Source organism: Telopea speciosissima, chromosome 7 (assembly GCF_018873765.1).
Source record: "Telopea speciosissima isolate NSW1024214 ecotype Mountain lineage chromosome 7, Tspe_v1, whole genome shotgun sequence".
Lineage (NCBI taxonomy): Eukaryota > Viridiplantae > Streptophyta > Magnoliopsida > Proteales > Proteaceae > Telopea > Telopea speciosissima.
Window position 1 is genome coordinate 24,346,019 of NC_057922.1, and position 288,358 is coordinate 24,634,376.

The 288,358-nt window shown below is 38.8% G+C and overlaps 18 protein-coding genes, 4 long non-coding RNA genes and 1 pseudogene across 33 annotated transcripts in view; 6 read left to right on the forward strand and 17 right to left on the reverse strand.

Annotated features, from left to right (window-relative positions):
- Nucleotides 1-657, reverse strand: part of LOC122666883 (uncharacterized protein At4g13200, chloroplastic-like) — a 3,758-nt gene extending 3,101 nt beyond the window's left edge. Inside the window, exon 1 of the mRNA XM_043862978.1 lies at nt 365-657. Within this exon, the coding sequence (XP_043718913.1) occupies nt 365-587 (223 nt within the window). The 5' untranslated portion in view covers nt 588-657. The remainder of the gene's footprint in view (nt 1-364) is intronic.
- Nucleotides 658-12,301: 11,644 nt separating this feature from the next.
- Nucleotides 12,302-14,476, forward strand: LOC122667847. Its single transcript, XM_043864293.1, has one exon. It carries the CDS (start codon nt 12,546-12,548, stop codon nt 14,343-14,345), a length of 1,800 nt encoding a protein of 599 aa, XP_043720228.1. The 5' UTR covers nt 12,302-12,545; the 3' UTR covers nt 14,346-14,476.
- A 4,507-nt stretch (nt 14,477-18,983) lies between these two features.
- LOC122668004 (chromosome transmission fidelity protein 18 homolog) lies at nt 18,984-52,915 on the forward strand. The gene is made up of 23 exons (XM_043864518.1): nt 18,984-19,609; nt 20,005-20,066; nt 20,365-20,502; nt 20,615-20,890; nt 23,502-23,588; nt 24,276-24,377; nt 24,447-24,512; nt 30,619-30,729; nt 30,824-30,885; nt 31,047-31,091; nt 31,258-31,331; nt 33,063-33,130; nt 33,213-33,281; nt 33,376-33,476; nt 33,566-33,647; nt 33,760-33,838; nt 33,929-34,016; nt 34,098-34,251; nt 35,457-35,648; nt 35,739-35,798; nt 39,315-39,625; nt 52,263-52,368; nt 52,737-52,915. Exons 1-23 carry the CDS (start codon nt 19,033-19,035, stop codon nt 52,788-52,790), a joined length of 2,964 nt encoding a protein of 987 aa, XP_043720453.1. The 5' UTR covers nt 18,984-19,032; the 3' UTR covers nt 52,791-52,915.
- A 6,381-nt stretch (nt 52,916-59,296) lies between these two features.
- Nucleotides 59,297-76,336, reverse strand: LOC122668005 (protein SULFUR DEFICIENCY-INDUCED 1-like). Of its 2 annotated transcripts, XM_043864520.1 has the most exons (5): nt 76,118-76,336; nt 75,032-75,244; nt 74,775-74,930; nt 73,674-74,095; nt 59,297-59,315 (listed from the first exon to the last, which is right to left on the reverse strand). In XM_043864520.1, the coding sequence occupies exons 1-4, from the start codon at nt 76,232-76,234 to the stop codon at nt 73,685-73,687; spliced, it is 897 nt and encodes a 298-aa protein (XP_043720455.1). In that variant the 5' UTR covers nt 76,235-76,336; the 3' UTR covers nt 59,297-59,315; nt 73,674-73,684. The 2 variants fall into 2 exon arrangements, with proteins under 2 accessions (XP_043720455.1, XP_043720454.1); XM_043864519.1 differs by lacking the exon at nt 59,297-59,315 and having other exon boundaries at nt 73,618-74,095.
- On the forward strand, nt 59,379-65,632 carry LOC122668006 (annotated as a pseudogene).
- A 3,326-nt stretch (nt 76,337-79,662) lies between the features above and the next one.
- LOC122667132 (protein GAMETE EXPRESSED 1) lies at nt 79,663-82,077 on the reverse strand. The gene is made up of 6 exons (XM_043863332.1): nt 81,491-82,077; nt 80,800-81,387; nt 80,587-80,713; nt 80,323-80,509; nt 80,075-80,231; nt 79,663-79,983 (listed from the first exon to the last, which is right to left on the reverse strand). The coding sequence occupies exons 1-6, from the start codon at nt 81,979-81,981 to the stop codon at nt 79,677-79,679; spliced, it is 1,857 nt and encodes a 618-aa protein (XP_043719267.1). The 5' UTR covers nt 81,982-82,077; the 3' UTR covers nt 79,663-79,676.
- Nucleotides 82,078-87,471: 5,394 nt separating this feature from the next.
- Nucleotides 87,472-116,465, forward strand: LOC122666574 (uncharacterized protein sll0005). The gene is made up of 13 exons (XM_043862587.1): nt 87,472-87,778; nt 87,884-88,033; nt 88,917-89,087; nt 89,921-90,064; nt 91,781-91,886; nt 91,982-92,130; nt 92,337-92,462; nt 97,148-97,291; nt 101,871-101,958; nt 104,653-105,026; nt 112,606-112,929; nt 114,585-114,815; nt 116,206-116,465. The coding sequence occupies exons 1-13, from the start codon at nt 87,566-87,568 to the stop codon at nt 116,338-116,340; spliced, it is 2,355 nt and encodes a 784-aa protein (XP_043718522.1). The 5' UTR covers nt 87,472-87,565; the 3' UTR covers nt 116,341-116,465.
- LOC122666576 lies at nt 108,005-121,496 on the reverse strand. The gene is made up of 3 exons (XR_006333681.1): nt 121,365-121,496; nt 110,424-110,440; nt 108,005-108,015 (listed from the first exon to the last, which is right to left on the reverse strand). It is a non-coding gene; the product is annotated as an uncharacterized LOC122666576 (long non-coding RNA).
- Nucleotides 120,056-121,296, reverse strand: LOC122666575 (F-box/kelch-repeat protein At3g24760-like). The gene has a single exon (XM_043862588.1). The coding sequence runs from the start codon at nt 121,261-121,263 to the stop codon at nt 120,079-120,081; it is 1,185 nt and encodes a 394-aa protein (XP_043718523.1). The 5' UTR covers nt 121,264-121,296; the 3' UTR covers nt 120,056-120,078.
- An 8,947-nt stretch (nt 121,497-130,443) lies between the features above and the next one.
- On the reverse strand, nt 130,444-178,242 carry LOC122667619 (ubiquinone biosynthesis monooxygenase COQ6, mitochondrial). Of its 2 annotated transcripts, XM_043863969.1 has the most exons (10): nt 178,096-178,242; nt 173,306-173,420; nt 168,192-168,288; nt 161,652-161,795; nt 159,479-159,537; nt 156,655-156,722; nt 156,526-156,577; nt 135,879-136,055; nt 135,109-135,711; nt 130,444-130,892 (listed from the first exon to the last, which is right to left on the reverse strand). In XM_043863969.1, exons 1-10 carry the CDS (start codon nt 178,101-178,103, stop codon nt 130,677-130,679), a joined length of 1,539 nt encoding a protein of 512 aa, XP_043719904.1. In that variant the 5' UTR covers nt 178,104-178,242; the 3' UTR covers nt 130,444-130,676. The 2 variants fall into 2 exon arrangements, with proteins under 2 accessions (XP_043719904.1, XP_043719905.1); XM_043863970.1 differs by lacking the exons at nt 168,192-168,288; nt 173,306-173,420 and having other exon boundaries at nt 178,096-178,195.
- Nucleotides 178,243-187,229: 8,987 nt separating this feature from the next.
- LOC122667621 lies at nt 187,230-187,571 on the reverse strand. The gene is made up of 3 exons (XR_006333825.1): nt 187,511-187,571; nt 187,295-187,452; nt 187,230-187,256 (listed from the first exon to the last, which is right to left on the reverse strand). It is a non-coding gene; the product is annotated as an uncharacterized LOC122667621 (long non-coding RNA).
- Nucleotides 187,572-189,689: 2,118 nt separating this feature from the next.
- Nucleotides 189,690-196,358, reverse strand: LOC122667620. 5 transcript variants are annotated; one of them, XM_043863975.1, is made up of 5 exons: nt 196,170-196,358; nt 194,896-195,151; nt 190,939-191,146; nt 189,961-190,811; nt 189,690-189,850 (listed from the first exon to the last, which is right to left on the reverse strand). In XM_043863975.1, exons 3-4 carry the CDS (start codon nt 191,139-191,141, stop codon nt 189,980-189,982), a joined length of 1,035 nt encoding a protein of 344 aa, XP_043719910.1. In that variant the 5' UTR covers nt 191,142-191,146; nt 194,896-195,151; nt 196,170-196,358; the 3' UTR covers nt 189,690-189,850; nt 189,961-189,979. The 5 variants fall into 5 exon arrangements, with proteins under 5 accessions (XP_043719910.1, XP_043719906.1, XP_043719908.1 ...); XM_043863971.1 differs by having other exon boundaries at nt 189,961-191,146; nt 196,170-196,356; XM_043863973.1 differs by having other exon boundaries at nt 189,961-191,151; nt 196,170-196,356.
- A 4,720-nt stretch (nt 196,359-201,078) lies between these two features.
- LOC122667618 (ankyrin repeat domain-containing protein 13C-like) lies at nt 201,079-209,299 on the reverse strand. Of its 2 annotated transcripts, XM_043863967.1 has the most exons (3): nt 209,270-209,299; nt 207,107-209,186; nt 201,079-201,867 (listed from the first exon to the last, which is right to left on the reverse strand). In XM_043863967.1, exons 2-3 carry the CDS (start codon nt 208,727-208,729, stop codon nt 201,517-201,519), a joined length of 1,974 nt encoding a protein of 657 aa, XP_043719902.1. In that variant the 5' UTR covers nt 208,730-209,186; nt 209,270-209,299; the 3' UTR covers nt 201,079-201,516. The 2 variants fall into 2 exon arrangements, with proteins under 2 accessions (XP_043719902.1, XP_043719901.1); XM_043863966.1 differs by having other exon boundaries at nt 207,107-209,277.
- An 8,858-nt stretch (nt 209,300-218,157) lies between these two features.
- Nucleotides 218,158-241,832, reverse strand: LOC122667853 (chalcone synthase 1-like). Of its 2 annotated transcripts, XM_043864300.1 has the most exons (3): nt 241,806-241,832; nt 219,257-219,431; nt 218,158-219,156 (listed from the first exon to the last, which is right to left on the reverse strand). In XM_043864300.1, the coding sequence occupies exons 1-3, from the start codon at nt 241,806-241,808 to the stop codon at nt 218,165-218,167; spliced, it is 1,170 nt and encodes a 389-aa protein (XP_043720235.1). In that variant the 5' UTR covers nt 241,809-241,832; the 3' UTR covers nt 218,158-218,164. The 2 variants fall into 2 exon arrangements, with proteins under 2 accessions (XP_043720235.1, XP_043720234.1); XM_043864299.1 differs by lacking the exon at nt 241,806-241,832 and having other exon boundaries at nt 219,257-219,466.
- Nucleotides 220,593-220,874, forward strand: LOC122667856. The gene is made up of 2 exons (XR_006333871.1): nt 220,593-220,683; nt 220,791-220,874. It is a non-coding gene; the product is annotated as an uncharacterized LOC122667856 (long non-coding RNA).
- Nucleotides 227,744-229,114, reverse strand: LOC122667850 (chalcone synthase 1). The gene is made up of 2 exons (XM_043864295.1): nt 228,912-229,114; nt 227,744-228,808 (listed from the first exon to the last, which is right to left on the reverse strand). Exons 1-2 carry the CDS (start codon nt 229,090-229,092, stop codon nt 227,817-227,819), a joined length of 1,173 nt encoding a protein of 390 aa, XP_043720230.1. The 5' UTR covers nt 229,093-229,114; the 3' UTR covers nt 227,744-227,816.
- Nucleotides 234,848-250,541, forward strand: LOC122667855. Its single transcript, XR_006333870.1, has 4 exons — nt 234,848-234,894; nt 234,985-235,138; nt 244,182-244,185; nt 250,530-250,541. It is a non-coding gene; the product is annotated as an uncharacterized LOC122667855 (long non-coding RNA).
- LOC122667852 (chalcone synthase 2-like) lies at nt 240,530-241,808 on the reverse strand. Its single transcript, XM_043864298.1, has 2 exons — nt 241,628-241,808; nt 240,530-241,522 (listed from the first exon to the last, which is right to left on the reverse strand). Exons 1-2 carry the CDS (start codon nt 241,806-241,808, stop codon nt 240,531-240,533), a joined length of 1,173 nt encoding a protein of 390 aa, XP_043720233.1. The 3' UTR covers nt 240,530.
- Nucleotides 248,868-250,164, reverse strand: LOC122667851 (chalcone synthase 2). The gene is made up of 2 exons (XM_043864296.1): nt 249,966-250,164; nt 248,868-249,860 (listed from the first exon to the last, which is right to left on the reverse strand). The coding sequence occupies exons 1-2, from the start codon at nt 250,144-250,146 to the stop codon at nt 248,869-248,871; spliced, it is 1,173 nt and encodes a 390-aa protein (XP_043720231.1). The 5' UTR covers nt 250,147-250,164; the 3' UTR covers nt 248,868.
- Nucleotides 250,542-255,031: 4,490 nt separating the features above from the next.
- Nucleotides 255,032-256,764, reverse strand: LOC122668381 (chalcone synthase-like). Its single transcript, XM_043864958.1, has 2 exons — nt 256,673-256,764; nt 255,032-255,578 (listed from the first exon to the last, which is right to left on the reverse strand). Exons 1-2 carry the CDS (start codon nt 256,762-256,764, stop codon nt 255,035-255,037), a joined length of 636 nt encoding a protein of 211 aa, XP_043720893.1. The 3' UTR covers nt 255,032-255,034.
- A 2,373-nt stretch (nt 256,765-259,137) lies between these two features.
- On the reverse strand, nt 259,138-264,576 carry LOC122667854 (60S ribosomal protein L13a-2). Of its 2 annotated transcripts, XM_043864302.1 has the most exons (5): nt 264,569-264,576; nt 262,898-263,186; nt 262,692-262,808; nt 262,492-262,579; nt 259,138-259,362 (listed from the first exon to the last, which is right to left on the reverse strand). In XM_043864302.1, exons 2-5 carry the CDS (start codon nt 263,167-263,169, stop codon nt 259,219-259,221), a joined length of 621 nt encoding a protein of 206 aa, XP_043720237.1. In that variant the 5' UTR covers nt 263,170-263,186; nt 264,569-264,576; the 3' UTR covers nt 259,138-259,218. The 2 variants fall into 2 exon arrangements, with proteins under 2 accessions (XP_043720237.1, XP_043720236.1); XM_043864301.1 differs by lacking the exon at nt 264,569-264,576 and having other exon boundaries at nt 262,898-263,243.
- A 4,088-nt stretch (nt 264,577-268,664) lies between these two features.
- Nucleotides 268,665-270,671, reverse strand: LOC122667849 (transcription factor FAMA). The gene is made up of 4 exons (XM_043864294.1): nt 270,542-270,671; nt 269,767-270,441; nt 268,903-269,349; nt 268,665-268,763 (listed from the first exon to the last, which is right to left on the reverse strand). Exons 1-4 carry the CDS (start codon nt 270,566-270,568, stop codon nt 268,665-268,667), a joined length of 1,248 nt encoding a protein of 415 aa, XP_043720229.1. The 5' UTR covers nt 270,569-270,671.
- Nucleotides 270,672-283,820: 13,149 nt separating this feature from the next.
- The window catches only part of LOC122667110 (FHA domain-containing protein FHA2-like), an 8,679-nt gene continuing 4,141 nt past the window's right edge, over nt 283,821-288,358 (reverse strand). For 2 of the 3 annotated variants that reach the window (XM_043863304.1, XM_043863303.1), the window contains 2 exons: nt 285,805-285,962; nt 283,821-284,255 (listed from right to left, as the gene is read on the reverse strand). In XM_043863304.1, the coding sequence (XP_043719239.1) occupies nt 284,046-284,255; nt 285,805-285,962 (368 nt within the window). In that variant the 3' untranslated portion in view covers nt 283,821-284,045. The remainder of the gene's footprint in view (nt 284,256-285,804; nt 285,963-288,358) is intronic. The other variant, XM_043863305.1, reaches the window with a different exon arrangement.

Consider the following 288,358-nt stretch of genomic DNA (forward strand, 5'->3'; position numbering starts at 1 on the left):
GACCGCACCAAAACAATTACTAAGTTACCCGCCAGCATCAATAGTTACCAGATTTGATAAGGGAAAAATCCATCACTTTTTTTCGCCCTATTTTTTTTGGGTGAAGGGGGGGGGGGGGGTGTGGAACAGATTCAATGTTCACACATCAAACCAATTCTTCTCTTACAATGGAAATATGAAATTTATATACCAAGAGATCCAGGAAGCACATTAACACTCTTATGTGCTACACCCACTTCGTAATGGCAGAAACAAGAAGTCAACCCAATCCAATAAGTGAATTTATAGTACCAAAACTTCATCGTTGAATATTTAATACGAAATGGAATTCAGAAAGCATAAGAAACACATTTGTGTATTTCACCTGGCCCAGGAGCTCCAGAACTTCTGCTGCTGCTGCGACACTGTAAACTGAGCTTGGGGAACCCAGTTCTGAGGCTAATGCTCTTGAATTCAGAATCTGAGGAATAAAAAGGGCGTCGAGGACAAACGCAGTAAGCAACAGAAGTAGAGGGAGAACAACAGATGTTAGCTTTCATTTTCAGTTGAGAAGAAAGGGAAGGTAGCGGAGCCGAAATCCCACTCATTGATCTCTCTTTGTGTTGTGTCTCAGCAACGACCGCAAGTGAAAATGGGGATTAGGCGTCATTTTGTTCGGGTCGGCGTGTATAGTGTGCGAGTGCTACCGTTACGGAGCCTTTACCTGCTATTGGGGAGCGCCCCCAGTGCTGGGGGCGATAATTTTCAGATTAATCCTGAATTCACGTGGTTTGGTGGATAACGAGCCGGTGCCGATCTGGGGCTTGCTATGGTGATTTGTCACTGCACCCTCAGTCGATCAAGTCGTCCTAACAGCATCTATATCACAATATTACTGTCATATTGTGTAGGATTAATTTTCCTTGCCGCAATAAAACGAATAATTATCACCTCCAATTTGCGGGCACCTCCAACTCCTCTAATAGGGAGAGTGGACCTCATCTTGGGCAGTGTTTTTGGGCAAGGGGTAGGGTGATCATTTCAACCTCATGTGAGGAATTGGAGGGAGGCAGTAAATTGGAGGGGATAACGATTGCCACAAAACTAAAGAAAACAAAATGATTTTTAATGGGTTTCGGCTTGTTATCGATTTCTTTTCGGGGTATATCGGTTTGATTTTAGTTTCGATTCAGATTTTAAGCCGATTTTGATTTGGTTATTGGTTCTTTCGGCTTTCAATTTGGTTTAGTTTGGAGTCATAATCTCTCAAACCAAAACCAGCCCAATAAGACTTTGGCTCGGTTTGGGCCCGGCAATTTCGATTTGATTTGGGCCGAATTACCCGGACCTATCCCAACTTTGACACCCCTACATCTATGTCACAATATTATTATGGATTGGTTTACTTGTTTTTTCAAGTAGTGTGGCCCCTTTGGTCCCTCAGTGAAAAATGAAAGAATTTATACAAGTTATACATTTCGCAATCATTTATGAATATTTTAGATACTTTGATTAAATGGTTTCTCTTCAAAAAAAAAATTTGGTTTGTTTTTTACAAGCATACAATGAAAATATTTTGTTAAGAATATAGATAAATGATTGATCGTAAAACTGGGTTTAGCAAGTCTTATTGAAAAAAATGGGTTTAGCCAGTCTTATTGAAAGACTTCATTGATTAATTAATTGAATGGGTTTTTAGAGCAAAAGGTTCATTGCAGGCTTATACAAGAAGCGCATACTATTGCCATCCACTTATTTGTACAACGTGAAAGGATGATACGGGAATCCTAACTATTGGATAGATAGGACACCATCTAAGTTGGCTATGTGTCAAGTTTTGAAGAAAAATCCAATCATATGGCATATCCCTTGTGTTGCATGAGGGCATATCCAATGCACGAAGCTTTTGCCATTGTGGAGAGGTCATAATGTATGTAGTTTTACCCTTGTTTTTGCAGAAAAGTTGTTTCGAAACTCGAATCCATGAACACTTGATCGCAATGGAGCAACCTTAGCAATGGGTCATAATGTACACAATCTTACCCTTGTGTTACATGACTAGGAAAAAAAATAATCATTTTCAAAGTTTAACTCTATTTTTGTTGAAAGTTCGCATGTTAATCCACAACTTTTGGAACCCATTTGACATATTGGTGGTAGATATATGAGTTATATATTTTTGAAACATCTAGATTAGTCTCAAAAATTGCAAGTGCATGATCAATATAATCTAATGGCGTTCAAGAATTTTTAAAGGGATGTCGTGGTCAATGTGTTTTTACAAGGGCTACCTACTAATAGAAGTCATGTTATTGTGGTTCCATGTGAATTTTTATCACCTCAAGTACAGTACACTTCAAGTGCACCAAAAAGGTACATCTAACGGTGCACCTTAAAGTGATTTTGTTTAAAACATTCCCTCAAGAGCATGGGCACCATCAGATGTACTTTTTTTGGGCACTTAAGGGTGTATTGTGCTTGAGGGGATAAAGGTCCAGTTCTATGCACACAATGGAAGCCATGTTGATTCATCATGAATTTCATGGTACTCGAAAAAACATTGAATCTCCTTATACTCTAAAATAATCAAGGTTCTCTGTCTTTACAAATAAAATCAAGAATTTTAATGTTTTATTAAAAACAAATGGGGCCTAAGTTTATATTTTAATGACCTGTTTTTCCTAGTGACATTGACTAAATTATAATAATCTTACATCAAATGTTATGATAAACACAAAACTTAATAAAATTAAGATTTCTCAAAGCATTGACAATTGTCAATAGATTTAACCATGATTAATATCTCTATTATATCTTCTCCTTGGAATGTCAAAATTTATTTACATCCAGGTATAAACCATATGAATCTTCTTTGGTCCTCATATCCACTAGCATCTTCAAACTTATTTTAGATAGAAACAGCTAAAGAAATGGGTAATCTCAGTCTTTTACTTTTTCTTAATTCATGGGATATCAATCAAACTAACTTGGGATTGTTTCATATATGTTCGATCTTTTAGTTCTGAATACTCAAACCAAATTATATCTAAATTTTACCATATTATATATATTTGGTCCCCAAATTTAATATTGTGTTTGTTTTAGAATGAAACAGCTGATTCAATAGGAAGTCTCGGTCATTTTCTTCTCATTGATTAATTGGACATCAATAAATTTGGTTAGGGTTCATATTTATGATCCATTTTTTTTGGGTTTAAATGTTCAAATCAAATTATGTATACGATCTTTATCCCCGTCAAAAAATAAAAAATTATGTATACGATATTTATTCAGCCTTTAAGTTTACTACTACGCTCTTAACTAATATTATGGAAAATTAATAGTCATATTTAAATTGTTATAGATCAATTGATCTAGCTAAGCTTTACATTTGAGATTGATCTTCAATTTTAATGTTCATATTGATTTATATTCTAATGCACAACAAAACAGATTGTTTGATTTCCAATTTTACTCCCATGTCCTAATATTGTTTATATTCATAAATTTGAATCAGGTTTGCACTTACATATTATTTATTGGCTGTTACATAATATAATGTATTATATTATATGTTTTTTTGAAACTCCTAGATTGATCCAAAAAATTCCAGGTGCCTGGTCAATATATTTTGACCATAAAAATTATAGAAGACATGTTATCGGATTACAACAATTGTGATCCTATCCATACAATAGAAGCCATGTTTATTCATTTTGAATTTCTTGATACTCCAAAATATTCAAGGTTCTCTTTTATTTACAAAGTAAGTAAAGGATCTTACTGTGAAACAAATGAAGCTCAAAGTAATATTTTAATGACTTTGTTTTATTATTTTAAATGAAAAATACTGAATTTACAATAATCTTACATAAATTATCATGATAAACATACAAAAAACCATTAATAAAATCAAAAGCTCGAAGCATTGACGATTTTTCATCAGGTGTCAATAGATCTAACTATGATTTATATTTATATTCTATCTCGACTTTGAATGTCCAAGTGGGTTTATATCCGAGTATGCATCATATATTCTATCTAACTTATTTTAGATAGGAATAACTAAAGAAATTAATGCATAATCTCAATCATTATTTTTCTTGAAAGGGACATCAGTCAATCTGACTTGTTTTGTATTTATGCTCGATCTTTCAATTTTGAGTATTCAAATCAAATTATATCAAAATGAGTTTGCTAATATGTTTGTTTAAAAATTGGATATAACTGATTTAATGAAGTCTCACTCATTTCCTTCTCATTGATTCATCTGATATCAATCAATTTCGATAGGATATTTATATTCGATTTTTTTGGGGGTTTGAATATCCATTCGAATTTTGTATAACATATTACAATTATTTGATCCCCCAATTTACTATGTTCTAACTCAGCTAATGTTACAAGAAATTCATGGTCATTTACTTTTTTTTAAGTTGTTAGAGATCAATTGATCTAGTTAGGGTTGGCATTTGTATTCCATCTTTTATTTATTTTTTCGGATGATAAAAATAATTGTTTTCATCATCTAAGAATGCAAATTAGACTTAAAATGCATTTCAAGAATGAATACCAAACACAGCCTAATTAGTGTGTTAAATGTGAGTTGGGTTCCCATTCTCAACGCACGAGTGCCATGGTGGATGCCAGCTGGGTGGCTCACACCCATTCTCGCACGAGAATGGAAACCCGCCTCGTTAAATGTGTGAACCACCCTTATTTGGACCCGATTGATTCGCATCAGTTCTGGATCAACCAAATCGTACCGGTTCAGTAGAAAACCCCCCAATTGCCAGTTAACCTACGTTGTCGACACCCCTGCACAGTTTGTACACTCGTCCAAGAGGGCAGTTCTCTATACACGCGCCAACCACTCATGCGAACTCAAATTAATTAAGCAACAGAGGGAGACACAGGGGCAATTTTGTAAATAGATGATGTCTGGATATGGTTTCCATCCCTTCGGCACTGCAAGCCCTGGTTACTCTTTTCCTCTTTTCGTATTTCCCAAAGTAAAAGATGCGAGGGTTTCAATCAACCATTATTTTTTTTCAAATGTTCCGACAGATACATATAAAAATTACGGTTGGTTCGATTCGATCGGATCTGTGATCTAAATTCCGAATCTTATTTGCCAACAATTCGGATTTCCTGCTGAACTCCATTTTTTTGTTTTCTCGTTCGATGATCGGCTTTTGAGCTACAGGTAAATATTTATTTTTTCTTCTAATTTTCCTGATTTGTTCATTTGCATGCATGTTTGTTTCTAGGGTTTTAGTGGTTATGGTTTTATTGGGACATTGTGTTGGACGAATTGGTAGCTCTGGAGTGACGGTTTAATCCGTTTATTTGATTGTTATACGAGGGAAATGTCTCTGGAGTTGCTTGTTCAGTTAAATTGGGTTCATGAGAAGCAGTTTGTACTTAATATGGATGCATTTTTTTTGGTGGTTAAGGATATTGCATTGTGGTGTAGAATTTTTCTCCTTCGTCGGTTTTTTTGTAATAAGAAATTTCTTATTCATTTTCCCATCTTTTTGGTTTTGATTTTGACTGCGTTGAGTTAGGGTTTGTATACTTAAACCATGTACCTACTAGTTTTCAGTTGTTTTGGAATTTGTGTTGTTGTGAATGCCACTTAACGGTTCGTTTGTTCGGAAGCCACTTAATCCAGTGAGATGATCAGTTCGGGTCACTGTAATAGTTATGCTGTTATTCATCTGAAGCCTGAACCCATTATAATCTCATTGACAAACTAATTCTTCCACACTGCAAACTCACGGAATTTGAGTTGGTGCTTCTGAACTGTCGAATATTCTGATACATTAACTAAGTGGTTGAAAGAAATATGAATTACAGTGCATTCGTATTTTCCTTTTTGGGTCGGGAGCAGGAGGTTGATATTTTGGGGATAGGAGACATCACACCTGTATTGTATGTGATGCATTATTCTTATTCCATTGTTGATACTCTTGATTGGTCACCAGCAATGGGTTACTAATCAGTTCTTCAAAGTCTCTGGATCACATAGTATGTTATAGGATGCTCTAGTCTTGTGCCAGTTGTCCTATACCTGATATGACCCAAGTGACCAAATCTTTTATTTTGGTGCCTGTGAGGTATCAGATTAGGAAGTGTAATGATTACTGGAGTTAGTTAATGACCAGACCATACTGATGGTTAGTGGAGTTTGGGAATGATTTTGTGGTCTTATTGAATATCCTCTCCTAAATCAATTCTTATGTACTGTCACAATTTTGCTTCTCTATTACCCCATCACTTTCGGTAGCAATAATCTCCCTTTCGATTGATCACTGCCACGTCCCCCTTGTACTTACTTCTATGATAGAATAAAAGCCTTTCCATTCTCTATAATCAGGACCAGCCCACACATTTGTGCTGCCAAAATTATAGCCCACTAAGAATGTCATTGCAGTTTCTCTCTTAACATTTTGGGAGATTATCTCATTGGTAATGCATTACAACTTCCATAAGTATTGGCTCGTCAACCTTGTTATACCATGTGTGAGAATCTTTATAATACTGATTGAATAGTGATTTTCTAGTCAAATTTACAGAATATTTGTAGAACACAAAGTGCCTGAAGTAGTATGAATAGCTTCCTATTTAACACTCAACATTTCATTTTCCTAAGAACTGTTCTGATCATAAGCAGGGAGTTGTGGCTCACATACTCATGTTTGCAGGATTTGGATGACAAATGTTCTCTTCATGTGGTTCTGAATCTTGAATCAGGAGAGTCTCCATGAATTTACCTTGAAAGCGATCTATACTGTGGATATTGTCTTGTCTGGGATGGATTGTTTTTAGATCACGATTGTCTTGTTTATCATCTGTGTATCTGTTGATTCTGTCTCGATCAAATATACTGATGGTGTTGAATGTGATTGATGTAGATTTATCACCAAACTGGGCTTCTTTTATTAGGAATAAGTGTAGGGTTGGGTTACATACATGTGGGGCCTTTGATCCCATGGGTTTTTAATGTAATAGGCCACTTTTATGGGCCTAAAATATGAGTAAATAGGTTGCATACGGAATTAGCTCCCATGCTTAGTTAAAATCCCATACTTCGCTTTTTATTTGGTGTTTTAACTTGAACCAGTTCAACCAATGGTTCAATTTAAGTGATTTTATTAGTTATTCTTTTAGTTGTTTAGTTGGGTTGGATTAGGACTCTATTTTGAGTCTATTTCAGTTTCCTAGTCAGTTTAAGTTAGTTAATAGGTTAAGGATTGGGTTAGGCCATTCCTTTTTAGTGTCTAAGTCTATTTTTGAGTCTTCTATATAAGTTTGTAAGGGAGGCCAGCATTGAGACAAATTTGATTAATAAAAATTAGCTTTATGCTTGCTGCCATTGCTGCTGCTGCTCTTTGTGAGTGTATATCCTTGTGGATCTCAAGGTGGAAGGGGTTGGTGGATCTCCAATCGACTCCTTGCATCGTGAAGATCGGGAGGGCTGCTACTTATCTCCTTGCATCGTGAAGATCGGGAGACCCCATTGTTCATCTTCAAAGCTGCTACCATTGAAGACTTGCAACAAGTAATAAATTCTGCAACTATTCTTCTTCCTTCTAGAAGGTCACATACAAGGTGATTTTCGTGAGAATTCTGCCCAGCCAAATCTAACCATTAGATCCTGCTAAAAATTTGATCGAGTCTTCCTCAAACCCTAAGAGAGACTCGATTCAAATTTCCGCACTGATGCTAATTGCTTACTTGTGATCGATAGTAAATAGGCATTATTGTGCTTGGATAAGGGATTTTCTTTTCTTCTCACCCACCTGCAAATCTCTTATTCGCCACGTTCTTTGTTTTTTGTGAATTTAGTGGATTGATGCTTGGGGTACGTGCTAGGTATGCAGATTATCAGTTAACAGTGTTATGTATATCTAATTTTTCTGGAAGGCTTGAGTACCGAAGGCAAGTACTTTGGAATGTAGGAGATTATTTGATTCCCATATGTTAATACATTTTTGTCCAATATGAGTACCTGCTAGTATTTTCTGATAAATAAACAACCATGCTGTTGCATGGAAGCTCTTCTCCTAACTCAAGCACTTGTATGAACCCTTAAAACTCCTACTTTATGCAGATTTATGGTTGAACCAGCCCAAACCCATTTGGGAACCTAGACCGAGAACCGGATCCAAATTTTGGTCTTTGGTCTAGTAGGATATTTAGGATTTTATTTATTTCTATTTTGGGATTAACATGTAATCTTTTATTTTATTTGGGTAGCTTAAATAGGAGATAGCTACATAGGATTCAGTTTCCCTTTTTTCTTTTTGTGTTTCCAAACTAGAATAGGTTTCTTCTTTTATTTATATACAGATATGTACCCTACTATTGGGAATTAGATTTGAAGAATGGAAATTTGAGGTTGAGATTGTTTCATGTTTGTGAGTGTGGTGCGAGACCGGTGGGCTTCTTCTTCCTTTTTTTGTACCACTGTATTGTTCATTACCCATCCATCACTCTCCCTTCCTTACGGGCTGTGCATCTATTCTCTTTTATTATTATTATTTTTTTGTTTTCTGTTTACATGGTTCTCCCTTACCCTTGGTATACCCCCTGTTTTCAGGCAATATTTACAGCCCTCAATGATTGGATTCAACTCCCTCATTCCTCAAGCTTCTTTCCTGAAATCTGGAAATAAGTTCTTCCTTACCTTTAGGTGACCCTGGCCTCTGACTCTCCGACCCTAAAGCCTTCCCAATCCTGAGAACCAAGTGGGAGACAAACCTGCAACTCCTTTTGCTGCCAGGTTTGATGTCAGCAGTTCAATACCTTCTTCTTATTTGCTGTTTGGGTTGATATTGGCGTGCATTCAAAAGAGCTCTTCAAGACCGACCGACCTTCGAAATTTCAGGACCAACAAAGGCCTACAGTAGGAGTTCTCTCCTTCGATAGCTGTACTGGTTTTCTGCCATTGCAGGTTGTCCAAGGAAGAAGACGACCCCCCTCCTCCTTTCACGATATCTCTTATTTAATTCTTCCGAATTCCCCATATTATCCCTTTTTGTCCTTAGTCCCTTCTTTTAATTTTGTTCCAGGTTAGCCTCCACTTTTAATTATTATCCCTATTCTGTCCTTTCTTTATTTTACCTTAACAACCCATTAAGTTTCTCTTTATCAACCAAATTGCAATTCTTCCTTTATATGCTTTGATATATTTACAAGTTTGCCATTACCTTTAAATTTTTAGTACTTGGATGGGCCCATAGCGAATCCAACAGGGTATTTTGAACCAGGTGTGGCATCACTATTGCTTAAGCTCAACAAACTTTGCTAAGTAGAAAGAGCAAGTAACAAGAGTTTCTAGAACAATGTAATGTCGCTAGCAGCACAAACATTAACTCCCAAAGATCATATTCTTTGCAATCTTGACCATAATTTGCTTTTAATAAGCCTTTGAGCTCCCAGCCTTTTCCATATATTTCATCTTTTGCTTGAGTTACTAAAATTTTGGGGTGTGGGTCCATAACAAAAAAAGGAATTTCAAACAATTGATGGGGCCATTGGAATATGAAGTTTAGAATTGATTGGCTAGGTCTGAAATAACTCTTAAGAATATTTTTTTTCCGGTTCTAAGACGCTCTTCAGGCTACTGCTCTGTGCATATTGTGTTGTTCAGTGATACTAACTTCATCATTTGAGTAATTGAATCCATAGCAAGGTTTAAAAACTCATCTCGAGGAGGTGTCTCGACCAGGTCGAGATTCTGGAGATCTTGGTGAGAGTGCATTTTTTTTTTGTTTCAGTTTGATGTTTCGGTGGGAAAATGGCCATAGTTGGCTCTTAAACTTTAAGAGAAGCTTGTTTTAGGCTTAATAAACATATTTGAATCTTCAAATTGTAAAAAAAAAAACGTACCCAATTTTGAGCTTTGGATTTGCACCCTTGGTTGGCTGTAAACATCGAATCCTTAAGTAATTTTTGCCTATACACGTTATTTGAGTGTTGCAAGACATAATGGGCAAATAAAACAAGTAAATTATGCAATAATGGATGAAGACAAATAATATTGAATTATTGAATAATTATTTAAGAAATAGTTAAGGACTTAAAAGTATAAACTACAAAGTACATTGATGAGTAAACAATGCATATTAAATAGACACCCAAGTACAGTGAACGATACATATGTCATAGACACCGTAATCTTCCATGTCCCAACATTACCAATATTTTGAGTCTGTGACTGTCTATTGATATGAACTATTACATACTGGATCAAGTCTACTCATGGTCCGATGGAACCGACGTGCATCGTCTTCCGTCTGGATGACATATGAATGCCACATGATAGTGTTCGAGAAGAAACAAGAGCAGTTTCTTCTTAAGCAGGTCGAGATATCCTAGATTTTCGAGATTTCACCGAAATTTCGGACCATGCAGATTTGAGTCTCGTAAGAGAACTCATCTCAACCAGGTAGAGATTCTTGAGTTTTCCGAGATCTCGGCGATCTCAGTGAATTTTATAACTATGGGCTATAGTTCGAAATATCATTTCGTTTCGGTGTTTCAACACCACCGAAACTTCGATATATCAGCCAAATTTCACCCAAACATGAAACATTGCTTCTTCTTTTTTGGGTTTCGTTTTGATGTTTCTGTGGGCAAATAGACATAGTTGGCTCCGAAACTTTAGGGGAAGCTTGTTTTAGGCTTAATAAACGTATTTGAACCTTCAAATGGTAAAAAAAAAGCACCCAATTTTTTTATGTTTAGGATTTGCACCCTTGGTTGGCAGTAAACGTTGAATCCTTATGCAATATTGCCTATTCTACACGTTTGAGTGCTATAAGACATAATTGGTAAGTAAAACAAGTAAATTATGCAATAATGGATGAAGGCACATAATATTGAATAATTATCTAAGAAAAATTTAAAGACTTAAAGTAGAAATTTTAAGTACAGTGAACAATACATCGACCTCTGTTGCTGCCTTTAACTCCCACGACTACCTAAAGCTAAATAGTTGAATGTAGCCAAATCTTTCCTAGTAAGCAGCAATTGATCTCTTTGGAGTGATGTGGAAAACCCAGCATTTTTTTCGTGATGTGGCAAAAAAATTAAGATTCCAGCAATTTTCCCCTTCTCCAAGTCAAAACCAACAAAAAAGTCGAAGTTCTGTCGAAATATCAAAATGACTCGCAAGACCATGCCTTTTTATATAAGACTTTGTATCATTTCGGCGAGATGGTACAAATAGTACTGAAATCTCGCTAAATTTCGGTCAAAACTGTGCAGGTCTTATATTTGTATGTAATTTCGTTTCGAGCAGGTCAAAATCTCCGAGATTTTCGAAATTTTGCCTTGTTCTCGAACTATGTTTGAGTCATTAGTGGAACTGATATTCAATTCATTTCTGTTTAAATCTTATCCTATAAATATAAGACAATCAATGGTACTTTATTGTATTAATACATAGTAACGTTTGGTTTTCATATCTTTGTTAACAATTAGTTCACACACAGAAGCAGCATTCTTAGCAGATTAGGCGATAACCAAAATAGTTGGGCTTTGATTTCTAAATGTCTGTCATCTTTGATGAAAAGATTTTACCCTTAATGAGTTTCAATCCTGACCTTTTAAGGATTAAAGGTTGCTTCGGATCTTTTTGCTTGATTAACTTACAATTGGCTAGCCTTCCATGATTTTCCTACTGCATTTTGGGATTTATGTTTTGATTTTTTTTTTTTTTAAATTTTTGCTAGATCTTTCCTGGAGGGATGTCCTTACTTTTCTTAAAATTCCTTTTAATAGGAAGGTTGCCCTATTCTTGAAAAAGAATGCTGTAAATTCTCTTAGTTTGTCTGTTCAATGTTGATATTATTCTCATCTGACTTTCTTTTCTGTTGAACATCTTGTTGACTGTTGATTTATGCTGTATCAGTAAGTGGTTCAATGTGGATTTGGTAGATGATCTCAGAATTTGCATTAATTTTTAACAGCAGATCTTCCCTTTTCTTTTTTGTTTCTTCTGGTTTGTGATATATATTGGTGACTGCCCATTGACATCGTCTTCCTTCATGGGTAGTGTAGTCTCTCTCTTGGTTCATTCATAGATGAATCTCTGGAAATGCTATGCCAAAAAAAGAGTTCTCTTGTGTACAATGCTAGTAACCCATCTACAATAATTTCCTTTTATTTCCACATGGATCTATCAATGTTATGGCATCATTCTTCAATTTGGCTTTGATTTGTCTGTGTTAGTAATTAATTGTTTTATTTTCCTAATTCTTTTTTTTCCCCTCCTGGTGCAGCATTTGTACATCATTCATAAAAGTGATAAGATCATAAGACCCATGTATATCTCCCGGGAAATTTGCAGCTGCTCCAAACATCGATAATCGCCTTCTGGGATCATGATTGCCATAACACCAACACAGTCTATTTGTTGAAGGTTTCTCATTGGGTTTTTATGTTGTTGCTATATCATAGATACCTACATTTGGGGAGCATAAATTTTCCACAGATGGTCTGAGCAGAAGCTTTTTTATCACCAAATAGCTTTATCCTTTCATATTGGTGGATTTATGGCCAATAATACTCTAGTTCTAGCTGACAATTCTCTAGTCGGAAATTCTCTAGTTGTGACTGATAATTCCTTGGTTATTGGACAAGAATTCCCTGATGTTGAAACTTGCAGAAGAGCTTTAAAAGAGATTGCTATTTCTTTGCATTTTGATCTTCGAATAGTAAAATCAGATCGAAGTCGGTTTATTGCCAAGTGCTCGAAGGAAGGATGTCCATGGCGTGTCCATGTGGCAAAATGTCCAGGTGTTTCAACCTTTACGATTCGAACCTTACATGGAGAGCACACTTGTGAAGGAGTTCGCAACCTACACCATCAGCAGGCATCAGTAGGTTGGGTTGCCAGATCTGTAGAAGCACGGCTTCGAGATAATCCACAATACAAACCAAAGGAAATATTGCATGACATACGTGAACAGCATGGAGTTGCTGTGTCTTACATGCAAGCTTGGCGTGGGAAGGAACGTAGCATGGCTGCAGTTCATGGAACTTTTGAAGAAGGATATCGCCTACTTCCTGCATACTGTGAGCAAATCAGAACAACAAACCCAGGAAGTATTGCATCAGTATTTGCCACTGGTCAGGAAAACTGCTTCCAGCGCCTCTTCGTTTCCTATCGTGCATCAATCTATGGCTTTATTAATGCATGTAGGCCACTTTTGGAGCTTGACAGAGCACATTTGAAAGGAAAATACCTGGGAACTTTACTTTGTGCTGCAGCTGTTGATGCTGATGACACATTATTTCCATTGGCATTTGCCATTGTTGATATGGAGAGTGATGAGAATTGGATGTGGTTCTTGTCTGAGTTGCGGAAGCTTCTCGGAGTCAACACAGAGAACATGCCAAGACTTACAATACTATCTGACAGATCAAAAGGCATCGTGGAAGCTGTGGAGACACATTTTCCAAGTGCTTTCCATGGATTTTGTCTGCGTTATGTGAGTGAAAATTTTCGTGATGAATTTAAGAACACAAAGTTGGTGAACATATTTTGGAATGCTGTTTATGCCCTCACAGCTGTTGAATTTGAAGCAAAAATTGCTGAGATGGTAGAGATTTCACAGGATGTCATACAATGGTTTCAGCGCTTCCCACCTCGTCTTTGGGCTGTAGCATATTTTGAGGGTGTGCGATATGGCCACTTTACCTTGGGTATCACAGAGTTGTTGTACAACTGGGCACTTGAGGGCCATGAGCTCCCTATTGTGCAAATGATGGAGTTTATTCGTCATCAGCTGACATCTTGGTTTATTGATCGTCGTAACAGGGGCATGGGGTGGACCTCAATTTTAGTGCCTTCTGCTGAGAAGCGCATTCTTGAAGCGATTGCAGATTCTCGTTGCTATCAGGTTCTTCGTGCAAATGAGGTGGAGTTTGAAATTGTGTCAACTGAGCGGACAAACATTGTGGATATACGCAGCCGTCATTGTTCATGTCGCCGCTGGCAGATCTATGGTTTACCATGTGCACATGCTGCTGCTGCGCTGATCTCCTGTGGGCAAAATGCCCATCTATTTGCCGAGCATTGTTTTACGGTGATCAGCTATCGTGAGGCCTATTCACAGGCAATAAATCCAATTCCAGATAAAAGCCAATGGAATGAGCTTGGTGAAGGAGCAGATGGTGGAGGTGCTAAAGTTGATATCACAATACGCCCTCCCAAGACTCGTCGACCACCTGGCCGGCCCAAAAAGAAAGTGCTTCGTATAGAGAGTTTTAAGCGCCCAAAGAGGATTGTTCAATGTGGTCGTTGTCATATGTTAGGACATTCTCAAAAGAAATGCACAATGCAAGTTTGATATTATATTTCGAAATTAGCTTTAGATGAGTCTGTTTATTTACCATCTTCAATATCAAATAGAATTAATGGTGTACCCTGTAATTTTAGTGTTATTTTAATTATTTGATCATAATTAAGTATTTATTCCCCTTCAAGGCAAATTTCATCTCTACTCCATCTCCTTGTGTTGTTCTGATATCCATTATCCCCAGTTTCGTGGTTCTGAAGCAGTACTAAACTTCTGCATCCCTTTGGTTGTTAGTTGGCTTCTTCTTCGTGGGAAGCTCTGGAAGGAACAGCAGAAAGAAGCAAATTTACAATTTGTTCAATTATGGGTCAGCTAGGGAGGTAATGTTATTCTTGGGTGATCAACTACATTCAGTTCTATCAAGCTATGAGGATATTTAAGAAACTCTGTGCACTCACATTTATATGGCAGTGGAATGAGCCCTTCGTACTATTGATGTGATTCAATTCAAGATATTGCTCTACTTAGTTTGCATGTTTAGCTGATCCCAAGTGTTTGGGAATTTTTATCTTTTCCTTTTCATGGAGTGATTGGGGATTGGAATTTGGCATTGTTGAGTTTAGTTAATGATTTTGTGTTTCTTGAGGGAGTAGGTAATTCATTAACAGAAAACCAAAAAGAGAGAGCACAGAGCATAGTCCAACAACCAAGAAGGAAACGAACAAGCATGCACGCACAGTCTATCACTCTTATCTAAATCTTGAAACAGAGCTCTTTTTAATTCCAATTCTTAATGGGGTTTTCTTTATTGTACTCCCTTTTGATTGATTAGATTTTATTAACCCTTCAGCGTCCTTTGATTTTTTACTATGTCATTCTAGAAGTTTATTGTCAATTTTCATAGCTTTCCTTTCATTTATGTCATGGCATTGGTTCTCTGCTAGTGTTTATAAAAAGATAGTGAAAACCATCACTTTTCAGCTCTCAAATTGAGAGAGAGAGCCCCAACCTTGCCTTGAGTTAATCTGTACACCCATTTCACACAGAACACAATGGATGTCCATGATCTAGACACACAATGCCCATTGTCGAACTTTATAAAGTATACAATCAGTTCTGATGCAAAGAAGAAAGAGCATTCACTGGTGAGTCCACATGCTTATCAAGCTAGTTGTCCAATTAAGAGTCTGAGTCCTTGCCAGAATGAATGCAGGAGTTCCAATCATCTAAACCTTGCTTCTGCTTCTGAAGCTGACAAACCAATGAAGAAGCCTTTACCAGAGACAACTTAGTCTCATGAAACCAGTGGGCATGTTAATGAAGTCATGTGGTTTGAAACTAGAGAAGCCCTCGATGGAGCAGAGCCCAGATGATGCTCTCTGTTCCAGCATAAACTCTGGTACAGGTAATTGTTCTTCATCCACTCTAAATTATTCAATGAGCATTCTTGACTTTCAGATGCCTAGTTCAGGCTTGATTGGTTTGGATGGCATCGCATTATCATCAGTTACAGATGGTATTGAAATAGGAAATGAAAATGATGCTGGGAGGGTTCATGAGAGCCTCCCAGATGAATTATCCTGCTCTGTCATTACCTTCAAAGCGGTCTGCATTGATTTGAAACAGTAACCAAGAGGCAGAAACCAATACTCCGGCAGTCGATTTGATCACCCCCGCTTGATTACAGCTGAAACAGGTCTGAAATGTTGTTACATTGTGAAAGAATTGGAAGGAGAAATAACTACAGAGAACTTGATTGAAAGTAAAATGCAGAGAAAGTTGATGCTTGATCTTGCTCCAGCTAACAAGCTAAAAGTGGCATTGCTTGTCAAAGTTTCTGAAACAGTTATGCCATCAATCAAATGTGACACCCATCTAACAAATGGCTCCTGCAATACCCGCCTTCCCATTCAATCTTGTAACCAATGGCAGTTATACAGGTAAAAACAATTTCTGTCACTAAATCTATGCTATTATATTTGAGTTACCCAATAATTATTTAACATAATCTTACCGCATAAGGTCGATTTGATCTCATTCTTTTCTCAATGTGCAGGTGGTAACCACAAGAAGCAGCTTAATTAGGTTGATATACTGGGACAGCAACTGCAGTTTCAGCCCAGGGATTACATGTTCAGGAAAGAAAGGAGATAAACTTGTGAAGTACTGCTCAAGCTTCTTGTTGGCTACTTGTACTGGTTTTCTACAATTGAAAACCAAAAAAAAAGGAGAAACCTTTAAAATTTCTGATATGTGTGTAGACAACTCATTTATCACCTCAGAATGCGTGCATAACAATGATGAAAAAGATGTTTTAGAAGTTTATAGGCTATAGGAGAAAAGAGCTATAAGCCCAAACAAGTTGACATCCAATAACGTCGACTTTGACACACGCATGGTCGAAGGTCTGCATCCAGTATCGATCTGAACTCATTCAAAGTTGATTCTTTAGTTTCTCAATCATGTTAGGAGTTGAGATCCGACTTTATGGAGTCCTATTCTCATTTTACTTCATTCGAAAGCTTCGTGGAAGAGCTACAATAGTTCCTAAACATCGAAATGCACGAATTAGAGCAAGAAAACCGTACCAAAACCAGATTCAAATTTTTCTTGATTCATTGAAAGAGTTTTCTCTCTTTTTTTTTTATACTATTAATACCAAATAAGCCATATTTCATCTAAAATCCAACGGTTTTGGATGAAATTTCTTTCTTTTCGAAGTAAAGGGGTAGAAGGAGACCCAAAAGTTTTAAAACAGGGTTTTGCCCACGCATTTGATTTTAGTTTTTGTCCTTATAATTTCAATTGATTTGATTTAATACCTCTTTCAATCTCATCATGTAAATCTAGGTATACAATCACTGTTTTGTCTATAGCAGTTATTGCATCCTTTTCAAACATTTCTTCTTTGATTTTTCACCACAATTTTTTTAGTTTTCTTTTGAATTTTAATTCTGTTTTGTTCCTTGTTTGTGACACATTCATCTCTTAAGTCCCCGTTTGCATATCGAAAACAATATTCCATGCATTGTTTGGATATTTCAAGTGAGATTATTTATCTAGTTTTAGGTCATTTTCATATTTAATTGTGCCTTAATTTTCATCTTTTGTTTTGTTTTCTGTGATTTTATATTTTTAGGGTTGTCTTTGATTTTGTTTGTTGTTCATCATTGCATTCGAGTCGTAGGATTGTTTCTATATTAGGAAGCATTATACTAGTTTAATTTTTGCTTGTATGCTTAATTCTTAAGTTTGATTTTGGAGTATTCATGTTGTTTTTCATGATCTAATAAGTTAGATTATGTTAATTTTTCATTCATTCCATTCTTATAGATTTAGGGTTATTGTTGTATGTTGAGGCTAGTTCACATGCTATCCCTTAAAATTATTTTAGTCCATTTGTTCTACTAATTACATTTGTTTATGTAGCGCTTTGCATCAAGATTAGTCTTCTAACCTGTGATTGAAATCAAAAGCATTCATGAGTTAGATTTTGTAGGGTATTTGACTCATGATGAATGCTTTGCATTATAGTGGGTTTGGAATCAAAATTGGCAATTTTGAAACACTAATAAAATGAAAATAGAAGTATTAAACAATTTGAAGGCAGCATACTATTAATATGGTCTACATGACATCAAATAGAAGTAAATGTGATGAGATATATATTGGTAAGAAGAACCAAGGTTAGTTACAATAAGATTGTAATCTTACTTTATGCTCGTTTAATATAATGATTTTTTTTATTTTTTTTTAACAAATGCAATTCTTGGTATTTCACATAAAAATTAAATTAAAAAACTTTCAACTTTTTGAAAACCCTATTTTACCCTTGCATTAAACAATTTTGGAGAATAAGTCATGGGGGGATTAAAAGAAAATTACATGTTGAAGATCACGAGGCGGTTCAAATAAGAACACCTTTTTTTAGAATTTAGAATTTTTGGTGACAATAAATTGTTTTCTGGTACTTTTAAGATCTAATTGTAATAAAATTTTGTGAATCAAAGAACACATTAATTTTCCTAAAAACAAAAGAGGGTTATTCTTTTCAACATGGGCTCTCAACATGTTGCAAATATCTACTACATGGCAAAGTAGGTGAGATCCAAATTTTAATCAATGGATTCTCCTTTGACTGTGGCTGAAGGAAAATTTGAGCCGTATATTTCATCCAAAATAGAGTTTGCCAAGTAACAAGAAAACTTGAAAAACTCTAGGACAATGGTAGACTGAATATCAGTGGAAGTACCGTTACATTCGTTTGACATGTTTGATGAGTATTTGATTGAATTTGAATTTGAAATTTGACATATGATATTCAAATCATATCTCCTCTGTCTAACTGAATAGCTATATCATCCATTCTTGTGGTAAAATGAGATGAATCGTCTGAATCAATTGTTCCCAAAATTTTTATTTAAAAGGGAAATATTTCATTAAATTTGTGTTTTTCTAAATAAAATTCAATAAGACTATGTTTGGAAGTCAAGAAAAGAAAAGAATAATAATAATAAAAAACGAGGAGAGAGATAGAGACATATTATCATTGTTTTTGTATTATTATTATTTTTTCCTGGTTTCCAAACATAGCCTTAATCCAAATTACTGTTTTTCCCGCCAAAATGAAAATGTCTTCTACCAGGAAAAAGAAAAACAAGAAAAACGTTGCCGTGTGTTTTCCTTTTCCTGACATTTCTGGGCTCCGCGGGCCCGAGCGAAGAATTTTTTTCCCGCCATGGACATGGACGTTCCCCTTCCGGAAGAACTCGAATGGCTCGAATCGAACGCTCTGATCGAAGAAGAACAAGAAGAAGAAGATTACTACTATCCGGAGGAGGAAGAAGGAGTTCAAGAACAGCTGCAGCAACAACAACAGCAACGACAAGTTCTTGAACCTCCTCGTACAACTCAACCTAGTTCATCCACCTCCATTTCACATATTAAATCAACCTCTGTAGCAGATCTATCCTTGTCTCCTAAAAACGGCAAGAAGAGGCCGCTGTCGGACAAGTGCCTCTCTGATGTGTTATCTTCCAGAAATGAATCATCCGATGGAAAGCGGAACAGAGTGGATCCTCCTCCTGATATTGAAATTGATGAAGACTGGCTTCGGAATTCGCCGCCAAAGGAGAACACGGACCCCGCACCACCAGTCGTTGAGGAGGAAAAGTTTATTTCTCGGTTTGCATCGGAGATAGAAGGAGCTTATATGCCGATAACTGGACCTTCTGGTGATAGGGTTTATGCGAAGATGAGCTGGGTTGGGGTGAATAACGATTCTAAGAAACTAAGGGTACAAGGATACGCAAATGGTATGTCCATTTCACTGTGAATCTTTAAGTCCGAGCCATTCCAATTCGTTTTTAATGTAATTATTCCTGGATTTCAGAATAAATTGCCAAACACATAAGCTTAGGTTGTTTGGGTTTAAGATACATGTTGATCTACTTTGTCTACTATATTTTCTCTTTTGAATTTACCCAAATACATAAGCGTAGGTTGTTTGGGCTTAAGATAGAAGTTGATGAACTCTTTCTACTATGTATTTCTCTTTCGAATTTAATCTCCGTTGTAGTTAGCCCAATTGTTATATACCAATGAGTGATCGTGAATTTTGTTAACTGTTACGTAGTCATGGTTTAAACATGACTAAACATTTTTGTTAGTGTAACGATTTCTTGAACTCAAGTCCTACCCCTCTGTGCAGATCTTATCTCAAAGCCTATCAATATTCTAATGGAAAATGTGGAACAAGAGGCTTTGACAAAGGTATACATTTTCACTGATAATGTCTTCATTGAAGTATATATAGTATGTGACAAGCTTAAAATTTATACCCTGATTCCAACTTTGAGAAGTGTACTTCACAGTTTCCTAATTTTCTTTCCTTATTGTTGTCTTGTCTCCTCACTCCTAGCATGTAGTCCCAGTGATAACTAATTTTGTAAGCCCATGAGTATTCTTTTCAATTTTATTAAATTGCTCTAAGTCAAAGTATGTGCTTATTAAAAGTTGAGTGCAAACTGTCAAGGAATTCTGAAAATGCAAATGATTGTTCATATTGAAGGCTTTGCAAACAAGCGCAGAATCTCCCAATGATTTGATTCTTCCTGAAGTACCAGTGGTTACTGAACAACTTTGGGTGGATAAATATGCACCAAATTCGTTTACTGAGCTTCTTAGTGTTGAACAGACAAACCGTGAGGCAAGTTTTCTTAACCAGTTGTGGTTTTATGGGATGTTGATTTATTTTCGAGCATCTGCCTGTTTCGACCTTGTGCTTCAATATTTATTTCTAGTTTGTTGATGATCTGCAGGTCTTACTATGGCTGAAACAATGGGATTCTTGTGTATTTGGATCTGAAATTAGGAATACCACGGATGATGTACTGTCTGCATTGAGACGACATTCTGTGCGCTCTCAAAATCAAAAGTCATCTGAGATGAGTTCTTTTGGAAAGAAGAAAGGATTCCCATTGAGTTATCAAACTTTAAGGCAGTCAAATGACGCGTTTAAAGAAAATGACAAATTAAAAAACATTCAGGAATTATGGAACAAGAAATCAAGAACTACTAGTCCACTAGAGCAGAAGGTGAGTCAGTGGTTTTCATTCAAATATGTAACAAGCAGAGTAAGCTAGTGACATCATTCACAACACTCTCAATCTATTATATACTTGTGTAATTCTTTTTCTCTGTATTGGATGCAAAATGTCTTTACTAGTTTGTTTAGCACCTGCATTGCCTCTCTTACATGTTTTGATAAAAGTAGCTCTAAATTAATGTATAGAAATTAATTAAGAATTTTATAATCATAAACACCTCAATGAGAGAGAGAGAGAGAGAGAGAGAGTATGTAACAAGCAGAGTAAGCTAGTGACATCATTCACAACACTCTCAATCTATTATATACTTGTGTAATTCTTTTTCTCTGTATTGGATGCAAAATGTCTTTAATAGTTTGTTTAGCACCTGCATTGCCTCTCTTACATGTTTTGATAAAAGTAGCTCTAAATTAATGTATAGAAATTAATTAAGAATTTTATAATCATAAACACCTCAATGAGAGAGAGAGGCTTAGTTAAATTTTACCTAGTAATCTCACATCAACATGTGTTTGTGGCATCTTTATGTATAGCCGTATGTTCAATATATACTACTTATACACATATTATATATTGTTGGATTGTGTGGCAACCCAAGAGGGGTGAATTTGGTTATGCAGAAAGATATGACAGTTTGAAAATTTTTACCCAAATTAAAAAGCTGAAAGCGATTTGTTGTAGGGAAAACAAAACACAAAAATGGGAGAAGGGGGGGGGGGGGAGAGACAATGGCTGATTCAATATGATTAGAGTGGTTCAACCACCTTGCTTATATCCACTACCAAGTGATACTCACACTAATGCAAACTCGAACTCGAGCCAGGGAAAAACCAGTGGGAGATCGATTGCAGCAGGATCAATAAAATAAGGGAGAACAAAATTGAGTAACTGATTTTTTTTTATTTCTCTTTTTCTGTTTACATATGAAAGAAGAACATAAAAGGGTATGGAAGAAGAAGGGGCTATGGAAGGGGGATAGGGGACTCTCTCAGTCCAGGGTCTCTCACCCACGGCCTCTCACCGTTGCTGCATCCCACAACCACTGCCTCTCACAGCTTCAAGCCATAGCTCTGTATTTTCTTCAATCTTCAACCGTTAGAGGCCTCTAAGGGCATTACATTATATAGACTCAAGAGTTGAGCCCAAAATAGAAAGTGTTTGCTACCAAGTAGCTTACAACCAACATAGAAACTTCCTATAAATCTAGCTGCCATACATGAAAATAGAAACTACTAAAAACAAAAGTAGTAACAAACTGAAATTAGAAGCTACCTAAATGAAATAAAATATACTTTCTAAAACTGAAAATAGAAACTATACTATAGCAGCATTAGGATAGAATCTTTCTCTACTTGATGGACCTGCAAGATCCTCTAAAAAGCAGACCCACACAAGGTAAATATGGGCTGTGTTCATATGAACAGTACCATGAGTGTTTTGGTCTTTTTTTCTTCATATTTTGATCTACATCTACATCACACACTTGAACTTTCCAGTATGCTTATAATTGTTTTCCAGGATCACAATAAACCCTTACAATGCAGTTTTCCACTTGGCTCACTACAAACCTTTGGTTGTTTTTTTGTCTCACAACAAACACGAGTGTTTTGGCTGACACTCAAACATTACAACAATGAAAATTCATCAATCTCCCACTAAAACCCTTTGAAGAGTGATCGAGTGTTTCCACTCAAGATGCAAAGTCTCAAAAAGGCAAGATTTACAAATAAAAGCTCAAAGAAAAGACCTCTAGAAAGGTAGAGTAAGCAAGTTAAAACACGTGCAAGGCATGCATCCCCATGTATGTCCATGCATGCCTACAGTACGCTGACCAACACTGTGCACTCTCCCATTGTCCTGGATTTTCAAAAGCTCTATTTTGCAACATGACAAACTCCGATTGGGCTGAAACTTGACGTGTGGGCATGGGACATATGTATCTATCTGTCCACAAAATTTGGACCTCATCTAATCTGCCACATGGTTGATCTTTAGGCCATTTAGGTTAGACTTCCTCAGTGGACCATGTAGGAAATCTTTACCCTTTTTAAAATTATATAAAGTTCATTTATAACATTAAATAATTCATGTATTTGCTAACTATACTTGAGTCCTAGCAAAACTGTGTTATCTAGATATAGTATTAGCCTAATAATGTGCACCCATATTATTAAGTAGGGGGAAGTGTAATCTTTGACTGCCGTCTTCTATAATTCAAATTAAAAATGGAGAATGGATCACTACAATTGCAAATGAATTGAAGTAGCACAGGTTGTTCTTGAAGTAAAAATAAAATTAGAAGTGTACTACAGTGAGTGTGCCATGCTCAATGGATAGTATATTCTGAAATCTGTAGAAGAATCCAAAAATCTATTGATTATTTGACCAACAAGCTGCTCACTGCTCATCTGGGGACAATGGTTAATGATTATGCCAATTGCAGTAGAATAGAAAATATGAATAAGTTTCTTTGAAGAACAGATAAGTCATTAAGGTTCAGTTTATTTATCTCTTGATCTCCACTTACCCCTTTTTTTGTGTGGCTTCCAGTTAATCAAAAATCAAAATCAACAGATATTGAATCTTATTGCTTTTGCAGGTTCTTTTACTCTGTGGACCCCCAGGGCTTGGGAAGACAACACTTGCGCATGTAGCTGCTAGACACTGTGGCTACCGTGTAGTAGAGGTTTGAAGCTTTATATGTAAAATGTCCATAAGCTTTGTTAGCATCCACTTTACAGCCGTTTGTGTTTCTTGGTCATTGTCTTTTGGTTACTCTTAGTTTCTTCTGCTTGGTTTGTTTCTGAAGGTAAAGAATTAATGTAGGACAATTCTGTAATGATTTGTTCTCATAGTTAGGACCCACATTCATCTTAGCGTATCTGATTTATTCAAGATTTTTGATACATTGACACTTCATGTGAGGATTTTCTTTTCTCTGATTGGATTTGCTTGCAGTCATTTATTGATGCATCTCTATGGTTTACAGCTCTCTCTCTCTCTCTATCCATAATCTACAAATCTTTTGACCCATTATCTATTATCATGAACAAATTTAGCACCTGCCAGGTCCATCTCTGACATATATGTCGGACGTGACAAGAGCACCACCTATTTTGAAGTTTCTGGGTAGCATAGTAATGACATTTTTTGTGTGCACGATACACCTGAATTTGGTAGAGTGAGAACTATACTTCAGTAACAGGGAATTGTTCTACAGCAGCTTTAACACTCTATTTATGATGCCACTTGCCATGCATTTTCTCTAATTTGCGGGCTGTTTCATTTTATGGTCTGAGTTTGAATACCGTTTTAACTTTCCTTAAAGGACATTATTGAAGCACTCATTTAAAATTCTGTAAATTCTGCACAGATCAATGCTAGTGATGATCGGTCATCATCAACAATTGAAGCCAAAATTCTCGATGTTGTGCAGATGAACTCTGTCATGGCTGACTCAAAACCTAAGTGTTTGGTGGGTTTTATTTTGTAAAACCTGCACTAAATTTTTGTTATACAAGTAAAAATAATTAGATTTCTACAGGTAATTGATGAAATAGATGGAGCTCTTGGTGATGGTAAAGGTGCAGTGGAGGTTATACTAAAGATGGTAATCAGTAAATAATTTCTAGAACTTTGTTTCTTTAAGGAAACTTTCATTATTTCCGGGCATTCTTTGCTGGTTATTGTTTTCTTCTCCCAATGAAACATCTCACCTTTTTGCATGTATATGCATCTTTGGCATGATATGTGAACTTGAAAATTTTGAGATATGGTCAATGGTGGGAGTTTTGAGGAACTCAATCTTTTTATAATTGATTTTGGATCTGTATGAGTGGGTGGCTTTTGTTCTTATTTCTTAACTTTTTTTTGTTCTTTTATGATTTACTTGGAACATTAATTTGGTTTTTGAGTTGCAGTGGCTTTCTGTGGAAATTTTGTTTTTGAACTTCATTTATAGAGAACTGTTTCTAGATTGTACTGGGAGTGACTTTTTTCTCGCCCTTATGACTGATTTGTGGCATTAATTAGTTAATAATAATCAAATCAAACAGTTGAAAACTTTCTGTTAGCATGAACTTATTTGACCTTTGGATTATTTCTGTGGAGCTTGATTTGATCCTTTTCCATGGAAAATTATGGATGGAGATCCAAGGGATGTTAAACACAATGGATTGAAGGAACCATAACCGAGCAGAAGAGAAAGATGTTGCTAGATTAACAGTTTAATAGATCGTAACAACATACACAGGCAGTTTTAAGCAATTAATTTGATTAGTTTAGTTTAGAATCATGAGAAGGAAGAGGCACTTGACTGCAAGTTTTTGTTGGATTGAGTATTATCCAAGATTAAGTCCTCTTTCTTTTGAGATATGTTCCTAGTTCAAGTTACGTTGAAATTCCTTTGGAATTCGGCTGTAAAATCTCCTTTGACATGCCAGAGGACTGGATTCAAGTTATCCTTACCAACTCATTTTCGCAGTTTTATTGAGGATGGTATGTTCATAAAAATCAAATTGTTTCCACATTTGCGGTCACCCATATATGCTACAACATTGAATCTCCAACCACTAAGTATTAACCCTATTTTTTTTTTCAAAAATTTATTACAATAAAATCAAAATTTCAACCAGAATTTTAAAAATCATTTAAAAACAGAAAATTAAATCTGACTCCGTGAAGTCGTAGATCGTTTGATGCTATCATAGTTTGAAATCTCGCGATATCTCGGTATCTCGGGCTGGTCGAGATATCCGAAATATACAGAAATTTCGCTGAAATATGGCATTTTTTCTACCATATTTCGGCACTCCATCTCGGTGGATTTTTGGCCATATTAAGGCTTGATACTTCATGTATACCCTTATTTAAGTTAAATAAACACATTTAAACCTTCATATTGCAAAAAAATGAACTCAAAGTGGTGTTTTGGGTTTGCACCCTTGATTGGCAGTATATGGTCAGACCCTGATATATAAATTGTTACATACACTTTATTTACGAAATATACCAAAATTTCACAAAATATACCGAAATTTGGACTTTTTTCATTTCGTATGGTCATCTCGTCTCGGTAGTGTCGAGATATCCGAATTATCGGCGATATATCGTGAGATTTTGAATCATGGATGCTATCTAACATGTAATAAAAAATTGAAGCCTAACCATTACATATTTACCCTATTTTTTTGCAACAAAAAAATTACTTTAGGGAAAAAGGGTATTATCTGAAACTGTGAATCTTCCAGAAATTCCCTCAAATGCACCAAATGTTAGCTATAGATGACTTGTACAACCTTCCAACAAGTTGTTCCACTAAGAATTGCAAGTGGAATGGTCAAAATCGTGTAAAAACACAAGCTTGGTGTTGAAACTACAGGTTTTTGTTGAAACCATTCAATACCGTTTGAAATGGGTCGAAATAAGGACCTGTTTCGAAAGAAATTTTGTATTTATATAAAGTGCCTATAATGTTTCGGTGAAACGAAATGGATTTGCCAAAATGTATCAAAACTTCAACCGAAACATGTAAGTTTCGGTCAAAACTTGGTATGCCTGCAGAGTTGATGTCGGTTTCATCTCGAGCAGGGTTGAAACCAAAATATTTCGGTATATTTTGACCGACTCCACTGAAATTTTGAACCATGGAAGTATATGAATATATATAATATAACAATGATAATTTTATATAATTGTGCTCATATGCAACATAGAAGCCATATCAATGCAATATGATATAATTATGCTAGTAATGACCTAATATGAGAAAACCAACATATAATAAACAAAACATAGGATGTAATATATAAGCATATTCGTAAAAAACCAAAATAATAAACATAAATCAACATAAACTGGTGAAGTATCAACAAGGCATGCAATCACCTTGGACCCAAGAAAGAGCCTGGAAGCTTAGGCGACCCCTTAACAACTATGCAATAAACATTAATCAACGTAAACTCCTGATGTGTTAATGAGGCGTGCTGTCGCCTTGGACCCAAGAAAGAGCCTGGACACATGCCTAGGTGATGTCTTGACAACTATGGTGATGCATTTCTATAACCTGACAATTAGATTTAGAAAGTCAAACTCACAATACAGGATTTTGGAGAAGTTTAATAGAAGGAAATCCCGGAAACAACCTGATGCAGGGCCATCAGCAGTCCCTGTCAAGCCCAGCCCAGGTCCAGTCAAGCACCCCACGAGGTGCCAGCTTAGGCCCAGGGCCAGGCCTCTTTGGTCCCCTGATTGAGCCTTCAGCCCAAGAGAATCAGACCAAGCCCAGGCTTTGCATGGTCTGGCCAGGCCTAGCCTACGTGCAGTTTTTGTAATGGCCAATGTGTGGCCCGGTTTTATTTAGTCTCTTATTTTTATGTCTTTTCATATATCTAGGTAGTTAAGTGTCTTTTCGTATTACTAGGTAGATTTATTATTTGTAGTTCCTATGTATGGGAATTAGTTTCTAGATTTTTGGGGGATTGTTTCTATGTATGGGGGTTTGTTCCTAGGTATTGGAATTCCACTAGCTTGGGAATTCCAACAGTTTATTTATTAAGATGCATGTAACCAAAGGAGGTTCAACTGAACCATTCCTCCCCTATATAAAGAAATCGTGGGAGCCTCTTTAGGCAACCAGAATTAAAAAAAAAAAAACCAAACTTCTCTTGAAGATTACATCCTGTGGAACTCAGGTGGGCTGTGGATCTCATCAACTACATCCAAAAGTGGATCTCTTTGGTGGACCTAGATGGACTCCTAAGGTGGGCTCTTGTGGATCTGATGCAGAGTCATCACCAAATATGGCTTGTTTCATTGGGAATAAGGCTAGGGTTGGGTTACATACATGTTGGGCCTTTGATCCCATGGGTTTCTAATGTAATAGGTCACTTTTATGGGCCTAAAATATGGGTCTATATGTTGCATACGGGATTAGCCCAATACTTAGTTTATTTTTATGTTTTTTAATTGAGCCGGTTCAAATTGGTTGCATCCAATTGGTTTAATTTAAGTGATCATGTGACTTGGTTAAGTGGTCATGTGATGTAAGTTGGGCTGGATTAGGACTTTATAAGTCCAACCATGTTTTGAGTCTATTTCTTTTAGTATTTTTAGTTTCCTAGTTAGTTTAAGTTGCCTAATAGGTTAGGGATAGGGTTAAGCCATTCTTTTTTAGTGTCTAAGTCTATTTGTGAGTCTTCTATATAAGTTTGTAAGGGAGGCCAGCATTACATACGAATTTGATTAATAAAAATTAGTTTTATGCTTGCTGCCATTGCTGCTGCTCTTTGTGAGTGTATATCCTTGTGGATCTCAAGGTGGATAGGGTGGGTGGACTCCTGCGACTCCTTGCATTGTGAAGATCGGGAGGTTCTCTCAAGTCATCAAGCTGCTGCCATTGTCTTGCAACACAGTGAGTTTGAACCTGTTTTCTTATTTTAAACCTTCTTCTATCATCCTTTATCCTCCCTTAGACCTAATCCACATTCCCCTCCATCCATCAAGCCCTAATCTCCATTAAACATGCAACTCCTACCTCAACTAGGACTCCCCCATAACTCCAGATTTAGCCTTCACTTTCAAACCCTACTTCCAGCCTACATTCCCTACATCATTCCCCACACTCGACCTTAACCCTAGCCCTTAGTCTCCACTATAACCCCTCCATTAACACCCAAAATCTGCAACTCAATTCTGTCCAGAATTGCAGAATTTTAAAACCTTCCCAAATCCTATTATTTTTATACCATATTGACCCCCTAGACCTGCCCATTAAAGCCATATAAGACCCATTCCCAAATTCCCATCCTAAACCCTAGAATTGACCTAAATCCTAGTGCTGTCCATTCGAACCAGCAGCCCCTTTTGTTATTTGATCCTGTTGTTTGGCTCCTAGTAGGTCTCCTACCTATCTAGGACTACATTAGGATCTCTAGTAGCCAAAACTATCTTTTAATTTTTGTTTATCTTTTCAATTTCAACCATCATTCTTATCATACCCAGCACCAATCTCAACTTCATCACAATCCTTCTTACATTTTCCCTTTCATTTGCAGCCTTCATCTTCATAAATCCCTCCAACAATGGCTTTTCTTTACTTTCCATTAAACCAAATCTCGACCCTGGCAGCAGCCAATTCTTGATTGCACCACAACCTCTCTGCAAAAGCAGGGGTAAGGCTGCGTACATTGTGACCCTCCCCAAACCCTGCAATGATAGGAGCCTCGTGCACTCGGTACACCCTTTTTTTTTAATAGAAGGAAATCCCATTAAAGCTTAAAGGAAAATTTTATAGTACTGTCATTTGACCGGCTCTGATGTATGGTGAGGGATGTGGGCAGTTAAGAAACGCCATATAGAAAAACTAAGCGTAGCGGAGATGAGGATGTCGAGTTGAGATGTATGTATGGTAAGGGATAAAGTGAGGAATGATCATATTAGAGCTGAGTTGGGAGTAGCTTTGACATATGATAAGTTTCAAAAAAGTCATTTGAGGTGGCATGACCATGTTCAACGGAGACTTTGGGATGCCCCAATTTGGAGGAGTGATTTGATTCAGATGGAAGGCACCAAAAGAGCTAGGGGTAGGCCTAAAATAACCCTAGTAGAAGTGGTGAGGAAAGGCATGCATAGCTTAAGCATCGTGTCAGGTATGACTTTGAATAGAGCTGATTGGAGAACAAGGATCCATGTAGACGACCCCATTCAGTTGGGATAAGGCTATGTTGCTTTTATTGTCGTTGTTTTTGTTAATAGAAGGAAATTAAAGAGTCAGTTCAATCCCAAAATCTGGTCATAGGTTGCTAATAACCTGCAGAAATTAGTTCCCAAGTTTCTAGAAAATCCAATGGATGGATCCAATATGCCAGACAGGACAGAAATTAGAAACTAGAAAAATCACAAACTAGCAAGTGAAAAGAGGACCTGTAACTCAAGATCAGCAGGGCTGATTGACCTCAAATTCAGGTCGATAATGGATATTGTAAAGGGGAACAAAGCCCCAAAAGTTTACCCAATAGTTAAGGCATTGCCTAGACAGTGTCTAGGCTCTTTCTTGAGTCTGCATGTTTTCTTTTTATGTAAGATATGGGGGCAAGATTTTAAGTGATTAAGAAAGCATGCAAAAACTGAGAGCAAATAAATTATTTCACAGTTGTAGAGATCTTTTTTTTATATTATTATTTATCTAGTTTTACACTTTGATGTGGGAGTTGCCCCGATCAGCGACAAGCTCCGAGAATGTTGCCTGAGGTGGTTTGGCCATGTGCAACGGAGGCCTGGGGATGCCCCAGTAAGGAGAAGTGATCTGATGCCGATTGAAGGAGCTAAAAGAGCTAGGGGCAGGCCTAAAATGACCATAGGTGAGGTTGTAGAATGACATGCATAGTTTGGGTCTTGTGCCAAGTATGACCTCAGATAAAGCCTATTGGAGAGCAAGGATCCACGTTATCGACGCCATGTAGCTGAGATTTTCCTGATTTCCTGGGCTATCCTCTTTCTTCTTACTTTCATCTTTCATTTTCCATTATTTACCTTTCTTATCCCATTTCTTTTTAAGTTTCTCTTACTTTCCTTTCCCTCTGTGAGGACCTCAGTTTTCTTTACTTGTTTTTGAAAGGATCCATGTAGCCTACCCCATTTAGTTGGGATAAAGCTGTGTATTGTTGTCACACTTTGAAGTATATTAAATGTACCTTTTCTTTTCCTCCTTTCTGAAGGTTGCAGCTGAAAAGAAATATGAAGTTGGAAAAGGCAATCTTCCTCAAGAGGACAAGCCTGGAAAGATTTCCTCCAAAAAAGGACGTAAAATGACATCACTGTCAAGACCTGTAAGTTTTCGAATGGTCAAACTACAATATCTTGTATGTGTTTGAATGTGAATGTCTAATGATGTTGTGATGGATATGTTGTTGGAAATGAAAGGTGATTTGCATTTGTAATGACCTATTTGCACCTGCCTTGAGGCCACTGCGCCAGGTAGCAAAGTAAGTTTTCACTAATTTCAATTGAAATTTATTTTTACATCTTCATTCTGAACTTCTATAGGTCTCAGTATTAGCACCAACTGGAGACATTATGCTTAGTTTTTTGGAAGCAATGTGATTTATTCTCATGATAATTAATGTGTTCTCTGTTTGCATTATAGGGTGCACATGTTTGTTCAACCAACAGTTAGTCGTGTTGTGAACAGGTAAACCACTACCTGCTGATTTCCCTCATTGGTGTAACATTTTCAAGTATGCTGAAGAAAATATTATTTCATTTAAATTGTCATTTTCTTTTATCAAGTTTATATGATAGTATTCAATGTTCCTTTCCAAATGAGGTCTTGATTTATCCAACACTTTTAATTGCAGGCTTAAATATATTTGTAACAAGGAAGGATTCAGGGCAAGCTCAATTGCATTAACTGCACTTGCTGAGTATACTGGTACCTGAGCCGTTATACTCACATTGAAGATTCAACTTTATAGACTTAAGTTTACCTTTTGGTCTCCTTTTCTCTCCTTTTCTTCCCCTCTTAAAAGCTGATTTTTTTTTCTCAAATAAGCAGAAATTGCCAAAGGGAGTTCTTAAAATAGAAAAATTTGCACTTCAAGAAAATGATCCTATACTGTGCTTAATTGCCAAGGATAATTAAGTTTTTCTTTATGCCCCAGGATGCTTTCAACAACAATAGAATCAAAGTACAGGTAATCTAGTTCCTGGAAAAGTGAAATTTTTTTGAAGAGGGACTACCCCATCTTTAAGAGTGTTGATTATTTAGATGGATCAACTTCTATCCATTTCTGGATTAAGAACAACTTAAGAACATATAATCAATCTTCCATGGTTCCATTAGGATATCTGAATAGAAAAGTGTACAGCAAGGGGATGGCAAAGCTTGTTGAGAAATTTCAGTTAGGATATCTGAGTAGAAAAATGTATGGCAAGGGAGTGGCAAAGGTTGTTGCAAAATTCATGAATTGAATAACAGCTCTCAGCTCTGTTAGTGCCTTGAAGATTCTTGCTTGGTGTTTGGACTCTCCTCATACACCACATAGGGAAAAAGAAGAGAATATTCAAGTTGTACTTGTCCATAATTACCAGAAGGAGAAAATCATTTACAATGCAAATTTTCTAAAGATGAAAAAGCAGTATACTGGAATGGTATCGAGGGATGGATTTATTCCAGTCAATCTTGATCCTATCCAGTGGCATGATTGGACATCCCACTGTGGATGGATAGATATTGATCGCACCCCAATGATGATGCATAGGGTTTAGGCTCCCTAATAGACCTCTCCTGCTAGACTTGAACCAACTAATAACTATATCTGAATTTCCCTCTATCAACAAATCCATAAAAGAATCATTTTAAAACTATTCAGTAGGGTCTGAGAAAACCTGAATCACTTTATCCGAACTGACTCTGGATGCATCACAGTCTCTGATGGACCCAGTTTCCTCAGAAACATCCATCAAAATTGAATTTGACAATGACCAAGATGAAGCACATTATGTGTGGATGTGAAATTGGAGGGAAGAATAATTGAACACCTCTATTAAAATAATATCATCATCATCCGCAGCAGAAACATTAATTCTTTTCTTACAATTAATTGCAAAATTTTAACTACTTGATTCTTGTGTAAGGACTTGCTATCGCAAAATTTATGTTAAACCTTTCCTTCTTCTTCCTGTACATTTCTCTTTCAACATATTCAGCTGCATTTCATCTCCACCCCCCCTCCCCAAAAAAAATGTAATGAAATTGTTTTAAGAAATTTCTTGCTTTTAATGGCAATTCATGAACATGCTAAGTTTATCCCCCCACTGAATCTAGCTATAGTAAAAGGCTTTTGCAATTCATGGAAAAATTGTACTAGTTGATTGTTATCTAAACTATGGACCATTGGCTAAGGTTTCTGGGTTGTAGGAGATCTATTGAAGATCTTCCTGATGTGGGAAATGGCATTATCTTCAATTATCAAAAAAGGATGACAATTATATACTACTTGACGTCATCCTCACCTTCCTCCGGCTTATCACCGGGGTTATTTTTCAGTTTTGTAACAATTTGTTTTTCAATCTGGATCTTTATCTTTATTTATTTATTTCATTGCACTTGTGCTTCGATATTTCCTTTTATTCAGGTTTAGCTTTCTTCTTTCTTTTTCAGATTGTGACATTCGTTCATGCCTGAACACACTTCAATTTCTCAACAGGAAAAAAGAAACTCTCAATGTGGTATGCTATTGATGCACCATTTCTCTGCTAAAATTAGTCTTTGTGACCTCATATAAATTCATTTACTTATTCTGGAGTGCAGTTGGAGCTTGGTTCTCAAGTGGTTGGTCGAAAGGACATGACAAGAAGTGTTTTTGATGTTTGGAGAGGGGTAGTGTATTGCAAGTCATGCCTATCACTATGTTAACTAATTCACTATTTCATGTCTTATTTGCTTAAATTTGAGGACATCTATGTGCCCTTAGGTTTTTCAAAAAAGGAAAGTGAAACATGAAAGAAAATCTGTGAACGGCTGCATCAATACCTCCAGTGATTTTGACTCTTTGCACTCCCTCATTTCTAACTGGTAGGTTCAAAATTCCAACAATTATCTTGTTTGCCTTATATATTGTTCAGCAGTAGCTGTTTCCCTTACAGGTTATTATTATTGTGCAGTGGCGATTATGATTTGACAATGGGTGGGATTCATGAAAACATTTTGCAGCTCCGTTATCATGATCCAAGGATGCAAAAGACTGTGAGCCTTATACCACATTCCTGTTCCACTTGTCCATGATTATTGTAAAATGTGTGCAATGGAAAATTTAGGTCAAGAAGATATTTGACTTCTCAATCATTTGGTTTTGAAGGTCAAATGCTTAGATGTTCTTGGTGTTTCTGATTTCATACATAAGTATATCATGCGGACTCAGCAGATGTCACTTTATGGTAAACATGACCTGCATATCCTTCAATATTTGCATCCTCTTGAGGATATTTATGCTGGGTAATCTGTTGAATCCTATGCTTCCTTTTCAGTTTATCAACCTATTGTTGCAATAGCTATTCATAACCTAATAGCCCAGGTCGAGAAACCAAATATTGAGTGGCCAAAATCTTTTCACAGGTAATGCTCTTTTTATCTGAAGATTAGCCTGTTGCAATGTGGCACCATAACAATCCACTAAATCTCAATACAAACTTTCAGATACCGAACAATGTTCATGGAAAAGAAGGATATTTTAAAGTCTTGGAACAACAAAATCTCGCCATCTATTTCAAGACATCTATCAACGGAGTGTTTTGTCGAAGACGCCGTTTCTCCATTGTTACATATTCTATCACCTCCAACCCTGAGGCCGGTAACTCACTCAAACTTCATTTATTTTGTTGTGATTCTTTTGCTCCTCCCCTCCTGTCCATTTGAGTGCTAGGATATTTTACTTATTACCTACATATATAAAGGAGTTTTAGATGCATAATGAAAGCATTAGGCATGTATTCCTTCTTTCATGATTTTATCACTTCAGATTTTTGTCCATAGTTTGGAGTATTTTAAGCTGCCTAAGCAAGTCAGTTAAGAATCTGTTGAAAACTCAGATAACTGACTTTCCAAAGAGTGATTGTGTAGGGTTAACTGCCCATGTTTTCCAATTTTGGATAGCTGACTTAGCTGAAGAGGAGATTCATATCAATACAGATTGCTATGAGTTTTGAGTACGTTTGAACTGTCCAGAACCGACACCACACATGACAAACCCATAAATCCTTTGGCTTGCTGACCTATTTTCCGTGTCATGTTCTTGTAATCTACATAGACCAGCATTGATTCATTCAATCCTGGACCCAAGAGATAGAAATTGAGATTTTGTTCTTTTATTTTTTGGGTTTCTGAAACATATAGAAGAGAAGCCTCTATTAAGAGGTCAAACTACTGACTCTACAGGTGACTAAAGCCCACATAAGTAACCAAAGCCTACTATGGTAATTACGTAAACCGTTTCTTAGTCATTGACAGCAAGGACCAAGAAATAGAGCTCTTCCACAAAAATCTGAATGCCCCAAAATAATCTGAACATTGATTCACAATTGTAAATGGGATTGATCTTCCCCCTTAGGTAAATCAAAGAAACACCTAAGAAGAAGACAAGGAACTCCTACCACACCTATCTGGCAAAAGCGTGATGCATAAGGATGCATCTACAGGTTCCCATCTTATCTGCAGAGAAATCACATTTTGCATTTTTGCCAAGCATCATACTCCTGTTCATAAGATTGTCCATGATAAGAATTTAATCAGGGAAATCTGATTTGAGATAAGGCTATATTGATAGACGGGAGAATCCCAAATCCATTTCATAGGGATGTTGAAGGATGTGAACCATAGGAGTGCCAAGTGAATTGGCCAGCAACTATCCTTTAGCCTCAAATCTCCAAGTCTGATGGTCATGAACCCCCTGCAACTATTGAGTAATGTTCTTTTTCCGTTTTTGGATTACTTTGGTGAATAGGCTAACTGTAGCATCTCTTTCCTTTGACGTGTGGATGGTTTTTATTTTTCTTTCAGGTGGCATTGCACTTGCTTTCAGAGAGAGAGAAGGATGATGTGGCTCAGCTAGTTGATACAATGGTCTCGTACTCTATAACATATAAGAACATGAAAACTGAGCCTCTGCCCAGTACTCCAAGACTTGAAGGAGCTTTAGACACCTTGGCACTTTCTTTTGAACCCCCCATCAAAGGCTTTATAAACTTTAAGGCAAGAATTATTGAATTCAATTTTTATGCAAGTAATATGGCTAATATTATTCGCTATCTTGATTGATCTCTTTCCACTGTTTTTAAACAGGACTATCAATGTGGACACTCTGGACTCTCTTCAGCTATGAAGCAAATCTTGGTGCATGAGGTGAGTGGTGCAGTTTTTTAGGCAGACTGCCCTTATTCCTGAGTTCTTAACTCATCCTTTGATACACACAGCTGGCAGTAGTTGATAGACTGATAAAATGAAGCAAAAAATAACCTAGGCTGCTACCAATAATTTCCAACTGAACTAGGGCTTAAAATGGTCTGATATGTTAGGTCAATCTGAGCACATTTAGACCTGTCTTGGTACCAAGACAGATACTCCATATCTCATACAAGATCTAGATGGATCCTAAATATGGATTGGATGAGTCAATACTGGATAACAACAACAACAACAACAAACTCATACTTATCCCAACTTAATGGGGTTGGCTACATGGATCCAAACAAATCAAAGTAGGAAAAACTGAAGTCTAAAACCAAAAAAGGGGAATGAAGAGATGGGAAACAAAAAAGGAGGGGGAGGGGGATGGAAAATGACAAATGAAAGATGGAAAATAAAAGAGAGACGAAAGATGAAAGTAAGAGGAAAGAGGCACAGCCCAGCAAGTAAACGAGAATCTCAGCTAAATAGGGTTTGCTACGTGGATCCTTGCCCTCCAATAGGTTCTATTTGAGGTCAGACTTGGTACAAGACCTAGACTATGCATGTCCTTCCTCATAACTTCTCCTATGGTCATTTTAGGCCTGCCCCTAGCTCTTTTAGCTCGGGCAATCAGAATCATATCCCTACTCCTTATTGGGGTGTCCCTAGGCCTCCATTGAACATGATCATACCACATCAAATGACTCTCTCAGAGCTTGTCGTTGATCGGGGCAACTCCCAAGTCAGCTCTAATACGATCATTCCTTACTTTATTCTTCTGAGTTTTTCCGCACATCCATCTTAACATCCTCATCTTTATAGCTTCTCAATATGATACTTCTTAACTACCCAACATTTTGCCTCATACATTATAGCCGCTCGTACAACAGTCCTATAGAACTTTCCTTTAAGCTTTAAAGGAATATGTCGGTCACACAACACTCTGGATGCTCCTCTCCACTTCATCCATCCCACTTTAATTCTCTGTGAAACATCATCATCTATGCCACCTTCTTTATTTAAGATTGACCCCAGATATTTAAAATAGTTACTTTGTGGTATCTCTCTTTCCTCGATTCGCACCATGTTAGTATCCATCATTGTGTGACTAAAATTACACATCATATACTCTGTGTTGATACTGGATATTAAAGCTGCATAGAGCCAATCGTTTTCAAGATTCAGAATTGGATCTTGATCTGACTGATCTAATTTACAGAAATTGGATCCAACTGCAATTTAAGACAGATCTGCTTTTAAGAATATTTAAATATAGTGGATGCATAAGGCCCTCTAAAGAAGTTGCTCCATTAATGATGGATTTCTAGAAGCCTAAAGGTTTAGGATATTAGAAACTCACTAATAAACCAGAACCACAGAGAAGAATTAATGGCCGGAATCAAAGATAATTCAACAAAACAAGATCAGGATATCTGTCGCACTTCAGAATGCAATGGATTACTCTATTCTATAAAGAGAACAAAATAACAGAACTTGAAACCAATCCTACGGTCCAATTCAAAGATACAGAAAAATCCCACTTTAAGAGAACTCTCAAGAACTGATATCAGTGAAGGTGGACGGTTCTCAGAAGTCAGAACATAACAGAATATGATCGGATCAGCAAAACAGAACTCAGGTGCAATAGTTGATGATCTAATGTAGGACAGAACCCCAAAACTGTATCCAGATGATAGTATTAGCAAATTCAAGAACTCGACCCTTATGAACAAATATCAAGAACAGATTTTGAAACCATGCAGTGACTCAGAATAGCATCCGATTGCAAGATATTTAATCAGATTTGAAATTAGAGACACATTCAGTGAGAAATCTCATATTCAAATCATAGGGTATGCCAATAATTTAGAGTTAACCATGTTGAAGGGACTGAACAATGAAGAAGAAGATATGACTAAGCATCCCACCTAGCCTCAACTGGAATCCTACCAATAGATTGCCTCATCTCACAGCAGAATCCTGCGTCTGACAGAGTAAATGAAGGCAAAGCCAATCTCACATAGCAGTAAAATCATGGGGGAGTATGTACCCCTTCCCTTTTATTTATAGCAAATTGTTAGGAGATAACATACTGATCATAGGACTGTCTAACAGCCGATAGGAATAAACTCCTTAATAGATAATGAGAGAATTCCAGGAATCATACTAACACTAGAACTCCAGAACCGTAAGCTCATAAAGGAGTCCTATTTGGAGTGAAACACTTGATTAAATAAGAAAAAACAAACTGAACTGAAACTTATTATTCTTATTCCATCTCTTACAACAAATAAAGTAATAAAAATTAAAAGGATAATGATAACCCATGATTGGGCAGACTGCGGACAGAAAGCAGAACCACAACTGAGTGAAAGGCTTAGTCATGTCCTTTTCCCTCTCCTACTTTTTAGAGTACCTTCCTTGATCTGGATCAATTAACCTTTAGAATGTCCTTAAAGCACAAGGGTCTGAAGAAATGCTTCTGTTTAACCTATAATTCTCAACAGGGATCCTCATTGAATGTATCACATGATTTTCTGTATTGCATGATGAATAACACAATACACAATACAGACCCATGTCTTTATTATATATATATATTTTGTATACGTAGCCATTTATGTTATTTCTTGTAAAAGAAATGTATATCTTTTATCGTTTATCACAAAACCATTGATCACTCTATGTTCTGGAAGTTATTTACTTAAAAAAGATGTTAATCATCATGGTTATGTTGATGGGACGTCTATAATGTACCTGGTTAATTTATTACTTGCATAGATCTGCAGATATTTTTGAATTGGATTATTAAAATAATAAAAAGGACTTACCCAGTGCACAAGGCTCCCGCCACTGCGGGGTCTGGGGAGGGTCATAATGTATGCAGCCATACCCCTGCTTTTGCAGAGAGGCTGTTTCCAGATTAAAATAATAATCTCTAATTTTATAACATATGTAAAAATCTATTACATAAAATTATGAAATTTTTTGTATGTGTATTTTAATGGTGAATATATAGCATATGCATGCAAAGATTGAAGTTCTGTTACATTATTGTATTTGTAATTGTATATTATGGATGAATATATATACTTGATAACATAGTGATTGCGACTAGTATCCATGGTCGAGTATATATAACCAAAAGGTTGTTTGTCTTAGCATAGGTATAGGTAGTTTTATTATTGGGTTATTATCTTAAAAGCCATATTTAAGTTTATGTGAGCATCATTCAGATTGTTATTTTAACGTGTCCTTTTTTTCTGTCTATTTTTTGCACATTAAATTCTTCAACTGTTTGTGACATGATACCAATTGCTGATTCCTCATATTAATAGTTTCATTGAACCCACCTCCTACGGGTGGGTGTGCTGCATGTCAACATGTGTTCCTCACAAATGAATTGTGTATTTTTCCAGGTTTTTTCATCTCAAGCTTTTATATTACATGAAACATTGAATTATTTTCCAGGTAGAAAAGCAAAAGATTCTGCGAGAAAGCATTGGTGGACCTAGACACTCATATGAGGGAGGCAATAAGGAAGACCAAGCTTTGCCCAGGGGAGAGAGTCATGAAGCATTGTCTACCAAGACTTATGGAGTGGCTTCATTTGAGAAGATGGAAAATGGAAAGGACAAGTCGAAATACATGCTATTGAAAACCAGTACCTTCACAAATTCATCAACGTCAGGCCTCAACAGAAATGCCACAACAAGCACAAAGGAGACAGCCTCCACTGCTTCAAAGATTCGTACTTCTAGTTCCTCTAGTTTCTTTGACAGGTGATGATCGATCTAGCTCTGCTTATCATTTTTTTAAAAACTTTGTTAAGGAAAAGAGAAGGAAGAAAGAAGAGAGAAAATCACCATGGTTTATGTGGTTCGGCTATGGAAGCCTACATCCACGCTAGAGGAGAGACTGTTTTCTTATTCTTTCTCATAGTTATAACCCTATGTAAGAGAAAACCCTAACTAGGAGATGGGATTCGTGTTGGTGTTTGTTGATATACATTGTTGTGGCCCCTTACTTAACAGCTCGAGCTTTTGGGATAAGCGGTTGTAACATGATATCAGTGCCAGGAGGTCGGGTGTTCGATCCTTGGTGTGTGCGAGGGGTTTGTGTTATGTATTGTTGCGTCCCTATGCTTTGTGCCCCCTCGGTGCCATGTGATGGTGTTATGTGCAGAACCATATATGTGTGGGGGCCTGCACGTTTTGGGGGGTGGGGCTGTTGGTGTTTGTTGATACTTGATATTTGTTGTGGCCCTTAACAGCTCGAGCTTTTGGGATAAACAGTTGTAACAATACATGCAGCCCCTCTAGGGTCCCACACCAAAGTGGATGTAGACCCGACCCAATACATCCAACACTCCCCGTCAAGTTAGAGTGTGGATATCATGCACGCCCAACTTGCTTCTTAAATATTGATATTGTTCATGACCCAAAGCTTGGGTAAAAATATCCATCACTCGATTTTTTTTTGGATGAATAAAAAATATATTAAAGAAGCACAAAGAATCTTTCCCCCCTCCAGAAAAAGGGGGAAAGAACAAGGAACATTACAAGGAGAAAGCTCCACACCAAAACAACGGACTAACCTACAGCCTAAACAAGTTGAAGGAAACCACCCGCAGAGGCACAAAGGATATAATCAGACCCTAACAACCAATCACCTGTAGATAAAGTTAACCTTCTTCCCATTAGGATTATAAGGAGGAATGGGAGGGATAACCCAGCTCCAATTTTGGTTCTTAAAAGACAAAGAACTATCATCCTCATTATGGGAATGAGGTTGCTTGTCCGTGTTCCTTAATACATCAGAATCAAACAGCACACTTGGCAACACCTTGTCACTCATGACAGGATCTTGATCATTTGACTCCAAATCAGAAGTTTCGATTAATGTAGCCTTCAAATGATCAAGCCATTCGTTCGCAACTGGGGAATCTGGTGGAGAGGACTCAGAAGCTTCTTGTATGGAGGTCTCAGCCACATCATAGTCCAGCCTGGAGTGAGCGTGCTTCGATGGCTGCACAACATGCAAGCCAGGTTTTGAAATGTTCACCTCAGCCTCTAGCACCTCACCCTGGAGAACTATTTGAATTCACCACCCAAGGCTTCATGCTGCCTCAAAGGTGATTCGTTGACTTCATGAGGCTGAAGGGAACCAGGTTCTAGACTCTGGAGACGTGTACAAGACACAATGGGAAGAGGGTCAGGGTCTTGGGTATCCTCCATAGACTCCAACATGGCGAATCTATTTGTGGCCAAAAGCTCCGTCACTTGATTTTTGGATGAAACTTGTGAAGTCTAAACAACCTTTGCCTGATTTTTTCTTGAACAACATGATAATATATTTCGATGTGCTTTGATACCATGTTGGAGGGTGCAACACAAAATGATGCAGGTCCAAGCACACGAAAGAAGAAGAAGAGCAGCCTTGACTAGGCTGATTTTCGTTGGAGCCTTTTAGTTTTCTTTTGTTTTAATTAGGAAGGTTAAAACACTCTTTTTATTTTCTTGAGTGTTGCTTAGTATTCCCTCCACGATTTTAGAGGGATAGGTTGCTTTATTTGTTTGTTTTGTTTGCTTAAATTTGTACTCCTATTTAGAGTACAAGTATGCTAATGGTTTAGGAATCAGATTAAGCATCACTAATCCTAATCTGACTAGGATTGTTTCTAGGATTTGAAACTAGGATTCCTAGTTCAAACCTGAATATTTTGTAAGGCCTATTGGCCCCCCCTCTTTTATTATAAATAGAATAAATTGTGGGCAGGCTCCCCCACTTCTTATTGCATTAAAAAAACTGTGTTTCAGATCTGAGATTGCTGCCATAGAGCTGCTGCCTCTGCTCCTCTGTGAACTTGCATCCTTGTGGACTCAAGGTGGTGAAGGGTGGGTGGACTCCTGCGACTCCTTGCACTGTGAAGGTCGGGAGGTTCTACCAATCTTCAAGCTGCTGCCTTTTCTCTGCAATACAGTAAGTTACCCTGCTGCCCTTTGCTCCCTCTTATACAGACCTGCTATATTCACTTTCTCCTATTACATTCGACTTCCATTAAACCTGCAACCTAATTCTGCCTCCTACAGCAGAATTTAAAGACTTATCCAAACCCTAACCTCTTTACATCATTAGGATCCCCTAAGCCTGCACATTAAAACCCTATAAACCCCTTTCCTCAAATCTGCCCCTAAACCCTAGATCTCACAAACAGCCCATTTTCATAAAGCATCCTACCCGAAACCCTAGATTCCCAACCTCATCCAAATCAATCCAAACTTATACCAATAGACTCCTTAGAACCTGCCTATCAATACCAAATAAACCCTAATTCGAAACCCTAACCCTAACCCTATTTTTTACCCTAATTACCTGAACTTATCCCATTCGGCCAACCCTATTACTGAACCTGGTTCCTAAGTGGGACTTGTTCCACCTAGGCTACATTACAAAACCTTAAGGCATATAGTGGAGAAATGATGTCGATAAATTTACTGGCTTAAAGTACAGCTGTAAGAAGCAGGGCAGCAGCTGTAGCTGAACCTAGGTCCAAAATTGGACCTATCTTTTGAGGTGTCGAACCAGTCAGCTACGCTGGGTTTTTAGCTAGCTTGCATGGGCTAATAGTAGTCTATTTCAGTTATTTTAACTCCTAGTAGAAGTAGGAATAATTACATGTTAGCTGTTCTTTTATTTCAGCAAGTTGTAATAATTTTTAGTACTCCTATTCATAGTAGGGGTTTGTTTTCAGTTTTCGTAGTTAGAATAGGAGTTTGTTTTCAGTCTATATAAGCAATGTAAGGCTCAAAGCCAAGACACAATTTGATTAATGATTTTTCTGCGTTGCTTTGGCCTCAATTAGCTGTAGGATACAATGGGTGAAAGACCCTAACCTGAGATAGGTTGTTCCTTCTTCCTCCTTGTTTTACCACCATACACATACTGATTTAAGTTTTGTTGATTACCAAGGCTGCTGTTCGAATTTTATCATCTGATTTTAATAGAGTTAACTGATATTCCATCCAATATCTTATTCCAATCCAGAGGTAAGATCAATCAGTGATTTAATAGCTCACGGAATACTCTGATTTACACTCAATTCGAGAATATACCAATTTAATCCCTGAGTATCTATTGGTCTAATTTCACTCAAACTTTGGGAGATAAACGACCACCCCTAGAGGGCAAGTCGGCCCAGATTTGGTGGCTTCCTGATCTTTGATTTGTGTGCTACTTAAAAATAACTCAAACCTGCAAATTTTGGATTCCAGAATTTATGCTTCTCTAATTACTTCTAATCTAGCCATTAGATTACTGTCATGTTTTGGGTATTAGTAAAGCTACCTTAGGGGAGGAATTGATCTAAGTTTGGGGGAGATCTACCATCAGATTTGGTTTAATTTCAGTTTGATTGTTTTTGAAAATTTTCTTTCAAACCTAAAATTCTCTAATTACTCTCAAACTACCCAACCATTCTCTCTCATCTTCTGAAGAGTGTTAATACTCATTGTGGGGGATTGAATCCTAGATTTTGACCTTCACCTGAGACGGTTGACTTTGAGTTGACTTTAGGGAATTTTAGTGTGTTCTTGAGATCCTGTTGTGGAATTAGGTTTAGTAACTATTACAGGTCTGGTCTTGCATTAAGTTGGTATCAGAGATATGGCTGAGGAGAGTTCTAACAACCAAAACTCAGCTGTGGAACCTCTTGAAGGGACAGTTCGAAAGTTGGTTGAAAGAATGACAAGTATGGAGCAGTGCTTGGACTTGTTCACTACACAAACGAGGGGACAACTGTAAACTACAGTCAACCGTTCTTCCTAGAGCATAAAGAACCATCAACAAATCCAATTTTCCAGGATGATGATGCTACATCCCATTATGATCGTGACTTGAACCAATGGCAGGATGATAAGCACAAAGTGAAGTTGGAATTGAAGGAGTACAACGGGAGGCATGACCCACAGGTCTTCTATGATTGGTTATGTATCCTCGACAACTACTTTGATTGGTTCAACTTAACGGAGGAGAGAAAGATGAAGCTGGTCCGTACCAAGTTAATAGGGGTAGCAATGGAACGGTGGCGTACTCAAGAAGATAAATTGTATTGTTGTCAACAAGAGCCTACAACTTGGGAAGAGATGAGAGAAAAATTGAAAGAGAAGTACTTACCTTCAAGCTTTCGACGAAGGCTACACGATCAGCTTAACACTCTTCGTCAAGGATCTGTGACAGTGGAAGAGTACATGGACAAGTTTGATGATCTTCTTGCTCGTACCCGCGTAGATGAAGAAGATGACCAGCTCCTATCCCTCTTCAAATTGGGATTACAGACTGATATTCATGACAAGATGGGTGTGACCCATATCCTTAATTTGAACGATTGTTCTTGAGATCTTATTGTGAGATTAGGACTTGTAACTATTACAAGTCTGGTCTTGCATTATTGTTCTGTTTTGTGAAGGCACTTGAAGCAGAGAATTTACTCAAATCAGACCCTTGACGCTTTAATTCACAATCCAGAGATGCCAAGAAGAACTTCACAGTAAATAAACCAACTGGTGCACCTACCTGAGCTCCACAAGCTACAACGGATAAGGGTAAGGCTCTTATGGTTAATAGAGGTGCTACGAAGTGTTCTCATTGTAATGGGTTTGGTCATCATGCAAAATTCTGTCCACAATAGGGAAAATCAAATTCAGTTACTGCTGCCATGGAATCCAACCCCGATGTACAGGTTTGTGAGCCACAGGTTGATGATGATTGGATAATGCAGCCCTTGAAACTGAAGACAACGACTTCTTCTTAGATGATGATAATGAAAAGATCTATGAAATAAACGTCGTGAATCGAATTCTGGTCGCCGAAACAAAAGGTGAAGAATGGCAACAGCATTGCATCTTCAACACTCTAATGGCTGGTGGACCATTGACATCACAGGTGATTGTGGATAGTGAAGCTGTTTAAACATTGCATCTCAAGCCTTTGTCATTGAAGGAAAGCTGAAAACAGAGGTTCACCCATAACCCTACAGGGTATCCCTCCTCAACAATATTTGGAGGTAAATCAACGTTGTTCAGTGCTGCTGAAATTAGGAGCGTAAGAAGAGGTTGTTTGGTATGATGTTATAACCATGGTACTGACTGATGTCCTACTTGGGCAACCATGGATGTAGGACAACAATGTGTTGGTGGGAGGTACTAAGAATCAATGTTTCTTTGATTTTAAGGGAAAGCCCATGGTACTTAATCCACTCAAATGTACCAGCCATGAGACCAAGGTTGAGAGCTGCACAGGCCAAGCGCCAACAATTGCTACAATCAGTTGACAAGAAGCAACCAGCGAAGGTGGAGTGTAAAAGCAAGCTGCAACCAGCCAGTACATCTACAAGAATGGGGCTGTGTGCTGAAAAAAAACTGTTAGCTTTACCCCACAGGGAGTTCTTGGCAATCAGTGAAGAAACCGGTTTAATTTTGGCACTTGTAACTAATGACAGATATTCAGCATGCCATTGATCTAGTACCAGGCTCGATGTTACCAAATCTGCCCACTTACTGTCTCAGCACTACTGAGCATGTCGAGCTTAAGAGACAATTGGATGATTTGTTGAAAAAGAGATTCATAGTTGAGAGTATGAAGCGGATGAGTTCATTCGACATATCACGGAGGGAGTTTGTAAAAACTGCAAGGGAGTTTCATAAAACTCCATGAGCTTAATGTGACATGCCAATGTATTAGCCTCATTGTTTAAGTTGTTTAACACTTGGGTAGGCCCATAAGCGATTTGAACCAGGGTTTTTGAACCCCGAATTGCATCAATTTGTATCAAAGCCAAAACTTGCCATGGATATCTATGTTTTCAAGACCACCGTTTGTTTGCCCAAGAGAAAAACTGATATGTTGCTCGTAGTTGACAAGGATGATAATTTTATTTCGCGGCCTGTGGTGGAGATGTTCAAAGACCAACGAGATTATCATTAAATCTGAGGATGATGTTCGTCGAAGTTGCAATTTCCCAATATTGTTATGGTGTTTATTGTGAAGTATTTAATTCTTCTAAGCGAATTAGTAAAGTGGGTCAAGAGTGGTTGGAAGCATGAAGAGGTGTTGTTAATCATGACAAATTTGTGCACCTTATAGCCTTCTCACATGCGCCAGATATTTGTTCTTCAAGTATTGATTGACGAAGTATCCGTAGAACCAAAGGAGTCTACACCAACAATGCAGCCAAAGGAAGAGTCAAAAGAATCAACACACGAGGAAGACAACTCTGATGTGGAACAACTAGGTAATGGCAAAAGGAGAGTAATGTCAGGTTAAATCATGAATGCTCTAACCCCAGGCAGGATCTTGATCTCAATCAATAAACTTCAAATTTAGGGAACAAATCAGCAAATAAAACAGAAGATGGAAGAGAAGATGGAGGGATAAAAGGGTAATGGGGATAGAGGGCTGTCTCAGCCGTGCCTCGCACCCTCAATTCTCTCAGTTGATCTCTTAGCCTTTCTCAGGACAATGGTTTGCAAAAGCAAGCTTCATTTAAGGCCTCTATATATAGTGAGAGCTTAGTTAAGAGAATAGTAGTAGATACTTGCTGAGAAGCTGCTTAGAAGCTACTGATGAGAAGCTGCTGATGAGAAGCTTCTTAGAAGCTACTTAGTAGCTACTGAGGGAATGGCTTGATTTGAAGACAAATTGGCTGGTCCAATTCTGTCCTAAAGTTAGGGACTGGTTAGGCTCGAGTTGACTGGTCTTGGCTGGATTGGATCTTCTTCCTTGGATTGTATGTCAGCTCACACATGGGGCTGGGATCTACATCAACTCTCAGCCTCTTAGAAAAAATTCGACCTCAAATTTTGAAGATGGTAGGGGTAAGCTTGGTGTGGTGAATGTCAAATTTCTGTCCATGCAAATATTCTTGCAGCTCCTTGAAGATACAGATGTAATCCAGAATGTGTGGAGTTCGTTCTTCAAAGTACTTTGGTGGTGGAATAACAAATTCCACGTGTTCAACTTCCACATCATCCACTCCCTCAAGTTTGCTTGCTTTAAATTCTTCAATGTAAGCCTCGACATTTGGAACATCAAGGGCTGACTCTTTCATGACGACAAAAATTGCTGGAACTTCAACATTAACTTTATAGATGTCATTGTTATCATCCAGGGTGTCTTCACACTCTGCTCCTTCAAGGGCAGCATCAACAGTCCAATCATCAACAAGCTGTGGTTCACACACCAACATCTCCGGAATGGATTCAATGGCTGTGATTATTGAGTCTGTCTTCTCTTGTTGCTCTTCCATCTTCAAAATTTCAACGACTTCTATGGTAGTCTGTCTGCTCTGATACCAATTTAATGTCAGGTTAAATCACGAATGATCTAACCCCAAGCAGGATCTTGAACTCAAGCAATAAACTTCAGATTAAGGGAACAAATTAGCAAATAAAACAGAAGATTGAAGAGAAGATGGAGAGATAGAAGGGTAATGGGGATAGAGGGTTGTCTCAGCCGTGGGCCTCTGACCCTCAAATCTCTCAATTGATCTCTCAGCCTTTCTTAGGACAATGGTTTGCAAAAGCAAGCTTCATTTGTTTTATTCATTCTCTTCTTTTTAAAAACTTACAATAAGGCCTTTATATATAGTGAGCATAGTTTAAAATCTCTCGATATCTCGGTATCTCGGGCTGGTCGAGATGGCCGAAATATCCGAAATATACCGAAATATGGTATTTTTCCGCCATATTTCGGCACTCCATCTCGGTGGGTTTTTGGCCATATTAAGGCCTAATACTTCATGTACACCCTTATTTAAGCTAAATAAACACATTTGAACCTTCATATTGCAAAAAAAATGAACTCAAAGTGGTGTTTTGGGTTTGCACCCTTGATTGACAATATACGGTCGCCGACCCTGATGTATAAATAGTTAAATATACATTGATTAGGTACTAAAAGACATAAGAAATTTAAACAAAGTAATGAAACAAAAATAACTCATAACTCATAACTCATAAAGTCCATAATAGTCAATAGTTTAATACTCAATAGTCAATACTCATTACTCAATAGTCAATACACAAAGTCACAAGTTCACAACTCATAAGAGTGCAAGACTCACAAGAAATATCCCGAAATATCGCCGAAATATCCCGAAATATCACGAAATATCACCGAAATATGAACTTTTTCCATTTCGCCTTGCCATTTCGTCTCGGTACTGTCGAGATTTCAGAAATATCCCGAAATATCGGCGATATTTCGCGAAATCTTGAACCATGATAGTGAGGGCTTAGCTAAGAGAATAGTAGTAGATTATTGCAGAGAAGCTGCTGATGAGAATCTGCTTAGAAGCAATTGAGGGAATGGCTTGATTTGTAGACAAATTGGTTGGTCCAATTCTGCCCCAAAGTTAGGGACTGGTTAGGCTCAAGTTGACTGGTCTTGGCTGAACCGGATCTTCTTCCTTGGATTGTATGTCAGCTCATGCATGGGGCTGAGATCTACATCAGAGAGAGATGATTAATATAGGTGGAGAAACGACAAACTCTACTGTAGTGATTGATGTTCTACTGATGTAGATCAAGAGAGGTTCTAGCCAAGGGTTTAGCTCTCGATTTCGCCCCTGGTTTCGCCAGGTCACAAAATCGAGTTTTGGCGAGATCTCGGCAAGTTGGTGTATTTTTTCCCGTCTTAACTCGGTGGTGGGTTTTGGTGGCCATATGGCCAAGATAGGTCCTGAAATTTGATACCCATTCTATTTTAGGCCTTCTAAACACAATGGAAACATTAGTTTGGACAAATTCAAACTCAAAATGGTATTTTGACTTCAGACCCTAGGTTGGTAGTCTACGGCATAGTTGAGCTCTACCCTAGGCAATTCCACACAATATTTAGAATACATATAATTAAAGTAGAGGTGTAAAACAACTTAATTAAGCACTAGGAATTAAAAAGCATCAAACCATAAACCATTTAAACATTAGGCATCATATTCATAATCATACATGGTGATGGTTTGACGATTTGTTAATAATTGTTAGAAACTTGGAAAGAGACATAAATTAAACAAGTATAAGTGTAAGTGTGTAACAAGTCCTACCATTTGAGAGTAGCTAGTACTGAAATGAGTGTCGGTAGACATTGTATCACAAATAAACACTACATAGTCAACAAACAAGTATTGATCATGGCTGGTTTAGTTCTTGAAATATTCATCCAAAAAAAAAAAGTATTGATCATGAATCTATGAAAAAAAGCACCAAAACCCTCTCTTGATGTTGAAGCTTCAATCTTGAATCTCCAAGCTTTAATCTTCATTTGAGGTGAGATTTACAAAAAAAAAAAAAGCACCAAAACCCTCACTTCCAAGTGTTTTTTTCTTCATAGTAGAGGCGAGATTTCGAGTTGAGGTTGTAATCTCGCCAAGAGGGTGCCTTTTTATAGCTTGGTTTTCGACTGAGTCGAATCAAGATCGAGATATACCACAAGATCTTGGTGAGATACCAAGATCTCGACCGAGATATTGGACAAATCCTGTATCGCCTACCGTCTCGTCTCGAGACTTCACGAAACCGAGTTTTTTTCGAGATCTCACCGAGATCTTGTACCATGGTTCCAGCACAAGTATTCACGTCAGAATAAGCTCAAATCCTAATCTAATGGGTTATATGGCAAGCCCATATATGAGGGATAAGTAGCCCCATACGAATTTAATTAGTTAGTTGTATCTAGTTCTTTAAAATTGTCAAGTCTTAGGGATGTCAATAGGTTAGTTTCATTGTTAGTTGTGAAAGACTTTGAAAATGTAAAGTTCACACATATCTTGAAAAGTCCCAATGTAAGTCCTACGAAATGTATAGGTCCTCAAGTCTAGGAGAAAGTTCCAATGAGGGTCTAGAACCTTCCCAGCCTCTCTATAAAAAGAGCTACATGAATGCATTTGATATCATAATTTGAATGAAATTGAGTTTATACTATTCTTCTGTGAGAAACAGAGCTGTAGTGAGATTCTGTTCCTGGTGAGATGCCAAGGTGGTTGGTGAGATACTAGCTTAGTCTTGAGGTGAGACTCTTCAAGTCACATCCTTCTTCTTCTATCTTATTTCCTCTATTATGTTCATGTAATATCAAGTACGTTTTGAAGTTGTCCAGTTCTATCATTTATTTAACAGTTAGCTGAAGATATTCCTTCTTGTACCTTATCTCTTATTCAAATATGAAGTTTCTCTTAAATCTAATCACTTTTGGGTGCTGAGATCCTGTTATCTTGGACTGGTTCTGAAGTTTATTATAAGTTTAGACCAGGACCCATTATCTACATATTGAATTTTTTATTACCCACATATTTCAAGAAACCGGATGCAACATCGAAACTTCATATTTTGATTTTGTCCGAGTTACAAACACCCGTTAAAGTAGCTTCGACATACCAATATGTCCAACATACTTCCTTTTTTGTTTCCATGTGCACCTTATTTGTGGCAACAAGACAAAAATGGAGAAAACCTGAGATAAGCAGGGGATGATAGATGCCCTTGTATATAAATTGACATTTTCAGAACCTAAAATCTCTATGGGTTTTTCAGCTTTTATTGGTTAAATGACAGCTTATGCTAAGGATAATTTGATAAGCTTTTTTTAGGGGGCAGGTGCACTATAATTGGGATAACTCCGTTATAAATTTGGCAGTGTACCAAATCAAGACCCTCAAAAGGCTCCAATAAGAGAATGCTGCAAGTAATTCAAACTCACTTGGCTCGTGAAATACGAATTCCCTACCTGAACAAAAGCAAAAGAAAATGGCCCTTCAAAATCTTTGAAGTGAGAAGACTGAGTGAAATATCTTCCATGCCTTTTGAATCACCCTTTTGCATGATGGATAAAAATTCACTAAATCTCTAGATTTCTAATCCTTCATATCCAATTAATAGGACTCCCTCTACCACATAAGTCATCCTTTTTTTACAAAAGCATCACCTTCCAAATAAATAAAATCTAATATCCTTCACATGGCCCAAAAGGTGGAGTCATACCCTCTTAAGAAAACTCACAATATTGTCCCACCCTTTTTAAACGAAATGGCATTTTCAGAGATTTCCTCACCTATCTTCAAGAAGCCTTTCTCGATTGCAACAAGTAACCAATGTTGGTATGGTTATTAGTCAGAAACATGCTCCACCCCTTCATTGGAGGAAAAAAGAATGAAAATTTCCCTTCTAAGGAGGCTTCATTCCTCCCCTTCAGCTTTTTTCTAACTGAGAATCATCCAAGAAAAGGCCCCCAGAAATTTGGTAGATCAGATAATGAGATGATCTCTTCACATCAAGACTGAAAAGTTCTCAGTTTTATATCTGCTGCCTTGATCATAAGATAATGTCAATCAAAGCAAAATTTTCCCTAAAAATGATTGCCTTCTCATAAGCTACCCCCTACCCCCACCCCTTGATTTACTTCAAGAATCTAAAGTGCAGCTTTACCCATTTCTGATATGAAGCAATTGAATCTCTCTCTCTCTCTCTCTCTTCCCCCCCCCTAGTATAACACACAATTGCACATGCACAGACACAGCTGTGTAGCCCCTATATCTGCCACATGACAGCTTAGTTGGCATCTGAAAATGTTCCATATGTTGCCTACAATGTCCCTTATTTCATATGGGAAATTTCAGCTTTGAGTACAGTTTTCCACATAACAAGAAAACCAGAAAACCTATTTCATATGGGAAGTTCCTTTTTGTCTGTTGACCTTCATCTGTAGGCTATCAATGATAAGTGCTAGCCAGAAAACCAATTTCTTAATACATTGACGGGTTGTAGATAGGTATTTGTGTTTGAACTCTACATGGTATTATGTTGCATCTTTATTTGTCTTTTATCGCTTGTTATCATTCTACTTCATTTCAATTAGAAAATAAAGTAAAATATTGGTGGTTTCAAATGAATATTTTGATTACACTATATCTTACTATTACTTTCTATAGGAGATTCCCTAGTCACTCGGTTATTCAGGAAATTAAAAGATAGATGCAAGTTCATTGTTTTGGAAAATTCAGTTTCTTGATGTAGGTGAAATTCCTACTGCTGCCACTATATTAGTGAAGAGATGCAGGAGACGCTATTTTTCCTCCTGATCCTTGTGGTGCTTTCCCCATAGGGAGCTACATCTCAAATCATGTTGTCCTCACCCCCTGCCCCTTAAAACTTGAACGCAATTCTGATTGATTTTGGTCATGAACAATTTTTCGAGATCATGGTGAATCAAGTATTATCTCATGAAAAAAATCAATCATCAGGAATGTGGTCTTTGAATAGAAGTTATCCTTGGCAGTTGAATAGCCATGCTAGGCTTTACACCAATATAACTTTGCTTGAGCTTGATTGTTTTTGTTCTGACCTCTTTAGTTTTCTTTGAATTCAGGTTTAGGAAATCTGGAAGCAAGGATTCACAAAATTCTGGGAATGCTTTGCCAAATCCAGAGACATTAGAGAGAGATTCACGTCCTTTGTTATTTAAATTCAATGAGGTATTTATCCTTTGAAAATAGTGGTTTCAATTCTCCATCCCTAACTCAAAAAAATTGATACAAGTCATGCAACATACATATGCATCCATTCATGCGCATAAAAATACCAAGATGTACTTCTACACATAGGCTATTGTTTACACCTACAAGTAAATTATGCTGATAAAGTGTATTCATTGCAAATACCTGCTAAAAAACATGTTGATGCAAAAGAGCGAACAGAATGGACTTAATGTGGAGACCAGATTTGAGTTTTATCCATTACTCAACCCACAGTTAATTATTTTGCTAGTTACTTCTTCCTCTCATCTTTTCTTTGCTGCCAAACACCTGTTGCTTGATCAATTGTTTATCTTCTATGATGGCAGGGTTTTACAAATGCAATAAAAAGGCCGGTCAGAATACGTGAATTACTGCTATGATAAGGTAAACTTTTGTAAGAAAATAAACCAAGAGTCGCTATTTCTTCTTGTTCTTGAATTTGTGGCATGAGTTTTCTTTTCCTCAGTTTTGTTGACCGTTTAATTGTTCACTTTAGGCTTCAGTTGGTTCGACAGAAAACAAACAAATGCTAAAGAAATTCAACATAAGTTTTATAAATAAAAGTTGATTTTTTGAGGAAATTTTTGTCACTGAAACAAACAGAGAGAAAGTTTTAGTCCTATGTATCTTTTATTGTGATGATATTGTATTGATAAACAAACTTCTATCCTCAACTAACTGAAAAAGAGATCTCATTTAACAAACTAAGCTGTTGAGAGAGGCCTCATACCGAGATGTATTATTCTTATTTTAAATTGTTTATGACATAATAGTATATCTTGGCTCTTAGTTTTTTTCTTCATTTATTTTTAATTGAGAAGTGAGATTGGAGGATTAGAAGGGTGAAGGTGGGATAAGATCCCAAGACCTGCCACAATAGTCCAAGCTCCTTGCGGTTGGTGCAAGCGTCTTGAGTCTGGAAACAGCCTCTTTGCAAAAGCAGGGGTAAGGCTGCGTACATTATGACTCTCCTTAGACCCCACAGTGATGGGAGGCTCATGCACTAGATACACCCTTTGGTAAACTGTTCTCCACACTTAAGATCTCTTGGAGTCTTGTTTTGGGATTTAAATCCTCTCCAATTTCTTAATGGTGCAGTTTGGGGCTGAGAGCTTGGCACTTGACAGGCGTGATATCCAATGGTCCAAACTCCAATGACCCAGTTTTTATATTTTAAGTTCTCGTGGGCAGACCATTGGATGTCGTGCTTGTCAAGTGTTGACCCCTCCACCACGAACTGCACTACACTGCACCATTGGAGAATTGAAGAGGATTTAAATCCCCTGTTTTGATTGAGTCAAGAGTCCTGATCTTTGTATAGTTTTGGCACGTGTCCTATTACTTGTTGTCTTGTTCTTCAAGAACATAAGGAAAGTTTCTCTACACCGATTAGAGTTGAAATGGAAACCAACTTGCAGCTTCTGCTTCGTAATGGTTATATCTAATGCACTACGCGCCTGCTTCAGCTTTGTCTATTTCGAAGAACAATGCCAGCCTCCAAGGATTTTCATGGCCGAGATACCTGATGAGCTGTCGTATCATATAGAGAGATTCTTTTCTGACCAGGTTCTGAATTTTCCACGCGGTAGCTTTAGGTGGTGACCTAAAACTCTGAAAGAGTTTGTGCGTATTGGCTTGCATGATCCAAGCCCTCCGTGATCAACTAAACGTCACGTGGTATCCTTTGTTAGTTTCAAGTCCCAACTTGCCACCCTTGTTGAAGCCTTCGTCACAATAGGGCCCTTTATATTTTTATCTAATTTTGGTCCCATTTGCATGTTCCATCCTCTTGTCTCCTCCCCCTGCTTCTGGTAGGATTAGGAACATGGCTTTATGAGAATCTGTATTTTTTTGTGTTTGTTTTTTTTTTTTTTTTTTTTTTTTTTTCGTTTTTTTAAATTGCAGGGTGTGGGGAACAGGGAGAGAGCATTGATTGACTATAGAAAAATATTGAACCCTTACCCCCAACTGCTGATCGTCTATAATTTATTATGGTTTTAAGGGTAATATAGAAAATGTGTAAATATGTATTCATTCATAATTGAATTCGACTCGTTATTTACAAAACTTGGTGAGTCAGGCGAGTAATTTTTTCTTAATTTTTTAACATCGTTCTTCTTTCTCCGAAGAGGGACCGAGGCTACGGTTACTTTACAGGTGCAATGAAAAAAGGAGTTTATATTGAAGACGACAATAAAAATTCTAGGGTTTTTGTGTGAGTCATGTGAAACTTACTGAGTCTTTTTTTATTGAGTATAAACCTAGACGAGTTTTTATGACTCTTGATCAGGTTTCATGTTTGTTTATTACTCCAACTCGGGTGACTCGCCCAAGTCAAAACCATTGTGCACTTCCTTCCTCTCCCCTCAGCCACTTAGGAAAGGTACGCGAACACTTCTGTATCTATCTCTCTCTTCCTCACAAGAAATGATCTTGCTATCGTCCAACCAAAAAAAAAAACAAAGATCTTGCTATCCTCCTATGTAGTTTTATTGTACGTTATTAATAACACTTCCTGAAAAGATTTAAGGGGATAGTTTTTTTTTTTTGTGGTAAATTTAAAGGGATAGTTGAACACTCATTCAGTTGGGGCACTCAACATTAAGATTATCATCACTATAACTAATAAGACTTGAGAACAAACATTCTTACCTTACTAAGAAACCTAATTCCAAAGCAAAGCGCCTCCCTCCAAAAGGCATAAAGAATGCGCCAAAGATAGCTGCAACCTACAACTATCTTTGCAACTTTAAGTGAAAAAAAATAAAAAGATAGCTGCAATTTACAGACAAAACTTGGCTGCTGGCTGGGTTGCATTTATGTTCCTACTGTCCCAATCATAAGTGTGGACTTGGAATCTTGAAGAATAATTTGAAAAATATTAAACCTTAAAGGAATATTTATGAACCCAAAGGAGAAGGGAATTATTCCAAGTTGGTGCCTACTATTGGGAGCAGAAGGAACATGGGTTGCAGCCAAATTTTTTCCGCAACTTACAAGTTACAACTACTCTTATATTTAAATAAGAGAAATAAAAAATCCCATTAAAACTTAAGCAGACAGCTCCTATCCGATTTTGAGAGAGAAAGATGGCTCTCCTTCCTTGTACTAAGCAACTTGTTAGGGAACATGGAGATCTCTTTATATGTGCTTGGGATTTGTAAAGTTTTATATTTTTTTTATCAACAATACTTTAAATAAGAGTTTATACTTCTATATAACATAGTAATATAATTATCATTTGATTATATAATTTTTAGTTTATAATGAGAGTGCATAATCATCACAAAAATCCAAATTCACATTCCCATTATCCTCATCTATGCCAAGATTTTATTTGATAATGAGTAAACAAACCCATTTTTGAACTGGATCCAGGATATATTTGGTTATCCATTCACCAAAAAGGCATCTAGATATACCACATGATGAGAAACCAAGAGAAGATAGAATCCGCCAAGGGCATTCCCAGCAGCATTAGCTAGTTATATGCAAATGATAGCCAAGGAAGGAATCGGGTCGGGAAAGAAGACTGGAATCAATGTTCCAGATCATTCCGATGTTTAATTTAGCTGTTTGGAACATTAGAGGCCTAAATTTGGGTCTCAAGCAGACTGAAGTGAAAAAGTTGATTTTTAAGTATAAACTGAGTATTTTGGGGTTGGTCGAAACCCACGAAGCGATCAGATCTGTAAATAAAGATTGGATCTTCCATTCTATTTCTATTAGGCAAGACAATTGGGACAAATTAAGTTGATATCCTTAATTAACTCAAGGGAGAGAGAGATCATTACAGGGGAGGAGAAGAGAGAGATAGACACAATGGAGCAGTAGTATACGCTATGCTCTAGTGCTCCCAGACAGAAATCTTTTTCTCTTTTATTTGAGGGAGAAAATCTCTATGAACTGCCAGGGGAGGATACATTAGCACCTTTTCTCTCTCTATCTTTTGTCTTCACATGAAATGACCTTGTCGTCCTCAATCTCATGTATGAAACTGTTTTACCGCACCTCATGGGTACACTTATCTATGCCGTTTGTTCGAAAATCCTCTCTTTATTTAATATGTGGAATAGATTGGATTGAGTTCAAACTTGGGACATAAAGGGGGACAAGAAAAACCTACCTTGGATTAAGATTAAAAATATAAATTTCAATAATACTAATTATTGGTAGTCCATTGGATCCACCAGAACCACCAATACTCTCGCTCACCCAACAAGGTAACATCATGGCACATTCCAAAGACCTCACGGCTCACGGCTCACGCCACACACACACACACACACACACATGCCAGAGGGGTCTTATGCGGGAAGAAGAAGGCTTTTTGTTGCTGCTTCTCAAGAACGGGAATTGTTATCCGTCATACTCACACCATGTAGACTTGTAGGGAAGGAGATTGCCACTTACTCGTGCAGTGTACGTTACTGCACCCTGATACAGAGGTATGCAAAATGATCATCGCACTCTTGGAACCCCGAAAATGATCAGAGGTATGATAATTATTTTGCACACCCCTGTGTCAGGATGCAATACGGCATGTCTGATTCTACTAGGTGGCGTTCTTTCTCCTACTTTGAAAGGGAAATCCACCATCCGAACATTGCAAACAATAAAATAGAAGATGTCACTCTCACTCTCTCACCTCATGAAAATCGACTGGGACTTGGACTGCCCAGCGTGTTGATGATGGTTGAGGATGATGAAATTCCAGTTGTAACCCTCTGTTCATTATTTTGAGCACACTTAAATGGTTAGGAAGTCGACTTCAATGTGAAAAACCAAACGGGTTAACAGTTTTGGTGAAAATCCAAACATGGATAATATTTTTTTGGTGAAACAAACATGGATAAAGACTAGCTAAAATTTATTTACTTTCAGCTCGTTTGGGATAAGGAGGGGTAAATGGAAAATCATTTTTAGGATTTTATCTATTACTCTCATCCTCCAATGGGAGAAAAAATGACAGTTTTGGCATGTCCATTTAAAAAAATTAGGGGTGTCAATTGATCGGTTCATTAAGGGTGTATTTGATTGCGTAAATCCATAGATGGTAATTTCGTGGAAACTGTTTGATTGTGTAATTCCACAATATAGTTCGCTTAAGTTATATACATTATTTGGTTCAATTCGATTCAATTTTGATTGTTGATCAGTCCTCCATTTGGTTAGTTGGGGTTTTCCCCATTAAAATAAATAAATAAAAAACCAAACGGAATCTAAACAGTTAAAGAGTTTGGTTTGGTTGCTACATACTTTTAATAATTGTCAAAGTTAGCTTGATTGGGGTTCAATTTTGATGAATACATTATCCACATCATAATCAATAATCATGATTTTGTTATAATTATATTCAACTTAAGAAATAAAAAGAAAAGAAAAGAATTGATTTTTTTTTAGAAAAAGGATAAATTAGATATATCAACTCATCATATGTGTCATTGATTTTTGTCTTATTATATTTTAGGGATAGAGAACGCTATCTGAGTGGGTGCGATTTGCTGCCCCTGCGCCCAAATATAGGAGCGGACGAAATGATCCCCACGCCTAGGTAGCGTTCTTTCTCCAAATGTTATAATATTATATTATATCTTTTCCACTTTTTTGAAAAAAAAAATGCTGGTTTGCACTGCGGATGACCTTCGATTCGGGGAATACTCGAGTATAGATTGAGTCTGATTATAAAGAAGCAGTGACATATACCCTTGATCGTAATCGCACACCCCCAACTCATTCTGCTGTGCTGTTATCTGATGTTAGAAGGCTATCTACTTTCTTCTCTTCTGTAACGTTCCTTTGTATTCCACGGGCTGTTAATTGTGTAGCAGATGCCCTGGCAAGGAAAGTCATGTTATTTGTGTGTGTGTGTGACAGATTGGCCTTTATTTACTCTGTGGCTTTATGATTTATGTGCTCATGAAGCTACTAGTTGTACACATTCCCTGATTTAATAAAATTCCCCATTACCAAAAGAAAAAAAAAATGAAAAAAATGCTGGACACACCAACGGTTACCACTAGCTAAGGACTATTGTGTCTCTCTTCTACTTTTTAATGACTCCCCTACCCTTCTTGTATTTTATCCAATCATGCGCCTCCATTGGTCTCGCCTGTTAACTAGTTGTGTACTTATTTCTCTCTCAGTTTTTATTTTCAAATATAGCCTCTATGTCCTTGCATCGACCACTTTTTTTTTTTTAGAGAAAAAAGGAGCCATCCAATCATGTGGTCCCCGCACTCAAGAGTTAGTCCCCCCCAAATGACCGCCTTGCCCCTATGAAAAGCAAAAATCCCTCTCCCTATATTGATATTTTCATGTGCACTCTCATTGGCCCTCGTGCTGATGCAGAACACCACTACCGAAGAGAAAACTCTCCCCCCAAATATAAATATGAGATTCTTGATATTAACTTTGTACGAGGGTGGTTCAATATATTTGGCTTCCCAAATCCCAATTCGATGCCTGTTCCAATTTTCTTCAATTCCTCACATAGGAACGAAAATGACCACACTACCGAAGAGAAAACTCTCCCCCCAAATATAAATATGAGATTCTTGATATTAACTTTGTATGAGGGTGGTTCAATATATTTGGCTTCCCAAATCCCAATTTGTTGCCTGTTCCAATTTTTTTCAATTTCTCACATAAGAGCGAAAATGACCACCCTACCCCAACTTAAGTAGCATGTTTTTTGGGTAAAGAGTAGGATGGTTATTTCTGTTAATATGTGAGGAAGTGGAGGATTTGGAGCTGGCAGCCAATTGGCGGGGATAACGATTCGGGCAGTACTATACTACTATTGACCAACGTACCTTGTTTCTCTCCCGCGCAGTGCGGATTCTCGCCGTTTTGTCCGATAGCTATATTTTATTAAACTTAAAATTATAAATATCTATATAAATACTTTATTTTCGCCTCTGCGGCCTGTTCCTAACATTTCTCCCTATAAGAAAAACCAAAGAAAAAACAATTCATCGTTCTCTGATCGTCTTTCTCTCTCTCTTTCTCTCTCAAGACCCCTTCCATTTTCGGAGTTTCTCTCTCCGTCTCTGCAACTGATAGCTTTAGTGTTAGGGTTCGTAAGATGGGACAGCAGTCGTTGATCTACAGCTTCGTTGCTAGAGGAACGGTGATCATTGCTGAATACACAGAATTTAGTGGCAATTTCACCAAAATTGCATCTCAATGCCTTCAAAAGCTTCCAGCTAGCAACAATAAGTTCACCTACAACTTGGATAACCACACCTTTAATTATCTCGTTGAGGACGGTTTCAGTAAGTCCTCATTTTCCATTTTCTCCTCCTCGATTCGTAGATTTGGTCCTGTTTTAATAATTGGTGTCATGTTTTAATGTTCGCGTTGATTGATCTGGCGGTGATTTGTTTTCGGTCGGACTATTTCTTAGCTTTACCAGTATATTGTTTCTGATGTCGATACAGAATCTCTATATTCTGATTCATTCTCTTGCCTAGAGAAAAAAATCGATTTCACTTTTTTTCCACCGGTTTTTGTTTCCTCTTTTCTTTTACCTAATCGTAAGTTCGTAACTGTTTCTCGCTTCTTGTGATTCGATTATGTCTGCCTGTTCTGTTAAGCAATGATCAGAAGAAAAAAATGATTATAATACGCTGTAATCTGAAACACAAGGCGTTTAGGTTTATATTTTTTGTATTTTTCTAGTTTTGTGAGTCTCTATTCATAATCCCTACAGTTGAGTTAGCTTTCGGATTTTCTAGGGAGATGGATTCGCGTAGACAACAACCCCCCCCCCCCCCAAAAAAAAAAAAAAAAAAAAAAAGTTATATGAACTTTGTAGCTGATGAATTATCTGGTCCATTTCATATTACTTCTCTTGGGGCTGATTTGAGGCATGGAAGACAAATATTCGGATATTTCTGATCCATTTAGAATTACTTCATTTATGCTGTTGTTTGCTCTTTTGTTTCGATGTACCTTTTTTTTCCTGGTTAGAGTAAGTTGTTCGACTGGAAACTTCAAGATTGGTACCTAAAAGCCTTCGATTATATTTTTGTTTGTGAAAAAAAAAAAACTTGAAAGTATAGTAAACTGCCTTGTAAGTAGCAATTCAAGGATGTTTATATAGGTATTCTGTTAGGTTTCTGCTCTACCATTGACGTTGGTAACAGTCCTTAGCCACGATCCTGAGATCGGCCATGTCCTCTGCTCCCACAATGAATGTTGGTAGAGAAGAATTAGCTCCGGTTGTATAATCTGACGGATAAGATTATAGAGTGAGAATCAGCAAGAAGGTAGAGAAAAAAAGGGAAAAGAATAGAAGTAGATAAGAGGAGGATAGGAATAGAATGCTGATGGGACTGTCGACTTGACTGTAATTTAGATATCTCATAAATCTGAGGTGGCAAACTATCTGTCCAGGAATTGCTTCATAAAGGTGCCACTGACAATGTGTCAGAGAAATCTTCCATAAAGGACGCATCTGCTCCGTAGATTCTAATCTCCACCTCTATATGGTACTTGGACTGTAGTTTTGGATTGCAAATAGGATAATGGATGATTGTTAAATAGCTGGAGCTAAATATCTACTCTTATGTTTGCACTAAGCAGCTAAGCCTGAAGTAGATAGCCTTGCAAGGAATATTGATGAAAATGGTGATGGAAAATTCCTTCATTTGAAGGCCTAGGGTGATTATTTGCCTTCCCAAATCTGGGGAGTGGCCCTTAGGGCAGTGATGCTCTTGGATACCTCCACTTAGGGTTCACTGCTGACAAGCCTGACAATGGCAAGCTTTTGTGTTGAACAATTTTCCTTCCTATCCACTGTCATGCAAATTAGAGGTGGTAAAAAATACAAGTGGTTTAAGATTATCTGGCTTGAAGTAATGGGTGACGACACAAGCTCTTGTGAACCTGCAGACATTGCCATACATGGAGTGGGATGACAGCACAAGCGGTTGAATTATTATTATTATTTTTTTTTTAAGAAGGCAAAATAAAGGAAAGAAAGCCATTGGGTTGTGTGATTCTTTCCTGTTGATCAGTCTTTAACATATTCCGTGCCTACATCTTCAACTGGATGGCTAGAATGCTCTGATCCGGTTTTACCATGCTAATCCCTTTCCCATTCTTGAGCTTTTAAAACAGGAAGAGATTTTTACTTCAAGTTGGATTTTTTTTTTTTTGAAAAATAACAAATTTTGAGATAGCATTTGGGTTCATGGATATGATATTCAAAATATTTTGCTCTCAAACAACCCTTAATTTGAACATGCATGAAACAGTGGGGTCTTGGTTAAAGTTGTCCTTGTGGGTGTGGTTTGAACTCTTTCAATTTCCAAATTTCTGTTATCAAAGACTGACATTGATAATTCTTTGGCTTCCCAGTGTAACTGCGTTAAATTTATTTTTGCTCTACTGGGCAATATTACCTCTATCTTGGCATATTTTTATGTTAAATATAAGTGTTGTAAGTCTCATTTCATCACACCGACCTCACAAGTGTAAGGTTTACTTGGATCGAATTTTAAAGTATTAAAAGCAGGCGATGGGGCTTTAAATCTGTTGCTTCTGCAGCCTTGTGTGTGACCTTTTTCTCTCCCCATGAAAATATCACTCGTGCCCTTTTTTTTTTGGCTAGCTAGTGTGATACTGCCTTTTTTTCTGGGAATTTCTATAACTGCGTTTTGCATGTGATATGTCCATTATATAAGAATGGAGAGATTGGTTATTACAATGTTTCTATACAAACCGTCAATTTGAATGTGACAATGAAGTAGGTCATAATATGTAGGAAATAAATGAAAATCTGAATGTATGTTTTAGTAGATATTTTGGTACAACAACAACAACTCAGCGTTATCCCAACTAAATGGGGTTGGCTACATGGATCCTTGCCCTCCAATCAGCTCTATTCGAGGTCATACTTGATACAGGACCTAAGCTATGCATGTCTTTCCTCACAACAGTTGTCAAGGCGGCAAAGTGATCCAAGGCCGTGGAGGGGTGCCTAAGCGCTTAGGCGACCAAGGCTTATTTTTTATTTTGCCTTTTTTCTAACATTATTTAGTATGTTATAATATACACATCTAGTCATCAAAAATCAATATTAAGCCACATCAAGTCATCAAAATCAACATATAACTGGAAGACAACACAACTGAAGAAACAAGCTATTAAAATTTTGAAACAATCAAAACAAACAGTTGGTTTATACTGGTCTTGGAATTGGTCATTGTCATGGTATACCTAGTCCCACAATTGGTTTATACTATTCTCAGAAAATATGATCTTATCTATAAACAATTAAACTGCTCTCGATTTAGAGAAATCTTCTTGTTCTCTAAGAAGTTTGAATGGTCAAACGATTTATTTTTACATGAGACTTTTTGTATTAGGTAGCGCACAAAACCAGCTTTCCAACAAATCCAAGATTGATTACATCTGATTTATATTAAAGGAGTTATGTTCCGGTTAAACTTTATTTGGTGTATGCAAATGTTGCCAAAATTACTCTGAATAAAATATTGTATCAATGCCTGGGAGGGATGAGTCGCCAAACCGACTGAGAATTCGTATATGAGGGGGTGAGTTACCCACCCCTACCTAACAACATAAGAGACAGAAATGGAGGCAGAGGTGTAAAGAGAAGGCGTGCTGCCCCATGCAACCAAGCACTTGGGCAGAGTAAAGCTGATCTACGAGCACCCAACCTAGCAAAGAAAAGGCCTGACCAACACTGAATTTTAGATATTTAAAAAAAATGAATATTTTACTGTTCTTTTGGCTTTTAGTAATGTTTTACTATATTAAGATTTATGGAATATTTAGATTTGAGAAAACACTCAGCATTAGAAAGTTGAAATTTTCATCTACCGCCGAAAAGCCAGTTTTTATTATTGAACTGAGGGTAGACTTTTTATCCTTTTGGAATTTTGTTTTTTAACTATTTTTATTGGAATCAAATAGGGGGTATTTACTTGTTTATGAATAATATCTATCATTTACTTAAATGATATTTGGCATAAATAAAGGCCAAGGTGTTCAATACAACTAAGGCGACAACTACTTAGACCCCCAAAAATCAGCCTGCACACCAGGCAGTGCCTTAATAACTATGTTCCTTACCACTTCTCCTAAGGTCATTTTAGGTCTGCCCTGGTTCTTTTAGTTCCTTCAATTTGAATCAAATCACACTCCTACGTACTGGAGCATCCAAAGCCTCTGTTGAACATGGCCATGCCACCACAAACAACTTTCTCGTAGCTTATCATGTATCGGAGCTAATCTAAGACCAGCTATAATATGACCATTCCTTACTTTATCCTTCCTATGTATGCCACACATCCATCTCAACATCCTCATCTCCACTACATTGACTAGAGTTTATCTATATGATGCTTCTTAACTGCCAACATTTTGCACCATACATCATAACCGGTCATATGATTGTCCTAAAAAAATTTCCGTTTAAGTTTTAAAGGAATACCCCAATCACACAACACTCCGGATGCATTTCGCCACTTCATCTATCCTATTTTAATTCTTTGTGAAACATCGTCCTCTATATCACATTTATTTATGGTTGAGCCCAGATACCAAAAATAAACCTTCTTTATTTTACTAAAATTTCATTTTAGTATATATTTTGGTGATTCTCATAATTAAGTGGTATAGTAACACAAATTTTTTTGTGCTTTTTGGTCTCAAATGAGATGTCTGTCCATCTTGATTGGTCGGTGTGTAGTCTATGTTTATCTCTTTGACCCTTAACTTTTTCTTGATGTGGATCTGAATTTAGATTTATCTGGACACTGCAGCCTTTTGTGTGGTAGCAGTGGAGTCTGTTGGTAGACAAATTCCTATTGCGTTCCTTGAGCGAGTTAAGGAGGATTTTAACAAGAGATATGGAGGAGGAAAAGCTGCAACTGCTGTTGCCAACAGCCTGAACAAAGAGTTTGGGTAATTCTATTCTCTAACCCTTTATCATAACGTCCAATTGTATTCATCAGACTGTGGAATTAATGAAAAATAGCATCATTAATGTTTTAGGCCAAAACTGAAGGAGCAAATGCAGTATTGTGCGGAACATCCTGAGGAAATCAGCAAGCTTGCAAAAGTAAAAGCTCAGGTTTCTGAAGTTAAGGGAGTGATGATGGAAAACATAGAGAAGGCAAGAGATTATGGTTTACCCTGTAACTGTTACAATAAAATTTGCATTATGCATTTTTTATTATTTTGGAATTTGTTTTGCAGTTGACTTACCCAATTTGTTTTTTTAGTTTAGGTTCTTGACCGTGGTGAGAAGATAGAGCTTCTGGTGGACAAAACAGAGAGTCTTCATTCACAGGTTAGGAGAGGCATCTACCTAATATCGTAGTGCTTTGACTGCAGCAGACTCCCCCTCTCCTCTCCCCCCCACCCCCCTTTTTTTTTTTTTGGTGGGGAATCAAAATTTTTTTCCATAACTGATAATAGCAAGGTCCCTAGAACTAAGTCGTACTTTCAAGTGAGATACCAGATTGTTTATACCAAGCTGTTTCTCTGAGGTTATTTATCTGTACAGGGAAAAAGAATTTGGAGGCCATTTCCGTCCAGTTTGATGGGGATTGATGAATTTTAACCTAGTTTTAGTCTCAATTTAATTATCTTTTGCTCCATCATTCCTCTCCATGTATGCATGCATTCCTGCTATTTAAACTGTGATGTGACGTTGGCTTCCATAATACTTTTTGTTGCAGGCCCAAGGTTTCAGGGAACAGGGGACCAAGATGAGGAGGAAGATGTGGCTGCAAAATATGAAGGTGAAGCTGATTGTTTTGGGTATTATCATTGCTCTGATCCTTATCATTATTTTGTCAGTATGCCATGGCTTTAAATGTTGATGCGGCTCTCCTACTTCTGCTGGATGTGCTCAACTTCTACAATTATGCTTACAACCATCTTACAAGGTTGGTGTCCGGCACTCTGTTCAAATTACCCTGTGAATGAGTTCTCTTACCATCACCCACCCACCTCTTGTTTTGTATTCTTTTTCCCCCCTCTTTTCTTAATTTTGTTTTTGGATACCCTGCTACCGTTTCTGCTAGCCTTTTGGATTGGGATTGTTTTGTGTTGAATGACATTTTGCTTGTATAGATTGAATTCTTTGTATTAGAGTAGAAGTTTCTTTAACAGGGGGGGGGGGGTCTTTTCCCCCAGGCTGATGTGAAATTTGTTTGAATGTCATTATTGTTATTACTGGTTGTAAGGAAATATTATATGGTTGTAGAACTATCTTTTACATCTAACGCTACAATTTTTTGTAACGGAACCATACTACACTGAAGTAACATGTGCAAGGGTAGGAGAGAACTGCAACTTGTGGGATATAGCATCTTCCATCTCTCAACCTTGAATTTGATTCCTCATGAAACGTGTAAATTTTCTTCTCCCTAGCCGTAAAGACGTGCATAATTCTCACACTAGGGTCAAATTCATGATTTGGTTACTCCAGATTCTAGGTTTCTCCTCTGAAAATATAAGCTGCAGTAATACTAACATCCATCTAATCTATGGTCCATATCTTACCCTAATAATGATTAGATGTGGATTGGAACTACATAATTTTATTGGTATTTTATATTTTTAGAAAATGTTTTCCTATACAGACATTTGGGAAAGAATCTCCTCAATATCTAGGTTGTCCATGTAGATGAATGATGTGGCACATCTTATACCCTTGGATTTCTAAGGAATGGTCTAAATAGCCCACGTGAAAAATTTTAGTCGTACTAATACTTGTCCATTTGATGACATACCCTCTCATGTGTCCATGCATGCCTATAGTTACTCTAATTACCGCTAGATCTCTCGCTGTTTTTCAATGTTTTGTTATGTTATTTGGTATATTTTGTTTGGGCTGAAACTTGACATACGGACAGGGACCATGGGGTCTGTCCATAAAATTTCAGCTAGATTTGACCTGTCACTGTCGGAACTTGAAAGGTTGCGATGGCGGGACAGGGGTAAGTGATGGAGGTGAGGGAGGGAGTTGCAAGTAGGACGGGTAAGTGATGGGGGTGAGGGAGTTGCAAGCGGGACATGGGTAAAGTGGTGAGGGTAGGGAAGAATGGTAAGGATATATGTTGAATAGAAAGGTAAAGATATATATAAGGGTAAAATTGATTAATTTGGTTAATATTATCTTGCTTCAGCTTTAGGTACCTAAACATAATATGTGAAACATTGGGTTTCTTAACTGTAATTTCTTGAAATGTTAGGTACCCTAGGTAGGAATCATTTACCTTTTTTTTTTTTTTTTTGAAGCTTCAAGAAAGAAAATTTTATTAAGAAACAAACCGGATGGAACACATTTTATTCAGGAAAAAAAAAAGGTACAAAAACAGAGAAATAAGGGGTGGAATAATCCATCAAACAAAAGAGAAACAAAGATGATGTTCCAGAGTCCTCCCCCTCTCCCTACAAAAAAAATAGGATGATGCTCTCTAAGCTAATGTGTAGAGTCGACAATAAAGCATAGCGGAAATAAATCAAATCAAATTGCGTGGCTAGCACACAGATATCATCAATTAGTACTTGAGTAGCTCAATCCACCATGGCAGATGAATTATTCAAGCAGACAATGGCAACATGACAATCAGGGATCACAACCAGATTTCAGTATGTTAGACTGCGAGCTACCAGAATCCCATAAGGTATCAACTCAGCCTTCACTGAAGACATGAAAAACCGCTGTGCTATGATTGCACTTTGCCGCTATGAACTGACCATGCCAGAGGGCACGGATAACGACACCACACCCTCCGTATGGAGTGTTGCCCAACTAGGGCCAGAAGTACAAGTGAAAGCCTGCTACCCTTCAGCAACAAAAAGATTGTATGCCTTGATGGGTGGTAGTTAGATCAGAGCTCATATGTCGGAACACAAAATTATTATCATTCTTCCAAATAACGCATATGTCCGTCATCTGGCGTACGAGAATGTTTCTCGTATAACAACCTCATCCAACCTCTAATAAAGATACCCAAGTTAATTATATCGGTATCTTTCACCATAAACTCCCCAATGCTAAAGTTTTTTTTTTCCAAGTACACTAGGCTCCCACATTTAGCAGGGTATGGGGAGGGTCAAATGTACACAAAATAAATTCAATGCGAAGAAGAGATGCAAAATAAATTTCCAATGCTAAAGTTGATGAAAGGAAATCCAGTCCTTAATAGTAGTGCCAAAATAATTAAGACTGGGAAGAAGAGATGCTTTCCAAGATGAGGCGGCAAAAGGCCACTATTCAAAGAGCATGCAAAATAAATTCAGGACTATTATGACAAATAGGGAAATCAGGGCTAGGCAAGTGTTGTCGCGATAATGGATCAGCTGCACGTACCAACAGGTGAACGTACATCTTGGAGTCAATCACATTTTAATTTTGTTTCTATAAAAACCCCTCATCCTCTTGTAAATGGCAAAAATAGGACAGGTGGTTGGCTCTCACATGAACGTTCATCTGTTGGTACGTGAAGAGGAACCGAACTTAGTTGCCGCTGATAGAGTAATTGATTAACGCCTAGAACTTCAGACCTACACCGCTATAAAAACAACTTTAACTTGGGGCAAAAGTCGTAGCTCTAGAGCTGTGACCAATATGGGAAGAGCTCCCTTAGTTAGCCCTGATTTACTTAGAAGGAAGAGCAATATAATATACCTAACTAACAAAAAATTTTCCCTAATTAGAAAACGCCCAAATCCAATCTTTCGGTATTGATGAAATTTCCAAGGGTATGGACATGATATGTTTAGAGCCTCATATGGTGAAAAATAGGCAGCAGTAATAGAGGAATCTCAATTCAGTGTACTATTAATAAGATCAGCCACCATTCGTGATCCAGAGGTCGCAAGATTGATTGGAAGTTGGAACCCAGGGATCATTACAGCAGTCAATCTAAAGAGTGCCCATTACTCACTTTACAATGTAAACCCACAAGAAGGAAATCATGTATTTACGGAGCCGAGCCCAAGAGACCTAACCCTAACCTCCAAAAAAATTTTGTGCAAAAAATAAGTGTAAAGCACGAGGCCCATGTCTGCCAGTTTTCAAGCCTCGAAGGAGATTATGTCTCTTAGACTGAAGGAGATGATGGGTAAGTGCTTCTTGGCATATGATAAACAATTATTGGGTTAGGGGACATCCTTGAAGAGGTCCACAGTGGGGTGTCACTTGTCTAGTTACTTAGCCATTTAATTTAACTCGGTCTTTAACAGTAGTGGCACATTGCATTATCCAATGCACCCAGATGGAGGAAGACCCAAAATTTTGAAGAATCCGTCTTAAAATACCCATACAATGTTGTCATAGGCTTTGCACCGATTGAGTTTTAGAGCCATACAACCAAAATTATCTTTCTTCGTTCTCATAGAGTGCAAGAGTTCATGAGCCACATAAATGTTATCTGAGATGGATCTAGTGGGAAGTAAAATTAAAAAAAAAAATCTCTTAGGAGGGCTATTAATGAAGCTTAACATAGGTTTTACCCTGTTGAGAAGACATTTGGTAATGATTTTGTAGAAAACAAATCAGAGACTAATAGGTCAAAAACGATCTATATTCTCAAGAATTTTTATTTATTTTTGTTTTGTTTTGATATCGAAATGTATGGGTGTTAATCGGTTCGATTCAAGATACAACATTTAGAAACAGAACTGAAACTGAATAGGAGCATGTGTATCAAAATTAGAACTGAACTAGCATGGTTCGGTTTTTATTCGGCCTGTATTAGATTTGATTCCTATTTTAGTTCTTTAGGCAAACTTCTCTACATACTTATAACAAAAGAACCTCTTGTTGGTTAAAGTCATAATTCACCAAACATTAAAATGGAATAAAATTTAGGAAAAATTGCTTAGATCTATTAGATAATGAAAAAATTTACAAAACTGATAAATGAAACTTATGTTTTACAATCACATGTCACCAAGTTGAAAAGATTTACCAAATTCCCATGTAAGTAAGTAAAAAGAGTTAAACAAACAACCCAAAATACCCTCAGCATCCTCTCTCTCTCTCTCTCTCCCCTCGTTCTTATTTTTGTATTCAACCTTTCCATTTTTTACTGACCCCCACCCTTCTTCCTCCTAACTCGCACCTTCCTCCCCTTCCCCTCTCCTCTGTCCACCCACGCCGCCCAGAAAAGGAAGCTCCTCCCATGTCAATAGTCTTTCAGATTCTTAATACAAAAGAAGAAAAGAGAAAATGAAGCGTGAGATTCGCCGAGAAAAGGGAACTCCTTCCATGTCTTCTTTGCTATTTTTAGTGTTCTCCGTGTTGCAACACTATAACCCACCATTTTCACTTTTCTTCGAGTTGGAACACTATAACCCACCCACACAAACAGGCTTTCTTTCTGTGATACAGACAGCCTCACTTTTCTGCAGACACCAACACCAAACTCCCTGTTCAGCAATTAGCAGGAAAACGTTTCCATAAAAAAACAGCAGGAAGACTTATACTATAATACCTCATAAATGTTTAAACACTAAAGAGTAAAAACTTATCCATGAATAATTAATTAAGGATCAAAAAAGGAGAAAATTGACAGGTTAAAAGCCTTAAACGTGAACAATCCTTCACTATGTCTCTGTCTCTGTCTCTGTCTTTCTCAAATTGTCAATATATCATTTCATTCATCTTCTCACTCAAAAGATTGGACGGCCCTATCCCCTCCGGCCACGCTGCCAGTGTGTTCAATTCTCGGGCAATCACGCCCTCTGGCTGAGAAGGATGGCACCATTGGGGCCGGGCAGATCCACACAGGTTCACCTGGAGATTATTTACGTGGAAGGAGGTTCGTTTTCTAGGCGATTTGGGTGGAGGGAGAGGGAGGACGGAGAGGGGCCCGGCAGATCCATAGATGGGTTCCCCTGAAGACTATTGATGTGGAAGGAGGTTCCTTTTCTAGGCGGTGTGGGTTGTTGCAGGGAGAGGGAGGAGAGAGTGGCTGTGGGTGTTCCTTCGTCTGAGGAAGAAGAAGACGGGTAGGGATAATAAAAAATTAAAAAAAATGAAAAGATTGAATAAAGAAACAAAATCAAAGTGAAAGAAAGGAGGTTAAGGGTATTTTAGGTAATTCAATTAGATTTTTTTAGTCATATGAAGATTTGGTAAATCTGTTCAAGGTGGTATCATGTGATTGTAAAACATTTTTTACATCTACTATTTTTGTAAATCATGTTTTTATCCAGTAGATCTAAAAAATTCTTCCTAAAATTTATCATCCACATTAATTGTAACATTAAAAAAATAGTTATTCAGTTTGAAAATGGGGTAATTCGATTAAGACGGTTTCAATCATGAAACTAAACCAAACTGATGAAACATTCAAAATTTTAAAACCGAACTGATTTAATTCGATTTGGTTCGCATTGATTTCAAAACGATGGATTTCAGTTTTCGATTTCAATTCTAAATTGACACCCTTATCAAAAATGATGAATAATCTTTTTAAATGCTATGCAGCTTCAATTACATTAGTACCAATAATTATCCAATTGGCCTAGTAAAAACTTTCCAGGTAACCTAGATTTATAAGCCCCAATTTGGAAAGTGGCCGCCCTAATCTCAACAGCAGAAAAAGAAGAACACAAAATTAGAATTATGGGCACTTGTGATTTTTGATGGAAACTCTCGAAGGTATTCGGATATATTGGAGGGATGGGATGCTGTGTATGGGGTTTTAAAGTGTGATAAAATATGACTTGCTAAGTCAGAATCCTCATCGCCCCAATTTTGGAAAGTAGCCGCCTTAATCTCAACAGCAGAAAAATGGGAACAAAACGAGAATTGTGGGCATTCATGATTCTTGAAGGACACTCTTTGAAGGTAATCGGCAATTTTGGAGGATGAGATGATGTGATTGTGCATAGGGTTTTAAAGTGTGATAAAATATGACTTGAGAAGCCAGAATCCTCGTCAACCCAATTAAACTGAGATGCTTTGACGGATGTAAACGGATCCAATGTGATCGGATTCATATATGCTCTGCTCAAATATGGATGCGAATTGAATTTGGATTTTTGACTATCCGTTTACATCTTTGACTTGTATAATTCAGACCTTCCTTTCTCCCCCTCCAACGGATATGATTCACTCTCAATTCACGTCTCATTTCCTCATTCTTTAGAATCTGATAAATTTTTGAAAACCCTCTATATCATTAGTTGGATGTTTATTTGAATCAGAAAATTTTTTTTCCAGATTATTCGAATAAAAATTCAGATACCCCTAAATGAATACAAATGCGAATCGAATTTAGATTTTCGGGCACCCATTTACATCCCTAGTTAAAAATGCAAAAACAAATAATATCATCTTAATATATTCTTGATATTGCTGCTGGTAACTGACAGACTGTGATCGATCAATAATAAGGTGATGGTGATTGATCAGCAGACAACAACCAGAACATGACTCCGAGTTGATTGATAGTTCATGAGATGGTATGTGTTTGCAGCTAGATGCTAGAGAGCTAACTGGCTACCATTGAACGGGCCAGGGAAAGAATTAGGCATTAATAATGGAATCGACATCCTCTACTTCCGCCTGCCCCTATTTTTGTGTGAGCCCTCCACACAATGAGGTGCGCAAAGACTGCCTTACCTGCACTTGGGTAAGGCGCTTGGGCAGAGGTAAGGCGGTCTTTGCGCACCCTGTTGTGTGTAGGATGCACATGGAAGTAGGGGCAGGCAGAAGTAGAGGATCCGCACATGCAGTTTGCTGTATTGGTAGTGAATTAGGGAGAGGGGACAGAGGATGGACTTATTAAGATAAATTTATTTCCACATGTTAGGAATTGAAACTAGAAAACTAACTGGTTATTACAATTGCAATAATTGAAGAAATAAGGAGCTGAGAAGCATGGAGTGGCTGTTGTTCATTAATGGGCAAATAAAATACATTGAAACTGTGGTGAGCAGATGAGCAACTGGATCTGGAAAAGGAGGGGAGGGGATGGGTATTTATCAGTAATTAAACTTACACCCACCACATGACAAGCGCGTAGAGAAAGATCCAACGCTAGCTAGATGGAGGATTCACTAGTTAGCATGGTTTTTTGGTATCCATATCGGATGGGTATCGTATCTGTATTAGTATCGATCCATATCAGACGGTTTTGCACTCAAAAATATGGGAAAAAGTTCACTGTCCGGGAGTGTGGCCTACGCCAGCACTCCCATGAGTCTATCTCTCTCCTTCCCATTTGAAAAGACACCTCTACCCCCTTATTTTAAAGAGGAGAGAGATAGACACATAGGAGTGTTGGTGTAGGCCACACTCCCGTACAAAAAACTGCTTCCCCAAAAATATTTATACAGATACCATACCATATGATTTTTGACAATTATACCATTTGTCCATTTCCGAATCCATACTGTTCACGATTAGAGTGTCGGCCAGGTATCCGATACATTAAACCCTGCTAGTTACTTGCAAATGGAGGCCTGTGTGAAAATTAATTATTCTTTAATTCAAATGGAAGTTCCTATGTAAGAAAAATACGTAGGCTATGATGATTCCTAAGCTTTTTTTTTTGGCAAAAAGAGATCTATTCATTAAAATGAGAAGAACGTATAATTGGAATACATGGCGCTTCCAATTATGGAGTAAATTCAATCATATTATCATTTATCATTTATCATTTATCATACACGTTATTGACAAATCAGGGAATAAAATTCAATCATATTGTGTCAGCAACCCTGTTGATCTCCTTAGAACAAGAAGATGATTCCTAAGCTTACGAGAGTTTTTTTGAGTAAAATTCAATCATATTATCGCACACGTTATTAATAGGGCTTTCTCTGCTAAGATGTCAGCAACCTTGTTGATCTCCAAAAGAATAGGAAGACGATTTCTAAGCTTACGAGATTTTTTCTTTTTTTGTCGGGTGTTAAACCCACCATGCTTATATGCTAAGAGAGTGTGAGAGTCTTAAACAAGTGAAAAGGGGGAGAGAAGAATCATACAGATGAATCATCTACAGTAACCACCTCCTTTTATTAGTCAAGTTCTTGCGACAAGAACCAAGAGTACCATTATCACCTACTTACCATAGAACATTATTACATTCCACATGCCCCAATATTATTTGACAAATATTTTACAATGTCTACCCCCTCCCTACCTATCTCAGTAATTTTGCCTCTTTTCTTGTTTAAAATCTTTTACCTTCCATGGCAATCTACTAGACACCCACATGCTGAAAATTTTCTTTTTAAAAAAATAATACAAAAAATTTCTGACTCAACATGCTACCTGATCCCTAAATTGAGAAATCTCTTCAAAGATGGGCAGTCTCTTGGATCTTAAAGGAGTCCATTTGCTCAAAAGCTGATCAAGCCCCTCCACAAAGACTTCTTCTAGATTCTGATGACCCAATTGAGTCGATAACAACTCATTTGACTCTAGCGACTCCAACTCATTCATCAATTCCTCTGCACGATTTCTCGATTTTGAGTCATCTGAACCCATAATTCTAGCTTGCAGGACATCTTCAAGAACAGTCCGAGCTTCATCATATCTCGCCTGCTTGATTAAGCATAGCCCCAAATTGCAGGCCTTGTTTGCGTCTGAGTCTATCCACTGTGCTTTTCTGTATACCACCTCGGCTGCTACATAGTTCATTTGTTGCATATAGGCCCAACCCAGATTACCCTGCTTTGCAATTATCAATGTGTGGATCATTAGTTTGAGGACCAAATAAAGATGAATTATTTCTCAAGAGCACAAGATTATACTCAAATATATATTATAAGCATAGTCAAGCTGAATTGTATCTGTTTTCAGAGACTTTGAAAAGGCCAAAGTTGTATCATTTCAATTTGGCTTATGTTTCAAGTAAAAAACTCAATAAGGACAAGGGGGAAAAAGCAGAAAGGAGATGCATCTCTTTTCCATACCAAAGAGGACTGATTAAATTTGAGAACCTAAAAAGAATATGACACTAAATAAGATGGGATTTCTTTATCCAACCCCATATAATTGGGCGTGCTCTGTCTCTTATAGGAATTATTACCTACGCAACAGAACAGCGACTAACAAATGAAAAAACGAAAAAGAGATCATCACACATACAAAACACAGATTTACATGGTTGACCCAAGATGGACTATGTCCGCACAGCCGAGCAATAAAAAAAGTTTCCACTATTCTAATGAAGAAATTGGAAAACCTGCATAGTATAATATAAAGAAACAGCCGATATTGGGGAAGAATCAACAGTAATTCTTGGATTAAACTGAGATAAGACTTCACCAATAACACTCTCTTAATTCTGGTATACTTATTAGTAGATGAGAAGCTCAGAAAGGAATTAATATGATAAATTACATACCAGTATCCTGGAAGTCTCTTGCTTGATGGAAACCTGGAACTTCTTCCCATGGGAGCGGGCTGTCTTGGTGGGTTTGCCATTAAAGGCCTCACCTTGGTATATCAGTCTGAGCTTCTGCTTTAAAAGCTCAATCTGCTCATCTATTCTTCCACATTTCTGTCAAAGCCCATTAATAATATCATCAGCAGCAGTAGAGCATGCAAAGGATTAAATTAAACAGCAATTCATTTATGGTAATGTGAGGGATTGTTTTATACCTTGTATAAGTCGATGAGGACATTATCTAGTGATTCTTGGGCTTGTTTGGAGCAACAATCCCTAAAGGATTTAATTGCTTCAATTGCTTCTTCAGCTCTGTCTTGCTGCTTCATCACCACAGCCATGTCCTTGAGAGCACTATCTACTCTATCTCCTGCGTTAATTGCCTTCCAGAACAAAACTATAGCCGCTTCTGGGTCCTTCAGAACCAGCTGAAATCACAAAACACCAACATTATATATAATCAATAAAGTTACCAAAACCTCATCAAACAGTTTAAAAGACTTAATAACACTTTTGGAGACAAAAATGTGAAGGATTCAGATGATGCAGTTGGAGAAGTGCAATGGCATGGGATGTTTCAGTAATTCAAAGAAATGATTAGGGGTAATAAAGGGAAATGAAAATGTCAACACTGAAACCATGAAGAAACAGGGCCGCGGTTTGTTCAGCACGAATGAATGATACACGCCGAGTCATGACGAGTGAGTCAGACACTTCATAACTCGTCACGAAATTACAGGTAGCATTAGATTAAAACAAAGAAAGAAAGTAATTAAAAACTAAGGGAAAAGAGCCTAAATCAGGTGATCGAGTGGACCATAATGAAAGGTCCAGATTGATGAACTAGTGTCAAACCTGAATCACAAAGGAAAGTCTGCATCTAACAGAAATTTGCAGAACCGTATTTGAATCCAAAATGGAATTTCAGATGAAATTTTGTTACAACAACCCAAGCAGCAAATGCGTGAAACAACGAAACCAGAAAAATAAAATAAAAGGGTTGTGATTTGTGATACCCAATCCATAACTAATTGAAATCAGGATTCAGGCAAGACAGTTTTAGAAACATGAAATCTCTGTTTTCTTCTCCTGACATGTCCCGAGATCTCTGTTTTCCTCTCCTGACATTTCCCGAGAGTAAATCGAAATAAAGCATAACATTCAGATTAAAAAAAAACCCACAAAAAGCGATTCAAGAGTCCTAATTTCACAAAAACAAGTGCAGATCATATCCAAAAAACGGAAAAACAAAAGGATTTGGGTCTAGAAGAAAAGAAGAGAAAGAGATATATAATTCATACCTGAACATACTTAGCTCGAACGTAAGGACTATCGCCCGAAGGAACCTTGTGGATGACATGAAAAGGCTCCTTTTCTCCCTTTTTCGGGCTCATCTTCCTATTCCCTCCTCCTTGCATTTCTCTCTTTAGAGTTTAGTCTTTATTATCTCTCTTTCTTCTCTGTTTCTCTTTCTGGGTCTCTGTTATCTTCTCTATCTCTTTCTCTTCTTACACTGTACTCGTCATCGAAGAGAGAATCGAATGGGAGACTTTAGTAGTGAAAAAGGATTGGAAATGAGAGCTTTAACGGAAAGGGAGACAAGCACGAAAAGAGAGACGGAGAAGGAGGCTTATATATAGAGCAATCTTCGAAAATGAATCTGGACTCTTTTCCGTCCCTCTTCTTTTCTGCCTCTCTTTATTTCTGTGTTCTCGGGTACCCAATGATTCTAGACTCCAGCCAATCCTTCGTGTCACGTGTCTCCCCGAAGACTTCCAATAAAACTCTCCCGCCACGTTTTTGCTATTGACACGTGTCTCCCTCGAATTCATCTTTCCTTGAATTAGGTATTAATGTATTATGTAACTTTTCCCTTCTTATAACTTTGGGAAACTAGCAGAGCTGGCCACAACAATAGATTATTCCCATCCAATGGAAGCAATAGCTAGATCGAGCTTCTCTGCAGTGCGGGGGTGCGCTGGAAGATGTCTGGCGCACCTCCATAACTCGACATGTGGTTGAGATATTGTTCAGAGGGTGATAATGGATGTGCATCACCTAATTGGAAATCCTTTTCTCCAGCAAATGTGCATTCAGTTTGGTTGTGTGCATCACTCTTCATCTTTCGAATACATCTCAACCACATGTCGAGCTATGAGGATGCACCTGACATCTTCCAGCACACCCTGCGTGCAAAGGAGTCGGATCCAACCATAGCTATCTAAGGTTTTATTTATTTATTTTTGGGTAAGGTGAGAATTTATATTAATAATTTGGGAAAACTTGATCACTCCCCTGAACTTATACTGTATTTAATCAAACTCGCTTGTTAAGTCTAACCTCTTCTTTTTCTCTACTATTTTTCCCCTCCCATTTACCTATACCTATTAACGGGTTCTCATCCCGTCTTTCTTGCCCCCCCCCCCCCCACTTTAATTTTCTTTATTTCTTCTACTTCATCTCATCTTTTTCTTCTTCTTGTGTGGATTGAAGCAACGAAACATCCATTTTCTTGACATCTCTATTTTTTTTGCTTCAATTTTGTTTCAGTGTATTCGGCTCTGAATATCGTAGTAGATGTCCTAGCTTGAAAAATCCTATCTATCATGTGTGACAAATTGATCGTGTTTCATTCTATGGCTTCATGACATTTGTTTGTCTAAAGCTACCCATTGTTCACATATATGGCTCAATAAATTTGTGACAATAATAATTTGCATCATTATTGTTGTTAGGTAAAAGTTAGGCAAAAGTCTTCTGCACAATGACCAATGGACAATAGTTGCATCAAAATAGCAATAGCACACCCCCCCCCCCATTTGATGCATCGTGAATGGGGGTACGGTGTCGTGCATGAGTCCCCCTCCCATAATTTTCATCATCATCATCATTATATGGGCATGTGAAATTGCGTGGCCCACATAGGAAGGTTTTGCTGACCCAAAATTCTTCTACAGGGTAGCGCCTGTTGCTCAACTGGGGGATCCAACTTTTGTGGATAGGTAAACCTCTGAAGTCTCTACTCTCAACCCAAATGGAGTCTAGAGTTGGGCTCATGTTCACGTATATGAGCGTACAAGAACAGCTCCCAGCTGTTCAGATAGAATTCATCCATGTGAGTCCTACAAAGTGGATTCCGGTGGATTTCATCTGAACAGCTGGGAGTTGTTCTTGTACGTGAACGTGAGCTGGACTCATGCAGTCTACTAATTGTCATAACAAAGCTTTGAAATTTCAAAACTATTATTATTTTTTGTAAGAGAAATTTGGAACTAGGAGGTATGTGTGGATGCATGCTAATACATAGGAAGGTGGTTATGATTAAATTAGATTCTGAAATATGATATATGACTAATCTAGACCGTGTGCTCTTTATCCACTAACTAGAATTGCCATCATCATTCCACACGGCAAATGAGGTGCGATGCCAAGGAGAAGCCTTCCTATGCAGTAATCAAAACATCCTTACCAAAAGAAAAAAAATCAAAACATTTATGCCTTAAGCTTTCACCTTAACACCACTACTAGAACAACGTCATTCAACGAAGGGTGTTCCTATGAGTTGCCTCAGAAATATGGATTAAGGTATCGATATTGGTATCAGTATGGGTATTGATACTTGGCCAATCTTAGATCGGGTATTGGTATTGAATCAAAGGTAAAATCATCAAAAAAAATTAAATTTTAATGAAAAATAAAGGTAAAATTGACCAATCCAAACCGATACTAGCTAATCCATGTTGGAATCGGATCGATATCGACAAAGACTGATACCGATACCATTATCTCAATCCCCACAATCTGATTGCTAGTACAAGAAAGATAAGGAGAGAAAATTTGATTTAAAAAAACTTGGTTCAAAAGGTGCAATACATTCTACAAGATGAAACAGCCCTTGGAAGGCCCTCTAGTTGATGTGCACTCAAAACAGTTAAGCCACGTTTATGCAAAGCTAGCAAAAGATAGGCTTTGAGAGAGGAGGAGGACAAAACAAGATATGGAGAATAGTGAGTTTCATCTTACACATGGTTGAAAGGGAATGTCCTTATGTACAGGTACACCCCTTGGTATACCCATCCTTGTATATATATGTATGTAGACACCTCTTTATATGTAATATAATATGTTTTGGGTGTACCAAAAGTTTACAAACCCCTCCTAGGGTTTTAGTATGTTCCAAAAAACCCTCTCCTACTCCTTGGTGAATGGGATCCCATTCACCATCGGTGAAAGGAAACTCGATCTCAAATGAATCAAATTTTCGGTCACCCACGATGAAGAGATCTCTTCACTCATAGGTTCTGATACTTTAAGCATATGGCCTAACGAGATGAACTACCTTTTGTAAACCAAATGATTTTGGAAGGTAGATTCCCCTAATGAATAATCAAAACCCCCAAGGTTGAATAGTTTACAGATCCTCATAGTAGAACCTAGCAGAATAGAACCTCATTCTAGACCCTAGCAGGATAGATTGTCACCATGACACAGTTCCATAACACATCCCTTATTCCCCTGAGTCTTTTTTTTTTTTTTGGGGGGGGGGAGGGGGGGGGGGGTTTATATATCTCAATGAGCAAGAAATCAATGAAATCACTTGTAGAGAGTGTTAGCAAACGCAGCCTTAAATTAAGCATATCATATCTGATCTGTTTGGTTTACAATGTCACAGGTTTTGAGTATAATTTGTAAGATACAAACTGAATACAACAGTTAGATAACAAAATTTTGATGAGCCTAAAAACAAAGAAGACAATAAGAATTTGTAACAAAACAGCCTATGAACACTAGAACAGCCTCATCTGATTCCCATTTCTTCTCCAGTTAACGACTTTCATCTAGGGCAGAGATCATAACTTCTTATAATTGAAGTGATTGTAACTGAAGTTTCATCGGGTGGTGACGAGGGCGAAGATCATATCTTCTTGTAATTGAAGTGGTTGAAAGTGAATTCTCTCCAACTGCTTCTGCTGGTAGCATATAATCAGGGTCCATGCAATTATCTACATCTTCTGGTAATTCTTCAACAATCCATGAGGAAAGGTTAACATCACTCTCAGTGTCGGTGTCGGCGTCTTTGCCCTGAGACAATAGCTTATTTCTTTCCATTGCAATAATCTTCTCATTTAGTGTCAATAGCATCTGATGGTTTAGCAGTTCATAGTCCCTGCAAATTCAAAACCCATCACCATCAAATATAGATTCCATCAAGGTACACTAGAACATATTTGTACAGTATATAGATATAACAAATTTACCTGTAAGAGAATATAGAATGTAGAATCTGAATAGAAGCAATGAATAAAAAAGATGTTCTAGCCCAATAAACTTTAGATTCTATCCCAGTTTGTTGATTGAGATCGTAATCCAATAACCTAATTATTGCTAACTCAATCAGGAATGTAGCACATAAACCTGTAAGAACATATGGAAATAAAGAGTCTAAATATAACAATACAAGTTAAATTAATAACATGTGAAACAGAGAGAGTTCAGAGAAGCAAACCTAGATAAAGCCTTGCCCTCACACGATATGTATGGTTTGTACTAGTTAGCATGTAGAGGACAAATATGGTTATGGCATAAAAGAAGAAGGATTTAATCCAACGTGACTCGAGCAATATGGCATTGTGCAAGGTGAAGAGCTTATCAAGAGCAACAAAAATACTTGCTTGCTTTGATTCAAAGGCTTCCTGTATATGAAGACGAATTCCACAATAAGCATAATTCCAGATTTGCAGCTAAAAGTAACCAGTTATATACTACAAACCTGAGCTGACAAGATAGATTTTGAATTTTCGACAAGTTGATCATGGGCTTGTTGCAGCTTCTGTTGTTGTTGAAGGAGCTCTTCTTGTTGCTTGTGACTGAATTCAGCCAGCTTTTGCAAAGCAGCCCTGTTAGAAATAAAGAGTTTAACAATTTTTAAGTTGAAAATGGAAATTTGTCAATTTAAAAACTTGGGTTTTGGTATCTGTTCTACCTGCTTTCTTCCAATGCTTGTGATTGGAAGTTGGTGAGGGAATTAAGACCCTCTAGTGCTGTTGATTGTCCATCAAGAAGTTGCTTTTGTTTATCTAAAGATGTCCCTGCAATGCTGCCTATATCGTCGGCTGTGTTTTGAAGACTTTTCATTTTCGATGACATCGATTCTCCGACTTGGTTGATCTCCCTCTCTATTGCAACAGCTTCATTTCTTAAATGCTCTATGTCCTGTCCCAAGGTCTGGTAAGATTCATGAAGCAATGCCATTCCTACCTCTAATTTTTCCTTCATTTCTGTTTGTCCTTCACGCAGCTCTGATTGAGAAGCTAGGATTCCCTTTGATTGCATGAAAATAGCCTTTGAATGTTCTAATACAACATCAATTTGGATTTCAACATCCTTAGAAGTTTGTGCCATTTGTTGGGTTCGAAGATCAATTGATGTTAATGAATCTTGGACTAGGTTCGAGTTCTGTAACAATTTGTCTGATCTCTCTTCTATGTTTTCTAGTTTATCCTCAACAAGTTCAGCTGATCTCTTCAAGTCATTCACCAATCTCTCTGTTTGTTGCTTGAATGCATCACTCCTGCAACAACACAAAATCAAAATTCAAAAAACCATTAGAAAGAACACCCTTTATTTTGCACTCCATGAACAAGATGAATAGTGTAGAAGATAGGATACTTAACTGTAACTGATGACAAATTAAGTTGGTTTGAAGAAAGAATTCAAGGTAAACTTTATGTGCTTGCTCATCCAATTTCTTGAGGCAGTTAACAATGGGAGCATTGGTTTTGCAAGAAGGGAAAGGTGGTCTCCCAGTGTCTTCTTGAAAGCAATCACTAAGATGCCAAGAAAGTCTAGATTGCTTCTCCTTATCAGCCAAAACATCTGAGCAAGTTGCAAATAGATTCCTGTAAGCCTTTTGCCAACATGAACTAGAAGTGTCCAGTTTTCTCTTTGCATTTTCCACCAACTCAATTGCCTTTGGGCTATCGAGAGTTCCTATGGAGAATTCGGCTACAAATCCATCCGAGGTCATTGCACTGCCCATATGATTCTGATTCTGATTCTGATGATAAGTTTTTGATGTTGTAGAAGAAGAGAACAAACCCCATGAGTGACTTTGCTGTATAAAAGAGAGTAGAAGGAACAGAGAGAGAATACAAAAGTGACCCATTGGACTCTTTAATCCTGCTCCTCTTTCTCAGTCTCCTTGTAACTATCTATGCCTCCAAAAAGCCAAACCTGCAACAGAACAAGTTACACTACTCAGTAAAATACCCAAGATTTCAAGATAATTCATTGAGAAGTTAAGTTTTTGGGAAATGGTTGAAAATAAAAGCCAAAAAAAAAAAAGGTGTCTATGATCGAATCTGGCCCTATATTTGAGTTTGACATACCAAAACACCCTTCCACTTGGCAGAATCTACATGGACACCCTAGGAAAAAGGTTTCCCTAGAGTAGCAGTTTTCCAATTAGTATTGTTGATTAGGGTTTTCATGGGCCTACCATTAGGGTCTTTGGCCTAAGTTTTGGATTACATTGGATCTCATTGCAGACTGTACTAATAAACACATAAACAAGAGGCCCAGGCCCATACATTCCGGAACATAGGACAGTTTTTTTTTTTTTTTTTTTTTGAGGGAGGTTTGGGGGGGCGGCATCTGAAGTAGAACCCATCTTCTGGTTCCATCAAGATTGTCATGGAAGCAATAGGATTCAATAAACAAGTGGCAGAGGAAGGAAGATATAATGAAGGGAAGTGAAGTATCCATTGTCTCTGATAATTGGGGCATGAAAAAACAGTGCAACCATGGCCAAAAGTATTCAAGACTTCCATGTGCAACACAATTGTAGAAAAGGGGCTTAAAAAAACCAAAAGCACAAGGCGAGAAGAAGAAGAAGAAGAAGAAGAAGAACTGGGGTAAAAAACGCACACAAACTTACCTGTCAAAGCAGGAGATGCAGTCTCTGCCTTCGTCTCACAGTCTCCTTGAAGTCGAATTGAGCTCGAAGTCTCAAACGCACGTTGAAGTTTGAAATCGAAGCCTCGAACACCCTTTCGATGATTGCAGGGTTTGGGTTTTAATGTCAGAGAGACGGTTTTTCTTTTTTGTTTTTTTGGGCAGAATGAAGAGACACAGGTGTGTGAGTTATTTATAGGAAGGGAGGTCGTTGTGAGAGTTGTTGTTTACGTTGTCCTACCGCCCAAGAGGAAGGGTGCCCTATTAGGAAAGGGCTGCTGCATAACTAACTTTGTTCCTTAATTTTCCTTGAAAAATTGCGAATTTAACTTTCCTTTCCAGTAAATATATTGTTTTTGGGGGAAGAGATCCTTGCCTGTTCTGGAAAGATTTGTCTTAAGGGATAATATTTGGAACATTAAGTGGTTTGTCCCTTCAACTAAAATTGTATATTTAAGATTACAACAATTCAAAATAGAGAGTGAACCATTGAACCTTAGAGAGAGAGAGAGAAAACTGGCCTCCTTACCAGTCTCTGCTCAAAAACCCAGAAGTGAGAGATGGAGAGGAAACTTAAATGAAGGGAGTGTTATAAGTTATAAATAGGGGAGTAGAGTGTGACGCAAGAAAGAAAAAACTTGAGCCTCAAGTCACAAAAAAGAGAGAGAGAAAGAGAGGAACAGACGTATCTGTACGTTGATTTAACTTACCTAATCTAATCTCTAATAATATATGGAAACCAAAGGGACGTGTCCATCCCATTCTTGATCCATGTTGGGTTCAATGGATCATATATTAATAAGATCATTCCAATCTTTCTGCAATTTTAATGCCTGCCAGTTTGTTTCTTAACGATGCATTAGATCTTAAATTTACTAGACTAGAAAAAGAATTACAAAAGAAGTAGATCTGGGCAACTTTCAGTATATGGGAATTCCAACCACTGATCCATCATGCCAATGATTGGGTTCAATGGTTCATATACACCACTCTTACCGCAATTAATGAACCAGTTTGGTTCACTACCGGTCATGGTTTAAAAACCCGAAACCGAACTAGAAGGAGAGGGCTTGGTGGATGAAGATGAAGGCTGTGAATCGAGCTCAAAGGATGTACGATTTAGGGGGAGAGGGATGGAGCCAGCGAGGGAGGGGAGAGGGAGAAGGAGTGTTGGAGGGAAGAGGAATGCCATGGTAGCAGGAGATGGAGAAGAGGGGACAAGGGCAGTTTTGTCTTTCAAAAAAATTAATATGCTGACATCACTAATTAACGGTTGAAAACCCAATCCCATTACTTTTTAAGTCATATTTGATATTTTAGTATTTAGTGAGATTGTATTAAAATAACAGGATAACTCAAGGGATGATGCTGATAATTTTTCAAATAAAAACCCAAAAATTGAAAAATATGCAAAGAATTCATTTGTCACCTTTAAACTTTTAAACTTAGACAACCCTATTACGGAAGCCCAAGGATGTATTTGGATTGTTCTTCGGGGAGCAAATCATTCTAGACGAAATAAGTGGATGATCTTGTTACCAGAAATCAAACCAAATTGATAGGAAAAAAGGTTTTATTACCGTTGTTAAATACTTGTAAGCAAGGCGGAAACTGAATCGATATTGGATCAATAATAACTCGATAATGGGAAACCGATAAAATTTGGATCAAATCAAAACCAAACATCATATTAATGATTTGATTTCGATTTGACCCATTATTAGATCAAAATTGGTTCAATCTGACCAAAACTGGTTCCTTGTGTTGCTTCTGTGTTGGTTTTTTTTTGGGGTCATTGTTCTCTGTGCCGCAGCGCAGGCTGCACCCAGGCACATGGGCCTGCCACTCTAGGGGGCAGGGTGGTCATTGCACCCACCCCCATGTGTCAGGGCGTAGCCGGCACAGAGAATATTCTCCCTTTTTTTTTTTAGCTCAAAGGGAAGGGAAGATGTGAACCAGAAGTTTCTTGAACCCAAGAGCAATGGGATTTACGCGTCACAATCTACCAAGTGCTCTAGGCACTTATTCATGTGTTACTGTTGTTGTTGAATCATCTTCTAGCAATAATATTTCAAGTAGAGCCCGAGGCGCGCAATGCTAGAATCATTTATCCCACTTTCAACTCTTACACTACTCCCCCATGGTTCGTAATCTCAGATCGGATAGGTCGATATCAGTTAGATCGGATCGGTATCGGTCAAGGCTGATACCGAGATTTGACTGATACAGAAAGGTTTGCCTAGATCGTTCCTTGGATCGGCCGATCCTTGACCGATCCGGCTGAATATTTTTTATTTTTTCAAAGTTTTTAAGTTTTTTTTAATGTTTTATATTATCTACACTGTTATTGACCGATATTGATCGAATCGATCCGGATAATATCAGCTGATCCAATCCCGAGATCAAAACATCCACTAACTTTGGCCAATATATGATATGATCCATAAAAAAATGATTTTGGGGGTTTTTTGACTGATCCTAACCGATTTGTACCAATCCGGAAAGGTTTTGGCAATGACTGATACCGAATCCGATACATGGATTTTGAACCTTGTACCCTACCGACTTTCCCATCTCCTCTATTCAATCATCTCTCTGTGGGCAAGAGAAAATTAAGCCCCGTTGGATGAAAGTCATAGCCTGCTCTTCTAGGATGTTTCACCTCAGTCTCCTCCCAGCCATCTGAATCCTCATAAAGGGCAAAAAAAACATTGAGGATAGAAGTTTCTCTCAAAGGAAGGCAAAAAACAGGTGTTTGCTTAAAGTCTAGACACTGACAAATAGGGTTACATTAGGGTCGGGTTGGGCCGGGCTTTATAGAACCATAGTCCAACCCTGAGTCCCTGTAGCTGGGCCCAATCCCGACCTGCCCTGACTCAAGGCCTTAAAAATCTGATCCTGACCCGCCTCAGGGTAGGGCTGACCCTGATTGGCCCTGATCATGGGGAGGAGGAAGGAATGACATGGGCTGGGGAGAAAATTGTCAATTTTACGTGAACTAATACTATAATAAAATGTATTATATCTCTTATTATCTTCATATATAATATATTATATAAGAAAATGTGGGTGACGTTTAAAGTTTATAATATATATATATTATATCAATATATATTTTATAGTATAACTTAAAACAGGGTCGGGCTGGGCTATAGGCTTAGCCCGAGGCCTCAACCCTGGCCCGACCCGATCCTGCCTCAGGGCAAAAAATTTCCAACCCTGACCCACCCTCAGGGCCAAATATCTCAGCTCAGACCCTATTCGGGCTCAGGCCCAAACCCGCCCTGGCCAAACTTGTAACCCCTAGTGACAAAGATAAAAGATGTGTTAAATAATATGTTAAACCCTTATTAAATTTGGTAATGGAAATTTCAAATGAAAATTTTAATTTCTTTCTTAAATCTAAGAAATTTGATTGTAAATTTTAATTTCTTCCTCACAATCTCTTCCCCCTCTCTTTCATTAAATATGTAGGCTCCCCTTCTTTATCATTAATTGTATTATTTTACTTCATTAAATATGTAGGCTCCTCTTCTTTATCATTAATTGAACTATTTTGCTATCTGGTATTGATTTGACGTGTAAAATGCCAATATAAGTGGACATATAAATCCCCTTTCTAATTTTATATTACCAAATTTCGAATTTTTTGAAGTTAGTCAACCATGTTAAGTGTTGATTTTATAGGTTTCTATTTTTTGAATGAACTTATTGGTTGTCATATCCTATAAGGTCTGTTTTCTCAAGAATAGGTTGATAAAAGGACTCTATCTGAGAGTGTGACTCATGCGCTCAAAAATAGGAATTGAAGAAGCGTAATGATCGCCCCACCCTCCATGAAAGACAGAAAATCCTGCTCATGTTGATGCTTTTGTGAAAAGTTGGGACATGTATATGGTCAGGCTGGACTTGATTGATCTCAGCCCAGGCTTGACCCGACCTTGCGCTTGAAAATCTCTGCCTCAGCCCAACTTGCGGGTTTAAAACCCAACCCCAGCCCTTGGGCTCAAGGCAAGCTCGATCTCAGGCTAGTCGGGCCAAATTTGCACCTTTAGACCATTATCAGCAGAGAAGTCTACATCCCGCATAACTTTTTGCTACACATTTCAATGAGCATGGTTCAAGGAATCGATCTCGGATCTGTGGAATCACTCTAATAGAATCGGTATCGGCCGAGGGCAATTCTGACTCTTGTCCAATCTGATCCAAGGTTAAAAAGGTAATAAATACCAATCCTTATTAAATTCAGGGACAAATCCGTCCAATCTGACCGGGTTCAGTGTGATTCGGTTCGGAATTGACCAAGACAGATCCCGATCCGATTCCCGATTACTAGAATCGATCCACTTAATTGCATGTACCAACAGAGTAGAAAATGCGCCAATGCCAACGGTTACGAAAGCGCCACGAGAAAGAGAGAGATGGAGAAACATAAAAAATAAAACCAAACCAACGTTTCAGTGTTCTATTGAATCATATTAAGCCACGTGTCCCTCCAAATTTTTGTTTTTTAAGGTTTATGAAGATGCTCAATACCACATATGTTTGGTTTTTTTTTTTTTAATCTATCCTAGTCAAGGGCCTACAGCCCAACTACAAACCACGGGGAGGAGAGGTGTATTTTTGGCACAAGAAAATTGTCCCAGTCTGCTTCTGCTTCTGCTTCTGCTTCCTCCTCACAGGCACAAAAGTCCAACCGAAGGACCTTTCTCGTCAACTCTCTTTCTCACTCGCCTTTAGTTCCGACCTTTCTCTGTTAGTGAGGGGAGAAGTTTCAGAAGACTTGAGATTCCGCCATGGACGTAGCGTCTCAGCTCGTCCTTTGCGGAATATCATTACCCAATGCTCCTTCCTGTTCAAGGAACAGTTCAGTGTCTCCCTTTACCTTTGCTGCAAGCATCAAGTCTCGGAATCGAAGCGTTGTCGTTTCTGTGGCCACTGATCCCAGACGGGCTGAAACTGGATCTTCTCGAGATGTGCCGCCGAAGGCGATCAATGGATCTTCTTCGGTAGGTCAACTGGATTTCAACAGTTACAAAGAAGATATATGTTTCATTAATGACTAGTGTTGCTCTTTGTTGATGTGCTCTTATGTTGATTTTGGGAATTGGCAGAGAATTGGGGATGTTTCGCAGGAGATTAGGAGAGTGAGAGCACAAATGGAAGAAAACGAACAGTTGTCCACACTCATGAGAGGCCTTCGTGGGCAGAATTTGAGCGATTCGCAATTTGCTGAAGACAATATACGGCTTCGCCTCGTTGAGGTCCGTAGCTGATTTATTTGGATGCATACTTAACTTCTTAATTTCTGTTCCTTGACATCATTCTCCGTCCCTTATTTGCTATTTTTTTGGTTGTTTCGTTTGTGGAAATTCTTACGTGCATTCTCTGCTTAATGGATAAAACTAGAAAAGATTTTAATTTTCTGTTCTCTGTCGCTCTGGTCTTCCAATCTATGAATATTTAAACAGAAAGACCCTATTTTTTTTTATTGTATTTGCGTTGTCACCTCCCCCTCTCCTCTTTTGCTCTCTTTTGGGGGGTGGGGAGGGCAATTGAAGAGTAGGAATTTTAACCCAATTTTTTTTTCTTTTTGGACTTTATTTGACTGATGACATATTGATATGACTGAAGGACGTAATCATATTCACAGTTGTGAATGGGAAAAGAATATGGAAGTGGATTTTATGAATTGATGTGGCATATCTTCTTTCTTCTTACTTTTCCTCGAATTAATCTACTGCATTCTGGACCTTGGGCTGTTTTTCGCGAGGTCTACGCTATGGAGTTGTTTGGTGCCTTTTGTTAAATTAGTCCTATAAGGTTTGGAGGATTGGTTTCTACTTTTGGCCTTTCTGAGTTTTTGGGATTTTTGGATGGATGTTAAGAGTGCATAATTGTAATCAGGGCTTCAAGAGTGAGAAACAAGAAGAAGATTTCTGATTGTCCAATTCACTGCTCAAAGGAATGCTATTCTGTAGTTTTCACTGCTAATGTCCTGTCTGTGAGATTGTTACAGATTGTTTGTTCTATATCACATGACAAACTTAAAATGAAGCTTTCTGATCAGTATAGATGTTATCTCTGTGAGAAGGAAGCAAGAAGTTGGTGACTAAAGCTTTTCCTTACTTTGACCCCACCTTCCAGGTTGAGGAAAGCAGTGAGTCTTTACCTTTGGTTTATGAACCTGTTAGCATCTCCTCATACTGGGGAAAGCGTCCTCGTGCTGTTGCAACACGTATTGTCCAGTTGCTATCTGTTGCTGGTGGTTTTCTCTCTCGTCTTGCCTGGGACGTGATAAACAAGAAGGTTAAAGAGGTGTGTATTTAAAGCCATGCTTGTCTGCTTCAATATCTTTGCTGTATTCTACCAAACTGTTGTTTCTTGGCCGATACCCAGGGTATAACCCATTTTCAGTGCGGAATTATGTTGCATTTTAAGAGCTTCTGACCATGATTGAGTTTTAAATGACTAAACCAACTGATCCATCGTACAATTTGCTATCTGGAACTGTTTGTGTCTGTGTCCCTTTCAAATCCCTCATCATTTTAAGCTTCATTTGGAAGGAGGGTTGATGCCACCGTTCTTTCCCCAATAGTGGGTGATTCCTGTCACTGATACCTTCGTCTTCTTTTTTGTTTGGTAGGCTCTTGTTTGTCCATTGTAGTTTCTGCCACTTGTAAAGTGAAACTTTGGAGGGTTGTCCTGTTCCTCTTTTTCCCCCCTTTCCTTTTTTTTTGTGTGTGTGTGTGTGTGTGTGGGTGGGTGTGCGTGTGTGTGGGGGGGGTTATATATGTTTCCTTCATCGGCATTTTCCTTTAAATCTTGAAATTCATACTATTCATCCTTGTGCTTGTCGAGATGAACCTTGATTACTTCAACCATTATGAAGGTTTAAAAACTCAGAATTGGGTATGGGATCCCGATGTCCATTGATTCTGATTCGACTCGTCACAGAATTGGCCGGACTCTCCCAAACTCATTGTAACTTAGTCTAACTCAGTACATGCAGGATCGGTGCGAGTTGGAATTGGCCTCGGTCGATACCGTGTCGAATTGGCTGATTCCACCGATTCTGATCCGAGTGTTAAAATCATGACAATAATATCAAACTTCTTTTTTATTCACCTTTTTTGCTTCTTGTTTATTAGAATGAAGTTGCACGGGCCATTGAATTGCGGGAGATTGTAACATCTTTGGGTCCAGCATATATAAAACTTGGGCAAGCATTGAGCATTCGACCAGATATACTTTCCCCTGTAGCAATGACAGAGCTGCAAAAGCTTTGTGATAAGGTAAAATAAATGGACTGCTCTGACATCTGCTTCTTATTTCTAAGTTTATGATTGACGTACTATATGCATGGGATTTTGTATCAAATTCTCTTCATCAAATGCTTAGAACCCCCGAGAGAAAACAAAATATTACCAACATGAATAAGGGAGGCTTTTCATGGATTTGAGTGCTGTCTATACATTCTATCATGAGTTCAGACTTCTAAGCTTGGGGCAATCTAGAGCTGGTATTTATCCTAGGAAAACTGGACTAGCAGTTTCATGTGACAGTTGCTGTCTTTATCCTGTTGAATCTCCCCCCTATTGGATGCTATTACATATTTTATTTCTTTCTTAATCTATGCTGGTCATGCATCTCATCACCTCATGGAACTTATCTTAATCCGACGTGTCATTATCTTGATTGACCGATGGATTGAGAAGTAAACTGCCAAACTTAGACTAGGAAATCACCATAAAAAAATACTGGTTATCGGTAAATCATGTCATTAACAACTTGAAAGCAGAGGGATCCATTAAAAGCTTATGGAGAACATGGAGACGCATATATAATTGTCCTGTAGTCTCATCGTGGAATTCAGAAATTTCAAAAAATCTGTACTGATAAGGCTAGCAATCATTTTCTTGCTGTTATGGGCCCTCATTGTACAAGCAGCTGTCTATGAAAACCACTTAATATTGAATCCAAAAGGAGAAAGGAACGGCATGAACTTTTCTGTTCTTATTTTCTTAACATTTTTTATTAGCCCAAATATTATTTGGGACCCGGGGCAGCCCCTAATCTTTATTAACAATTCAATAAGAAAACTGAGTACAAAGGGTGGGGGGGGAGGGAATAGCCCGCCTTACCCCTACCCAAAAGAGACACTTCTCTCACTCACATAGCGATAAGCTAAAAACCACCCCACTAAGAATACTATCACAGAAGACAAACTTACATTTTAAAGACTGGTAATCCAGCTTTATCCTCCCTCAAGATGCGGCGTAGGTCGTTAGGAAGCGCTTGATCCGTACGGAATGAAGAGTTACACGCTGACCCACATGCGAGATTAGCCAAGAAATCAGCAGCCCGATTGCTTTCTCTGTATGTGAATTGAATAGAAACTCCAAGCGAATCTGCCAGCGCGAGAACTTCTTGGAACCAATACCAACAACTCCACAATTTAAATCCCCGAAGGTTTTGCAAACCGAACAATGGTAGCCGAGTCTGAATTAACATGACACCCTGTATACCCCAAATAGGCGCATAAATGTTATTTTCTTAACATCTAACAGGTTGTCCTTGCTAGAAATTGTGGCTGAAATGTCCTGTTTTTCTAATTATTCTTTTGTAATACTCAAGATATAATTGTAGTGATTCAAATTTCCAATAATTTATTGTGCCAGGGGCTCCCAGTAGTGGTGTTTATCCATCAAAGTGACTACTAGAACTTGTAGGCCATGCCCATGTAAAATCATTGCACTCTAAATCTGGGACCTGCATGTTCATAATTTTCTTGTAAAGAAATTCAAGAAACTACGAAGGCTGTCATTAAATTATCTACTGGAGAAATAAGGTATAAGTCAGTTTGTTAAGAATTCGGAGTCTTCAGACCATTGACTCCATATCTCCAAATGTTCACTAATTATTGTATTGGGTACTTATAGCTTGTCATAGACATCCTGTTCTCTGTGCTTCCAACCTTTAGCTGATTGCACTCTGTTTGATTTTTGAAGGTTCCTTCATTTCCAGATGATGTAGCTATGGCCCTTATAGAAGAGGAGCTTGGTCAACCTTGGCATAAAATCTATTCTGAACTTACTTCGTCTCCAATTGCTGCTGGTAATCTTCTGAATATCTCTCCAATTCTTGATTTTGTAATTCATTGAGCTGCTTTACCAATTAAAATCAACTTGTTTTATGATGTCTTTGTTCAGCATCTCTGGGTCAGGTATATAAGGGCAGACTAAGAGAGAATGGGGATTTAGTTGCTGTTAAAGTACAACGGCCTTTTGTCATTGAGACTGTAACAGTTGATTTATACATCATCCGGAACTTGGGATTGTTTCTCAGGAAGTTTCCTCAGGTATTATATTTCCCCTTCTTTTTGGAACATTAGGTAGTTTTTTGTTGAATATTTTATATTTGACCTTTATTTCCTTTGCCTTAGTTAATAAACTTCAGCCTATCTCCCCCTCCACCCCCCCCCCAAAAAAAAAAGGAAAAAAAAAGAAGAAAATCTGTTGCAGCTAGCCTTAGTTTCCTTATTTGCTCTCTCCAAATTTTCAGATCATCTCCTATGATGTTGTTGGGTTGGTGGATGAATGGGCAGCTCGTTTCTTTGAGGAACTTGATTATGTTAATGAGGGTAAAAATGGAACACGCTTTGCTGAAATGATGAGAAAGGACCTTCCACAGGTTTGTTTGATAGATGTATTAATGCAGTTGAGTGTTGGATATGTTATTTTCCTCTTATGTGAATATGTTAAAAGACAACGGTTTTAGATGTTAAAATGCTGCTTAATTTCTCGGCTTGTAAAGAGCAATTAGATAAGTTTTTACTCTGAATTTAAAATGTATGACTGAGCAATTAAAAAATATCAACAGGAAAGGAATGTTGTACAATATTCCTAGAGCTTTTTCTTGTTATGAGGTGTAACAAATGGCTGAGTTATATTTAGGATATGGATATACACTAAAACAGCAATGGTGGAGTTCTCAACTAAATAACTAGACTGTCTAATCTGAACTAGTGAGGTTTTGAACAAATGTTCCCTATCGGCTGGATCACTTAGTTTTTGATTCTTGACTGAAACCGTGCAAACTTGGTATCTCTGCTTCACCGAGATGGTTTGACAAGTGTGGTTGATTCATTGTGTGCTGGTGTTCTTATTCATTTTCCATTTTTGAGAAATCTGATGCTTTTGTTGTCTACTTATTCGGCCAACACATACTCAATAAGGAGGTTTTTTGTAGTATGGTGAAAGAAAAGCATATAATGGGCTTCTTTCTAGTATATTTTAACATGCCTGAGAATTGGGAAAAGCGTTTATCAAAAGAGTGTATAGGTTTGTTTTTTATGGCTTGAATGTGATGTATCTATCCATGCTGACGTACTTCCATGAATTGGACAGATATTGGTGTAGCAATCAAATACACTAATACCAAAGAATTGGTTTGTCTGAGTTGAACATGAGTGGTTGGTAGAGGTGATAAGATTATTTTAGAACAAATATTTTAAAAGGACCGGGTCCAACTCTCTCCTTCAGTGGGACTGATGAGGATTGTGATCTGGGATCCTTTGTATGGGGATGGAAGCTGGATAAGATCATTGGATAAAAGCCCCTTACTACTTGAGTGTGTTAGGATCATATGCTGGGTAATTTGAGACTTGTAGCTTTTCATTTATTCTACCTTATTCTGCTTTGTGTATCTGAAAAGAAGTAAAGTATAAATAGCATCTTTGAAACTTGTTGCAGAGCCCATCTTGGGGTCCACCATGTTGAATTGCTGCAAATTCTTTCTAAAAATTAAAATGATTATAAAATAACGAGTAACTAATTAATCCTTGTTAAAACATATAGAGTTGCATCAACTTGCATGTACCAAAATTAATTTTTCCTGTGAGAAAAATTATTTTATGGTGAATCTTCCAAAGAAATACCCATAATATTTGGTTAATAATTTAATAACACCTAAAAAGGTAAAACCTAAATGTATCTTGGTTAATATCTTAGTGTCATCATGTCATGTATGCAAAATTACAGTAAAGCCCTTGAGTTTTAAAAATCCATATCAAATAATTTAGAATTTTGAAAAATAAAGCTTAAAAAGATCCTGCAAGTTACTTTTAAGTATGGAGATCTGTATTTGTAGAATATTCTTGTACCAAATTATATAAATACCAATTTGGCAAGTGGCTGTGATTCTGCCAACTACAATATGGCTGTTACAACCAGTTGAGACCTCAATCAGTACCTAAGAACCAGTGTTTTTAAAAAAATGGAACAGCTGTCAAACTGCTTAGGCTTGGGGAACCCAGAGGATTGCTGCCTATCCAAATGGGCTGAGTAGGTATGCAGTAATTTTCACAAAAAATGGTATTTACACTTTATATGTTGAGTTCTGGCATAAAAGAAACCGTGGCATGATGGGAAAGTACTTAATTAATATCCTTGTTTCAGGTCTTGGGTCTCAATCTCTTTGAAAGAAAGTTTCAAGATTTTTTTTCTTTGAAATATATATAAGGAAGCACGTTCTCTGTCCAGCACGGGGGCCAATGGGAGTGCATGTGGAGCATCAACAGGGGTGGCATTTCAGCCTTTCACGGGGGCGGGGTGGTCATTTCCCCCCCTCTGTCTGGGTGCACCGTGCACACTTCCTGACAGAGTCCTTTCCCCCTGTATATAATCTATGGATCATGTCTTGTCTGATGGTCTTTTGTGACAGCCTAAACAATTTGATTGTCAGAAATGGGCAGCTACGGATCAGTTTTTCTTCTAAATTTTTTTACTTTGGGATGGACCATTTGTCCCATTGGTTAACAGTCCAAATGATCATATGTGATCTGGTTATTTGGTCTGATGTTAATGAAAACATAACTGATGCAAATTGGTGTCATAGCGTATTGAAAATTAACTATGTAATATCGACCTCTCCTAAAGTAAACCTAGAGTTGGAAGAGTAAGTTTGTAACTTTTTATTCTACATGTGACAGTTAGTAGTGCTCACGGCCCAGTTGTTTCCTGAAAGTCTAGCATGTATTGCATCAATAACTTCTAAGGCCAGTAATGATCACATTGTCATTTGAACTAGTCAATGGAAGGTGAGGGACGTGCCTGTGATTCTCTGTGTAGACACCGAATATGTATAATAGGATGTTAGTTCCTTATAGCTATCAATCATGGTATCCTCACATTCAATTACTATACAAAGGTATTATTATAGGCATTAGTAGTCGTGTAAACCAATTGATCTGCTGTCAGCTAAAGTATGAGAAAAAAATAAATACCTCGTAAATAGCCTAATTCAACATGAATGCACTAATAATATGACATTGGTCAAATTCAATAAGTAATCAATAGTGAAACAACCACAAGAGGAGAAATAACTGTGTAAGCAGTTGATAGTGACTTTGGTTGGGTTATTATTTCTGGGTTTGTACAAATCATAGTTGTCAAGGCGACCCAAGGCAATGGAGAGGTGCCTAGGCGCTTAGGCGACAAGGCATCCGCCTAGGCATCCTCAAGTGTTGTTTTTTATTTCTCCCCTTCAATATTTTAGTATGCTACAATATATAACTTATATAATAAAAAATCAACATTAAGCCTCCTCAAGTCATAAAAAATCAACATTAAGTCACCTCAAGTCATAAAAAATCAACATTAAGCCACTTCAAGTCATCAAAAATAACATTAAGTCACATCAAGTCATAAAAAATCAATATTATTAAGCCACATCAAGTCATAAAAAATCAGCATAGAACTAGAAGACAGCAGAACTGAAGAAGCAAGCTATTGGAAGTTTGAAACAATCAAAACATACATTTGTTTATACTAGTCTCACATTTGGTTTATACTGTTCTTAGAAAATATGATCTTATCTATAAGTAATTAAATTGCTCTTGATTTAGAGAGATGTTCTTGTTCCCTAAGAAGTTTGACTAGTCAAATGATTTTATTTTATTTTTACATGAGACTTTTAGTTAGGGCACAAAACCAGCTTTCCAACAAATCCAAAATCAAGGGTGTCAAAATCAAACCGAAACGAACTGAACCGTTTAAGCTGAAACCATGATACCGTTTAATAAATGGTTCAGTTATGATTTAAAAATTGCGTCCGTTTAGGTGAACGGTTTGAACTGAACCGAACAGTTTAACCGAAATGTTTAACACCCTTTAGCAAAATTGCTTAAATCTGATTTATATTGAAGAAGTTATGTTCCGGTCAAACCTTATTTGGTCTGTACAAATGCTGTCAAAGTCACTCGGAGACTTTTTGTATTAGTTAGGGCAAAAACCAGCTTTCCAACAAATCCAAAATTGCTTAAATCTGATTTATATAGAAGAAGTTATGTTCCGGCCAAACCTTATTTGGTTTGCACAAATGCTGTCAAAATCACTCTGAATGAAAATCTTTTTTTATATATCAAAACAAATGAATATTTTACCGCACTTTTGGTTTTTAGCAATGTTTTACCATATTAAGATTTATAGAATTTTTAGATTTGAGAAAAACCCCAACATTTGAAAGTGGAAATTTTCACCTACCCCGAAAATCCAGTTTTTGTTCTTGAACCGGGGGGGAGGGGGTGTTGACTTTTTATTCTTTTGGAATTTGATTTTTTAACTACTTTTATTGGATTTAAATAGGGGGAGTATTTGCTTATTTATGAATAATATCTTAATTAAATATTTTTACAAATGATATTTGACATAAATAAGGGCCAATACCAGGTTCGATACCAATAAACACCAGTGCAAGGGGCCCTGCAATCAGGCGGCTGTCGCCTAGGAAATGCCTTGACAACTATGGTACAAATAGAGTCTGGCAGTAAATATGATCCCTCTGAAGTAGTCTTTGCCACCTATAGACCTGTTGGGGTAAAAATGGTCTAGTGATTTTCTTAAATCTTTAATGCCCTGGCAAACATGCAATGGCATGGAGGACCTCTTCTGACGGAGGTTTATTTATTATTGTTCCTTCATGAAAGCTCCACTTTTAGATAGCTCATCAACCAATGAATTGCTAGATTGGCATCTATAACAGAATGAGATGTTGATGGTTGGATATTAGATAGCAAGCCTTTCGCTTGAAAGGGGATAGTCTAGGGCCTCTCATAGTTGAAGAGATCCACTCAATAGCATTAGAAGAGTCTCTTTCGACCTCTGACTGGGTCTCCTTGGAAGGAGAAACAAACTGAGTTTGAACAAAGGGCCATGATACAGTTGTCACTCAGTCTGTCTCTCCAATAGGGCTCAGATTCTTGCACAATATTTCCCTCATGAGCTTTGTTTATAATTTCTTTATAGTGCAAATATGTTATCTGATCTCCTACAGTGTGCAAGGGTAGCTGTGTGATCTTGAAAATTCTGATGTTTCAGGTTGTTATACCTAAAACGTACCATAAATATACTTCAAGAAAGGTTCTAACAACAGGCTGGATAGAAGGAGAGAAGTTATCACAAAGTATTGAAAGTGATGTTGGAGATCTGGTTAATGTGGGAGTCATATGCTACCTAAAACAGGTACTATATTATCATGCAAGCATTTTGATTCTGCAAAAAAAGTTTGAGCCTGAGGGTACATATTTTATTGGTATTTGTTCCACTTGTTGTGTACCCTATCCATGAATTTGCTTAACTTAAAATAGAACTTTTGTTTCATGATGAAACTTTCATCCCTCATAATGTGGTTTATAGCAGTATTACACCATGCAAACAATCAATAGATGAAAGGAAGAAGAAGAGGAGAAGAGGAGATCAATGGAGGGAGAAAAGAAGACTCACAGCTTGGGTAAGATACCTCCTTACCATGAGCAGTACTATTATGTATTAAGTAAAAAAAATAAAAAAAACAATGCTATGAAAAATCCCCACTGCACGAGGCTCCCGCTACTGCGAGGTCTAGGGAGGGTTATAGTGTACGCAGCCTTACCCCCACTTCGTGGAGAGGTTGTTTCCCAACTTCTGGAGCAACCTTACCGTTGTGCCAAGGTCCGCCCTTAAACTAGGACAATTATACCCTTAACTAAAACATAAGCAATTAAGCCCAAACTACCCCTATCGATGCGTGTATACAAAACCCTATTGGTAGGAGGGAGAATATAAATAACTTAACACCCCCTCTCCCGCAAGCTGGAGTACATCACCCATGCCTAGCTTGAAACAACCATCAAGAAAAGCTGGACGAAACAAGACTTTAGTGCACATATCAACAAGCTGATTACCAGAAGTAACAAATGGAGTTGAGATTGGTTTCCTCATCACAACGTCTCCTACAAAATGACAGTCCACTCATGAAAAACAGGGTTACTAACAATGTAGATGGCAGCCTGATTGTCCCAAGACATATTTATAGGTTTAGTAATAGGAAAACAAGCTCCTGAAGAAGTGATTTCAACCACATCAACTCAGCTGCAGCCTGCAGTATGAGTCATAGCCCTATACTCAGCCTTAACACTAGATCTCGTCACAGTAGTTTGCTTTTTGCTCCTCCACGTGACAAGATTACCACCAACAAATGCGCAATACCCAATAGTTGACCTATCACTGTCAGCACCAACCCAATTTGTATATGAATAGCCAACCAATTCAATATGCTTATTAAGTCTATGAACGAGACCCTTTCTTGGAGCACCCTTGAGGCACCTTAGAATCCGACAGGTAGCCTCTCAGTCAGCCTTCATAGGTGAGTCCATAAATTGGCTTATAACACCCATAACAAAGGTTATGTCTGGCTTGGTAACAATAAGATTAATGAGCTTACCAACTAATCTCCTGTATTGATGCTTTTCAGCAAGTTCTTCACCATCAATAGCCCCAAACTTCTGATATGGATCTATTGGAGTATCAACAGGTTTGGATGCCAATATACCAGTCTCAGTCAAAAGATTAAACACATATTTTCTTTGGGAGAGACTAACCCCTTTCTTTCTACGAATAGCCTCAATATCAAGAAAATACTTGAGAAGATCCAAATCTGTCACCTGAAATTCACCTTTACAATACCAAGTATGTCATTACGAGATATAATAATGTTAATCAACACACTCACTCTGGAGTCCCGGTGATGATCAAATATTGAGTGATCATAATAACATTGCGTGCACCCACATTAAGTAACAATAGAGCTAAACTTGTCAAACTAGGCTCTAGGTTACTGTTTTGACCCATATATCGCGTTATGAAGTCTACAAAATTTACCAGCATTTTCCCCTTGAGCAACATACCCAGGAGGTTGGTCTATGTACACTTCCTCATGCAAATCACCATACGAAAAGGCATTTATGATAACCAACTGATTCAATGTCCAGCAAGATTAACAGCTAAGGAGATGAGTACACGAATAGAATTGAGACGAGCACATATAAAAGGTCTCATAATAGTCCACACCATAAGTATGTTTGTATCCCTTGGCAACCAAATGGGCTTTGAACCGTTCAACTGTACCATCAGGGTTATACTTAAGAGTGTACACCCAATGACACTTAACGAGGTCCTTACTTGCAGGTAAATCTACCAAAGTCCAAGTCTGGTGAGAAAGCAAGGCATCCATTTCCACATCTATAGCAGACCTCCATAATCCATACCGGATGAGACATTGCTTCATGATATGCGGATGGTATGGTATGGGAAGATAATGATAAAGCAATGACGTGTAGTCACTTTACTGCATGCATAAATGGCGACTGCCTTGGTAACCTGGGCGTCACGTTGGATGCCATGGCCAGTCTTGTGGTGTGGGCGGATGACCTGTTGAGCTGAAAACAAAGTATGAGAAGAAGTTGTGCTCAAAGTAAGCAGGGAGAAGGTTGTGAGAGAAATCATTGGGGTCTATCACTACGAAACTTTTGTTGGACTTGCCCCATGTGATCAGTGATTCCGTAGAAGGATCGGTCACCATCTGATTCGTCTTCAGCATGAACGGAGCCACCAGCTCCACTACCTTGTGTGCTTCCATCTCTCCTTCTTACCTTGCAACTCCCTCTCTCTCTCTTTCTCTGTGAACTTGTCAGTTGTCACCCTCTCTCTCTCATTGGGTAGAGCCGTAGAGGTAGAAATGGAGAGAAGAAGCTCAAGGACCCTGATATGGGAACTGAGGAACGAGGATGATGATGCTCTGGCCTCTGCTGTGTGTTCTTACTTTCTTCAATTTATGACAGCAGGTTCTTTTACTAACTCATGATCATACATTGTTCATAAAAAATCAGGGCCATACGTGTCGCTAACCCGGATATTTCTTGGTCAGGAGATGTGATCCACTTGGGTGGGGAGTCTGCTTTGGCATCGTCTTCTCCTTTCCCCATAAACCCTTTGCCATCTGACCTAACATCTTTGTTGAGAAGGCCCACATGTGAGATGTAAAATCCACGAGCAAAAAGTGGTTTAGGGTAAGGCTGCTCGTGCTTTGGCACAAAAAAGGAATAGATGAGGATATGGCAGGTCTCTAGGTCCACGTGTAAGGGCCAGATCTGTCCTCCACAAATCTATGCGTTTCCTCATCTAATTTGTTCATGTTGCACCCTATCGGTGGATTTACACAAAACCATCTCCTCTCCCCTGTGCCTCTCTTCTAATTGATATTTAATTATTGTAATTTGTAGCACAACTATTACCACATTTTAAGCTAAACGGTTTAGAATTAGATGGATGGGTGTATGAATGTTGGTCTTTGTGTGAGTTATTCGTTCCATTCTAATTTGAGCAAATGCTTGAAAGGAGAGATACATTAATTCCCCAAATCAGAAATGGGGCCAATATTATCCATTATTAAAATTTTTGAAATAGACGTGAGTGACCCAGTGAAGAACAAAAGTGCAACAGGAAGGCATATATAATTAAAGTCATCACCAAAGGGCCTATAAGGAGTAATTGAAGTGAGGTCTTCAAGGACTTGGTCAAATGCACCTTGTGAATCAAGGAATCTTTTCTAATTCCAACCATAGGGATTGTGGGCCGCTAGTGCATGCTCTCTACATACTCCGCGACACACAGTAAAGCCTTCTCTTAAGAACCATAGGGGTCGTTTGTGAAGTCATCTTCTCCATGACTAACTCCTCTTCTTTTCACAAACATATCACAGAGAGAGTGAGGAGATGCCTCCTCACCAAGCTCTCTCCTTCATTCAAAAAAAGTTTCATTGATCAAGCAAATCCTGCGACTGCGACCCAACAGGCAGCAAATCCCCCGCGGCGGCTGCAAGTCTGTGACTGCGAACCAACCGGCGGTGACTCCCCTACAACGGTGTGTGTGTGCGGGTGAGTGGATGTGTTTGCAGAATTAAATGGGTTTTCTTCTCCTTCCATTTCCTGTTCATGTTTATTCTCCATAGTAATTGACAGATCAAATGCAAATGATTCTACATTAAGAGAGCCTATGCTTGGTCAGCATGCATGCCTAGGTGCCTAGGTGATGCCTAGTCTGGCGCCTTGTCGCCTAGGCAGGTAACCCCTCCACCGCCTTGGGTCACCTTGACAACTATGGAGACATGGGGATGGAATGAATCATCCTAAACCTGATAAGTAATTAGCTTCTACTTGTGCAACAGCAACTGAACCCAAATGGCCAAACCTAGTATCATCAATCATATAAACTAGAAACTAAGAAAAAACAGTATCTGGTTAATACGACCCATTGACACCCTATATGTTTTTTTAGTGACAATGCCAAGGTCAAAATTTACTTTTCTAAATGAAAAGGACAATGCTTGTCCTTCTTCTCTCTCGACTAAATTGTAGGTTCTGGAGCAGCTCTCTCTCTCTCTTTTGCCCTGTCTGTCTGAAAATGTATATGCTCTCACGCTGAAGTGAACTTGAGTTGGCACTTCTCCATCTGTTGCATGTTGGATTATTCCTATGTGTGATTCCTTTTCTGTGCCCCCTTCGCTGCTTTTAAGTGGACATGAAATAGTCATTATTTCATTCTCTGCAGCAATGCTATTCTGTACACGTATACAGTGCACAAAGCTTTGAAAATTAATTGGCTCTGTACTGTTCTCTATCCTTTATTTAGCTTCTCTGGGGATGGCCACGATATAAGCAGAAACTGTTTAATATTTTGTTTTTTATCTGACTTCTTATTAACTTGTCGTCATTTGTATTTTCAGTTACTTGATACTGGCTTTTTCCACGCTGATCCACATCCCGGGAATTTGATCCGCACATCAGATGGGAACTTGGCTATACTAGACTTTGGTAACAATCTACTCTGAGTATGTGGTGAAGAATCATCTTTCTACATGGTTAGCAGCATCATACATGTAATCATGTTTGAAGTAGTTTCGTTCCAAGAGTGGACTATTCTTGAACATAGTTGATAAAGTTGCAGACCATAATTACTTTGAACTTAGGAAATTAAAAGTAGGATTACGTAAAGATTTAGCAGAAGTATATTGCCACTTATTGTCACCATTAAGTTAAGACCAAGTTTGGAAATGTATTTTGATATAAATCTATGGTATTTCCTTGAAAACCCACATGATATATTCAACATGGCATGCTGTTTGACACCACTAGTTCCCTTTGAGGATGGATAATGGATGTTTTTAATTGGGAAGCCTACCATAACTTTTCTTTATTTCAGTATTTTGGAGTAATCTCTATCCAGTGTGAGTGGAAGTTTGTTTTAGACTTTTAGGTGCGCTATGACTAAGTTGAGTTATCCGTTAAGCTTCTTTCTTCATTTTCAAGTCTGCTGCTTGTGAACCAGCAATCCGCCACCCGTTTCGTGTTGAAAAAAAAGAAGAAGGGAACATCTATTTGAACTCTTGTTATTGCTAGTTCCAGAGCAGGATTCTGTTTGCATAGGTCTTAATATGTGTTTTTAGAAATGGTTCAAGTCCTGTACTGTTTTCCTTTAGACAGAGAGCTTTGGGTTATAACTTATAAACCATTCAAAGTTGTAACTAATTATTTCCAAATGGAACCATCAAATTAATTACTTTTTTAATCAGGTATCAATGTAATTTTCCTTAGAATCTCTTTGAACTATTTGAAAAAGTTAGTTCCAGGATGGTATTTCACTAATGTATACCTTGTAGAGATACATCAACAAAGAAAACAGGGTATGATCTTTAGAAACAACCATAAAACACTACGACTGAATAAAACCCCACCAATTCTCTACAGATCAGAACTTTGAATGCTTTCAAGCTCTTTATGAACCAAAGACCTCTCATAATAATTAGCTCTCCATTTTATTGCAACAGATGGTGAATTGCTTCCACCAGACTTTCCAACTATCTGAAACTCATCCATTTCATTTCAATAAACCGCCATTCAAAGTGCCCATGGGAGGCAAATGCTAACTCATATTATGAGCACCCCAAAGATCTGGAGCAGATTCTTTTAGTTTGGTTTCCTGAATTAACACCATCTCTACATTTTTTCCCCTGACCATGTTCTTCAAATGGTCTCTGTGTTGGGAGTTGGGACTCACCCAGACCACATGCATTTCAACTTGTTATTTTCATTTTTAAGTGCTCATAGGTACCCTTTTTTATTTTGTCAACTCCACCACCTACTTTGGAGTTTAATTTGCCACACAAACCTCAAATAGTTTTAACACATCCTGCCCCTTCTCTCTTCTAGCTTCCTTAACCTTCTTTCCTGGTGTCTCTGATTGACTTCTGTTTGACGCCAAGGTTTCATAACTTTGGGATCACATAACTTTCAGTCCCTGGAAAAAACGGACTTGATTATTATGAATTGCCTTCAAAGCCTTTTTAACTTCATCAGCAACTGTCTGGGGCTTTGAATCCTCTATAACTTGAGAGTGAAGATATTGCAATCTAATGTCTGGTCAAAATGAAATGTAATCCTTCTGGTGGGCAAAACAATTTCTCCTGTAACTGTTCAATATGTGTAAGTGCAAAGATAGGTAGCTGTTCCCTCTTACATGTTGTTCAAATTTGAATCAGTAACTTGATTCTAGTTAAAGTTTAGGTTTTGAATGGTCATGAGATTATGGGCTGCTGCCTTGCTGTAGATCAGAACACCCAAGGAATGTACTTGGAAAAAGGAAAACACCAGAGACTTATATCTTGTGTCTAGGTGATATATATCACTGGACAACTTATTGGCTAAACAAGGGGTGGTGAGGCCTAGACTGTGTCACCGGGAGGATATTCAGCTATGATAGAATTGGGGATATGGGTATATATCATGTTGATACCTATGCGGTGTGCTAACTTCTTGTATTCCAATTTCTTGTTGTATTAGTATTTTGTGCTCTATTTTCTTTCTCATCAATAAATCGTTGCCTATCAAGTAAAAGTAAAATCACTGGACAACTTGGAAATAATGGAAAGAAATGGAGGCAAAGTTGAGTAAACTAACCATGAATCCTGGCTACGTCTGACTTGATTGGGGAAAGCATAATGGAGACATTCATCCCATGTCTAGGTGTAAGAACCAGTGGACCGAACCACCAGAATGCAGCAGAAAAGAATCAACTATTGTCTCTCTTTTTTTTCTATTAACTAGCATTAATCCTTTCTAGGTTTCAAGTTACATGATTTAGTACATTGAAGGAATTGGATACTATGTCTATTTTCATGTGCTTTTTGATACCGATGAGTTTTTTCTGTTCCATTGTCTCAACCTAGTTAATCAATGCATTATCAATAGAGCAGTATTACCTGTATACTATCTTAATCTCTCACAAAAATTGCTTCAGCTCTTTCATGTCATATATGAGAATTATTCTGCAACTTTCCATGTCTTAACTCATGCCTTTAGTTTTGACTTACTCATGACATGATTGATCTTTTCTCCTTGCTTTTCATTGTTCCCTATGTGCCCATAAGCTCACCATTATATATTGTGACATTTTCTTTAGTGGTTAAAACTCATTTTGAATGTAACTAATGCCTTCCACTGCTGCCACAGGTCTTGTAACAAAATTAACTGATGATCAAAAGTATGGAATGATTGAAGCGATTGCTCACCTTATTCATCGAGACTATGCAGCTATAGTTAAAGATTTCGTCAAGCTTGATTTCATTCCGGAGGGAGTTAACTTAGAACCTATCTTGCCAGTTCTTGCCAAAGTTTTTGATCAGGCACTGGAAGGTGGTGGCGCTAAAAATTTTAATTTTCAGGAGTTGGCATCAGATTTGGCTCAAATAACATTTGATTATCCATTTCGAATACCCGCTTATTTTGCTCTGATAATTAGAGCCATTGGGGTATTGGAAGGCATAGCTTTGGTGGGAAACCCTGAATTTGCCATTGTTGATGAAGCCTATCCATATATTGCACAGGTATGGGTTTCTGTGGGTGTAGCTGATACTTAAAGGCATATTTTATTCGGTTAGTCTTGGAGAAATCGTCTATATGTATCTCCTGCTTGGGTAACTATCATCTGGTTGAATCTTATCGTTGGATTGATGTTTGAACAGAAGTAACTGATGAGTTTACTTAAAATAAAATAAAGGAAGCTGTAGAAGTGCAATTGAATCACTTGTCTTTTAGATTGAGGTGCACTGACACACTGCGATTGAGGATTTATCTCAAGTATCTATCCATACTGTGGTTAAAGATGACTGGAACCTTATGTTTGGATAATATTTTGTAAGATAGGGACGACACTTCCAAACTTCTTCCATTTGAATCTTTTGCATTTTAAAATCTGATTGCCCACATTTGGAACTTCAATTGATCACATGTAAAGTATACATTGTTCTTTATCTAATACTCCCTCTTTCCCACTGTGAAGATTATATTTTTTCTATTTTGTATAACCGCAGGGGGTATTTTGGGCATTCAGTGGGTGTGATTAAGGGCTTGTGTAATAGTGGTTATATGAACTTACTTTGTTTGCACTGATATAAATATAATCTAGAGCCCATGGTTGGTGTATTCTGCCCAACCGTTAGTAGTAGTTCTCTCCATATTTCTTGCTGTTCTTCTCCTTCTCTCTTTCTCTCTCTTTTACATTTTTCTTTGGATTAATAAAAAATTCATTACCGAAGGAAGAAAAGGAGGGGGTTGGAGAACAAACAAACTGCAAACAAATTACTAGACCTTGCGTTTACAATGGGGGAGACAAGGGCCCGAAAAGGGAAGGGGAAGAACCTAATCAACCACAACAGACTAAATTTAGGGAGGAGGCCATAGCAAGCTAAGGCCTAACCATGGCTTGAAAAACATACCCATCGTCAGAGACATTGCACGAACCAGTAATTGAACAAGCTGCAAAAATGCAGGATAGCCCATCTTATCACAAGTTATCTTGGCAAAGGACATGATTACGGATATCCATACTTAAGAGGCAAAAGCTTCTCATTGCTGGGCAAGGAAGAGTCCAAGTGGGACCTCTTCTTGGGATAAGGAGGGAGCTTATGTTGTGCTGGCGGTAGACAGGGAAGGGGGGGGTTGAGGGACAACAGAGGACTGGACGGTGCTAGGGGTTGAACCGTTATGGGGGGGGGGGGGGCTTGGGTAGGGTGGGTCAGCAGCAAAGGGCCGAGAGGGCGAGGAGAAAGCATTATGCTTACAAGGGATGGGCCTAATAGAGGGCTGTTGGGAAACTCCTAGGAGAGATAAAGAAGGGTCTTGATGGGCAATAAGCCCAACAACATTAGAGGGCCCAAGTTAGGGGGGAGGGAGAGTCTGGACCCATGGTCAAGAGATGGGGAGAGGTGGGGGTATTAGGGTGATGGTTTTGAGGTGGTCCAGTCTAGTGGGGTTGGCGTAATGGGTTCTAGAGGATGGGATAAGGTGTCCCAATCTCGTGTTCAGCTGATGGGCCTGAGAAGGTTTAGATGTCCCAGATGTACGATGAGTTAGGTGGGAAGGGCTCGACCTGGAAAGAGGGCCAGAAGGTCTCACGGGCTGGCTAGGACTATGGTGAGATAGGTTAGGGATGGGCCCCACCCCAAGGGCAGAAGAATGGCGGGGTAAAAGAGGGAGGAGGGGAGTTACAGTGGTACTATTAGTCTTTTAATTCGATTTTGGCTTTGGGGGCAAGAGACGGTTGGAGGCGTGATGGACGATGGAGCCAAGGACGAATGTTTCACAGGTCATGGCAGAGTCCTCCTGATGGAAACGAAAACTTAGGGTTTCGACATCATCTGGCAGAGGAGGAGAGATTGGATGAAGGTTAGGCGCTGGCAAATCCTCGGGGTGCAGTGACGACATCACCTTGCAGAGATGAAGGATCGATGCTACCGTCAGTCCTTGTAGGGTTATGGACCAGCGGTAGGGACGACAGAACATTGCCTTGATCAGGTTGCAGGATGGGAACTGATTGTTACCGGTCACATGTAAGATATTTATTATAAGAGGACAGCACTTGTGGGCCCAGTTGAAGACAGATTTGGCAAGATTTAATGAGGTTTATCTTCAAGATAATATTTTACCTTACGTGGAGGATCTCATTAAATTATAGGGGTGTGGTCTAATTTAAGTTGTTATTTAAGTCTTATTGTAATCATGTTATTATACAACCTGTGTTAGAATTAGGAAGTTTTTAATTTCTTTTTTCTCTTGCATACTATAAGAAGAGGGAAAGGGGGTTTCAGAAAAAGAACGATAAGATGAAAAAAAGAGTGTGGTTGTTAACCATGTAACTGTGAGAGACAGTGTGAGGGGATCTTTATCCTCTCAGGTTCCCTGCCCGGTACAGTTCGTCCGGCTCCTTTCATAGGGGGGCGGAAATGACCACCTTACCCCCTGTCCGAACACACTGCTCGGGTGGGGTCTACCCCCCTCTTATTGGAGGCACTAGGGAACTGTACCGGGCAAAGAACCTGAGAGGATAATTTTCCCAGTGTGAGGTGAGAGACCTCGAGGTGAGCTGCCTAGGTGAGAGTGAGAGACTCAAACCACTATCCTATCTTTTTATTTTCTTCTTTCATATGTAATAGAGAAGAGGATTTTTTTTTTAATATGATTTTGTTTACCTATTTTCTTGATCCTGTTGCAATTGATATCCCACTGGTTCTTCCCTGGTTTGAGGTTGATTCTGCATTATCAGGAGATTTCCCAATTGGAGAACCTGAGGTCGGTTTCTCTCTGATCCATTGTCTTCTCCAACGATGGTTCCTTACCCGACCACGACTGGGTAGGCGGAGACCAGGTGGAGGGATAGAGCCCTGACCAGGAGGCGCATCCACAGGAGAGGGGTAGTAATGTAGAAGGGATTCAACTAAAAACCACTCTACAGTAGGATCGATGACAGGTTGCAGCAGAACATCATAATAGCAATAAAACCAGAATTAGTAACTTAGGAGGTAGAGATCAAACCAGCTTGTAGAACAGTGTCAAACTTAGGTCGAATGAAGATGGAGGTGAAGGGATGCTACACTCCAAATTTCAGGCAATTCTGTCGGCTAAAAACTGCAAAATTAGAAGGTTATGGAATATCGTGCAAACCAGCATTGGGCTTGGGCTCCATGGTGGATCGAGTATCAGCCTTGATGAGATGAGGCTTTGCTGCAAGTTTGGTTCAGTTCTGATGGTCAGAAGTGAAGACCTGAGTTGGTCTTGAAAATAGAAGGTAGGACTCAGAATTAGAAGGTGATGACCTGCAGAGAAATCCAGCCAACAGAAGGGGCTGGAATTGGGATCGAGTGGAGCCCCAACAGTAGTGAAGAACTCCTCCAATTCTTAGCCTGTTCTGATCACTGGATGTGGAGATATGAAAGACAGAAGCTGCAGCATTAAATCAAATCGCAGGGAGTAGCAGCAGTCTTCAATCAATGGGTAATAGCAACAGCAGCCTTTGGAATTGATTGGAGATGATTGGAGCCTTCAAGGATCTTCACGGCAGTTGCAGTAATCACAATATAACAGCGACACAAGGGATTTGATGGGGATAAGAAGAGAAGATAGGAGAAGAAGGGAAAAGGGATAAGGAGATTCGGCTCTCTCAGCCTTTCATGGGTTTCGGCTCTCACCAGCAAGGCTCCCTGCCCTTCATCCTCACAACAGGATAATCAAAACTTGCACAAAGCAATCTAAGCAACTTCATTAATTCATAAAATCGTGGAGTGCCTCAATGGGCAGGTTACAATATAAAGGCCCAAGGATTGAGCTCCAAAATAGAAACAAAAAATTAGAAAGCCCGTTATAAGGGTGGGACTAAAGTTACAAGTAATGAAATTAAAATAGAAACTTTAAGTTGCAAGGTTCAAAATAGAAACTATAAAATAAAATCTAAGTCTAATTAAAAATAGAAACTTAAGCCTACTTTCTAAATCTGAAATTAGAAACTAAACTAAACTTCTAAATCCCCACGCATAAAGCACCATGCAATCTGATCTTGGGCCCTACAAAATCTTCTAATAATATTCTCACCAAGGCAAATATGGGGCTGTGGCACTGTTCACATGAACAGTAACGTGAACAGTATTTGGCCCTCTTTTTCTTCATATTTCGATCTACATCCGGTAGATTGTGAAGCTGTGTTTCAAGATCATTGGAGTGGCAGAAGCGATGGGAGCCATGGGATCATCAGTGGCCACACCTTCAACTGGCTTGGGAGAGCATAAATGAGAGTCATGGCCGAAAAGTTTGCAGACCAGACAGTTAGGAGGACACTCCACCCGATAGTGTATGACCATCCTGAATCTTGATGGATGTTGGTAAGGCTTCATCAGTAGAGACGTCAATGTTAATGTGGGTGAAGGCCTATCGGTCTTTCCTCATGTAGAGAGGGGTCCCAAGGACAAAGCCAACGATGCCGAGGCCTTCAGAGCACCCGAAGTGGAGGGGAAGACCAGGGAACAAGATCAAAAGGGGGATGGCGTTTAGATCAACATGATGCAGCTGGAGTTGCTGGAGTTGCCGGTTCCATTAACGGAGAAAAATAATTTTTTGACCAACTTGCCATGGTTCTCCTTCCAGAGCTTGAAGCTTATCATGATGGTCAGAGAACTTGAAAATGAGGAATCCATTATCCATTAGGTAAATCTCGATGTTTCCTTGAAGTCTCCCTTGTTTGGTGAGTGATAGCTTGATAAATGATATGGTGGAATGGTGATCGGCTTCCAATGAAGTGACCTGCTAGGGAGAGCCTAACCACTCAACATAGATTGGTGGTCCTAGATACGTGCCTCATTACGTAGAATTGTAAGAGAGGAGAGCCTATTTGCCCTATGATAAGGCGGTGGAGCTTAAAAGGAGAAGTCTTGAATTCTTTTACCGATAAAGTGGGCAAACAAGGGAAGTGGGACTTTGAAGGCGACACTAATACGATGTGGAATTAGATGGCGGTTTGTATTAAGAGGGTTGCTGAGGAGGTTCTAGGAGAATCGAAAGGTACATGCCGTGTCCCTAGAGAGACCTGGTGGTGGGATGACGAGGTCCAAGCAGCCATAAAGTCTAAGAAAGCTAGTTTTAAGACCTGGCAAAGGGCTAAAGAAGGCGAGGATCTTAAAAGGTATATTTTCGCCAAAAATGAAGCTAAGAAGATTGTGGGGAAAATAAGGGTGAGGAAATATGCTTCAAAGAAAGAGTTCTCTCCCAAGTTGTTCCGTTCTTGAGAGGGTTTCTCTTATTGACACTATTTAAGTCTTAGATAAAGGAAGTTGATCTTTAACCAACGATTTGCACGACAATGAATCAAAGAAGGGTAAGATGAAGACTTCTAAGCTGACTCCCGAATTCTATTTGACGAAAGAAGAAACTGATGATTTTTATAACAACCTGAAAACAAAGGAAGGGGAAAAAGCTATCTATAAGATAGCTAAAGTAAGGGAAAAGAAGAGTAGAGATTTCGACCATTTTAGATGTATTAAATCTGAAAATAGTAGGGTACTAATAAGGAGGAGGACATTACGGAGAGATGGATGAGGTATTTCTACAGCCTGTTGAATGGCGACTTCTCAAGTTATAGCTCCCCTTGAGGGTGATATTACCCACCAAGGCACCACTTGTTGTAGATACATACGTAAAATTAGGGTTTCTGAAGTAAAAGAAGCTTAAGAAAGCTGAAAGTAGGCAAAGCACCAAGCCCAAATGGAATCCCAATAGAAGTGTGGAAGAGCCTAGGGTTATGTGGTTTAACCTGGCTAACTAAGTTGTTTAATAAGTACTGAGCGCAAAGAAAATGCCAAATGAGTGGTGGAGAAGCAGTGTGGTCCCGATTTACAAAAATAAAGGGGATATTCAGGACTGCAATAACTATAGAGGTATAAAACTTATGAGCCATACAATGAAGGTATGGGAGAAGGTTATTGAAGCCCACCTGAGAAAGAAAACTACTATATCAGGGAGCCAATTTGGCTTTGTGTCAGGAAGAGCCACGATGGATGCTATATACTTAAGAGACTCATGGAAAGGTTTAGAGAGAGCAAGAAGGATCTCCATATGGTCTTTATTGACCTAGAAAAAACCTACAACAGAGTCCCTAGAGAGCTAATCTGGCATATACTAGAGAAGAGAAGAATGCCATGTAAATATATGGACATAATAAAAGATATGTATGATGGTGTGGTGATTAGCATAAGAACTATAGGGACCAAGGCAGTGAATTCCCAATTACTATTGGGCTACATCAAGGTTCGGCCTTAAGCCCTTCTCTGTTTGCGCTGATCATGGATGAGTTAACCAGAAACATACAGGACGAGGTTCCCTAGTGTATGCTTTTTGCTGACGATATTGTGTTGGTAGATGAGACTAAAGCAGGGATTAACGCCAAGCTGCAATTGTGGAGATCAACTTTGGAATCCAAAGGTCTTAGGTTAAGTAGAACAAAGACGGAGTATATGGTGTGTGACTTAAGTCGCATGATGACAGTTAAAGAAGTGGTCAATATTGAAGAGGGAGATATCTTGGCTCTTTCATAAACAAGGAAGGGGACATAGAAGATGATGTTGTTCAAAGAATTTAGTTAGGATGGTTGAAGTGGAGAGGTGCGTCTGGAGTACTGTATGATCGGCGTATTCCTTTAAAGCTTAAAGGAAAATTCTATAGGACGGTCGTACGGCCGGCTATGATGTATGGGGTGGAATGTTGGGCAGTTAAGAAGCGTCATCTATGTGTAGTAGAGATGAGGATGTTGAGATGGATGTGTGGCAAAACTAAGAAGGATAAATTAAAGAATGACCAGATTAGAGCTGACTTGGGAGTCACCCCGATTCAGGATAAGCTCCGCGAAAGTTGTTTGAGGTGGCACGGCCATGTTCAATGTAGGCCTTGGGATGCACCGGTACGGAAGAGTGATTTGGTTCTGATTGAAGGAGCTAAAAGAGCTAGGGGCAGGCCTAAAATGACCCTAGGAGAAGTAGTATGGAAAGATATGTATAGTTTAGGCCTTATCCCAAGTATGACTTCGAACAGAACTGTTTGGAGGGCTAAGATCCATGTAGCCCTACCCCACTTAGATGGGTTTTTGATGATTTGTTATTGATGCTGCTGTACTCTTTCCTTTTTCTTTTTTCTTATTATTTTTGTCTTTGCAAGGATCCATGTAGCCTTATCCCCATTTAGTTGGGATAAGGCTTAGTTGTTGTTGTTGTGGTGTGACTTCATGTTTTCAATAATTTAGTGGATGAATAATTCTTTCATACTCTGATCTTGGATATTTTTCTTCTGAACCTTTGCATTAAACATATTTTTGCATGTTTCTGTACACGTGTGTACAATGTTGAGAAGCAACTTTATCTTTTCATTTGTACTATAGTTTGGTACTTGGATGCTGTTTTAGATGTTCTGGAACACAGTTTTTCTGTTCCAGCTGTGTTCCTCTTCTTGGGAATAATTAGTGATGTGCCAGTGCATATGCGCTTATCGGCCGGTTCAGTGAAATATTGCCCACTTGGTCTTACTTGTTGTATGATAACAACCTGTTCACATCATAATAATTATCTTAATATGTTGTTCTTTCAACATCAGAGACTCCTAACAGATGAATCGCCGCGTCTGAGGAATGCCTTACGTTACACAATATATGGAAAAGCTGGAGTTTTTGATGCTGAAAGATTTATTGATGTCATGCAAGCTTTTGAGAATTTCATAACTGCAGCTAAAAGTGGAGGTGGGGAGGACTTGAATGGGGATATGGCTGATCTGGGCCTTTTACAAAGTCAAACAGGATATTTCCTTCCTGGATTTCTACCTACTACCTCGCAGCCGAAGCAGCCAATTAAGACAAGAGCAGCCTTGGCCTTTCTGCTGTCTGACAAGGGGAACTTTTTCCGAGAGTTTCTGCTGGATGAGGTACTTCTAAAGACTAAAGAGTACTGGATAATGTACCATTTTCGTAGGTTTATAATATTGTTGTGTGAAGTTAGGACCTGATTGTTTTCATAATCTTTGCAGCATTTAGAAATTTTGGGTGAAATTTTCTCTACTTCAGTACTTTTTGGTTTACTTCGACCAAATTTCCACAGTTCTAATGCCCAAAAAAAAAAAAAAAGAAAGAGTTAAGTTTAGAGAGTCCTTATGACTACTTATACTGAAATTCATGTTGACAAGGATTCTATGTGAAAAAGACTAATTTGGAACCTTTTTTCCAAAGATACTAATAAAATATGTTATACTATGCGGATTGTACCGGACGCATCAATAAGGTCCACTTAAATTGAAAGACCAAGTTGATCTTCCCGGGGGGTCATGTTGATGGTATAATGGACATTAAAATGGGATGCAACTAAGATTATGTTTGTCTAGGGAAGTTTGCCTATATGTTGGACATCTTGGGGGTTCCACTTACCCTACAAGACCAAAATAGCCTCGAAAAGGTTTGCCTATGAAGGAGACATCATGGGCAAATGACCATGAAAAATTATCCAACTGACAAAAATATCAACATCATGATAGTGTTAAAAGATGCGATGGAATCAAAGACATGTTGGCTTAGTAGGGGTTTGTCAGTTACTGGGGACGTCAACTTCGTCTCTAATACAAACAAAATAACCGAAACGCTCTAGCATCAATGATGTGATGGATAAATAGGATCCATTGAATATCACGTCCAGGGAGAGTTTGTTGTTTTCCCACCACATCTGGTGGATCCATTGACCCTACAAAATGAACAAATTTCCCAGCATTTTGATGGTGTGATGAAGGTTAAATAGGATTTGATTACAGTTCTGTTGGTCTAGGTTCTCTTGTTCATGTAAACAACTAAAATGTCCTCAAGATATAGGTGTACCATGGACTATTAGATGTACAATACAGAAAAGTCTTGAGCCGAACATAAAAATTTACATTGATGTATTTTTTGATGCTTTTTTTTTTCAGAAGGGATGTATCACAGCTGCAGACCCCTAATTTGTGTGGAAGCTTAGTCTTCCAAATGAGCATGACATTTACTTTTTTAATGGTTTCTAGATGTGTAATGGTGCTAATTCTTGTGCTTCTGGATTTTTATAAAAAAAACTCCCATCCTTTTCTCAGGTACTCTGGGATTTGTATGGACTTGAAAAATTCCATGAATTACTTGGACACAAAATCCATATGAAAGCGAATTCAGAACCTTGGATACATAAGCACATAGCACATATAATAAGTGTTCGTTGTCCCTGGATTTATATTTTTTAACAATTTCTCTATATACTGTATCGTATGTTTTCGCCTTTCAGAATTTTCAGTTATGATCCATTAAGTTCCATCACTTAATATCTGTAATTAGCACATTTGATTCTATTACCCAGGACTCCACGTCAATTTTTATGATTGAATGCTCTGTGTTCTAAATATTAGTGCAATAGTACTTGTCTCTGTCTACTGGTAACAAATCCCGACTGTGTATACCCGCATTATTGATACAATAGATTTGGAGCACATACTTATCAAAAAAAAAAAAAAAAAAAAAAGATTTGGGGCACATGAAATCTTTTAACTTTTGGCTTTGGCTTCATGTAAAGCAGATTGTGAAGGGAATTGATGCGGTTTCAAGAGAGCAATTGGTACAAATAATGGCAACCTTAGGAATTGGAAATTCAGCCCCAATTTTTACCATGGTTCCTGCATTTGGGCCATTTAAGCCTGCAGGACTTATACCTACTATCACAGATGAGGACAGAGTTATATTGAACAATGTTCAAAAGGTTGTCAAATTCCTAACAGCTGGAACTTTATATTCAAAAACACTGGATCAGGTATTTGTAAATTTTATACCCATACAATCATATGAGGGAGAAAAAAGTTCCCTTTCTTATTTCATTGTTATTAAATTTTTCATTTTATCTCTGCAAGTTTCTGTACCCTGTTCAAGTGCTTTTTTAATGTGTAGAAGTCCCGTAGATACATGTTAGCACATCAAATATGGCTATACTGGAACTCAATGATCTGTTATTGTTACTGTTTCTGTTACTAGTAAGAACTTGAAATCAGTTTGGATGGCCTTCTCTCTCCTAATTGTATACATGAATTGCCTGAAAACTCTGTCAGCCTAACTTTTATGTTTGCTGGAAAACTTGTATTTGTACTAGGTTGTTATTGTCATTTGTCATCAATAAATTTTAGGCTCCTCTCATTCAAATTAGATGGTAGTTTTGTTCTAAATCTAAAATATTGTCTGTGTTTTCTGCTGCTCTTATGCATTTTATTTACTGTTGAATTTGATCTTTTGATAGAGAGTTGAAAAATGTTGGAAATTTTGTATTTCATTAAAGATATTGCTCTATTCAATGTCCTTATTCTTGCGGTTCTGGTGTTGTGCATGTTGAACAAAAAAGAATTAGTATTATGTCATTCTCCATTTTAACTCAGATTTGTCAATAGGAAATTTAGGTGCGTTTGTATGCATTCTTGGAATGCATTCTAGGTCGATTTCGCAGTCTTTGATGATAAAAATAGTTGTTTTTATCGTCCAAAAATGCAAATTTGGCCTAGAATGCATATCAAACACAATCTTAGACTGCATCTTCAAGGAAATTCAGTTTTTGACTTGGCTTGGACTAATGTAAATACTTTCATTGGGAGGATATCTTCGATATTAATTTAGTATCTACTTGGGAAATATGAAAGAACAATTTCCAGTATTATTTGTTCTGCAATAGAGGGTGGACCTCGGCGCAACGATAAGGTTGCTCCGTAGCGACCTAGTGGTCGTGGGTTCGAGTCGGGAAACAGCCTCTCCCCAAAAGAAGGGGGGATTAAGGCTGCGTACAATGACCCTTCCCAGACCCCCGCAGTGGCGGGAGCCTCATGCACTGGGTACACCTTTTTTTATTATTATATTATTATTGATTCTGCAATGCCATCTCTTAAGCTTATGCATTTCTTTTCTCTTTGAAAACCTTACTATTAGATCGATTATTAGATAATATTGCACCATTTGGTTTAGATTATCAAACCTTTAGGGAAAGATTTTAGCCATTTTTTCGTTTGATGCTGTATGTACTCATCTCAGAAAATAAATAAAGATGTAAAATCTATTTTTCTGTCTTTGGCTCATAATTTTTATGCAGTAAGGTGGATGATTATTCAAGTAATCAACTTTTCTCATCAAAGTAGTATCCTTAATCTTCTATTTTGTATTGGCAGGGTGTGGACTTTGCGCAGGTTGTTCAAGAGCTTCTTCCCGTGTTGCCAGGCATCTCTGCAAGAGTTCTCCCTGAGGTGCTCAGTCGGTTATCTTCACGGGTTTTTGCACGCATAATTCGGGATGCATTTTCGTAATGGCTTTTACTCTTGAAGCTAATTAGGTGTGCTTGTAATGGTATTTAAATGACCTGAAACGAGAATAAAAGAACCCCCCACCTGCTTGGCTAGGGGAGGGGTCAAAAGTTGACCTCATGTACATATACGTATGTGCAAAGTAATATAAAAAATTAAATAAAAAAGAGAGAGGAAGAGAGAGAGAATATGCTTTACGGACGAAGCAAGGGATTCAATCTTTTGCCTTCCATTTCATATTAGCCTATTAAAGGAAGTAGTTACAAACTCTAGGGTTTTTGCCTGGCGGTAGGTAGCCATGTCTTGATGGCTTTCATTCTATTCCAAGTAGTTCTCTCTTAGATAGCCATTTTCGTTACTCGATATCAAATGTTAGATACTTGATCGATACATCAAAAGCTCCAGAGCTGATGGAATGCATTAAATCAAGCCTTTTAACTTATCCCATATTAGGCTGGTCTAATCTAATGTCATACACTAGAGTGGGTTCCACTAGGCACATAACAAACCATTCTTTTTAGAGAGCTATTCAAATATAAAATTATTATATAATTATTTTATAATTAAGATATGAGAGTATTATATTGTTATTTTATTATTATTTAATAATTAGATATTCAATATTGTATGTGAGATGAGTCTTAATAGTAGTTATTGAGTCTTAGTTAGGGGTGTCAATTGGTCCGGTTCTGGGCTATTGGTATGGATCATTAGCGGTTCCAGCTCTAAGGTATCAAGACCATAACCAACTAATAAGCTTACTGGATCTAAATCTGAGATCCAGGACTGTTAACTAATGGGTGGCTTGGTTCCAGTCCCTAATCAGTTCCAAACATTATTGAATCCAAAACAAGGACAATGAAAGTTTTTCTAGGAAATGGAAGCTTCATCATACATAGATATAGTTGTGTAGAGCCTTAAATAAAGACATTGATGTATATATAAATAAGGAGATAACTTTAAGGGTTTATGATTTCCATTTCAAACTCAACTCATACACTGATGACTTAAAGAACAACAAAAGAATGGCACTTAAAAGTCCCAAGCAATGTAATACTATTAATAGGTTAGGGTTTTAGATTTTTAATTTTCCATTCGATTTGTTTACATATTATCTGGTTTCAATGGTTTCGGTGTTGCCGAATCCTTAATTAACTATCGATTTTTGAACCGTTGGGAGCCCCGGACCAGAATCAGCCCAAATTAATAGTATATCACTAGGACCAAATCAGTCCCAATAAGTAATTAGGTGGTTTGGTTTCAGTTCCTATTGGTTTAGATCGGTTCTGATTTGCGATTCGAGTCCTATATTGATGGCCATAGTCTTAGTGGGAAGTTACTCTAATATTGGGTTGAGAAGTTTTAATTATTTGTAACTCTCATTTATAATGAATAATGAATGGAAGAAAGATAAACTTTGAAATCTTTAATTATTCTTGAGTTTATCTTGAGAGAGACCGGTTACCTCCCAAATAAGCCAGACGTCTCTCTATTTATTTCTTCTCTCCCACCATAAAGCGAGTATAAAGCTGGGTTCCAATTTACTTATTTCAAGGAAAAATAAAGACATTTGCTTCCAATGTAGGATTTCAGAACGGAAACAGCCTTTTTTTTCTTAGAGGGGCTGATCTGCAACAAAGTGTAACATGTCTTCTTATTCATTGATAGAGAGGACTTGTTTTAGTCAACATTTTCTTTGAAATTTCAGAACACCTTTTACCTTATTTCATTCAATGGGCTCGTCTGTATCTCCACTTGGCATCCGTTTATTGTACAAGTCCATTATAATTCAGTAGTTAAAACCTAATGATTATTGAAAAATGTTGACTTCACAGCCCAATCACATCTCAGAAATAATTTACTTTTATTTAATCTCATTTGTCTTACCACTTCACCAGGCAGGGTTCTCCAATTCCTTAAGATGTGTTCATACAATAGATGGAACTGTGATTGACCTGTGAGCTTTTTTTTTTTTTTTTTTTTTTTGGTAGGATTGACCTGTGAGCGTAGCAAAACTTTTATTTAATCTCATTTGTCTTACCACTTCACCAGGAAGGGTTCCCCAATTCCTTAAGATGTGTTCATACTATAGATGGAACTGTGATTGACCTGTGAGCTTAGCAAAACTTCTCATAGACCAAGAAAGTGGATCTGCAGACCCATAGGATTAAGGTGTAGGGTTGATTTTCTCGATCATTGGAGCCTTATACCGAAGGCCCATAGCCTTGTAATATTTTTTGGGGTGCTGTTCTTTGTTATGCACAGCAGGCTGCGCTTAGGCACATGGGGGTGGGCGTAATGACCACCTTGCTCCCTGAGTGACAGGCCCATGTGTCAGGACGCAGCCTGCGCTGCGATACAGAGAACATTCTCCCTTTTTTTGGGGGTAAGTTTACCTGACTGGGGATTTGTAATTTCCAAACTACTATAATAGTTGAGTTCATCGATCTAGTAAAATGGGGCTTATATGCTGGAAGCTTCACCCTTTTTTAGGGGTAAGCTTACCTGATTGGGGGCTCCAAACTACTATAATAGTTAAGTTCATCGATCTAATAAAATGGGGCTTATATGCTTGGAAGCTTGAAGCTAGCCAAAATGAGAAACCATGTTAAAAGTAGGGCATACTAGGACCACATTAATAGTGTAGGTCTTATATTTATTTGTAAAATGAAATTTCTTATTGACACTTGTATGATTTGCTTGTATGATTTGCAAACATCATTTTCTACCCTTCTAGTATAACACTTTTTTTTCAATAAAGATAAATACTATCATTTCACATAAAATAAAATAAAAATGTGTAAAACAATGATGGTTTTATACTTTCACATTATTTTTGAGCTTTTAGGATGTCTGATTGCGAGCCCCACAGCAAACCCGTCCCCATTGTTTAAATATGAAGACCGTAAGTCTAGCCTCGTCTTGTATAATTTGGCTAAAAAGATCCCTGCCAAGTTGAGTAGAATCTGCACCCAAACAGGAGTACGTAAAATTAACACTACCCCCATGAAATAAAAAAATCCTTTATCGATGCCCCTTCGCACTGGTGCAGGGGCCATGCAGCCTCACAACGATCTTCTGCCCATTTGGTAATTAGGTTTTCTATAATGCATGTAAGCTCCATTTGGTTAGCACTAATATTGCCTACTTAGATTTAAGGGGTTTCCGGAACGATTCTGAATCAATGGGAGGTGGGGGTGGGGGTGGGGGAGGGGTTGGTTTTATAAAACTCAGCAACTCACTATTGAAGACACTACTTGCTAAGCGGATTTAATCCTAATTAAACCAATCTTTGTTGGAAAAATTCGAGAAAATTTCTTCATTTCACCTTATTAAATTATATGAAGAACACTTCCGGTATTATATACCTCTGCAAAATCATACACACTGCTCCAAGCAAGTGAACTCCAGGAAATTTTCACGGTTTTTTGGAACCATAGAAACATGAAATAGTACAGAAACCCAAAACCATAACAAACAAAGCTAAATACAAATTGCAGAGGGAGGGAGGAATGGAGGTTATATCTTACAATTTCGTCCACAAGGAATGTTGGCAAAAGATACCCTGTGGAAAGAATTGCTTAATAATCCCTACATTTATAATACAAATGAAAGGAAATTAAAGCTTAAAGCTGATTCTAATTTCTATTTATTTTCAGAATACAAATGCTTCAACTTTCTTAAAGGTTACTAATGGCCTCTTTGGATGATACAGGAAGAGAGCCACCCAATTTTCTTAGCTCAGCCTAGCATCTCTTCTCCGTCCTCTTCATCCCTGAGAACACTGTGAAGCGGAATCTGAGAACAGAAGCTAATGACCTTGTGAAACCGATTCACCGGTGCCGGCAAATCTGGTAACTTTCTCCAGATGCATTTATTCGAGTTGCTGTTAATTTCACAAACACAAGCTGGGTATATCTTGTGATGCTCTTCATTGAACACATAGATCAAATTCCCCAATCCCACACACTTCAAGCTTGCAAATTTCTCGTCCTCATCACTATCAAACAAGCAATTCAGCAAGTCCTGAGGCATGATCGCAATCTCACTGAACTCCATAGTCTCCTCATCGACCCTCCACAGATTAAACGATGGGGCTCTTGGGGTGTTGCAGAGACCCGCGAGGACAAGCTGGTCCGTGCAAGCCAGCAAAAACGAGAACATCACCCCAGGTGGCCTCAGCGTCTGCACTTCGCTCCATAAATGAAACTTCAGATCGAAGGAGGAAATGAAACAGGAGTAGATGCCAAAGACGAAGAATTTGCCTTTGAATAGAGCAGATGTGAGCCACTGAGACGAGTTTCCAGATCTGAAATCCGCCGGTAATGGAGGGCAAAGCTCCCAGGTGTCGATCCTAGGATCGTAGATCTCGACGGCCAAGCGGTCCTCGATGTCGACAAGGCCACCAATGAATCTGACTCCACCGACGACGATGAACCGAGAGATACCAGACTCGTCGTCGAAGACACCAACGAGGGGATTACAACGAGAGAACCTGAGCGGCGAGGTCTCACGCCATAAACCGCAGAGGATAGGGGAGTAGCTGAAGCGAGAAGTAGTGGAAGAGGTGGTGGTGAAGAAGAAACCACCGGAGCCAAGGAAGGATTCTTCTTGACAAGGACTGGGGCAGAGGCTGGAAGGGAGGCGGATCCATTCGTTGGCTTCTGGGTCGAAGGCGAAGGCCTGGTTGTTCTTGATGAAGATACTGTTTTGACCAAAGAGGAAGAACCAGGGCTTCTTGGCCAAGGAGACCCGGGTGGAGAATGATGGGCAGGTGACGATGGAGCGCCAGAGCTTGCAGACAGCGCTAGCTCTGACGATGGATCGTATAGGAAGGTAGGAGAGGATCAGGTCTGTTAAGTCTGAACCCAGGGAAATCCAATCATATTGGACCGAACAAGCGGGGGGGGCATCGTTTTCTTCCATTATTGGTTACTGGAAGAGAATCAGAATAAAAAATCAAGAATCAGGAATCCAGGAATCTGTGATTGATAGATAAAAATCAAACAAACCCAGAAAAAAAGAACAAATCAAAACCTAAAAAAGAAGAGGTTGATAGGGTATCAGTTGATTCAACTAATCCATTACAGTAACCATCCAAAATTTGGTTGGTTTCAGGGTAGGTTTGGTTGAGGATTGAGATATGTGAGGTGGGGAGAGGGGGGTTTATGAGGTCAGGGGAGAGTAGCTACTGTATATGTATGTGTAAGGTCGGGCATGGTTGGTGGGTTCCGTTGACGAAAGGTCCCATATCGGAGGATAAAGAAAGGGAGGGAGGCCAGAGGTGAGGTAGAAAATTTTATACTTTTGTGAGAGAGTTGAGAAACCCCGAGGGAGGCGTGTCGTTAGGAATGCTTTTAATTATAAGCCACTCCAACTCATCAGTAGGAAATTGACACGTTTCACAAGGGCATTTTTGTTTTTTAGAGGAAATGGTTTCTTTTTAACCATTGGATTAGAATCCTGATTACGATTGGTATATATCACACCCTCTACCACCAACTCCATACGTCCATGCAGAGCTTGCATGTCGAGTGAGGTTAAGTCGTCATTTTCGTTTTCTTATGAAAGGAATTGGACCATTGTACCGGGCAAGGAATTGGAGAGGATACTGATCCAAATTGATGTTACGTTTGAAAAGATTCAATCCACACGATGGGTCCATTACCCTTATGTAGGGATCATTATCCTCTCCGGTTCCCTGCCCGGTATAGTTGTCTGGTTCCTCTCATAGGGGGCGAAAATGACAACCTCATCCTTTGCCCGAACACATTGCCCGGATGTGGTTAAGTTGTCATTTTCGGCCCCCCTATGAGAGGAACCGTACAACCGGACGGAGCAGGGAACCTGACAAAAATTTTTTTCCTTATGTAGACAAGGGTTTAGGTAGGCCTGTAAAAGGATTGGATTCGGCTCGGATACGGATCGGATGTAATCGGATTCGGATATTTCCTAGTCGAATACGGATACCTCTAAAAGGATTCGGATGGATTCGGATGCGGATCGAATTCGGATTTTCGACCATCCGTTTACACCTCTGCTTTGTGTAACCCGAACCTTCTTCCCCCTAGCGGATACAATTCACTCTCAATCCATAGTTTTAGATCATGATTCTCTTCTCCTCATATTCTAGAACCTGTTGAATCTTCAAAAACCCTCAAGATCATTATTTACTTAATTTTTTATAATTAAGTATTCGGATTCGGATTTTTATCGGAGTATTCGGATGTTTTTCCGGATATCTCTAATTGAATACAGATGCCCCTAAATGGATATGGATGCGGATCGAATTCGGATTTTCAATTATCCATTTACAATCGTAGGTTTAGGATCTTCAAGTATCACTAGCATCTAGGGGTATTAATAGGTTAGGTTGTGCCTGATTTTTTTTTTAAATTCCAGCCCAACCTAAGGTCTCTTAATATAGCCCAGGCCCAGCCTTGTTGGGTTCAGCCCAATCCAGCTTGGGTTAGGCTGGATTCGCCCTGATTGACCCTGAGAGCCTTTGTATATTGCCATTTAAGAGAGAGAGAGAGAGAGAGATCACCCGCTCATTCTTTTTTTTTTTGATGGAAAAAAAGAGCAAATAGATTAAAAACTTGAGAAGGTTAGAGAGTTGTTGAAGCAAGCATTCCTAGCCATGTTCCTAGCTATAGTTAGACAAAACTGATTACCATCCTTAGTAAAATTTACATTCTGGGTGTGGTCAGATATATATAGAAAGTCTTTAAACAAGTTCCACGGCCATGAGCATTTGGTTGGAGATGGAAGAGTATCAGTAATGAGCTTGTTATCACACCAAATTTCTTTAATCTTCAACCCAATGCAGGCAGCATGGTGAAATCCTTTGCGGATCGCAAAAAGAAATGTTGTTATCTCTTCCGAATTGTGAAGATTCCCTGTATCAAAAAACTTAATTCTGCCATCTATCAAAATGAAATAGGACCATCCTGCAATGTTTAGTCCAGAAATATAGCGTCCTGCACAGATTAAAACAGGAAGATTGAGCATAGGTAAATTAAAATAGAAAGTACTAAGCGAGATATCTTCATTGTTTTCAATTACATCTAGGGACGAAAAAGAGGGAGGCAGCAAGTTCTGATCAGTGATCCATTTGTGGATACAATTAATTACCCACATTGGATCGGCCTTCTCTGAGGCGATCACCACCTTGTTTCTAACTGTCCAGATAAAATAACATGTTATGAAAATTACACCAAAAACCCAAGAGACTAGTTGTTTATCCGACCTGAGATTAGAATAAAAAAACAAACATAAAGTTTTAAGATTATCAAAATCCAAAGAATAAGTTCTTAACCCCAAAGGTCCTGCCACCCAGATGTGTTTAACCCAATCACAAGATAGAAAAAGATGCCATGAGGATTCAACACCATTTCCACAAAAAGCACATGAGGAGTCAATCTGGATCCATTTCTAGAGTAGCCTTGGTAGGAATTCCTGCATTTAGCAAACGCTAGAAGAAGAACTTAAATTTTGGGTGAATCTGAATCTTCCAAAAGAACTTCCACCAAGTAAATGCAATAGCAGAAAAATTATTAGAAATTGATGTTAGTGCATGACCAGTTAGTTTAGTGGTAAAGGTACCATTTTTAGCTTTTATACACCACCACTTATCCTCAAAATCAGAAATATTCATAGAATGTATATGAGAAGAGAGTGTTGGAGGGATGCAATTATTAAGAAGCTCATTCTTTGTTTTTTAGGGTAACAGCACCCGCTCATTCTCAAACTTTGAGAGTCAACAATGTACATTAAAAAAACAGAAAAAGTAAACATAGCTGTGGATGGTGTGATTAAAAAAAGGATGTCGGTGGGGTGATTAAAAAAATAGGTCTATGGTAAATGATATGTGTGTGAAGGGGAGGGGGAGGGGGAGGGGGAGGGGGGTTGCAGGCCACTCCTAGGCAGAGTGGGGGGACGAAATGATCGTTCAATCACATGAAAGGTGAAAATCCCACCCGCAAGATGTCAGTGTGCGTGTTCTCATTGATTGTTGTGCACGTGTGGTTTTTACACTCCCCCACAAGAAATGCTCATAAAAAATGACATTGTACATGTTAATATAATAATGGGCGGAAGTTCTCTGTGCAGCAGCGTAGGCTAGGCCCAGACACATGGGCTGCCGATTTAGGGGGGAAGGGTGGTCATTCCGCCCACCCTCATGTGTCTGGGTGCAGCTTACGCTGCTGCACAGAGAACATTTGGCCTATAATGATATAAGATATTTATTGTATGGACAAATGTTCTCTATGCCAGAGGCGTAGGCTGCGCCCAAACACACGGGAGTGGGTGAAATGATCGCCCCGCCCCCTTGAATGGCAGAAATACCAATCTCATGTATCCATCCGCAGCCTACACCCCCGACAACATCGACCCTTATTATACATAAGATTGGATTGGACCAGGCTGGCCTCAACCTAGGATCGTTCTGCAGGCTAAAACGCTTAACCCAGGTCCTAGCCGGGCTTTTTTGACACATCTACTCTCATTCAACTCTGATATGATTGGAAGGAGCAAGAAGAATAATCTTTTCTTGCTCTGCTTCTCCATCTATTTCTCTTTTTTGGAAAGGTCTGTACCAAATTCTTACCACTATTTAAGATAGATTGTATGTCGTACTAATTCTGTCACAGTGGATCTACCCTCTTCTCAGATCTTCTTGATTACTATGAGTCTTTAGCCCAATGCATATATTTTCAATTTGGGGGCGCTGTTCTCTGTACCGCAGCGCTGGCTGCGCCCAGGCACATGAGGGTGTGCACAATGACCACCCTGTCCCCTGAATGATAGACTCATATGCTTGGGCACAGCCTGCGCTACGGCATAGAGAACATTCTCCCTTTAAATTTTTTATAAAGCTGATGTTAACCGTATCTCCATCTCGGCAATAACCATTTATTTTATATGGCTTACTAGAAGTAGAGTTGTTTTTCAATGCCTTTCTCCCTCACCTTCCTATGTTGTTCACCTTATGATATCTGAAGTGTTACGGTTCAAGTAAAACCTAAATTACAACCACCGTGGTGATTTCATTTCGCAACCTCGACATGTTAATACCACTTATATGTTAGAATGAAAGTAAAATGAAGTGAAGAATAATTAAGATAAGGGAAAAAGACCGTTGTTTGGTTGTGTGGTTCTTGCACTCAGACATAGGAGTGCACGAATTTACTGCCCAGTCCCGCCTGATAAAAAATCTCATCAGTGTTGATGCTCTTGTGCGTGCTTTCATTGCCCCAGTGCTGATGCAGAGGCAAGATGACCAAGTAGTGATCTCTTACCATTAAGATAAAATCAAAATAAAAAGTTTTGCAATAAATACCAATGATATTTGTGTAACTAACTTAACAACATATTTGGAAAAATCTCAACAATGTATTAAATATGACAACTATTTTAATTCATTTTTTATTCATAATATCACAATTAATTTTTCAGTATATTACAAAAGGGAAAAAGTTCTCTGTCCGGGAGTGTGGCCTATGCCAGCACTCCCACGAGTCTATCTCTCTCCTCTCCAAGTGAAAAGACACCTCTGCCCCCTTGTTTTAAAGAGGAGAGAGATAGACAATTGGGAGAGCTGGCGTAGGCCACACTCCCGTACAGAAAACTGCTTCCCATTACAAAATTAAGGAAAAGATCCCATGGTCTGGCAGCTAAAAAACCAAATGCCTGGTTTAACATACCTATTTGTGCCATATATAATAGTGATGTGACCATCCTGACCTTAGGATAGAGAGAACATGGTCTAGAACTCTAGATTAACCACATATCAAAACCTCCGGGGGACTAGGCTTCAGTGCACTAGCCTTAAACCATTTGCACGAGCAGCTGGCCTCGAGTTTTGACTGATGTTGGCTGATGTTAATATATGGAGAAATGTTTTATGTGAGGGAGTGTACCGTTCACCACACCCAAATAGACCGAAGAAAAATAACAACTTCAGCCCATAAAAGACGGAAATACCGGCTCTATTGATGCTTTCGTGCACACTTCCATTGGCCCGTGCATGCGTAAGGGCCATGCTCACCCCATAGAGAAGTCTTCCACTTATATATATATGGTTGAAGATATTAAGGAAAGCTGCCAAGCTAACAAATGAGATCTTCATTCTCATGTTGCTTCATGGGTTCACAATAATCGCTGGGCCTTGCATACACCTGCACACACTTCAATCTTTGTCCTGGTGGGTTCTGAACCTTCCTCCATTTATTCTCTGAGCGAGTGAGGTGGTCACCCCTGTATCCATATTTGTTGCCATGGCCCTACATTCTCTACTTTAAAAGTCTATCGTCGCATCAATTCAAATAAAAAAGGAGAGGGGAGGGTGGGGGGAACCCATCAGGCCATCACTATCTGGAATAGGCTAGATGAACACTGTATGGCATGGTTTTAGTACATGGTATCGGAAAGGGTATCGGCGACCCACAAAACCGATATGATATCGATATAGCGTCGGTCTGGATCGGCTGTATCAGTGAAAAAAATCCCTGATTTTTCTTAAAATTGAGTTTTCTGACCATTTTACCCCTTGTCCGTACCATGCTACCGATACGGTATCGACATGGTATCAGTATCGGCGACTAGCAAAACCAATACGTATCTCCCGATACGGACAATACGATCCCGATACTTAGAACCATGCTGTATGGAGTGGGTACCTGTTTCCCCAATTACCTATCTTACCCTGCTCTCATTTGCAGGGTAGGGGTGAGATTATTATTCCATTTTAAATTAATGGAAAGGGTAAGAGTGAGGATCAAGCATCATTTATAAAGATCGCAATTTTTATTTTGAGAACAACTGTCTAGTGAAGTTGGTAGTAGTGTGGAGTGTAAAAGCCACCTTAACAGAAGGTCTTGGTTTAAGCCTTTTGGTTCTCATCTTCTCCTCCCCCCCCCCCCCTCCTCCTCCAATAGTATAGGTACATATTAAAAAAAAAGAGTATCATTTATTGAGGGAGTGTATAAATAATGCTTCGTTAGGTGTATTATTTGAAAATAAGACTACAAATTATTTGACACATTGAGGGTCGAGGGATGTCAATAAGAAAATCCGTTTATTTAAAGTGATATTTTTATTGACATCCCTCAAAGTGTCAAATAATGTGTTATCTTACCTCTTTTAATCGTTTTAGTATTACACAACTCTTTCTAATGACTATAAATATTGTCATATCGCATGTGTATTAAAAAAATATGCATGACAATGGTAACTTTTAATAATGACATAATGACAAGTTTCTTTCAAATTATTTTTGAGAACTTAAGGAATAAAACAAAGGATAATTAAAAGATGTAAACTTCTAAATACACCGATAAAAGTGTCATTTAGACAGTCTCTTACTTACATGGGTAAGACACTGGTTAAAAAAGTATTTTTCTTCCCATTTAACACCCCAAAAGAGAGAGAGAGAGAGAGAGAGAGAGAGAGAGAGAGAGAGAGAGTGAGTGAGTGTGTGTGAGTTTTGAAATACATGGTTAAAGCCTAACAGCTCTAAGTCAGTGGTAAGCGAAATCAGGACCCTTAGGTTAGTTACTACTAAAGCTTTATTTTATGGGAAAAAACACATACGTATATAGAGTACAGATTCCACCAATATATGCCCTCTTACATAATAAGTTGTAGACCTACGGTGACATTCTCCCTTCTTTTGATTAAGTGGACTCTATGTGAATGATACCATTCTCTAAACCCTCATTGGTGTGGGTATACGGAGAGAGAACCAAATCAAAACCAACAACACTCATTTTCGCTGGGAAAAAAAAACCACAATATGGTAGAGCAAATTGGTCCACTCCCAGCACCCAAGAAACAACTATCTAAACAACAGTGTGAAGGGGTAGAAGACAGGGATTGGCACTGGACTTGTAGAGCAGGGGTGGTGTGGGTCGAGGTTGGGAACGGCGATTGAGGAGAGCGCATGGAGAGGGAAAGGGAGAGAGAAGAGTGCTGGAACCGGTCACGGAAGGGAGAGGGAGAGGAAGGTCCAGAGGGAAGAGGGTAGACGTGGGCTTAGTGGCGATGGATCATGGTTGATGCATAATAGCGGAAACGAATAGTTGAGATGCATTTGATTTCATCTTACGGTCAATATGATGCCAGTGTACAAGATTCCATTACATTCTGCTAGCATGTACGCCGATTTCCCTTTATGTAATTCATGGGACGATATGCACTTGAGCTGAAAATTTTCCCCGAGTAAAGGCTGATGTGCACACAGTGTGAGTCGAATTTTTATGTGCTGCTGTAACTGGAGCGCTGCTGTGCGCATCGTGCGATGCAGCAGAGGCCATGTGTGCACAGTAGGGCCTACTCAATTTTGGATTTTTGATTGGTTGGATTGGATCCACTGATTTCCATACCAAATCATTCTATAAAGAGTGAGGTTTTTTGTTCCTTCGATAGGAATATACTGTTGTGTTAGGGCTTTAGCTAAACAAAATCATTTTTTTTTCTCTTAAAAAAACAAATGATCTCCTTCTAGAAGGCGTTAGCAGGACCAGTAGGGGAAAATAAGGAGAAGGGTACTAGGTCAGCCCTATCATAACTAACTCTCCTGTGAAATATTGGTAGGTAGGTTACTCACTAGTTTAAACAAACAAACAACGCGCGACTCACCTAATGTTCCATATTTCAATTCGGACCGTTTGGTAACACAATCTAGCTACATATCTACCCATCCCTTTATTAGGCCTGAAAGCTCTGGTGTTATATGTCAAAATTGTTCTTTCAACAAATACGTGCTCCTTAATTTAGGTTGTTTGCTCCTTAATTTATGGTTTCTTCTTCTGGTTCGGTGTTTCAGGTTTGCATCTTGTTGATATGTATGGTTTACTTGAAAGTATGGTTGTATAAAGCATAACGCATACAAAAACTCACCAATATATATATATATATATTCTCAGGAAAAAATGATGTAAAAACTGCTGGTAATTCATGCCCCCTCACATTCAGATAGGGTTCCTCTCCTGCGAGCCCAGTGCCTAGGGAGTGCCCAATGAGGCATTCAACGGCGCTGGGCTTCTGGCCACATGGGGATGTGTGCCTGCGTTGGATCCAGCGTGCATCCCGGTACACCCAGCAGCCTAGCACCTTTGGGTGCCTCATTAGCACTCCTGGGCGTTGGGCTCGTAGGACAGGAGCCGAATTCCTCAGTCTCTCCTCTCTGACATTCTTTCCTCCCAAACCATGGGAGTCCCCTGTTCACAAATCATGAGGCACTCCCTCCCATGAGCCTATTAGCTTGGTGGGTGAGATGCCAATACACGCAGGTAGTGTATGGATACCTCCCCTGTGTGTTAATATCTAAAACCACTTCAACCCTGACAACAGTTACCATACTGTAGGTTTTACAAAATTGTTTCAGGAAAAGAAAAAGAAGAGCTACAACCTATGCAGTGTGTAACTTCAGCGTTCAACAATAGGATAACTATCTGGTCACTATTAGCAGACCTATATATACTCTTAAAGCTCACAAGGGATCTTATTCTTAGCCACTGCTTGTTGGAAAAACCAGAATATATTGGACCATATACTTTCTAGTATCAGGTCCAAACCCCAAGTGTAAAGTATTTCACCTGACGAACCAAACCGAACCTGCCCTCTTGGCTCTCTCGTCAACAAGTAATTGGGTCCTGTTGGAGTCTTTTTTAGTACCTGAATTTCTTTCTACAATGTAGCTGACAATCATTTCATTCTCACCCTCCAAACGCCCTTGTCTACTACCCCCTCCCCCAAGGTTATGGACCTTTGAATAATGGTGAGTTTGTTGATCAAGCGATTCCCATTCCAATAAAAAGGGATGAATCTTGAAAGGGCAAAGCAACAAACAAGGGTATCTTATGTGAATATTGGGAGAAATATCATGCTTATGACTAAGGTGAGCAATGGTCAGAAATTAATATTACACTGGAAAAATTCTCTAAGTGGAAATCAGTAAAAGGGCTTATAGAGGATTCAGAAGCCATAATTCAAGCAATTGAAAGAGTCTGTAATTAACATTTACAATTTCATAACCCTGAAATTTGAATCACAGCAACATGTGGAAACTACTGTATCACGACCCTATCCTAAATTTACCATAATTCAAGCAATTGAAAGAGTATATGATTGTCTAGTTTACCAATTGGCTACACGGATATGCTCCAACAGAAATTTGTAGTTGGCTTTCTGCATTTTTCTAATTGACCAGTTATTTCTATATTACAATGACGACAAAGGGGAATATTGTTCATATTCACAACGTACTACAAAAATTAATCATACTGATCAATGAAAACAAGTTACCAGATCCAAGGCTAGCTATTTCTGTTGTCTCAAGAGAATAGTGGCCATTTCTGCTCACCTGAAGCGTATGCAATTATATTTCTTTTCACTGGTGCAATATACTGTGCACCATGGAATGCAGCAGCTCGTAAAATATTAAGTGGTCCCAAATCAAGAGAGTATGCTTTCTGAAAACCATCAAGGATCGCGGTCATCATAATATTTGCTGGCTTTCTCTCTGCTTCATACTTCTTTAACAAAGACACCTGCATAAATAAATAATGCCAAATAAACACAACTGGTACTTTGAACACGGTGCAGAATGATCACCAATATCAATCTAGTGTATAACTTGAAGTCGATAGATGTCTTTTAGCCAGAGTGCTGATTAGAATCTTAATGCAACTCAGGATTCAAAACCCTGGTTATAGGTCAGGATAGGCCCACCCAAATGCTAAATGGCTCAAAATTTAAAGGTAATCGAAGTTCTGTAATTGTTGAGACAAGTCAGGCCCTTAAAAGTAAGTTAACAGAATAGGGGACAAATCAGGAATTAATTCTTCAGAAAAGGGGACACTTCTGGAAGTTAATATTGAGATGGGATATAACAGAAACAAGCTTAAAAATCAGTGGCTTTTTTGTGAATTTAATAATTACTTCCTTTATGAGGAATTAGAAGAACAAATCTTCTTCAACCTCACAACACAGCCCAACAGAAGGGAGAGGCTGTTTTGAATGAGAAATCCCCCTCATAAGAAATCCAATCGAACTAAGGTTTTAGGTACTGAATTGCAACTACTAACTCTCTGAGATTCAAGTATTAACAGATCCAAATTAAAAAAATAAATAAATTCCCTGAAATTGAATCTGGCGGAAGGAGAGAGAGAAGGCTTGAATTTCAGTTCAAAAATCCCAGTTCCAGCAGGGTGTTGGGTTGGGAATCTGCAGGTAGGGTCACCCAGAGGTAGCAACTCTAACCCCTAAGTTTGAAAGTGAATGGAGGAGGCATGAGCGAGATCGAACAAATCTTTCACAGTTCGGACAGTTTGATAGCAGCAGGGAAACGTTGAAAGAAAAAAAAGATATTACTACAAAATGGAGAAAAGATTAGAGGAAAGAGATGGGTCGTACCCGAGAGCGAAAGGGAGATGGAAGAAAAGAATGGAGAAGAAGAGAGAATTGATAGTCCAACCTGGTCACTGACTCACAACCCCACAACCGTGAAGGTAACTCAAATCCAAGATAAAAACTCCTAATTACATTCTAAAACAGATATAGAACTCAACTAGGAAACTAACACTAAAACAGGAACTCCTATGTATCTCCTACCAAGCCCCTATTGGACCACAAGCTCGGTTAGTGTACTGTTCGCTTGGTCTGGGTTTCTAGATCGGGTCATTCCGGTCAAGCCATGCACATGCAACTGCATCACATCTTTATTGCACTACTTGTGGAGTCTAGTGAAATTAGTCTCCAGCCAAATATCAAATGACTTATCTATGATAAGACCAAATGGTTCCCCTGGAGGTTTAGCCCAGAGGGTTTACAAGTAATCTCTGTTTCTAAGATTAGAGACTACACCAGCATTTGAAATATTCATAAGTGAAAGGACTATTGGTGAGGAAAATGGGGAAGAACTCCATTCCACAGGAACACCTGCAGATTGGGTATAACCATTCTTATCAAAGGAAAGTAGAAAACGAACAAAATATTCAAAAACCAGATCCACACATACACTCCAAGTAATATCATTAGGATTTGCATATTTAGACACCTTTGACGGGATTTGGTTAGGAATTAGATAATTGGTCCAGTTCCTGTCATGAACTAGTAAACCAAACTGGAAGTTTCAAATTGAAGAAGAATTGGAAAGATTAGCATCATTCTCTCAGAAGGTATGTTATGGATAAAATGTCAAAGAAACCAGTGAAGAACTGAACCAGAGCAAGAAAGTTGCATTTTATCATAACACAAACCCAAGGGCAGGTTTTCCTTCCATAGAAGCAGGTTGGTGCATACCAAACAGTCAGCTACTTGGAAACCTCAAGGAATAAGAACAAGTGAAAACAAATACATGCATCAAGCATGGTTGGAAAACCAGGCTGACTTGGGTGAGTCGACTTAGTCAAGTCAATTTTATGTAAAACCTGGTCAAGAGTCATTGAAAACTATCTGTGGTTAAAAACTGACATGACTCTGTCTGAGGCACTCCGATCTTCATTGAATCATTGAATCATGAATGAGTTGATGGAAACTCGCCGAGTCAGGGAGTCTTGTTATGCACTGCTACTAAAGATGTTTTACCTTCTCAAGAACTCTCCATAGTCCCTGTTATCGGAGCTTTGGCTGTTACGGATTCAGACAGAGTTTGGGAAACCCTACCAAGGCTTCATTCTCTTCATTCCCCCTCATTCAAGATCTCTTTTTATCACCATCCCTCCCTTTTCCTAAATACCCAAACACCATTAAATCCCAAAACCTCAGTAAAACCCTTTCTCAACAATCTAAGATAACCCCTTTTCCATCCTCATCCATTGGTCTCAGATCTGTTTGCAACTTTACATAGCCAACTATTGCTTTGTCATATTGGCAAATTCGGTATATAAGATTTCTGTTGAGTTATGTAACCCGATAAGGGTACTTTTGGTCATTTTCCTTGTTTATTCCCTGTTATTAGCATAGTCGGCTGTACAGGGACAGTATTGTAATTCTGCCTTATTATTGAATGATATATATGAAGGGGCTGAGTGAAAAAACAGTTCACTCAAGCCATTCCCCTATTTTCCTGTTTAGCTAACATGGTATCAAAGCAGGCAGGGGTCACGGTATCGAGTCCCTCTGGAAGTGAGCAGGTGTTAAAAAATTATGTATCCACCCGTGTCCCCCTTTGGATAGTCCGCCGTGTTAGAGCTTCTGTATGATATCCGTATTGTTTCCTCCCTTTCCTACAAGGTCGGCCTTTTAGAGGAAGCAGTTCCAACATAGTCAGCTGTACAAGGATAGTATTGCAATTCTGCCTTATTATTGAATGATATATATGAAGGGGCTGAGTGAACAAACAACTCACTCAAGCCATTCTCCTATTTTCCCGTTTAGCTAACAATTTCCTTCAGGGATCTCCTTGAAGATTCCCTCCATTGTCAGAGAACTCGCACTCTTGGATTTCACCATTCCAATGATATCATTCCAATACCATAGACCAAAAGCCATGAACAGGAAAGGTTCTATTGAAGAAAGGACAGCAAGCAAACAGAAAGGTTTTATTACAGTATGAGAACCTGAACAACAGTACTTGATAGAAAAGGAGAAAAGAAGGGAAAGAGGCGACTGTCACAAGCATAGTACAAGATCTTGGTTTCGCAAAGTCTCAAAATGAGACGGTAGGAAATACAGGATTTATGCAAGATCTCAATCTCGATCTCGGTATATCGTCGAGATCTCACGGTATATCTCGATCTCGGTTTGACTCGAGACCAAACCAAGCTATAAAAAGGCACCCTCTCCGCCTCTCGGCAAGATTTCGACCGCAACTCGAAATCTATCCTCTCCCACTCTGCTGTAAAGGAAAAACACTTGGAGGTGAGGGTTTTGGTGTGTTTTTTGGCAAATCTCACCTTAACAACATGGTCGTTTTGATGATCTGGCCCGACACTTGCTTCAATACTAGCTACTCTCAAATGGTAGGACTTATTAGTTATTACACACTTACACCTGTATTTGTTTAATCTATGTCTCTTTCCAAGTTTCTAACAACTATAAACAAACCGTCAAATCATCACCATGTATGATTATGAATATGATGCTTATTGCCTAATGCTTAAATGGTTTATGATTTGATGTTTTCAATTCCTAATGCTTAATTAAGTTGTTTTACACCTCTACTTTAATTATGTGTGTTCTAACTATTATGTGGAATAGCCTAGGGTAGAGCTCACCTACGTTGTACACTACCAACCTGGGGTCCAAAGTCAAAGTACCATTTTGGATTCAAATTTGTAAAAACGTTTCCATTGTGTTTAGAAGGCTTAAAATAGGGTGGATGTCAAGTTTCAGGACATGTCTTGGCCATATGGTCACCAAAACCCACCACCGAATCAAGACAGGAAAAATACACCAACTCGCCGCGATCTCAACAGAACTTGGTTTTGTGGCTTCGCCAAACCAGGGGCGAAACCGAGACCTAAAACCTTGCACAAGGAACAGTAACAGCCCATAACAGTCTCTGGTTAGCAATAAAAAAATTGACTAATTGATTTAGAATTCGATTGAGTGAACCTCCAAGGAAATGCCTATTGTTGTAATCCGGTCCCGAGACATCTGGAAGACATTTTTAACTAGCCCTATCCAAAATATATCAAATGACGATATGCTCATGCAATCATAAGAAACTGGAAAGAAAATCAACAGACTGAAATAAGCCGCTCCAAACAAGAAACTTGAACAATAAATCTCCAAAGTAGGAAGGAAATTCAGATCACCTACCTCCCCAATGTCAGAGCCAACTGCTATGCCATCAGAAATGACCTTTGAAAGAGAAAATGCATCTCCAAAGCCTAAATTGACTCCTTGGCCGGCCAAAGGATGAACAGTATGTGCTGCATCACCAATAAGAACCACACGGTTTGATGCATAATCATTGGCATGCATTAATGACAACGGGAACGCCATTCTCTCAGAGGCCACCTTGACTGCTTTGGGAGGAACTTCAAAGTGTTCATTTGCTGAGGGAGTCATCGCAGCGGGAAACCAAGAAAATCTGTCTCCATAGTTACCAACGAAGCTTGACTGAGGGTGAGGACCATAACCATAATCCAGTGCTTTGTTTACTGCTTTAACAAAATCATCCGCATTCATTGATTTATGTTCTGAAGATTCTTTTGGTTTCATAGTCCAAACAATATTGCTATACTTATCACCCACCGGTAAAAGGGCAATTGGACCAGATGGAAGAAACCGCTGCCATGCACACTTGTTTTCAACATCATGTTCAACAGTACAAATGACTGCATTCTGTGGATAGCTCCATCCTGTAGTCTTGATTCCTGCTAACTCCCTAACACGTGATTTGCCCCCATCAGCTCCAACCTGTGATAATAATTAGTTAGTTGATGCAAACTCATAATCACAGGAAAAATAGCAACAAGGGTCTACAGCCATAAGAAACAGTGGACAAATGTTTTAGCCATTCTCGTCATTCCAATCCGTAATTTAGAAATTAACAATAGCTTAAAACAAGTAGAAGTCATAATTACCACCAACTTTGCATATAGGCTTTTGCCATCGCTCAAATCCAACTTTGCCAAACACCCACAATTGTGCAATGTCGTTGCTGATGGAGAGAACCCCGTCTCTGTAGATGGAGAGCGTGACTCTAAAGTCATTGAGGACAACCTGGACGGATAGATTGTCTTCTGGAACTCTGCATTTTGCTGAGGCCAAATTCCTTAAATCTCAAAAAGATGTCAAAGAATTTTGCTTGGGGAGAAGGGGGAGAAAGGATTGATTTATATGAAGTTGGACTATGAAAGAAGTAAAGTAAATGGAATAAGAAGTATGGGAATTAGGTTGACATATAAATATTTCGAAGATATATGAAAGCATAACTTGTTGGCAAGTCATTGAAAGATTAAATCAATGCCAAAAAGTTTCTTATAATCTTCCAAAGCAAAGTAAGGGATTGCTAATGAAATCTGATTTAGTTATACACAGCATACATATACCACATTAACCAAGCTGTACTGTTCCATTTTTATTGGATTCCTCCACAGAATAAATTAACTAAGATTTTGAAACGGGATCTCCAAATCAATGGTATAACCACTGGGTAGGGGGATATAGAAACACCAAAAGATGAGATGCTCCAAGAAGTGATACAAAAATACAACAAAGAAGACGCTGACTATTGTTTTGCTACCGATTCACAATATTTTCAACATTATCCACTGCAAGAAACAGGGTGAAGGCAACTCCATAATTTTAAGCATCAACGTAAATCAACTACAGTGAATGACTTAACTTAGAGGTGGCAGTGGCTGGGGTTGCATTGACCAGACAAGGTTGCAGTTAAACACCAACCAGGACCCCCTGCCCATTTGTTAATATTCAACTCAACTAACTCAGCCTTATCCCAACTAAATGGGATTGGCTACATGAATCCTTTTTCGCTAATTCTCTATTCATAGCCGTACTTGACACTAGTCCTAAACTATGCATGTTGTGTTTCCTCACTTCTCCCATAGTCAATTTAGACCTACCACTGGCTCTTTTAGCTCCTCCAATCTGAATCAATCACGCCTCCTTACCGGTGCATTTAAAGGTCTCCATTGCACATGTCCATGCCACCTCAAATGACTTTCTCTCAACTTATCATGTATCGCAGCTACTTCTAAAATAGTTATAATTTGTTGATTCCTTATTTTATCTTTTTCAGTTTTACCACTCATCCATCTCAACATCCTCATTTCAGCTACGCTAAGTTTATTTATATGTCGTTTCTTCACCGCCCAACTTTCAGCTCCATACATGCTGTCCTATGAAATTTGTTCATTCCATACCCATTAGTTAATCAGGTTGAAAACTCCAACCCTTAGTTGGGAAAAAAATGTGGACTCTTTAGTAAAATAGGCAACAAAGCAATGATTGTAACAGCTCAATTCAGAAAGTAACTGTTTATTAACCATGTAAATATTCCAACCTAAACCCTGTTTTAGCAGGCTGACACAATAACTGCTACTATTACCAGTATAGGTGGCAAAAAATCAGAAAAATCAAATCCAGGTCCAGGTCGGACAACATGCCATATCTATGGCTATTCATCCAACCAGGACCTGATTCGAACCTGGTTTTTGGACAAGGGCATGTGAACATGTCTAACACGGTTTCAATCAGATAGTCCATGTTCGACCCTGTTTGTCCAAAAGCGTCATTTAAAACTTTTTTTCACTAATCATCATTATAGTTTTGTAATATAGGTACAAGGGTAGAATTGTTCATGAGGGTTTATTAGTGTTTCCCCTGGGGTATCATTGTACTTGTACCTCACAACATTCTATTATAAATAAACGTGGGCTGGTGTCTCAAAGACCAGCTCAATTCCCCAAATTCATCATGGTATCAGGTGGGCTGGTGAAGTTTGATTCCTTTTGGTGTGATACATTCTGATGTGTGGGGCCTTGCCCGGTGTATGTCCATATTTGGCTACCGGTGGTTTGTTACCTTCAGTGATTGTTTTAGCCGAACCACTTGGATTTATCTTTTACATCAACAGAGTGCTGCATTCTCATGCTTTCAGTTATTTAATAAGATGGCTCAAACTCAATTTGACGCCAAGGTCAAGATTCTTCGCACTGATAATGGCAATGAGTACATTGATGGATCTTTCCAGTTATATTTATCTGATCATGGGATTCTTCACCAGACTCTTTGTGTTGACACTCATGTGTAGATCGTTGTGGCTGAACGCAAGAATCACCATCTCTTGGAAGTGGTACATTCCCTCATGTTTGCCATGAACGTTCCTCCCTAGTATTGGACTGATGCAGTACTCTTGGCAGCCCACCTTATCAACCGGATGTTGTACTGTGTGTTGGCATGCTGCCCTCTTGAGGTACTCCTGGGCTCCTCCTTTGTTGTGCCCCGTAGAGTTTTTGGTTGTGTGGTCTTCGGTCGCAATCATCATGTGCGTGGCAAGCTTGATCCCAAGGGGCTCCAATGTATTTTCCTCGGCTATTCTACCACTCAAAAGGGATATAAGTGCTATCACTCCCTCTCACGAAAGTTGTTTATCACCTTGGATGTAGTTTGTCATGAATCTGAGCCTTATTATCTCTACTGCACCTCTTCAGGGGGAGTCTTCTCCAAGGGAAAATGTGCCCATAACAACTTCTCTGGACATGCTTACGGTGGAAGATACTTCTATTGAACTTGAGGAGGGTGTGACACGTCAGGAACAGGAGGAACCTTGACCTTCAGTCCAGAGGGAGCAACTTGAATAGGGTATGACATGATAGGAACAGGGACAACCCACGGTCCACGGGGAGCCGCCTGTTTTTTCTACACTACAGGTTTTTGTCAGTAATCGGAGTAAGAAGCAAGTTGACACTGTACCTACCCAACCGTCCTTACTGGATCCAAGTCTTTCAAAAGATCCCACTCTATCTGGTGAGTCTTCTCCTCCTAGTAATCCTAGTCTTAACTTACCAATTGCTATCCGTAAACCCCATGGAACTTGTACTCAACATCCCATTTCTAATGTGATTTCGTATGCCTCCCTTTCTCCCTATTTTCATACTTTTGTCTCTTCGTTGTCCTCTATTTCCATTCCTAACAACTGGCAGGAAGTACTGACAAATTCAAGGTGGAATGAGGTAATGAATGAAGAGATGAGGGCTCTTGGGAAGAATGACATGTGGGACTTGGTACATCTTCCTCCAGGTAAGAAACCTATAGGCTGCAAGTGGGTTTTTGTAGTCAAACAGAAGGCAGATGGAACAGTAGACAAATATAAAGCAAGACTGGTTGCTAGAGGATTCACTCTGACATATGGGATCAATATTAGGAAACCTTTGCTCCAGTAGCCAAAATGAACACTGTCCAAGTCATCCTCTCATGTGCAGTCACCTAGGATGGGATCATCAGCAACTTGATGTCAAGAATGCATTTCTCCATGGAGAACTTGAAGAGGAGGTGTATATGGATATCCCTCCTGGATTTGCGTCACAGGAAACCCATGGGAAAGTTTGTAAACTGAAACGGGCCTTGTATGGTTTGAAGCAGTCTCCTAGGGCATGGTTTGGACGCTTTCATAAAGCCATGGTGTCTGTTGGCTATAAATAGAGTAATGCAAATCATACCTTGTTTATTAAGAAGACAGGTGGCCACATTATAGTCTTGATCGTCTATGTAGATGATATTATAATTACTAGAAGCAGTGTTGATGAGATATCTCAACTGAAGACTTACTAATGGGGGATAGAAATTGAGAAGACGATTGAAGGAGGTAGAAGAAGAAACCAGAGGGGGAGAGGAGAAATCACATAGAAGAAAGGGGAAGAAGAAGACGCAGCAGAAGAAGGGAGCGTCCAAGAAGGGGGGGGGGGGAGAAGCAACCAGCCACACAGGCTTCAAACACTGAATTCATTCATTCATAATCTCTAATGATGGGGAATTATATCATATATAAAGACAAATAAAAGGCACCCAAAATTAAAGACTCCTAATTACTTACTAAAACCAGGCTAACATAATTAAAACCAAATAAAACTCAAATTGAAAATTTCCCTGTGTCTAATAACTACCTTAAAATAAAAGATTACATAATAATTTCCCAAATAAAATAAACTTCCTAAAATCCTATTCGATCCAAACACTCAAACTGGACCCGGTTCAACTGGGTTTGGGTGGGTCCAATGTAGTACACCATTTGGGTCGGCCCGGTCCAAGATTGTCCCATATCAACTTGCCTGATATTGAGAAAAACTCGTCCACGAGTTTTAAAGAAGGAAAGGATTAGCACCACTCGATTAGCATCCACGATCAAAAGCTTAGTTGGGACGATGATCCCACACATCTTCCAATCAGCCATTACGATCTTTTGATGGTCGTCAACAAACGATATGATTTTGATTGGAATCCGATTGCGGGGTTTTACCGCTGCAATTGGACCATTGGTTGGCTCTTCGGTTGCAACCTTGATCGGATCGTTCAGCTCCACCTTTTCTTGAACGACTATCGATGCCATCAAGTCCATCAGTGGCGGCTCACCTTTTGGCTCTTCAGAGACATCTTCAGTAGAGTCTTCCGTTAGTGCAAAAGAATCTCCTGGTAGTGATTCAGTTGGTCATGCCTCAATCACAATTTCCCTGTCTTTCTATGCTGAAGGCACGGATGTGTTCTTGAAACCCTTTGACTGTCTGTAGTTCAATTATACCTCACTTAGGCTTGAAAATTGAATGTCCAGTGTACAACAATCATCATAAACATTACGCCCTTGAAGAACATTTCTTGCTAAAACGGCACTCGAAGTGACTAATACTGGATAAGGGCTTGAGAACTAGCAGACTTATAAAATGTGTTGGATTATATGGGCCAGAATACTGTGGGGGGTATTTTGGACTTTTTTACTGTTTTATTCTGGTTTCTATTATGTGGGTTTAGTCTCACATTGCTTACTTGTAATTTTGTCCTCTATTCTCATTAATATAAATTAGGAGCTTGGGGTGATCATTAATCATCCAAGCTTTACTCTAGTTTTTTTTGTTTTTTTGTTTTTTTGGGTGAAGATAATGAAAATTCATTCATTAAACATAATACCTACATTAACAGTAATGTCCTCAGAAGAGAAGCTGTTAAGTCTAGCATACCTGGAAAGTTTATCTACTGGAGTAATGTAAGACCTAGGTTGTTTCATAATTTTTACAGACCGAAAGGATGAAATTAGGTGGAAGATGTCAAATAACCAAGTATAAAGATGATATGGCCATGGGTGATCCGCCGAGTACTCAATCCAATCCGCAACCTCCTGTGAGTTAGTCTACACAATTACTTCTTTGCAGTCTAATGGAAGTGTCCTTTGGAGCCCTGCCTGTAGTCCTCGCAGCTCGGCCTCTTGGGCTGACCCTACAGGACCATGATGCACAGAAGAAGCACAAAAGTTGTTGTTATGAATAAGCAAAAACCCCCACCCCCCAATGTTGGTCGTGTGACAGAAGCTACCATCTGAAATAATAACATAAGCATTCTCTGTTCCCAGCTGTAAAAAAAAAAGATTTGGATATGGGTTGTGGGGGAGATGGCTGTGGTATGGTTTGGGTGCGGGCAGGGTCATGTTGGTCAGAGGGAAAGAGATGGAAGTCGTATACCCATCGCATAATATTATTCATTATATGGTGTGGGTTAAGAGTTCTGGTGCCAAATATAATTTGATTCCTATGGGTCCAAATAAAGTAAGGTAATGCAGATAATGCTTAAGATTGAGGAGTTGGAGGAGGTAATTGTTGTGCAACCCTAGAAAAAATTATGAAGGGCTTGTAGTGATGTGGCACCAGTGAGTCTTTCCGTGCGTAGCCCTAGTGGGCCTGCAGCCCAAATCCTTTTAGTTATATCACACGAAAAGAATAGATGCCAAGTGGATTCCTGAGCAACCAAACAGAATGGGCATCTATTGGTCGACTGGTCGGCCCAAAATAGCTTTGATTGTGTGGGGATACCATCATGAATCAGTTTCCAGGCAAAAAGGGTAAATTTCGGGGGGATCTGTAGCTTCCATAGCTTTCTCCAAAAGGTATTATCCAAAGTAGCAGGGACTATATTAGACTGGTTAGCCAGAAAAGCAGCAATTCTCTTTGTGGTGAGTTTCCCCGACTTGGTCAAATGAGAGTGTAGATAATCTGCAAAAAGATTGGTTGAGAGTGGGATGGAGAGAATAGAGGAGCAAATTGGTAGGGGAAGAGGGAGGCTACCAGTGATCTGTTCCAGTCCCTATTAATAAGAAGTTCATTCACCGTTTTAAAAAGGGGGTTAGATGGATTAACCTGATTAAGTGATGTGAAATCATCAGTTGGAACCCATGGGTCTTCCCAAAGAAGAACAGATGAGCCAGTACCAATTTTCCAATGGATCATTTTCCTCAAAATAGGGATTATGGCTCGAATACTATTCCATGTCCACGACCCACGTTTCAAGGTGGTCAATGGGTCAGGCAGTGACTGATTTGCAAAGTATTCGCTTTAAGTACCCGAGCCCATAGCGAAGTGGGCTCAGTAAGCAACTGCCATCCAAGTTTGATGATCAGAGCCCGATTATGGTCCCAATGTGTGCGTAGACCTAGGCCACCTGAGTCTTTGGGTCTACAGATAGAGTCCCAAGCAATGAGGGACAAATGCTTTTTTGCTGGTGACCCAGTATACCAAAAATTAGAGCAAATTGAGTCAAGTTTGGTACAGAGAGATTTAGGAAAAAGAAAACAGGACATGTGGTATGTTGGCATTGAATGGAGAACCGCCTTAATGAGTGTCAATCTCTCTGCTTGGGAAAGGAATTTTGCCTTCCAGGTCGATAGTTTGGATTGTATTCTAGAAAAAACTGGTGAAAGTGTTGAGGTTTTGGACCGAGTTGGGAACAAGGTCGTGCCTAGATATTTGGAATCTAAGCCCATCTCCTTCATTTCAAGTGCCTCACAGATTTGCTTTTTAACACCCGAAGGCGTGTTTTTGCTGAACATGATACTACTCTTAGCAAGGTTGAGCTGTTGTCCAGATAGGGATTCAAAGAGGTTCAACACAGCTTTAATGGTGTGTACATCAGACAAGGTTGCACGACAGAACATGAAGGTGTCATCAGCAAAAAACAGATGAGTGATTTCCGGGCCATGCCTAGAAAGTTGGATTCCTTTAAACAAGCTCAACTGCCTATAGGTGTGTAATAACCTGGAAAAGCATTCCATGGTGAGGAGGAAGAGATAAGGGCTAAGAGGGCAGCCCTGGCGTAGTCCACGAGTGGGTTCAAAGAAATCAAAGGAGCTACCCTGAAGTTTTATGGAAAAGGTGCACTGTAGGAGGGCCGAAACAAGTCGGATCCAATGAGGGCCGAATCCCAAAAATTTAAATAGAGCCAGGAGAAAGCTCCATTCAACCCTGTCATAGGCCTTGGACATGTCGAGCTTTAAAGCCAGAAAGCCAGTTTTTCCTTTACGTTTATTCCTTAGATAGTGAAAAATTTCCTGGGCAATGATAGTATTATCAGTGATTTGTCGCCCTCTGACAAAGGTAGACTGGGTTGGGGATATGAAGAGGGGGAGGAGATTGCGTAACCTTGCAGCCAGTATCTTAGTAATGATCTTATATGAGACATTACATAGACTTATCGGCCGATAATCCTCCACTTTTAGAGAGGCAGAGTTTTTGGGAACCAAAGCTATAAGAGTATGATTAAGGCCTTGTGGTAGAGAGGTCTCTCTAAAGAATTGTTGAACAAAGTGGAGTAGGTCAGAGTGAATCAAATCCCAACAGGAGTGGTAGAATCCTACAGATAACCCATCAAACCCTGGTGCTTTAAAAGCCCCTATGCTGAAGACCGCATTCTTGACTTCATCGAGAGAAGGTTTGGAAGTGAGAGAGTTTAAGGATGGTGTACGAGGCAAAGGTTCAAACAAGCATTCAACAAAAGACGGATCAAGGGGATCAGAGGTGGTCATAATAGAAAGAAAATGGGATGCAAAAAGCCGGGCCATTTCAGGGGGGTTTGAGATAAGTCGTCCCTCCTGATCTTTAAGGTTGACAATTCGATTGGTCCTGAGATTTTGGTTTGCCACAGCATGGAAGAATTTTGTGTTTCTATCACCATCAACAATGTACTTTTCCCTCGATTTTTGTAACCAAAAAATTTCCTCAGCCTTTAGAATTCTGGTTAAGTGTGAATAAGCTTCAGAGAGGAGTTTTGAGATTTCCTGCGAGGGAGGGAGGTTTTCAAGGTTAGAGATTCTGGATGTGATATCAGATTTGAGGGTATCAATTCGGCCAAAAACTTCAAAGTTCCATCTTTTCATCAAGTGGGTCAAAGCATTGATTTTAACCATGGTATCAGAGCAAGTTTTGAACTAGGATCCTTCACAGCCCCATTCTTGATCTCTTTTCTTCTTCTTCACTTCTTTTCCTTCTCTCTTCTCCTTCTGTTCTCCTCTCTTTTGTTCTCCATTCTCCCATAGGGCAGCATTGATGAGGTGATCACTAGATCCAGTTGCTGCCCTATATCACCTCATTCAGTGACACAAAATTCTGCTCGATAGGAACCAGCCTCCCTGCATGCGATATTTGAAGATTCAAAATTTTTTTTAGATTGATTTCATCTCTCAATAAGAGATCAATCCCCTTTCTTGAAGATCAAGACCTGCAGCAGATTTCTCCAAGTTCCTATCTCCATTCTTTGAAGATTTCCTCAGATCGATTTCTTCCAACATCAGGGTTTTCTCAAAATCCTGACAATTATCGATCTGGGGGTTTTAGATTTCCATTGAAGCTGATTTTGGAGGAGTGATCCAGCACCATTAGAAGACCACTCGACCCCAATTTCAGCCCTTTTTGCTGAGTTTTTGACTGATTTCTCCCCTACATCGATCTCACCAAATTAGGGTTTTTTTCCAAAACACTGCAAAAGTCGATCTAGGGGATTGCCATCTCTGTTGCTACTGATTTTTTGGGACATCTATTGCTGCATATAAAGAGGTCTACCCTCAATTTTCAGCACTTCTCTTGGAGTTTTTACTGGCTTTTCCCTCACAACAATCCTTCACTGCGATTTGGGCTTCTCTATTGTGATCATGGGTGACTCAGCTAATTCTACTGCAACTTCTGTTGGTGATGGCCAAGGCAAATCAGAATTTCATACCTTTCCTACTAATCCAATCAAACTGGATGGTTCTAATTACGAACTTTGGTCTCAGTCTGCTTCCTTTGCCATTGCTGGCCGTGGCCTTACTAGTCACATTAATGGCGTTATGCCAACTGAGACTGGTCATGCTCAAGAAAGATGGCTTGCAAACAATGGTGTTCTCATGTCCTACCTGATTGGTTCTATGACTTCAGATCTGCAACATAATTTTCTTCTCCTTGATATAGCCTCTCAGATTTGGGCTGCTTGCAAGGAAACTTATGGGTAGCTTGGCAATGATGCCCAAGTATAAGAACTCAGGCAGAAGGTCCTCCACACTACTCAGGGAGACTTTTCAGTTTCCAAATATTATGCTACTTTACGCAGTCTGTGGCAACAATTGGACCACTTCTCTGATTTCCACCCTACTACAGTTGTTGACATTGCTTCATATAAGAAGCATGTAGACAAGATCAGGGTGTATGACTTTTTGGCTGGTTTAAATGTGGACTACGACCAGATTTGTGTTCAAGTATTGGGCCATAAGCCTTTTCTCATACTTGAACAATCCTATGCCTTTGTGTCCTCTGAGGAAAACCGTAGGGCTGCTATGCTGCACCCACCTATTACTGACAGATCAGCCCTCAAGGCTGCTGCCCCGGCTACTCTTGCACTTGTTGGCACTGCTTCTCTTGGTGATTCTACTACAGGAATTGTTGTTTGTGAGCACTGTCACAAACCCTACCACACCAAAGAGAAGTGCTGGAAACTTTATGGGAAACCAGCTGACTTCGAAGCAAAAAGGGCTGCCAAGACAAAGACAAAGCCAAAGAACAAGGCTCATCACACTAAGACTGTTACTACAACCCCTGCTACTAACATTGGTCTATCCCAGGATGATCTACAGGCATTCCTACGTGTGCTAAGGACTTCCGCTGCTACTGCCTCTACTACATCTACTGATACTGCCAACTCTGCTACTCCTTCAGGTTCACACTTTGCCCGGTCAGGTATTCCAGTTGACGGTCACTGTGCTTCTGCAGCTTCCCACCCTTGGATCATAGATTCTGGAGTTACAGATCACATGACCAGTTCCTCTAGCCTGTTCCATCGTTATTCTCCCACTTTTGGGAAAGACAAGGTCAAAGTAGCTGATGGTTCCCTTTCCTCCATATCTGGAAAAGGAATCATCAACTGTACTTCTTCTCTTTCTTTGCCCTCTGTTTTACATATTCCTAATTTTACTACTAATCTTCTTTCTATTAGTAGTATTACTCGTGATCTTAATTGCAAAGTAACCTTTTTTCCTTCCCATTGTGTTTTTCAGGATCTGGACTTTGGGAAGACGATTGGATTGGGTAAAGTACATGGTGGATTGTACCTACTTGAAGATGGTCGTCCCTCTACACCACCATTACCTTCTCCGCTACCTCAGAACTCCTTGGTCTCTTCTGAACTTTACCAATGGCACTCTAGATTAGGTCACCCTCCATTAGGAAGTTTAGCACATTTATTTCCTAGTTTGGTCACCCCATGTACTAAGGATGACTTTTTTTGTGAGGCTTGTGTTCTGGCCAAACAAACACACTCCACTTATTCTTTATCAAATAAAAGGAGTTCTTGTTTTCAATTGGTGCATTCTGATGTTTGGGGTCCTAGTCGTAAAACATCTCTTTCTGGTCACCGATAATTTGTTTCTTTTATTGACTGTCACTCTAGGCACACATGGGTGTATCTTTTACACACAAAAAATCAGGTTTTTGAGTGTTTTCGGCATTTTCATAAAATGGTCCAAACTCAGTTCCAGGCTACTCTCAAAATATTGATAAGTAATAATGGAACAGAGTATAAAGAATCTCAATTTCAAAACTATCTAGCTGACCATGGTATTGTTCACCAGACCAGTTGTGTTGATACCCCTGCCCAGAATGGTGTGGCAGAAAGGAAAAACCGCCACTTGTTAGAGGTGGTCAGGGCTTTGATGTTTGCTAGACATGTCCTATCTTAGTATTGAGGAGATGCTGTCCTCATTGTTGTCTATCTCATTAATAGGCTACCTTCCTGGGTCTTTGACTCCCGTAGTCCTGCTGAGGTTTCCCTGGGGAATTCCTCCTTTATTGTTACTCCCATGGTGTTTGGTTGTGAGTGTTATGCTAGAGATACTAAGTCTCCAGGCAAACTTGAACTTAGGGGGTTACGTTGTATTTTCTTGGGTTATTCTCCAACCCAGAAGGGTTATAAGTGCTACCACCCCCCTTTCCCGCCGTACTATGGTCAGTATGGATGTTATTTTTCATGAGACCGTTTCCTATTATTCTTCACCACTTCTTCAGGGGGAGAGTTCTAGTGGAGATATGCTGTCCTTTGAGGTTCCTCCTTTTCTAACCCCTACGGCTGCTGTCCAGCCACTTGAGGCTGCTGTCCAGCCTCCTATGGCTGCTGCCCAGCCCCTTCTGGTTGTTTCTCCCTCATCCGAAGGGAGTCCTTTACAGGGGGAGACCATGGGAAAAAGTATTGTTGATGTTCCTATTCAGGGGGAGCTGACTCCTGTCCAAAGAACTATTGGTGAGTTTCAGAAGAAGATTGACAACTCCAATATGATCAGCTACAAAAAGGGAAGCACCAAAAGGGGGCAGCTTCAATCCACTGTAGCACCGATACCCATCCAGTTGCCGGCTCAAGATCCAAATTCTTCCTCTCCTGGTAAGCCCTCTTCCTCCGACCTACCTATTGATCATCGCAAAGGTACTAGGACTTGCACTCTGCATCCCATATCTCGTTTTGTTTCTTATAGTTCTCTTTCTCCTTCTTTTCGTGCATTTGTATCTTCTCTTTCTTCTGTTTCCATTCCTAAAAATTGGCAGGAAGCGTCTACAGATGGAAAATGGAAGGCAAGAATGTTGGAAGAAATGAGAGCACTACACAAAAATAATACGTGGGATCTTGTGGCTCTTCCTCCAGGGAAAAAACCAGTTGGATGTAAACGAGTCTTTGTGGTCAAACAGAAGGCAGATGGGATAGTGGATCGGTATAAGGCACGACTGGTTGCAAAGGGGTTTACTCAAACTTGTGGAGTTGACTATCAGGAGACCTTTATACCAGTGGCGAAACTCAACACTGTAAGGGTGTTATTATCTTGTGCTGCAAATCTTGGGTGGGATCTTCAGCAGTTGGATGTAAAGAATGCCTTCCTCCATGGGGAGCTTGAAGAAGAGGTATACATGGATGTTCCACTAGGTTTCTCTGATGACAGGACCAGGGGCAAGGTCTGTAAATTGAAGCATGCACTTTATGGTTTGAAGCAGTCACCTAGAGTCTGGTTTGGCAGGTGTCACAAGGCTATAATTTCAGCAGGATATAAGCAAAACAATGTTGATCACACTTTGTTCATCAGACGAGTTGGTGACAAAGTAACTATTCTCATAGTCTATGTGGATGATATTGTGGTCACTGGTAATGATGGTGATGCTATGAAGAAATTGAAGCACTTCCTTGGCCGTGAGTTTGAAGTAAAGGATCTGGGGACTCTTAAATATTTTCTGGGGATAGAAGTTGCTTGATCTTCAAAAAGCATCTTTCTTTCTCAAAGGAAATATATCCTAGATCTATTGTCTGAGACTGGGTTGCTAGGTTGTCATCCTTCAAATACTCCTATAGAAGCTTCTACAAGACTTAGGGAGAAAGAAGGTGAACCTGTCGACAAAGGCCGTTATCAGCGATTAGTGGGCAAACTAATCTATCTCTCTCACACACGACCTAACATAGCCATTGCTGTAAGTTTGGTGAGCTAGTTTATGCATGATCCTTATTCCTCTCACATGGAGGCAGTCCTTCGTATTTTGCGATATTTGAAGTCTGCTCCCAGAAAAGGAATTCTTCTCTCTCCCAATGGTCATTTGAAGGTTAAAGCTTATACTAATGCCGATTGGGCTGGCTCCACTGACAGAAAGTCAATTTCTGGCTGTTGTTCTTTTGTGGGTGGAAACCTTGTCACGTGGCATAGCAAGAAGCAGAATGTTGTGGCAAGGTCCAGTGCTGAAGCAGAGTTCCGTGCAATGGCACAAGGAATCTGTGAACTTTTGTGGCTTAGAGGATTGTTGCAGGATATTGGTGTTGCAGTCCATCTTCCAATGATGCTTTATTGTGATAATAAAGCAGCCATTAGCATTGCTCATAACCCTGTCTAGTATGATCGTACTAAGCATGTTGAGGTTGACCGACATTTCATCAAGAAGAAGCTCGAAGCCGGACTCATCTGTGTTCCCTTTGTGAAGTCTACTGATCAGTTAGCCGATGTGTTCACCAAGGGGCTAAGTGGCAAAGTGTTTCTTCCTATCTTAGTCAAGTTGGGCATGCACGACATATATGCTCCAACTTGAGGGGGAGTGTTGGGTTATATGGGCCAGAATACCGTGGGGGGTATTCTGGACTTTTTTACTGTTTTATTCTTGTCTTTATTATGTGGGTAATGTAGTCCTAGATAGGTAGGAGACCTACTAGGAGCCAAGCAATAGGATCTAAAAAGGGCTGCTGGTTTGATTGGGCAGAATTAGGGTTTTTAGGTTAAATTCTAGGGTTAGGTATGGGGGAATGGGGTAATGTATATCTGATTTTAATAGGCAGGCTTAGGAGAAGCTATTAAAACAGATTTTAACAAGTTTTGAAACAAAATTCAATTTCCAGAATTTTTAGGGTTAGGGTTTGGGTTTTCGGGTTTAAAATCTAGGCTGAAAACTAGGGTTTAGGATGGGATTTTAGGGCTGAGCTTCTGGTCAAGTTTTACTGGCAGGGAGAACAAGGTTCAATCAAAGTTTAGGCCAATTCTGATGGTTAGAATAGGCTGTACAGATTTTAGATTATTTTAGGGTTTTGGGGTGTTAATGGTGGTAGGGGAAACTAGGGTTTGGACTGATCAGAATGGGCTGCAGGTCTGGTCGAGTGGAGGGATTGGTATGGCGAGGCTGTGATCTGATTTTGGTGAAAAACAGATGTAGGATGAAGGCTGGACAGGTTCTAGGGTTTCACAGAGACAATGTCAGATTAGGATTTATGGGGAAAATCAAATAAAAATAAAGGGGGAATCGATTGGGGAGGGAGGATGAATGGAAAACAAAAATTAAGATCCAAACTTACAGCAGAACCCCACTGGCAGCAAGTCTGAATAAGGGATGAAGGATAGAGCCACCTTCAAAGAGAGTGCCTCCCAGCCATCACAGCGTAAGGAGTCACAGGAGATCCACCTGTCCTTCTTCCTTGATAGATCCAGAAAGCTACACTCCAAAGAGCAGCAGCAGCAATTGGCAGCCAGCAGACAGTCTTCTTTTTTTCAAATTTTCAATTGTGGGGGAGCCTCCACGATTTATCTTATCTAGAATATGGCTAATGCCAAATCCTAATACAAATTAAAGACTTCTCCTTCACAAAATCATGGAAGGGAGAGGTTTAAATCTAACTTAACTAATTAAAACAGTAAAATGACTAAGCTATCCCTACTAACTTAAGTTAAGAACTAATGAGCTAAATAACTTAAATTAGACCACTTGAACCAATTGGATACAACCAATTCTAAACCGGTTCAATCTAAAAACATAAAAATTAAACTAAGTAGGAGAATACTAGCAAATAAACCTAACCTATGGCTCCCTACTTAAGCCCTAAGTTCAGGACTTCTTCTTCTTCTTCTTCGTCCTACTTGGAGCTGCATCAATGGGTTTAGTCCCACATTGCTTACTTGTAATTCTGTCCTCTATTCTCATTAATATAAATTAGGAGCTTAGGGTGATCATTAATCATCCAAGCTTTACTCTAGTTTTATTCCTGTTAACAAAATTTTGTCATGATCTTTTCCACAAATCCACAAGGAGAAAATACCTGATGCAGTGCTTCCACCGTTACAGGACATAATAGGTGATGGATTGTAACCAAGAGAATTTGGTTGCAATGTATCTGAGTCCTCCTATTGGTCAATTCCCGTAAATATGGTGAAGAAACATGGCACAATTGTAAATACAATGGGATTTATGATATCAATGGCAGAATTGTAAATATGGGATGTTCAATTAGAAACACACAAGAAAAGAGTCATGGGTGTGGGGAGGGTAAACTTGGAAACTAATAAAATCAAAGGAGAAAGGGAAATTAGCGAGAAAGATGGGGGTAATTCTGGGAAAATAAAGAACACAAATAGGCAACACTTAGGGGTGAGGGTAATATGGAGAAGCAATAAAAGAAAGGAACCGTGGGAGAGAGGGGTATACTTGGAATAAAAGGAAAATAAGGAAAATCAGAATTAGATTAAAATGGGAGGGCAGTTTAGGAAAACAAAAATAAATAAAGAAAAGAAACAACAGAGGGGATTTTTTTTTTTTTTCAATCGGTGGAACTAAAGGGTGGTTCTGCTAAGGGGAACTGAAAGAAACAGGCTGGGTTTCAATGGCCAAAGGGGAGTGGGGAGTGGGCAATGGCAGTGTGTTGCGGAAGAATCTATTGTTCTCACTGTACCGCAGAACTGTAACAGGATAGAGGGAATAGGGAAGAAAAGGAAGGAAGAAGAATAGAATGGGGAAGAGAGATCACAAGGGAAGGAAGAAGATAGGATCCTTCGACTTTGATACCAGATATTGGGGGACAGAAATCGAGAAGAGGATGGAAGGAGGTAGAAGAAAAAACTAGAGGGGGAGAGGAGAAATCACACAGAAGAAAGGGGAAGAAGAAGAAGAAGAAGATGGGAGCGTCCAAGAAGGGGGGGGGGGGGAGAAGCAACCAGCCACGCAGGCTTCAAACACTCAATTCATTCCTTCATAATCTCTAATGATTGGGAATTACATCATATATAAAGAAAAATAAAAGGCACCCAAAATTAAAGACTCCTAATTACTTACTAAAACCAGGCTAACTAAAATAGAAACCCAATAAAACTCAAATTGAAAATTTCCCTATGTCTAATAACTACCTTAAAATAAAAGATTACAAAATAATTTCCCCAATAAAATAAACTTCCTAAAATCCTACTAGATCCAAACACTCAAACTGGACCCGATTCAACTGAATTTGGGTCGGTCCAATGTCGTACACCAGTTGGGTCGGCCCGGTCCAAGCTTTTCCTGTATCAATTACTTGGGAACAAAGTTTGAGATCAAAGACTTGGGTAACCTGCGAAATTTCCTTAGCATAGAAGTTGCACATTCAGCTCAAGGTATCTTTCTCTCTCAACGGAAGTATACTCTTGATCTCTTGTCAAATACAAGAATGTTGGGTTGTAAACCAGCAGATACGCCTTTAGAGCCTAACTCCCATCTCAAGGACAAGGATGGTGAACCAGTTAACAAAGGTAGCTATCAGAGGTTGGCTGGAAGATTAATATACTAATCCCCACTCAACACACCTGGAGGCAATATATAGGATTTTGACATACTTGAAATCCGCTCCTAAGAAAGGTGTTTTCTTCTCTTCTCACAATCATTTGTGTATTGAGGCCTTTAATGATGCAGATTGGGCCGGTTGCCCAGATGATAGAAGATCTACCTCAGGGTAATGTACTTTTGTTGGTGCAACCTTGTTACTTGGCGGAGCCAGAAACAAGCTATAGTTGCTCAGTCCAGTGCAGACACTGAATTTCGGACTATTGGCCATGGCACATGTGAACTTCTTTGGCTTCAAGGTCTACTTCAAGATCTATGTGTACCAGTTGAGTTGTCTATGCGCCTATACTGTGATAGTAAATCAGCAATCAACATTGCACATAATCCAGTCCAGCACAATCGAACAAAGCATGTCGAGATTGATCATCACTTCATCAAGGAGAAGCTGGAACAAGGAGTTATTTGTGTTCCATTTGTTCAGTCAGATGCACAGATAGCTGATGTATTTACAAAGGGACTCAGTGTTAAGAGTTTTATTTCTATCATTAGCAAGTTGGGCACGTTTAACATATATGCACCACATTGAGCGGAAGTGTTGTAATATGGGTACAAGGGTAGAATTGTCCATTAGGGTTTATTAGTGTTGCCCTAAAGGCATTATTGTACTTGTACCTCACAACATTCTATTATTAATAAAGGCGGGCTGGTGTCTCAAAGAAATAAGCTCAATTCCCCAAATTCATCATATAGTATAATTTGAAAGACAATTAATTCGAGAACATGCTATTATCAAGATTTGAACTTAAAACCATATAGTTAGATAGCAAAACTTGCACCAACTAAGATTAACTTTGAAAAATATAATGAGATAACCTTTTATTCTTCATAAGTTGTGGTTTCAAATTCAGACAAAGCTACAAATGAGTTGACTTGTCCAAATTGACAAGCCTGGACCCAACCTAGTTTAAATTCAGACAAGAATGAACCAGGATTTCAGACACCAAATTTTTATCCAAATCTGGTTTTCACAAGGCTGCTCAAAATTTTGCCACCCTAAAGTTCACTGCATTCATTTTGAATGATGCAGTGGCTGAAGAAGACTGATTTTTGGGATATTTCACTGGAGTTTAAGGGATCATAGTTCGAGAACTCGCGAGATCTCGTGAGATCTTGATTTTCTGGGAGGTCAAGACGAGATGGCATACGAGTTGAAAAAGTGCAACAACTCGAGCAAGATCTCGACGAGATCTCGAGAATCTCGACCCAAACTCCTTTATATGAGTGCCAGATCTTGAGACCTCGGTGGGAAATCTTGGTATACAGACACCTATCTATGCAAACCTTGGTATATAGACTTAGAGATGTAAACGGATCGAATTCGGTCAAATAGTGGCATTATCATATTCGTGTCAGTTTATATTCGGACGTATTCGGATAATATCCTATCGGTTTTCAAACGGATTCAGATAGTTTTGGGATAGTATTTTTGAATACGGATTCTCCTAAATGGTTATGAATGCGGATCGAATACGAATTTTCAACTATCCGTTGACATCTTTACCGTTTTTATGATGAGGGTTAGGGTTGAGACTTGAGAGTTCAACAACTACCTTTTCTTCTAATCTTCTTAGTCTTTGATTTTCTCACATAGATATGTTTTTCCATGTATCAAATTGCATAAACAATATATATAAACCAATAGAAAATGTAGAAAAAGAATCACATTATCTTAACTTATAAAATTATAAAAATAAGATAACAAAATCCAATAAGGTAACTTATAAGGTAACTTAAAAGGATAGATGGACACAAAGATATATTATTACCGTCGGATTGCTAAACGAATCGGATAATAATCGGTCGGATATGGGGATTATCATATTCGTATCCGATTAGTTTCGGACGGATTCGGATTCTCCTAAACGGATATGAATGCGGATCGAATACGGATTTTCGAATATCCGTTTACATCTCTATATACAGACACTTATTTATGCCAAAAACCAGGACAGACACTTATTTATGCCTGCATCTCTATATACAGACACTTATTTATGCTAGAAACTAGGACAGACACTTATTTATGCCTAATATCATTTAATTAAATGTTTTTGTATTTCATTTACTTAAGATATTATTCGTAAATAAGCAAATACCCCCGTATTTGAATTCAATAAAAATAGTTAAAAAATCAAATTCCAAAAGGAAAAAAAAGTCAACCCCCCAGTCCAAGAACAAAAACTGGATTTTCGACGGTAGGTGCAATATTAACTTTCTAATGCTGAGGTTTTTCTCAAATCTAAAAATTCCATAAATCTTAATATGGTAAAACATTGCTAAAAACCAAAAGTGCTGTCAAACATTCATTTGTTTTGATGTCCAAAAAAATATTTTCATTCAGAGCGATTTTGACTGCATTCACGCACATCAAATGAAGTTTGACTGGTACATAACTCCTTAATATAAATCAAACTTCATTTGATGTGCGCGAATGCAGTCAAAATCGCTCTGAATGAAAATATTTTTTTGGACATCAAAACAAATGAATATTTTACCGCACTTTTGGTTTTTAGCAATGTTTTACCATATTAAGATTTATGGAATTTTTAAATTTGAGAAAAACCCTAGCATTAGAAAGTTAAAATTGCACCTACCACCGAAAATCTAGTTTTTTGTTCTTAGACTGGGGGGTTGACTTTTTTTCCTTTTGGAATTTGATTTTTTAACTATTTTTATTGGATTCAAATAGGGGGTATTTGCATATTTAAGAATAATATCTTAATTTGTATTTACTTAAATGATATTAGGCATAAATAAGTGTTTGTCCTATGTCTGTCCTGGTTTCTGGAATAAGTGTCTGTCCTGGTCTCCCACTAAGTGAAACTCCTATTTGGACTTTGTTTTTGCAAAATCTAATAGTATCATTGTATTTAAATGGCCTAAAATAGGCTGAGTACCAAGTTTCAGACCCAAAGTAGGTCCAAAACCCACCGAAACCAGGTTTCAAGTTGAAAAAAAATATGCACTAACTCGACCAAGATCTCATCGAGATCTCGGTTTTTCCCAAGGTCGAGTTGGGGTCGAGTTCTGAGTTTTAGTCCCTTGCAAGGGATAACAAGATTGTTTACAAGAGCATCAGATGAGCTATGGATCTTGAAGTAGGAAATTTCAAGTAATTTAAGTTCAAGAAGAATTGTTTATCATATTGTCTCAGCTCTTTAAGGGCACTTGATATCTGGATTGCACTTAAGCTAGTTTTTTCGCCTTCCAATTGTGCTCGCACACTCCAAGAAGATGCAACCAGCTAGATGATCATCATGCTAAGTGCAGTGTGAATGCTAACTACCATGTACATGAGGATCATATTCCCACAGTTTTTGTCTAAGATACACATACTCTTCAAGTGGTCCGAGTCTCTGGAAACAGCCTATCGGCAAAGCAGGGGTAAGGCTGCGTACAATATGACCCTCCCTAGACCCCGCAGTGGCGGGAGCCTCGTGCACTGGGAATGCCCTTTTTTCTTACACATACTCTTCAACATGGGAATTATACCCACACTGACACAATACAATTTCAAATTCAAAAAGAATAATTTTCTTACCGACAATTAGTTGTGTTAACTTGACAACACCCATTGTATTTTTAAACAAGATATAGAAATAGGATATTGTTACAGATGGAGATCTTATCATAAAAACTAGCAAATAATAAGAATTTGATTGATATAAAAATTAAACACGACCAAGCATGAGCAGCTAACAGTTAAGGCATCATATCAACATATATTGCTCTCATGTCTCTCTACATATTACATTATTTTTGCTATTCCAATTCCTAAGAAGATACTGTTAGTTATCACAAACAATTTTTGTTTTGACAATACAAAATGATGATATAAGAACCATTTCCAAAGGGATAAGAGAACTGCAGTCTGCAAACAGTGCAACACAATTAAAGTATCCAACACTACAGGCAATGCAACAAATTGAACCCATGGAAACTTTAAAAAGGTGTACAAAATAATTTATCCAGCAAATGATTATGAAAGAGTTCAATAAAAAAAAATCCAATTCTTCTCTAGCAGAAAGTAAGGCAACAACTTACTTCATTTTTTATTTTTCAGCAAATAAAAATTATGTCCTGAAAATAAATAACTGAATAGTACAGGAAATACCTCTAAGCACGACAACAGAGAGCTATGAAGCACTTTATTCTCCACCACACACCTGAATGCAGTTCCAAATAAGTCAACATGTTTGTAAAATTTCATAACAGCAAAATTGTCTTTAAAGTGAGTGCTTACCCAAGTATTTCTTTACCTACATCTCTAGCATTGTATGTGGTGTATCCTAATCCAGTGTAATCCCAAACCTACAAAAGAAATAAAGGACAAGTGACTAGTTTTATTATTTAACCAAAGGTTCTTGACATGTTGGAAACTTTAGTCAATATCCCTGAATTATCAATTGTGTGATGAAGATCAAAACTGATATCATGTAAGTCTACTAAGGGTCTTTCTGTCAAGTTGAATTCAATGGTAGAATCCCCTGAGTCTTTTCAGAAAAAAATAAACCACTATCACAAAATTAAGAGCTCTTTCCACCAGGGATGGGGAACATATATTGAATTCCACCAGTCTTAATTAGCTAACTGAAATGTGCAAAACTCAGGTGCCAACAAAGAGATCGCTTGGTAGAGTACATAATTAGTTCAAACTTCAAACCATAGTTGTCGCGGTGACAAGGTGATCTAAGGCAGTGACCAGGTGCCTAGGCGTGCACATACAAAATGGGGGTTATGGAGTGTCAGGTGTGAAACTGTAATTATTAAAGTCTCTTTCTATTAGTTTTAAGTTTAAAGGTCTTTTGTGTAAAATACAAGGTTCAATACCTTTACTTACAAATATAAAAGGATTGATATGTAATATATAAATATATGCTACTTTATTTGTAAATATGTAAAAAAATAACAATATATTAAAAAGGAAATCGCAGATCGTCTTCTTCCTTCCTCCCCTTCAATGGCGATTGGCGAACAACTAGCTATCGAAAAGAAGCGGCCAAAAAATCAATACTTACCAGGTACACCCCATCTTCTATCCCCCTTTGGCCTCCCTCTTCCTCTCCTTCTCCTCTACCACCAGCACAGTAACTGCCACTTCTTTTTTGTTTTTCCCTGCAACTCCAGGGTGCTGCTGCAACTTCTCTTTCCCTCCATTTTTTTTTCTCTTTTCCCCCCTTTGAGAGGGATTTTGGGACCTAGGGGTTTAGACAACTAGGCAGTCGGTCGCCTAGGTCCTGAAAAACTGCCTTGACAACTACAGTTCAAACAAAGTCTAATTTGTTGGATGTATTTAAATGAGCATCCTATGGTGACTGGTGAGCCACCCTTTGATTGCACAAGCTGGGGTTCAACCCCAAAATGATGATTATTTAAAAAGGCAATTTTGCTGTTATACAGTCGGTGCAAACAAGCTTGTCTTCACGGTTAGTCTCAGTTCTGCCACATGGCAGGATGATATGGCAATTCCATTACTGGATAGACAGAAGAACGTTTGGATAGGTCACATCTCACATTTTTTATTCCATTTTAACCACATACCGTCCCATGGCAATGATGCATGCCTGTGGTATTCCCAACAATGCTGTGCACTCTCCCATAGTCCTGAATTTTCAAAGTTCTGTTTTGCCACTTAGCAAAGTCCCATTGGGCTGAAACTTGACACGTGAGCAGGGTCCTAGGGCTCTACCCGTCCACAAATTTTGGGCCCCATCTGACCATGTCAAGTGGCAAAAAAGGTGGGCTGTGTGAGGAAGGCTTTCTCCACATTCATCAAGGAAATATATGCCCAAAAAGCATTCAGAAAACAGCCCCACCATCCAATTATCCAATTGAATGGAAAGTCTCCCGTGTGTGTCTCAACTTTTGGTTGCCTAGGCTTGTAGGTAGGTTGTACAGGTACCATCTTATATATTATGACATAATACTTTATGAGGGATCCATCACCACTTCAGTAGATTGCATGTCCAATTGGTGGGGCCTTTATGGATGGTGCATTACCCTCCATCACATGGATCCACATTTCTAAGTAAAATCACATTTGCATATTTCAATCAATGCTAGTGCCTTCCATTGTTTAGTTACCGCACCCAAGGTTTAAAGTATCGTGTATCGTATCAGTCGGGTGATTTTAAGAGACGTATCGTATCGAGATACGTATCAAACGCTACAGATACACATGGAAATGGTCAAGATACATGTGAAAATACACTTTTAGAACAAAAAACAATATAAATAAGCAACTTATAACAAGTACCATGCAAAAACACTAAAATGGAGAATAATGTATAACCAGACAAGTGCATTAAATTGAAATCGTTATAAAAGGTTTCTTACATGTTGTAATAGTCTATAGCCATGAAGAGTGTTGAATGAGACAAAGGACGATGTTGTAGCACTACTTGATTTGTTTTTGAGTCCAAAAGTGTGAAAAACCAAGATAAAATGCAAGATTTTTAGACTCTCGGTTGAGAGTTTTCCTTCATTTTTCCGCCAGAACAGCAGTTGTATCGAGTCTGTGAGTGAAAAAGGGCTTTTTTATGGAATGTATCGACCGTATCGATGGCATCAGTATGCATAAAGATGTATCAAGCAGTATTGGCCGATACATATCAATGCGTATTAATGCACCCATGAATCCATTTATCAATCATATCGATGGTATCAATAAGTATCGATCATATCGTGTCGGCCCGTCTCAGACGATACAAGTCGATACAATATATTTTTTTAAACAAAAAAAGAGAGACGTATTGGTCTGTATCGTACCGGTACCGGCTGATACAGTATGATACAGACCGATACTTTAAATCCTGACCGCAACAACCCCCCCCCCCCCTAAAAAAAAAGAGAGTTAAGTATTGGCATTCATGAATCAATTGGCATCCAGAACCACCCTCAATCAAGTGTACCCATTTAACATTGCATGTAACAATGTTGAAAGACCAATATTTTAGTCATGAATTTCACTCATCAACTCAGAGAAGTCAATTGGAGTACTCAACAGCAGAAACTAAAGATCAGAAATGTATAGGAATATCCCAAAATAATAAGCACCAAAGAAGCACCTGCATCTTATCAAAATATGCATGTCGATGTTGCTGAACATATTCCCAAGCACCAACATCTGCGAAGAAGAACAACAGTAATTTGCAGAGTGCAGACAAATACAAAAATAAGAAGCCTTTTTAATATCTTTCTTCTTTTAAACTTACAGCCACATTACAAAGTTTTCATGGCATAATAAACAAGAAGACTGTACCTATCAATGAAAGACGAACTATATTAGCAAAAGTATAAACTATTAACATCTGGGATTCAAACCCAATAACCATGCACACATATGATGTCCATAAGGCAGAGGGCAATCTCCTCCCTTGAACATTTCTGCAAAAGCAAAAGTCGTAGTACCCTATATAACTAGGAGTGGAGGAACCATTGGCATTTACCATCGACTTGTGATACCTGGGCTCTTTATTTTATCTAAAGTACCCCTTGGCCAGAAAATGCCATAGTTGGGGTGTGAATATGTCCAGATCCTTCAAATCTGGGTCTATTTTTCCATCTTGAATTTCGTGGATTGTTTACATAACCATTCCTTGGACAAGCACCCAACGTTAACAATTAACTAAATATTATTAAAAAATAAACGGTTCATAGTTTGTAATATTGCTCAAGCTGTCCCCATGTCCATAGTTGTCAAGGTGGCAAGGCGACCCAAGGCTGTGGAGGGGTGCCTAAGCGCTTAGGCGACAAGGCGCCTGCGGCCTAGGCAACCAAGGAGCTCCAGTGTTATTTATTATTTTCCCTCTTTCTAACATTATTTAATATGCTACAATATATACCTTATATCATCAAAAATCAACATTAAGCCACATCAAGTCATCATAAATCAACATTAAGTTACATGAAGTCATCAAAAATCAATATTACGCCATATCAAGTCATCAAATAACAACATAGAACTAGAAGACAGCAGAATTGAAGAAGCAAGCTATTTGAAGTTTGAACTTTGAAACAATCGAAACATACATTTGGTTTATACTGTTCTTGGAATTGGTCATTGTCCCGGTATACCTAGTCTCACATTTGGTTTATATTGTTCTTAGAAAATATGATCGTATCTATAAGCAATTAAACTACTCTCGATTTAGAGAAATGTTCTTGTTCAATAAGAAGTTTGATTAGTCAAATGATTTTATTTTTACATGAGACTTTTTGTATTAGGTAGAGCATAAAACCAGCTTTCCAACAAATCCAAGATTGCTTAAATCTAATTTATATTTAAGGAACTATGTTCCGGTCAAACCTTATTTGGTGTGCGCGAATACTGTCAAAATCACTTTGAATGAAAATATTATTTTAGATATCAAAACAAATTAATATATTACCGCACTTTTGGTTTTTAGCAATGTTTTACCATATTAAGATTTATGTAATTTTTAGATTTGAGAAAAAACCCAACATTAGAAAGTTGAAAATTTCACTTACTGCCGAAATCCAGTTTTTGTTCTTGAACTTGGTGATTGACTTTTTATCCATTTGGATTTTGATTTTTTAACTAAATTTATTGGATTCAAATAGAGGGTATTTGCTTATTTATAAATGATATCTTAAGTAAAAACATTTCCTTAAATGATATTTGGCTTAAATAAGGGCCAAACCTGGTTCGATACCACTGAGGCGTTTGATACCACTAAGGCGACAGTCGCCTAGACCCCAGAAAATTTGCTTGGACACCTAGGCACCGCCTTGAAAACTATGTTTTGTATAGATCCTAGAATAAATTGTTATAATGGGGGAGAAAAATATAGAGACCTGCCAAAGGCTAAAACATGAGCCTATGATAGCCAAATAAAGCAAAAAGAAGGCAGTGGGGGGGGAAGGTATTACTGTAATGCATCAGTTTTGACCCTGATGGAACATAGAAACCAAAGGACCAAAATTTACAATGACCAATAAACACGCAACAATAAAAGCAACCCAAAATGAACCCTTAGAAAAAAAGTAACAGGACAAGAAAACATCCAGAAGATACCCAGCAACAACAAATCGCTATATTATACATGTTGAAATATCTATACTAAGTTACGATGTTCACAGCACAGTGAATTTAGAATTGGAGTCATAAGTTCTGCTAATGTCAACCATTCCTTATGTTGGTTAGACTACAGTACATGTTGAAAATAGAAATTAGTTTTCTAAGGAACAAATAGAAAAGTGACAGATTAACACCGGTACCTTTGAAAAAGGAAATTGTTGCAGGAGTGACAGTGCTGACTCTTGCATCAGGGAGGTCATCTTTCTTTATGCAATCTCTCCTTCCCAAGGCAGGATTGCTATCAATAATGGCAATATTCAAGTGCTTTGTCAATGGCATGTTTGCTGCAAACACACAGTGTGAAAGGAAACATTAGCCATCTTGTACAGAAACTGCCAAATAATGGGCATTAAAATACAAACATGTAAATAGAATAAGGCCCAGTTCGTTTCCAGGTAATAACTAATAACCATATGAAAAGAAAATTTTCAAGTAAATTTTACATAAAGGCCCCATTTATTTCCAGGTAAAAATCATGTGAAAGGAAAATCCCAGGTAAAATCATACAAAAAACTAGGAGTTTTACCTGAAATTTTTCCTTTTACATGGTTTTTTACAAGAAACAGAGGCTAAAGCAAGTTCAACAACAAACTAAGCCTTATCCCAACTTAATGGGGTTATCTACATGGATCCATACAAAACAAAGTAAGTAAAACTGAGGTCTAAACAGGAAAAAAAAGGGCGGAGGGAATAAAAGTTGGAAAAAGAGGGATCGGAAATGAAATGAGAAATAAAAAATGGAAAATGACAAATGAAAGATGGAAAATTAAAGATGAAAGTAAGAGGAAAGAGGCACTTGGATCCTAGCCCTCCAATAGGCTCTGTCCGAGGTCATACTTGATACAAGACCTAGACTATGCATGTCCTTCCTCACAACTTCTCCTATGGTCGTTTTAGGATTGCCCCTAGCTCTTTTAGCTCCTTCAATCGGAATTTCAATTGGAATCATATCACTTCTCCTTATTGGACCGTCTCTAGGCCTCCGTTGAACTTGACCATAACACCTCAAACGACTCTCTCGGAGCTTGTAATTGATCGGGGCAACTCCCAAGTCAGCTCTAATACATTCATTCCTTACTTTATCCTTCCTAGTTTTTCCGTACATCCATCTTAACATCCTCATCTCTACTACACATGAAATGAAAATATTTACCAGAAACAAAAACAGTAAAAGATGACATAATCATCAGACTATTTGATCTCCCCTTTACTAAAACATCTTCGACTTTTTAAATATGCATGTGGTGCGATCCGGGGTTCCAAAAACCCAGTTTTCACTTATGGGCCCAACTGAATAAATAGAACCCAATTATAAGCAAGCAGTGACAGTACTGTAATCAAGCAGATTGGTAAGGGTCCTTGGTTGTTAAATAGGGGAGGGATACAATGGTGATTAGTAAATAAAGCTTAGGGGTACACTTGGAATGAAACAAATTTGTAGACAGCTCTGAATATGAATGCTTGAGTGATCAGAATCGATCACCCAGGCCCTTTATTTATAGTAATCTGAAGTACATGTAATTGAAGTAAAACTCCTCAGTCCTAATCCTACTAGGAATTCCTAGTACAACTAGGAATCCCAGAGTAGCACTCGGCTGAGGAGGAAAATACAATAAAACAGTGGAAAATAAAAAATAAAAGAAAGAAAAAGAGTAATCCTAACACAACTAGGAGTGCAATCCTAACACAAACACAACTAGGACTGCAATCCTAACACAACTAGGACTAGTTCCCCCAATCGGGTAACTAGCCTATCTCAACAAAATTAAAGGGAGATATAAGAATAAAAGCAAAAGGGAGGGGTGTTATTGGAAACCAAAAGGTCCAAAAGCAAGGTTTTAGTATATCGAACAGGGGGGACAGAGGTGTTATCTTCTACCTCCAGACGTGAAACAGGAGGTAGAAGTCCAGCAAATCACAGGAGTGATAACTCAATCTAAGATCCTTCGATGGGCTTGAAATTTCAGGAGAGGAGTCGCCAACCAAGGCTCTATAGACTCCAGATGGTATCTACCCGGACCAACAAGTTAGGAAGCTAATCGGGGGACCTGCAACAGAGCTTGGCGGTGGCCTGCAGAGCAGAACCAGCAACAAGCTCTGGTTCAATCTCACAACAGGAAAGAGGTTTGGGCCTGAACTCCTAAGGGTCAAATCCTCCCAGATTGAAGACTCTCTGCCCAGAACAGCAAGTAGGGGGAAAAAAGGCATCAAGAAGAACAAGTCCTCGATATAAAACCTCAATACCGCAACCACAGAAAAATTAGAAAAAAAATAAATAGCAAGCTTAACAATAATGAGGAAGAACCAAGGAATGAGATGAAATAGAATAACAGCAAGGAAGAAAAAAAAACTATGAAAGAAGAAGGGGAAGGATAATCATACCTGATGGAGAAGGAGAAGAGAGAAGAAATGAGAAAGAGAAAGGGAAGGATATAATCAGCCAACAGACCCACGCCACGGTAGCTCACTGCAAGCCAACAGCTATTCATTCTATTCCAATCAACTACTCTATTGTATCATTGTATGCTTACATTACATATAAATAAAAGAAACCCAATTCAATATGCAAACCTATTCATCTAGGAAATAAACTCAAATAAGGAAATTACCAAATAACTCCTACGTAATCTACCCACCATAAGAAAATAAAATAAAAAATAAAGATTACTTCTATGAAATCTACCAGCCTCCTTTTGATTAAAAAAAAAATCAGGTTGGGCCAGTTGCGTGGGTCTCCAAAGTGGGTCGTTCCGGTCCAACCATGCTAACGCAACTGCATCAGCATGTGAGTTTGGAATTTTTTCCCCTTGGAGCATCAGTATTGGCACAGTTAAGCATTTTTGAGGTCTCATCTTTAGAAATCAGTAACAATCCATACTCTATGGCAGCCATATGAATTTCTATGTCTACATAACTCGCAGCACCATTTAACATTTTTAGGAGCTGGAAACTACTCACTCAGAAGGCATAGTCCATGTTCATAATATCAGTCAAACACCTTCATAACAAATAAACAAAATAAAACATTCCCGAAGGAGACATGTATGAGACAGTCCCACCATTTCTGGAATTACTGCAGTTAACATCATGCATAGATTGTTCTGGAGCCTGTATTATTCTAATGCAGATTGATCAGCCGACGAGTAAAGGGCCCACTAATGAATGGAAGGGATACCGATCTGGCGGCTAGATGTGGGTAAGATCTGATCATAGATCCACTGGTCAGAATTGAAGATGGAGGCTACAAGATCCAAACAACTAAATCCAGAATTTAAATGTTATAAAATTGACAAGTATTTAGAGGGCGGGCCTTGGTGCAACGGTAAGGTTGCTCCATTGTCACCAAGTGGTCATGGGTTCAAGTCTGGAAACAGCCTCACTATGAAAGCAGGGGTAAGGCTACATACATTATGACCCTCCCCAGACCCCGCAATGGCGGGAGCCTCGTGCACTAGGTACACCCTTTTAAAATTGACAAGTATTTGAGTTCAAGGTTCTAAAACTCGGGTTTTGAGGCCCAGAATATGGTCAATCCAAGACTGCTTAAATCTCATATATATTTAAGGACTTATGTGCCAGTCAAAGTTAATTTGGTATGCGTGAATGCTGTCAAAATGGCTCTAAATGAAAATATTTTTTAGATATCAAAACAAATAAATATTTTACCACACTTTTGGTTTTTAGCAATGTTTTAACATGTTAAGATTTATGAAAGTTTTAGATTTGAGAAAACCCCCAACATTAGAAGGTTGAAAATTTCACCTACAGTCGAAAATCCAGTTTTTGTCCTTGAACTAGGGAGTTGACTTTTTATCCTTTTGGAATTTTATTTTTTAACTATTTTTATTGGATTCAAATAGGGGGGTATTTGCTTATTTATGAGTGTCTGTCCTAGTTTTTGGCATAAATAAGTGTATGTCCTAGTTTTTGGCATAAATAAGTATCTGTCCGGGTTTCGGGCTAGGTTTCCTCAAGTTTTGATGGGTATAAGTGTCAAAACTTGCTAAATTACCAACATCTTAGTCGAAACCATGCATTTTTTCAAGTATCTGGCCAACTCAACTTGGAAGTTGGCGAAATCAAGATTAGTTTCCATGTTTGAATTTAATGGGTGGAATGGAGGAGAGGAAAAAAGTGGTCGATGGGTGTCATGGAGGTGATAAATTAGGGATGTCATAGCCTAAGTTTTACGATCTAGGAGTAGCCTACGATGGGGATGAGGAAAGAAAAAAATTAATTCCATAGAGTTGTCCCATTAAAGTGGAGAAGAAATAGGACGTAAAAGGGGAAAACTGACCATAGGAGAGAGAGAGCAGGAAGAAAAGAAGAGGTGCAAACCGTGGGGTGGGGAAGAAGAGAGCTCAGCCATACAGGTCGATTTCCAAACTAGGTAGTCTTTTATTACTTTTAAAAGTCTTAAAAAACTACCAACTCGAGATCACACTTCGAAATTTCAAAGTAACTCGACAAAGAAGGAAGAAAACCTTGTTTCTCGACTTTTTGGCCACATCATCACTCAATACAACTCGGATACACTACTGGGGGGTTACCACATCCTACAAAGAGATTGCTTATTTTGTTGGGAGTTGGGACATGGAGGACTAGTGAAGTAGGAAGTGTATGACTAATGTATTGTTTACTGTTGGGTGTCTATGTAATATGCATTGTGAACACTTCACATGGAGGAGTTTGTAGTAGAAACTTTAAGTCTTTAACTATTTTTTAAATACTTATTCAATATTATGTGTGTTCATTCGTTATTGCATAATTTACTTGTTTTACTTGCCAATTATGTCTCATATTACTCAAACAATATGTAGAATAGACAATTTTACATTAAGGGTTCGACGTTTACTACCAACTAAGGGTGCAAATCTAAAACACCAAATTGGGCGTTTTGTTTACCATTTGAAGATTTCAATATGTTTATTAAGCCTAAAACAAGCTTCCCTTAAAGTTTGGAGCCAACTGGGCCTTTGTCCACCGAAACATCATACCGAAACCAAAAAAAAATGCACAAACTCGCCGAGATCTCGGTCGTCTCAACCATAGTTATCAAGGCGACGCCATGGCATCCAGGCACCTTGGTCGCTTTGGACGCCTTGAGCGCCTAGGCGGGCGCCTTGCCGCCATGGCGGTGTCGCCTTGATTTTTGCCCCTCTAAAACGCCATGGTCGCCTTCCTGCCTTGATAACTATGGTCTTGAACTGGTCAATACACCGAGTCAAGAGTCAAGACAAGTTTTTGAACTATGGCTAATAGACCCCAGCACCCCCACATAATCTTATCCATTACTTATTCTGTATACCCTTTTAAATCCTAACTTTTAAGCTTATAAAAGAGGTCCTTACAATTAAAAAAAAAAAAAAAACTCAAAAATAACAAATCCAAGGCCCATAGAACCCAACCATGGGCTAAGACAAAATATCATAAGGCCCAATTGGACAACCCTAACTGCATCAGATTCCCAATGCATGTGTTTGATCTCATCAAGGTTAGAGCAGGAAGATGGGATAACATAGGATGTTTGCAGAGGTATCTCATTCATTTGAGTTAAAGGTTTGAATGAGATAAAATAAGACCCCTTATCCCTTTCAGTGCGGCCTCGTCCAACACCCCCTAGAGCTAATGCCATCAAGCTCAACTAGTAAGAGGCTCCCTAAGAAGTCTGGGACCAGATAGCATAGTTGGATCATTTAGGGACCAAGAAATTTTAAAAAAAAAATAAAAAATCATCACATATTCAGGTCCAACTGGTTTAGCAGATCAGAGTACTACAGGACTATGTGCTCTCATATTGGCTTAGATCAGCTCACATCATTCAATACCCCTCATTGGAGGTTGAGCAAGATTCTAAAGCACTCATAGTTGGGTCTCTTCAATGGATGTTGACACCAGGAGATTATCTCCCAGCATCCAATATGCCAGATCTTGCAGTGCATCAAAGACTATCTCAATCCAGTGGAACTCTAGATTTAACAATATGTTAGAAAATAGTTAAGGGGGGAGTTCTGATGGAGTAGTTGACTGCTTTTACATGGATATGGATCCACCAGTCAAATCCATCACACCCACAAACATTTAAAACTCAGAGAACCCCACAAAATAGGATTCAATGAGTATATATCATTCTAAGACAGCTCCATATGATATAAATAATTGTGTGTTACTAAAGAAATTAGACTATTTAGTCTTACACAAACACAGTTACTTGTACTTTCTTCCCATATTTTCTGTAGTAGCATATTATGATAAAGTCTGCTGCACTTCTTTTTTTTTAATGAATAACAAAATCTATTAAATAAAAAGATCAGACAGTGTATAACAGCAACATATGGCCCTCCATCCTAAACAGATTTTAAAAACAAATGACAAGGTACAGTAAGGAGAACAGAATACAACACCGGCAGAGAAGGCCGGCGAGATAAACCCTCAGACACCTCGAACAAGATGATAATCCCCAACCATAATCACCAGGAAGAAATTGGCATAGTTAACACTTAACAGTACACTTACGAATAGGAAATACCGGTTCATAATAAAGTTTCTGAAACTAAAAGGGAAATCTAGCCATTCAATATGTTTCAGCTTACAAGTATTAACCTCAGATTTGCAGAATTGACAGTACAGAGTAAATACGAACAGTACTTGAAATCTATAAAGCAAGCGACACTACTCACACAAAGCACAAGCAAGAGCCATGCCAACCATGCCTCCTCCAACAATAGCAACATCATATTCATCCATATTAGTTGTCATACCAAGCTTATGCTCCTCCTATAAGTTGAAGAAAAAAGTCAGTCCAACAATGCACTCCAAGCGACATAATGGAAGTCTTTGAGAATTGAGATACAACCATTTTCATAGTAAAGTAACCACTTATACTGCTATAGCGATCTCAAAAGTGTAAATGGATAACAAATCCCCGACTTTAAAGCCAGAAACCAACACAAAAAATCATGGTGAGTAGTCAGTCAAAATATACCAAAATTTTTCGGTTTCGACTCAGCTTGAAACGAAACGGTATGTGACTCACTAGGTATAACAAATTGCAACCAAAACTCATGTTTCAGTTGAAATTTCGACGCATTTCGGCAATTTTGTTTCGTTTCACCAAAACGTTACATTCACTTAAGTTAAATACCGTTCGAAATGGGAACTGTTTTGACCCATTTTGAACTCAACTCATCAGGTTTCGACTAAAACCTGTATTTGGACTCCAAACTTGATTTTTTGCTTGATTTTGGCCATTCCTCTTGCAACTCTTGGTGGAACAATTCGTTGGAAGCCTGTATAAGTCATCTACAGCTAACATATGGCGGATTTGAGGGAGATTGTGTGAAGATTCACAGTTTGAGGTAATACCCTTTTTCCCTAAAATAATTATTTTGCAAAAAATAGAGTAAAATGCAGTGATTAGGCTTCAATTTTTTCTGTGGATAACATTAGCCGATCTACAACTTCACGGATTCAGATTTAATTTTCTGTTTTTAAATTATTAAAAAAAAAATTCTTGCAACAAATTATTATTTTTTTAAGTTAATACTTAGTGGTTGGAGGAACCCAATTTTATATATGTTGGTCACCATTGGCCGATCTACAGCCTCATGATGTCTCTTTTTTTTCTGCGAAAAAATAATTATCGACAATAAGAAAATATATTTAAAAATTCAAAGAAAATTTAAAAAATATGGAAAATATTCTGTTTTGATTTGAAAAAGAGTGGACTTCTATAAAATTATTGTGGTTATCGTTTCAACTCAAAATGATGCTTTATGTGTTGTTCCATACTTACATATTGCTTAATTACGTTATTATTATAAAACTTGGTTTTAAGCAAGGAAAAATATAAGACTTAGTTAGAAATTAGGAAATAGATTTCTTGTTGTCATAGGATTTTTAATTGATGTAGAAAAATTAATGATGTGACTTTTTGTTACTACAGTGGAAGGAGAGCACATCATGGCTTCTCAGGAAAGAGATGGGGGTGACATAACATGGAGGCATGGAGTACCTATTGGGAATGACAAGAAGAAATCCAAGTGCAATTATTGTGGGAAAAAAATTCTGGGAGGTGGAGCCACTAGACTGAAGGGGCATTTGGCCAGCTTGTCAGGTGCAGAAACCATGGCTACCCTCATGAAGGGAGGGATAAAGAGGAAGTTAGACAAGAGGAGGAAAAGGGAAGAGTTTGACAAGGCAATACTGGAGAGACAAACAGAGACAGGAGAGGACTCAAAACTCTGATTATTATTTTGAAGTGGACTTTGTGCCTGCCAATGTGGAGACAGAGATGGAGACTAGACAGATGCGGCGAGTGACCAAAGCAAGCTGTGTCACACATATGCAGGAGCAGGAGAGAGGCAGGGAGTTCAAAGGAGGAGCTACTTCCTCTAGAACAGCTGCAAGGAGGCTGACCCTAGTGATTCTAGACAAGGTAGGAAGAAATAGAAGCAGTTGGAATTACCATTTAGGAGATCATAGAGTGTCAGGGCAGACCCACCTCCACCCCCACCCTCCAAGGGACACTAATGATGATGCTATTGACATACTTGAGCAAGATCCTGCAATTTTCAAACCAAAGAGAAGACAATAAAAGCTGAAGGAGGTGTGGGGTGAATAGAAGGGTAAGGTGAGAGATGCAGTGTCAAGGGCGTTCTTTTACCATAATATCCCAACACATGCCACTAAGGGGCCCTACCATCAGAACATGTTAGACATTGTAAGGAGCATTGGGGAGGGGTGAAGGGGCCCACAGCTAATGAGTTGATGAATGTGTATCTGCCCCAGCAAAGGAAGCTGTTACAGGAGTACATTGAGACCCTCAAGGGTCTATGGCTAGATTATGGGGTCACTGTGATGTGTGATGGTTGGACTGGACGTACTAGACAGTCCATCATCAACTTCATGGTCTATTGGGATGAAAGGACTGTATTCCTCAAATCTGTTGATGCATCCAAGGAAAAGAAGGATAGAAAATATATATACAACTTGTTGAAGAAGGTGGTCCAGGAGGTGGGGATAGAGAACGTTGTCCAAGTGGCGACAGATATAGGTAGTAACATCAAGCGGGCAGGGATAATTTGATGTATAATAGTAGATACCACCTATTTTGGACCCTTGTGCAACCCACTGCATTGACCTTATGTCGAAGGATATGGAGAAGAAGACATTGGTACAGAGTGTAGTCGAGAGGCAATACAAGTGACCACATTTGTGTACAATCATGGATATGCCCTATAGCTACTAAGGACTAAGTGTGGTGGGGATTTGTTAAGGCCGGGCATCACTAGATTTACCACAAACTACATTTCCCTAAAGAGCTTTGAGGCAAAAAAGATAGGACTCAGATTTATGTTTGCCTTAGAGGAGTGGTTTGGTTGGAGGGAGGCGGGTTCTCCAGGTTGTAGAGCTGCCTAGTCGACCATATCTAGTGAGCTATTCTAGCACGACCTAAAGAAGGTCGTCACATTACTTCAGCCTATGGTGAAGGTGTTGAGGATGGTTGACTCCGAGAAGAAGCCTACCCTACCACCCTTGTATGTGGCAATGGAGATGATGAAGGACCACATGGCAGCGGCAATACCACGTGATGGTAAGAGCTACATCCAGATAGTCCAAGATCGATGGGAAAGGTAATTTATGCATCCACTATATAAGTCTGGTGAGTTTTGTATTTTTAGTTTATACTTTATACCACCTAAGTCAATTTACTTTCCATTAATAACATCATAAGCATTTACAGTTGCTCTTATGTTATTTTCAGCATACTATCTATATCCCAAGTACCCATACAAACACAGACTTGGGATGAATCAAGAGTTGATAATCTGATATCCAGTCAACCTGCAGTAGTGAAATATACTTGTAGTTTCTTAATCAATGCAATTAATCCCCATAAACACACTGATGTTGACGTATCAATGTTTGCAGTGGAAATAGATGACCTTCAGGAATACACTAGGAATTTTCAGCTGTGCTGCCGCACAGACTGGTTGGAAAAAAACTGCTCTTGGTAAGTCCATTAACTTAATTTCTTTGTTCAATTCATAATTTCACATATGCTTGTATCCAAGTTCTAGCACTTGCAAGAATATTCTAATGCAAGTGAATGGTGGGTGCTATATGGGAGAGATGCACCTAACTTGAGGAAGATAACAATTAAGGTTCTCACCCAGACATGTTCCACCTCTGGATGCAAGCGCAACTGGAGTACATTTTCACTTATCCACTTGATGAGGTGGAACTGATCACGTCATAAACGTCTTGAGCAATTGGTGTATGTGCACTACAATATGAGATTGAAGATGCAAAACATATGCATGGGGATGGAGAATGACAAAGACCCAATTGAACTTAGCAACATCTTCCACTGGTATCAGATGATGAGGATCCCCTTTACGAGTGAGTGAGGGATCGCAGTGACCCAGTAATGGATCAGCCGGGTAGTAGGCCCAACCCTAAGACTAGTCAGACAAGGGTCAATGTTGACAAGTTCATGTCTTCTTGAGAAGGTCGAGTCCACACACAAACACCCCAAACTTTTGAGTCCAAGCCTAGTAAAATAATCTTTTGTTTTGATGTCTAAAAATGTATTTCCATTTAGGGCGATTTTAAACAGCATTCGCGCACACCAAATAAGGTTTGACTAGAACATAACTCCTTCAATATAAATCAGATTTATGCAATCTTGGATTTGTTGGAAAGCTGGTTTTGTACTCTACCTAATACAAAAAGTCTCATGTTAAAATAAAATCATTTGACCAGTCAAACTTGTTAGAGAACAAGAACATTTCTTTAAATCAAGAGCCGTTTAATTACTTATAGATAAGATCATGCTTTCCAAGAACAGTATAAACCAAATGTATGTTTTGATTGTTTCGAACTTTCAAAAGCTTGGTTCTTCAGTTCTGCCATATTCTTGTTCTATGTTGATTTTTGGTGACTCGATGTGGTTTAATGTTGATTTTTTATGATATAAAGTATATATCGTAGCATACTAAATAATTCAAAAAAAAGGGGAAATAAAAAAAAATAACCCTTGGGCACCTTGTCGCCAAAGTGCTTAGGCATGAGCGAAAGGTTATACCTATAGGTTCTGTATTACAGGTCAATCCTATTTCAATAGTACCAATAGGCAGCGTGGGGGAAGAAGCACTACATCTAGGAATCAACAACACGAAAACTTTGTTAGAAATTACTCTCCCTCTACCGCCTTGGGTCGCCTTAACATAGGCTATCTTTGAGAAATATACATGCAAGGTATGGCGTACACTGCCAACCTAGGGTACGAAACCAAACTAACAATTTGAGTATGTTTTCCAATAATCCAAAAGTTCCATTGTGTTTAGGGATGCTTAATTAGGGTCTCTGCCAAGTTTCAGCCTGTATTTGATCTGCGTTTGACCATCAAAATGGTCAAACGAAACCATGCAATGAAACCAGCAGGATGTCGGCCAGGTTTCGATTGAAATCCGAACTATACTTCTTGAACCTTGCAAACAGTGTACTCAATGAACCAAGAACAAGGCCACTATTATGCTCAGTAAAGGAAGTAAAAAAATAAAAAATAAAAAGAGCAAAGAAAAAAAAAGTAGACAGATGAAGTGGACCCCACAAATTTAGGGTTACACACTAAATCTCCCAGTCAGAAGACCAAATGACTAATCCATGTGGCAGAAATTGGTGCTTCAGCCCTCCACAGGGCCTCAGCTGGCAAACTTCCCCGCAGCCCCCCAAAAAAGTAAAATCAAGATTAGAAAAATATCCATCCATGAGCGATAAGGATTATTACATTATTAAATTGAACAGAGTCAGCACTAGATACTCCAGCAGCTGCATCATTAGTGAAAGCCTTCTTTGGAAATTTTAATGTGTGAACAATGGTCACAACTTTTCTCACAATTGCTCTGTTTCCAATGAACAAATGCATTAGAACATACTAAAAGAATAGTACATGTTTATACTTGCAACTAGAAAAAAAAAATGAACAAACATATTTTATGCATATGCAACATGTTCGACAACATAGAACCTAATAGAATGACATTGGATTGATAAGATGTGTCATATGGCAATGAACAATCATGTGTTTATGGCCTAAACGATACAGAATCTAAAAGACTTTTGGTGATAAAACCTAAATTAGAAAAAGGAATGAAATAATTGCTTGTTAGTGGCCATATTTGTTGATGTATAAATTGATGCTGCCCTTCCCTAACAGTTCGAGCTTTTAGGTGAAATGGCAGCGAACACGGTATCAAAGCAAGGAGGTCAAGTGTTCGACTCCATGGGATCTTGGCCTACACGTGCGGGGGAGTGTTGATGTATACATTGATGCTGCCCTTCCCTAACAGTTCGAGCTTTTAGGTAAAAAAGTAGCGAACAATTTCTAGTTAGCATTTATTTTCCTTGTGAAAGAGGGTTGATGCAGTGGGAAGAATACAAACCCATTCCTCACAATATCTCAAAGAGGACTTCAATTAAAAAAAAAAAGGCGAAAATTATTGTCACAAGGGTCTGTCACACTATCTCAAAAAGGACTTCAATAAAAATAATAATAAAAAAAAGATGAAACATTATTGTCACAAGGGCCTGTACTTTTCCAAACATCACAAGACACATATTATGTCATTAATGTAGTCCAAGGTTTGAAAAATCAAACTAAGAGCCAATCAACTAGGATCTGTTATGAACAGGTGAATCAGCTAGGTCAAAATTGGGTTTTTGGTGAAATTAGGGGAGTCTATCAGTGAAGGTCCCGAGAGATAGATGGAAGTGTGTAAATTTGAATGGGCAGCAACTTAGGTTTAGGGTTTCAGGTTTTGGGAAAGATAGAAAGAGGGGAATCTAGGGTTTAGAGTGGGAGGATGGAGCTAGGGTTTGGATCGAGCGCTATAGGGGCAGAAATGGTAATTCGGTTCTGGTTTGGTGAGTTTTTTATGGGTGGATTGGTCTATGCAGGTTTTAGGTTATGGGAAAATTAAGAAACAAAAAGGGAGAAAGCTAGGGCTAGTCAATTTATGCATGATCCCTATTCCTCCCATATGACAGCTGTTCTTCGCATCCTCCATTACTTGAAGTCAGCTCCGGGAAAAGGGGTTCTTTTGTCTCCCCATGATCATCTTCATATTGAGGCATATACTGATGCAGATTGGGGTGGTTCTTCTGATCGGAAGTCTACTTCAGGGTATTGCTCTTTTATAGGAGGGCACCTTGTCACTTGGCGCAGCAAGAAACAAAATGTTGTGGCAAAGTCCAATGCTGAAGCAGAGTTCCGGGCCATGGTACAGGGAATCTGTGAGTTATTATGGATACAAGGCTTACTCCAAGACCTTGGTGTTACTGTTTAACTTCCAATGATGTTGTATTGTGATAATAAAGCTGCAATCAGCATTGCACATAATCCAGTACAGCATGACCGCACAAAGCATGTGGAGATCGATAGACAATTCATCAAAGAAAAATTGGAGAGTGGGCAGATTTATATGTCTTTTGTGAAAACTGGTAATCAACTGCCTGATGTTTTCACTAAAGGCTTGTGTGGGAAATTATTTCACCCTATTTTGTGCAAGTTAGGCATGTTCGATATTTATGCTCCAACTTGAGGGGGAGTGTTAAAATATGTAATTATACCCAATAGGGGTATTTTTGGTTTTTCCTCCCTTTCCCCCTCTTAGCCGATCTACTTAGTATTCCTAATTAGAATCGGCTAGGGGATCTTTCCTAGTTCAAGTTTGAATCATTGTACTTCTACAACAACAACAACCATAACCTTATCCCAACTAAATGGGGTCGGCTACATGGATCCGATAGAGGCTATGACAGTAATAGAAATAAGAGAAGTACAAGAAGTAAGAGGAATAAAAGGAAGTAAAAAAGAAAGTAAGTAAAGGAAGAAGGCCAAGCAGTAGTCAAAGCAGCATCCTAGGAACATTCCCCAACAAGGGGTCAGCCACATGGGTCCTTGTTCTCCATACAACTCTATCTATGGTCATACTAGGATCAAGCCCTACCACATGCATATCCTTTCTTACCACTTCTCCAATAGTCAATTTAGACCTGCCCCTACCTCTTTTAGCTCCGTCAAACTGAATCTGGTCACTCTTCCTTACCGGAATTGAAAGTAATTTAAAAAAGAAAATGGAAATACTCATAATCATGATTGTGTAACTAATTTAACATCTTAAAAATATGACAATTAAACTTTTCAATTCCTTAGCCCTGTCATATTTTCTTATTCAAATACAAGTAATTTGGTCGATAAGTTAAGATGCTACATCTTTTTTTTTTAATGATGGAAGATTTAATGTCTTAACTTGAGGGTTTGAATGGCTTTTAATTTCTCCGTCATTGCACTTTACTTGTAGCCAGATGGAGTCCTAGGGTTTTTCCCATATCAAATAAACTAATTTTAAGACCACTACATCCTCTTAATTTGAGGGGTTTGAATGGATTTTATTTGAGATATAAATCAACCAAGGGGCAGTGTTTCGCCCAGTTGCAACCTCAAAACTTTTTTACTTTTTTAGAACATCCTTGCCTCATGGTAGTATAAAACTTATTTTTCTTCCTTTATTATGGATATCTAGAAAATTATATCAATGGCCTTTGTAATATCTTAGCAATTTTATGCTTCTTTCTGGAGCCATAAATATTGGTCATGACAGATATCCTGCTGCAGGTTGGTAACCTGTGAAAATTAACCACATAATATCCAATCAGAAATGAAACTCAATATAGCTGGGGAAAATGCAAATTGAATTGTCTGTATCAGTCTGTATCTGTGTCGAATAGATGCTATAACAGTGATAGATAAGGAAGTGGTATGGATAGAGGTCCAAATGCTTCTTTCATCATGGTAACATCCCTATAGCAGATAAACCATAATTGTCAAGGCATCGCCTAGGCATCCAGCCACCTTGGACGCCTTGGTCGCCTTGTTGGTGTCACCTTGCGTCTGGAGCCCCTCCAACACCTTGGATCGCTTAGATGTGTGACAACTATGAGATAAAGTGAAGTTTTAACGAAAGAAACCTCTGAGATAAAGTGAAGTGCCTAAAAGATTGACTAACGCATCATAGGCATGGGCATCAAGATTAAAGAAGTTTTTGTAAGTCTATTTCGATTTTTATCAAGGAGCTTTGTGTGGCACAGAAGATTACAGATGATGTGATAGCATCCAATGCATACATAAATGCCAACTTAAGAAGGAAAGCCCAAGGATGACATGCAAGACAGGTATGGAAAAAGCATATGCCCATGTGAATTATTTCTGAAGCCTTGAGAAGAAGCTGTTTAACAACTTCCTCTTCAATATTATAAGGTGAATACATATATTGTAAAAGTTAAAGGGGTGTAAGGCAAGAAATATGCTTTTTCTCTACAGCTCACCCATTTTGTTTACCATCATCAGGGAGGGACTTAGTAGAATTCTTAAGAGAGCGGAGGCTTCAGATTTTGTAATAATAGGCCCATAGTATCAGTTTACAGTTTCCTATGCTTAGCTTAGGCCTTGCTCCAAGTATGACCTCTAGAGCTGACTGGAGATCAAAGATCCATGCAGCCGACCCCATTTAGTTGGTCTTTGTTGTGTGTTGTCGTTGTTTGTATTCACCCCTCTTCGAAACCTAGCGCAGAATGTTGGGCAGTTAAGAAGTGGTACGTAGTTAAGAAGGGTCAATTAAGAGATTTGTGTTGATGTTGTTTGCCCCCCCCCCCCTTCCTTTTTACTTCTTTTTACCTATTTTCTCTTATAGAATCCATGTAGTCGACTCCATTAAGTTGGGATAAGGTTTGGATGTTGTTGTTGTTGTTGTTGTGATTGACCTCTCTCTGCAAATCAAGTTAAAGGCAAACAATTAAAGTTCTATATTCCTCAACAATTATTTTTGTTCCAATTGTTACTTTACATGGTTTGATACACACCATCTACAGTATCTATCTAGCACAATGACACAAGATTTGCTTTTTTTTTCTTTTTTTCTTTTTTTTTTTTTGGGGGGGGGGTGGGGGGAAAGGGCTCCAAATAATAGTTTTACCTTAAATTGCCAATAATCATTCATTAACTCTGAATTACATTCACATCAACAAACTAGGTCCAATGTCAAAATCACTTGGAGTTCAACTATCCCAAATCTATCTCCCAAGGACAGCCAATTCAGTGTGCCAATTTTGTAAATTGAACTCGAAGCAGCGAAGCAACAAAGGGACTCTTCTCGGTGATAAGCCAGTAAAACCACAGTTTTGCTTATCCAATTTTATAACCCACTTTACAAAATAACCTATTAAGAAGGATTTTTGCCATACTATTAAATCTCCATTTACACCTCATTCGTTAGAATAACCAGGACTCACGATATTTATCAACAACAAGACACCTCAATGTGATACTGACGCGACATGAATTTATTTACGTATTTGTAACCTGAAATTTGTTTAAATGCAATACAAGAACACCTAAGGTATGGATTAATTTAATCTGAATTCTTTTCCAAACAGAATGCAAAAATTTTAACGAAAAAAGGAACCCAAATACCGACTCAGTCGCTACAAGCATTAAACTTCAGTATAGAATGTGCGTACCTGTTCATCCTTCAAGTTGCAGATGCTGAAGGATAGGGCTCTCTGCGTATGTGAGAAAGAGAGATCAAAGAAAAGCCCCTATGAGGGAATCGAACTTTCTCTGATCTAATTTGATTCTTTCAACTACATAAGTGTCGAAGAAACAGGGTTTTAGCCTTTCTGGCTTCAGAGAACACCGGTTCCGCAACGCTTTAGCGGAACGAAAATGACAATGCCACGTGGCTAGCGAACCGAAATGTAGAAATGGTTGCCTGAAAGGTGGTCAACTGGTCAATAAGGGTATTTTGAGTAATTGTGACACTTTAATATTTCATTTGGTTAGATGGAAAGTATCAATCACTTTTCCCAAACTTTCCTACTAGCAAAAATTTCCATTGTTTTTCTAATTGCACTTGGTTTCCTAGATGGCAAGTGGCAGGTCAAATAGAGCAGAAATTTATAGAACTAGTTTTATTCAAAATGAAGTTGGCCAAGTAGCAAATTAAAACCTAGAAAATAAATCTAATGCTTCAAAGTTGCATGCAATACTTGGAGTCTTGGACTATCAAGAAGGTGCCTATGAAGGGTGAATCTGAGTTTAAATTTTCACAGTCTAAAAATAAAACTTAAACCATGCTAACTATGAAACATTTGTCTTTCTATTTTACTCTTAAAATGTCAAATTTTTCGTCATTTGCTATCAAATCAAACACTCGTTAATGATTTTGTTTCGGCAAAAAATTCCTTATCAATTGATGGTCATAATCTCATCTTTTATTGTATGAAGTGTCAAAAGTGTGTTAAGTCCCCCAAAGAGGCCTCCATCCATCATAATAGAAATAAATGTGTTGGGTGAAGGAAACTCGGTCCAAAAACCAATGAATCATATTTGTGGTATTTTTACTCCCCCATCAAATAAAAAGGTTTTTCTTTTGACAAAAAGTTTTTTGTGCATACCTAGTTAGTTACTTGTGCCACGTGAAAGACTAATATTGTAATTCCAATAAAAGAATATCTAAGAAATGGTTTGAACTTGTCATTTAAAAATCTAATGTCAAATTCGATCATTTACCCTTCCACATGTGTCTACGCACCATAGATCTGAAATTTTTAATAACTTGTTTTGCCACATGAGCAACTACATTTTTTCTTCGATTTTAAATGTGATCTACATGGGTAAGGCTGTGTGCATTATGATCCTCCCTAGACCCTGTAGTGGTGGAAGCCTCATCTAAATACACAAGAAGTGAAATGACCGCCAATTGAATGGCGGTAATGACTGTCCTATTGATGCCATCGCGCAGACGCCACGTTCTGCAGAGAGAACGGTTTTTTTTTCTCTGAGGGCTCATGCCCTGGGCTGTGGCTTTCTTCTTGGAGGACCCCTCTAAACGAGGAAATTTGTGTAATGGTCCATTTCTTAATCATTCAACCATGTATCTCTCTATATATAAATATATATGTTCATTAAAATGGGTGCTTTTCAGATCTTTGAATTAGTTTTACATCTAATAATTCTTTGATCCTGAAAAAAAATAAATTACAATGAGCATTCCACTCGGCAGCCAATGACATTTTAGCTGTTACAGCACTTTTAGCATCTGTTGGCGAAGAAATTAATGAAGCCATGGACCATCTTCTTTAGATTTTTTTTTGCTCTGTTTCAGAGCTCTAGCACCACAACTGTACAATCAAGAAAAGGAAGCAATTAATTAAGTGGGAATGTAAGAGATTACAGAGAACTTATATGATGTGCAGGATAGACCACAGAGAAAATTAAGGAACAGAGAATCTTACATTCGTCATCTGTAGTGACCCAATTTCCTCTGCTAGAACTACATAGTTCACTGTCTTGAATAGATGTTGTTGCTTCCTTTTCATTGGAATCTGGAGCTGAAACATCCTCAGCTACAGAACTGATGATGGGCTTGATCTGTGATTGATCAGATCTTGTTGAAGATGAAGTGAATGATGAAAAGCCTGAGTAAGCAGAGGAAGAGGTGGAACAGCGGCCCACATCCCATCTAGAGTTGATTTTGGGAGAGCTTAAGCTTGAATCATCATCATGTGCTGCTGCCTTGATAGCACCACGGTTTCGAAAGTACAAAACCTTCAACATTGATATAAGCATTATAAGTTATCAGAATCCATAGATTTAAATGAAGGAAAACTGAACAGAGGAGATGAGAATGAAGGAAGAATTTTATGAATGGTGGGTCAAAGAGGATCACCTTTTTACTGATGTACTTCCCACCACCCTTCTCAGCTTTAGCTGAAGCAGCCCATCTCAGCAACTCCTTCATTCTAGAAATGGCTTTGGTCTTATCCCCCTTGGGCTTGTCTTTCTTCTCTGTCAACCCACATTGATCATTTGCAAGAGTAGTAAGTACTGTTGTTGCATTAGAAGATATTGATAGAACCTTACTGTTGGCAACTTCTTCTTCTTTCATAATGACTTGTTGCAGCAAATTATGATTGCTCTTACCAAATCTTCCAAGTTTCTTCAAGTTAAGAGTGCCATAAAAGCATGTTCTTGGATTGTGTCTATCCATTAAAACCTTGAATGTCGAATCCGAATTCTCCTCACATTCCACCTCACATTCTTTATTTCTTTTAGATCTCCGATAAATGCTGCCACTCCTTTTATGCAAAACCAGATCCTTACAATCTGGTTTTTGGACTGTAAATATCACATAAACATAGAAGAAAATCTGTTAATTAATACTAATCATTTAATATTCCTCTGTTCCCAAAGAAAGGCTGTTAAGAAGAAACATTTTATACCTGTTGAAGAAGCTGTTTGTTTATTGTCATTAGGAGTACTGGTGGTTTCTTTGGCCTGTTCTTCTTGTCCTCCCTTGAAAAGCCACTGAAGGATCTGTGATCATACAGTACTAGCACATAAGCAATGATGCAAAAATAATATGAATTCAATAACTTGATCATGAGATTATGAAGCTCACCTGCATGTCTATTGGCTTGATGGGCTTGATGATGTATATATATATATATATATATATATATAGTGTTAAGAACAGTTATATAACTAAGATTCCTGACTTCACTTGAAAAGGAGATTTTGAGAAGATGAAGACAATAATGTTGAATGGGAGTGAATGTCTAACAGAGATGGAGAGACAATGAGCAGACAGTGATTAAGGGTTTGGTTGGTATTCTGATTCTGAGCTTTTGAGAATTTTATAGGGTGATCCATGTGGTGGGGGCTACGATATTTGGTGGGGGATAGGAAACTTAAGGATTTAATTAAGAGGAAGAGGTGTTTAAGCCCTGGTGTCATTTGTCTCTACCATACACTTGTACATCAATGCAGAATTCTTCAGATGGTCCCAATATGAGGGTGCCCATTGGGTTGCACATTCCTCAAGACTGAATTTGTTCTATAACTTTCTCTCTCTCTCTGTACACCGTTGGTTCTATAAGAACTTTTTAGGTGGTAAGCAAAACTAGGAGAAATAATGGAGATTTGAGAAGAAAATGTCAGATTTGATTTGTTAATTTAATTGACTGAAAAGTTAAGAGATGATTATCCAAATGAGATGTTGACTTATAGTTGAGGTTGAGGAACACATTTGTCCAATGAGTTGAGATATAGCAGGTTCTGTTTGGACCAGGTAGTTCCTAAATCCTCCTTCATATGGTCCCAATTTATGGGCCACCATTGTGCCTCACATGCCTCAAGACTGATTTGGGTTGGAGTCTTCTTCTCTCTAAACCATTGGTTATTAAGCTCTCTTATAGTGTTTAGCCAAACTAGGAAAGAAATAATTGAAAATTGTAAAGAAAATGTCAGATCCAAAACGTGGATTAATGGATTTAGTTAGACCAGGAATCAATCTCATTGCATTGCAGCAGCCTATTTAGGGTGGAATCTGGACTGGCTCAGTCAGAACCCGAACCAAACCAACACTGACAATTACTTATTCCATATTTTCTGGTTAATCAATGCCTTTTGTTGTTGGAAGTCTCTAGTCTCTTGGTAAAAGCAATACCTTATTGTTGGCAGTTTTGTTGTTACTCTCGCTCTCTCTTTTTCTGAGGAGATATTTTTGGCCATGAAAAGGTTAATGAATGGATGAGTCTCTCTGAGGTTTACAGACAAAGTGCAGTACACAATGGTGAGGTTTTGGGGGGTTCACATGGATGAGGGAAGCCATAAGCAACACATAAAAGGTATCTTTAATTTATATTTAAATCAATAACAAAGGATTAATTTTGTCAAGTTAAGCATGTGTATGAGTTTCCTCGGCTTTACTTTTCACTGGTTTTTAGGAGATCCATATGAGGTGACGTGTCATTCTTCCTTCCAGCTTATGGAAAGCACTAATGTGGCCTCATTTAGGCCCTTGGATGGAAACAAATGTTTATGGAGGAGAGAATCCAAGAAACTTATATTTTATGTTCAGGGTGGTAGTGTCTGTCCCTTCATTCCCTCTTAAGAACTTAAAGTTAAAGGATTCTGATTTGTATGTTATGTCCTTAATTCTCTATTTATTTTATGCTAATTTTTGTAGTGGGTAGAAGAGTGGGCTATTGAAACCTGATGGTTGTAGGTTCAAAATTTAGAAATAGAAGCAAGGGATAAGGCACCAAAGACCAAACTTAACCAATGTGAAACTATACATCTATAACTCCCGACATCTCAATACACATAGGGTAGGTCACATCTATACAAGGGAGCCCTTTCAACCAATGCTTATCTTACTCTAGTCACTTGAAAGTATTGGTGAAACAAACGAAGGAGAGCTGCGGGGACCCCAAACCCACCGTTTCACAAGTACTTTCAAGTGATTAGAGAAGACCCATACAAGGATTACCTCTAGGCAGGCAATAGACCCTTCACCTCCCACATAGCAATTGCCATGTCTCATTGTTTACCTGGGATGAGCTTTGTTCACTTTTTAATGAGCAAATAAGGAGTAGTATGTCGCAACGGCTTCTTTGGTGCACTTGGTTCAATCATTTATGTCGAATGCTTCTTTCTTTAAAGCTGAGTTCAAAAGAGTTTTATATGTTTTTGCAAATATATGTAAACTTGGCCGATACAGGCCGATCCATATCGATGTTATATCAATTTTGAAAGTGACCGATACCCAATCCCATGCGATGCATTAAAACCATGTATGATATCATTCATACATGTAAGCTCCATTCACTAGAAGCGTCAGCTGAAAAAGAAACAAATATTCACATTTAATAATTTAGAATACCTTATAACCATTTTCTAGGAAGGTAAAATAAATAGGGAAAATTTCACGGACGCCCCCTAAAAGTATCCAATATAGCTGAAACTTACCATATTTTGGCAAAATATCAAACTTCCCCCTAACGTTAAGCAAAGGAACCCCTAAGATAAAATGTCGATTTTACCCTCCTAGTATCATCCAAAGTTTAAAATACCCTTAATGATGAATTAATGACTTTTTTTTATTTCTTTTTTCTCCCCTTCTTCTTCTCCTTCTTCTCCTTCTGTTGTTTCTTCCGCCGCCGCCACCACCACCCCCGCCACCCCCTCCAGCCCTCCTTCTCTTGGTCCCCTGCAACCTCGTCTCCGTGCGACGACTAACACTGTTCTGCACCTCAATAATGTTGAGGATTGCATCTACAACTCTCTCTCTCTCTATCTCTTTCTTACTCCCCTTCTCTCCAGCCAGAAGTCTCAGGACCCACCTCCTCTGTTTTCCTGTAACCCACCGCTGCTGCAATTTTTTCCCCCACCCCCACCCCACTGCCGTGGCTAATCAGCCACTGCAATTTTTTCCCCGTTGCTGCTATGGTAATTCTCACACAATCCCTCTCAAACCTAGAAAACCTAGCAAGGGTTTTTGGAGAAGAGAAAGCAGAGAAGCAGCTCTTGGCAAACCTCTTGAAGGTTTTTTGTTTTTTTAGAAGGGGAACCATTGAAATTCATTTAAGCTGATGTTTAATCTATACATTGCAGGTTCAAAAAAATTGGATATATCTCTCTCTTTCTCTCTTTCACAATTCAACAAGAACCCCTTTGCAGATCCATGGCAGAAGCTCACCCACCTGGCTTCCGACTCTTTAACCAAAGCCAAACACCTAAAGAACCCTCAAATCTCTGTTCTCTCTAAAACCCCTCTTTTCCCTCACAGCTATGGAGGATACTCCATTTCCCTCAGCTTCGGTACTCCACCTTATAATGGACAAAGGTAGTGATCTAGTCTGATTCCCCTGTACCCACCGTTATACCTGCATGTACTGTTCTTTCGTAAACCAAAACCCCTCAAGTATCCCAACTTTCATCCCCAAATTGTCTTCTTCTGTCAAGATTGTAGGCTGCGAAAATCCGAAATGCAGTTGGCTTCACAGCTCTGACGTTCAATCAAGATGCAGTGGTTGCGAACCCAATTCGAGAAATTGTTCACAGATCTGCCCTCCTTACATAATCACATACGGTTTCAGATCAACTGGTGGTATTCTACTCTCTGAAACCCTCGATTTTTCAGAGAAAAAGGTACCTAATTTCATTGTCGGATGGGCAAAACCACTTCCTATGCTAGATGATGGAGATGGAGATCGGAAATGGAAACGTTGGGTTTCTACTTCAGGTTTAGTGAAATGAAGAGGACAAATAGGGAAAATTTGTCAAAACCCACCGATCTCAAAACTCCACACTGCGATTCCTCAAACAAGTAGCAGAAGAACAGTCCCGGAAGAGTTGAAAGGGTCTTCATCGTCACCGTTGGTGTCGCCCACAGCAGTGGGAGAAGGGAGAGAAGAGAGGTCAGATGTGACAAGCAGAGAGGGGGTTTTTCCTTCTTTGTCTTCCAAGCTTGGAGATGGGTTTAGCAATGGCGGAGGTCACCGTCTACAGCCCAGCTATGGAGATGAGTTCCATCATCTTCTTCTTTCAGCCCTAGCTGTTAAAACGATGAACTGTTTTGTTTATTGGGTAAAAGAGGATTTTACCTTTAAGGGGTATTATGGTAATTTATCCCTTCTAAGGGCAATTTGGCCATTATGATAAATCTAAAAGCAACTTAACCCCAAAAGCCTAACGGAGTGGACTAAGTTCATATATCTTCATAAAATAAGAGTAGTCTGTGCCTTTTTGCCAAAATATGGTAAGTTTCAGTTATATTGGATATTTTTAGGGGGTATCCGTGAAATTTTCCCAAATAAATAATAAATACAAAAATCCATGGGGTCAAACTCGTTTGGGATTATCGAGTGATTCCTATTTTTTATTGGCAGACTAATTTTGACTCAGATGACGTAGATATGAATACATGTTTGGATTATTCTGTAGATTGATTGACTCCACAAAAGTATGAGACTTGAAGGCTCTAGAATTCCTATAACCAATAATCTGTTAACGCAAAACAAAGGATTATTGGGATTGTGAAATCGAATCATCTCATAAAAGAATTTTTAACATTTTAATTGAAGAAGATTCTTACAAGGCTGTAGAGCTTTCTAACTTTTTTATTTTTTCTTGATAGAAATAATATATTTTGGGAATGAGCTCTGGACTTCACGTGGTATTTACGTCTTTATTCTTAGCATGAACTTGTTCCAAACCTAACCCAGCTGAATATCCACTTATGGGAAAATCCAATTGCCAACTTTAGCCCAACACCACTACAAGAAAAATGCTTATTTTTACTATCATAGAAAATCATTTTATTGTCGTTAAATATTTAATGGAAAAAAGAACTCTGTTTGGGAGAATGTGGCCTACGCTAGCACTCCCACGTGTCTATCGCTCCCCCCTGACCCTCATCTAAACAGACATCTCTATTCCCTTGTTTTGAGGAGAAGATAGACAGCCGGAAATACTGGTTTGGCCACACTCTATGACAGAAAACTACTTATTGTATATAATATTATATTTATTTTTAATTATAGATACATATTTGTCACACAGAGAGAGAGAGAGAGAGAGAGAGAGAGAGAGAGAGAGAGAGAGAGAGCAAAAAAAAGAGCATTTGGAAATCCTTGAGACTTGGGGAACTCTGCACTCGTTATCTTAACTGTAATAAACCTGCTCAGCATTTTCTAGACACCTATGGGGCCAAGTTTTAGGAGAAGACCCCATCAAACATTCAAACGGTTCTCAATTGCACAGGGTGTCTAGGGTTAGGGGGTTATTTGGGAATCACATTGATGCTACTGTTCTTATACTACTTTTTTTATGATTCCAATTTCTAGGATTTAGGAGGCCAATCTCATGCTTAATTCCAGGTTCTTGAACCTTTTGCTCATATCTCACTCTTCAGTCATCATAAGGCATTCAAAAATAAAGTCAAAAAAGTTAAAAAGAGAATCCTCCCTGGCCTCTTTTTATTCAACTACTAATGACTATCAATGCAAAAGCAAAAGAAAGCAACTCATAATGGGTAATGGGTAGGCGTGAAAAAGATGCCCCAGCCCTCATTTGTTTCCTTCTACCTTTCTTCTCATCCTTCTGTAACCCTCAAGCTGAACACATTCTCTTCCAAACAAAACTTCTGTAATCATTTGGTAACTCCCTCTTGTCATGGCATGTTTGAATTTATCATGCACTGCTCTAGTGAGCTAGTATTGAGGATAACAGTAACAAGAAGAAGAACATTGATGGGAAAGATCTCAGTTGCTCCCACGTGAAGGGGAATATTGTTGGGGTTCCAATTGTAAAGCAGAAGTAATAATCCCACGTCGAAATGTGGAGACTTTTAGGTATGGGCACCTTCTTCTTATTGGCTAGCTTTTAAGGATGAATTCTACCCAAATATATCTCATCACTAGTAACTTCATCTAGTGCGCAGAGATTAATATAATAGAGAAGGGATCACCGAAAATATGGATGGTTTTTGTACATGCTACTAACATGTTCAGTAGTAGCAGCAAGTCCCAATCAAGACCGTGCATTGTAGCTCCTCCTACTCTTAAGAGTAATCTCAAGAATAAGAAGATGGCTACAGTTGTAGAGGAGAATCATGAACTCAGAAATAGGAGGAAGGTTAGTTGGCCTGATGCTCATGGAAAAGATCTTGCTCAAGTTCAAGTTTATGAATCAAGGTACAATAACTATTTCTCTACCTCTTTTTCTCTTTTTGTCAATTACAGAGGTCGTTTTGTTATGGCTTTATTAATGGGTTTGGTGGCCATATAAGCAGAGGAAACAATTACTTTTCCTAGCTAGGTTATTTACATTTGGTCTTCTGAAAGGGAAATTTAAAAAACCCTAGCCAAACACCTTCCAATGTATATATTTATAAATAAGCTCTGAATATGGAAATTGGACCTAATTCTTGATCTTTCCCCTCAAATCTTTCAAATCTTTTCAGTGTATTGGAAGAGGGAGAGTCTGAGGGAATGAGGAACTCTTGCATTTGTGCTATTCAATGAAACAAGCTGTTCAAAGGTATGAAATCTTGCATATTTCAATACTGGAATTGTGAGAATGAATTACTGTGAGATGTTACACTGAAGCACACCAAGGCAGCAGACTCAGAGCTTGAGGCTTGAAGGATGTAAGCACAGATTCTGCAAGCTTAATTTGGGCATGTCATCTGTTCATGTAACCTACAGAGAGGGGTTTTCTTCCTCTCTTTCTTTTCTTCTTTTTCTTCTTCTTCTTCTTTCTCTCTTTTTTTTTTTTCAAGACTATTTTGCATGTATTGCCCAGAAGTGAAGTTAATACCCATCTGCCCAGTATTCCAAAAGGATGGAAAAGAAAATAAAAATTGAGACCAGTTTCATTGAATGTATTCTTAAATCAAAGATATCCTCATTATGTGTACCCTTGAAGAGAGAGAAAATCTTGTTCAATTCTAATTGTTGGTTAGTGAAGGGTATGAAAATAGAGGTGTCAAAAAATGAGACTGGACTGGTTGAATTGACCAAAACCGATTGGATGGACTAAATAGTGATAGACCGAACTCCTTATCGGTTTGGTATTGGTTTTTTTTTCTTTAAACTGAGGTTGGATCGATAATAGACCGATATGAACCATTTTAAAAATCTGATAATGGATCAACCGATCAAACTGATAGAAATTGGTTTCCATTTTTGTAGATCAAACAGCCTATAGGTCCGGATTTGGTTTGCCTGGTATATGAAAAAAAAAAAAAAAAGGATCATAATGAATCTGTCCAACCTTTGACAACCCCACCCCCAACCCTAATGTGAAGTGGACGGAGGAGAGAGATGATGGTGAACTTGTCAGGGACAAAATTGTCCAATTTATAGAGTTAACTTGTAGCGTATAGTTAGTTGTTTTGGATATATTTTTTTGGCAACCGTGGAGGCCAATGAAAGTGCAAGTAAAGGCATGCACTCTTGTGTTTACGCACAGGAGCCACACAACCAAGTAGCCTTCTTTCACAACCCCCCCCCCCCCCTTTTTTTTTTGGTAACATGTCATACTTGTCTGGTATATATCTGTTATAATAAACATTGGATCGCTGGTATTCATGTCAAGCCTGTGTTGTTTGACCAGTGCCCGAAGTATGGTATGACCTCTGTTTGTGGCCGGAGAAGAAACATGGAAGACGCCTTTGTAGTCTTGTAAAGAGCAATTACACCACCTTGATTAAGGAGTTTTGTAAATTGGGAAAAGCAAAGGTCGGATGTCGGCTCTTGAAAGAGATGGAGAGCAAGGGTCATCTTCCAAACAGATACGGGTTTCATGATTCTGGAAATTTGGATTCAGCTCTTGATTTGTTTCATGAAATGCTAATAGATGGGAACAACTCAGCATTAATTTCCTCTATGACTGAATTTCCGACCCATTGCAATGACATGGACCCAAATAAAGTCCAAGCACTCTTTCCTGTGGCCGAATTTCAAGCCTATAGAACCAACAACCTATACCCAAATAAGTTCCAGAGATCACAAGAGAAGCAATTGAAGATGTTTAGTCGATAATGGGCAGGGGGCAAGGGGCAGAACCGGTGCCGCGCAGGGGCAATGAGATGGTGGGACGGGGCTATCGATTTGGGAGAAAGGACAGAGGAGGTGAGCTGGGTGGGGCAGGGAAGGATGGGTAGGGGCAGGTAGCAAGGTGGGGCGTGGTGTGGGGTTAAAGATGGATTGGGTGGCAGGAGGAAGAAGAAGAAGACCTGTAACCGGAGAAGGGGGATGTGAGGGTAAAATTGTCAAAAAAATCTTTTGATAAGGGATGAACATTATTTTGGATAGTTTTGTAAACCAGAACTCAAACCGGTGTATTTTTGTTAACTGGTACAATGAATGGTTAGTTTTTGTAAAGGGGAACTCAAAAGTGACAAATCATAAAATTTACCCTAATCTTTTTCATAAAAGATTGCATATGATGTGGCGAAAAAAATAATGCACAATTGGATGATCACCTGGACTACTGTGCTCAATGAAGTTCTGGCCATCAGTGATACCTCTAAATTAAGTCAGTTCTTTCTCTGGCACAACTCTATCCATTCAAAATGGAGAATGGAGCCAGACTGGGCAGTGGAGTAAATCTTGGATTCAACTTCTCAAAAGCCAGCAACAAATAAAATTTCAAACCCAAAAGAAACATACCATTTCGATATGGTGGATAAATATAATGGAGAATAATTGGAACAAGAACTGAATCACTATAACTAAAGCACAACAATCCTATTATTTTTTCCCAAGAAAAGAACCTAAACCCAATATTTTTACAAAGTCTCATGTATTGAAATCAATAGTTTCTAATTCTTCTAACCAACATAGGCTGTTTGATATTTGAAAACACAGCTCTTCATCAGGCTTGGTGGAATCATCATAACCTTCCATTATTTTTCAGGAAATTCTGCACAGTATGGAAACAATCACAGTAAAATGGGTAATTAAAGTTGATAAAAGGAAATCAGGAACAAAAATTCCTGAAGTTAGGCAAGTGACCATGTTCCATAGAATTACCAGAACTGGGCTCTGACTGTCACAATTGATCTTCATTTGGCCTGGATCGCGTGAGCCTCCTACGCCTCCTTGGTACTGGGGGAACATCTTCACCAGTGTCACTTGCCACATTCCAGTCATCTTCATCATCATGCAGACCCAAGAGGTTTTCACCCCACAGATTACGGTGACTGGATAGTGATCCAGATGAGCGACGATGACTATTCCAAGCCCTTACCAGGCCCCTTTGTTCTTCGACTGGGGCGAACATCTGAAATAGGAAGAACGTGGTCCACCATGGACCTTCACTTGCGCTGCTTTCCCTGTCCAAAGAATGTCCATCTCCACTCTCAATAACATAATCCCCAAGAACAACGGCTCCTGGCATAGCCGAACGAATGGCGCTTACAATGTCACCATATTCTCGCTGATGCTCAAGGTGTCGCCAAGCGCGTTGTCTTGATGGGTCAACATCAGCAGGTCGTGTTGTTGGGTGAACCCTCCTGGCATGCCTCCGAAGTTCCCTGTAGTTTCCAAAGAATGAGCAGGACTCTCGAGAGCAGCCCCTTCGTTTCAGGTCAAGATACTGTCTAGCCTCCTTTACAATTTTCCAGCCTCGTACAGCCCCTCGGCACAAGGGACATTTCAAGTTCATGCCTAGGTCTGATAAATTCCCCTCTTCACAACCACTCCTCTCCCTTGATGTCTCAGGTGGACCCATCTCTACAATGTCATCATCTCGGGTTTCTATATTCCTATTTGGCTCTTCACTTCTACTTGCTAGTGCTTCTAGTGAGGCAGCTGAAGTTCCTTCATTATTTTCATCTGAACTATAATGTTCATGAACTTCATCTGCCAAGCCATTCCTCATTCTCGAACCCTCAAAGCTAGGTTCAGAACTATGTCCACGACGAGGCCTCAGACCAAGTATTAGGCTGTCTGAATTTTCGGGGAATGATGATCTGGATTCTGAAGAGTTGTTTCTAGTATCAACTCTACTTTTTAAACCGATCCAAACAATTTGAGTGCCTGTAACTGGTGTCGCAGATGTAAGACCTGCAGCCCTTGTCATGAGAGCTGCAGATAAGGAGAACAGCATTATGTGGATGGTCCATGCAGATTGGGCATGAAGCCTCATCCCATTCCTTGCGCAGTGCACGGATATCCGTGTCAGCGGATGTGCTCCCTTTCATATCTGTCATCTTTTCTGTACTGTAGTAAGTTATTTAAAAAATTAAACTGATCAGAACAGTTCTGTATAAATAGTAGACAATATGATGAGAGCAACAATACATTTGAAATACAGTAATAACCAAGTGTACCGTTCACAGAAAAATGGGTTTAGATTTTGAAAAGCTACATAATCTATAGATAGGTAAACATATATTTGAAATGAGAATCTTGCATTCTCAGCATGCAGAACAGGAATGTCCAGCTTGACCTCTGGGACTCTAAACAACAGAAATAGATGAACTCCCAGTCAACCAGCTTTATGAAATAATAGTTCATATCATCCCAGTATTTCTAAAATCTATGTTCACAGGGAAATTAAGAAAATCACTATAATTGAGGAAAACAAGAAAAGGGTTGGGAAGATTAACACAATACCATTCAATCCTTTAGTCTAAACTCTAAAATTTTTAAGGAAGTTAATATAAAGAAGAGAGAACACACATTACAAACATTGAGCACCCCTGAGTAGCTCCCAACATCAAACCATGTATTGTATGTAATGGAAGCAGCATTTTCGATACCTGGTGGTGGAGAAAGCCAACTTTCTCACAGTTTCACAAGCTACAGCAGTAAATTTATACTATTACACCCCAAATATATACTTCCTCATCTACCAAACCTAATTAGATAATCCATTTTGTCCTTGCAGTCTGACAGACTTCTCAACTTACACTACTTTCATTATTGTAACTCCCAATAAGCATCTTTCCACCATCCACATGAATCGCATTCAAATAAATAGTTAGGATAACTACATCCAGATGCAATGTTACATTAGAGGACTTTGCTAGCACACTCCCTCATACACTAGTGGACTGCTCCTCTCAGTGCCATTAAGCTGAACTTTTATGGTAGCCCTATATGTAATCCTGGATTCCTGGTCCAACTGGAATCAATGGGTTCTTTAGGAATCAAAGGGGTACTATATTGTTACTCTGGGCCAAGCAATGTATTTGATTCAATTTCTGCAAGGTTAAAGGTGGAGATGGAGATCCTTGTGGAGACATGCATCTTATTTGGAGAGCTAGATCATTCATCTTGCATTTACCTGGATGGTGAAATCAGCAAATGCTCTAGCTAATGAATTACTGGGATCAAACCAGAAATCAAGAGAGATCAGACTACTAACAGAACTCAGCAAATATAGAATATCAGTCTGAAACAGAAACCAGAAATCGATTCCAGTATAGGAAGAAATTGAGAAATCAGATATGGAATAGGACTCTGTTAAACCAATAGTGATAATCAGATTATGAAACCAAGAATGGGTTAAGAGTCAGATCTGATTCACAGTTCTGAAAACAGAATTGAAATAACATTCGAAAAATTTGAAGATTTCAGATAAACCTAATGCGGGTAGGACTCCTTGAAATTGATGTAAAAAAAGGGTTTTGAAGGCTGACTTGTAAATCAGAAATTAACAATGATTAACCAAATTCAGATCTAAAGTTTAAGAACTTAGAACAACAGCTAACAAAATAATATGAATAAAGAACTAAACTAAAAAGAAACTTGCACAAGAAAGGAAGAGGAAAAAATCTAACATGTATTTGATTAGAAAAAAGAAAAGAAAAGGAGGGGATATGACCTTCGAATCAACACCAATCAACCAACTGATTAGTTCAATTCTCCTAGGAGCCTATCTATCAAAAAAATCAACTGAATCACCACAGCAGGGGCTGGAAATGCATCACCATAGAACCAAAGGCAAAAGGCCAACTTTGTTCATCAAATTCGAGTAAAAGGCTGTAGCCCCTTACAAACGTATATAAAAGACTCAAAAACAGACTCAAACTCAAAACAGAAAAGGCCTAAACCAATCCTAAACTCATAAGGTATCTTAAACTAACTAGGAAACTGAAATAAGTCTCGCACTCTTAGAAACCTGTTCCAGCCTAACTAAAACACTTGATAACAAATAAATAACGAAATAGGACTCTAACTAGACTAACTAATAAATTATATCTCATATTCAGAATTAAACCCTAAATATGAGGCTGATAAAAGAGACCAATTATATCAAAAAACCCAAATACTAAAAACCAAAGGTCCATAGAACCCAACCATGGGCCCAAATAAAGTCTTTCGAGGCCCGATTAGACCAGTTGTACAATCTTAACTACATCTTTGATAGGCTGATTTTTTTTTTCTGTCGCACTATATGTTCATGTAGCTTTTCTTTCCTCCCTAATAAAATTGTTATTGATCAATAAATAAAGAAGTAATTGGGATCATCAGTCAAAGCTGAAATTTGACCTATGAACTTTTTATGTTCTATGGCCCATCCAAGATACTGCAAATTCATATTTACCAGAATAAATGAGTCCGGTGTTGTTATATAAAAAAAAATCTTTTAAAGTATAACATTATAATAGAGTTTTCTTTTTTGTCTAGTACCTAAAATACAATTTATAGTTCAATTCTTTTCAGAAACCACATGATCAGCACAACAACTCATGTAGCGTCCACTGAAACCCATATAAGGAAAAGCCTTGGCTAAGGATCTGTGTTGCATGCAGAGGACAGAATGGAGAACCATCATTGCCCAACCCAAGAGGCAAGAGACAAAAAAAAAATAGATTAGTAAAATATCCTAATATTTAGACCTATTCTTCCCATACCCAATATTAATTTAACTGCTCATTTTATCCTTTTTTTTTTTATTTTGCTATTACATTCCATGAAAACCCAACTCCGCTTCGACAGAGGACTAACAAGCACTGAGAGTACACAGCAACTGTTAGGAATCTCTGCCTCATGCCCTTCCAAAGTGTATTAAATCACGAGCAGAATATGAGTACAGCCCAACTACTCCTAGTCTCACCACCATGAGTAAATACATCATTTTGCAGATGTTCTATAAACATGGGTAAAATAGGTAATTGGCACAAAAATCACATTTTTGGGTTAAGGCTTTTTGCATCTTGCTTTGTGCTAATCTTTCCAGCTTGGAACTCTCAACACTAACAGAGACTGAATAAAAAATTTTGCAGGTAAACTCTAACCAGTGGACAAAGGTATGATCAAATAAGGGGAAGCAGAGATACTAAACCAGAGAGTACGAAATACAACCCTAATTATTTAGATATGAGACAAAAGATCTGGGACTAAACTGAATTCTGGCATTTTTAAGTAGAAGCAGCACACCTTGGCAGAATGATGAACCTATTGCCAAATAATATTTCTGGCTTTTCCCCTTCCCCGTCCCAAAAAGCTCTTTTCTCAGATAAGAACCTATTAACATCACCCACTAAAAACAACAGCAAAAATTCCTTCAGGATCTCTTAAACAACTCTTTGATGGCAGCCGACATAGAATAAACTCAAATAACCTTCTCCATCCCTTCAACACATGGTAACATGCACAGTATAACACCTTGTACAATCTCTCTGAAGTTTTTCCCTAGAGCAATAGATATAACAAGGCAAATGGGAATGGAGGACTAAACATAAATTAGACAGTGTTCTACTCAGCTGTATTTGATACAAAGAAAAGAAAAACCTTTCAATTATCAGCAATCGTAAATAAAAACAATTTGTTGCAAGGTAATATCATAAAATTAAGTATATTGCCAACCACAAATTAAAAACAAAAAACTAAGACTTTTGCATATTAACAAAGCAATCAGGCATGCCAAAATGCGGCTACCAGGAGACAAATTTATTGCAAATGAAAGGATGTTAAATTCTGACACAACAGTAATTCAATAATATTGATACTCACCCAGCGAACAAACTCTGAATATTATTGCCTTACTTGTAGCTTCTGAATCCTGATGACACTAATCAGCTTTTTTCATGTGAAAGATTTTGAAATTTTGTTGGAGAAAATCTTATACAATCCAAGTCCTCAAACTCCAAAGAATGTAACAAATAATCCAGTCTAACAAATCTTGAAGAAAATACAGCCTTGTACTACAGCATTAACCACTATTCACGATCCACAAAGTCAGCAATGAGTCCTAAAGCCTGCACTTGTACTGTGGAACAAAGAGGATAGTCATGCACACATTGTTCCAGTAACAAAGGAAAGCAAAAAATGGTGTGATCAAATTAACCGACCAAAAAAAAATCTGACAGCCAAAAAAGAACCCTGACCCCTTGTGTAGAGGCTCAATCTACACTGAAAGGCCACAGTTAGAAATAAACGACAAATACAACCCGATTAATGGGGTGGAATGAAATCAGAACAGTTTAATACATCGTCAAATAAAAGCAGAAACAAATCCAGAAAATGTGCCGATTATAGTAGCTTAGTTTTGAGAAAGAAAAAAAACACAAACTTCATAAAATATTCATCTCATTACAAGAGAAAAATAAATAAATAACCTCAACCTCACAGTCTATCACCCCCATCCAACAACTGGTATAATCTGAATAATCCTTCAACCTATCAAAAACCCACCGATCTCATTTAAATCATTTAAAAGAGGAAAATTTTGAGAAGGGGAAAAAACTCAGAATTTATAACAAAAACTCCCTAAAACCCATTTGTGTTTAACGATTAAATTTTTGCGATAATAAAATCTCCTTTTTTTAAGAGATATCAACTTAGATACCCACAATACAATTAGGCAGGATATTTCCCAATTGCACCAAAACTGAAACTTTCTGAATCCTATCACCAAAATTCATGGAACCATGAACCAAACCTTAACAAGATGCCAACTTTATTTTTGTCTTTTTCTTTTATGATGGGTAACAAGTTGCCATTCTTTCCCAACCAATCCAATCCCCAACCCTACACCTAACCCTAACCTTACTCAGACAGCCATTAGTGCCATCGGAGAAATAAACCCAAATTCCATAATCAAAGAAACAATATAAGCATATCAGATTCGTCAAATAGATCGATAGCCAAAAATCAATGACAGATCCCAAAACACAAGATACATGTACAAAACAACGAATCCAATTTACCAGTGAATTAAAAAATTGAAAACGTTAAAACCGACAAAATATCTTATGATTTAACAAGGAAAAAGGTACGGATTTTACAACAATCGGAGAAGGAGAAGAACTTAGGAACCGCTGATGCAGAGTAGGCTTGTGTCGTTTGTTGTTTGTTTTGAGTTTGATTATTGATCACCAATGAAAGTAAATCTTCTTCTCCTCTAATAAAGAGAATGGATAGAAATTCTTGAAAAGAGATTATAAATAAAAAACTAAAAAGTTTTGTGTTTACGCATGATCAAGGCACATTTCCTTCCAAATCCTATTTAGTGTAGCAGAGAAGGAAAGAGGATAGAAACTTGGAAAGTCCAGAGCTTCAACTTTGAGCGGTCAGGGACACAGGACTCAGGAGTCGAGAAGGTCTAGGGAGTAATTGAACCGCGTGGTGTGCCATAGACGGCATTGAAATCCATTATACGTGGCGGACATGCAACCGATGCAAGTGGTTGACTGTTTTTTGGCTCCACAGAACGTGTTGATTGAAGGTGTGAAGGGTAGAAGAATGGTACATCTCACACACACTGCAATTTCCCAACAAAATCCCTTGCAGTCTTGCAGCTCGCCCTATAGAGACTCATTTTTTTAACCTTACTTGAGCCAGAGTTGGAATCTGGGTCTATCCGATCCGGTCCTTTCCGGTCCAACCCACTGTGGGCTACCCAGCAGGATGACAGCTTTGGTATATTGTTTGACCTGAGGGAGGATGAAATTTCCATCCTCCATCCTCTAACGGATGTGTGAATTGTGAAGAAAAAGCATGAAACTATTACTAAAGGGAAAAAGAATGCTAGCTGGTCGCGTGGCTCCTACACTTAATACTAACCTACCTCTATCGAAATTAAAAAAAAAATACATCTATGTTGATGCCTTTGTGTATATTCTCATTGGCTCCCATGTTGTTGCAGGTGCTACATGACCACATAACAATCTGTTACACTAATTTTTTACTGGGAGAATGCAGAGACCACACGAGTGCAGCAGCCACTGAGAACATGTGTTGTGGCATCTGTGGAGGTGGGATTTCCAACTTTCATGGGGGCAGGTCGATCATTTTGCTCCCCACTATGTCTGAGTGTGCCCCCTTAGAGAACATTTCTCCTTGTTTATTATCAATCAAATTAGAGAAAATGTTGGGATTTACTGTATTGAAGTGAAGTCAATCAACTTAAATCCAAAATAAGAGACAACTTTACAGGTATTTTAAATTGAACAATTGTTTCCTCCACTCATAGAGAATAGTTCACCCTCCATCCTAGGATTCACAAACCCTTCCCAGGGTTTTTGGTATGTTCCAAAATACTCTCTCAATATTTTTTCCCGTCCTCTATCCCATTCACCGTGGGTGGAAGGAAACTCGGTTCTTTTAAATTTGAGGTGGTTTTTGAAGAAAAATGTTTTAAAACTCTATAGCACTAGGTAATTTCATAGTTGAAAAATCGGGTTTTGACTGGGACAAGTCGCCTGAGTCGAGTCAAAATTTTAAAAACCTGGTCAAGAGTCATGTAGACTAGGCCAGGGTAAAAAATGACGAGACTGGGTCATAAATGATCCGAGTCAAATAAGACTCGGTATCTTTTACCCGAGTCATGACAAAATCGACGAGTTTAGTCGTTTTAAAAAAAAATTATAAAACTAGTTCACTTAGAAACGGTGTTAACTAAATAGTAAATCCATAATCTAAAACGATAAGAAAGCCTCAATTTCTCGACTCCCTTCTCTTGTTCAATAGTATAAACTCAAAATGCATTGATATGTGATTACTTGAATTTTTTTTTTTGTTGTTTTTCCTATTTTTTTCTGTATTTTTATGATTTTTACTAATTTATACATATTTATTGCGATATAAAATTAAAAAACTTGACTTGTCTTGACTGGGTTTGACAAGACCGAATCACCAGGTATTTCTAGAAGACGAGTCGAGTCAGAAAACCTAGTTTTCCAACAATGGATACTTTTCCCTAAAATTTTTACTTTTCATATTTCAATTAACTTGCTTTCATTAAAATAAGAAAAATCAAGCTTCCATCCCCACCTTGATCTTGGTAGACAAGTCCACAACTTTGGGTCCATATGTGTTGCCAGATAACTGATAATAAGAGATAAGGTTCATCGTTAGGTATCCATAATTTTAATTTTAAGGCCTCATGAAACATAAAAGGCCAGAAAACAACTAGTCACCATATGGGTAGTTGGTACTAGTTTAGGTATTTCATTTTAGGGGAAGGTGGTGAACATGAGGCATAGGATAAGGATACACCCACTAACGTGGATTTTTTTATTTATATTTTAGAAGTCTTAGAAAAAATAATGGAAAAAATCGAATGTGTGTAAGTATTTCCTATGCCTCATGTCCTGAGAGTCTTTTTCCTTCACCGTGGGTGAAAGAAAAGTACACTCATTTAGGGCCATAAATGCTATGCACCTTATTGTATGAAACCGATAATATTCCTTATTGATCCCTAATATTTTTTGTGCATATCCGAATTCTCCCTTGACCATGGGTGAAGGAAAACTACCTATATTTGTTTATAGGGAGAAAGAACTCTATATGGGTATAGTGGTCTACGTTAAATGATCGCCGCAATCCCATGGAAAGATAGAAATTCCTGGGGGTGTAGTGGTCACTTCATGCGACTCTCACGCACTAGGTAGCGTTCTCTTTCTATTGTTTTATATTAGGGACTATATTTTTTCATGTACTCACTCTTCTCTAAAGATGACAAATGTTCTCTTCCAAATGTGTGTCCAACAAAATTTGGACATCTGTGGAATGGTATGTCAATACATGGAAAAAAATTCTCTCCAATTCCCTAAAAGTGAAATGCAGTGCAATTTGGGGATGAGAGAAGTTAAATCCAATGGTGCCGAGCTCGAGAAGAAAAAAAAAAAAAAAAACTAAGTCAATTGAGCTCAGCACCGTTGTATTTAGCATCTTCCACATGTTGAACTCTCAATCTTGAACTACATCGCACTGTACTTTTAGGGAATTAGAGAGAGTTTTAATTCATCAATACATGGCAATGTAAACAATTGAATTTGATGTTGAATTTTGACATGTGGCTTATCCAAACTACTCTTTAGATATCCAATAGTCGGAATAGCCACATCTGCTTTCCAGGTAGCGAAACTAATTGTATAGGTCTAAGGAAGTATTTGGAAATGTCCAACTGAGAAAATATGCTCCAAATCCTATGAACCATGTGGTGGACGGTGTGACAACTTCTAACTCTATGGATTAAAATTCTACGGCCGAATTCATTCCTATGCCCATTACCCAACTTGCATTCAATTAACTCCAAATTGATGCAGGAGCCACACAACTAGACAGCGTTTGTTTATTTTCCAAACAAACTAAAACACATGAAGACAGTCAAGCGACGAAAAAACAAATTCCTTATTAACCTTCTCGAGTGTAGATAGACTCAACGGCAGCATAGAGACATTATTTATGAAAGAAAAAGAACACGTGTTGTCATAATCTTACACACTGATTTCACACCTTATTGAGAAAATCATGGACATCCTCCATTTTTAAAACCCATAATCTTACATCATTTTAGAGACTTGGAGTGTTGTGTGAGAGTGGCTTTCATGTTACCTGCTCGGTCACAGAAAAGAATATCCACTCCACCCTCCCCCTCAGCTCTAGGTAACTAGGTTCCATAAGATGAGCAGCTAAGCATGAAAAACTAATCCTATCATTTAACTAATTGATTATTAATTAACAAAGAAAATTGTTAATTGTAGCATGGAAGTTATAATGATCATATCGATGTCCTGAGAATAATATATAAAGAAGTGACTAATACAAAATTATTTTTTTTTAAAAGAAAAACCGAACCTGGCTTCGCCTCAGCGGTTTGGGGCTCGAGGTTGGCAGCCTTATAATCCAACTTAAAATATGTTTTCAAAATGTTGTTGCTATATCATACCATGTTATTTCCCTTGCCTAATTAGTTAAATGACTTGAAATTATCTATTAGTCTATCCAGTACAAGTCTTATTGTTGTAGACCTACTTCCTCCATTTATGTTTCCAGCTCAGGATTCTCTAATCTTATCTGTTCCATCTAATTAAGGGCTGGGTTATTGGGTTGCCGGTACTGCCATGCGCCCCCACACACAAGTGCAGTGAAAAGTACCACCTTACCCTGCTCAGGTAAGGTGCTCGGGCAGGAATAAGACAGTATATTCCACCTTGCTTGTGTGTGAGGCACACACGGCAGTAAAGACGGGCAGAACTGTGAAAATAGAGGAATCGAATTGCTATAACTATGATGTTCTTCAAGGTTGACGTAATGATCATGCAGAGCATTGGCCGCAGGAACTGTTTGATATTTTGCTCAATATTTCTAAGTATTTGAAACGTTTTGTTCGCGTAAATATTATTAGGACACAATGCCATACATTTAGTAGCTTTCTTATCTGGCTACTAAGGCTGTGGATTTACAGTTTCTGGCTATTATTAGGACACATTAATGCCATACATTTGGGATCTTTTTCTCTGGTGTCACTCTGGTCCATAGAGGATTCGATCCAATCTAGGATAAAATATGGGATCCAATCTTTGTAGACTTTTATTCAAGAAAGAATACGTAAACACAAGTAAACTAAAAAGAAAAGAAGAACCAATAATAATATATCTAGAAAGAAGAAGAAAAAGATTGTTTTGGATTCGTAGCGTGTCTTTAACGCACAAATGACGACTGGGAAGGTCTAACAACTTCGTGCCTACCTTCTTCCTGTAAGGGTATATTCGTATTAAATCCTTGCCGTCATGGCTTACAGGGTTATCTGCTCTGCTCTGCTTGCTCAGAGAATCCTCTCCCTATAGTTAGTTATTCTGTTAAATTTCTTTGTTGACCCCGGCATGCAGTCAAACATAGCTAGCGTGCAAGACCAAGGAAATTAAGAACAGACGATAATGAACATGATTGGATGGAACAAAAAAGGTATCAAAAGATAAATAAGATCTGCTTCAACAATAATAAACCAAAATGGAAGATGAAAAATGTTTTTGCAAGTCACAAATTTCAGAGGAAGTGAAGTAATCGAATCGATGTACAATCCCCCACCAGATGAATGTAACAATTACACCAAACAAATGTATATATGTTTGTTACAACTTACATGCATGTTGTGAACTTCCAACATTGTTTGTTCTCCTTCAACTCTATTCTTGCCTGATTTACCTGTTTCAGAATAATTTGGTTCGATCCTGGTCACAAACCCTGTTTTGTTTCTCATCCGCAGAATCACTGGAAGTGGATTAGTGAGACAGATTTTCCTTCGAATTTCTCGAGTCCTTTAGCGCATTTCCCAGCATTGAGGGCACGCCAAATCAAAAACTCATTGTTAGCGGATCATATTCCCATTGTTTCATCACACAAACTTCATTGGTGTTGTTGACCTCTCCCCTTCTTGGATTTGCCCTTCTTCTCCTGCATCTTCTTTTTCTTTGCTTCAACCGTTATCCAATTATAATCTACCGGTATCACAAATGGGTCTTGAATATCTTCAACTCGATTGGTTGGACCTGAATTCATGGAAGAGCTCTGACGGTGGTAAGGTGTTTTTATCCAGTTAAACCATGATGAACTTGAGGACTGCATCACTGAAGGTGTTTCTCGGCCTGCAGAACGAGGGCTCGAAGGAGGGGTGCAGAACTCATCCAGTGGTTGCAACTCTTCAAATTTTGTAAAAGTAACCAGCACTCTGATAGTAGGAACCACCGGAATAGCTACCTGGACATGAACTAAAGATTATTATCTCAGCAAAAATATACCAAGAACAATTATCAATTTGCATAAAAACTAATAACACAAAATCTCTCATCATGCCAAGATGGTGTATACATGTACACTAGTACTCAGATTAATAATGACAGCAGAAGCAGTGTTAAGGATATATTCTAAGAAAGGAATCAACCCCCCTGCTGAAGATAAATGACATATCAAACCTCAAAAATAAACAAGAAACTTATAATCCACCAATTCATGCCTATACTAGAAACTAGAAGGCAGCAGGGTATTTGAATGCTGAAGAACCATACAAGTGTATTCTTTATGGGCCTCACAATTGGAAAATTATTCATTAGTCAATGAATAACAGGGCTGAAATTTTACTAATGATATTTTGCAAGAAGTCTTCATGTCAATCTAAAGCTACAAGGGTTCCTCTTCTTGACAAAGTGAATATTAGAAAAGCTGTCATTGTATGAATCGAAGCAAGTTTGTAGAAAGAAATACCTGCATCAGCATTAAAAAATCCAACCAACTCATTGGGTGCCAAACTTCCAAAGATTAAACCATTGAGACCCCCAAGTACTGTAAGAAATGTCCTCACAGCCTGGCCCCAACCTTGAGAACAGGCAATTCTACAAGGCCCCATCTGTTTTCGGGGATCTTTATGCCCTCCAGTTTCCTGCCCGGGCCCAGTTCCTCTAACAGGGGGAAGGGGGGGGGGGTTGAATGACCACCTTACCCCTGCCCGAACACTCTGCCCGGGTGGGATCCACCACCACCCTATTAGAGAAACTGAGGAACTGGGCCGGGTAGGGAACTGGAGGAGATAATTTTCCCTGTTTTCGGGTAAAATCCACGTAAAGGAAAACCTTCTAGTAAAATCATTGTGCACTAGTTTACTAGAAGGTTTTCCTTCACAAGGATTTTACCTGAAAACAAACGGAGCCATAAACACGTTAAATTTTATTATTTTTAATTGCTAAAGGAAGCTCAAAACAGTATATAGCAACAGAAGTGTTGATGTAACAACTAAGCTAGCTGCCTAGCCCTAGGTGACAGTTCGTCTGGTTGCCTAGGTATGGCCACTGAAATTTCTTCCTAGAGTTCCCCGACCCTTCGAATGTTGAACACAACATACAAACATAATGAAAAGAGACTTATTATGACATGGTATAATGTATTACACAAGCACCCCCAACTGGTGGGAGGGGGGGGGGGGGGGGGAAGAAAAAGAAAGAACAATTCATAAAGCCCGCCCCCCCCCCCCCCTTCAAAAAAAAAATAATAATAATTTTTTTAGAAAAATAAAATGATATAATATGGTGTAAAAATAGTATATAGATCATGTACACCACCCCAAAAATAAACATCTAAACCTTTGCCCACTTGGTGGTTGATAGCAAATACCCATGCTCAGGTGCATAAGTGGGAACCCAAGCTAACTACAAAGTGACACCATCCCTATGCATGTGTTACCTAGACCAATACGAAGTGCGTAGTTGCCTGGGCCATACTTTGGGATTGTCTTGACAACATTGAGCAACAGAGATCTGCATTTGGGCATACCGTTTATTTAATAGATCATGTAAGAATATGAAAACTTGCCACCAGAAGTTGATAATGATATTACCTTTAAAATACCCAGAACTGGAAAGTTTGATGGATGATGAATGGTTTTAAAAACATTTACTTAAATGATACTAGGCATAAATATAAAAACATTTACTTAAATTATATAGGCATAAATATCTCCCATTTCACCTTCAATCTCGGCTTGGTTTTTGAAAAAACCAAGATATTACAGAGATCTCGGCGAGATCTTGTTCCATGTTTAAAACCACAGCCATGAGCTCTTTTTTTAGATAAATATTGATGCAGATAAGTCGCCCAGAGGGTTTATTCTAGTGAAAATAAGCCTTGGGTTGAGTTATGTATCCATTAGGCCTTTGGTTCCACGTGTTCTTTTTTTTTGTAATGGGCCACTTTAATGAGCCTAAAATGTGGGTACAAGGTAGGCATACGGGATTAGGCTTAGTAGTAGCTTATTTTCATTCCTAGTTCAAGTAGGAATACTTATCTCATGATCAGCAGGTCTGGTCAGCAAGGAATTCTGGTTGATGGTATTCTCTAAGGTGAAGAACTCCGCAAAAGTTGAGGGTGAGCTGATGGCCAGAAGTCCTCAATTGCAATTCATGTCAAAAAAAAATTGCATTTGGGATCCCAGATCAGAACATTAATTATAGAAAATCAAAAGAATACTTGCTTGATTAATGGAGGGGAAGGTGAAAGAAGAATAAGAATAAGGAAGAAAACCCAGACTTCTCCTTGCAAGGTGGTTGCAAGAATTAAACACCAACCAACCTTGATCACACACAAGGATCTGGATCAAACACAAAAGGGCATCACGCAGGAAGAGAGGAAGAGCAGCAGCTTCAACTTTGGTTATTAAAATCGTGTGTAAGAATGAGCCCACGGTTTGCTTTTATTGACAATAGAAGAGAAAGAGTTGGAGTTGGTTAGGGAGACCCCTTAGCGGACTCCAACATTACGTAAAATTATCCCTTTTAAAGTCTACTAGCCTATGTCAACCTTAAAAGTGATGTGGATTCAGTTTTAAAACATAAAAAGAAAAAAGACACTTTATTTTTCTGGATGAATAAAAAAGAGAAACATACTTAGTTGAACCAAAATAGAAACATGACTTAAATTGGGTCATGGTTCAACCAATCTGAATCAAAGCAAATTAAAACATAATAAAACATAAAGAATTAACTTAAAAGTGGAAAATAAAAGGAACTAAACACAATAGGACACGCCTAAGTTTAACCTCTCTTGGTTTCATAGGATATAATATAAGCAAATTCATAAAAAATAAAAAATAAAAACAATAAATATAAGGCAAAGGATATAATATAAGCATATTTATAAATAAATAAAAAACAATAAATATAAATCAATGTAAACTCATGAAGTGTCAACAAGGCATGCTGTTGCCTAGGACCCAAAAAAGAGCCTGGACGCCTAGGTGAAGCCTTGACAACTATGGCTGGGAGACTGCCAAAACAAAGCTAAATGCTTGGAACATGTTCTATAAAAGGTGTAGGGATTGGTATTCTCCCAAAAATGCAAGGCTAATAGAGAATAATCGGTGAAACTCTTAATACAGGCAGTAAGCTTCCTATGAAAAGCAAGTGCCAATTTATAAAGCTCCTTGATCCATTTGAACACAGTACTCTCCTCATTTGTCTCCTGTGAGTTTGTATAATGCACCTTACAAGCCAAGAAGCAAAACATGTGGGATTTGTAATAGTAGCCATCCTACAAAGCATCTGTAAGGAAGTAACACAGGTGGTCAGAGACAGAATTACCACCATGTTACTTGCTAGATTATCAGGTGATCATTGCAGTTTTCAGATTGGGGCAAGACTTACCTAGGATTAGCAATGACCCTTGAGAAGGGAGACAAGTTATGATCTCAAACCATTCTCCCTTGATGCAGCATATAGAAATGATTGACAGATAAAACTTGGAACCCAGAAACTTCAAGCATTCTGTGTCTAACTCTCAAGGGATATCATACACGGTTCAAAAACGCGCCGGAATTTAGACGTGTCCAAGACGAAACAGGAGGTGAAACCCAGAATCAGCACTGTTTTGCCGAAATTTCGTTCTTTTCTGTCATGTCTACATTGTAGACAAAAATGCACTGTTTCGGTGAAATTTTGGCCATTTCATTCATTTCATTCATTTCGGCCGTTTGCCCCCCAAACCAGTCTGGCAAAAAATGCACTATTTCAGTGAAATTTCCCCAATTTCGGTACATTTCGCTAATTTCGGTCTGACCGAAATGGCCTGCCGAAACGAGTTTTAAAACTATGATATCATGTGAGAGACAATCCAAGCATACTGTGGACCTGTGAGCATTATCCTTGCCAACCCTGGACCTGTGAGTATTACCCTCGCATACTCTGGCCCATAAGTAGTCAAACTCTATCAAAGCTGAGGTTTTAGTAACCCCCCCCTTAAAGACCTCAGGATATCTGAGACTCCTGACTTGGGATACACTTGTGATAAAGGGCAAGTCCATCACTGTATTTGGTTGTCCACATTGGTATAGATCCTAATATAGCCCACAGATGCATAAAATTCTAGTCCTTTCAACATTTTCTTCTCTTTCCATGAAAAACGCTTGACCATATTTATCAACATCTGAACTACTTCCAGCTAAAACCAGCACTATACTACAATGAAACAAATGGAACAAGAATACTCTGAGTAGCCATAGAATGGTTTCTTTTAGACAGAAATAGTGCTCCACAAACATTAAGCCCAAATTAAACCGGGAAACCCATACTATAAATATTGTTCACACTCAAACAACAAAACCCTTCTTCAACCAACAATTTTTTTAGATTTTCCATGTCTTCTGATAAAAAGTTTCTTACACTCACTGCAACTCTAGTGCCTTAAAGTGCACAGGAAACTCTAAACATAAAAAACAGGCAAAACAAAGAATGCCATAGATCTAAAACCATATAATCTTTCTCCAATCAACCAATTCCTATACTCAAACTAAGTCCAAACAAGATATGCATGAACATAAAAATGACATCGGAAATCCAAAAATTTGGATTTCACTTCAACTTCACTCTGTGGGTTTTTTTCCTATCAATTGGGGCCCTCCCTTCACCACCCCCATGGGGATGGTCTACAGGGTTCATAACTACTCCTATTACTACAGGACGCGTTTAAAACAGCTCATTCTTTAGACTTTATCTATATCATCAAATTTAGTTCTTTGGAGAAACGTTAGGCCAAAATCATGTTTTGTTGAGAATTTTCCAATCCATAGACATTGCATATGGCAACAGCAATTTAATATGACCAAAGTTTTTTTCAACCATCCTGAAATCAAGTACATAACAAGAAAGATAATCATAACCTTGCTAAGAGAGTTTGATCTTATTCATATGACGCTGTCAAACTTACCCAAATAAATGATTCTTCCAGTACAACAGAAAGTTAATCATGTTCGGTGTGTCTTTTCTTTAGATTAAGACATGCGACAACTGACAAGCATGAAAGGTACTTTTCCTTGTTTAGAAAGGAAAAAAAAAAAAAAAGATCCTTCTAAACAATATAAATGAAAACTTTTCAGCAAAAAGAAGATAAAGCAGTCAAAGCAAAACAAGATACTAGTCAAAGAGCTACATCTAGAGTTGGTTAAGAATGTCAGCACCTTAACTGGAAAGGTTCCTGGTGGAAGCTTTGTTGTAAGTAGTTCTCTTAAACGACGAATAGCTTTGACCTTGTTTGCAAGAATGTCAAGCAAAGGCAGCAGTTCGTCAGTTCGGAGAGGGAAATTGGGAGAAAGCCACAAAGTAGGCCTCAATCCTTTCTTGTACTCGCTTTCACGGTTGCTGTCCTTACGTCGATTTCCACTCTCAGCAGTCACAGAAGACTTCTTCATGTCCCTTCCTTTCCGGAGTTCATCCCCTCTTACAGAAATCTCCACAGACCGTCTTCCTTGTCTGCTCTGAAATCTGGATGGGGAATCCCCAAGCAGATCACTTACCTTGTCTTCAACACAAAGAGAACTTCTTGGTGGAGCCATCTTTTTTGGCCCATCATGTTTTGAATCCCTCTTTCTCCAGCCACCAAACCACCCTTTCTTTTCCTGCTTAGCATCACTACCATTGATACAACTATGCAAATCTTCAATGGGGAGCTCCCGCTGCTCATAGCAGCTATGTCGATGACCAATGATCCCATCAGTAAGGCTATCCTCAGTTGTCAACTCTGATGAGTCCATTTTAAGTGCATTTTCCAATTGCCTCCTTTCATCCTCTGTCAAGATGTCATCATACCCCTCACTCTCAGTGTCATTCTCATTGCAAGACGAGAAGAATTCATCATCTGTCATAGCACCAGGGACCCGCCTGGACTTTACACTTACCACTACATTGTGCATATCATACACGTTAGCCTTCCATGAGCCAACCATTTCTGTCTTTTCCTGCCTTCTCCAAGTTAATTGAGGTAGCAGCACTGCCTGAGTCACATCAATCCCGGGCCTGAAGATGTTAGTTTGAGACATTGCGGCCACTTCCTGCTGGACCTCAGCTTCAGAGGCTTGAGATCCAGCACCATCCAAAGCATTCATAACTTCTTTATCCTTGTGTGAAACCATACATAGAGTCCCAGGAGAGACCTTCCCATCCTCAGAGCCTTCTCCAAGGAACAGAATACTCTGATCTGACCTCTGAATTCTTAATCCATCAAAACCAGCCAAAGTCATATCTGCCCTCAAATTCGCACCCCTCTTCCAAATCTTGTAAGTGTCCGAAGGTGCAATCCTTGATATGAACGGGATCACAGAGCTCTCAAAGTGGAATGTTATCTCCATGTAGAAATCCCTCATCCTCTTCATGGTACCTATCAGGCGAGGAAGTCTACGGCACCATTTCGCCCAAGCCAACGGCTGGTACTGCCTAACTATTATCATGGCTATGCCCTCTTCCCTGTTGCAAATTGCTTCTTGGAGAGCACTCCAGCCCTGCTCATTCTGCAAGCTCCAGTCTGCTCCCGCAACCATCAGCATCTCAGTTGCAGTCTCATCCGCAAGTTTGACAGCCAGGTGGAGAGGAGTTTCTCGGTTAGGAACATCACGGCGGTCAATCACTGCAGAGATAGCATCCGCCTTCTCTTCCTCCGCAATCGATGCAGCCTCAGTCCGAATCTCGGTTGGATTGCAGAGCCGCGGGAGACTGCCAAGTATCCGCCTAAGAGCGGCATGATCCCTCGTGGCAACAGCCTTATGTACGGGGCTGTGAGCATATTTTGAAACATCAATTCCCGCCATGTCTTAAGAGATTAAGATCTGTCTGGAATTCCGATTCAATCAAACCCAATTCAGAATCACCCAAAATTGAAGAAAACAGCAACAACAACAACAAAAGGTCTCCTCCTCCAAATCAACCCAATATGATGAATAACCTTTAAAGCCAATGCGCCAACGAACAGAAACACCTCAATAAGATCAAGGCAGGCAAAATAAAGCGCACAGACCTCCGAATTTAATAGAACAAACTAAAAACTGAAATCAAGAGGATTCACAAACATCAACAGAAATAAGAAATCCCTCAAGAGGCACAAATTTTCACCCAAACGAATCAAGACCCATTAATCAAAGTATACGCAGAAACACCAGAAAAGAACAAGAACCCACTACACTGGGCACCCGAGCCGATCCGAATCGACAAAGGAAAGGAGACCGGCCGGGTCCCAGAACAGAAACCCTGGTTCAGAAATCTCACCTTCTTTCTTCCTCCCTATCCCAAGAATCAAACAAAGTCCAGAAACGAAGAAAGGCTCAGAAAGTGAAACCCACCAACACCACTACCCTCTTCTTCTTCTTTTCTCTCTCTCTCTCTCTCTCTCTCTCTCTCTCTCTCTCTCTCCACTATTCTCTCACTACTGATAATAGAAAAGAGAACAAGAGATCCTTGCGATCCAATCCAGACCAGACAAACCGAAGAACATGCATACAGGGTGAGAAAAAAGAATAAGAAAATATGAGAGGGGGAACTGATATATATATATATATAATAAAATAAAATGAGAAAAAGATGAAGAATCAAGAAAGGAATGCTAGAGAGAAAACAAAACCTGAAAACCCCACCATTGAAGCAAAGAAGAAAAAATCGTGTCTATATTCTATAGAACAAGGAAGAAGGAATGAAGGAAAAAAGCTTAACAAAATGAAACCAAAAACTATATCAAAGTTCTAGATAGATAAAGAGTTACCGCAAAAGGGATTAAAAAAATCGAAATGGGTCTTTGTGATGCTTGCTTGAACTTCGATGGGGCATGCCAGAGATTCCATTTTACCTTTGTGAGATGGAGTCAGAGAGAGAGAGAGAGACTCGGGGAGATAAAGGTAGAAAAGAAGATGAATGGGCAATTGGCTAATGGATGAGACCAGAGAGAGAGAGAGAGAGAGAGAGAGATAAAAATATATAGTCTATAAAAGGAAGGGAGCATGTGATGTGAAGGAGAGAAGAGGGAACTTTCTCTTACCTGACTCAAATTCTATTTTATTTCTTGTGGTTCCTACTGGAATACACATGGGTATGTACTACGCCCACCCGGGTTCCCCTAAGCCAGGGGTGTCTCGTGACTACCATACCGTAACCTCCGTCTATAATTTCAATATACATTTATGTCGGTGTATGAAACCTAATTCTTATGGGAGTATGGGGCACGTCACACGGTTTGGGTTTGGGTTTGGGTTTGTCCGAATCTAGCCAGCCGGGTTGGAAATGTCAAACCCAAACCATTTTAGATTATGAGTTGTTCCCATGTCTTATATAGTTATACTTTTCGGTGTGACAACTAACGTGATTTTTATTAGAAAACTAAATAAAATTTCAAATAAATACTTTTTTTGGGTGAAATTTCAAATAAATACAATACTTTTAAAAAATTAAACATGATTTGAAAGGAAATTTTTTTATGTTATTTAAAAAATTAATCATAACACATGTTTTTAAAAGAAATTAAATATGAACTTTAAATCGAAGTGAATAGCAAAATAAGGCCATTGTATTCAATTACATTTAGGTAGGAAAAATAAATTCAATAGCCTGACCCAATCGACACCTTAACTTATAAACTTCCCCTTCCCTTCCCTTCAAATTTCTTTTTTTTGTTTGTTTCTTTGTTGGTCTTTGACATTTATTGGTTAGATACACTGAACGTAGATGAGATGAGGCTTAGTTTTAGTTTTTAGATCTTACCTTGTTAGATATCAATTAGTAAGCCCACACCGTTTAGAGACCGTTTAGAGTTAAACGACTCATTAGCCCGTTTTAGACCCGATTTAGACCCGTTTAGCCCGAATAAGGCTGCCCCGATTAAAGATCGAACACCGATCGATCGAAATGAAACCATACCATACCCGCCCAAGGCAAGCCCGAATGCCTAAATGGTTGGACACGGTGTAACTTGTAAAATTGGTGAGGCCTGGCTAGGCCCGACCGTGACCGACTGAGCCTGACCGATTGACAACCCTAATCCTAAGGCCATGGTTTGAGGAATTGGATTGGAATCATATGGATCCAATTTCAATTCCAGGCAATTCGCAATAGATTTTTAAGGCTCAGTCAAATTCTTTATCAAAATCGAAATCGACAAAGATCAATCCTATTACCAGTTCCATTTACTTGGACCTTGCTTGATACACCACAAAAACTTACAAGGGCACCAACAAACTATAGTTGAGTTGAGCATCTATGTCTAACACTTAAGTTGTGTTTGGTATGCATTCTTGGAAGAGATTCTCAGTTTAAAACACATTTTAAAACATATTTTTTTTTTCTATTTTTTGGTTTCAAAATACATTCTAAACCTTGAATCTATTCTTAGAATATAACCAAACACAACCATAATGTACATTAGTGAGAATTAGAAGGTAGAATTGTTGCTGCACTCAAGTTGTATTCTTTGTGTACCTAAGAAGATTCATAAATAGGGTGTTGGTATGGTTTGGATTGAGTTTAGACATGAAGTAATCAATTGATCGACCAATAAAGGTCCAAATTGAAATCATTATAATTGGCCAATACTTCTTCAAATTTCATAAATTAATCATTTTGGATGTGAAAAGGTTGATCCGGTTGGACCAATCTTGATTCAAATTAAAACCATGTTTGGTCTAATGAACAGAACTTTAAAAAAACCAGGCCGATTTTGGGTTAGTTTGACGATAATCCTTTTGGTAATCGTAATTAAATATGTCAACGGTAGCTCCTAGAAAAGTTTTAAAACTTAAGCGATGGCTGACTGTAATAACTCGGTCAAAAGCATAAATATCGTCGGGGCAAGTGGGCAGTCCCATTTTAAAACGTTAAACTCGTGTCTTTCTGTAATTTAATAGGTTGCTTATGACCTAATTATGGTATTATATTATAATCTATGCTGATTATTAATTTTTTTTTTTGGTAGAAGCTAGGCTGTATTATTCAATCCTTCAAAAATTGGTCCCTTCTTTTTTTTTTTTTTATATAGGTTTGATCCCTTCTTAATGGTAGATCTATAGATATCTTTGTTTCTTCTTCCTAATTTTAATTTCCAAGGTTCTATTCCGTGTGATTTCGATCTGATTTGAATGAGAATAAGGGGAGGACGATATTTTTACGAAAATAAAAGAAGGGGGAGGTCGATATTGTATCTTATTATGGGTTTTAAATCTTGACATTTGAGATAAGTATTAAACAAGGGAAAAAAAACACTACCTGATCGCGTGGTTCTTGTGTTAGACATAGTATTGCCCTCTCCCCATGGAAAGTACCGCCTAGTTCTCATGGAAATGCAGAAATCCTGCATAGGTCGATGTTTGCACATGTGCTTCCATTGGCCAGTGTGTCATACAGACTCTAGACTCTAAAGGCCCATGCAACGTTCTCTAATCTAATAAACAATTTATATAATTACTTAAATACCCTTGATAAGTGTATTTTTTTTTTCCCTTTATTTTTATTATTATTATTTTGATTGTCCAAACTCCTAAGTTACGTTGAGTTTATTAATTATAGGGAAAAGGAATGGTAATTGGTCGCTGAGCGCGGCATGTACTTGTGCCTAGACATAGCCCAGCGCAAAAAGATCGACGCACCCCTAGAAAGACAAAAAGGACCAGGGGTGCACTAGTCTTTTCGTAGTAGATTGTGTCTAGGCTCAGGTACACGAGGCACAACACTGATTAGTGTTCTTTCTCCCTTAACTCTATTTTACATACAATTTAAATATCCTATTTTACAAATGTGTACATCGTTCTTCTACAATACAAACATACATGGTATCACAAGATAAAGATAGAAAGAGTGCAAGATCTTTACCAAAAAAAAAAACAAAGGAGAGTGAAAGAAAGAAGGGTTTTTTATAATTACCATCCCAAAATCTTTACTATCTACTATTACCCCCCCCCCCTCCCCAAAAAAAAAACTTTCAAACAACTGTTACCCCCCCTCTGATACATACTAACCATTAACTGACCCCCACCGTTACATTTTCGTAACGGTGGGGTTTAGTTGTGACAGTGTGTCGTTGTCACAAATTTTCTAGGACCAAAATGCCCTTTTGGGGTGGCAATTGTAAAAAAAAAAAAAAAAAAAAAAAAAAAAAAAAAACCATCACCGTCCTCCTCCTTCTCCTCCTACTCCTCCTCCTCCTTCTTCTTCTTCCTCCTCTGCAAAATTACAAACCCTAAATTACAAACTATTAAATTCAGTTAACAAAGTTGGAATTGATTTGCAAAAATTTGTCTAGAAATAGATTTGAAAAATCTTTCAAACCCTACACTAGCAATCCCTCAATAGTGTTTTTCGCCTCCAGTTTCGATTGCATCTCAAATTTCGACCAAAATCTACCTCTTCGTTCCTACTTGCTCATATGAAAATTGGCCTCATTAGAAACTGCATCTTCTATCAGCACTTCTCTAAAACGCTCATCTTACATCCAAAATGGCATGATGTGGTCGACTGTCGCAGCTGAATCAATGGTAAGTAAAAGAACAATCACTCCTCCAACTCTACTTCCTCTTCCACGGCCATTATTAATCCCCTCTCTTCTCTATTATCCCTGATGTTGTTAACATGGTGGCGTCTTCTAATGTTGGTGGGAGTGTGGGACGAGAAAATGATAAGAGAGAGGAGCTAGGGCATCCATCCAATCCATCCATCCATCTATCCATCCCTTAGCATTTCTACCCCTCTCCCCCAATTCCATCGATCAGCACATCAAATCTGGGCATCCTAACCTAACCTCCGTCAAAGCCCTAATCGAACTATTCCAGCACCCAAACCTCCTAACCTGCCTCTTCCTCTGTTTCATCAGGGACATGAACCCTAGGGTGGTCACCGTCGCAGAAAGGGAGGTGACGGTGAAAATCTTGCCTTGGTTAGAACCTGAAAGTGAAGATTTTAATGTTGCGATTGGGAATCAGCCATGATTTGAGGATGAAGAGAATAGTTTGTAATTTTGCAGAGGAGGAAGAAGAAGAAGGAGAAGGAGGAGGAGGATGGTGATGTTTTTTTTTTTTTTTTTTTTTAACAATTACCACCCCAAAAGGGTATTTTGGTCCTAGAAAATTTGTGACAATGGCACACTGTCACGATTAACCCCCACCGTTACGGAAATGTAACGATGGGGGTCAGTTAGTGGTTAGTATGTATCAGAGGGGGGTAGCGGTTGTTTGAAAGTTTTTGGGATGGTAATTGTAAAAAACCCAAGAAAGAAATAATAGAATCCCACAAAGTCACAGCTATGTATGTAATATGACAGACAGGGCCTATTGATCCGACCCGACTTTCTATATCCGATTCTCTCTTTCATACACATAACTCTATATAAGGGTGTCAAAATCAAATTAAAACCTTCTCATAAAAAAAATAAATAAATAAATAAAATAAAACCGTTATCGAAACCCAATGGAGCCATTTACTCTGGCATTGTGACGCCATTCAATAAATAATTCAATTTTGGTTTATAAATGAGATTGTTTAATAAATGGTTTCATTCAGATTTTAATCATTTAAATTGATTAAAACCTATTAAGCTTTAATTTATATATTAAATAAAGGAGAGGGTTGGGTACGCCGTTAGCTCTCATGGAGAGGGTGGGATGGGCAGGGTAGGGGGCCATTTCCACAGGAGTGGGAAAGAGAGAGACTCAGATGGGCACAGAGCTGACGTGTCCAGCCTTTAGCCATTACAGAACACCTCCTAGAATCTTCGATCCTCATGTTCTCATCCAATGAAATATTTTACGCCTTTTCTTAAAGAAATCATCCAAAATTCAAAAATAAAGGATATGTTTATATTAAGGGAAAAAGAACGTGCATGTGCAGGCATTAACCAAGAGGGGTACTATGGTCATTTCACATTCCCTTATGTTTGGGTGTAGGGGCATGCTCTTGGACAGAGAACACGTTTCTTTATATTAAATAATTGTCTATATCTTTTAATATGAGAATATATTTATATTCAATAATTAAATATGGTTTTTTTTTATAAGTATAAGTTTTGGGTGCAATATTTTCTATGAATCCATTTAAGAACTATAATTGTTTAATAAATTGTTCGATTTTTGCTTTTATTTTATGAAACTGTTTAATAAATGATTCGATTTTGGTTTCTATCTTTGACATTGTAAATCAAACTGTACCGTTTAATCGAAACAGCACTGTCAACACCCCCCCTTCTCTCTCACACTCACTGACACACATGTTATATACAGTCGCATTCAGTCACATTAGACATTGCTTAACCTTAAATTATTCGCAAAATGTAATGTTGGCTGAAGATGCTACTTATTATGAGATCAAATTATAGAGGTATCTGACACTAATCTTCAGGTTCAGATATTCTGCCTCATTTCACTATAAGACTCTCTCTATTTGTCCAGAAAATGTAAAAGCTTTCCATAAAAAACATGAAACTGATTGAAGGGCCCATTTTTTCCCATATGGTCCCAATGGAGAAGAACTTTCATAATTTTGGATTCAAATTTTGATTTGTAATTATTCATGTTTGTAATGAAAGTAGAAAGACCCTATTATTATTCCATATTATGTACATCATTCCTTTATTTGGAGTCCTTTAGTGGCAATCAAAGTAGTGATAGTTGGGGAATGAATACCCATTGTCTCCTTTTGTTACCCACCTTGAGTAGAAACGTAACTAATATTTATTAATCGTATAACATGTCTTCTAAGACAAAGCTTCTTAGTTCTTACCATGATTACAACAAAGGAAATGGATAATGACATATTCCTAATCCTCACACGCATTGTACACTCTTTTCCTCCCTTTTTTTTTTTTATAGATAAATACGGGAGGTTTCCTTTGACACCCGTGTGCAGTTTCAGGCATTGGATGGGTATTATGGAAAACCCATAAAATAGGGGGATATTTAGAATTTTTTAAGAGGGGTTGCTACAATGTTATGGGTGGGGAGAGGGGCGCCCATGTGCAGATTCTGATTTTAGCTGGCGTTGTGGGGATCTTTTACCCTAGATAAATATATAAGTATTTATGTTTCTCATGTAAAATGCTAGGGTTAGAGTTTTGAGAGCCATCATTTTGTGCAAAAAGATTATAGCCGTCTCCAAACTCACTTCTCTTATGACCTTGTATAGACAAGACTCTAAACACCTTATTTTGTCATCCGAAGGCACCCATGACAATGGTGAACAAATACTTCAGAGCAAAAGAAAAATCTTATTTATGACTCAAGAGATCCATGTAATCTCAGAAATGTTCGTAATCATACTAGGGAAAATGACCAAAATACTCCCTAGAAGCTAGGTTATCAGGTTAAAGTGATTAAGGTCTTGCATGATAACACTTCTATTTCTGGACACTGTTTTTATTCCATCAAACTTATACTTGAAATGCTTACAGATACAACTCTTTCTAGGAGTTTGGATTGTTGAAATATTAAGAGGTACAAAATATGAAAGGAGATGCAATTAAAGTAGGTCTTTAAAGTTGACATGTGACAAATGTATTACAATTATGTTTTCATCTGAAGAGTCAAAATTGGTTCCCACTTGATATGATATGGAAGTAGGGAACAATGATGGTGGAAGGGGGGGGGGGGGGGGGACTGCTTTGTCTATCTATACATAGTATTACCAATACCAATACAAGTGGCAAAATAAAGTTTTATTATGGAGGATTACAAGAAGATGAATGGGCATTATGGGTGAAACAGGCCGGGTGGACTGGGTTTTTTAAAACCCCAGTTCAACCCTAAGTCCTCTTAGCTCAGCCCAAACCCAACTCAGCCCTAGGTCGGGTTGAGATATCTCAATCCAAGCCCAACCCAGTCTGGTCCTGATTGACCCTATTTTTGTGATCCTAAGTTCCTAACTAACCTTTCTTTTTTCCATTTGCATCGTCCTATGCATTAAAAAAATAAGAAACATGTGATTGGGTACTGGTTTGCCCTCAACAACACCCGGTGACTCCGGTGATTTATGTTTTTCTTGTTTTTAAATATAATATAATACAATAAAAAATATGAAAAATAGAAAAAAACCAGAGAATCACAATATTATGAATGAGAAGACTATAACTATTGTCTAAGGACAAGAAATGAGAGGGAGGGAAAGAGTCGGACCAAGTCCAGCCAATTAACATTGGGTGACCCTTGACTAGCTTTCAATTATGCTATAAAAATACAAACTCAATTTATGAGACTGTCGTGGCCAAGACCTGGTTTTCCAACAATGCAACTGTTTCTTATCTTATTGTTGAAAAAATAGTGTTGTGGTATACATTCTAGGTCGATTTTACATTCTCGGATGATAAAAATACTTGTTTTTATCGCCCGAGAATGTGAAATCCACCTAGAATGCATACCAAATGCCTAGATTTTCTGACTTGTCTCGCCATGTCAAAAACCTGGTGAGTCATTCTGGTCAAACTTAATTGATTAGGGTTAGTAATGTTTTTTCGGCACCTTATATATATTTAAAGGGCAAGGGACCATTGTCTAGTCACATGGCCCTTGCACTAGAGCGGGGTCCAATGAGAGTGTATCAAGGCATCAACATTGATGAGATCTTTTATTTCACATGGGGTGGAACGGTAATTTTTCGTGCTCCAATGTCTGGGGTGCATGTTCCAAGCAACCCGACAACCTTATTTTTCTATATTTAAATGAAATAAAACAGTAAACAAATGATAAAGAATGCTATTCTGAAACTTAAATTCCTTCCATTTGGATTCATTCGCAGATAGTAGTTTTTTTTCGATCCATCCTACTCAAGGGCCCATAGGCCAACTACTAGCTAAGAGGAAAGGCTGAGACAAGCCCACAATCTACGGCAGATAGTAGGCTAATGCCCTGAGCCAAAGAGTCGATCAAGCCTGCAGCCCTGGATCGAATCTTCCCCAGTCCCCTGGCCTGGTTCACCTTCAGAGTTGCAGTCTTATTGATTTCCAAGCACTTGAGCCATGAATAACAAAGAACGTGTTATGATCTTATTTATTGTTCTTTATAGATAAAGAAGCTTACATAGTAGGAACTAGGAAATCTCCTTTGATAGATAATTAAATTACAGAGATGCTAACATGTAGTAAATCGCAAAGAAGAAACACAACCAACCCAATAGGCTTTTCCAGTGAAGAGATAAAGGAAACCCAAAACCAGAAGAGAAAAGGGAACAAATAATGCACAGTGACCCAATGATTAATTCCACCACTGAGAATTACCTTCCATCAATTCTCTCTATTTTGCCACACTGTGGAGAACCACAGTCTCAACGGTCAGACCCGGTCCAAATCCAAAAAGGACACCCCACTCAAGCCCTTCACCGGTTGTCTTCAGCCCTTCCTCGGCGGACTTCTTCCTCATCTCATCCAAAATGAATAGAACACAAGCACTAGACATGTTTCCATACTCACTAAGGATGTGTCTTGTGGCACGTAGCTTCTCAGGTTTAAGGGCCAACTTGAGCTCGACCTGGTCCAAAATGGCCGGTCCACCCGGGTGGGCAATCCAGAAGAGTGAGTTCCAATCAGAGATGCCTAGAGGCTCAAATGCCTCCACGAGGCTCTTTTCAATGTTCTTGGAAATGAGGCCTGGAACGTCCTTGAGTAAATGGAAGGTGAGGCCAACCTCTCTGAGATGTCCATCTATAGCACCATCACTGTCAGGTAGAATGGTCTGAGCTGCCGAGACCAATTCAAACAAGGGTTTCTCAATTTCAGGAATTGGGTCAGCCCCAACTATGATTGCAGCTGCACCATCTCCAAACAGAGCCTGACCCACAAGACTGTCAAGGTGAGTATCACTTGGGCCACGGAAGGTCACAGCAGTGATCTCAGAGCAAACTACTAGAACACGAGCACCTTTGTTGTTCTCTGCAAGGTCCTTGGCAAGACGAAGAACCGTGCCACCAGCAAAGCATCCTTGTTGGTACATCATGAGTCTCTTCACAGAGGGTCGAAGGCCAAGAAGCTTGGTGAGTTGGTAATCACATCCAGGCATGTCAACACCACTTGTGGTGCAGAAAACCAAGTGGGTTATCTTAGATTTGGGTTGTCCCCATTCCTTGATGGCCTTCACAGCAGCTTCTTTCCCCAATTTTGGGACTTCAACAACCACCATGTCTTGCCTTGCATCCAAAGAAGGAGCCATGTATTCACACATGGTTGGGTTTTCCTTCAAGATCTCCTCATTCAAGTGCATGTAACGCTTCTTGATCATGGATTTGTCGCCTGTAATTCACCAAACAAAAGCAAGAGTTAGATAAGAAACTCAATTAAAAAGATTAAGGGTTTTAAAATCAGGAATCGGTCCCTCATGCCAATTACTTACACATGCGCTGGAACTTCTCCTTCAGCTCGGTCTTGTGTTCACTCTTGGTGATGCGGAAGTAGTAGTCAGGGTAAGTGCTTTGGTCGACACAGTTGGAGGGAGTGGCAGTACCGATGGCCATCACAGTGGCAGGGCCTTCAGCCCTTTGAGCCTTGCGGATGGCATCAACGTTCACCATTTTTCACTGGTGAGTTTGTTTACTGTGTCAACTGAGAGAAACCAACTGAAGAATTGGTTGCTTGAGGAAGAATACGCCGAGGAATGTGGTTTTATACATATACGAGGGTGGTCTGCCAGGCAGCTTGGGAGGGGTAGCTAAGAGAGGGGCCAGGGTGTGTCACGTGCTTGACCAACCCATGGGTCTGATAGTCTTGTGAAAAGGCATTCACAAGTGCTAACCACTCGGCAAGCTAGTTCTCGCACGTGACACATGAGTCTGGTTTGGTACATCCATCGGTGATCAGACTGGCCGTTGCAGGTGACTCTGACATTCATCGGTTATCAAAATAATTGGGGTTTGATGATGTGAAATTTTTTTTTTGGTTTGATGATGTGAAATTAACCTAACGAAGGGGAGGTTGAGGTTGAGGTTGAGGGCATTCCAATTAGTGGTGAAGGTACTTTAGTGGAGTGTTCTTACCAAAAAATAAAGAGTTAAACACGCGTAGTCCATGTACTATTCTTCAATGTTCTACGTACCACCCTTGCTTTATTCCTAATGCCATTTAAACCTACATCAGGTATTAACTGATAAAAAATTATCAAACTATTTTTTTTTCTATCTTATCTAAATTATAAAAAAACTTAGTTGCCCTGACTTATTTGCTAATTTTTGAAAAAATCAAAATGCCATCATCTTCCCCAAATCATCATCTTCTTTTATATACCAAATACCACTACCATCCGCCATTAATACCATCATCACCGCGAAGCCCCACCTCCAGCACCCTCCAGCATCTTTGGTTAGCCCTTTTTCTTTGGGCTTCTCTTCTTTTACTTTCTTTGGTTAGCCCTTTTTCTTGCTCCGGCCACCCCATCAATGGCGTCTGCAAGATCATTTGCAGCTCTCAAGACCATATCTTCTTCAGCAATTAGGGTGCTTGATTCAAGATCATCTCTTTCCTATGCTCAGACCCAGAAACCCTTGGGGTTTAAGACTTCTAACGACTCATCGTCAAGCCGTCTGCAAGATCATTTGCATGCTCTGTGTTTTACTGCCCACTTTTTAAACCACTCTGCACTACCATTCCTCTCCATTTCCAATTCACTCACAACAGCTAACATACTTATGTGTTGCTACTTGCTACTGTCTATGTGATACCTGACTTTGTTTCTCTTGACAGGGTCGATTTGTGTAGAGGAACTAAAGGAAGGTTCGAAGTATAATTTGTGTCTTTATAAGAGGGAAGGCCCTTTATCAAGACGAGGTAGAGTCGAGAGCAAAGTCTGGGCGGGGTTAAATGAATCAGTATGATCTTACCAATTAATACATTCTCTGTAAATAACTTCTCCAGCGCATGACCCACAGCCACAGGAGAACAGAGTTCCTCCCTCCGGTGGGTCTGCAACAAAATTTCCAGTGTCATAAAATAACTTTGCATATCGAGCTTGTCTATGAGATGAAACCCTAAGTCGACGAAGCCTACCGTTAATTTCATGGAAGATACCGGGTTAATTTCATTTAAGTCGCACCCTCCAGCATCTTTGAACACTATAACCGTTAATTTTATGGAAGATACCAAACCATCTCCAAGAGAAACCCTAAGTCGACGAAGCCGACCGTCGAATTGATTTGGGCACAAAATGAACTTGTCGCAGGTGGTGGTGGTGGTGGTGGCGGTGGCGATGGCGTGGGTGTGGTGGTGGTGGTATTGGGCATGTAAAAGAAGATAATGATTTGGGGAAGATGAGGGTATTTTGGTATTTTCAAATTTTAGCAAATAGGTGAGGGCAATTAGGTCATTTCAAATTTTAGAAAAGATAGAAGAAATGGTAGTTTGGTCATTTTTTAGCATTTAACACTTGTTGTGGACTTAAATTGCATTAGGGGGGTAAAGTAGGGGTACGTGGAATTATCAAGGGTGGTACGTGTACTTGTCAGAACCTTAGGGGGGGTATGAGGAATATTAGGTGCATTATAAGGGGGTACGTGTATTTAACCCAAAAATAAAAGGCCAAAGATTTCATACACGGTCGTCCAAGTATGCACGATCGTGTCCCCTCTCACAGAGAGTAGGAAAAGTCATAAACTTCCAACCCATATTTAATGCCTCGAAAGTCCCATCCTCTCACTTGCACGGCTTACACAGCCGTGTATGAAAACTTCCTCATGTCAAAAAAATTTTTACATTGTGTTCTTAATTAGGAGTAAGTGAATCTTTATACTCTCAGGTTCCTTGCTTAGTACAATTCAAACAGTTCTTGTTGTTGGGGGTAGAAATGACCACCTTATCTCTTTGCTGAATATACTATTTGGGTGGGGTCCTCGGGTGGGATCCACCCCTCTCTTATTAGAGCGTTCGGCTCTTTTGTAACGCAACATGGTGTGTAGTGTATATCCAATGGCCCATAGTGCTTGGGCACGTAGCCCAACACCCTGCCTATGTGTTGGGTTGCGTGCCCGAACCCTGTTGGCCTTTAGATGATGCGCTACACACCATGTCGCGCTACAGAGGACCCAAATCCCTTATTAGAGGCACTAGGAAACTGTACCGGGCAATGAACCTGAGAAGATAGTTTTCTGTACTATCTCTTCTGTACTATCTCTCATCACCTTAAAGTATCAATATTTGCTCCATTTCCTACCCTCTCCATTTCCCCAAGTTTCTCTAATAGAGGGGGATGAACCCCACTCGGGCAGTGTATTCGGATAGGGGTAGGGTGATCATTTACACCCCTCCTCCTCTCTATTAGAGGAACTTGGGGAAATGGACTTGCCCAAGAAATGAAGCAGATAAAGATCCTCACCTTAAACGCACTCCTATGCACACCATCTAAATCCCAACCGTTGAATCTCTGAAAGCTAATGTTAACCGTTAAAATAAAACATGCCTATTTTAGGTTTTGGTTTTACCTCCACAGCCGGTTTGTTTGGTTGAAGTCTCTAATATGTCCCACACTTATGAACAATTACGATTTGACATTTAAAATCTACGGTTGAAATTTAGGTGTTGCATTTCGTTTAATGAATTAATGGTCCACTTAAGCCCACTTAAGGGTAGCGCTACTACCTTTTTCCCATTTTTAAAAGGATAAAGTATACGTATCCCCCATAATGCATCCAATATTCCTCGTACCTCCTAAGGTTTTAAAAAGTCCACGTACCACCCCTGCAAATTCCACATACCATCCCTACTTTATCCCTTAATTTTAGATTAGTCCAAACCGTTAAGAGCTAAAAACTTGACCATTCTACCCTTTCTTCTATGTTTATAAATTTGAAAAGACCTAATTGTCCTTAGGGGTGTAAATGAATAGCCGAAATCCGTTTCCGTATTCGTGTCCCGTATCCATTTAGTACTATCCGAATCCGTCTGAAAGGTAAACAGATGCGGATACGGATAGGTTATAGCTATCCGAAAAGCTATATTTATATGTAAACGGATAAAATATCCGATCCGTATCCGTGTCCGTATCCGTTTAACACTATCCGAATCCGTCCGATAGCTATTCAGATGCGGATGCGGATATAGCACTATCCGAGCCGAATCCGATCCGTTTACAGTCCTAATTGTCTTGACCTATTTGTTTATAATATGAAAAGACCTTTTTGCCCTAACCTAATTTGATAAGACCCTTTTATCCTCACTATTTGTTCTTAAGAACCTAACCCAATCTAATTACCAAAATGCCCTTATTAAGGCATAATTACCAAAATACCCTCATCTTCCCCAAATCTGATCTTCCCCAAAATCCATCTTCCATTTCTGAAACTTCTCTCAAAATCCAACACAGATTGGTTTTTGTTCTCTGATTCCCTCTTACGCTTCTTTATTCACTCTTTTTTTCTTTTTCGGCTACTGGCGAAACACGAGGGCGAGGTTGGGGGTCGAAGAAATTGCAGAGAAAAAAAAAAGTTAAAAGGAGGTGGGTTTGAGGTTGCAGTTGAAGGTGATGGAATGAGGTAGCAATATTAGTAAATACCCACTCTAAAGAATCATAAATAAATGTAAAGACTCATTAATTCCATCCATCGCTCTAATGCATTCCCAGCTCCTCGAATCGATCAAATACCCACACACGCGAAGCTTCTATTCTCTGTATCTATAATTAATTAGCTTCTTTAGTGGTTTAGCTTCCTTGTTCCGTGTCTGAAGTGAAACTCCGAGCTTCTCTGTGAGCTGAACTTAGTTTCTTATTCTGTTATAGCCATTGCTGCTGTGACTGATTCTTTTACTTCTTTCTGGGTACTGGGTTCAATGGAGAGCACTTTGTTTCGCTTCTTTTAGTTCTTGAAAATGTGGGTTTTGTTTGATTGGTGGTTGTGGTGGAAGAATTGGAGAAAGAATCATCAGAACCAGATCTCTGTGATTTTTACTTAGTTTTTAGGACTCAGAAGAGTCTCCCCACCAGCAACATGCATGGGTACAGCAATCTTGGCAACGGGAGGGCTACTTTGCCGGTGTCTTCTGATACGTGTTCGATTGGGATAGAGGAAGAGGGAAGTCAGAGACAGAGGAAGAAGACGAAGAAGAAGGGAAGGAGGAGAAGAAGAAGATGAAAACGGAGAAAGAAGAAAGAGAGATTTGAGATAATACTTTTCTATTCTTCCACTCTGTGGGAAATTACATTATATAGTCCTATTCAGAATTCTCCAAACTTCCTTAGCCTATCATTAATAACCTAATGTGGGCCCTCTATCTATTCATGCTTTACAGGTTGATGTGCTTGTTCTAACGGGTTGGTGGGATCACATAGTCACGCAAGGCTGCAGGTAGCTTGGTTCTCCTGCTAGAGTGACGTGTGGCTTCCACAGGTGTTGTAATGGTCGTAATATCCCTTGCCACGTTATCTGCTGATGTGTTCCCCTTTATATTATCTATAACATCTTCTCCGACACAGACCTCCATAGCGTCTCCTCCGTGGTCAAGATTCCACCATTGCCGCAACAAGAACACTGGATTTGATCACCTTCGACTGCAACCTCTAACCAACCTCCTTTTTCCTTTTTTTTTCTCTGCAATTTCTTCGACCCCCACCCTCGCCCTCTTGTTTCGCCAGTAGCCGAAAAAAAAAGAGTGAATAAAGAAGAGAAAGAGGAATCAGAGAACAAAAATCAGTCTCTGTTGGATTTTGAGAGAAGTTTCAGAAATGGAAGACGGATTTTGGGGAAGATGGATATTTTGGTAATTATGTCCTAACAAGGGTATTTTAATAATTAGATTAGGTTAGGTTCTTAAGAACAAATAGTGGGGGTAAAAAGTCTTATTAAATTAGGTTAGGACAAAAAAGTCTTTTCATATTGTGAACAAATAGCTCAGGACAATTAGGTATTTTCAAATTTATAAACATAGAAGAAAGGGTAAAATTATTAAGTTTTTAGCACTTAATAGCTAAACTTAATGATTTGGACTTATCTGAAATTAAGAGGGTATAATAAGGGTGATACGTAAAATTTACAGAGGTGGTACATGGACTTTTCACAACCTTAGGGGGTACGGAGAATATTGGATGCATTATAGGGGTGGGTGTATTTTACCCTTTTTAAAATAGAAACTTTGATTGGTGATCCCAAGAAGATGGAAGGAACGTGTGAATATCAAAGAAGATACTTGCTAAAGCTTTCCATCGATGACATTTCGTCGGGCAACGTGGATATTTTGTGTGAAATGGTAATAATTTGCAAATAAGAACTATAGATCACCAAAAATTCCTTATCAGTGGTTGGCCGGTGGTTAAACTTTCCAGGAGGGATGGGTAGGTAAACTAGGTAGTTACGAATGATATTGCTCATAAGGGTATGGAGTTCCGTGTCTGGTTGCAAAGCATATGCTAGAGAACCTTGATTGTTGCATCAAGGCCCACTTTCTCCATATATATTGTTTAAATATATATATATATTATGGACAGTAGTTTTTTATCTGGGTATGCCGATTTCTATCCTCCTTAAAATAAGGGGGTAGAGATGTTTTTTCAAATGGGAAGGAGAGAGATAATAGACTCATGAGAGTGCTGGCATAGGCCACGTTTCCAGATAGAGAACTTTCTCCTATATTATATAATACAAGATCAGGCTGGCTTTACCAGGGTCTAGGCCTCAACCTAGGCCCAACCTAACCTTGTTCGGGTTGAGGGTGGTTTCGGACTGATCGGGTTTTTTTGACACCCCTAACGCCACTCATCTCAAGAGTCAAATTCCAAGCTTGGACAAGAAATTTTTTTTTTTTATGGGTAAAGCTCAGACAAGAACTAAAAATGGTATAAAAGTGAGATTAAAATGAATGTAAAATTATGAAATTACCAATCATCTTTGTTACAATGATATCACACTTTAGTCATTTATTAAGGGAAATGACCCTCCAAGCAGCCAACTTGGGAAAGGATCTCTAAACGGGTCAATTAATGACCGTTGGATGGAGCAAGAAGCATCTTAGCCGTTCATTGAGTTAGCCAGCAAAGATGGTAAGAGTCCCCAACAGTGAGGACTGCTTCATTTGCTAGAATCACATCAGCGTCAAGCCGTTGGGAACGATTCTTGCAAGTGGAGGCTCGTAATGAGTATCGGCCGCGACAAGAACACAGGGAGAGAGAGAGAGAGAGCACAGGGTGCAGGCTGCGCCCAAACACATGGGGCGGGATAGGGCAGCCATTTCAATCATTCAGGGGGCGGGCCGATTATTAGTCCATCCCTGTGACTTTCACAAATCCTAGTGTTGGGGAAGCTTTAACGATTCAAGCATCGATGTTGGAGGCAATATCAAAGGGTTTTGGTCATGTGTAGTTGGAGTCAAATAACAAGTGCGTGATCTCATACCTACATGAAAGATACTGTTCATCTTTCATCTTGTTTTGAAACCTGTATTTTTACTTTTATTCTGAAAGAGAATAATAGCTTAACTGACACCCTGGCAAGGATAGCCCTATCAATAACGTGTACGATGGTATGGCCTATTTCCAATCCATGGCTATTGGATTTATGTAATCTCCAGCCATAATTTTTCACATTATCTAATAAGGTGTTATTACCACACACAAAAAAAAGTGTCTAGGCACATCCTACGCCCCAGTGCGGAGAACATTTTCCCTTAAACTAACTTACATCTTATATTTAAGGCCAAATGTTCTCTGTGCTAGGGGTGCAAGTTGTGCCCAGACACATGGGATAGGCGAAATGACCACCCTGCCCACCTGAATAGCAGGCCATGTGTCTATGTTGCGGCACATAGAACATCAGCCCTATATGTAAACTTAATTTTGCATGGTGATACCTTTACAAGCTGCCAGCTTAGAGAGCGAAACTAATAATAAAAGCCCCAACTGGCAGTTGGCCACGTTTCTTAAATCACCCCCCTAAAGTGCACTGGAAGACCCACTTCTGATGAATGGTCAGAAACAAAACAGCTTTAAACCACCAATATACCTTCACAATACCACAAGTGATAAGTATACAATATCGGTAGTCTATTGGTCTCTGCCGACAACAATATGGATGGACTGTAGAACGACGATGGGATTGTTTGATAGCCGAAAAAACATAGTATTTATAGCCTCAAGTGATGCACACGAATCTCTGTGACAAGATTTAAAAACCTAGAATCGATGGGAATATCAACTGGAACCATACACATTGAAATCTGGAAGTAGTAAAACGATTTTCACATATCTGTGATTGTTTAGAAATGGTTAGGCCACTCTTAGGCCAGATTTAATATTTTATTTATTTTTAATTTTGGATTGATTTCATTAAATAGTCAACAAACAGATTTTTTGTCAAAAAATTGAAATGGTTTTGGTTGTATCAATATGAAATATATAAAAAATAAAAAATCTATTTTGTAGTTCAACTTCTATGAATTGGGTATTTCTTTGGGAAGGGTGATGGTGGTAGTGGTGATGGTGGTGATAGCATGGACGTGGTGATAGCGGTGATGGTGGTGAGTGGTGTTTTATTTTTAACATGAAACTACTACTTTGTCCATCAAATTAATCATGTGCTCATTAAAGAGCAAGAGTGAAATCAAATGAAATAGAAATTCTGAAAGAGTTGATTATTTCAGAATTTCTATTCCAATTGATGTCTATTTGTTTAAAATAAGAAACAAAAATTAAACCAAACACTTTCTGAAATATTCATCACCCCTTTAAATTAAAATAGAAATCATACCAAATCAAACCTTAGATCTTAGAGTAATGATAGTGTGACCCAGTTAGATCACCGAACTTTATTAAATGAAAAGAAAAAACCTGTATTGGCATTTATGCGGGCTCAACACTAGTAGTCTATTCTATCCAAAAAAAAAACACTAGTGGTCTAGTACCACACATGCCTAAGGCAAACATGAGAAATTAAAGAGAATAAAATTAAAGGAAACAGAATCATTGTTTTTCCTTTATGATGCTTCTAGGCAGCCACGCTATGGAGAACCACGGTCTCGACGGTCAGACCCGGTCCGAATCCAAATAGAACACCCCACTCGAGCCCCTCACCGGTGGTCTTCAACCCTTCCTCGGCCGACTTCTTCCTCATCTCATCCAAAATGAATAGAACACAAGCACTAGACATGTTTCCATACTCACTAAGTATGTGTCTTGTGGCCCTGAGCTTCTCCAGTTTAAGGGCTAACTTGAGCTCGACCTGGTCCAAAATGGCTGGTCCACCCGGGTGGGCGATCCAGAAGAGGGAATTCCAATCAGAGATGCCGAGTGGCTCAAATGCCTCCACGAGACTCTTCTCAATGTTCTTGGAGATGAGGCCTGGAACGTCTTTGAGTAGGTGGAAGGTGAGGCCAACCTCTCTTAAATGTCCATCTATGGCACCATCACTGTCAGGTAGAATGGTCTGAGCTGCCGAGACCAACTCAAACAAGGGTTTCTCAATTTCAGGAATCGGGTCAGCCCCAACTATGATTGCAGCTGCACCATCTCCAAACAGAGCCTGACCCACAAGACTGTCAAGGTGAGAATCACTTGGGCCACGGAAGGTCACGGCAGTGATCTCAGAGCAAACTACAAGAACACGAGCACCTTTGTTGTTCTCTGCAAGGTCCTTGGCAAGACGAAGGACCGTGCCACCAGCAAAGCATCCTTGTTGGTACATCATGAGTCTCTTCACAGAGGGTCGAAGCCCAAGAAGCTTGGTGAGCTGGTAATCACATCCAGGCATGTCAACACCACTTGTGGTGCAGAAAACCAAGTGGGTTATCTTGGATTTGGGTTGTCCCCATTCCTTGATGGCCTTCACAGCGGCTTCTTTTCCCAATTTTGGGACTTCAACAACCACCATGTCTTGTCTCGCATCCAAAGAAGGAGCCATGTATTCACACATGGTTGGGTTTTCCTTCAAGATCTCCTCATTCAAGTGCATGTAACGCTTCTTGATCATGGATTTGTCACCTGTAATTCACCAATCAAGTAAGATTTAGATAAGAAACCCAATAAACAAAGGAATCGGCTGGGCCGATTCCTAATCCGATTAACCCATTTTTTGGTTACTTACACATGCGCTGGAACTTCTCCTTGAGCTCCGTCTTGTGTTCACTGTTGGTGATGCGGAAGTAGTAGTCAGGGTAAGTGCTTTGATCGACACAGTTGGGGGGAGTGGCAGTGCCGATGGCCATGACAGTGGCAGGGCCTTCGGCCCTTTGAGCCTTGCGAATGGCATCGACACTAGTCACCATTTCGTTGCTCTGAGTAACGAAAGAGAAGGGGTTGTCGCTTCTTGTTGGTTGCTGTTGCCGTTGAAGTAGTTAGAGAGCAGTAAGAGCTCCAAGCCTTTAAATAGGAAATAGATGGTAGATGGAGGTATCACATGCCAAGCTGAACCTGTCAACAACCCGTTCACCATCTATCAATGTGGGAATTGGTTTGCACGTGACAGAAATAAGGAAGGTTAGAAACCAGAAAGAAATTAGGGGGGTGTACGCGAATTTTTATCACCTGCGATCCCCCTGCCCGATACGGTTCCTAGTGCCTGTAATAAAAGGGAGGTGGATCTTATCCGAGCAGTGTGTTCGATCAGGGGATGAAATGGTCATTTCATCCCCACTATGAGAGGAACCGCACAACTGTACCGATCAGCGAACCTCAGGGGATAAAGGTCCGGGTGTACTCTATTCATTGCTCTATATTGGGTCTAGCTCGTTGCACGCTTGACTACATTTGTTTGTTAGAGTTCGGTTCCTCTGTACGTACCAACAGGTGAACGTCCATGTGAGAAACAACTCCTGTCAATCCAGGCAGCTAGGCTGCATGTGCAGCGCCAGAGGTGAGGCAGTGCACATTGACTACCTTACCCCTGCTCAGGCAAGGCGCTCAGGCTGGGGTAAGGTGGTAAATGTACGCCGCCTCACCTCTGGCACTGCACATGCAGCCCAGCTGCACTGATTGATAGGATCTTTTTCAGAGCCAACCATCTGTCCATTTTTTGCTATTTACAAGGGGAGGAGGGGTTTTCGTGTAAACAAAATTAATGTGTGATTGGCTCTCACATATACGTTCACTTGTTGGTACGTGCAGATGATCCATTCTTATAAATGTTATGGTAACGGACCTTTTATAGACTCTAAAATGGAAGAGGGTGGAGCTCATTATGACTTAGGGTTGCAACAAGGTTGGGTTGGGCTGGGATTTTTAAAACCCTAGCCTAACCCTAACTCCATAAGTCCCCTTAACTGGGCCCAAGCCTGGTCGACTGGCCCGACCCTAACTCAGGGCTTGAAAAATCGAATCCTAGGGGAGAAAATTATTTATTTTACATAATAACACTATATTTTGTTATAATAAAAATATATTATATCATTTATTATCTTAATTTATAATATATTATATAACAAAATGTGTATAACGTTTAAAATTTATTATTATTATTATTATAGAGTATAACTTAAAACAAGGTCAGGATGGGCCAGGTTGGGCTCAGCCCAAGGCCTCAACCCTAGCCCGGCCTGACCCTGACTCAGGGTCAGAAAGTTCCAGCCCTAACCCACCCTCAAAACCATGGTATCTCAGCCCAAACCCTATTTGGGCTAAGGGCGGGCCATGGTGGGTTTGGGCTGACAGGGTCAAACTTACACCCCTACATTATGTTACCCGATTTATTACTTGAATAGTTCACAGTTTCCATTTATATCATCTGAAAAATAAGAAACTCTTTATTGTAATTAAAGTGGTGATAAAATAAGAAATTGCAATCTTATTTTTTTCTTTTTTTAAGATAATAATTTTTTTCTTTCAATTGAGTTAAATCATGTCATTTCATATAAATACTACTAATTTTTTTATTTTTTGAAAACGTTTTTTCACCCTACATTAAATAAATTTTTGAAAATAAGATAAGAAGAAATAAAAAAAGATTACAACTTCTTAATTCACCCCTTTGGTGACAACAAGTGGTACAAAAGACTTTGTTTTGTCTAGATGTAGAAAATTTGAAAAGGATTTTTTTTCTTCATAAAATTACATTTTTTCACAGTTTGTATTAGAAAATTTAAAAAAAAAATCACTTAAAATAGAATTAACATGAAAAAAATGTACAACGAAACATACAACACCTAATCACAGAAGGGGTATTATAGTAATTTAGCAACTCACTGGTGTGGTTACATAATATATGCCTTGTGGGAGTGGGACCTTATCGACTCTAAACTTTGAGAACATGTTAACAACCTCTATTGGTTAAATTTGTTGTGATTTTATTTCAACATTTGGAGGATAGATCATTGAACAAAGGTGAGAAGTCAATGATTATGAAAAAAGATATAATTTCGACGCAAACCCACTCAAACAGGGAGAACAATTTCCTACCATTATTGGGGAATTGAAACTAGTACGGCTTCACTCTCTGCTACCAACCTTTCTCTACTAGTAGGAGCTGGGCTTCCCTACCATTAGGAATTGGGCCTATTATCATTACTTGAAGCCAACTACAGGTTCATTCCAAAGTTTGGCAACCCACAAGTGGAATCGAGGCCCAAGGCGGTACGTCCAAGCAATAAAAATGGCAGAGGCCAATGAAATGATGTGAGCTGAAAAGCGGCAAGGAGGCCACTAAAGAAGAGGAAATCCCAAAGCCAGGGCGGTGGTTGGGGCAGGTAGTGTAAGGGGCAAGAGATAGACCAGATTCAACATAGAAGGAGTAGAGTAGTTGACGAACCAGGGTTGGCGGTTGGGGAAGGTCAAAGTTCAAGCAGAAAACATCTCTCGAGGTTATGTCCGTCCGCAACTGATCGTGTCGTTAAGAGATAAAAATCAAATCCACGAAGAATTGGAAGGCTAAAAATGCTAAGGATGAAATATAGTCGTTTCGCATTTTGATTAAACTAAACAAAAAATAATAATTTAATTAACAATAAGGGATACTAAAAATCAATTTGAGAGATGAAAGAGAGAGACTGTCTTCAGGTTTCGAATCCATATTGATTCATTAGTTAATTTATGGTATACACTTACGGTTCATTACAGCTACAAGCCTAATGACACTACAGAATGATAAATTGCAATTCGACCTAATTATAACCTATCTTGTCGATCACTATCGTCTTTCGTTTTTGTCTTAGCACGCTTAGTTCGGTCAGTTATAGACTATCATTGGTTTCAATTACAGTCACAGGAATACCATTGCTTGAATAGAAAAGATGAATCACAGAAACAAATTCCCTAAACTAGATTTAACAATAAAATTCATTCAATGAAATAAAATTATAAGTTTTGCTATCAAGCAATCAAATGTATCATCCATGAATTTAATTGACAAAATTCAATGCTTCATCTACACCTAAAGACAGAAGATACTTGGTCATTCATGGGGCTAACTGACAGGGGGCTGCAATGGTGATCTTCCATGTAACACAACGAGCGCAAAGAGGTCGGTGAAGTGTGCGATGCAACGAATGAAAGATGAGCGGCTGAATTGATGGTTGAAGAGGCTGCAATGGTGATAGTGCTGATCTCTGCGTAATGTTATCCAGAAAAACTCATAAAAAGAAAAGAAATTGGAAAAAGAAGAATAATGGTGGGATAATGGAAAAGGGCTGCAATACTGGATTGTGGATGTTGCAGCGAGGATTCTAGTAAGGAGGAAACCGTTGTTAAATAGAAAAATAAGAAAAAAGAGCAAAGAGAGCGTGAGAGAAGGAGAGAAAAAAACGCGAGAGAGACAGAGAGAGAGGGAACCGTGTGAGAGTGAGTGGATTTCCTATCTTTTTTATTATTTTTCCTAAAAAGAAAGAAAGAAAGAGAGAGATAGACGTGAAGAGAGTTTAGGAGAGAGGGAAACCGTAGAGTCGGTAGAGATAATTGAAATTGGGAACGGTTGGGATTTTAAATATAAAATAGGATTTTAGGAAAGATTGGGGAAGCCGTGGACAGCATGTGAGACGAGAGATATTTTAGGGAAAAGATTGAAGAGAGGGAGAGGGAGAGGGAGAGAGAGAACCGTAGATGATTGAAAGGAAGAAAGCGCTAGAGAGATATTAGGGCTGAGATAGGAAAGAGAAATGAGAGTTGGGATTTTAGGTGAGAAGATAGGTGATTTTGGGAGAGAGAAAATTAGAGGATAGAAAGGAAAAAGAGATTTAAGAGAGTTGGGGAAACCGTGGGAGGGAAGTTGGGAATTAGTCGATTAGAGAGGAAATAGGAGAGAGAGAAGGTTGTGTTTGGTAACGGTCTGAATAAAGAACGTCCGTTCTTGATTAGAAATATTTTTTTGTGTTTTTGGTTTAGATCGGCGTTCTGAGATCGAAAAATAACCGTTTGATAACGTTTTCAAGAACGTTGTTCAAAACAAAAATGATGTTTGGTAAAATCTGTTCTTTCCTATTTGATATTAATTACAATAATGTCATTTCTTTGTCAATTATACCAAAAAAAGATTTGTAAAATCATTTTCTTTTACCAACCTTAGCATAAACTTAAAATATCTTATTAACATAACCAAAGTAAGTATGAAAAGATGTCAAATTTCAAAGATGCCATTAAAATTGGGTTCTTGAGTGGATTAGTGACATAACTAACTATGTTATGAACAGTTGAATAAAGAGGGCCTTGGTGGACTCGAACCACCATCCTCTTGGAACATGAGCATGTTCCAAGTGCTCTACCAATTTGAGCTAGAGGCCCATCAAGTTGTCAATGAATTAACACAACAGATTAAACCAAATTATATTCTCCATTCTTTTGGATTCTAGAAAGCCAAGAGATTCCATAGACTGAATGATCTTAACTACCTGAAGCACTTGGCTATTTTGGACATGAGAAGTAAAGAAATTTTTTGTTTTTCAAAGAAAAGGCAATTGGTACAAACAGAAAAATGGTGGTGCCAATGCCAAAACCTTTTGAAATTGGTCCTAAGAGATAACATAGATGGACCCTGCTCTTACCTGCCATTCATTGCTTCCTTTCTCAGTAATTTCTTTGTCTTCCCCAATCCCCTTTCTCCTATGTGAGTGGAAAAAAGTAAAGGAAGAAAAGGTATGGATATGAGAGCTGAATCAACTTATAATTTAAAGGGCAATCATATGATAGTCCCCCCTAGGGTACCTAGATCCGAAATCAAAAGTTCAAGTTTGAACCATTCTCCCTCGTCATACCCAGATCAATATCATCCAATCAAGTCCTTCTGGGCTGAAGATCACATCTCATGATCAATATCTTATTAAAATCTGACTTGTTTCAAATTCTCTTGGATGGTTTTCACAGTGATAGATTTAGAAACCAGATTTAAAAATAAATTTAATAGCAGCAAATCAAAGTTTCAGATATGGGGTCGAAGGTCAATTATATGGAGAAGAATGGTTTCCCAAATTTTGGCTCAAATCTGATGGACAGATCTGAAGTAAATACTGTTGGAATCTGATCAGATTTCTTGTTTGGGAGATATCACCAGTTTACTTTACTGGTTGTGTCCATATGCGATTCTGCCTATTGGATTGGAATCTGAACTTTCCTTAGGGTTGCCTTGACCAAAACTAGCATGGTGTTTTCTGTAGTTATAAAGAGAAAAGGAAGTTGATATGGACTTTGTTTATCAACATACTGTTTCCTAACCAGACAGTAACACCACTTTTATATAGATTTCATTCAACTTTAGACCTGTTTTTCCATCATGCAGAATATACCATCAGGTGAAACACCAACACTCAACCATAAATTATATGCTACGATGTACCTATAGTATACCAAAGTAACCAAACGAAGCCCATCCCACCAAACCAGGTCTGTCGATTAGCAAATAATGAACTAAGAATTTAAATATGATGAAAATTAACCAGATGACCAGGTAGCCATGTCTTGTAAACTAATTAGCATCAAAATGGCGACTTACGACAGAATATCTTCTTACAACAAATAAATAAGAGAGAGAGAGAGAGGACTTCCTAATGTATTATATGGTTTGGCTTCAATGCTTCTTTTTCACTTTCTCCAAATTTTCTTCTCAGATGAGATTGACCCATCCCCTTATTCATTCACAAGTGCTCTCAAAGGTAATTTTGGACTTAGAATTGTAATTCTTATAATGCTTTTTAAGTTTTTGATGATGAAACAGTTGTGGTTTTTTTTTTTTGTTTTTGTAGCTTTGCAGGCAAGATCAGGATATGGTTATGGTTGGGAATACTTGTCACCTGATGGTTTTGCTCTGAATTCTAAGTGGAGTGAAGCAGAGAAGTATATCTATAACCCACTTTCAGGAGAGTTTCCAATGGAATGTTTGTCTACCAAAACTCTTAAGTGGAAGATCCTTTCCTACAAATTTCCTTTTATTGTTTCCTGCAACTAGAATTGATTTCTGCAGCCCCCTGTAGTGCACTGTTCTTCTCATTGATTCTATAGGTCAGAATATTATTTCCTACATTCAGGTTCAAATCCGTCGGCCTGCTTTAGCTCCTGCATATAGACAGCAAAACTGTCCATACAACTCTTTGTTTCCAACAGTTCTTGCTTGAATTTCAATCTTGTTTATCTATTCTGAGTTGTACAATCACTGAGAAGAGAAGATGGGAAGAGAGTTGGATGATAGATGGTGTGTATATCATACCAGCCTTCATGTTTTTATATTTAGAAAGCCAAATAAGAGTTACAAAGGAAATAGGACTCTAACACCTCTTACCTAGCTAAGCCTAGAACCTAATTATAATAGGAAACTGAAATATAACTATAATAGGAAAGAGAAACAATATAACAATTAAAGCCCAAATTACATAGCTAAGACTACCCTCCCATGTATGTATCTTTAACAGGCTCCATTGAATGTCCAGCCCTTTTTGGGCCCATAAATGAACTCATGGATGACCCACAATTTTCAGTTCTAACAAGACTCCCCTTTCTTTTGTCTTTTATCTTCTGCTCTAGATTATGGAAGATTTAAATTGAGTTATAGCCTACTACTAATAGGCTTAATAGCAGAGTTGACATCAGCATCAATGGTGGTATCCCATTTTGTGCAGTTTCCAATTTTGTGAATATGAGCTAAGATTTATGATTGGTTAAATCAGATTTCTCTAAAATTAAGAATCTAACTAATGAACCAGCAAGGAATGAAATGATTATGATCACTAGAGGGGTTAGAGGTAAAAGAAGATACCAAGTATATACTGATATCCACTTTTGACTTCAGTTTCATTGCTACCCTCTTGCGCTACACAGTAATTTATGGTCTTGGAAAGCATTATCAACAGTGCAGGATTGGGAAAAATTGTCCTGCTAAGACATAACTAGACCGTACAGGAAAATCTGATTCAGAAGCTCAAAATCAAGCAAACCAAAGTGACATTTTGAATTTCTCACAAGGCTAAATGAATTACACTGCTACCCTAGTTGGCTATATGTCCATCTTATAATTTGGTTCTTGACATGGTGAAAACAAAAAACAAATGTATAAGCTTAATTCATAGGCCCTAATCCAACTTCCACTTTGTTTAATGTCACTTGGGAGTGATTACATGATCAATCTGAAATGTTTGAATGGATAGGGTGTCCTTCGAGTGGTTCAATGTTGATCTCAAAAATATAAACATTAAAAACCAGGACCTAGAAGAGGAATCTACTGAAACAGTCTCCACTCTCTACCATGAGTTCATTAAAAAAAAAATTAGGAAACACATTCAACCAATTTATGGAACCAAGAATCTACTGAAACAGTCTCCACTCTCTACCATGAGTTCATTAAAAAAAAAAAAATAGGAAACACATTCAACCAATTTATGGAACCAAACTACATACAGAAGATATAGTGCCGTTTTGAGTTTTAGATCTGAGATATAATATTACCTGAGACAAAATGGGAAACAAAGGGGTGCTGATCTACTTCCTGAGACAAAATAGGGAAAAAAATTGGATCAATAGTCACAGAGACAGTGAGAGGGAGAGGATGAGAGGGAGAGAGAGAGATAGAGAGAGGAAAAGAGCAAAAAATCGACACAGAGACAGTGAGGGAGAGTATGAGAGGGAGAGAGAGAGAGACAGAGAGAGGGAAAGAGCGAGAGAGAGATGCATAGAGTGCGAGAGATAGAGAGGGAGAGAGTGAAACAGAGAGAGGGAAACAACGAGAGAGAGGCAGAGCATGCGAGAGATAGAGAGGGAGAGAGAGCGAGAGAGAGAGAGAGAGAGATCTCACCTAGGGTTGCAGAGAGTGCGAGATGCCTTCCTTCGTCGTCTCCAAACTTCCACGGGCAGAGCAAGAGATGAACTTTCTCGTCTAAACTCGAAAACCATGGGTTTTGATGAACTCATTCTTGTTCTTTGCCTGAGACGGTCTGTAAAGAACGTTCTTTTGGCACTAATAACCTCCGGTTTGTTTTAAAACAACGAAAAAAAGAACCGCACAACCAAACACTTTTTGATGTTTTTTTTTGAACAAAAGAACTGTTCTGAGCCGCATTTTGAACGTTACCAAACGCACCCTAATTAGAGAGAAATTCTAAGAAAGGGGGAAAGCCGCGCTCTCCTTCTGCACACAACCTATTTTCCAAATATAATTCCATACATGCCCCTTTTGTAACAATTTTTGCTTTTCCTCTTTTGCCCTTGCACATAAGTTATGGGTTCATGTGAATAGATTAGAGCACCAATCTTCTAAACTGACTCAACTTCGTCCGTTTGGCATCAAATACGTGCAAGTCCTATAACGCTCCGCAATCACAATTAAATAGCAAAATAGAATTAATTAAATCACAGATATTACATTAAACCAACAATTAAATAGAAACTCAATGTATAATTACATCCCGATCAACAACAGATCTATCATATCAGGATTTCAAGGTTTTCATAGGCAACTCTGCCGCTGCTGGAGAAGAGGAAGGCATTTTGGGATTTCGAGTGTACTACATATTTCTGAAGACGGGAAGTTTCATCCTAAAGAAGGTTCTATCATATCCCGTCCCAATTTAGCGAGGGATTGCTGATGAATTAGGTAGTTAAGAAAAAAAGGTTAGCCAGGATTGGGATTGGTAAAAGACTCGTGCGAAATACCTAATAGCGAAATATCTGTAAAAAAAGGCATATACATGAATCGAAAGACATAGATATCGAAGTGGGCTTGCGAATGAGTCCCCCAGCTGTCTCTTTAGTATCTAACTTGTCTCTCTAGCTTGGATAAAAAGATTAAAAAAAAAAAAACAAGTTGTTATGTGGCATACAATCTGTAGAGCCTCAAGCGCAGGATCTCAAAATTTTAACAAACACATTGAAAAAGAGAGGGTCTCAAAATGGCAAAACCAAGCCTCTTAATTTATTTTTGGTAAATTACATGACACCCCTTAAAAATCAAATAATACTTAATACATCCCCTCTTATTTGAAAATACTCACCCCTCCTCGACTGTAACAATGTTAACTTAAAATATTCTAAAAGCTGAAAAGACAATTTTATTCTCAACCAAAATAAGATAAACAATGACAATTGAAAGAACCCAACGTTTGTAGAAAATGCACTTTAAATATCCAAATCTCTTTACTCTTTCACCCTCTCCCTCTCTGTCTTTCTTTGCAACTGACTCTAGACCCCCCTTTTCACACGATCAGTTTCGAGCAATCACGTTCATCAATAGGGCTAAATCAACTCAGCCCTTCACAGGTTCAGCAGATTCAAACCCAGATCCAACTCCAACATCAACAGCAACACATGGCTGCCATGAGATCTTCCAAAAACCTTGAGACACTCCGACGCCTGAGATCTCTAGCATCAACGACGAATCCCATGCCCTTCTAGGACATCGTGAAAAGGCAGTTTCTGTCGGTTTCAACGTCTCCTCCGTGCGATTGACAGAACAGAAGTGTTTTTTCCCGTGAAAAGGCAGTTTCTTTGGGGAAAAACTAATATCGATCCAACGGCTTGGGAGGACAAGAAGTGTCCTGGTGAGTCTCGTTTCCTGCTCAAGTATTCCTTTACTTCTCACTTCACCTTCTTATTTTCGTCTTGGATCTTTTTGGCCTCTCATTCAAATGAATTAATAAGCTTATTCTTTTTTTCTTGGTACCCATTCTAATTATGAGTTACATGAATTTGTTGTTCGTTTGTACCAGGAACTAGTGCTCTTGGATATTTTTACAGAGAGCAACCCTTGAACGATGAGGCCAACAGACAACTTACCTATGGAGAATCTGACTCTGGTTGTTTACAAGGGAGGAGTGGTGGTGAAGCATGGAAAGTCTCGGCAATCGGCGTCATATCGCAGAGAAGCTTCCCCATTTTACTCTCTTTTATACTTTCTGATCTCTTCCTCTTTGATGGATTGGACTTGCAGACTTGCAGGGGAAGAGAGAGAGAGAGAGAGAGAGGATTTCCATTCAAGTTAGGGTTAATAGAAAGATCAACGGTGACCGTTCCTTGATTACAACGTTAGCCCAATTGACAATTGCACGTCTGATAAAACTAAAATCCCCATTTACGGTTTGAACTTTCAACAGTTTGTCCGCATGTTGACCATTGCCATTTTGCATCCACTGTCCGGCAACTCTTCTGCTTGAGATTGAGTTGCAGGTCATGTGAGGAAGAGAGCGTTGTGAGGAGGGGATAGATTTTGGGGTTTTTAGATCCAAAAGTAAAAAAATAACTCTACACTAGTCAAGGGTTGTTTAAGAATTTAAATATATTTAATTTGCTGACTTCATAAGTTAACCTCATAAACTAACGGCGGGGACTAAGTTGTATAATGCTTTAATACAGGGGGACATGTGAGTATTTTCAAATCTGAGGGGGTGAGTTGAGTATCGTTCAATTTTCAAGGGATGTCATGTAATTTACACTTAATTTTTTAGGTAAATTACTCGTACGTCCCCTATACTATGGCCGGATTGCTTGACACCCTCAAAGTCTGAAATTATTACTTTGACACCCCATGAAAATCCTGATTTCAAAAGCAAATGACAGTGAGAGAAAGTGCTTTTCCTCCTAATCTAATAAATGTAACATATTCTCCGTCAAAATTGGGCCAACATCAATATTTGCATTTATTGGGTGATTTCGGATGATTATGGTACAATAGGTTATTTTTTTGGATTTGGGCTGGATCAGGATTGTCTCTAGAAAAATCAGTGCCCAAGGGGCATCCAACGGTTGGGCTGTGCCGCACATATCTCGGTGCATATTTAGGGATGTGTGCAACACAACCCAACGGCTCGCAGCACCCGGGGCTCCCAGGAGACGAGTTAAATTCACCTGAAGTCTCTTTACAGGATAATAAAAATAGAAAGAAAAAAAAAAATTGGAAATATCAGTCCTCACTCACTCTCTTGGGTTAGAATGATGACTGGAATGTTTGATAGCCGAAAAACATAGTATTTATAGCCTCAAATGATGCACACGAATCTCTGTCACAAGATTTAAAAACCTAAAATTGATGGGAATATCAACTGGAACCATAGAAATTGAAATTTGGAAGTGGTAAAACGATTTTCACAGATCTGTGATTGTTTAGAAATGGTTAGGCTACTCTAGAGTAGTGATGGGGTGACCCAGTTAGGTCACCGGACTTTATTAAATGAAAAGAAAAAACCTGTATCGGCATTTATGCGGTCTCAACACTAGTAGTCTAGTACCACAATGCCTGAGGCAAACATGAGAAATTAAAGAGAACAAAATTAAAGGAAACAGAAATCATTGTTTTTCCTTTATGATGCTTCTAGGCAGCCACGCTATGGAGAACCACGGTCTCGACGGTCAGACCCGGTCCGAACCCAAATAGAACACCCCACTCGAGCCCCTCACCGGTGGTCTTCAACCCTTTCTCGGCCGACTTCTTCCTCATCTCATCCAAAATGAATAGAACACAAGCACTAGACATGTTTCCATACTCGCTAAGTATGTGTCTTGTGGCACGGAGTTTTTCCGGTTTAAGGGCTAACTTGAGCTCAACCTGGTCCAAAATGGCCGGTCCACCCGGGTGGGCGATCCAGAAGAGGGAATTCCAATCAGAGATGCCGAGTGGCTCAAATGCCTCCACGAGACTCTTCTCAATGTTCTTGGAGATAAGGCCTGGAACGTCTTTGAGTAGGTGGAAGGTGAGGCCAACCTCTCTTAAATGTCCATCTATGGCACCATCACTGTCAGGTAGAATGGTCTGAGCTGCCGAGACCAATTCAAACAAGGGTTTCTCAATTTCAGGAATTGGGTCAGCCCCAACTATGATTGCAGCTGCACCATCTCCGAACAGAGCCTGACCCACAAGACTGTCAAGGTGAGAATCACTTGGGCCACGAAAGGTCACGGCAGTGATCTCAGAGCAAACTACAAGCACACGAGCACCTTTGTTGTTCTCTGCAAGGTCCTTGGCAAGACGAAGGACCGTGCCACCTGCAAAGCATCCTTGTTGGTACATCATGAGTCTCTTCACAGAGGGTCGAAGGCCAAGAAGCTTGGTGAGTTGGTAATCACATCCAGGCATGTCAACACCACTTGTGGTGCAGAAAACCAAGTGAGTTATCTTGGATTTGGGTTGTCCCCATTCCTTGATAGCCTTCACAGCGGCTTCTTTCCCCAATTTTGGTACTTCAACAACCACCATGTCTTGCCTAGCATCCAAAGAAGGAGCCATGTATTCACACATTGTTGGATTCTCCTTGAGAATCTCCTCATTCAAGTGCATGTAACGTTTCTTGATCATGGATTTGTCACCTGCAATTCACCAAACAAGCAAGATTTAGATAAGAAACCCAATGAAAAAAGGAATCAGCCAAGGGCCGATTCCTAATCCGATTCACCGATTTTTTTGTTACTTACACATGCGCTGGAACTTCTCCTTGAGCTCGGTCTTGTGTTCACTGTTGGTGATGCGGAAGTAGTAGTCAGGGTAAGTGCTCTGGTCGACACAGTTGGGGGGAGTGGCAGTGCCGATGGCCATCACAGTGGCAGGGCCTTCGGCCCTTTGTGCCTTGCGAATGGCATCGACACTAGTCACCATTTCGTTGCTCTGAGAAGCGAGAGAAATTGAGAAAGCTAGGGAAAGGTGAGGAACAAGAGAAGGGGTTGTCGCTTCTTGTTGGTTGCTGTTGCTGTTGAAGTAGTTAGAGACCAGTAAGAGCTCCAAGCCTTTAAATAAGAAATAAGTGGTAGATGGAGGTATCACATGCCAAGCTGAACCTGTCAACAACCCGTTCACCATCCATCAATGTGGGAATTGGTTTGTACGAGACAGAAATAAGGAAGGTTAGAAACCAGAAAGGAATTAAGAGGGTGTACTCATTGCTCGCTGCACTCTTGACTTCATTTGTTTGTTAGAGTTGGGTTCCTCTGTACGTATCAACAGGAGGACGTACATGTGAGAGCCAACCACCTGTCCTAATTTTGCTATTTACAAGGGGTGGAGGGGTTTTATGAAAATAAAATTAATGTGTGATTGGCTTTCACATATACGGTCACCTGTTGGTACTCGCAGATGATCCATTCTCATAAATGTTATGATAACGAACCTTTTATAAACTCTAAAATGGAAGAGGGTGGAATAGATGACGTGCTCATTATGACTTAGGATTGCAACAAGGTCGGGTTGGGCTGGGCTTTTTAAAACCCTAGCCTAACCCTAAGTCCCCTTAACTGGGCCCAAGCCTGGCCGGCTGGCCCGATCCTGATTCAGAGCCTGAAAAATCGAATCCTGACCCGCCCTTAGGGTTGGGTCAGGGAGAAAATTATTTATTTTACATAATAACACTATATTTTGTTATAATAAAAAATATATTATATCACTTATTATCTTAGTTTATAATATATTATATAACAAAATGTGTATAACGTGTACATATACATATATATATATATATATGTATTTTTTATAGTATAACTTAAAACAAGGTCGGGTTGGGCCGGGTTGGGCTCAGCCCAAGGCCTCAACCCTAGCCCGACCCGACCCTGACTCAGGGTCAGAAAGTTCCAACCCTAACCCGCCCTCAAGGCCATGATATCTCAACCCAGGCCCAATTTGGGCTAAGGGCGGGCCAGGGAGGTTTGGGCCGATAGGGTCAAACTTGCACCCCTGATTATGTTTCCCGATTTTTTATTTTGGTCTATCCTACTCAAGGGCCCATAGGCTAATTACAAGCTAAGGGGGAAGGCTAAGACAAGCCCACAATCTACAACTAAGAGGGGTGGGGGGCAGGGGGAGGGGGGGAGAGGGGTGTCTTTTTGAAACAATATGCAATCCAGGAGAGTCGATCCCTAGACCTCCTGGGGGGCATGCACTCAACTTGCAATGCCTCCAACCAACCGAGCTAGCAGTTGTTTGCTGTTACCCGATTTATTACTTGAATAGTTCACAGTTTACATTTATATCGTCAGAAAATATAAGGAACTTTTTATTGTAATTAAAATGGTGATGAAATAAGAAATTGTAATCTTATTTTTTTCTTTTTTTAAGATAATAAATTTTTTCTTTCAATTGAGTTATATCATGTCATTGCATATAAATACTACTAATTTTTTTTATTTTTTGAAAATGTTTTTTCACCCTACATTAAATAAATATTTGAAAATAAGATAAGAATACATAAAAAAAAGATTACAACTTCTTAATTCACCACTTTGGTGACAACAAGTGGTGCAAAAGACTTTGTTTTGCCTAGATGTAAAAAATTTGAAAAGGATTTATTTTTCATAAAATACAAATATTTCACAATTTGTATTGAAAAATTGAAAAAAAAATCACTTAAAATAGAATTAACACAAAAAAAAATTACAATGAAACATACAACGGCTAATCAGAAAAGGGGTATTATAGTAATTTAGCAACTCACTGGTGTGCTTACACAACATGCCTAGTGGGAGTGGGACCTTATTGACTCTAAACTTTGTGAACTTGTTAACAACCGTTGTTGGTTAAATTTGTTGTGATTTTATTTCAACATTTGGAGGATAGATCATTGAACAATGGTGAGAAGTCAATGATTATGAAAAAATTATAATTTCGACGCAAGCCCACTCAAACAGGGAGAACTATTCCCTACTACTATTGGGGAATAGAAACTATTACGGTTTCACTCTCTGCTACCAACCTTTCTCTACTGGTAGGAGCCTTTCAAGTGCTTCCCTACAATTAGGAAATGGGCCTACTATCATTACTTGAAGCCAACTAAAGGTTCATACCGAAGTTTGGCAACCCAAAAGTGGAATCCAGGCCTAAGGTGGTATGTCCAAGCAACAGAAATGGCAGAGGCCAATGAAACGATGTGAGCTGAAAAGCAGCAAGGAGGCCACTAAAGAAGAGGAAATCCTAGAGCCAGGGCGGTGGTTGGGGCAGGTAGAGTAAGGGGCAAGAGATAGACCAGATTCAACATAGAAGGAGTAGAGTAATTGACGAACCAGGGTTGGCGGTTGGGGAAGGTCAAAGTTCAAGCACAAAACATCTCTCGAGGTTATGTCCGTCCGCAACTGATCGTGTCGTTAAGAGATCAAAAATAAACCATAATTAGAACTAATAAACAGTAGTAAATAGGGATCGAATCCACGGAGAACTGGAAGGCAAAAAATGCTAAGGATGAAATATAATCGTTCGGATTTTGATTAAACTAAACAAAAAATAATAATTTAATTAGCAATAAGAGATACTAAAAATCAATTTGAGAGATGAAAGAGTGAGACTGTCTTCAGGTTTTGAATCCACATTGATTCATTAGTTAATTTATAACATACAATTACAGTTCATTACAGCTACAAGCCTAACGACACCACAGAATGATAAATTGCAATTCGACCTAGTTATAACCTATTTTGTCGATCACTATCGTCTTTCGCTTTTGGCTTAGCACACTTAGTTCGATCAGTTATAGACTATCATCGGTTTCACTAACAATCACAGGAATACCATTGCTTGAATAGAGAAGATGAATCACAGAAACAGATTCCCTAAACTAGATTTAGCAATAAAATCCATTCAATGAAATAAAATTAAAAGTTTTGCCATCAAACAATCAAATGTATCATCCATAAATTTAATTAACAAAATTCAATGCTTCATCTGCATTTAAAGACAGAAGATACTTAGTCACTCATGGGGCTAACTGATAGGGGGCTGCAATGGTGATCTTCCATGTAACACAACGAGCGCAAAGAGGTCGGTGAAGTGTGCGATGCGGCGAATGAAAGATGAGCGACTGAATCGATGGTTGAAGAGGCTGCAATGGTGATGGTGCTGATCTTTGCGTAATGTTGTCCAAAAAAACCTATAAAGGGGAAAGGGATTGGAAAAAGAAGAATAATGATGGGATGATGGAAAGGGGCTGCAATGCTGGATTGTGGATGTTGCAGCGAGGATTCTCGGAGGGAGGAAACCGTTCTTAAAAAGAAAAATAAGGAAAAAGAGCAAAGAGAGCGTGAGAGATGGAGAGAAAAAAACGTGGGAGACAGAGAGGGGGAACCGTGTGAGAGTGAGTGTATTTCCCTTTTTGTATTATTTTATCTAAAAATGAAAGAAAGAGAGAGAGACGTGGAGCGATTTTAGGAGAGAGGGAAACCGTAGAGATAGTTGAAATAGGATTTTAGATATAAAATAGGATTTTAGGAAAGATTGAGAAAACCGTGGACAGCATGTAAGAGAAGAGAGATATTTTAGGGAAAAGTTTGGAGAGAGGTAGAGAGAGAGAACCGTAGAGGCTTAAAGGGAAGAAAGAGATAGAGAGACATTAGGGAGGAGATAGGACAGAGAAATGAGACTTGGGATTTTAGGTGAGAAGATGGGTGATTCTGGGAGAGAGGAAATCGTGGAGAAAATGAGAGGATAGGTAGGAAAGAGAGATTTAAGAGAGATGGGGAAACCGTGGGAGAGAAGTTGGGAATTAGTGAAGAAATAAGAGAGAGAGAGAGATTTGGAGAGAAATTATAAGAAAGGGGGAAAGCCGCGCTAGCCTTCTGCGCACAACCTATTCTCCAAATGTAATTTCATATATGCCCCTTTTGTTACAATTTTTACTTTTCCTCTGTTGCCCTTGCACATAAGTTATGGGTCAATGTGAATACATTAGAGCACCAATCTTTTAAAGTGACTCAACTTCGTCTGTTTGGCATCATATACGCGCAAGTCCTATAATGCTCTGCAATCACAATTAAATAGCAAAATGGAATTAATTAAATCACAGATATTACATTAAAACCAACAATTAAATTGAAATTCAATACATAATTACATCCCGATCAACAATAGATCTATCATATCAGGATTTCAAAGTTTTCGTAAGCAACTCTGCCGCTGCTGAAGAAGAGGAAGGCATTTTGGGATTTTGAGTGTACTACATATCTTTGAAGACGGGAGGTTTCATCCTAAAGAAGGTTCTATCTTATCCCGTCCCAATTTAGCAGGGGATTGCTGATGAATGAGGTGGTTAAGAAAAAAAGGTTAGCTGGGGTTGGGATTGGTAACAGACTCGTGCAGAATGCTTTATAGCAAAATATCTGTAAAAAAGGGCATACACATGAATCGAAAGACATAGATATCGAAATGGGCTAGTGAATGAGTACCCCATGCCAGCTGTCTCTTTAGTATCTAACTTGTCTCTCTAGCTTGGATAAAAAGAAAAAAAATCAAGTTATTATGTGGCATACAATCTATTGAACCTCAAGAGGGGGTCTCAAAATTTTAACCAAAAAAAAATGAAAAAGAGAGGGTCTCAAAATGGCAAAACCAAGCCTCCTAATTTATTTTTGGTAAATTATATGACACCCCTTAAAAAACAAACAATACTCAACTCATCTCCTCTTATTTGAAAATATTCACCTGTCCCCTCTCTACGGTAACAATGTTAACTTAAAACATTCCAAAAACTGAAAAGACAATTTTATTCTCAATCAAAATAAGATAAACAATGACAATTGAGGTCACCCTCTCTATCTTTCTTTGCAACTGACTCTAGACCCCCCTTTTCACACGACCAATCTCGAGCAATCAGGTTCATCAATAGGGCTAAATCAACTCAGCTCTTCACAGGTTCAGCAGATTCAAACCCAGGTCCAACTCCAACATCAACAGCAACACATGGCTGCCATGAGATCTTCCAAAAACCTTGAGACGCTCCGACACTTGAGATCTCTAGCGTCGACGATGGATCCCATGATCTTCTAGGATGTCGTGAAAAGGCAGTTTTCGTCGGCTTCAACTTCTCCTCCATGCGGTTGGCGGAAAAGAAGTGTTTTTTCCGTGAAAAGGCAGTTTCTTGGGGGAAAACTAATATCGATCCAACGGCTTGGGAGGACAAGAAGTGTCCTGGTGAATCTCGTTTCCCTACTTAGGTATTCCTTTGCTTCTCACTTCACCTTCTTTTTTCCGTCTTGGATCTTTTTGGCCTGTCATTCGATTGAATTCATCAGCTTATTTCTTTTTTCCTTGGTACCCATTCTAATTATTAGTTACATGAAGTTGTTCTTGGATATTTTTGCAGAGAGCAACCCAGCTTGAACGATGAGGCCAACAGACAACTTACCTATGGAGAATCTGATTCTAGTTGTTTCCAAGGGAGGAGTGGTGGTGAAGCATGGAAAGTCTCGGCAATCGCCGTCATATCGCAGAGAAGCTTCCCCAGTTTACTCTCTTTTATACTTTCTGATCTCTTCCTCTTTGATGGATTGGACTCGCAGACTTGCAGGGGAAGAGAGAGAGAGAGAGAGAGAGGATTTCCATTCAAGTTAGGGTTAATAGAAAGATCAAAGGTGACCGTTCCTTGATTTCAACGTTAGCCCAATTGACAGTTGCACATCTGATAAAACTAAAATCCCCATTTACGGCTTGAACTTTCAACAGTTTGTCCGCATGTTGACCATTGCCATTCTACATCCACTCTCCGGCAACTCTTCTGCTTGAGATTGAGTTGCAGGTCATGGAGGAAGAGAGCGATGTGAGGGAGAGGATCGATTTTGGGGTTTTTAGATCCAAGAGTAAAAAAGTAACTCTACACTAGTCAAGGGTTGTTTAAGAATTTAAATACATTTAATTTGTTGTTTAAGAATTTAAATATATTTAATTTGCTGATTTCATAAGTTAACCTCATAAACTAACGGCGGGGACTAAGTTGTATAATGCTCTAATACAGGGTGATAGGTGAGAATTTTCAAATCTGAGGGGGTGAGTTGAGTATCATTCAATTTTTAAGGGGTGTTATGTAATTTATCCTTAATTTTTTGGGTAAATTACTCGTACACCCCCTATACTATGGCCGGATTGCTGGACACCCTCAAAGTTTGAAATTATTACTCCACCCCATGAAAGTCCTGATTTCAAAGGCAAATGACAGTGAGAGAAAGTGCTTTTCCTACTAATCTATTAAATGTAACATATTCTCCGTCAAAATTGGGCCAACATCTATATTTGCATTTATTGGGTGATTTCGGATGAATATGGTAAAACAGGTTACTTTTTTGGATTTGGGCTGGGATCAGGATTGTCTCTAGGAAGCCCAGCGCCCAACGGGCATCTAACGGTTGGGCTATGCTGCACATATCTCGGTGCATATTTAAGGATGTGTGAAACACAGCCCAACGGCTCGCAGCACCCGGGGCTCCCTAGAGACGAGTTAAATTCGACTGAAATCTCTTTATAGGATAATAAAAATAGAAAAAAAAAAATAAAATTGGAAATATCAGTCCTCACTCACTCTCTTGGGTTAGAATGATGACTGGAATGTTTGATAGCCGAAAAACATAGTATTTATAGCATCAAATGATGCACACGAATCTCTGTGACAAGATTTAAAAACCTAAAATTGATGGGAATATCAACTGGAACCATTAAAATTGAAATTTGGAAGTGGTAAAACGATTTTCACTGATCTGTGATTGTTTAGAAATGGTTAGGCTACTCTAGAGTAGTGATGGGGTGACCCAGTTAGGTCACCGGACTTTATTAAATGAAAAGAAAAAACCTGTATTGGCATTTATGCGGTCTCAACACTAGTAGTCTAGTACCACAATGCCTGAGGCAAACATGAGAAATTAAAGAGAACAAAATTGAAGGAAACAGAAATCATTGTTTTTCCTTTATGATGCTTCTAGGAAGCCACGCTATGGAGAACCACGGTCTCGACGGTCAGACCCGGTCCGAACCCAAATAGAACACCCCACTCGAGCCCCTCACCGGTGGTCTTCAACCCTTTCTCAGCCGACTTCTTCCTCATCTCATCCAAAATGAATAGAACACAAGCACTAGACATGTTTCCATACTCGCTAAGTATGTGTCTTGTGGCACGGAGTTTTTCCGGTTTAAGGGCTAACTTGAGCTCAACCTGGTCCAAAATGGCTGGTCCACCCGGGTGGGCGATCCAGAAGAGGGAATTCCAATCAGAGATGCCGAGTGGTTCAAAAGCTTCCACGAGACTCTTCTCAATGTTCTTGGAGATGAGGCCTGGAACGTCTTTGAGTAGGTGGAAGGTGAGGCCAACCTCTCTTAAATGTCCATCTATGGCACCATCACTGTCAGGTAGAATGGTCTGAGCTGCCGAGACCAATTCAAACAAGGGTTTCTCAATTTCAGGAATTGGGTCAGCCCCAACTATGATTGCAGCTGCACCATCTCCAAACAGAGCCTGACCCACAAGACTGTCAAGGTGAGAATCACTTGGGCCACGGAAGGTCACGGCAGTGATCTCAGAGCAAACTACAAGCACACGAGCACCTTTGTTGTTCTCTGCAAGGTCCTTGGCAAGACGAAGGACCGTGCCACCTGCAAAGCATCCTTGTTGGTACATCATGAGTCTCTTCACAGAGGGTCGAAGGCCAAGAAGCTTGGTGAGTTGGTAATCACATCCAGGCATGTCAACACCACTTGTGGTGCAGAAAACCAAGTGGGTTATCTTGGATTTGGGTTGTCCCCATTCCTTGATAGCCTTCACAGCGGCTTCTTTCCCCAATTTTGGTACTTCAACAACCACCATGTCTTGCCTAGCATCCAAAGAAGGAGCCATGTATTCACACATTGTTGGATTCTCCTTGAGAATCTCCTCATTCAAGTGCATGTAACGTTTCTTGATCATGGATTTGTCACCTGCAATTCACCAAACAAGCTAGATTTAGATAAGAAACCCAAAGAAAAAAGGAATCCGCCAAGGGCCGATTCCTAATCCGATTCACCGATTTTTTGATTACTTACACATGCGCTGGAACTTCTCCTTGAGCTCGGTCTTGTGTTCACTGTTGGTGATGCGGAAGTAGTAGTCAGGGTAAGTGCTCTGGTCGACACAGTTGGGGGGAGTGGCAGTGCCGATGGCCATCACAGTGGCAGGGCCTTCGGCCCTTTGTGCCTTGCGAATGGCATCGACACTAGTCACCATTTCGTTGCTCTGAGTAACGAGAGAGAAGGGATTGTCGCTTCTTGTTGGTTGCTGTTGCTGTTGCTGTTGAAGTAGTTTGAGACCAGTATGAGCTCCAAGCCTTTAAATAGGAAATAAGTGGTAGATGGAGGTAATCACATGCCAAGCTAAACCTGTCACCAACCCGTTCACCATCCATCCATGTGGGAATTGGTTTGCACGTGACAGAAATAAGGAAGGTTAGAAACCAGAAAAGAATTAGGGGGGCGTAGTGACTGTGTCACCAAAGGGTGACGGACTCCTGCACGCTTGACTACATTTGTTTGTTATGGTAACGAACCCTTTTGTAAATTCTAAAATGGAAGTGGGTGGAAAAGATGACGAGCTCATTATTACTTGAATAGTTCACAGTTTCCATTTATATCATCAGAAAAATAAGGAAATTTTTATTGTAATTAAAGTGCTGATGAAAAAAGAAATTGTAATCTTATGTTTTTTACTTTTTTAACGTCAAAGTCGACTATCCAAATTGGATTGTATTGATCTGATTTATTTTTTTCCTAATTCTGCTTCTATCTATATGGAATGTATAATAATTGTAAATCGTTGATGGGCCTAAGGCCCAGCTGGTCCGCCCACATGGGGTAGGTCGGCTGAGCCGAAAACGAGAGAGAGAGAGAGGGACGGTCACTTAAGTGACCGATCCCTCCTCTGGTTGGCTTATCTTAAGGTTTAGCGTATAAATAAGATACAAGACTTAACCCTAAGTGTGCATTAACTCATAATATTTCTCCCTCTTTCAAGTTCTGTGTTTTCTTAGGGTTTTCATTCAGTTACCTAGGGTTTTGTAGTGTGGGTTTCTCTAAGAAGAGAGAAGCCTGTGAAGATCGCGGAGTGCTCGTAACTACTGGCTGTGTTCGATCATCTCTTCCATCGCGATTCCATTTGGTTCAGGTGATCCTTAAACCTCTATGTATATGGAATAGAATGCATGTTTCCTAACAATAATAATAATATACAAGATATATAGAAGATAATAATGAATAGATGGAAATATAATGTGATAAGACTCCCCCTCCAGTTGGAGCGTCGAGGTTACGAACGCCCAACTTGAAAAGCAAGAACTGAAATTACTCATGACCAAGGGCCTTAGTGAATAAATCAATGAGTTGATTACCCGAGGCAATTTTGCGTGGAAGACTGAACTCCTTATTGTTGTTTACGAACGAGATGACAATCTATTTCAATTTTGTCTTTGCTTATTTTTAATTTTTTAAAAACCCTTGTTTACTCTACATAAAATTAAGAAATAACCTTTTAAGATTAAAATAAGAAAAAAAAAATAAAAAAAATAGAAGTTCTTAATTCACCACTTTGGTGACAGCAAGTGGTACAAAAGACTTTGTTTTGTCTAGATATAAAAAAAGTGAAAAATATTTTTTTCATTAAAATAAGTTTTTTTTTTCACAATTTATTTTAATGTAAAATGTAAAAAAAAAAAAAAAAATTGAAAAAAAAAACACCGTTTAAAATAAAATTAACACGAAAAAAATTACAACGAAACATACAGAGCCTAATAAAAAAAAGTGGGTATCTTAATAATTTTAGCAACTCACTGCTGTGCTTACATAATATGCCATGTGGGACCTTATTGGTTCTAATCTTTGTGAATGTGTTAACACCCTCTCTTGGTAAAATTTATTGTGAATCTTGATAAACCATAAATACTCGGGCTCAATCCCGACCCACCACGTGGCGGAGCATGAAGAGAGGATAACTGAAACACGGCTACTTCAAGACTCATCCGCCAAACTCAAGAGGAAGGGACCTAGTAGGTCACTACACAGTTCGACGATGGCATCACTACTCGGATCTACATCATCTTACCGGCAAAGGGATCTTATCCCAAAGGAGATGCACCTTATTTGTGCTCAACCCTCAAGGATCTTATCCAACACGTGAGGGTCACACATATCTGCCTGGTAGGGAACTCCTTCTCTACCCGGACTCTACCTCCCAAGAGGAGGTGATCTACTACGTGATGGACTCTACTACCAAGGAGGCCTATCATTAGCTGGACTCTCCACATCGTCATATTCAGCTATAAATACTCAGGTATTCTACCCCATTACCCATCTTAAATTTCAGTAATTCATCTATTGCTCAGAGAGATCTAACTTAGGCATCAGAGAGTCTTAGACCGGAACCACACTGGTTCTCTTTTGTCCCTGACGCCCTTTTGCAGATTGCGGCACCCGAAGGACTCGTCGGCGATTTCTTGACCTAACAAATCTATTTCAACATTTGGAGGATACATCGTTGAACAAAGCTGAGAAGACAATAATTATGAAAAAAGAATATAATTTTGACATCAAAAAAGTGTAAAAGAATAAATCCAAGTTGTTATGTGACATGCAATCTATAAAGGGAAAATTATCTCATGCAATTCTCTACCCGGTCCGTTTCCCCAAATCCCTCTAATAGGGGGGGTGGACCCCACCCGGGCAGTGTGTTCGACTAGAGGGTAGGGTGGGGGGTCTCAAAATTCTACAAACAAAAGAAAGAGAGAGAGAGAGGGTATCAAAATGGCAAACCAAGCCTCTTAATTTTATTTTTTTGGTAAATTACTTGTACATCCCCTGTACTATGGCCCGATTGTTTGACACCCTCAAAATTTGAAACTATTATTTGAAGCCCCATGAAAGGCCTCCTGATTTCAAAAGCAAATGACTGCGAATACTATCTATTAAATATACAATATTCTCCATCAAAATTGGGCCAACATCTATATTTGCATTTTATTGGGTGATTTGGACGGGGGTGGGGGAGGAGGAAAGAAATGAAGGTACGCAAGGATCAATGAGAGCGTGAATGGAAACATCTATGGGGGCGGTCATTTCATCCCATCATGTGTCTGAGCGTACGAGCTATGGTCTTGGACAAGAGTCCTCTTCCCACCCCCCCCCCCCCTTTGTTTTTTTTTTTTTTTTTTTTTTTTGGGAGGGGGGAGATGATTCATGTCTATGGCATAGTTTCCACTAGCACCCCCTCTCTCTTTCTCTCTCCTCTTCCTTCTGAAATGATTTCTCACCCCCTTTTTTTATCTACCTATCTAACAGTTAGGGGTGTCAATTGGTCCAGTTCAAGGCTATTAGTCTGGTTCCTTAACGGTTCTAGTCCTAAGGGGTCAGGACCAGAACCGGACCAATAAGCTAATCGATTTCAAACTTGAGATCCAAGACCATTAACTAATGGGTGTGCTGGTTCCGGTTCCTAAACGATTCCAAGCAGTCCACTCAAAATTTTTTTAAAAAAAATTCCCTAACATATGTTACATATATTTAATAATATTATAATAAGACACTAATTTCAATCACTTGAGATATGATTCTTTTTTTTTTTCTCTCAAATCACATAACTAGTCTATATTACCTCTTGTTTGGTATTAATTAATAAATAGGAACACCACCACCCTCATAAGTTATGATTATTTTAAGGTATGTTCTTAAGTTAGCATTCCTAAATGGACCTTAAAAATTTACAGTCAAATCTTTGCTAAATAGTATATGAGACAAGTGGTACCAGCTAAAATTGAAAAACTAAAAAAATAAAAGGGTTTGACCTTAGCTCTCATGACCTTCAATCTTAAGAATTAAGGTTAGGATGTGAATTTATTCCGGTTCTACTAGTTCCACCGGTTCCTAATTGGTAGATACAGAACCGGAACAATAAGCTATTGGGTGGGTCAGTTCCAGTTCCTAGCGGTCCGATTTTGGCCCGATTACCGGATCTGGTTCAAATTTGACATCTCTACTAACAGTGCCCCATGGAACTTTGACTACAGCTACTAGGGGGAAGGGGGGAAGGGGATCATTATCCCCTATAATTCCCTGCCCGGTCCATTTCCCCAAGTTTCTCTAATAGGGGGGCGAAATTGATCACCCTACCCCCTGCCAGAGTGGGGTCCATCCCCCCCCCCTAATTAGAGGGATTTGGGGAAATGGACTGAGTAGAAAATGGAGCAAATAATTTTCCAACGGGAAGGTGCCTTACTTAAGGCAGTAGGAGAATATAAGAGAGTTAAACATGTGACCTCTTGAGATGCTACATTCTACTAGCTGAGTACCAACCAACTATGCTAGAAATTATTTTCTGTAATGTGTTAATTAGAGAAGCTCTGATGTGGTGGTCTTTTGGATGGTTTCCATCAATGTTTCCTCCATCAATAATCTCCATCTCTAAAAGAACTCTTTAGATGTGAATTATCAGAAAAATAAAGGGAGGAGGGGGGGGGGGGGTGGGTTGGTTCCTGGGACATGCAGGATAAAAAAAGGAAGGAAGGATAATTTGCTGAAAGTGGGCTTTAAATATGGACTAAGATTCCAAGATGGTAGATGGACTTTAAATATCTCATTTACCCCCTTTGGACCATTTTCTCGATTTGTGTGTATCATTCCATCGCAGAGGATCATTTAACACATGGGCCCAAAGAGTATGGGCTTTTTTCTTCTTTCAAGCTTAAGCATGGCTTATGAACTTGGCCCAGACCCACTTTTCATTGGAACAATGTATTCTTCGGCAGTGTTTGCTATGCATTCTTGGAATACATTCTAAGTAGATTGCTCATTCTCGAAGGATAAAAATGGTTGTTTTTACCGCCCAAGAATACAAAATCGACCTAAAATGCATACCAAACAGAGCCTCATGTAGACATAAAAAGCCATTCATTTTGCCCTTGAAATGATGAAGCGAACTAATTTATTGCCAAAAAAGATTTTAGATGGACAATGCTTACATAGAAGAAGAAGACCCAAATAACAATTGGAAAAGAAAAGAAAGCCATTAGAATTCTATCAAACACAAACGAGGCTATAGCGCTGGAGCCTTCATCACTCCCATTTTATTCTCTCTAAGCTGCCACACTGTGGAGCACCACGGTCTCAACGGTCAGACCCGGTCCAAACCCAAAGAGGACACCCCACTCCAGTCCCTCACCAGTGGTCTTCAACCCTTCCTCAGCCGATTTCTTCCTCATCTCATCCAATATGAACAGAACACAAGCACTAGACATGTTACCATACTCACTAAGGATATGCCTTGTGGCCCGTAGCTTCTCAGGTTTAAGGGCTAATTTGAGTTCGACCTGGTCCAAAATGGCCGGTCCACCCGGGTGGGCGATCCAAAAGAGTGAGTTCCAATCAGAGATGCCTAGAGGCTCAAATGCCTCAACAAGACTCTTCTCAATGTTCTTAGAGATGAGGCCTGGAACATCTTTAAGGAGATGGAAAGTGAGGCCAACCTCTCTGAGATGCCCGTCAATGGCACCATCACTATCAGGAAGAATGGTTTGGGCTGCAGAGACCAACTCGAACAAGGGTTTCTCAATTTCAGGAATTGGGTCAGCCCCAACTATGATTGCAGCTGCACCATCTCCAAACAGAATAACATAACACCTTTATTTGACACTTTATAACCGTTCCCTCTCATACAACCGCTAATGAAAACCTCCCTAAATTTAAATTTAAAAAAATCCATGAAAATGAATGACTCAAATATGTTTTGTGACTCTCGAAAATATCACAAATTGCTGTAACACCAATAACCATCTTTTTTATGATGGATAAAAGGAAATACACCTTCCAAATTTTGACTTGTGCGTAAAAGGGCCATAGGATGTTTGAAGTGTTCGCCCATGTAGGATTATAGAAATGATGAAATAGTCTTCAATTTACTGGCCCACTTTTCTCCAAACATTTTTTTTAATTAAAAAAAAGAAACAGAAGAATGTTCTCTGTGCTGCAGCGCAACCTGCACCCAAGCACATGGGCAGCCTATGCAGGGGGCAGGGTGATCATTGCACCCTCATGTGCCTGGACGCAAGCTGGACTGGGGCACAAGAACAGCGCCCCAAAAGAGAAAAAGGGAGAGCTTCTCTAAAGAGTAATAACGCTTGAATTGTACCCCTGTGACTTCCATCGATTACCTATGTATGATTGGTATAATGGGATTCACTTGTCATCTTAGTTTTGGGGGCCCACACCACTTTATGTGAGGTGTAAGATACAATCCCAAATTATTAGATGGGTGGGCTGGGATCGGATGGGCCACTGAAATTCTGTTTGGGCTGGAAATGGTTCAACCACGCCCTTACCCATGGATGTCCCATCATGCCCTCCTTAACTTCAGAGTGGCATGGCAGTTTAGTTAGAATAATTATCACCTCCAATTTGCTGTCCGCTCTAATTTTCTCCAATTCTTCATATAGGAGCGGCAATGACCACCCTACCCCACCTTAGGCAGTGTGTTCGGGTAGGGAGTAGGGTGGTCAATTCTGCTGCTATGTGACGAATTGGAGGAATTAAAGCGGACAGCAAATTGGAGGGGATAAGGATTCATTTAGTTATAAGCCAAATTTAATGGATATATTATTCACATTATCATTTAATTATAATTACAGTTTGCAATTAACTCAAATTTAATGGATATATTATTCACATCATCATTTGATCATAATTATAGTTTGCAATTTGGATAAGAGAATGCTAACCGATCATCTAGTCCATGCAAAATGACAATGCGCACAGAAGCATTGGCTTGGATAAAAATTCCGATTTCATCGGGGTTGAGCAGTCTTTTCATGCACTCCTGTGTCTGGACGTAGAAACCACCTGACTGATTAACATTTTTTTTCCCTTAAAATTTTAAACAAATTTAATATTTCCACATGTTCATACATTGTGAGCTGAACACTTGAGGAAATCCACTAAATTTGAGAGACAGGACACATTTACAAGCATATGTCCAATACACCAACAGTCAGGGGCTTCCAAATCATAGGTTTATTTGACACAGAAAATAAGGTATGGTGGAAAAACTTTCCAAGTACAACCATAGTGGAAAGACTTCAACTTGAAAAATAATATTTTGAACCCAATTGGCATGAAATTTTCCTAAGCTTATTATAAAATAAATCCTTAAAAGGAATTTATTGACAACACCCCTAATACAATCATTATCCTCTCAGGTTCCATGCCCAGTACATTTGTCCAGTTCCTCTCATAGGGGGAGCGGAAATGATGACTTAACCCCCTGCCCGAGTGAGGTTACGTTGTCATTTTTGCCTCCCTGTGAGAGGAATCGGACAACCATACCGGTCAACGAACCTGAGAGAAAAAAAATTCGTTTCCTGGGTGATCTTTCATGGATTGAACCCAGGAGATGCAAAATAGAATGCAATTTTATTTTGCCATTACCCTTTGAGAAGAGTATTATTAGAAACTTCACTGCTAGCTAGTATTCTCTTTCAATCTATCAAGGGCCCTATCTTATGTCTAAATCATAAGCCCTCTTGGCCTTTCACTTCTTTCAATAAGGAAGGGTATGATCATCTGATCCGAAATCTCCTTACTTGCTAGCTTATGCCATAGCTCAAACCGATCCTTCTCAACAGCCACTGGTTTCAGGAACACCGACCATTGGGATGCCAAAAAGCTTTACACCATACCCCGCTTTAATATCTGAGCTTTTCTGGTCTATAGATAGGAGGAATCCTCTATTTTGTGACCAACTGACCAGCTTCTGTGTTTGGGTTTATCATTTCTGAGAAGACTTTCAATCAGATAAGATACGGGAGGCCACATACGTATTACGTAGCAAAACTTGAGAATTAAGCATAAGTTTTTTTATTTTTTTTATTTCTGAGAAACAGAAAAATTACAAAGAGTAGCATTGCTCTCTAAATTAATTGAGAGTTTTAGACATCTAGCAAACGTAGCAAAAACACGAAGCATTGCTCTCTAAATACATAAATATATGTAGAAAATTTTTCAACGATGCATGAACTATTGTAGATGGCCGTACACTTAATTCCATATAGGGACGTGAACTAAGGCTGTAAACGAATTGGATTCAACTTAGATAGTGCTATATCCACATCTGCAGCCGATTAGCTATCGGATGGATTCGGACAGTGCTAAACAGATACGGACACAAATACGGATCGGATATTTTATCCGTTTACATGTAAATATAACTTTTTGGATAACTATAGCCTATCCGGATCCGCATCCGTTTAGCTTTCAAACGGATGTAGATAGTGCTAAACGGATACGGACACGAATACAAAAACGAATTTTGACTATTCATTTACACCCCTAATGTAAACAGGTCTATTACAAGTCGAATGCGCATCAAGATGTCCCCTGACCAGATATGTATGCCTCTAAATGGATAAGATAAGGATGCAAATGACTCGATTTTTCATCATTTACATTCATGACTTGTATAACCCAAACCTCATTTACATCCATAGCTTATGTAACCCGAACTTCCCTCTCCTCCACAATACGATTCGCTTTTAGGCCATATTTGGTATGCTTTCAATTTCAATTTCAGATTGATTCATGAAAAGACCAACAAATAGATTTTGGTCAAGAAATTAAAATTATTATGGTTGCATCAATTTGAAATATTTCAAGATTAAAAAATCTATTTAATAATTCAATTTTTTGAAAATAAATTCTCTATATTTATTTGAGAGAGGATGGTGGTGGTAGTGGTGGGGTCGGGAAGAGGCGGGTGGTGAACACTGCACACTAATGCTCCGCCCTTATCCTTATAAAAGGCACTTGGAAAAGATGATTGTGTAGATAATCCCTACCACTGGCACAAAGGTGAATTTGTTGAAACGGAGCATCAGAGTCTGATGGTTTGGAATGCTAACCTCATTACCCATAGATCTGTGATTTCAATCACATCTCACAGAAATTAAATTTTATTTTGAGGAGCTGTAGGTTGCAAACAGAATTATAACCTTAGTCCTGCCCTCGTTCACTTTGGTTGAGAGGGGGGCAGAAGTACATTTGTATTGTGTGAGAGATGGTGGTTAACGCAGTTCAAGAAGTAACAAATATTTAGCTATCGTGTTCATAAAGAGAACAGAAGTTCTACAACACTCTACTTAAAATATCAAAAAACACAAAGGAACATCATACCATTCTCTCCAAGTGCGAAAAAACTGAAGATTAATTCAATACCAAGCCAACTTTCTGCAAAATTGTCGTTTAAAAAATAACAGCTAAAATTCCAGAACATTTAATATTTAACGGATGCAAGAACCTCTAGTTGGGAACCAAGCTTCTCCTCAGCAGCCTTCTCAGCCTTGACCCTCAATTTGGTCAGCTGCTTCCTCCTCTCGTATGCCACTTGGGCCCTGTCCTTTCTCTTCTTCTCAAGCTCCTGAAAGCAAGAATCAGTATAAATGATTATGAAACAAACAAGTGAACAATACTCCCTTACCAAATTATAGCAATATCAACTTCCAATGGAGAGTGGCAAAACTACCTATACTAACAGTTGTACGGGAAATATATGGCCAACATTTATGCAACAGACCCGTTTCTTACTATGTTCAATTTAGGCAGAAGAATAATTACTGAATAGAACATAGTAAGAAATATCTACAACTGTTGCAAATATGTTAGATGGGTGACAATAGAAATGTTCAAAAAACGAAAGCACATCTACTTCAACTAGGCAATAGAAACAGAGAAAAACCTTTCTTATGGATTCTTCTAGACATCCAAGAAAATGAGCTTAAAGGAAAAAAGAGAAGTCACAGAATTGTCATAAATGAAATTTACCAGGATTGTCAAATTTTCAACCTGAACCAGTTGGACCGACCAAAACCGATTGGTGCAGCCAAAACCATTGTTTGGTTTCAATTTAGGGTTCTATGTAGGGATGTAAACGGATATTTGAAAATCCGTATTCGATCCGCATTCATATCCGTACAGGAGAATTCGAATCCATCCGAAACTAATCGGATACGAATATGATAATCCCTCTATCCGATCAATTATTATCCGATTTGTTTAGCAATCCAAAAGTAATAAAATATCTGAAATATATCTCTGGGTTTGTCTATCCTTTTAAGTTACCTTATTGGATTTTGTTATCTTATTTTTATAAATTTATAAGTTAAGATAATGTTATTCTTTTTCTAGATTTGCTATTGGTTTATATATATTATTTTATACAATGTGATACATGGAATCACATATCTTTTAAAATAAATACAAGATAAAATCAAAAATAAAAAACGTAAGAAAATCAAAGACTAAGAAGAGTAGAAGAAAGGGTAGTTGCTGAACTCTCAAGTCTCAACCCTAACCTTCATCATAAAAATGGTAAAGATGTCGAAGGATAGTCGAAAATTCATATTCAACCCGTGTTCATATCCATTTAGGAGAATCTATATTAAAAAAATCACTATCCAAAAATTATCCGAATCCGTCTGAATATAATTGGATACGAATATGATAATGTCACTATCCGACCGAATTTGATCCGTTTACATCCCTAGTTCTATGGCCCCGGTAGAAACTGAAACCGAAACCAAAAAAGGCAACAAAAACGATTAAAAAAAAACATGTACTCTATTATTTATATATATATATATATATGGAAACTGTTTTCTGAGCTGCCGGGGCAGGGTACCCTAGCACTTCTGTGTCTATCTCTCATCCCAACAGGAAATGTCCTCACTGCCCTCCTATGTACAATACTGTTTTGTCCCACCTCATTGGTGCACTCCCCTACACCGCTATCTCAAAGAGAACCCTTTCCCTATATATATATATATATATATATATATATATATCTAGGGCAGGAGTTTTCTGTCTGGGATCATGGCCTAAGCCAGTGCCCCTCGGTCTCTCTCTCTCTCTCGTCCTTTATATATATTCACACCTCATTGGTGCACTCCCCTACACCGCTATCTCAAAGAGAACCCTTTCCCTATATATAGATGGAAGGAGTTTTCTGTCCAGGATCATGGCCTAAGCCAGTGCCCCTCGGTCTCTCTCTCTCTCGTCCCTTGAGAGCCCGATAAAAGACCAAACCAAACTTCAGTTTAGCAGCTTGATTTCAGTTTGGGCTAATAAAAGCCTGACCAAAACTGGACTGAAACCATTTGACACCCCTAGACAATTTTAAGGTAAAACAGTGATGCATAGAAAAAAAAAAATGTTTCTACATAACCACACAAGTTAAGACCCCAAAGGGATCCAATTCAACCCCAAAAGGTCAACACCATGCATTTGAGGATGTATAATTTTTGTCGTACAACATCATGCATACTGTCACTTCTCTATAATTTTTTACATACAATATTAACTGCTACAACTTGAGAGCCTAAAGGGCGAATGTCCGACAACTACAAGCGGGGACCAGGTGTGTCAAAAGCCTCTTCACCTCTCACTCATGGGTACAACAATTTTTCTTTGATCTTCTTTGGCAGAATTTCTATTGGATAAGCTCCAATTTCCATTTTAATAATCGAAATGGAATAACTCGTTTTTAATTGCAACAAGGCAACACCACAAAAACCAAATCCACACCTATGTACACATTACCAGCATAGACTCCAAACTACTGCCAGTTAGTCATTTAATTACCAAAACACAATACTTCTGATAGGTAGCCCTAGACAGATGAGGTTTGGAATGGGTTCCTTGTAACATAAACACAGCCATTGACCCTAATCTCAACCCAGTACAAAATGCAATCAGGTTATAGAATGAAGGGGCATGAATGTAGCTGGGTTCGACTTGGTATGGCAAGGCAAGAAATCTAAACCTAACATACCAGATGGAATCCCACGTAAGGGTAGATAACAAGACTTTCTCATTGAATTTAACAGCAAACTGTTCCTCGTTCAATTGGCACCATAATTCAATGAGTGAGCATGGAAACCAGAAAACTGCAATCCCATCATTTTTGTTGGGAGGAGTACATAAAATGCTCCATCCCCGACATCAAGCTCATGCTCCAGCTGTTAAACTAGAACTCTCTGTACATTTAAGTCCATAGAGCACCTACTCAATCACTAGATATTGATGAAGTTGCAGATGTAATTTCTCAATAATGACCCAAACAAGAAAGAAAATGAGAAGAGGTAAACTAAATACCTCAAAACAACAGATAACAAAAATGAACTAGGACCAGAGTATCTCTATAGTACATTACTCAACTAAAGTCATTTTTTCAATTCTAGAAAACACAGCAGTAAATCACAAAGAACCTTACTAACGAAAGTCAATTTTTCAGTTCTAGAAAATACAGTAGTAAAGCACAATGAATCGCTGCTTTCAAAATAGGTGAATCAGTGTAGGATAACAGGGAAAATTAAATTCATGTTAAGCACGCAGTTGCAACTGTCCATCTCAACTACTTAATGCAACCCATGAGACAGAACATGACCAGGTAATTTCTCTTAACAAATAGAGTAATATTCCTGTTGATACCTATGGATTACTGAGAACCCAAAAAATGTCTTACAGAAAATGCAAAGTAGCTGAGACGCACCTTGATAGTATCATAATGGTTCCATCCAACCTCTGACGAGAGGCGGCCCATCAAACAATACTTGTGTCCAGGCTGAAGCCTCAACACCCTGATTTCACAATAACCCCAAACAGAAAATATGTGAACCAAACTAAAATATAATAATCTATACGAATCTATTAGAAAAACCAAAGAAAGCAAAGAATGAGAAAAATACTTACTTCAGAGCATCGGGAATAACCATCCTCTTCATCTTATCGTAAGGAGGGGGGACACCCTCATAGGCCTTCAAACGAGCAAGCGCAGCAGCACCACGCTTGGTCTTGTGAGGAATCATCCTTCAGACACCCAAACATAAACAATCAAAACAGTCAGGTACACCATTTTTGGGCTTAAGAATGAAGAAGGCAAGGAAATGAGAGCGTACCCCCGAATAGTCCTCCAGAGAATTTTAGAAGGGGCACGGAAGTGAATAGGGCCATGAGAGGGCTTCGTGTTCATCCTCTTCCTAAGGAAGCGAAGGTACTTCATCTTCTGGCGGACGAGACCACCCGAAAGGCAGATCTCTTCGCAGCGAACGACGACAACCTTCTGGCCATTGAGGAGTTCCTTCGCTAGGATCGAAGCGAGGCGGCCGAGCATGTGGTGGCGTGCATCAACCACCACTCTTCGAGCGCAGACCCCTGAACCTGAAACCATTTTCGTTCTCTCTCTCTCTCTCTCTCTCTGAATCTCACTCCCTCTGGAATGAGCCTCTAGGGTTTTTTGTTATGGAACTTTAGGGTTTCTTATATTGTTGGGATAGAAGTATAGAACGAAGGCGTCGGGCCGATGGGCCCTTGACAAAATAGTGAAAATACTATAACTCTAGGTTTTTTTTGGTCATTACAATAACTCTCCTCCAAAAATCCTATATTTACTCAAAGTCCCTTACCATAAACTTCTTTTCTGATTCTTCAAGAAAGATAAAGTTTCACGTCTCCTTCTCCCTTGATATCTAAAATTCCTAAATCACCCCAATTGGTCTCCGTTTTTGAGTCTTGAAACAGTCTCTTTCCAAACAAAAAATTCAATTTTTTATAGCCTGGGCTGTGATTGGGCTTTCTTAGGACCACAACTCAATGGACCTAGATATTCAGGGTCAATCAAGATTGGGCCAAGCTTGAGAAAACCTTGCTTGGGTCAGGTTGGGTTGAGGGTATACTTCACCCTAGCAGGGTCGGGTTGGGCTTGGATTTAGTTTAAGTCTTCCTGATTGGATTAGGGTTTTGGGCAAGCCCGGCCCAACCTAGCCTGGCCCATTGAGTATTGACACCCCTACTCGTCCTACCCCACATCCCTCTTCTCTAACAAGGACAACTAACAAAGTGGATTTACTTATTAATTATTTTAAAAAGTAACAAAAATAGTAAATATCTAAAACTCATGGATGAATCTGTAATTAAGCCTTACCTCCAAGACAATAGGTCCAAAATTTCCAAAAATTAAAGATATATCAGTGGTGTTGCTGACGTTTAACTTATCACATGGTTACAATTCCTTAGACCTTGCATTCAAATATGGGTTTACTCAATGAAGGATTTCACAAATTCTCACCGGTCAAATATCTCTTTGAAACAAGCATTAGAAGTAGTTAAAAAATGAATTTAAACTCTTATAAAATTATAAATAAGGGAAAAAGAACATCACCGTTGCTTTTTCACGTCATATAAGTAATGAAATGATCGTCACACTTTTGTCATTTCCATCTTTCGTGTGTAGCGTCATTTAGCACACCCTATCTCGGGTGCGGGTGGAGTGTTATGTGACCGACTGGTGTTCTCTTTTCCTATAAATAATATTGTTTTATAAAAATAAAGGAAAAGGTCACAATGCGTACGCAATAATAGATTTGCAGCACATTCTTTTTCCCTCGTTGCACATATTGAAGCTGCATTTGGGATCCAACAGCATTACCACTCATGTTATTAGACTTTGTTTTGCAAAGCAAAGGTAGTCTATTAATTGCTGACCCTACTTTCAATAACATTATGGTTATCTATTTTCCCCTATTACCTCTTGTTTTGAATTAATCCGTGACTGTTCCATTTTCAATTACCTCCCTTTTTTATTTTTATTTTTCAGTATATAAAAAAATTGAATGCAATTCCTCTCCTCTCCTTTCCTATCTCCATCTTTCTTGTGATTTTTCTTATTTTTTAACTTAATGAAACATCACATGTAACATATTCACTTCCAAGTCTTCAAAGACCAAGAATGGATTCTTAAGAGACAGAACAACCCTAATTATATGCATATGAAACCATCAATTATTCGACATCGATCACCCTAGAAAGCATGCTTAATATATCATTAATACCTACTATATGAGTTTATTTTATAGTCGCGAGGTCTTGTGTAACTTCTAGCTAATGTTTTGAATCATCTCAACATGGTTGTGAGAGGTAGGTTTGAAAAAATACCCAAAATATCCCTGTAAAAATTAATTAGGTCAATGATGCGTCAAACAGTATTCTTAAATTCGGTTCAAACTTCATAATTATATGATTTTTATCATTAAAACCTACTATATGAAAATGGCTTCATTTTCCCAATCATTTTATAAGAAATTCTATTTTTAGTTTAATGGAACCCTTAGGAATCGTGAAAATTGGATTTAAAATGAGTTATGGTTATTTCAAGTTGAAGTACCCTATTTCCTCAAGCCATGGGCAAAACAGTACTTTCACTTCCCATCAATTTTTTTTTTCATATATATAAACCATTTTTATGTCCTTTTAAGTCTAGTTCCGAAAAAAAAAGAACGAATTAATCCGTCATCAAATAAAGAAGTTTAAGTTGATCTAATAACTACTACGCATAGGTTATGGCCAAGGACACTACTAGAGTCCTTTTTGGCCAAGTGGACTTTAATGTGCGCCTTCCTTTGCCAATATAGAGTCTTGACTATGTCACAAAATGTGAGACTATGTTATTTAAACTTTGGACAAGAGATCTCTATTTGGTCGCATGGTCTCTACACAAGCGTCTGAGCCAATGGGTGAGCATGCCTGGGTATCTACCCAGGGGACAGAGGCATTATCTCACGATACTCAGTGAAAGAGCGTAGGACACACCACCAAGTAGAGATCTTTTTCCCTTTTATGTTTTTTATACTCATCTAAAGAACCTAAATTGATAAAAATTTGTGAGTTGGTCTCTCCTCTCAATGGTTTGGCCACATCACATCTATTTTAAGCCATTGTTATTATTTTGGTCATATCTTATTCAACATTCATTGGAGTCAAATGAAACTGGTGTCAAAACGATGGTGGGAGGATAATCTACCTCCACAGCTATAAATAAGACTCTTGACCATGGCCTAAAGCATCAAAACATGAAGAGGAATGACGCCCTAACTGCAAAAAGAAGGGATGAAATCCTTACAACCTAAAGCCTTCTTTGGGGCCCAAGAAAGGCATTTGGATGGATTTTGGACCTCAAGGAGTACAACTAGGGGGCCGGAAGCGATGGATAACCTAGATTGCCACGACGGATGGGCTGACTTTGACGTTGAGCGTGCATCGATGAACATATAATCGACGTCGATAGGGGCATGTTCGTCATTGAACAAAGACCAGTGTATATCGATACATAGCTTTGGGGTATTCGACTTGTAATAGGAATCATTATCCCCTTCAATTCCTCACATGGGGCGGAAATGACTACCCTACTCCCTGCTCGAAAATACTGCCCAAAGTGGGATCCACTTCCCCCTATTAGAGGAATTGGAGGTGCCCGTGAATTCGAGGTGATAATTATTCCTTGTAATAGGCTATGTTTGACGTGAGAGAGTTTCATTACGTTGAGCAGACATCGATGAAGACACACCCGACGTTGATTCGAGCTCACTACATGTTGATAAGAGTCATTTTCTTTCAAACCAAAATTTTGGCGCAAAAACATTTGGTATTGCATGGTTCTGTTTTTAAACTGGGTTGGGCTTGGCCCATTCCAAGTTCATTAAAAATTTAAAAGCTCATATCTTTGGTTCCAAAAACTCAAATTTGATTATTCAAAAGGTATTTTAAAAAAAAATTCAAATACTTTCAAATGGTATGAAATGTGGGGACTGTTTTGATCAAGCAGGTCTCACATATTAAGGTGCAAATAAACTTGTTTAGTGTGAAAATCAATTTTTTTGTTTAAATTTGAGTAGCTTTAAGGTCAACTAACCATATTTTAATGTTATTAATCCTACAGAAGCATTTTGGTCATTCCACCTAAGTGATCTCCAACATCTTAGAGACTATAAGAAATCTCCGAAGCCTTAAAATAGAACCTTCCCATGATCCTTGAACAATTGTTCATCATCGCCATGAGCACCCTTCAAGGTGATAAAATATTGAGATGTTTACACTTTGTAAGGTTAACTAGCTAATTCGTGCATGTGATTTGTTGGTGCATGAAATCATTTGCCTCAACTTATCAATACACGAGATACATATAATAATAATATAAGTTAAAAAGACTATTACCCAGTGTTGGCCCTGACCATTTTACCCTTTGTCCGTACCATGTTACCAATATGGTATTGGTGCAGTATCAAAAGCGATGACTAGCAAAACCGATACTTATCGAACGATACAATACCGATTCTTAGAACCATGCTCTATACACACTCTCATAAATAAACTCTCAGTTACTTGCTTATTAGCTCTATTTCCCTTCTCTTTACCCAACTCCTCACAAAATAGTGGTCACAAGCCTGAACATAACTCATCACAAAACCCATTAGGTCAGTCAGTAAGATCACTGCTGTCAAAATATATGGTCCAGCTAATTGTTTGTCATTACATTGCTGATCTCTACTGCTGTCACAGAAATGATTCATGGGTTCATATGGGGTGTCCTTGGATTCTAAGTTTTCGGTCAGGTTTAGTATTCTATTTCTTGGAAACACTGCAAGAAGTCAACTGGATCAGTGGGTTGTCTAGGGTCAATCCAATGTCATAACCCAGTGGTCTTTCCAGCCCATTAACTGAGTCATCCATGGCGTAAGGCGGACATTGGGCACAGCATCGTTTCTGGGCAGCATGGTCCTGCCAGGCAACTTGGCAATAGAGGATCCAAATACGTCATGCATCAGGCCAACCCATTTTAGGGGGCTTGCTTTATTGATTCTAAGTTCTTCTCTTATTCCATGAATGCCCCTTGACCACTTGTCCTGCTTTGGAATTAGGGCAAATTGATGGTATATTGGTAACCCATTATTATTGGTAAAGTCTGATCTCGATTTAGTCTAGTTAGGAAGTATTTGGGTAATTTTGTACTTTCAAGGATTAGGATTTTCTCTATATCGTATCGTGTCAAAACATTATATATACGATGTTATCTCGTAAGGAGATCAGGGTTAGGGTTTTATAAATTTTTCATCAGAATAGTGGAAGCTCCAATTTATCACTTGGCTATGGATGTAGACTATCTTATATGAACCACATAGTCTATCTTGTTTTTTCTTTTGCTAATCGTTATTCTACTGAGCGCGCTGTTAATTCTTAACACTAACTACTCTAGTAGGTGTCCAGCTATAGGAAAAAAATCCTCTACATTGCCATCTAATCTTGCGGTGTATTGCAATACGGGCTTGAGAGCTCAACACATGAAATATGTGATAACCAATCGTGCCGAGCTCGAGAAGAAAGAAAAAAAAAAAAAAAAAAACTGCATTACATCAAACTCGCCCCTGTTGGATGAAGCTTCTTCCACATGTCGAGTTCTCAGCCCTACACTATAGTACACCGCAAGATACCCACATTGTAGAGGATTTTAGGCCTTATTAGGCTTTCCCTGCCTGACTCCCAAGGCAAAATGGGTCAATGTTGGTCAAGGGAGTTGGTCCATGAAAGGTCGATTCTCTCCAAACATTACATGCATATGGCTCCAAGGCCCAATAGGCCCCTCCGCGTGCTCTACAATAACAGTCGCAGCCTAATACCAACAAATATAAAAGTTCTGACAAGTCAACCCAATCAAACACTGTTCTGTAACACGTTGACCTTACATAAACCTCCACAAACAACACCACCATTCCCAGAGCTTGTCTCCTAGCTTCTCCCCCACACCCACCTTTCTCTCTTCTTCACCATAAATCTCACAACAAGAAAACAAAAATATGAATTCCTCAGAAATTATTGATAAACTCTGAGATAGAGTCATATGGTATTGTTGGTGCTGCTTGCATGGATGAAACTGAATATTTGTTGAACCGAATTCGAAATATCATCTGCTGTAAACCTCGATTCGCTTGAAACCTATATATAGATCACAATTAACTTATGTGTCTCAAGATTTAATTGTAGGTCAATTTCACATTTTCGAATGATAATAATAGTTGTTTTTTTATGTCAGAGAATGCAAAATCAACTTAAAATAAGAAATAATGTTAATTACCTTGACATTAAAGGAATACAGAACTGTTTGTTCAATGGTAGTGATATTGGTGTGAAGAATACTAAGTTGTAGATCTTCGAGAGCCGCTATCGTCTTAAGAAGCTGTCCTGGTCTTCTTTGAGAAAGGATCTTAATCATGGCATCAAAACCTAAAAGCTTAACTTCAACATCAGCTAAGAAAGATTTATTTTCTGATGTTTCCTCGCGGAGTACTCCGGTATCGAAGTCTGTAAGCTTGATTTGATCATTAGGAAGAGGGATAGAAGGAAAGAATTGTGGTTGTTGAGGCTGTGGAATTGGTAGAGGAGATTCTTCTATAATAGGTCTTGGAGCCTCACCATTGCCCCCATAGAGTCTTCTCCTCTTCTGAGACTCTAAACATTGAAGTAGTTGCTCTAATTCTCTCACAAACTCAATTGCACCACCAATAATTGATGCTTGATCTCCCTATAAATTCACAAAAAAAAAAAAAAAAAACTATGTAAAAATTCACAAATCTTAATATACAGGTCAAGATTTCAATAGTGTTAGTCTATCAGGGTTTTTGGTAAAACTCATCCTTAAAAGTTAGCCATTAAGAAGAGGGGGATTGAGCTCCCTTCCAGGAGCCCAGCTCCCAGGGGGCATCCAGCTGTTGGGTTTTGCTGCATACATCCCAATGGCTGACTAGATTGGCGTCAGGATGTGTGTGGCAGAGCCTAGCCCTTGGATGCCCCTTGGGCTCCCTGAAGAGGAGCCGGATCCAGAAAAGGTTGCCCAAGTACCTATAAATCTTCACATAGGAATACTTACATCCTATGTGGGATTATTACTTTTATATCTAAAAAACAAGAAAACAATAGACGAGATAGAAGAAATTAATACCCTTTGAACATAAGAACCCGGCATGAGAGACCTCAAGACTCTCAAGTGCTCATTCATCTGCTTCCTTCGATTGCGTTCAACTGCAATATGAGTCATCCTTTGGCTCTCAACCTCTTCACTTGTCTTGATACTCCTCGGCCGCTTTCGCTTGTTTTTGGTTGCTTCACCACTAGGGTTTTTCTGAAGGCTTCCTCCAAGAATTCGAAGCCGCGGCACCGATGATGTGTTCTCAGAAACCTGACCTCCTTCTTCTTCCTCCCTTTCCTCTTCTTCTTCAGCCACTTTTGCCATACTTTCCATACTACCACCTTGAAACATGAGACTATGGTCCTCCAATTTGTCACTCAAAACTGGAAACTTGAGGAAGTAAACTGGGTCATCAATTCCATTCTCTCCATCTGAGATCTTGGTCTGATTTAAGCCCAACTTAGGTCCGAAATCGGCGAATTGCATCACGTCGGCGAAGCTTAATCTGTCTAGAGAAGAAACACTGCAGAAACCTGGTGATGATTGTTGAGGAGGAGGATTGTTCAACATGTAATCCACCATTCCTGTGTTGCTGTTACCCGAATTTTCTTCGAAACGCGGTTTAATGAACTGCTGCTGCTGCTGTTGCTGTTGATGCTGATGATCTAGAGTGTAATCTAAGGTTGTAAAACTGGCAGGGAGACCTGCCTGCAACAGTTCATGAAGTTCTAGGTAAAACATTGACACACACACACAGAAATACTCAAAGAAAGAAAGAAATAGAGAGAAGAGATAAGAGTGAGCTTACAGAGTAATTTTGTTGTTCTTTGTCCATTGCTATATATATATAGGGGGAGGAGTTGACTTCAAGTGGTAAAAGGTCCAAAAGTGAATCCAATCTTAAACCATGTCAGACAAAAACTTCTCTCAAAATTACAGAACTTTTGGGCCCCTACCTGGAGAAAGAAAGAGAAGAAGAAGAAGTCAATTGAGAATCTGCAAATCTGGGCAATTCAGATTTCAGTTTTGGGAAATTGGGGATTATGGTCGGCCTTATGGGTATTGCAGAGCAACAAAATATATATAAAGAGAAGTTGTTCTTTGAAGCAGAAGCAAACCCACTTCCATGCATGTCATGCATTTGAATTGGATCTCAAAGTATAGATGAGGTGGTAAGCTTATCATTTTATAGGATTGAGAGAGAGAGAGAGAGAGAGAGGAGCCTGTTATATTGATTTTCCCACCTTCTTTCACCGCCTTATTTCACATTCCTTTCTTTCACCACCCTCGTATTTAATTTTCTCACAAGCCAAAAAGGCCTCAACAACGCTCTTTCTCTTAATTTGCTTCTCCTTTTTATCTCTTGCTGGTTGGCTCTCACGCTCTTCTCTCATGAAACCTATTTAATTCATAAATCAAACTAAAATATGAAACATTTTCAAAAACAGAATTGAAATCGTTAATATGATGAAGTACGTATGTGTTAATTGTGATCTTTTAAGGGAGGTATCGTGGTTAGAATGGGACCACAAGATCATCCATTTGTATGAGTCTAGGTATATAACTATCCACGTGTCTCATGCTCAGTGGATCAGGATGAAAGAGAATAAAAGAAAATTTACAATAATATAAAATGGGTAGAGAAACATCCCCTCCAGTTCCCCAGTGCCCCTAACAAGGGGAGCGTAATGACCACCCTACCTCTGCCCGAACATTCTGTCCGGATGGGTCCACCACCCGGCCTCTTATTAGGGGAACAGGGGAACTGGGCCAGGCAGGAAATTGGAGGAGATAATTTTCTGTGTTTGCTTCACAATAATATATAGAAACTGAATCCATGCATCAATGGGCTTGATGGGTTTTGGAGGCCCAAACAAATAAGATCAATTATTATTTAGAACCTTAAGCGATATCAGTAAAAAAAAATTAAAAAAAATCTCACATGGACACAATGATGAGTCTAGGCATTGGTCACCTTTCTCGTGGAAGTCCTTGTGTTTGCCAAAGTTCTTAGGGGTGTAGGTTTTCAATCCAGTTTTATTCATAAGAATGTCTTGTTTGTCAAGCTTGCATGGATTTTGTCCTATCCTCAGGAATTATAGGTTCAAATAATTAAAGATAGATACTTTGCTAATACTACTCTATTAGATCCTGGTGTTATAGCTAAAAAGGGTAATACTACTATATTAAATCTTTTTGTTATAGCTAAAAAAGGTTCCCTCATTTGGGATAGTATTTGTTATGCTCTTCCGTTATTAAAACATCTGACTTGTTACTAGTCATTCACTTCTCTCTATTTAGGATGATCCTAGGGTTCCTGGTTTGAGGGATTTCAAGGTTCCTTGGCAGTGCCAAACGACTACCCGTTTTCATTTTGTTCATGAATTATCAGATGAAGAGTTCATTTGATCTTCTCTATAATCACTAATAAAAAAACACATATGGTGCATCTTATGGAAATTGAGAGTCCACCCTAGGTTGAAAGAGGAGGGTTTTGGTTGATGAGTTTGCTACGCGTAATAGACTTGTAAAGTTTCTTTGTCGGATATTTTATGCTCTCTTTGTAAATTTGCACCTGAATGACCATGGTCCCTGTTCTTGTCATGTACTTTTTCCAAGCATATTTGGGCGGTTGGGCAGATGGGAGTGCTTACAGAGTTTCTCCAAGCACCATGCATTTGTGTTTTATTTGAATTATTGATTCGTTCCTCTACTTTTTCTACCTCTGATATGCATTGTCTGCTATATATCTTTGCTACTATTATGTATTTTATTTGGTTACAACGTAATATGTGTGTTTTTCTGGATACTCAACCTTCACCCTATGATACTGTCAAATTTATTTATAAATGGGCACCTAATCTATCGCTTCTCTCTGCTCCTCCTTAATCGTTGGATTGCTAGTTATTGATGTCCCATGCTGAATATCAAACCTTGTCGATTGGAGATCAATTGGTTCTTATATGTGATGGCTCTTTTGAGGAGGGTAGTTGTCGTAGTGGACGATAGGCTTTTGTAGTACTCTATAACTCCATTTTTCACTATGATGCTTCGAGTTTTGGTATTACATGGCAAATGTTGCAATCCAAGGCCAGAGGGATCTTGGAAGGATTGCAGTAAGTCATGGCAAAAGGAGATATAACCAACAAAAGGTTAAACAAATCCAAGGGTCAACCAACATGCATGTGCCTTGTATTGACTATGATCTCCAAAAAGGATAAACCTCTTTCTGTGAATGATTTAGACCTAGCAGCTTATGTGTTATACCCGCACCCCGGGAGTATAATTAATTATTAATTCTTCCCCATGACGTGTAGTTATCACTGCCACGTATGCTGGTGAGTTGTTCTCACTGGTGGTCAAACCCAGCTACAAAATTATTGACCACAATACGAGTTTGCCTGTGGAAACTAGTCGGGATCACAGAGGTTGCACCTTGATGTGTCAGGGGTAAGTAGTTGACCAAATTTTGTTGTGTGCTTACTGCCCTCTCAAAGCCCTCGAAGTGTGGTCCAAAGGCCCTGACCTCTTATGGTGGGAACCACCTTCCTACTCACATCGGATGCAAGGTTACTGGTTGCCTCCGACCCTGCATCCAATGCTGCTGACAAGGACTCTTGTAGGTGAGACCCTGTGGCTAAGGTGCTATTGGTGTCCTGCCATGTTTGACCCTACCCTTACCCCTTTTTATTAACTTGACCTTGTGTGGGCCTTGGGGCCTAGGTGAGGATTTTATAGCTTGTGTAGGGTTGGATGGTTGTTTGACCCTATCCAAACAAACCCTAGGTTACACTTATGAGGCCTTATCCAAATAGCCCAAAAAAGTATGAAAGGAGAGGAGAGCTTTGAAGAGAGGAGGCAGCAAGGAGGAGAAGAAGGAGAAGAAGGTGGGATCGGCTGCTTGAGCTTGGATCTATAAGGAGGACCTCTTGTGTACCTCAAATCAGGTAGGCCAAGAACATTCTTGCCTCTCTCCCTTCTCTTTTCTCTTTTCGGTTGAGCTTGGAAGGCCCTCCATGTCCTTCTTTTTGAGCTTAGATGGCTCACCTAATTTCAGTCTTGAGTTTGGGTTTTCTCTTGGAACCAAATGGTTTACCCTAAGCTATGTTTTTGGGACTCCATTAATGTATTACAGTCCTATAAAGACCTCTATTTGACCTCTTCTTGAATCTATTTGATTCTAAAGCTTCAACCACCAAAGGAAACCCCAAATCTGGATTTTTGAGCTTTTGATCCTTTAAACCCCCTTAAATCTTTGGATGTTGGGTGTTTCTAAGACTCAAATAGACTCCAAGACACCCCCTCCCTAGTCCCTTGAGGCTTAGAGAACCAAATGGGACAACCCTGGGCTTTTAAAGACCTTGAAATCACACCTGGGTTGCATCGGAGGTAGAGTCTGCGTGAGTCCGATATTGCCTCCAATGTGGTCTGAGCCTGCAGGGAAGGTCGGACTCAAGGTCGGAGGCAAGACTGTGTGAGTTCAATGTTGGCTCCGATGTGGCCTGAGCCTGCAGGAAGGTCGGACTCAAGGTCGGAGGCAAGCCTGCTGAGTCCGACGTTGCCTCCAATGTGGCCTGAGCCTGCAGGAAGGTCGGACTCAAGGTCGGAGGCAAGCCTGCTGAGTCCGATGTTGGCTCCGATGTGGCCAGAGTCTGCAGTGAAGGTCAGACTCAAGGTCGGAGGAAGATCTTTGCTGAGTCCGACGTTGCCTCCGACGCAGTTTTTAAGGCTTATAACTTATGTAACTGTGGGGTTTCTCTATGAGGCCTCCCCTACACTCTCTCACACTCTTATTCATTTCCATAGGCGCCAACATATGTGCAATGGAGTGATTTTGAGCGGGAATCGTTGCGCTTATACAAAGTCTATTTGAATTAATTGGTGAGTGGGTTTGGGTGACTGTTTGAGCTTGTTTACTATCGCTTATTCATGCATTTATGAATTATATTGTGACATTATCATTCAAGCATGATTCCATATTTGCATTTATTCTTATTTTTATTCGATGATGATTGATTAGGATGATATGGATTTGTGTTGGGTTACGGTGCCAGGAAGTACTGGCACCGGAACCCGTGAATTACGTGGAATTATATATTGCATCTCATTCTTGCCTGTATGCTCCGTGTTGTGCTGGTACCCGGGTGTTAGATGGAATGGGACGTTGACACACCCGGATGTACCTCTCAACACAATAGGATTCATGTAGTATATCTGTGGTTAGGCTCAGTTCCCTATGTTACGACCCTTACCAATAGGGGTTTAGATGTTGGGTAGCCAGAGCACCTGCTGTCTGTGGAGAGTTAGAGAGGCCAGGCCAGGGGTAGTAATGGTTATCGGGGTCTGCCTCTGGGTGGTGATGACTACGACCGGCGCGGGCTCCATAATAATAATTGAGGTTGCATTGTGGTGAGAATGGAAGGATCCACAGTGTCTTCCCGAGTTATTGCAGTAGCATATACCCATTGACTTAGTATTGTGTGTTAGGTGGTAAATGGATTAATAATGGCATGCACCATGGACTATTTGTGATTGTGTGATTGTGCATCCCCTTTTCTCTCTCACTAGCTCGGTGGAGCTAACCCTCGTGTACACATTCTTTTTAGATTTGGATGCAGATAATTACTGTGGAGCCAGAGATCGTGACTAAGGATCATGGCGATGGTTGCCCATGATGATTGTGCCTACGGACTGTACTGTTACTTGGGATCGTTCCCGTTTTGTTATTTTTGAGAGCCTTGTGTTTTGTATAAACTTTTATGTTTTACCTTTTTGGTAGCTACTTGATGGTCATAGGAATTTTATAACTATGTTACTTATTATCATTAGCCAATAAACATCTTATAATTATTTCATTTACGCTTCCGCAAACTCTGACCTATCTTGGAATGTAATATTCCTTTGTCTTTCGTACTCTAATATTATTGTATTTTAATATTGATTTATGACTGTGAGTTGGCCACTGCATCGAGATCCTAGCGGTGAGGTGGGATGACGCGTGTCACGCCAATCATACCCTGATATTGTACTTTATCCCTTGTCGAGATAGGGGTGTGACATTATGTATTGTTTCACATAAGATAAGTTCTAAGCTATCAACCAATAGGCTTCCTTGAAGGTGGTTCTTGAACGCCTAGTTGACCAATTACCATATTGTTCAAGGCGCCCAGACGGAAAATTGTTGGAAAAGAAAGGAGAAAATGAAGGGAAATAGGAAGAAATTTGGGGGGGAGGGAAGGAAAAGAGGGGAAATGGGGGAGAAAAATCAGAGTGAATGAAAAAAGAAGATGGGGAGAAGCAGTAGCAACTGTCACTACCGCCAGAAAGGGTACAGTGGCAGCCATTGTCACTGTCCCAACAAATAGGAGGGAGGTACATACCTGAACTCATGCTGCAACCACCGCCTCTTCCGCCATTGACATCAAAGAAGAATAAGATCAAAATGGTTTCATTTGCTAAATTATAACTTCAAAGATGATATTTTTTAAATTTTATACATTGCCTCATATTCACAAGTTTAAAAAATTCATTTTACACATAAACCCCCTCAAAATTACTTCTTAAAGGAAAGAAATATCATATTTTGCACCTAAAACCCCCCCTTGGTTTATGCAAGCCTTAGTCGCCTAGGTGACAAGGTGCCTGGCCATGGTTTGGCGCCATGATAACTATATTGGAGAATTCTTAAGGATATTTAGGTCATAATACTCAAACATCAGCCTTCACTCTTGACGACTCCTCCTTGTAGATAGCATATTGATGTTGGAACTGGTTGTTTCATACTTTTATTGCAACTGAGATTTTGTACTCTAAAACAAAGCTAGATTATTCTAACAGTCCATTCTTTCAACATTTCATGCACTTTTCAAGGATAGATTGGGTTGACTTGATTATTAGGTTTACATTAGTCTTTTGCATTGATCTCCTAGGTGGGACCTATCAGGTGGTGGCCTGGTTCCTCTGCTTGGACTACATTGGTTGACCTTTGTGATTTACTTTAGGAGATCTCATTTTTTTTCTTTTAATGTAAGAGTAAATCTGAATATATTTTATCAGGCTGAGGCTTCCTTGACTGAAAATGCGTTTTTGCTTGATTGATGACCAAGTATGTTATATTGACATATGGGAATTTCTATTGTGGACCTTGTGGTACTAAAAGAAGCTAGGTTTGTCCCTCTAGTACTCTAACAAATCAAGCGTCTTAAGTAATTAGGAAACTCGTTACAACAACAACAACTACCACTCAACCTTATCCCAACTAAATGGGGTCGGCTGGATCCTTGCCCTCCCTTCAGCTCTATTCAAGGTTGTACTTGATAAAAGGCATAAACTGTACATGTCCTTCCTCAGCACTTCTCCTAGGGTCATTTTAGGTCTGCCCCTGGCTCTTTTAGTTCCTTCAATCTCAATCAAATCACTCTTCCGCATTGGATCATCCAAAGGCCTCCGTTGAACAAGGCCTTGCCACCTCGAACAACTTTCTTGTAGCTTATCATGTATCGGAACTACTGCCAAATCAGCTCTAATATGATCATTCCTTACTTTATCCTTCCTAGCTTTGCCACACATCCATCTCAACATCCTCTTCTTTGCTACACTAAGTTTATCTACATGATGCTTCTTAACTGCCCAACATTCTGCACCATACATCATAGCCAGTCGTTTGACTTTCTTATAAAAATTTTCTTTAAGTTTTAAAGGAAAACGTTGATCACACAACACTTTGGATGCACCTCTCCACTTCATCCGTCCTATTTTAATTCTCTGTGAAATATCATCCTCTATATCATCTCACTTTCTTTATTTTTGATTGAGCTCAAATTCCCAAAATAATCATTTTGTTGAATCTCCCTCTCATCAATTTTCACCACCTCATTATCCGTCCTAATGTAACTGAAGTTGCTCACCACATACTCCGTCTTTGTTCTATTTATCTTAAAACCTTTTGATTCCTTGGTTGATCTCCATAACTCCAACTTGGCATTAATCCCTGCTTTTGTCTCATTCACCTAAACAATACCATCAGAAAAAAGCATACACCAAGGAACCTCATCTTGAATGTCTTTGATTAAATCATCCATGATAAGTGCAAACAAATAAGGGCTTAAAGTTGATCCTTGAGGCTTGATGTAATCCAATTGTAATTGAGAATTCACTACCTTGTTCTTATACTAGTCACCACACCATCATGCATATTTTTAATTATGTTCAAATATTTACTTGAAATGCTTCTCTTATCTAGTACATGCCAGATTAACTCTCTAGGAACTTTGTCATAAGTTTTTTCTAGGTCAATAAAGATCATATGGAGATCCTTCTTGTAATCTCTAAATCTTTCCATGAGTCTCCTAAGTAAGTTGATAGCTTCTATTGTGGATCTTCCTGGCATAAACCAAATTGGTTCTCTGTAATAGTAGATTCCTGTTTCAGGTGGGTTTCAATAACCCTGATGTATTGAATGTGTTTGTTAACATGCACACTCCATTCATATTTAGATTTAGCCATGAGTTTTCATTCTGTGTTTGTGTTTGACTCATGCTAGCCATGGACAAAACTTCATTGTCCTGTGATCAATCATAATTTATTATAAATACTATGATATGTTATTTACTGATCCTCTATCACCAATTATGAATTGGCATATTATATCCACCCTCTGTTATCATGCATACTTCATGAAGTAAAAACCAGAGAAATAATTTAATACAGTCTGCTCCCTTGGGTCTTTCAGATTAGATATATAAGATTTGGTATCAGGGTCAAACACAGGCTCCTTGTTACATGGTGGAGTAGATTTAAGGGCGCTTGAACATAATCGTAGTTGGTCCTCCTGAGATTCTTCAAGGTCTGTGGATTATCTCAACCATCTCATGCATTTTATTTTGATGGGCCATGCAGGATAGAAAATTTGTCACTACTAATGATGTTTATGATTGTCATGCTTAGATGGTAATACTATCTAACATTATACTTGGGAGATGTCAGGTAAATCCATTGAAATCGTGGTTGATCCACTGCTTACGAATGAACCTTCGCTTATGAATAATATGTTTCCTGCCCATGGAATGAGGAAATGAGAAAGAAAGCCTAATCTGGGTGGGTGTTTCAGGTGGTCAACTTGGTGCAATCCGTTACTCAGTTGTCTTTGCAGTTGTGGGGACTACAGTGGATTTTGCTACTATGCGACTAAAACCTCTGTTGCAGAGGTACAGAGAATCCATATTTGGTGGCAGTGATGGATCAGACCAGAAGACCGCTACTTTGTTGAAATTGCCCGAGTGGTCACCAATTCAAGTACTTGATGAGGAAGCCCTTGCTGCAAAGCGTGCTAGAGAGCAGCAGTTGTATGCACAAACAACAATTGGTAGTCTAAATGAAAAAGAATCTTGAGAACCGGTGTGGTTGTTGGATCAATTTTGAAACTTATGTATCGAGATGTTTATCCTTGTCAATAATGATGCATTGCAATGATATTTTGCTTGAAAAATGAAGTAAAATTTAGTCCCCATATTTGCTATCTTTTCAGTTAACTTTAATTCTTAATAATGATTAAAAAAGATTTCCATTTTATTGAGCAGCATAGAGGTAAGCATCCCCTCATATGTCTCTTTTCGTTGGGCACTATATTCTTACATGTGTCAATATTGAATGGACAGAAAATCAATAGAGCCACTGCAGGGGCTGGGGAGGTTATCATGTATGGAGCCTCACCTCCGTTTCGTGAAGAATCTGTTTTGCAATGGAGCAACCTTACCTTTGCACTGAGGTCTTTGACCATAAGTTGTCTATTTGGAGACATTCAATAAAATTTGAACCAGAACACGCACAAATCTTATTGATGCAGAACCAATCAATACAGCCCTTATACAGGCACGTATCCTCTGGGTGAAAAGAGAAAATGGAATTGGGTCTACATCCAGGGCAAGCACGTGCAGGTATAACAGAGATCTGTTCCAAACCCAAGAACAATGCGTGATCATTTAATCTCTCCACTTTCTTCACAATTCTCACTTACCTGTAATCATTTTTAAGATGCAACTTGAAGACCTCAAAGGTGAGAGTCCAAGCTCCCTCAGACTGCATCAAACTGCCTAGAGACCAGCAGCAATTCACCACAACATTCCACAATTTATGACGAGGTTGCAGTCGAATCTGGGAACCAGGTTCTGTTATACTGTGTGGGTAGATCCAGCAAACTACAAACCCTAATGGAGAGGGAGTAAGGATACAATAACGTACCAACTACCAACATGCTCTTGTATATGAGGCCTAGGATGGGAAATAAATGTAATTATTGAAATGACACTGAATCCTTGCAATGCATAGCAGAGAAGACTGAAGAAACAGTGGAAACGCTCTTCCTCCTGAAGCATACAAAGGATTTAACAGAAATGTACTCCCCAAGGTCCAAGAGTGAGCGCCGGTGTTTGATGTGAGCAATAATGCTACACTTTATTCCAACCCAAGGGTCATGGCTGCGGTTGCGGTGGTCGTGGTGGACGGAGGATCATGTTCCTTCGGTACTTCCTCATCCCTCGTGAGAGGAGCTAAAGATATCATCAGCATATCTTAAATCTTAATAAATAGCTTCCGGTGCCCGCATACCATGTGAAAGTCTAAAAATAATGTACACAGTTTCCCCATACCCATGGTGACTGGAGAAGCCCTTTCCCATGGGTTTCTATATCTTGCGATGGACATCGGGAACAATGGCGAAGGCATTATCAATTTCATACAGAAAGAGAGGATGCAGATTAATAATGACTCTAAATAGGTAGGTGAACACTATTCCGTGAACCGAGGAAAACTTTCTCCAAAGAGAATTACCTCCGAACTCATGTAAACCAACAACTCCAAAAGGTCATGCTTATCAAACATCCAAGACGTCATTCCCATTATCAGATGCCTATCCAACTCAACTTATTTATAAGGGAGAAAGAACGCTAACCGGTGCTGTGTGTGGGTATGTAGTTGTGCCCAGACACAGCCCAACACGAAAAGACCGCTACAGCCTCCTGGAAAGGTGTAAAGGTAAAGAGGTGGGGCAGTCTTTTCACGCCGGGCTGTGTCTAGACGTAGGTACACGCCCACATATAGCACCGATTAGCAAGAAAATGATTAAGAATCAATTTAGGAATAATTTTAGAATGTCTTTATATATATAATGGGAAAAATCTCTAAACATGAGGTGGAGGGAAAACCCACATACATAGGAATTTTTTATTATTTTTTCTCTTCTTCCAAAAAATGAATTAAAAAGTCTACCCCCATCAATTGAAGATGCTTTGCATAAAAGAAGAGTTCTTTCAGACTATTGGAGCTGTTGGGTGCGGCATACAGGCTTGGTGTCCTAAACCTGATTTTTTATTCTCTTCTCCATTGATTACAATGTTAATTTCTAGAGAAAATTACTTAGACACCCCCTGCACTATAGCCTAATTACTTAGTTTTTCTAACGTTTAAAACAATTACTTGAACACCCCCCTATAGTTTACCATTTCTTTCAAGTAACCCTGTCCGTTAGTCAGTCACCGTTAGCATGAGTTAAATATTTTATAAATACCTAAACTACCCTTAAGGTGTAGTGAAGTGACATATTTACCCCTTCTTCTTCTTCTTCTTCCTCCTCCTGTAACCCCAACACCCATCAAATACGGGTTGGTGGATCCTTCAAGGGATCCCATCCTTCCTGTCTCCTCCAACAAAACAAAGTTCAACAATAAAAGATAGGTGGGTGAAGCAGAAACACTAAAGAACAATATGAAAGGAATTGCACAATTTCTATGACATTGGCATTCCCAAAACCTTGATATAGAAATTGTCTCAATGTGTACTTTCAGGAGAATGACGTATCCGACTTAAATTTACCAACCCAGACTCAATTGACTCCGGCGTTAAAGCCTCACATGCCACAGAACTCTCAGAAAAGAAACCCACAACCACTTAAAGCACCCCAAACACCCATCAATTTTAAATAGCAAAAACACCAGCAAAGAAACCCACAACCACTTCTTCACCAATGACCTTTCCATGCCGAGAAACCAAGTATGAAGAAACACTTAACAGTTAAAAGGAAGAGTAATCTTCTCCCACCTCTATTACTTCTGTATTAACGGCACTAAATGAAGGTTTAAATAAGGGAGTTTCTGGAAACCTGTAAAGCATTTTCAAGGGAAGATAAGTGATCCCCAGCTGCTTCCTCTGATTCCTCTTGATGAGTACTAGCAACCCCAGCCTCTGCTTCAGCCCAAGCCCCAACCGGAGCCCTAGAAATTTGAGGTGGTAGATCGAAATTCCAAACCCTTCTCGATGCAATCAGCTTCAGGTCCCACAACCAACAATAAGTGAAATAAAGCTGCTGAGATTGATAATGGCGGAAGGGACAGATTCAATTCAAGTTGCAAGCCTTTATCTCCCAACCAGAAAAGGGTTTAGGAGTTGAAAACATAGGTTTAGGGTTGCGAATGGAAGGATTTCCTTAGCCCAAAATCTCAGGATGAACTGTTAGAGGAAGATCGTGGAGTTCAAGTCAGAATTGACTAGTTGCAGGTATCGCTGGAAACAGAGGATAGCAGGGAAAGCTTCAGGGAGCTCAAAGAGCTACGACGGATGTGAAGAAAAAGAAGAAACGAAGAGGGATAGATGAGGGAGAACGAGAGATGCGCACCACAGCTCTTGGCAGCAGGTTCAACAAACGAAGAGGGATAGATGAGGGAGAACGAGAGATGCGCACCACAGCTCTTGGCAGCAGGTTCAACAAACGAAGAGGGATAGATGAGGGAGAATGAGAGAGCGACAGAGAGAGAGTTGCAGGCTACAGGCCTAAGGTGCAGAAAACTCACCGACCTCCGTCCCTCGAACGGTCTCCCTGCTACACGAAGACCTATGGTTGCTTCTTCTCCGGCGACGGCGACATCCTCGATTTGGGGTTTTTAGGGTTTTTCAAAGTAAAACATGTAAAGGGTAAATGTGTAATTTAAACTTGACAAGTTTCAATAGAAATGGTTATGAGGGTAAAATGGATATTTTCAATTAAACACTAACAGCAAACTAAACCTGCGAGGGTTGGGGGTGTCAAATAATTGTTTCAAATGTTGGTAATTATAAGTAATTAGGCCATAGTACAGTGGATGTCCAAGTAATTTTCTCTAATTTCTACAATTCTCTTCTGCATATTAATTTCGATTCCGATTCTGTTCTAAGCATAATAATCCTTTTTTTTTTTTTTTTTTTTTTTTTGGGTTTCTTGAATTCCTCCTCCAACTAGGAATTTTCTGAAACTGCAAATGTATTCGTCGGAATTCAATTATGCTTCCATACATAGCAATTGATTTCTGTTCTGAACCTTCTTACGGTTTCAAAATTCAAACTTGAAACTAATTTCGTGTTTTCTTACTTTTTAAGTCTGATTTCAATTTAATCTATTTTCAAATTCTGCTTTCTATTCTGCTTTCTTGATTGAATACTTACTTAACTCCTGTAACTGAATTCTATTTTAGATCTTTAATTTGTCCATCGAATTCTGCAACTTTCCATCTTTCTTAATCCCAGTAGGATTACTCTACATGTCTGAATCTGTTCGTTAGAGTTAGGTCATCTTTTGCAGACCTGTCATACTGATTGATTAGAGCAATCTACTAATCAATCAACCAGAATTTTATGCATACCAAATTTGATTTGATAAAGTTATTCAATCTTTTCCTATCTGGTCTTTGTGTCTATACCTGCGATCCTGACGCAAGCTAATCCTCCATTAGGTTTCACAAGTTCGAGAATAGCATTGCATAACCCCCCCCCGGTGCATCCCATCAGTTGCACGTGGCGATTCCATTACATGCCGGCAGTAGCATGACGATCCCCCACCTATAAATAAAGGCAAGAGATCTCTACTTGGTCACTAGTCTCTACACAAGCGACTGAGCCAATGGGGGAGCACGTCTGGGTATCTACCCAGGGGGCAGAGGCATCACTTCACGGAGCATGTGAGAGGGGCATAGGCAACACCACCAAGCAGAGATCTTTTTCCCCATAAATAAATAAAGAAATTTTATGCACCGAAAAAAGGGGAAGGAGATTTTATGAAACTCAAAAGCATTAAAATCTCCAATTATGACCAACAAATAAACCATAATCATTTACATATTCTGAGACTGAGGTGCTTGCCCCTTAAGCAGTATGGAACACCACCCACCCCTTGTTTTTTTACAGCTACAACTATAGTTTCAGGGGTTCATGAGTCCCTAATTGCCTACCCAAAAAGAAACCAACAAAGTTGATATCTTTACCATATGGAAGGACTGATATTTGTGATGTTATGTAAGTAGGGAAACTAATGAAACAAACTCCGATGTTACCCGTCCTTTGGACCTTGTGTTGATGACGAAGTGTTCCGGATATTTCCTAAGCAATGTAAGCAGGCCATACCATGGTCTTCCCTTGGATTCATTGGCAGGCCAGTCCTCAGAAGTGAGATATCTTCGCACACGAGTGTGATGCCAGATATTGCCATACTGCTCTACCAGCTGCATGAACAACATTCATAAGATGTCAGTGAAGAATCTCCCCGTTTGTACACATCAATTTAGATTTTACATCAGTAGGTGTCAAACATAAATCATTAATCAAGCTTGCCTATCCAGTGGGAAGAAACAGTACAACAGTCAGAGACTGGAATTGGAACCAAGAAATTGTCGAGAAAACCCCATAGGAGCAACAGCCTTGGTAAATGGTTGCCAGCCTCAATTCAACCTACACTATGGCCAATATACTAATATTCCTAGGCTATGCATAATTGAATTGCTAAAAGCGCAATCTGCAAATACATTAAGCATTGCCCTCCGGTTATTATTGTTGGTATTATATTTTAACAAAAATGGAGTACTAGCTCTAGAGTTGCCCTCAATGTGGATATGCCAGGACCAACTAAAAGAGCTAATTCCAAAAACATTAAGAGGTCACTATTATCGCTCGAGTTATTTGTTGTTTTTTTTTAAAAAAAGGGAAGCAGTACCCCCTGGGGTCGCCTTCAATGTGTATTAAGTTACCTTCTGAGGAAGATTAACTTTGAAAAAGTATAGAAATTAGACCGACCAGACCAGTATCAACTTAAATAATGCTACCTTCAACCGTCAAAATGAATATGCCTTCAACTGAATAGCTAAACTTTTGGTATTATATCAGTCTATTATCCATGCTATTGCAGTATTTTCTTGCTTAAACATAAATAACAAAATGAATACCTTCTGAGGAAGATTAACTTTGAAAAGGTATAGAAATTAGACCACCCAGACCAGTATCAACTTAAATAATGCTACCTTCAACCATCAAAATGAATACGCCACCTTCAACTGAACAGCTAAACTTTTGGTATTATATCAGTCTATTAACCATGCAATTGCAGTATTTTCTTGCTTAAACATAAATAACATTACAAAATCGAAGGGAAGAGGAGCAAGCAGGGTCAGTCGATGAACAGGAGAATTATATATTGGATGTATAGTGGATCAGCAGTTAATCCAGAAACTTCTTAATCACCTCAATTGGTCAAACAACTCAAACTCATTGCTAGAGCTCAAACCAGATGTTTCGCATGCCCATGAAACTGAGAATCTGAGATACCTCACCCAGCATAAACAACATCAGATCATATCTAACTTTTTTTAAATATGGGAAGACTACAATCTCCATTCTTAAAATAGTAATTAATAAAATCTCCATATTTCCAAAATAATTAATTATGACTCTTACGGGCGAAAAATAAATCCCTAACACCATCTCCCCTCTACAATGTTCGTAGAAATAATAGTATATGCATATTTGACAAAACTCCTATTATACTTTACCCTTAAAATGTAATATCCAATCACCATCAAGGTGTCAAAACCTCTCTCTCTGTGTCCACCCCCCCCCCCCCAAAAAAAAAAAAATTCTTAAGAGCCCCCAATTAATTACTTTTGAAATAGAAAGATTTTGTTAATTAAACTTTTTTTTTCCCAGAATGGAAGTTGAGGTAAGTTTCCCTAAAATATTAGGTTCTTAAAAAGAAGATATCCAGGTCATAATTGAACAAACCTCAGTATGAAGTTTTGCCATGGGCATCCACTCTCCTGGACCACAAAGATCAGAAAGTACAGTAGCAACAGATGAAACAACATCTTTTTCTTCTAACTGCAAAAGTTGGTGATTATCGGCATCTCTGTTAGCCCTTGACCTTGCCTCTCCCTTTTTCTCTGCTTGGACTGGAGATGGTTAGCACAAAATTGTCAACACATTCCCATGCTCATGTTTTGTATTAAATGAACTAAGGCATACTAGGAAGTGGTAATATGTTGAAGATGATAATGACAAGGAAACCAATAGCAACTATAATGCCCATCAAGACGAGACTAATTTTTTATACAACTGATGAATCCAAAAAGGACAAGGAGAAAGAAGAAAGAAATCATGCATCATTGAAATCATATACATGATGAATATAACTATTTTATGAAAAAGAAAATACTACACCCATCTTAACCAAGACAACCACTGGTTCCCAGAGCACAGGGTATGTCTTTGTTTCAGATCCTTTAGTATCACGCAAAATAAAGACAGAAAATGCTGCCTCAAAGACTCCGTGCCTTAACAGCCCAATCACATCGCAGAAAAAAAAATTTTTATTTTATATCCCCTCCCCCTATTTACGGGGTTTCTGCTGCCCAAGATCCCATTTGACATGTTCGGATGGGTCCTTGAGCAACCTCGTGTATACAACACCAAGAAAAACAAGAATAACGATTTTAAATCATTTATTTAATGCCACATTAAATAGCTTCTATCTTCAAAACATATTCTTTAAGGAATGTATGTTATTTAGTATCATCTTACTTCTAGGCCAATAGCTGTATAAGGTGAATTCTTATTTAGTTTTCAGTAAAGACGACATGAAGATCCTGAAAAGAAGTATGTAAATGTTTATGCACAAGATAAGGCAGCCAACTCAATAATTTCAAGGTTAAGATATAAGGTTTCAACAATCAGTTCAGTAAATTGTGAAATTTTCTAACTTTTTTTTTTTTCATTTTTAATGAAATGAAAGGATTTGGGAAGACCCAACAACAAAATTTAACCAGAACAATTGCTGGTGTACTTGCCACGATAGAAATGCGAGGAGAATCTACCCTATAAAGAGACTGATGCGGGCAGAGCAGCAAGAAAAACAAAGAAGCATGTTCCAGATTGTTTCTCAGTGCTACACTGCTACCAGAGCTGTTGGGTGGTTAAGACATATAGGATATGTGATTCCTGGGATGATATTGTACATCAACTGATGGTTTTGGCCTTTTCTATGGATATAAAAACAGGGAGTTTGTTTTCTGATGTAGACAGTCCGGTTTGAACTGATTCTATGTACAGTATCCTGAGTGTACAGGTTGCTTCTTTGTGGCAACTTCAATCCTCTTCCTTAAATTTAGAAGAGAAAAGGAAAAGAAAACCTGAATAAGTCCCCCAAAAAACAGATGAACTCTGGACATCCACACTCAAAAGTAATAAAACAAGGTAGGGAAGTTTCTATATACTTATTCTAACCCATGACTTGTTGGGTGTCCCACTTCCTGCTCCTTGTTTCAATTCTTACCTTGGCAAACCATGGCCCTACTATTATCAAGGTCATCTGATAAAGCACTGACGGCCACAGGATCCAAGGAAAAGAAGCCAAATAATGAGCCTCACTAAGCCATTATTAAGCTCGAACTGTTACGGACAGTCGGACCATTTTGACCATGGACCTGGAGATATTTTTAAGGTTGGATCTATATTCAATCTATGCTTGTTGAAACCAGCATGACCCAACTAGGGTCTATGTTGAACTGTCTAACCCATCAGTTGAAAAGATACATTAAATGCAACCTTGAAGGAAGGAAGGAGATGTACACAGAAAGAAAAAAATTATGGAAATTATAATCAATTACTCCTTAGCAAATAGGCCGAGATGGTGAAAAGGTATCTGCTGTATTTGGGCCCTTAACCCCCTGGGTAGCCATTACTTCTCTTTTTTTCCCCCCCTGTCCAGACTCCAGATAGCCCAGGTCTTGTTGTTGCGTTGTATCAGCTTTCTTTCTTCACCGTTGTATCTGGTGTTATTGTTGTACTATATGTTTTTCTGTTAGCAATTAAATCATTTGCTTATCTAAAATGAAAACTAATAGGTCATACAGATTGGTCCTTTTCTGGGTTTTCTCATAAGCACTTGTACATTTTCTAAAGTTTTGGAAACCCTATTTTGGTTTGAGAATACTTGCATTAGAAAGGTTATTAATTGACAGTAATATGAACTATTTTGATTTTGATGCACTTGCATATATATATGATTCATTTATATTATCGTAGTTAAACATATATGGGCAGCATACTCAATTTTTCTGATGTCATCAAGCCAACCTGCTATGACACGACAATAAAACTAAGCTGACAGCACTTGCACTGCCCTGGATGCCCACTTGATCTCCAGGTCAAGGTTTGAGGTCTCGGTATCTCGGCTGATTTCGGTCAGCCAAAAAACTAAGTTGTCTCGGTAACTCAGCAAGATCTCAGCTGAGTTGGTGCATTTTTTATGTCAAATTTCAGCCCTTGGTTTTGGTGGCCA

Bases quoted from the DNA above. Each gene is read 5' to 3' on its own strand.
- LOC122667847 (XM_043864293.1), top strand. From the start codon at position 12,546: ATGGCCAATAATACTCTAGTTCTAGCTGACAATTCTCTAGTCGGAAAT.
- LOC122668004 (XM_043864518.1), top strand. From the start codon at position 19,033: ATGGACATGGACGTTCCCCTTCCGGAAGAACTCGAATGGCTCGAATCG. The intron at 39,626-52,262 runs GTGATGATCGAT...CTTTGAATTCAG, and splicing joins TCCTCTAGTTTCTTTGACAG to GTTTAGGAAATCTGGAAGCA. The intron at 52,369-52,736 runs GTATTTATCCTT...CTATGATGGCAG, and splicing joins TGTTATTTAAATTCAATGAG to GGTTTTACAAATGCAATAAA.
- LOC122668005 (XM_043864520.1), bottom strand. From the start codon at position 76,234: ATGCAAGGAGGAGGGAATAGGAAGATGAGCCCGAAAAAGGGAGAAAAG. The intron at 74,931-75,031 runs GTATAAAACAAT...GGGCTTTGACAG, and splicing joins TCCTCATCGACTTATACAAG to AAATGTGGAAGAATAGATGA. The intron at 74,096-74,774 runs GTATGTAATTTA...ATTGCAAAGCAG, and splicing joins AAGAGACTTCCAGGATACTG to GGTAATCTGGGTTGGGCCTA.
- LOC122667132 (XM_043863332.1), bottom strand. From the start codon at position 81,981: ATGGGTCACTTTTGTATTCTCTCTCTGTTCCTTCTACTCTCTTTTATA. The intron at 80,232-80,322 runs GTTTGCTTCTCT...ATGTTCTTACAG, and splicing joins GAGGGCAAGGCTTTATCTAG to GTTTATGTGCTACATTCCTG. The intron at 79,984-80,074 runs GTAAATTTGTTA...TTGAATTTGCAG, and splicing joins CATTCTATATTCTCTTACAG to GGACTATGAACTGCTAAACC.
- LOC122666574 (XM_043862587.1), top strand. From the start codon at position 87,566: ATGGACGTAGCGTCTCAGCTCGTCCTTTGCGGAATATCATTACCCAAT. The intron at 105,027-112,605 runs GTATGGGTTTCT...TTTCAACATCAG, and splicing joins CCTATCCATATATTGCACAG to AGACTCCTAACAGATGAATC. The intron at 114,816-116,205 runs GTATTTGTAAAT...TTGTATTGGCAG, and splicing joins ATTCAAAAACACTGGATCAG to GGTGTGGACTTTGCGCAGGT.
- LOC122666575 (XM_043862588.1), bottom strand. From the start codon at position 121,263: ATGGAAGAAAACGATGCCCCCCCCGCTTGTTCGGTCCAATATGATTGG.
- LOC122667619 (XM_043863969.1), bottom strand. The intron at 159,538-161,651 runs GTACCGGTGTTA...TCTTCTTCGCAG, and splicing joins AACAATTTCCTTTTTCAAAG to ATGTTGGTGCTTGGGAATAT. The intron at 156,578-156,654 runs GTAAGCACTCAC...AACTGCATTCAG, and splicing joins GTAGGTAAAGAAATACTTGG to GTGTGTGGTGGAGAATAAAG.
- LOC122667620 (XM_043863974.1), bottom strand. From the start codon at position 191,077: ATGAGGCTTCATGCCCAATCTGCATGGACCATCCACATAATGCTGTTC.
- LOC122667618 (XM_043863967.1), bottom strand. From the start codon at position 208,729: ATGGCGGGAATTGATGTTTCAAAATATGCTCACAGCCCCGTACATAAG. The intron at 201,868-207,106 runs GTGCTGACATTC...GTTCATGTCCAG, and splicing joins CAGGAACCTTTCCAGTTAAG to GTAGCTATTCCGGTGGTTCC.
- LOC122667850 (XM_043864295.1), bottom strand. From the start codon at position 229,092: ATGGTGACTAGTGTCGATGCCATTCGCAAGGCTCAAAGGGCCGAAGGC. The intron at 228,809-228,911 runs GTAAGTAACCAA...GGTGAATTACAG, and splicing joins GGAGAAGTTCCAGCGCATGT to GTGACAAATCCATGATCAAG.
- LOC122667852 (XM_043864298.1), bottom strand. From the start codon at position 241,808: ATGGTGACTAGTGTCGATGCCATTCGCAAGGCACAAAGGGCCGAAGGC. The intron at 241,523-241,627 runs GTAAGTAACAAA...GGTGAATTGCAG, and splicing joins GGAGAAGTTCCAGCGCATGT to GTGACAAATCCATGATCAAG.
- LOC122667853 (XM_043864300.1), bottom strand. The intron at 219,157-219,256 runs GTAAGTAATTGG...GGTGAATTACAG, and splicing joins GGAGAAGTTCCAGCGCATGT to GCGACAAATCCATGATCAAG.
- LOC122667851 (XM_043864296.1), bottom strand. From the start codon at position 250,146: ATGGTGACTAGTGTCGATGCCATTCGCAAGGCACAAAGGGCCGAAGGC. The intron at 249,861-249,965 runs GTAAGTAATCAA...GGTGAATTGCAG, and splicing joins GGAGAAGTTCCAGCGCATGT to GTGACAAATCCATGATCAAG.
- LOC122668381 (XM_043864958.1), bottom strand. From the start codon at position 256,764: ATGAAAAGACTGCTCAACCCCGATGAAATCGGAATTTTTATCCAAGCC. The intron at 255,579-256,672 runs GTTAGCATTCTC...TGTCAAATAAAG, and splicing joins TTGCATGGACTAGATGATCG to GTGTTATGTTATTCTGTTTG.
- LOC122667854 (XM_043864302.1), bottom strand. From the start codon at position 263,169: ATGGTTTCAGGTTCAGGGGTCTGCGCTCGAAGAGTGGTGGTTGATGCA. The intron at 262,809-262,897 runs GTACGCTCTCAT...GGGTGTCTGAAG, and splicing joins CTCTGGAGGACTATTCGGGG to GATGATTCCTCACAAGACCA. The intron at 262,580-262,691 runs GTAAGTATTTTT...TTGTGAAATCAG, and splicing joins GTTATTCCCGATGCTCTGAA to GGTGTTGAGGCTTCAGCCTG.
- LOC122667849 (XM_043864294.1), bottom strand. From the start codon at position 270,568: ATGGACAAAGAACAACAAAATTACTCT. The intron at 269,350-269,766 runs GTATTAATTTCT...GTGAATTTATAG, and splicing joins CGGGTTCTTATGTTCAAAGG to GGAGATCAAGCATCAATTAT. The intron at 268,764-268,902 runs GTAATTAACATT...ATCTATATATAG, and splicing joins TGTATTCCTTTAATGTCAAG to GTTTCAAGCGAATCGAGGTT.